This window comes from Eleginops maclovinus, chromosome 24 (assembly GCF_036324505.1).
Source record: "Eleginops maclovinus isolate JMC-PN-2008 ecotype Puerto Natales chromosome 24, JC_Emac_rtc_rv5, whole genome shotgun sequence".
Taxonomy (NCBI): domain Eukaryota; kingdom Metazoa; phylum Chordata; class Actinopteri; order Perciformes; family Eleginopidae; genus Eleginops; species Eleginops maclovinus.
In genome coordinates, this window is record NC_086372.1 from 2,141,546 (window position 1) to 2,384,320 (window position 242,775).

At 42.5% G+C, this 242,775-nt stretch overlaps 16 protein-coding genes and 1 long non-coding RNA gene across 26 annotated transcripts; 8 read left to right on the forward strand and 9 right to left on the reverse strand.

Annotated features, from left to right (window-relative positions):
- The first annotated feature begins 2,784 nt into the window (after positions 1-2,784).
- LOC134861125 (metalloreductase STEAP3-like) lies at positions 2,785-8,910 on the forward strand. Of its 5 annotated transcripts, XR_010165375.1 has the most exons (7): positions 2,799-2,962; positions 3,520-3,756; positions 4,039-4,305; positions 4,383-4,907; positions 5,175-5,336; positions 7,380-7,478; positions 7,584-7,675. XR_010165375.1 is itself a non-coding variant. In XM_063878141.1 (6 exons), exons 2-6 carry the CDS (start codon positions 3,535-3,537, stop codon positions 7,869-7,871), a joined length of 1,464 nt encoding a protein of 487 aa, XP_063734211.1. In that variant the 5' UTR covers positions 2,785-2,835; positions 3,520-3,534; the 3' UTR covers positions 7,872-8,910. The 5 variants fall into 5 exon arrangements, 4 of the variants coding, with proteins under 4 accessions (XP_063734211.1, XP_063734210.1, XP_063734212.1 ...); XM_063878141.1 differs by lacking the exon at positions 7,380-7,478 and having other exon boundaries at positions 2,785-2,835; positions 7,584-8,910; XM_063878140.1 differs by lacking the exon at positions 7,380-7,478 and having other exon boundaries at positions 2,789-2,831; positions 7,584-8,910.
- Positions 8,911-9,477: 567 nt separating this feature from the next.
- Positions 9,478-10,895, forward strand: LOC134861144 (acyl-CoA-binding protein-like). Its single transcript, XM_063878165.1, has 4 exons — positions 9,478-9,566; positions 9,734-9,851; positions 10,345-10,407; positions 10,499-10,895. Exons 1-4 carry the CDS (start codon positions 9,561-9,563, stop codon positions 10,570-10,572), a joined length of 261 nt encoding a protein of 86 aa, XP_063734235.1. The 5' UTR covers positions 9,478-9,560; the 3' UTR covers positions 10,573-10,895.
- sctr (secretin receptor) lies at positions 10,249-15,471 on the reverse strand. The gene is made up of 13 exons (XM_063878164.1): positions 15,327-15,471; positions 15,166-15,253; positions 14,644-14,757; positions 13,796-13,902; positions 13,244-13,353; positions 13,038-13,170; positions 12,807-12,960; positions 12,665-12,725; positions 12,516-12,585; positions 12,212-12,303; positions 11,806-11,944; positions 11,570-11,611; positions 10,249-11,500 (listed from the first exon to the last, which is right to left on the reverse strand). The coding sequence occupies exons 1-13, from the start codon at positions 15,393-15,395 to the stop codon at positions 11,333-11,335; spliced, it is 1,347 nt and encodes a 448-aa protein (XP_063734234.1). The 5' UTR covers positions 15,396-15,471; the 3' UTR covers positions 10,249-11,332.
- Positions 15,472-15,897: 426 nt separating this feature from the next.
- Positions 15,898-29,921, forward strand: cfap221 (cilia and flagella associated protein 221). Of its 3 annotated transcripts, none has more exons than XM_063877592.1 (25): positions 15,898-16,013; positions 17,055-17,231; positions 17,326-17,426; positions 18,055-18,141; positions 18,252-18,347; positions 18,649-18,749; positions 18,940-19,043; positions 19,697-19,856; positions 21,225-21,348; positions 21,633-21,759; positions 21,951-22,062; positions 22,260-22,347; positions 23,698-23,787; positions 24,131-24,226; positions 24,700-24,787; positions 25,037-25,122; positions 25,495-25,575; positions 25,670-25,777; positions 25,856-26,002; positions 26,133-26,218; positions 26,289-26,367; positions 26,515-26,615; positions 29,007-29,123; positions 29,213-29,314; positions 29,509-29,920. In XM_063877592.1, the coding sequence occupies exons 2-25, from the start codon at positions 17,102-17,104 to the stop codon at positions 29,621-29,623; spliced, it is 2,526 nt and encodes an 841-aa protein (XP_063733662.1). In that variant the 5' UTR covers positions 15,898-16,013; positions 17,055-17,101; the 3' UTR covers positions 29,624-29,920. The 3 variants fall into 3 exon arrangements, with proteins under 3 accessions (XP_063733662.1, XP_063733660.1, XP_063733661.1); XM_063877590.1 differs by lacking the exon at positions 15,898-16,013 and adding an exon at positions 16,751-16,913 and having other exon boundaries at positions 29,509-29,921; XM_063877591.1 differs by lacking the exon at positions 15,898-16,013 and adding an exon at positions 16,751-16,913 and having other exon boundaries at positions 29,031-29,123; positions 29,509-29,921.
- Positions 29,922-60,942: 31,021 nt separating this feature from the next.
- On the reverse strand, positions 60,943-128,804 carry LOC134860789 (gamma-aminobutyric acid receptor subunit gamma-3-like). The gene is made up of 10 exons (XM_063877598.1): positions 128,607-128,804; positions 128,089-128,243; positions 107,028-107,095; positions 91,417-91,508; positions 90,923-91,054; positions 88,157-88,239; positions 82,138-82,275; positions 75,379-75,531; positions 63,936-64,151; positions 60,943-62,783 (listed from the first exon to the last, which is right to left on the reverse strand). Exons 1-10 carry the CDS (start codon positions 128,657-128,659, stop codon positions 62,500-62,502), a joined length of 1,374 nt encoding a protein of 457 aa, XP_063733668.1. The 5' UTR covers positions 128,660-128,804; the 3' UTR covers positions 60,943-62,499.
- A 1,710-nt stretch (positions 128,805-130,514) lies between these two features.
- Positions 130,515-157,000, reverse strand: LOC134860788 (gamma-aminobutyric acid receptor subunit alpha-5-like). The gene is made up of 10 exons (XM_063877597.1): positions 155,635-157,000; positions 155,057-155,138; positions 154,282-154,400; positions 152,716-152,783; positions 151,403-151,623; positions 147,191-147,273; positions 142,072-142,215; positions 135,143-135,295; positions 134,749-134,960; positions 130,515-134,409 (listed from the first exon to the last, which is right to left on the reverse strand). The coding sequence occupies exons 1-10, from the start codon at positions 155,657-155,659 to the stop codon at positions 134,110-134,112; spliced, it is 1,407 nt and encodes a 468-aa protein (XP_063733667.1). The 5' UTR covers positions 155,660-157,000; the 3' UTR covers positions 130,515-134,109.
- Positions 136,435-187,032, forward strand: LOC134860787 (gamma-aminobutyric acid receptor subunit beta-3-like). Of its 4 annotated transcripts, XM_063877593.1 has the most exons (11): positions 136,435-136,978; positions 157,425-157,472; positions 159,269-159,360; positions 159,478-159,545; positions 168,761-168,981; positions 171,380-171,462; positions 171,940-172,077; positions 176,726-176,878; positions 181,454-181,701; positions 182,237-182,305; positions 183,333-187,032. In XM_063877593.1, exons 1-11 carry the CDS (start codon positions 136,827-136,829, stop codon positions 183,702-183,704), a joined length of 1,644 nt encoding a protein of 547 aa, XP_063733663.1. In that variant the 5' UTR covers positions 136,435-136,826; the 3' UTR covers positions 183,705-187,032. The 4 variants fall into 4 exon arrangements, with proteins under 4 accessions (XP_063733663.1, XP_063733664.1, XP_063733665.1 ...); XM_063877594.1 differs by lacking the exon at positions 182,237-182,305; XM_063877595.1 differs by lacking the exons at positions 136,435-136,978; positions 157,425-157,472 and adding an exon at positions 158,746-159,163.
- LOC134860790 (uncharacterized) lies at positions 162,345-206,199 on the reverse strand. Its single transcript, XR_010165316.1, has 5 exons — positions 206,053-206,199; positions 205,196-205,249; positions 205,008-205,084; positions 167,605-167,706; positions 162,345-162,478 (listed from the first exon to the last, which is right to left on the reverse strand). It is a non-coding gene; the product is annotated as an uncharacterized LOC134860790 (long non-coding RNA).
- Positions 196,818-204,234, forward strand: ndfip2 (Nedd4 family interacting protein 2). Its single transcript, XM_063877610.1, has 8 exons — positions 196,818-197,036; positions 200,473-200,689; positions 200,858-200,988; positions 201,307-201,394; positions 201,733-201,857; positions 201,950-202,016; positions 202,095-202,202; positions 202,287-204,234. The coding sequence occupies exons 1-7, from the start codon at positions 197,010-197,012 to the stop codon at positions 202,196-202,198; spliced, it is 759 nt and encodes a 252-aa protein (XP_063733680.1). The 5' UTR covers positions 196,818-197,009; the 3' UTR covers positions 202,199-202,202; positions 202,287-204,234.
- Positions 206,200-206,871: 672 nt separating the features above from the next.
- On the reverse strand, positions 206,872-213,489 carry LOC134860855 (ETS translocation variant 5-like). Its single transcript, XM_063877706.1, has 13 exons — positions 213,385-213,489; positions 211,850-211,915; positions 211,679-211,763; positions 211,497-211,544; positions 211,341-211,391; positions 210,438-210,534; positions 210,116-210,358; positions 209,666-209,943; positions 209,495-209,557; positions 209,336-209,404; positions 209,057-209,208; positions 208,854-208,955; positions 206,872-208,455 (listed from the first exon to the last, which is right to left on the reverse strand). Exons 2-13 carry the CDS (start codon positions 211,895-211,897, stop codon positions 208,222-208,224), a joined length of 1,470 nt encoding a protein of 489 aa, XP_063733776.1. The 5' UTR covers positions 211,898-211,915; positions 213,385-213,489; the 3' UTR covers positions 206,872-208,221.
- Positions 213,490-216,523: 3,034 nt separating this feature from the next.
- LOC134860857 (gamma-crystallin M2-like) lies at positions 216,524-217,798 on the reverse strand. Its single transcript, XM_063877708.1, has 3 exons — positions 217,671-217,798; positions 217,036-217,278; positions 216,524-216,870 (listed from the first exon to the last, which is right to left on the reverse strand). The coding sequence occupies exons 1-3, from the start codon at positions 217,692-217,694 to the stop codon at positions 216,595-216,597; spliced, it is 543 nt and encodes a 180-aa protein (XP_063733778.1). The 5' UTR covers positions 217,695-217,798; the 3' UTR covers positions 216,524-216,594.
- Positions 217,799-219,249: 1,451 nt separating this feature from the next.
- Positions 219,250-220,204, reverse strand: LOC134860856 (gamma-crystallin M3-like). The gene is made up of 3 exons (XM_063877707.1): positions 220,095-220,204; positions 219,767-220,015; positions 219,250-219,564 (listed from the first exon to the last, which is right to left on the reverse strand). The coding sequence occupies exons 1-3, from the start codon at positions 220,107-220,109 to the stop codon at positions 219,286-219,288; spliced, it is 543 nt and encodes a 180-aa protein (XP_063733777.1). The 5' UTR covers positions 220,110-220,204; the 3' UTR covers positions 219,250-219,285.
- A 409-nt stretch (positions 220,205-220,613) lies between these two features.
- Positions 220,614-221,321, forward strand: LOC134860863 (gamma-crystallin M3-like). The gene is made up of 2 exons (XM_063877713.1): positions 220,614-220,904; positions 221,008-221,321. The coding sequence occupies exons 1-2, from the start codon at positions 220,833-220,835 to the stop codon at positions 221,284-221,286; spliced, it is 351 nt and encodes a 116-aa protein (XP_063733783.1). The 5' UTR covers positions 220,614-220,832; the 3' UTR covers positions 221,287-221,321.
- A 1,143-nt stretch (positions 221,322-222,464) lies between these two features.
- LOC134860858 (gamma-crystallin M3-like) lies at positions 222,465-223,839 on the forward strand. The gene is made up of 3 exons (XM_063877709.1): positions 222,465-222,592; positions 222,728-222,970; positions 223,364-223,839. Exons 1-3 carry the CDS (start codon positions 222,581-222,583, stop codon positions 223,637-223,639), a joined length of 531 nt encoding a protein of 176 aa, XP_063733779.1. The 5' UTR covers positions 222,465-222,580; the 3' UTR covers positions 223,640-223,839.
- A 1,211-nt stretch (positions 223,840-225,050) lies between these two features.
- Positions 225,051-225,924, forward strand: LOC134860862 (gamma-crystallin S-1-like). Its single transcript, XM_063877712.1, has 3 exons — positions 225,051-225,197; positions 225,289-225,531; positions 225,603-225,924. Exons 1-3 carry the CDS (start codon positions 225,189-225,191, stop codon positions 225,870-225,872), a joined length of 522 nt encoding a protein of 173 aa, XP_063733782.1. The 5' UTR covers positions 225,051-225,188; the 3' UTR covers positions 225,873-225,924.
- Positions 225,925-226,146: 222 nt separating this feature from the next.
- Positions 226,147-227,354, reverse strand: LOC134860859 (gamma-crystallin M2-like). Its single transcript, XM_063877710.1, has 3 exons — positions 227,236-227,354; positions 226,905-227,147; positions 226,147-226,439 (listed from the first exon to the last, which is right to left on the reverse strand). The coding sequence occupies exons 1-3, from the start codon at positions 227,242-227,244 to the stop codon at positions 226,164-226,166; spliced, it is 528 nt and encodes a 175-aa protein (XP_063733780.1). The 5' UTR covers positions 227,245-227,354; the 3' UTR covers positions 226,147-226,163.
- Positions 227,355-229,423: 2,069 nt separating this feature from the next.
- Positions 229,424-233,010, reverse strand: LOC134861173 (uncharacterized). Its single transcript, XM_063878202.1, has 10 exons — positions 232,957-233,010; positions 231,561-232,169; positions 231,248-231,339; positions 231,069-231,129; positions 230,898-230,973; positions 230,400-230,551; positions 230,038-230,106; positions 229,908-229,943; positions 229,736-229,822; positions 229,424-229,544 (listed from the first exon to the last, which is right to left on the reverse strand). The coding sequence occupies exons 1-10, from the start codon at positions 233,008-233,010 to the stop codon at positions 229,452-229,454; spliced, it is 1,329 nt and encodes a 442-aa protein (XP_063734272.1). The 3' UTR covers positions 229,424-229,451.
- Positions 233,011-242,775: the final 9,765 nt, after the last annotated feature.

A 242,775-nucleotide genomic window follows, 5' to 3' on the forward strand; every position in this document is an offset into this window, starting at 1 on the left:
TTGATTTTGTCCTCGAGCTCCACAAAAGCCCCCCTGAAGGACCCGAAATACTTCAAAAGTTCAGGCTGGGTACTAAGCACCTGGAATTGGAGCGAAGGCCTCACATCCACAACAGAGGCTTTAGAGCTCAGGGCGATGTTGAGAAACCTTCAGAGGCCGTAGACAAGGCTTAGCCCAAGCCCTACAGTCACAGTGCAGAAGCCAAACCCACCCTAAGCAATTTCAACTCGTGCTCAGCTCAGCTTTAACCCCCAGAACATGACTCTCTGCCGGGCTGCTCATGTCTGAAGGTGAGAAAGAGCACGCCAAGTCATGAGAACTCGGTCTTAAAGGGAAATCGAGGTTAAAATTTAAAGACAAAGCTGGAAATTAAATATTTTCATCCACTGGAATTACACTTATCTGCAAACCCTAAAAGTAAGTGTGCAGGAGGAACATGATGCTCCCCAACTGTGCTACATGACTGCAGAAATGACCTTTACTCAGGATTAGTACAGTGAACAGTATCTTTAGGCGATGGTGAGCCATGCACGACACACTGTCCACATTATGCACTGCCGCTGCTGAGACTATCCTGCCCTGCAGCGCTAGGGCTACTAATCACGCTGCATGCTAAAGGACTACTGTGTCATACACACAGAGCATACAGTGGGAGAAATTAATTAACCCGTCATTTGTGCATTTAGACTTGAATCACTGAAACAGCCAGGCTGTTTTTGGTGTGCTTTTATGGTAAACCTTGAAGAAGGGGACATATTTCCATAACATGAGACCTTTTTTTAATACTGTTTTCAGCATTTTTCACGCTGGATTCAAATGGCCTCGGTAAGCATCCAAAGTAAATGTGCCTATCCTGCAAAGAAATCCCTTTTTTAGAGTACTATATCGATGCATACACAAGCAAGGAGCATTTTAAGAAGCTGTTGATACAAATTCTCACATTGTATTAAACTGTAATGTTAGCAGAACACACTGTATTCTCTGAGTGTGGGAAAAACTCCACTGAGCCACAACAATTCAACGGTAAATTTGCAACATCAGCTCCTGTCTCAACATGTGTCCCTAATCTCCAATGAAGACACCTCTGCTCCTGAATGCACAGAAACACACGTCTTCCTCCATGTAACATGTTGACAGTGAAGCCCTGTCATGACATGGCTGAAGCTGTCCACCTCAGGCTAACCGTTTATGACCGGGCCTCTCCCCTCCAGGCTCTCTAATTGCTGCGGTAATGTTATTATGAAATGGAAAGCAGCATCAAAGGCAAGGAAAGGTTACGAAACCCTGCTGTTTGCTATTTTTCTTTTAGACATGTGCAATGGATTGGTGCACGAATGACTCCTAAAACCTGGAGAGGAGTTAGCATTTCACCGCTACAATTTCCCTCACTTTGAAGCTGCTTTTTTAGACATGTTTTTGGTGAGATGCACAAGTTCTGTGGTTCACACAAGGTTAACATATTTCCAGAGTTTGTTCTGCATTAAACATAATGTCTGTTAATACTAGTTAATACTAAATGCATCACGGTGAACATTAGCCACCTTTAGCTTAGCTGTGGTGGCATAAAGTCATGTTTCTTTTTAAAGCCTAACGTTATCTTTATACTATTGCATTTATGCTTCAAAAATAATAAAAGTGGTGTAAATATGTGAAGGTAATTCTGCTGAACAAACCGTGTACGTACACAGAGCTAATTTTTGTATTGCTAACTCCTGGGTCACTCTATTAGCAGGGTTGTTTTTCGGGGGAGTGTTTAACTGAAATCTGTCCCCACTGGTCAGAGTGACTTTAATTGATTTGACGTCTAAGATTAAGGGGTTACCACACCAGGAGACTGTAATCAGTACCTATGAGTAAGACATCTTAAAATCATATATCTATGTCAAGGAATGTGACCTCAAGCGTTGTGCACAAACACGAGGCCCTGGCCTGGAGAGACTGAAAGAGAGTGTGGCATGCGTGCTGTGTGTGTGTGTGTGTGTGTGTGTGTGTGTGTGAGTGGGTGTGTGTGTGTGTGTGTGTGTGTGTGTGTGTGTGTGAGTGGGTGACACTGATGCAGCGCTATGTGCCAGGGGGCTTCAACCTTTTGCAAGTGGCAAAGGCAGACGTGATGAAGTCATGTTGACAGTGTGTAACCTGCGGTCAGATGTTTCTTTTTTAACACAATTTTGCTTTTGCTTTTCTCTTCCAATCCCAGGGCCAGTTAATCAAATACACTGACAGCAGCAGATGGAGTCAAACGAGAAACTACTATTTAAATACTGCCTCTATTTAGACTATAGGACTATTATGTTTGTCTACTTTTTAAGTATGCAATATCTCAAGGGCATACTCAATATAGATTGTACTTGTGGTATATGGACAGTCCAAAGGCTTTCCACCATTCTACAGATACGAACAATAGATCTGCATTTGAAATGGACTAGCTTTACACGTTTAAAGTGGTGGTATTTTGTAGAAATGTGCTAAATTATTAGAGGAACATAAACAAATGTTCATATCTATAGTCAGTATACATTATATATACAATAAAACCCTCCTTAGACGATGGGGGAAAGCAAGAGAAAGGGTGACGCATGCCTCAAATATTCCATCCCTGCAAACGCTTTATAGTCACCGCATTGAAAAGTGCATCTTGTAAACTGAACAGTCTATTATGGGAGTTTTTCTTATCATATTTATTGTGTTCTGTGCATGCTCTCCCTCTGTTTTATCTCCTGCTCACACATGGGGGGCGTGGAGGGGGCGGGGCTTCTGTGGTTGCGTCATCTTACCAGGAAGAATCGCTCAGTGAGCAGAGAGCGGAGGAGAGGGTGAGCAAGTACCTGAAAGTAGGTAAAAAATATCGCTGTAACTTCTAACCGGGACTAAATTATACAAAATAAGCTTCTCAGTTATTCAAATGGAAGCTTATGTGTGCCTGTGTCGCTTGGTTTATCAGAGAGAGGAACTTTATTCGGAGGTAAAGTTTCCACGAGTTCAGTCAAGGACATCAAGCCACATTTCGGATTTGGTGTGAAAGCCAATATGGATTTCTTGCAGTTTAATGTGTTTTCGGCTTTAATGCATCATTTAACATTTCTTAGATCTGTTTCTGAAATATTGAGGTGGTCTGGTTAATTCGGCATATATTTGGATGATAACTAAATCAGTATTTGTACAAAAAGGACATTTGTTCTCACTATTTCCTCTTGTGTATTTTAACGAGTTCTGAATTGTCTAGAACAGTGGAGTTCGAGGATTCAGATTTGCATTAATGGCAGACCTGATTAGTAATATTTTGTGGTATATTTTTGTTGTAGTACTCAGATGTATTGTACTTGAGTAAAAGTAGAAAATTGGCATCAAAATGTACTTAAAGTAGCGACAGTAAAAGTAGTCATTGTGCTGATTTCAGAATAATATCTCTGACATGTTTTATTATTATTGATCATTAAAGTGTTATCAAAGCTGGCAAAGTTGCAGCTAGTCGAGGTCATTTGAGTCTAAATGAACAGTCTGCATGTGTCCTCTCCACAGATTCATCAGTGCAGTATGCCTGAGGACATGGCGAGGCCTTTAATCCGCGACAGAGGCGAAGCAGGAGGCTCCAGACATCTGGAAGCCTCAATGTCTGACGCTCCCGTGGTCGGCATCGTGGGGACGGGCGACTTCTCCCGCTCGCTGGCCAGGAGGCTGGTGTCCTCGGGATACCAGGTGGTGGTGGGGAGTCGAAACCCCAAGCGCTCTGCGGCTTTGTTCCCCGAAGAGGCCGAGGTGACACACACACACTGACACACACACTCACCCTCAAACTAAGCATGTAATGAGTGGTTGTGTTCCCGTCCTACGGTGATAATTATATATTTACTCACTGACTTTGTCCACAAGGCATAATAACAGCTGCTATTATCCTGAAGAGATGCTTAGCAGATAATCTCCGCTGTGGTATGGGAACACAATAACGCAGCTTTGCATTGTCAGGGTTTGTCACTGCGAAACCACAAGGATTCTTATAAATGTAACTTCTTATATTTGTAACCATTTCTCTGCTTCCAGGTGACCTCTCAGATGGAGGCTGCCGGTCAGGCGGACCTGGTGTTTGTGGCTGTTTTCCCCGAGCATCACTCCACGCTGCTAGAGCTGAAGCCCTCGCTGGCTGGAAAGACGCTGGTGGACGTGAGCAACAGTTTGAGAATCAACCCTGACGGGCCTTCGAACGCCGAGCAGCTGGCCGACCTGTTTCCAGAGAGCGACGTGGTCAAAGGGTTCAACACCATATCAGCCTGGGCGCTGCAGAGAGGACCTCGGGATGGAAGCAGACAGGTGGGAAACATCTGCTCATAGTTTACATTCGTGGAGATACAGTCATATTTCTTACATTTTTAACCTCCTTCCTGCAGATCTTCCTGTGCAGTAACAGCAGCAAGGCCAAGAGCTCAGTGATGCAGCTCTGTCGTAGGCTGGGCTTCATCCCGGTCGATATGGGCCTCCTCTCCTCTTCTCTGGAGATTGAAAACCTCCCGCTGTATCTCTTCCCTTCCTGGCGCACCCCCATCCTCTGCACCCTGTTTCTCTTCATCTTCTTCTACCTGTACAACTTCCTGCGGGACGTCCTGCAGCCCTACGTCACGGCGAGGAAGAGCGTCTTCTACAAAATGCCCATTGAGATGGTGAACGTCACTCTGCCCTCCGTGGCCTTGGTGATGTTGGCGCTGGTTTACCTGCCCGGTCTGTGCGCCGCCTTCCTCCAGCTGTGGTCGGGCACCAAGTACAACCGCTTCCCTGGTTGGCTGGACCGCTGGCTGAGTAGCAGGAAGCAGTTTGGACTGTGCAGCTTCCTGTGTGCAGCTATGCACGCCATCTACAGCCTGAGCCTCCCCATGAGGAAGTCTGCACGCTTTAAACTGCTCCTCGCTGTGAAACAGGTGAGGGAAATCCTGATTCATTAATGAGGCCTGCAGCAGAGAGATGTACAGTGTTTGTGAATGAATCAGAAATTGGTTTTCACGATAACTGAACGCTCGTCAGTTATTTGTGACTTTTATTTTGAAATCCTCCAGATTCAAAAACACAAAAGTGACCTTTATTATTTAGACTGTTTGTTTATCTAGTCATTCACAACACGTAGAACAAGCTGCAATAAATTCAACAAACCAGCCCCTAACATGTGCTGTCTGTTATCTGCCGTCCAGATGAAGGAGGGGGACGAGGTGTGGGTGAATGAGGAGGTGTGGAGGATGGAGCTGTACGTGTCCGCGGGCATCATGGCGCTCGGACTGCTCTCTCTGCTGGCCGTCACCTCGCTGCCCTCCGTCGCCAATTCTGTGAACTGGAGAGAGTTCAGCTTCATACAGGTACTCACAGACACAAGAAACAGGAGGTAGAATTGAATTGTTGTCCCTCAGGTGCCATTTCTGTATCAAATATTCAAGATTCAAAGGCTTTATTCTCATATGAGCAGCTGCAGTGTAGGCATAGATACACAGCTGTTTGCACACAGCCAGATCGGATTAATACACAATGATGGGTGAAGATTGACAGACACTTGACACACACACACACACACACACACACACACACACACACACACACACACACACACACACACACACACACACACAGGCGTCACGCTGATGTAGACAGATGCACTCCATGTCTCCTACATGCACTCCTGCTGCTGCCCCAGATTTGGCGCTAAACTCGGGCTGTGACACAGCCGTGACTCAGTCAACACACACACCCACACACACACTTCCTCCTTCACCCCCCCCCATGGTGGCTTCTATTTCCCCATGACTCGTGGTCTGGCTGCTTTTTCCCTTTCATCTTTCCGTTCAACTAATCCGGTGGCCGTCAGATTAGTCATGTGCCGAGAAAAGGAGCGATGAGGAGAAACTTTCTGCCCTGAACATCCAGACCTGCTGCCCGCAGCCCCAGGAGTGAGTGAGTGAGTGAGTGAGTGAGTGAGTGAGTGAGTGAGTGAGTGAGTGTGAGTGAGTGAGTGAGTGAGTGAGTGAGTGAGTGAGTGAGTGAGTGAGTGAGTGAGTGAGTGTGTGTGTGTGTGTGTGTGTGTGTGTGTGTGTGTGTGTGTGTGTGTGTGTGTGTGTGTGTGTGTGTGTGTGTGTGTGTGTGTGTGTGTGTGTGTGTGTGTGTGTGTGTGTGTGTGTGTGTGTGTGTGGGTACACCAGGGAGAGGATGCTTACTTGTTTATAATAGATATGCAAGCAAGAGAAAATAAAATAATGAATTCAGGTTTATTTTTATTTCTCAAGGGATAGCAATGAAAGATAACTGTGTTTAGGTAAGTGTGTACCAAGATAAATAAAACCGTTGGTCTCTTAAAATACCACATATGGCTATCCTATGACAGAAATGGGCCTTGGTTAGTCATCATTAATGTCCTTATGTTATAAAAACAATACTTCCCCACTTTGCCTGATGACACACATCTTATAAAAAGTCCTGAAACAGCTGGGCACTGTGGGTTCAGCAAAAGTGCTTTAACAGGAGGAAGTAGAGCATTTGTTTGACTTTTCAATCCACTTTAAATACAACACAGCACTCTCCATTTGTTGTAGCAATAATAGGCTTTTATTTTGACTAGTCGAGGCAGTAAAAGCGTAGGTATTGCATGTTGACGCACAGAAGAGGCTTCCCTGGAGTTGCGATTTAAGGCGCCTGGCTCGTCCGAATCAGTCTCAAATTATTACTTTAAGTCTGTTGTCTCTCTAGTTTTATTCACTATGCACAAATTACAGAAGACCAAATCACATTTCTGTTCACATCTGTTACTAAGGGGTGTGTTTGAAGGAGCAGGGCTGGAAATGTGATGGCAAAAATCTCTCTGGCATTTTGATAACTGATTATTTACGATATAGTCAAATCAAGTCTATAATTTTGCTGCAGCTCCATTTGCAACATCACAAGGACGCGTATTCAGACAAGACACAAGGAAACATCATCTCGTACTTTTAAAAACTCTTCTGTTCTTCAGTCATCTGCAGGCACTCTAGCAAGGAGTCATCACTCTGTCAAGTGGAAATAATTATCATCTGTGAAGAATGCTGCCGTCCTGAACCCCTGGCCTCCACCAGACTCATTCTGAGGAAGCTTGTTTTAATCAGTTGGCTCTGTAAAGAGCGTGCACACACACACACACACACACACACACACACACACACACACACACACACACACACACACACACACACACACACACACACACACACACACACAAACACAACAGTGGGGTCATGAGTGGTGGGTCAGTGTGTGTCCTCGGGTCTGCAGCATCCTGTGAGACATGACTTAATGTAATGAACTGGTATGAACTCAGAAGAAGTCACTTAAAGGGGAAATATGGCAGTTCTGTTGACATGGTTTTCCTACATATTTAGAGCTAAGATAGACTAAGAGGCGGGACATCTCTAAGCAGTTGACCAATCACAGCCAGCTAACCAACCGGAGCTCTGGTTTCAGTCAGAGGGTGAACAGAGGTGCTTATTGAACATTAAAGCGTGGAGACATGTCCCAGCTGAGACACTAAGTACACCTAAAAATGTCTTCTCTAACCACTATTTACCTTTATCTCCCTCCTGCAGTCCACAGTAGGTTACTGCGCCCTGTCCATGGCCACCGTCCACACTCTGCTCTACGGCTGGGGCCGAGCCTTCGATCCGGCCCAGTACCGCTTCATGATGCCGCCCACCTTCGCCCTGGTGCTGGTTCTGCCCTCCGTGGCTCTGCTGGGCCGCCTGGCTCTCTTCATGCCCTGCGTGGCCCGGCGGCTCGCGCAGATCCGCCGCGGGTCGGAGAAGAGCCGACACATCCGCTTCAGGCTGCCCGACGACGACTGCCGCAACGGGCTGGAGGACGTCAGCAACGTGTGAGACACACTGATAAATTGTAGCTCCAGACTTAAGGGTGTGAACGCAGAGCGCATTAAGTGTGCACTCGCACTCAGGAGGTAAATGATTCATAGTGAGGGCTCCTCTCTCCATCTTCAGGGATGTGTGTGAGCTTCTTTCTAACCAAATAACCTGATCAGTCCTGATGAAGTAGAGCTATGGTAATCAAACTTATTGCACTATGCATCGTCACTAATGAGTGTTTAGCTTTAATTTATTGTTTTGTGTCGTTAAAGCTTCAACAAGACACGTTTAATGTATGCTGTTATACTCCTAATGACCTGCTGAAGGCTTCACAGCTGAAGCAGGGCAACAGGATTTAGTAAGAGTCTTTGAACGTCAAGACTGCTGCAAAGATGTCCGTTCCGACACTGTTTCGATGTCTTTTGATGTGACGTCAGGTCTTGGACATCTTTGACATTCAGATAATATAGTTATTTAACCATTTTGGGAATGTGTGAAAGTAATTGTGGTTGGGATGAAACCACATGAACACACCTGGTTACAGAAAAAGCTGCAGAATGCCTTTCAGAAAGTCTATGCAAAGAGAGCTGTATGTGTCATGGTTACGGTCTGCTTCCTCAGATTGATAATGTGCATCAGATCTGATCATATTAGAACTGTTGCAAAAAAGTCGGCCCTTTTATACATTTTATTCAGTCTCTGACTCAGGTTTTGTTATCTCTTGGTGCCAACTGGAAACTGAAGCTGTGTGCGGTATTACATTATTTTCTGTGTTGTTTTTACGTGTTAACCTGACCTGCTGATGTGCACCCATCAAACACAATCCACCTTAAATATGAAAAGGCTGTTACAAAACTTTCCTACATTGAAAACCGTTTTCTGCTTTCTTGAGTTTATGTTTTATTAGTGGCCAAAGATGATTCTCTCTGTTAGATGTTTTGTGAATCTAAGTTATCTTTATAGTAGAGTACTGTATGTTTTTCTATCACATATGTGTGAATGTAAATAATTCAAATGGACATTTGTAGAACATAGAATAAATCCTTTTTTCTACAACGATCTGTTTATTTTATTGTATTTATGTCTTTAAAATATAAGAAATACATGCATTTGTGGATGCTTCTTGTAAGGAGGTCTTTAGACTGATCAAATAAATCAAGTAAATGTAAATCTGAGCTCGAGTGTGACTATCTTTAAGGTGGGTGCTGCCATCTTGTGGCGGAGAAACGATCACTCCTCGTCCACAAAGATAGAAACTTCCTTTGATATAAATGTGTATTTTGGGGAAAGATACTTAAAAGTGACATTGGTTTTTTATTCTGTAAAGTCTAAACAGAGTTGTTAAGTCAAATAAACATTAGATTATTATTATTATTGTTGAGATATATTATTTGTAGTGCAACTGGAAACTCCCACTGTCTACTTCATATACTTTGCTTGCCTAAATTAATTAAAGCAGCATGAGAAAAATGACTGTGGAATAAATCACATATTTACATTTCAAGATATAATGTAAGAAACTCTGATGGTAAACTGTTCCTTTTATTTATGTCTGAACTGTAACATCGAACAGCTGTCTGCTCTCAGTGTGTCTTTTAAGAAACCTCCTCCTTTCATTGTCTGACTTGATGACCTGATTTCAGGACGGGTTTAACCAGCACACGCTGAAGGAGCAGCAGCAAGGTGTGCCACTCTCACACAGCAGTCATGAATGTAAGTACTAACTCTAAGCCGTCACTACTATGGAAAACAAATGATTGATTGTGCTTTTAGGGTATCACTCCGTTGTGTTTACAGGTGACGTTGTTACAGCTATGGTTTTAAAGTTAGATCATAGAGAAATGTTGAGTTTAAATAACGCTGTTTTTCTGCCCTGCCAGGAGTCCTTTGAGAAAGCCGTAGAGGAGGTGAAGATACTGAAAGAGAGACCAGGCTACGGCGTGCTGGGGGATATTTACGGTTTATATAAACAAGCCACGGTCGGGGATGTTAACATAGGTGAGTCTCAGGTTTCAAACAGTGTAGAATTAATATGGAAACACTTGGAAAAAGACTCGGAGTTACCCAGATACCTGCAGGGTGCGGTGAGATGAGAATCAGGTCGGACTAGTTGGGTGTCTATCTGTGAAAGAGGCCACAACTGATATAAAGCCGTTAATTTAGAGTGACCAGCAACACAGCACACCCATGTAATACATATGCAACTGAAGTGCTCAGTAACAAGGATATAAAGAAGTGTGTTTGTGCAAAAATATGAGAGCATAGAGTATTGTGTGTGTAGAAAGGTCAGGTGTGAGCTAAACCCCCAGCACTATCTGCACGTCTTTTTAATGCCATGCATTTTTTGCCATCAGATAAAACATTAAGGGTATAATGATGATAATGATTACTTAATGTGTGCAATTCTTCTGCACTGAGCACTTTTACGGTTGATACTCAAAGTCCATTTTCCTTTCAGTTTTTTCACTCTTATTTGCTTTAACATCCTCAGATCGTCCAGGGTTTTTCGACCTGGCAGGACGAGGAAAATGGGATGCATGGCAACGGAGAAAAGGTAACATCTTTACCCAACTACATACAACTTTAACTGATATTGATTCCGCTGTTACACCCTTTGCTTATTATTTTATCTTTTGGAATGACAGGCCTGGGCAAAGACGAAGCGATGGTGGCTTATATCAAATTGGTGGAGGAGCTGAAGATAAAATATGGGATATAGAGTCAGAGTCTCACGCCTTCTGTATTATTTCCAACATCACATTTCTCCTTTTGTTCAATAGACAACACATTGGACTCCATTTAGAACAGATTTGACCTGCTGCTGCACTCTTTGCTCTTTAATTGCTGACAAAATGTAAGACACTGTAGTGTGCTCAAATGAAGCGAGGGTCAGCAGGTGATAAGCTTCATCATCTTCTGACTCGTCTCATGTGAGTGCTGTTCCTTTTAAGTGCAAACACAATGTACATTTTCCTATAAAAATGTAAAATAAAAAAGCATTGGCTTTGCAAGACTGGTATCAAAAACAAAGACTTGTTCTTCTTTGGGCCTCAAAATGTTTCTGCTGTTCTCTAAGAAACAACTTGTGAGGCCACATGTCCAACAAGTGCATTTAAAACAAACAGTGTATGCTTTGAGGTACGATTACAGTTTTGGTCAAAGGAGTCTGGTGGATTTAGAGAAAGCTTTAGTTCCCCGTCGGTAAGGGCTCTCTGAAAACAAGGTAAACATCCAGAACATTGTGAATATAGACACGTACAATGGAGCTTATATAGATTGTTTTATATGGATAATAAATTGGTATTTCTATACAAGTGAAGTTTGATATTACTAACTGGGCCTCCTCAGTGCTTTTCACATCGTTATGTCATCCAATAAAATCCCTCCAGAGATCAGAAACACAATCTGCAGTGGTGTACTGACTGACTCCATCAGGTATCGACGGACGGAGAGACTAAACGAGCCCATCGGAGCTGGAGTCACACCTCCACGGTGTCCACGGGGCCTGCGAGGGTGCAGGGCAGCAGGGAGACCTGGGTGTGGGGGGAGCCGCTGTGGCTGATGGAGCCGTGGTGCTGCCTCCGCCGGCTGGGGAGATGCTGAGTCAGCTGCCACCTCCTCCACCTCCTCTGGATCTCATGCTGCACCTGGAGGAAAACGCGCTCAGTAACAGGTGCTTCGGTTGCAGGTTTTCTTGTTTAAAATGAACGACTTACCTCCCCGTTCATGAAGCAGTAGAGCACAGACACCACAAAACCCTTAAAGAGAAGATTTGGTGACTTTAATACCAAATATCCTGTGAGATTATCAACAAGATTTAACAGAAAGCTACTAAGCTGGTCGACAAGAAGCTCCATCACATCCAATTATAGCTTGCATGCTAATTGACAAGGAGGTGAGTTTAGTTTTATTTCTCATTGTTCTTTTTCCTCTTAATTGGCCTCCCCTTTACCTGCGTGGAGGACAGCGCCAGCTCTGCAAAGATCCAGATCTTAAACACGGAGCTGCTGACTTCAACAGGTAGGAACACAAACAGGATGTAGTGCAGACCGAACAGAGCCACCAGGAAAAAGGTGGATTTGATCAGCCTCCTGGAAGACAAAATAGTACTGTTTGTTTAGCCGCATTGAAAATACAAATAGGTTTCCGGGCATTAGCCTTTTGTATCATGTCTGAGGTCTCTTTCTGCCCCTGTGCGTGTGTGTACTTTTACTCAACTTTACATGACAAATAGACACAATCTCTATTATGTTATCCTATTCAAAATACCCGTCCTCAAATACACTGCTTTTTTCTTAAGTAAACTAACACTGTCATCAGCTTTACATGAAGTATGACATCTGTACAACAGTACTCACTTATACTGGCTGAACTCATTCCTCTGTGCGTCTGGCATCCTGAGTTTGTTCACCAGGATCTTCAAAATGCCCAAGAAAAAGACGAGGTTCATCTGGAATTATTAAATGACAATTGTTATAATACATACGGAGTTATTTGTCATTTTAAGAAGGACTTTATATATGTTTATGTTCTGAAAATGAAGCAGTTCTCATCTAAAATCAGGCAAAAAGCTGAAAAGTGTACTCCCCAAAACGTATTATATTACTACTAATGTAACGGTGTTAACAGAGGATGAAATGGAAGTAAAAGAGAGGTTTTTACAGATATAGTCAGAAGAACTGGCACTCGAAGTATCCACCAAATCCATTCATGCCTCCTGGTTTCCCAACAGCTGTGGGGATAAAGTAAGACGTACAATCAAACCCTTTGATAACGACACAGCAGGCGAATCGGATTTCATCCCCACTTACCCTTCGTCTTCATAAAAGTACTTGGCACATCCCCAGGAGACGATGACAATCAGAGGTAAACCTGAGGGATGACGTGATCTTGGGTAAATGAAAAGCTTCATAGGGAAAGGTAAAGGTGGATTTGTGTTAGCAGCCTCCCTACCCCAGCTCAGGACGATGTACCAGGCCAGGTGTTTCTTCAGGGAGAAGAAGGAGCGGCTCACCAGCGTGAACAGGAAGTGACCCTCCGCCAGCAGCCAGCTGTAGTTGGCCAGGATGGAGTAGTTGGAAAACATCAGCACCACCTTACACACCACCTGCCGCACAGGAAAGGTGTGTGAAAACAATCTCTCCTTCCTGTGTAATGCAGGGGAGTGAAGCGGCTGCATTGTACCGGGTAGTAGTCGCAGTGGTAGAGCTCCTCGTTGTGAAACAGCAGGGAATCTCTGATGAAGATGAAGATGGCTCTCAGGATGAAGGAGATAAACAGCTGGATGTGGATGTGGTTCCTGGTGCAGTGCAGCTTTCTGAAGGAACAGTTTTACGATCATACTTTAGTTTATTTGGTTGAAGAAAGGATAAAGATAAGGTGTTTCTCACCTGAACAGACAGAAGATGGTGACGGCGATGGAGAGGGAGATGAGGGAGAGTGTGTAGCCCACCGTGTACATGGTCTTCACGTAGGAGAAATACAAATGGGAGTCTGAGGACTGAACAAGTAAAAAACCATCACTTTATCATGCATTGTTTAGACAGAAATGTACCTTTAAATGTGGGCAGTCTAATGTGCAAAGGGGGAGTTAATGAGGGCTTCAGGTTTTTAATTAATTGATTTTATTTCAAGGTTTATTTTTGAGATTCTTAAACTCTGCTTACTTTTATTAGTGTAAGTGTAAAGTTTTTGTCAGGTAAAACATAGCCCTGTATTCACTCTTATTGTATGTTAGCTGTAAGAGAAATACACCTTGCTACAGTAAGTATAAATGTGCAGTAATGCCTGAACATTTCCCTCTTATGCGTCTTTTCTTAACTTATAACACAGATGAAACTAAAACCCTGTTATTCTGAGCAAGTGAAAATGTACAAGTAGAAGCTTCCTATGTTTGTATTAAATAAACTAAACATACTGTATGCATATTAGTTTCCACTAACCTCTCCGAGAAAGTGGAGTGTCTCATTGAAGGTGTAGCCGCATGCATCTTCATGTGGAACCAGCGGGTCCGTCCAGCCGCTGGCAGTGCAGTTACGATGCACTTTAGCTGCAAAACAGTGTGGAATTATTACCTGTTTCTGTTGTCTGAACGGGAATATGTGCCCTAAATATGTCCTGGAGAATTACACAATATCTTTCCTGCAAACTTGGACTTACTGGAAAGTGAAAAGCTGTCTCATTACACACTCCCTCTTCATAAACGTCAGATACACTATCATGAAATCTATCCTCCTCATCTTTTAACACATACTTAGCACTCTAGTGTGTCTCTAACCAAACAGTCAGCCATAAAATCCTTGTGTACATAGAGACGCTGAGAGGGAAGATGTGAGTTCTTTAGAAAAACAAATCAGCGCTTCTGCCAATAATTAACCAGTTAACAAATGTGGGATGGATAATGGGTGTGTGTGTGTGTGTGTGTGTGTGTGTGTGTGTGTGTGTGTGTGTGTGTGTGTGTGTGTGTGTGTGTGTGTGGGTACACCAGGGAGAGGATGCTTACTTGTTTATAATAGATATGCAAGCAAGAGAAAATAAAATAATGAATTCAGGTTTATTTTTATTTCTCAAGGGATAGCAATGAAAGATAACTGTGTTTAGGTAAGTGTGTACCAAGATAAATAAAACCGTTGGTCTGGTGTGTGTGTGTGTGTGTGTGTGTGTGTGTGTGTGTGTGTGTGTGTGTGTGTGTGTGTGTGTGTGTGTGTGTGTGTGTGTGTGTGTGTGTGTGTGTGTGTGTGTGTGTGTGTGTGTGTGTGTGTGTGTGTGTGTGTCTGTGTGTGTTTCTCACCTTCAGAACTGAAAAACTCTGGACACGGCTGAGAGACAGTTTCCCCGAGGGAAGCAGGAGGCCAGCAGTTCAGCTCATCCCACATTCCCTTACACTGTACACTGATGTTGTTTTCTTACAGGTGGAACAGAAAGGACACTCTTATTCAGTTTATTTGCTACGATTCAATACCAAAAAGTCACTTTTAATAATAAAAAGGAGTGCATTGATGTGATGTTTTTTAGTGCAGGGTTCAAACTCAGCAAACCTCAAACACCGGATTCATCTGGATCATTTAGCATAACATAAACTCTGCCTAATGTAAGTTTTAGATGTCAGGGTGCATTGTGTTTTGGGACCACTAGATGTCACAGGAACATTGCTTCACATTTCTGTAAATTAAAGACTTAATTTAGAGATATCATTTTTCTCAGACTCATATTTCTTGCAATGTAAAACTCTCCTTAAGTTCAAATGTTTTTTTTTTTAAAGAGATAACACAATAGGTGTAAAATGTGCAATTTATAAACTCATGTAACTCACCTGTTTGTTGGGTAAAAAGCAGCAGATCTGTCATGCAGGTTTCCTCCTCTTTCATAAGGTTAACATGAGGATGACACCCGGATGAAGCCTATACATAAAAGGTACAAAAGTGCACTTAATCTTAACATATATAGATTCAAATCAAACTTTTAAGTTCTCACCTGGGGTAACAGTAGTACTCCAATAAGTCCAAATTTTTTCATTGTCTCTGGCAGGTTCCCTTTTCCCATCAAGATAGGTACCTACATCCAAACCTGAAGCCTCATATCTGATTAGAATGAAAAGCAAGCATCCTGCTTGCAGCAGATAAATGATATGTGAAAATCAAACATAGGCTACTCAGTGTCGATAATTATGCACAGTTCTCCTCAGGACAAATTGATACTCGACTGTCAAGGTAGCTGTAAATGAAACTTAAACCGGAAGTTATGACTTTCATAATAAAAGTGTTAATTCATGGGCACGTTACGTTTATACATTCATAATGTATAGAAACGTTCACATATAGTACAGGGAGTTAGTTAATTAAAATACAAATCAACAAAATGTATTTAAACTGTATACATCCACACAAATAATAAAATATATATATATTTAGAAATCTTTGCTTTTATTTTGAAAGCAAAGTGACTGTTTTTCGGTCTTATTTCGGTTGAATGATTTCCTACAGGACTAATCGGTTTCGCCCACAGGCCGTTGGTCCCGCCCCCTTTAGAACGCCAGCGTCCCTATGGCAACATCAGTGTTTGAGAGGTCGAATTCCTGCTGAATGTATGTTGTGCGAAAATAGACGGAATATTACTGCTTTAAACTCAACCACCACATGCAAACCGTTGTCTAAACCTTAAGTAAGTTCTCAAGTGACATTGTTGTTCATGTTTTTTTTATGAGAAGCGGATAAAAGTCTTGCTATGAAGCTTTTAAGTTGACGCTAGAGTGAGCTGTTAATGTAAGCTAGCGGGTGACGTCGGGTGAGTTAAAGCTATTCATTGTGTTTATTTGTTTATGTTGTGTACGGAAGGTGATAGCATTGTTTTGTAAATAGTGTTTTGTTTGTGAAGCACTTTTGTTTGTCAAGCAAGTGCTTCACAAACAAAATAGTGTTTTATTCGTGTATCAAAAGTGCCCCTCTTCCCGACCCCTTAACCTCTGACCTGTTATTCTTTGCAGCTTTATGCTTTTACATTTTATTCCCACATTTCCATTCCAGAGAAGTTTGGCTCGGGGGCTGCCCATTTCTCTGATTATCCTTGATTATCGCCCTGACTGGCGCACCTGTGATCAATTCAGTTGATTGGGGGAGGCACACACCTGTTGCACGGCTTACTGCGCGCGTGCAAAACCAAGCAATTAAGGCTAAGAAATAAATATGTATTCTGCATTAAAGATTTACAAGCACTGTTAGTAGTTAGATGCAGCTAATGCTAAGGAAAGAAGTGGCTCTGCTTCACTCAAAGCCAACTAAAAAACATGAGGTTTTTGCACTGTGTGTGTGTGTGTGTGTGTGTGTGTGTGTGTGTGTGTGTGTGTGTGTGTGTGTGTGTGTGTGTGTGTGTGTGTGTGTGTGTACAGTATGAGATGTACAGAAAATAGTCGGTATTTACCTTATGGAATAAAGTAACTGCATTAAGCACAAGGCTGCAACTATATAACCTGATTAAAAATGAAGGGGTTTTAAAGGACTACGGTATACAGGGGGATGAAATGGGATGCCTCTTGTGCTACTCTCTGCATCTTCATATCAGACAGTAAATACAATTCAATCTTTAACACCCATAATAACCTGCTGTCCTTCCAGGTCTTTCCTCTTGTGTTCACATTATGTATTCATGGCTTTATACCAACACATTATTCCCTAACAATCTGCTGTCTCCTTGTCTGTCCTCTAGCCTTCTGTCATTTCTCTCATGAGGAGCCAGACCTGACCTGTCGCAGGATGGAGGTGGCCCTCTCTGGCCCCCGAAAACTGCCGGAGCCCCTCAGGAGGGGGACCCCTCTGCCTCTGAGCCAGCTGGTGGAGGAGAGCAGGAACACAGCAAACGCTCCCAATCATCTTCTCGAATCAAGTACGTATGAAGCCCTCTGAAAAGCCTGCATTGAAGCCACTTCCTGTTGCTTAAAAGCTTGTTACATTTCACAAATTATTTTCCCCTCTTATAGAAATCTATGCCAAGCTGAAAAGCAACAGCTTGATCCAAGCAGACCCCCCAGAGCTCCACTTCAGTGGGTTTGAGATGGGGAAGCATTATGTAAAGATCCTGGTGAGGAAAATACACTCTCTCATTCACAGGATACATTGAACTGAGTTTACAGATTGAAAGTGATCAAATATATAAGTGAATAGTTGAGAGCGTTTTTTCAAAAGCAGCTTCTCCTGTTGGATGCATTTACAGAGCTGGTTATCATACTGACGGGGCTCATGCAGCAGGAAGTGAAATGCATTATATCCACGTGTTTGAAGCACCTGGTGACTGATGTATGTGTGGACAGTAGCCTGGGTCAGGGAGAAGTTGTCTGTGCAGCTATCAGAGCTGAGTGCATACAGGACATTAAGCAGGAAGTAGATATTGGTGTGATGACAACACGTCTCTTTGAGTTGTTTGAGCAAAATGTTTTTCCTGCGTTCATGCTATCTGTCTACATAACTTGTTTAGCCCCCTACTAAGTGTTTCATATCACCCCATTTCTGTCCCAGCCATCAACAAGTATAAAGTGTGGATGATTTAATTTTGGCTTTAGCAGCTATTCAATTGAAAGGGCACTGATTGGACCTCATATATTTGTGACGAAGCAATGTAGACTCGATGTAAACACCAAGAAAATGGAAATGGTTTCGTCAAGTGCACATGATTGGATGGCATTGAATAATTCTTCCCTCTCCTCCCTCAGAAACTAATCAACATCTCATCTGAAGTCATGAATATTCATATCATTCCCACTCAAACCAAGCACTTCCAAACTACTTACACTAAAAAGGTATGTTTTTTTCATTACAAACGGCTGACCTGAATGACTCCACTCGTGCATTAGTGCAAATCAGTGTTGATTCTGATGATTCAACCCCGCTCCATCTGTTTTCCTTCAAGTATCGACTCATCCCGGGCCTCGCCTACACACTGAAGGTCAGGCTGTGTCCCGACGAGTGGCGCTACTTCTATGACTGCATTCGGGTTCACTGCAAGGTGAGGATCCAACTGTTATCTGTGCACTCTAGGCATTAAGCAAAGCCTGTCACAATGACTCTCAGATAACTTTGCAGTGACATTAACTATTTGATTTTGGCTGCATCTAACAAATCGTACCTGTAATTTTTGAGAACAGTTAGTAAAATGTTCTCCTGTCATTCAGCTCATTGTTGCAGCTCTAGTTGCTTTATCATTTGGTGAACCATCCCCATGTTTATTTTGAAACCTCTCTTATCTCTATCTGCTCTCTCCTGTTTTCTCTTTCTTGTGCATTCAACCCACCCACACCCGTTCTAAGGGGGAGGAGAACCTGTTAATTCCAGTTCATGCTTACCCTGTCATGGATGACCTGCGCATCCCTCCTCACATTGACCTGTCAGCCGTGCCACTTGGAAACAGGTGTGTGCGTACGGCGTACAGTTTGTGTGTTTGGATCTTCATCGGACTGTTTTCTGACCTCCCATCTGCCCCGGGGCTGGCCTGTCTCTTCCTATTCTTCCATACAGCTCACCATGCTTCCATTCACCCTTTGGTGTCCAATCATTAAAAAAAATATCCTCATCTTGTATTTTTTCCCACCTGTCTGTAGTGTTTGCCAGGCTATCCCTCTGAGATGCAGCTGCCCCATCGACTTTGATTTCCAGGTTCATGTTCTCCAGCCCCATGAGGCCTTCTGCATCCAGCCCCTTACAGGTAGGGACCATACACCTATAAAATATAGATATATCCAGTCTATGACAGATGTTCCTCACTGTATTGAGCATATACAGATGCTCCGAATCTTTTTTTGGAATAAAAAAAGACACATTTGAAAGAATTTAGACTTAATTTAAACACATTTGCAGATTTTAAGAGGGTTTTTGTGTCTTTAAAAAAAGAAGTGGTTATTCTGCATGCTTTCCCTATATCCAGCTGGGAATATGGATAATGGGTTTTTCATTCAGTCGACCAGCGATAGTAAAGCAGGTGTGCTGTGTTTTCTCAAACCTCGGACTGATTGTGTATTAAACAAGCCGCCACAGAGTTTAAAGGATGCCTGTAGTTTCCACATGGCGACACCTAGCAGTATGCATGGTCTGGGAAGCATCATAACACACGGCGGAAAGCAGCACTTAGGATTTGAAATACAGCTGAAGTACAAACCTGGAATGAGAAGAAGGGAAACAAATGAGTTTCTTATTTTGGATGTTCTTTTTTAGTCCTCTGTACACACAATACACCATTGCAATGATACATCACTTACAGCTGAAGCAGAACAAAACCATTTATCCATTTGTTTTGCTATCTAGTTACATGAGAAGTTTTGTCAAGTACCCCTGGCTCATCCCTTTTTCTTGGTTCTCCAGGTGTGATACCTGCCAACGGTGAAGAGAATATCATGGTGACCTTCAGTCCTCTCCAGTATGAGACATGCCAGGTCACCTTCCAGCTGATCATCTCGCAGTTCAACAGCAGACCCTTCCTCTGCACCATCAGTGGCAGCTGCACCCCTCACTTGGTCCTCAGGTAAACCAGCTGTTGATTTTTAATATGAATGAGTTTTGGTCAAGGCACACACTGACATCAGCTGACCAGGATGCAGCATGATATATGCACAGCCGTCTCCTGGGTTTTATCCTCGACTAAAGTAGAAACCTGTTTGACAATACTTCAGTCACACCACTTATTTGTGCAGCCGTTAAATGTTTGATGAATGTGTGAAGTCCTCTGTTCTTTATTTGGTCTGGATAAGCATCACAAACCCTGAATGAAAGTATAAAAATGATTAGATGGAGTCTTTTCTTTCCCCTCACACTGTCCAGTAATGCCCACAGCTTTCAGGTTGTTCGTGCAAGTAATTACTAAGGTGGTCCATTTAGGGATAAAAGCACGTCCTAACTGGAGCTGGAAAAGATGGGCTTGTTTGCTGATTGCAACTTCCCATTAGTTGTTTTTTCCAGCCAGTGTAGAACCTAATGTTTAACTGTGTTCCCATGAGAAAGACGGTGCCATCCATCACACAGCGGCGGCTCCATCCAGCGCACTGTGTTGGTGTTATCTCGGTCGAAAGTTAATAATTCATGAAAATAGCTCGGTAGCTGCTGCAGTGATATCAAGATGGATATGCCTCCCGATGAATGTTTAGCATATCAAACATTCTCCCTCTGTTTGTTGTTCCCTGCCATGGAACAGAATAAAAGATATTTGCAATTGAGAGATTAAAAACTACATGCAAGAGCCAGTGTTTCTCCAGCTAGACCCAGGGCCTGATACTCGCTGGTTGCTTAGCGTTGCTGCCCGGCTTATCTTGTGTACAATAAACACATGAAGATTTTAATCCCTCAAATGACTTCGTTGCATCAATCTAATCAATCTCACAGCCTGCAATAAAGGCTTAAATAAACGTAGTAAATCTTGGTGATGCCTTAAATGTGTCAGGGAAGTGTCAAATCAGCCATTAAAGATCATAGATACTGCTGTGTGTGCTGAGATGTCTTTCTAATTAATGTCCGATCACAAACGGAGAAATGCAAATATAATGGAAATGAATCATCTGGCTTCTGACCTCGCTGCTCAGCCTCCCTGCCACCCCTCACTGCCCATATATCATCGTATACACCCAATTTACTGCTGTTCTCTGCGCTACCAGAGCAGACCTTGGACCTCTAAACAAAAATGAACCAATTAGCATTCCCGCCTCTACCTCTCCACCCTTTAGTCTTCCTCCTTCCTCTGTTTGTTCATTCACCGGCTCCTACTAGCAACCTAGCTGCAAAAATGTCACTGAGTGTTCTCTACTCATGAATCTGATCCCCCCTTACTAATGCACAGTGCAATTCCAACATGATTAAAACTTTAGGCGTCCTTTTCTCCTCTTGTTTTTCTGCATGACAGTGAGCTGGGAAAAAAGGCGGGTCATGGAGATGCAGTTCGATTCACGGGACCTTCACCTGTCACTCAAGTGCCCCGCCAAAATAAAACCAAATACAGGTCAACTAAGGAGCCTGACAAATCAAAGGTAGTGTATGTGGTTTAATAGCAATCTGATATATGAATGGAGAAGGGGATTAAGGTAAGCACAAGGTAAGTTACCTCTATTCATTTATGTGTACTTTTAAATAAGGAGACAAGATCCCCAATATCAGACTGGGAATGTTTTCAGTTGTTTCTTTTTACTCTCAGCTATCTTTATAATGAATAATTCCTCAAAGCAAAACAATCCATTCTCTCTTTTGTTTGTGCACTGTTGATAATTCCTTGCTGTGGCTTGTCTTACCTTTCATTTCATGCTGTTATTTCCAGACACTGAGAGATCAAGCGAGTGTTAAGGCTGGACTGAAGCCTTCGGTAGATGTCTGCTCTCCTGCAGGCGTGGCAAAGATGCTGATCAAAGACACAGATAAGCTCAGCTCTAAAGACCTGAAGGAAGGTAGATGACAGCTAATGATTTTAATCTCTTTGACATGCATTTCCCCTCAGAAAAGCTGCAAAAATGTTGCTTTATTGTCCTGTTGTATTCTGCCTTTGCACAGTTTAGTAAATCAGGTGAATTGCGATACAGAAAATGCATATAATAACAAAATCTGTGCTTTTATTTCACGGGTTATCGCTTCACTTCAGCCCTATCGTGTGGCAGCATGGCTGGTGTGCAGAACAGACAGATGAAGGAAGCTCTCTTCAGGAAAAAGGTTCAGCAAAACGTGAAGGAGGAGCAGGCCAACCACCTCCGATGGTAGAGCAAACTCAAATGCAGCATTTAATTAAATACAAAAAGCATAAACAGCAGAGCCCATTATATTACCTAATGATGCACAAGGCAAATTACATTGAAGTTAAAAGGCAGATCACGTACACCTTTTTAGATTTCTTTTGAGTTCATGTGTGTCTTCACAAAGTAATCTTTGATCCTGTATATTTGTTACTTCAAAGGCAAGTTCATGTTGGTAAGGACCCGGTGTCGGAGCTCAGCAGGCGGCAGATAGCGGAGGAGAGAGAGATGGCACTGCATGAATACATGGTGAGAGTTCACCCTTCATTATGGACACAGGTAAACAGTCGGCCCATTCATATTCTCCCGGGAGGTAATTTGGGGCATAAACACGGCAACCAAATATAATATTTCTAGCAAAAATAAGAGGAAATGTTGTCAATCCTATATTTCCAATCCTCACAAGTACATTTACAGGACCAAAATAAATATCCAACACATGCATAACCAATGTCATGACCTGGTTCAGTTTTATTAGACGATGTTTCATGCGTCTGTGCCGCCTCTGTGACCGCTTTATTGAGTCACAGTGGAAATGTGCACACTCAGCCAAAGTAACATCACTTCTGAAATATGGGCCTGCGTGTCTGCGTTCCAAAAAAAAGTTATTTGAATAGTGGACAGAAGTCTCACGGACACTTAACAGCACTTCCTCCCCTCCCCTCTCCTCTCCATACACACACACACACACTTGTTCACAGCCTCATATAAGCCACCTCTGGAGTTTTATGGGTGCTTTGTTGTTTTTATGATAGGCGCTAGTATCATCTTCTTTATATCCTCTTTGAAATCTGGACTGCAGAGCAGACCTGAAATAACTCAGCAGAGAAGACGTGCTCCTGTGTTTGCGTTCTTCGTGACTTCATTTAATTATTCTGCGGTACCTTAATATATCATAGTCACGATAACAGACTCATCTTATGATATACGGAAGTGACCCCCATCAATTTGACATTATTAATTTATCGTCCACAGCTTCGTTGTGCGGACAATTTGGCTTTAAGCTTAAATAAGAGAGGATTTGGCATCTTAATTATAGCTAATATTTTGTTACTTTGCGGTCCTAACCATTAAGAAAGTGTAGTTGCAGGATATTGCCTGTTCAGTACTGAAGACATCTGTACATACGTGCCAAATCTTAAATATTTAAGTGCAATTTTTGGTAACAGAGCCCCAGAGTAAATGCACTTTATGCTCCTGGTTCTGTTTTGTATTATTTTTATACATATTATTTAATTTAGTTTGGGTGTACTTTAATTATATTGTCATTATATCATGGCATAAAAACGAGGCTGTGCTCCACAGGATTATTTGTCATTGGTACCTTTGGGAAGAATTAAGATGTTAGACCCCGTCAATTGTATTTCTTCCTGAGGCAAAGACACTGTTGCCTCTGCAGACAAAGCAGTTCTTACTCCAGAGAATAAACATGTTGAAATATTATTTTTCCACTGGCCTCGCAGCATCTGTCATCGCATGAACTCTGAGGGTTTAGCAAAAAATAGAAATCTACTTCATGCTTATAAACCAACATGTATCTACAGATTTCCAGCCAATTCCTGCACAGACCGCCGGCATGATAACTGATTTTTTTTGTAGGTGAACAGAGGAGATGTGAGGCAGGAGGAAGACTTCGCTGCTGGGCCACCTGTACTCTCCTCCAGACGGGTGCTGAGTGAAGCCGGACAGGTAACCCTCTACTCTCAGATATTTCTGATAAAGTGAGACTCAAAGACTCCCCTGGTTGTTTTTAAAATAGATCTTTCTATCATCACTCGATTAATGATCACTCCTTTCATGCTGACAGCCCTCCATCATGAGTAAACCCTGTGACAGCATTCATTTCTCTGTGACAAACCCTGGGGGGGGGGGGGGGAGGTGATGGATGTGCTGAAATTTAACACATTTGCAACCCATCTAAATCAAAATCCCGGAGCTGAGATCTCATGAAACTTCCCTTTACATCCCTTTTGATAAGTACTCCATGTAACTATGCCAAATGAAAGTCAGTAACTGTGTGTCACCTCTCCAGGCCTGCGAGGGAGCCCCGTCCTTCCAGTTCTTCTGCAGCTTCCAGTGGGAGCTGAGACGCCGAGCCCTCAGTCTGTTCCAGCAGGCAGCCCGCAAGGTGCAGTCCCACCACACAGTACATGTGCAAAATGCATACATGCATATTCATTGGCTTTAATGCACAGACCCTTCACACGCCAACACACACTGTCCTCTCCCCTCAGGAGGGGGCTGGCGTCCCTGCACCCCTGTCCCTTTAGGTCAACCATGTGTGAATCCCTCCCACTAAATGCATAATATTCTTTACGGTAAAGTCAATTTTCCTGGGAACACAAAGTGCCTTCCAGTGAAAGCAGGCTGATCTGACATGGCCTCTTAAAGTCACAGGACCAACATGCTCCTCTTCTTCCAGGCAACTCAAAATAAAGGTCTTTTTTATTGTGGAAATGTTAGTTTTTGCATTTTATTAGGGGGTTCACTGTACTCTTGTTGTCGTTTACTGCACCATTACTCCTTATTGTGACTTTAGAAGAGATTGATTTATACACTTAATTAAAGCAATAACACCCTGAACTCTTCTCTACCGCTCAGACCGTGATTCGCTGCCGCATGGACCGGAGACTGACCTGTTTGAAGAAGCTCTCCCAAACCATGAAGAAGTCGCCCCTGGCAAAGAAAGGTTTTGATTATCCTCTAATCTCCTCATTCAGAAGTAATCTCATTAAGCCATGTCACAAAAGCATGCTTAATTGAATTCATTCCTGGAGGAGAAATGGTGATCTCCTCTGGTTATTATGAGCTTTTTAGAACATACATGCAGGCCCCAGGGACGAGGCTATTTATGGTGCCGAGTACATTTACTTTACATTCATCACAGACCATAACGATCAGAGGAATTCAATTATGACCTGTGTCTTCTCTTTATCAGTTGAGGAGGACAGGACCTTTGATCTGAAGATCTCACCTGACAGGATCTTCCCGTTTTCTTTCCCTGTGTTCTCTGCCGACCCGCTGGTGAGTTCATTACTCATCTGAAATCTAATAAACAATGACATCCTTCCTGCAGATTACAGGTTGTTAGTTCTGTTTTAAATATACTTAACTATCAATGTTTAGCCTGTTGAGACAAAAGTGTAAACCGCTTCTTTGCAAATCAGTCCGTCTTGTTAAGAAATTACCTAAATGGGTTCTGACATATGGAAGATGAGAGTCCCTGAAAAGTGCTGGCAGTCGTCCTGCAATTTTCCTTCATTATTTCCCCCAGAAGATGTCTTTGATCTAGATGTGGAATCAGAGTGGAAGCTCAGTTTCCCGATAACCCCGGGGAGATAAGGCCTCCACGTTCAGTCAAACAAATAATGCCATTTGTCTCCTTGATATTTACAGGCTCGCAGTAATCTGGTCGAAGTGCCCGTGGATCCCGTCGACGTGACCGTGACAACACACATCCCTTTCTTCAAGCTCCAAGTAGGAGTTTACTGCCGATGTGTACCCAGCAGCTTGTATTTCAATAACATTTGATATGAACCATACTATTTGTTGGTATTGTTTGTCCCTACAGGTTCCACAGCACTATAAGCTAATGGGCTACCAACCCGTGTCAGCCTGGGAGGCGTTCAACTCGTACATCCCAACGACTCTGGCCAGACCGCTTCGCACTGGAGCTGCGGTAAATCTGCAGCAGCTTGACTTAAACCTCTCACCTTATTAGAGAAAGGTTGATTTATTTCTTCCCTCATTTACCTAGGAAGTGCCGGTGCCAAGTGAGGCTGGAGCTGAATGTCCCTCAGCAGTGGAGGCATGGGGGGATCAGCAGGAGGAGGATGCTGTTCTTTCCTTCAGCGCCCCTGAAGCTCTGCACGCACCGTTTCCAGCTAACCCACTCAGAATCTTTGTAAGACCATGCATCTTTGCTATGCATCGCCAAAAAACATGTAAAAATGACCTATTGTGTAGATTATATATTGTGCGTTTAATCCAGAGACTGAAATAGCACGTTAAATGTGCTTCATTATGTGTTTTAGAACCCAGCTCCAGGCCTGCAGGCGTTCAAACCGACCCCCAAGTATCTGGAGACTGACCTGGAGTTCCACCTCTGCCCTCTGCCCAGGTGAATGCTTTTATCCTGTTATCCTTCCAAATGTTGACCCACAAATTCACAAAAGACTTTCTGTGTGCAGGTACTCCACCCCTGAGAGCAGCATGTGTGGCAGAGGGACGCAGACCCCACACACTCCGGGGCAGAGTCTGGACTGCAAGGTAATTTCTCTTCAGACACTTTTACAACTTTTAATTTCATTCACAAACCTCAGCCTACAAATGGAATGAGTTACAACTCTTGTTTATCTGTTTTATAACTTATTTAACTGATGCTGATGTTGCTTATTTGTTCCTTACCATCAACAGGAAGTGATCTCTGGGCTCATGACATGGAAGGACTTCCATTCGATCACCTCAAAGTTTCTGTCCAGCCAGCCTTCTCCCAGCTGTGACTTCTCCCTGCACAGGTAGGACAGAACTTATTCTCTTTGTGTTCCCCCTCTTATTCAGTAAGGGAACCCTTTCATACTGACAGAACCACCCAGAGGTTCCCACATAAGACCAGTGTAGGATAAAGAAGTACTAGTACATGTTTACACAACTTGTTTACAGAGTGGAGAGGGGCTGTGTTTCACTTCCGCTGTTCATATCTTTTCAGTCCATGGAAGAATTTGAACTCATGGCCTTGTGGTCGCAATAACTTCACTGTACTGTAGCTCCTCCAGTTTCCCTTTCATACAATTTATGGAGCAAGTGTGTAGGATGGTGTTCAGCTCCTTTTGTTTGTGAGTAGAAGGCAAAGAAAACAATGCCTTGTGAGTTTCTGGCCATTTGAGGTGCTGATATATTTTGTGCAAGAATAGAAATTGCAGTTCTTGTGATATTTATTCTTTGCATAACACCTGCAGTTGCGTCATTGTTTTATGCTCCAGGAGAAAGTGCACCACTCGCATGCATTCATGGGGGATTGAAGTTGAATATGAGCATCTGTAAATCCTGTTGAATTTCAGGGAATTTGGTCCTGGAAATTTCTCCAAAAGTTCTTGAATTTGATCCATAAGAAGCTCTCAATCACATCCAGTCTATTAATAATTGATCTCTTGATCCATAGCTGTTATCAGTCGATCTGCTGAGACTTGAGACCCTTTACAAGTCGGTGACATGATTTGTAAGACATGGGATCCTGTTACTGGTTTAACAAGTGGACACTTATCAGAGTAAAGATTTATCCTGTCAAATTGCCAAGAGGCTTGTGTATAAATATTTAAGGATTTGGCATGCCATCCGTCACATGGTATTACCAAGAGATGACTCCTCACAGTCTTGCAGCATTTTGCTCATTTTGCATTTCAACTTTTGGTTGTGATTTGACATTTTGCATAGTTTTTTTACTTAAATCTTGTACTCTTTACGTCTCCTTTTGGGAAAGGTTGTAGGAATCTCTCGAGTGTTGAGTCATAGTTCATTGCAACACACCGACATCTCACTTCATTGCAAACCCAAATATCCACATTTCAGTAGTTTTTGGATTGACACCTTAATACTGTAGTGATCAGCTCTACTTAATTTCTATGGAGATTAAGAATTGAAACTCTTGCCTTCTTTCCTGTACACCTGCAGTGAAATACTTCCAGTGCAGAATCTAGGTCATATGTAGGCCGACTGTCTTCACTTACACCGTGATGTGATGATTTATTCAGTCGTTAACCTAAATGGACGGTGAATAAATGATGATATTTTGATGTAAAGTATTAGTGAGCGCTGCCTTGGTTTGTCCCAGGTGGGGTCATGTATGCTTCTCTTTGCACTCTGTCACATCCAATAGCACTCAGCTATGCAAAACCCTGTCTCCAACCCTTTTCAGGAAATTTCGTCATGTACATTGCAGTTTCTCTTGCATGATAGAAGTCCAACGTTGCAGAGCTAATGTTCCTCTGAAACAGTTTCTTTATTTGAAGAGATGCACAACTAATTTGGGCAGACGCATGATGTACTTGTGAAAGCGTGGGGTTGGATCTGACTCCGCTTCACCTGTCTGTCTGCTTCTGTTTTTACTCAGCTTCGTTGTGTTGCAAAATCAGATCTTGGCAAACACAAGTATTCTCTTTATGCCAGCTCTGATCCGCAGTAAAACTGTAGGTATATTATACAAAAGATGATCCCCTAAGCCTCCTTTCTCCACCTTATCTGTTTTCTATCTCTGAAGCTGCAGTTGCTGACAAACAAACAATAGGCTTTAAGCCAGGAGGGTGTAGCAGAAGATGAGAGTACATCTCTTACGAATACAGTATATGTGAATAATTCAACTCTGCTGCACCTCAACAAACTTTAAAACTGTAACTTTCTCAGTCTGAATATTTATCAGTAGTACTCTGCCCCAAAGTGGACAAATAAATCAGTGTCTGCAGGTTTAAAAATGACACATGGATGAAGAAATACTACTCAATGAATGATCTGAATCTGAAAGTTGTAACAGAGCTTAAGTAATGCACTTTCAACCATTGCTGCCGGGTTGAAGCTTGTGTAGCTAACTCATAAAAAAAAACTACCTTGCCAACTTTAGATAGTGAACAGTTGATTTATATATAGTAGACACATTTAATAAAGTCTCACACGTCTCACATAATAACGTTAGAGTTGAAAGCCCGGCGGAGCGTCCACAAGCAAACCTGTGGATTGTCAGGGTTTTAATTCTGTTTTCTGCCCGTAAGAGGCATCCACTTTCACTCGGGAGATCTTTTATCATTCCTGTTCAAACTGCGATTTCAAACAACCCGAAGCGCTGCTTTCATCTCCGTAAGATGGAGTCGATATCTGACCATTATCTCGAATCGGTAATGTGTGGTCTGGCTCTTCAGGGGAAATGTGTGTGTCCTCTGTAGGACTGTGGACTACAGCACAGATACACTTCCCCTCACAGCACCTCCTCCTCTGCGCGGGCCTGCTGATCAACTGCCACCGCTAATGGACCCGCCGTAAGTACATGCACTATTGACACCTATCGATCTCCCTGATGGAAGCTTATTCTGGCTGCTCTCATGCTCAGACTGTGTGTTTTCGTCAGGTGCGAAGGCGTCCAGCTAACACCCGAGATAGTCAGAGCGCAGTTCTTGTCGGGGGAAGCTGTGGTCTCCAATAGCAACCTTAGAAAAGACACAGCAGTCAGGTGAGTCTACCGGGACGATGAGTGTGTGTGTGTGTTACCAAGAAAGAGATGCATTCACACTCAGATTCTCAAATTGTTTTCTTACATACTGTTGCTTTTTAGAGCTGAATCTGCCTCTAGTTTACCAATCAATCCTTTGAACCAGCTCACCCTCCTCAGTTCTTCCACTTTAAAGTTGAATTGCTCTGTCACAGGCACCAGAGGGAGCGTCAGACGGAGGCGACCCACAGGGCTCAGTTCAACCGGATGGGAGGAAGAGTGATGAGCCGGCTGAAGCAACTCGAAGTCACTGAAACACCTTCACTGTGAATAGGCTTTCCAATAGAATCACCTCCGAATACATGCTCTCTGTAACTACACACAATCACATGTCCATCCTACTCACCTATAGGAGACTTTCCCCTGCCACTTCAGTTAAATAAAACCTGGTTACTCTCACCCACGCTTAAACCTCTCTCCCACCTACTCAACATTTCCAGTACGCTCTCCTCCTGTGCTCCTACAAAGCCTGGGAATTCGTTATCCCTACACCCACACACATCCATATATAAGCACAGCAACAGTATATCTAACGAGCTGCATCCCAATTCAGTCAAAAATATGCGTTACTTCGCTGCACTTCATGGTGTTGTACTGTACTGTACTTTCAACACAGTGCTTATGACTAATAAACTCTGATATATTGGTAAAAAAAAGATATGATTGAGATGTTTTTATTCATGCAAAACCTGAACATGCTTTGACAAGGAGTTCTGAGTATGATTTCCAATGATGTTTGCAAGTCTAATGGGTGAAGAAGTGGCACCAGGCCCTAATATTGATTTGTATTCACCTGTAATTTGTGTAACCACTCGCTGATTTGTCGCCAGTCGAGGACTTGGCATTGTTTCCACATTTATCAGCGTTATAATTTTAAAAGTTCATATTTATGTGGCGGTAAAAAGAAAGCTGCTTAGGTCAGAATTTAATTATGAGAAGTGCTGACATGCTGTTTACTCACTTTGATGGAGTCCAGTGCAGTGTGTGTGTTCTCTCCGCTAGAGGGCGCTCTAACTCTGTGATTTTACACCTTTCTTTTTACATGTATTTGTCCTCCAGTGAGTGTGTATTGGACCAATTCAGTACAGGAACGTTGCTTATTTGAACACCCTTTTCACACATTTTTTTTACTAGGAAAGGCGATATATTTCAGACATGGGGTTGGATCCACACAGATGCAAACGCCTTTAGTGAAACTACTCCACCATCAGAGCGCAGTATCAGTAGAGGGCGGGTTTTAAAGGACAAAACTCACTTCCACTGAAGCTGAAAACAACTAAAAATCCATTGAGAAAAAGGAGCTCTATTCTAAACGCTCGTGTAATCGCATTTTGACGCATTAGTACAGGTTGAGACGTAAAATACACAGGGAATTAAAACTATAAATACATATTTAATTAAAGCCACAGCGATGATATGGACTGAATTAGTAATAGACAGTGTAATAATAGTAACAGGATGTGTGTGTGAGGAAAGCAACTATCACCCAGAGCAACTTCCTTTATTCCCTCCTTTTTAAATACAACCTTTTCCCTGGATCATCCTCATGGTCCGTCCCCTTCTTCCCGGTGTCTTTTCGTTAAAGACATTTCAATGAATTACTCCTTAAAAACTGCCAGGGAGAAAAGTGTGTCTGAGCAATCACCCCTCAGAGATACTACATCCTCCCATTGACTGCCAACCGAGGAAGTTCTGTCCAAAGCAGAGATATCTTTAGTCCAACATCGGACAAAGTCTTCGGCTTAGTTCATGTTTGGGATGGCTCGCTTTGAATATAAAGCACTCTTCAGGCCTCGATGTCCTCCTCTCTTTAAACATCATTTTGAGTTCTTTGAGCTCAACTAAAGAGAGAAAGGGAAAGACTGAGTGTTAATTAAAATGTAGAGGTGACATAAAATCCCCTCAGCCTTACTGCCATGTCAACTATAAACAACTTTTCTGAGTAACAGCCCTGACATCATCTCCATCTGCTCCACGCCTTGTGTCTGCTGATAGAGACGAGTAATGGAGACGGCAGTGGGCAAGGTGCCCTGAACCATTGGCAGAGCAGAATCGCTCTGAAAGCCCGCCTAAATTAACCAATGGCACGCTTCTACATCTGTGGAAATTGGGTGCATTTGAGTGAGAGGTATAAGCGAGTCTGCACAACACAGACGTGTCCTTGAGTCGCCCTCTCAAGAGGACTCGTGATGGAAGCAGATCGGAAACTAGGGGTCATGCAATTTTACATCTACTGAAAATCAAAGGTGTTCACTGGGGCGCTTTTTTACATATAATTCACTCCGTCTGAAATCTTTCCAAGGCTCCAAATGCAGGAACTAGATGGTTTTATATCTGGTGGATGCACCTTAAACTTACACCGAAAACTAAAGCTACGTTTTAGCAAACCGTGCCATAATTTGACCTTTTTTTACGCTTACTCTTAGCGGTTTGTTTGAGTCTGCACTGTCACATACAAAGGGGGCCTATAAGGGTTTCAGGGGGTTTTCCCTTTCCTGTATGGTAGATTTTAGTGCATGTAAATGATCTGCAGGGGCTAGAATCCCCGCGTGAATTTGGCCAGTTATTTATCTAACTTGTTCTTTACTGTTTCAACACAGAATAAGAGCAGGCTTTATGTGTTCTGTCACTTATCACTTTTAAACTTCTAATTGAAGTGCGGAAAGTTATTTGTAATACAAAGAGAGAGTGAGCTTTGTGCAGTCGCTGTGGTTTCTTTGTTTGACGCACTAACTCCAGGTATTATGCTGTTGTCTTGTCTGCAGACATTACTTCAAACTTCATCGCATATTCTACTTCCTACGAACATTCGTGATTGTTTTTTACTCAAAAAACAACAAACATCTGCACTTCTACTGGTGCTAATAACTCTCATCTTCTTGTCTCATAAATCGCACTTAATAACCCTCTTCTCTTTTATGTGCAGTGATAATGTTGTGTTCTGAAATGTCAGGGTTCTACCACCCTTGACACAGCCTGAAGCGATGCTAAATTGCTTTAACGTGACTCATCTCCGAGCGCTGTGGCTGCTTAAAGAACCCTAGTTCGGTAAATCAGCAGTACAGTGTGTCTTTGGGACGAAATAGAGAAAAAATAATCAGACCTTTTGGGGGGTTTTCCCTTTCCTGTAGTGTGTTATATAGGTTGTTGTGCTTGTAAATGGTCTGCAAAGGCTAAAATCCCTGGTTAATTTCCTCGTTAAGCGGTTGACCAATCACAACAGAGCCGGCCAGCTAAGCAATCAGAGCAGACTGGGCTCTGGTTTCAGACGGAGGGTGAATATGAAGCTGGAAATGAGCATAAACGGCCTCTCTAAATGTCCTCAAAAGATTGTTTGTAACCTCCCAGATTACCCTTATCGACAGAGTAATACGGAGTTTATAGTCTCAGTTAAAGATGAACGATGACTTGCATGTGTTCTCTTTCTCTCACAGGGTTTATATCCCTAAGATTCTGAGACAACAGAGATGACTGGGTGTTTCTTTAGATTGGCACGTCTGAGAGTAGAGATGAGGGAGTAACTGGAGAGAATCCAGCCTGGGAAAAACCAGATGTCACAGTGCACTAATACTGGATTCTGAGAAAAAAAGGCTAAAAGTAGCCCGGGCTCTCTTAAGTACAGTTTTGTAACGAGGCTAAGGGTTTATTTACATGTTAATGTCCTTGAGCTAGAGCGCCTCATTAATGAATAATGTGCACATGTTGAGTGCTATTCAATTGACGGTATGATAAAGGGCTATGCTGATTGAAAGGAAAAGACACTTTGGTAGGAGGAATGGTTGATGGAAAACATGTGGCACTACCAGAAGTACCAACGTTTGTTCCATACTGGTTTAGATTTAGGGTATGAAGGACCTGAAACATGCCTCTAATCAATACCTGGAAATGCATTTTCTTAGATGCACCATGAAATTGTGATTTTAGTTTGATTGGCGGCGCTTCATAAAGAGACGTGCTTTCATCCCCAGGTTGTGAGGGGTGAGCACTGTAGCATTAAATAGGCCACCGACACAAAACAGGGACCACATAAATCCCCCTGACATTTCTCCGGACAGAAAAACAAATGTTTGTGGCAAATAAGGAGAGTCGGCAGACCTTGGATTTGTTTTTTTCTGAATGAATAAGTCACAGGCAGCAGCTTTCAATTTATTTAACGATGTTTCTGATTCAGTGAATTTAATATCTACACATGAACTATTCTGGCCCTCTTAGTCAGCGTAAAGAGGGCATTTATTAAGCCCTCTGTAGGAGAAACTCTCTCCCCAGAGAACGAGATATTTCAGGTTGTTTTTCTGGTAAGGTAGAGCTTCAGACGACGTCGGGGGGTCAAGACCCATATCACTGCTGCTGGCAGGCATGTGTAAGCATTCCCGTTACCTCATTAGAGCAGTTCCTGTTTTCCTTGCATCATGCGTGTCAGTACTCCTCTGGAAGTGCGAGTTTGTGGAACTTATCTGCACCCCTACGCCTCTGACACAGTCGATTATCTATTTCATTTGCTGGGTAAATGAAGTGATTGTGATTCATTCATAGGTCCTTTTGTGAGGGATGTTGGGATGAAAACAAAGCAGAAACTGGCAGCAAATGTTAGATTAACTACATATCAGGTCACCTAAAAACACTTTGCCTCATAATTTCATTTGTTTGACTGACATTTAGAGAAAAAGGAGGTCGACACTCCCAGAAAACTGCCCATAAAAAAGCTTGAAGAGAGTGCTCATTACATTTCTTTCCTCCAACAGCACAGTATCATTGTCATGTTTCTGTCGTATCTCTGACAGTCCTTTTTAATAAGGGTCATTAGAGGGGGTTAATCCTCTGAACGGATGGGAAGGAAAGGAGGAATAAGTATTGCTCTTATATCTGTCTTGGTGTGAAAGCCCTGCCTTCAGTGCCATTGTAGTGGAAGATAATTAGAAGTGGTCTCAAGTTCAGTGGCGTTTTTTCAATTACAGCCAACCCTCAGTGGCTGAAGTACTCTACATAGCTCTGCTATATGACTGGAATACTCTCAAATGGTCTCAATAACACCCGAGAGAGGCGCCGACTTTTAAGAACTCCACCCGCTCCAGAGGAGAGCCCGGAGGGAGGCATTACTTTCAACAACAGTTACCAATGCACGAGTGCTGTAGGAGAAGCTGTTGTTTTATGTAAGACACAACACAAGACAATCACCAGTGTGGTTACTAGCTGCTTGTTTACCGCTAATTATCTCCGTAACGGCGGCACAAACTCAGGGAAGAGAGCTTTACAGGCTCCGAGCCATGTATCCAATTACTGAGCTAGAAACACAGTATTCCCAGTGAGAGGCTGTGGGACGGCAGCACAAAAACCCCTTCCTTATTCTCATTTTGTTTGTAGGCAGTGGGGTTCCTCTGAGATGTGGCAAAGAAACGGGGAGGGTAGTTGTTGGTGTATCCTGCTGTAGGTCTCCTTAACACTCTTCCTGATTACACTATATATCACTGCATAAGTTCAGGGATCCTTAAGAGCTTCAGAGTTGAGGCATTTACTCACGTTCTTTCCCACTGCTGCAAACATTTTGGGTGTCTTCATGCTGCTTCTGCTGCACATTTCTGTCCACCTTAACGAGATGCTCTGTAAGATGCTGATGTGTTTTTGAGTGGGGAAATAGGAAGGAGTTTTCTGAATAAGTGCCAGATGTGGCTGCCTTGAAGACGTGCATGTTGTGTAGATTAATTAATCCAAACATACAGTAAATGTAGTTCTCCCGGTGGATAATTATGACTATTTTCTTTCCCTTATCTGCCGTAATCATACCTTTTTATGCGACTACATTTGGCCTCATTCTGTACACAGGTAGACAGCAATCAGAAGTAGAAAGATCAAAATAAAAGCACGTAGAAACAGTCGAACACATGTTGTATTAAGTCCCATTAGTCCAGCTGATTCAGTTTATTTTAATTCCCCTGCTTACCATGGACTTATATTCGCTTGTTTTCCTCAGGTAGGAGGAGGAGGTGATAACGTTAAAGTGTTTCTCTCATCCTCCGACCGTTTGGTGACAAATTACACTTCTTCTTCTTCTTCTTCTTCGCTAATATGCAATATTTGCCGCGCTCCACTGCACAGACACAGTGTGACAAATGCACAGAATACTAATGAAGAACACACACTCTTATCACCGTGTTATAAAGCTGAATATTCCTCCTACCTGTGTTAAAACAGACAGTGATCACCCCGAGAGCTAAGGGTTAAATCCCCTCCGTAAGGACTGTCATTTAAATCACTGAACCTTAGAATTCTGGGACAAATAAACCCTTGTTGCACGCCTACTTCACCACTACTTGCTATTTGTTTTTATGTCTGTCTGGCTCCTCTCCATCTGCCAGCTTCATTAAAACCACTACCTTTCGTAACGACCCCCCCACCTCCAGCTCTCACCTTTTTGATTTAAATCCAACTTGACCTTGACGAGTGTTTCCTTTTCTCCTTCTTCTGGGCTCTTGTTCCTAATAATTAACTGAAGTTCATTTAATTAACGGACACGTTTCCTCATTTTGAGAAGCAGCAGTAAAAGCAAATTGTTCCAGCTTTCAAAACTGCCAGAAAATCAGAGTTAATTGGAGCACACACTCCTGATGGTTCAGGCGTCTGTTTGCATTAAAGAGGACTATAGTGAGAAGTGTTAATGTTTTACCACCACTTCACCACTACTGCTATGATCCCACACAGCTTCATTAAACACCACCCTTTAGTTCTGCATGAAAGCTAAGGAAATGGAAAATAAAATGTAGATTATGTAACTGTAATTTTACATAACTTGACTTTTGTGCATGTTTGGTGTTACCCCTCTTTTGGCTTCTATACATATCAACCAAAAGGACACCATGATTATTTTTTTGCTGCTTACTTTTCATATGTTTTCCCTACTTACACACACTGTAGAGACTCCAGATAGTCCAATTAATAGTGTAATGTAAGAGAAAAACACGGCCACACGTTAGAGAGAGAGAGGACGTCCACAGACAATTCATCTTAAAGAGGTTAATGAGCTATGAGTTAAATTAGCAGCATTTAAATATTGTGTGTGTGAAGATTAAAGGGCTGCAGGAATGAGTCCTAGCACTTAGGAATGAGTCAGCTTGTTTGCACCTGAGTTAGCTTGTGTGTAAGTCAAGGGGTAGTTGTTTGGGTGCCTGAAATAAGGACTATTTGTGGAGTGAACCAGCGTGAAGTTGAGGGTTCTTCCTCCCTCCAGCGCTCGGTTGTCTTATTAGTGCAGTGTTTCCCTCTACTCAATAGTGTTGTTAAGGCAGCAATACAAAAAGGAATATCTGAATATGCTTTACTGAGATACTAATAATGTTTATAGAGTATTTGCCCCTGAGGTTCTCTGTGTGAGGAACAGGCGGTGCGTCAGATAGGCCGGGCTGACAGTCCCTGCTCAGATTTCATCACCAAAAGGCAATTACGCCTGTGCATTATCTTCTGAAGATATCAACAGGCTCCCATGTCAGTGTGCCTGTCCTCCTCTGTGCTGTGCATGCTGTCACAGCAAGCAAACACCAAGGCTTCACTGCTCAGAAGCACTAAATCTGTGTAGAAAATCCAACATGAATAGAGAGCTTTTCATCAGAAATGTACAAATCTGCAGCTGTAGAAGATAAAGAACGTGCCCGATGACATGGAATATGTAAAAGAAGACGCTAGTGTTAATCACAAATTATGTAACAAATGAATTCATGCAATGAAAGGCAGGTAGGAGGTGAAGGTGAATACCAATAAGAAAGGCTTTACAGTGAAGTGAAAGATTTAAGCGAATGTTCGACTCTGGTCTTACACATGATCAGGAAAACCTTGGAATCAATTATCAAGTAGACATGCTAAAGACAACCTTCATTTTCCTGCAGAGAGGCCATTGTTATGTCACGTCTCTCTGCTGCTTATTAGCATCCAGTGTTGTGACTACCTTTGTTATGGGTTGAAGCCCAGGTTGAATCCTGCCTTTCAGGTTGTTTCTCTGATTATATTCCCTATATTACATCCCATTCTGCTCCGAGCGCTTCTCTGATGTATTTAAAGATACAGCGGATGCTCCATCTCCCTGTCCTCGGGCGGGGCGTCGGTCAAACCTGCTACAACTTGATTTAACCCTGACACTCAATTTCACTATCGGCTAATCTGTGGAGTCAGGTGATGATGGGGGGCGGGCTCAATCCTGTGAAGCTACACACTTAGCGGAACATGTCCGTGTCGGCGCACATGCGGCAGGAGTGACCTGGGGCGAGAGAGACATTGCTTACGGGGGTCAGGAGAAGGTTAAAAGGGACACGGGGCAATAAAATGAATATACTGGGCTGTTTATGGAGCTGAATGTGTCCAACATGCATGCTGTAGTCAGATTAAAAGACAAATACACCCCACGCATCCTGTAGTAGTTTAACATAATGCATTTCTCCGTGTGGATTCCTGATCCCAGATACATTTCCACAGCCTGAACTCCAGTGGAAGCTGCAGTGCGACAGCCACCTTTTAAATATGTGGAATACTTTCAATTAAAGCGTGCTTTAGAGCTGCCTAAGTGGGATTTGTGCTTCATCAGTGTGTGTATGCGCTCCGGGGAGGATTAAGGCCCATAGCACAGTTTTAATCTCTGATACAGATTACGCTCCGGGTTTCTACGAAAGGCTCTACTACAGTCAGATACTGTATCAGAGCTGCGAGATGTCTGTTGCATTCTGGGTCTTTAATTCATGGCCTGTCGTTTTATCATGCAAACAAAAAGGGGATTCGTTCTTTATCACCAAACCCCCCGGGCTTCTTCTCTCCCAACACCTAAAAGTGCCAAAGACAGCAGAGGAGTCATTGTCAGCTTTAAGTCTTATTTAGCCCTCATTGACATGTTAACACGCTCCCTCAGCCTCAGGGACCATTTCCACACACTCACTTCTCACCTAAATATAAAGTGTGCTTATTATTAATGCACATCTTCAGCACTTTTATTCCATGTCAAAGGTGCTTTATATTCCCAAACAGTGTGAAATAAAATAGAAAAACGTGCATATATTAAGTAAAGATCTGTAGCATTGCGGCATGTAATCAAATATATAAATAAAATTGCCTAAAATGAGCATTTTAAAGGTATATGGACTCATAAACAGATAAATAAGGATAGCTTAGACATAGCTGTTCGAACATGTTCATAAAAAGGCAGAATTTTCCAACTTTTTCTCCACTTTCTCCTCTCTTCTTCTGGGCACTCAGCCTGAGTTGTGCCATGCCTACCGTCCCGTCAGTAGCAGTTAGTGAAGCTGCTGCAGACTCGTGCCCCTCCACCTGCCCAGGTCTCCCCCGCCTCTCTCCAGGGCTGCACACAGCAATTGTCCTGTCACCAGCCCACTTTTCCGGCCCTCCGGGCTCCAGAGTCACGGTCTATTTCCTGACCGCTTATAGAGATTTGCTGGTTGGATGGCAGTGTACTCAACACGCTTTCAGTGCAGGCTGACCTACTGGCTCCATAGCACGGGCAGAAAGCTTAGCTAATGGTCTGCTCGCTAAGCCCGAGGCATGCTCAGCGTATCCCCGCAGTACCTACTGTGTGTGGTTTTCATTTTGGTGCATAGTTTACTGTAGTTTCTTTGTGCTCCTATCTGTTCCTGCTTCACTTCAGACTGAAATAGCTCACTATGATTGGATGTTGTACCAAAGCATATTTCACACATATGTAGGGTCCAAAGAGGAGGATTGCTACTGACTTTAGCCCTTCCTGAACCTTTCCATGAGGCTCACATTTGAGGTTCTGTATCAGGAGTTATTGAACGGATTGAACCATGAAATTTGCTACGAACGTTACTTACATTATCCCCAAAACACCAATACATGCAAGACATTGTTTTCTAGTTAGTCAAGGCAGGATTTGTAGCCGTTTGTTTGCTTCAAATGTTCAGTTTTCCTGCACGGCACAGGGTATAATGCTTACTGCATCAATACGAGGCTACAGTATGTGAAATATGCATGAATGTGCAAGAAGAACTGCATTCATACATCACATTAACACGAGCACCGACACTCCTGCACGCTCCCAACATTCACACTGCACTTGTCAATGCAACTGTATTTCACCTGAGGGTTTTTTATTCCACCCACATGCCTTCAATCACTCCCACACACACACACACATGCACACACACGGATAGATTCAGCTTAATTTTAATCTGGTGGATTTGTTTGCAAAGTATTTACCATGAAAAAATATTTGCTAATGTGCCACTACTTCATTCTTATTTAGTTTCTCTGTGCAGTGTGAGGCAACGCTCCATATCTGCGTTGTAACCGCACACAGTGGGTCGCTTTAACCTATATATGTGTGCATGAGCGCACATGGCGAGTAATAATCTGTCGGCTATCATCACTGTCAGCTCTGCTGCTGTCGAATCCCTCCGAGATCACACACATGTGCACGAGGGATGAGCGACACAGCTGCTTGAGAGACAGAGGAGGCTGCGGATTACTCAGTTACCCACTGCTATTAGTGTGTGTGTGTGTGTGTGTGTGTGTGTGTGTGTGTGTGTGTGTGTGTGTGTGTGTGTGTGTGTGTGTGTGTGTGTGTGTGTGTGTGTGTGTGTGTGTGTGTGTGTGTGTGTGTGTGTGTGTGTGTGTGTGTGTGTGTGTGTGTGTGTGTGTGTGTGTGCCAGTCTTTGTGAGGACAAAATGAGACAGACTTATATTTTTCGATTCTGTCTTTCGTTCGTTCTTTCTGTGTGTGTGTGTGTGTGTGTGTGTGTGTGTGTGTGTGTGTGTGTGTGTGTGTGTGTGTGTGTGTGTGTGTGTGTGTGTGTGTGTGTGTGTGTGTGTGTGTGTGTGTGTGTGTGTGTGTGTGTGTGTGTGTGTGTGTTTAAGACTTGACCTGCTAGAGTAATGTGCATTCTCCCACCCCATCGCTATCCATCAGTGATATTTACTGCATGGCGCTTCTGATAAACACCTGATGAGATGACATATTGATTGACCTAGCACACACACGCACACACACACACACACACACACACACACACACACACACACACACACACACACACACACACACACACACACACACACACACACATTCTCTCTCTCTCTCTCCCTCTCTCTCTCTCTCTCTCTCGCTCTCACACCTATACACACACAATGCCTCCTGCCCAATAAAAGGAACCCCACAACCTATTTCACCGCCTCGCTGTAGTTTATAGGTGTGCAGTTAAAATGATTTGCTTGTGGCAACGTCTGTAATTCAACAGCGCTTTACTCCTCATAAATCAGACAGATTGAGATGCATTATGAGAAGCATTTAACAGGTGGAGGTTGTTAGCAAAACAAACAAATTTTCCCCACATGTGTTTTGTTGTTGTTCTGGATCGGGAAAGGATTTTGAATGCACTGCCCGCTATATTTCCTCTGGGAGTACAGATTGCCAGAGTCTCAGCTGTGAGCCGTTTGGTCCCTCTGTGTAGGAGTTCCCTTAAAATAAAGTGCATTTAAGTTCACCTGAAGGACATCTTCCTCCTGTCTCTTGTAGCCTTACAGAGTGGTGCAGCTTCTGCCTGCAGGGAGTCTGGTTCACTGACATGAAGGTGTTATCTGCTCTTTGCTGATGACACTGTCCTTGTGGCTTCTGCTAACTGTGATCACTGATGTGCACTGGAGCAGTTTGTCAGTCACTTCAGATTATTTTAGTGCTTGAGAGAGGAAGCTCCCTGGGCACCTCTCTTTGTAGATGCCTTGTACAGACTGATCCAGGACATGCTGGTGAAACGCCCAGCTGGCCTGGAGGCACCTGGGGGGGAAAAGACATCGGCCTGCTCGGCTAATTGTGTTATCACCGTAACCTGGCTAGAGAAAGCAGATAGAGATTGGAGTGGAAAGGATGCACCATTTTATTCTATATTTTCATCAACAAGAATAACAGTAGAGCCAAATACAGAATTGTGTGTTGCACATTAAATCCTCACATTATTTTCAGAGCAGGGATGCAAACCTCAGCCTTTCCACCTCTCACCTCTTCTTCTCGACTTTCCCGGTTTTGTTACTGCTTGACAATCAACAGCTGCTGCTCTTTATCTGGGTGAGGACACTTTTGCAAACCTCCCTTTACCTCAACGACTATCATCAAGAAGCCCTTGATCTAAGCACGTAAACCCAGCCTCAATCACCTTGAAATATAAAACCCAGTCTCCTGATAAACGTTTTTAAAGTGTATATTGTGCAGCATCTTTTTCCTGCCTATAATTCTCAGAAACAAACCAGCTACAGTTAAGATTTGGTTCCTTCTGTAAAACTAACCCTTAAAATTGTCTTAACTTTACCAAAATAACAGGACGAGAAATAGGATTTGAATTGGAAGTGGTCCGTTCAGAAGTGTAAATATGACACCATAGAATGAGCCTGTCCTCCAGGAGGAGGCTGCTGTTTGGGGCCTGAGGTCTCCCAGGTGTAGCTTCCTGAAACCAATAAGACAGACTGTTGCTCTGTAATGAGCTGAGAAACTGCATCCCACTCTCCGGTCCTCTGGTGGCTGCCGTGTCACAGGCCTCGTGCTATTTTTGACAAGAGCAGAAAATACATGTCCGTTCTGCTCAGGCGGGAAGGGAGAGGACAACAGGGCAGCGGCTCTGTGTGCTCTGGCATCGGGGTCCTGTTTCCTCTGACAACAGTCACTGTGAGCGTTGTATTTACTTCCACGCAGATGTTCCAGGCATCACAAATACAGTTGCTCGCTGTTTACCGTCTTGTATTTTCAGTATTGGTTGGAGGGTTTAGCAGCACTAGTCAATTATTTTCAAGTGGGCTTGACAGCGTGTCTTATTATTACCATTATTATTATTGTATGGTACTTTGTATCAGTGCCTGGAAGAGAGAGTATGTTGTTATTGGAGCAGCTGCCCAGATCCACTTAAAAGAACTTCTGAGTGGACATGGGGATTGACTTCATAACCAGGTCACATTGTGTGTAACATCTACACACAAGTAATTGTTTCCTGAGTGTCCCCCGAAATGTTTCCTTCCCATTGTTGTTCTTTCAGAAATCATAGACATTTTGTTGTTTATGTCTCGGCATGCTTTTCCAGGATAAGACTTTCATTCGCTGTCTGCACAACAGCGACTTTGTGAGAGATTTGTTCCTGCAGAAGGGAGGCTCGGCGTGTACGTGCTGACTGCAATCTGCCTTTTCCATCGTGTTAACTGGCTGCAGATCAGCAGCTCGTGGCGGCTGGTGGGATCTGGTGGGCGAATGGAACGCAACAGCTGATGTTTTGATGATGCAATCCCAGCATAAAGTGGGTAAGCACATCATCAGCAGCTCAACAGTCGCTCCTAGTTTGTTATTTACTCAGCAGTTCTGCCCGGGGATGCATGTGCATGACTCCACAGCACAGAAGAGGAACTCTGTATGAATGTTTTCTGCACTGGCATAAACCTGCCGTCTTCAGCAGAGGAAGTTTGTCGACAGCAGGAAAAACAAATGATTTTTTCCTTTAAAAATAATTGATGATATGAATATAAACATAAAGCAGATGGCACAATTTTATGTCTGTTTACTTGCATTCAGTGGCGGCTGTTTGTGTTGACTTTACTCTGTGGTTTGTTTAGTCCAAGCAAACATAAAAGACAGAGTCCAGATGCAGAAAGTTTTAACGTAAATCAGATTGTTTTCTATCAGAAGGGACAGGAGGCACAACAGCACTGAATGACAATGGTTGTATAAATATTCAAACCTCACCGATGCAGTTTTAGTTTTTTAATGGATTAAATGACTGCTATTTAAGTATCCAACCCTCAGAAAACCACCATTTGATGCTGCAGTCCCTCAGCATTGTAGCGTCTTCTTCTTTTCAGTTTTACAGCGCACAACTTTTCCATTTGGTTCATTCACACGGCTCTCAAAAGGAATCTGTTTTTAGTGAAAATCTCTGATGAACCCACTGTACAGTACCTGCCCACTCACTGAGAAACTAGCAGGTTAACATAGTGGAAAAAGCAGGTAAAGTGCCAGATAAATAGGGAAATGTTGCACCTAATGTGTAAATAATGTACTTTCTAACACACAGCTGACTTTGTCAATCAGTTTTATTCATCGCAGTGCTCTTCTTCTGCACTTATACATTAGCAAAACACCCTATTTGAAACACCATCTACAGGTGCTACTACCACTGCTATCTCAAGTATTTTTTCACCTGAGACTAGATGCATGTTTTAACCCAGACCCCAGAGTGTTGAAAAGACCAAAACAAGCCTTAGCAAAGCAAGCAGACTTCCCGGAAACTAGATTAATTGGCATTTACTTTTTCCCTCGAGCTCCAATGCAGCATATGACAGAAACACAGTGCAACCGGTCATAGCACCGTCTTTAGAAAGGTTTCCAAATGACATTTTGATATGCAGTGTTACCTCCTGCCAACAAGAATGAGCAATTAAGGCATGTTGCACTCAAAGAAGACAGGCGAAAATCACACAGTGTGGCTAACCCCTCAGAAAAATAAGCAATTAACACCTGCTACCCCTCCTGGCTGCCAATAATTATTTCCCAAGCTCTCACCAGGCTATTAATTTAAGAAACACAAGCATGTGTCCGCTGTCCATGTGTGTGCCTCTTCCTCTCTGTGACTCATGCAGAGCGAGATAGCTTTTAGGCTCATGTTCAGACACATTTTACAGGACAACAACATAGATCATGTTCCGGCTATATGTTCAATCCTGAGTATTTATTTATACTCTGAACAATCCTCCAGCTCTCCCTCGAGAGGACGGACACACACACATGCACACACACAGGACAGAAGGCCTCTTAGCTGTTCCTGCTCCCTCCATTACAGCGCGGTGCATTTGCTGATTCACTACACTTAGAGGCAGGTGTACGCCCGCTCTCTTTTGAGGAGAACTTGGGCAAATAGGTCATAATCAAAGTTCACAGAATGGCTGTCTGCTTGTGACTCATGTATGATGTTGATGGAAATGAATTACAATCAGAAATGTCTACTCAAGGTACCCACTCCTGTGCACTCATACTGTCTAATTTAAGCTCCTATTTAGCCCCTGTCTGGTTTTGATTGTGTACGAACATATGAACTATAAGGGCTTTAAAAGTTAAAGGCAAACTGCAGTACACGAAGGACTCTGTGCATTCACTTCCACGCTCCTGCAAGCAGTCTATTCTTATTCTTATTTTTTAAAGATATTCTTTGGCCTTTTGGTCTTTTATCGACAAAGAACTGTGCAGAAATAGTGAGAGAGAGAAAGGCATGGAACAAAGGCTGGAAGATCAGGATTGACTCTGGACTCTGAGGTTTCATGCACTGTAACCAAGACTCTGAGGAAAATGCGTTGACCTTTAAGGAAGTGAAAGGCCTGAGAGTCTGTACTGTAGGAGGCCCATGGCTCATTAGCTGAGTTGCACTTTTCACTTTTAATAACCACATTTGCTGCATTATATGTCTTGTTGTCGTTGCATAGAGCCAGAGTGAACTGTTTCCTCCTGCATCCGGTCTTTATGCTAAGCTAAGCTAACTGTCGGCTGGATGAAGCAAGGTGTATTGATCATCTGATTGCTGTTTGAACTTTTGGACCACTCCCACTCTGCATACTTGTAGCATCCTCACATTCAGACAGGTCCTTTGTGGATTACTGGGCTGAATGCTGGTGTGTCGCAGCTGGTTTAACAACATCTTTTGACACACGAGACTTTAGTGTCGTAACAAAACGTTCAGAGGGAAATGAAAACTGTCCTCCATTTGGCCTCGGCTGCTAAGTTGCCTTTGACTTCAGTAAGCTGCCCACTGTTATTGTCTGAGTGATGTTTGGGGCTGCTGCTATGTGGAGAGATTCCCTTTTCCCTCCTCCACTGGGAGAGCAAACAAAGAGGAGACAGACGGAGAAGTGAGGGCAGGGGACATAAAAGTCCCGAACATTTGTCTGGTTTGGAACGGCAATGATTCTTTAAAGTACTTAAATACTGCTTTATGTATTTATGGATCTAGATAGACAGACAGAGAATAAGAGAGAAGCCTTTCTTCCTCTGCCCAGTTGAACTTTGGGTAATAGCGCTGAGCCTTTCAGAGGAAGCATGATTTATTAAAACGGGTTTACATGAGTGAGCCAAACCACGCAGTTAGCCACTCTTAAAATACCCTTTTTTGTGAAAAGGTTTAGCGAGGACTAGCAAGGGGAAGACAATCAAAACACGGGGCAGAATGAATGGAGACGCCACGAAAACATGGCAGGTGGACAGACAAGGCGCGAAAACAAACATGTATCCACCAGATGTCGGAGCAAGGTGTAGACAGGTGCAGGTAGATTGGATGGTTTGTCTCATCGTGTAGATCTAGAATGTATTAAACGTCATGCTCAGTATCGCAGATGCCAGCCTCGGACTATGCACATGTTCACCCATCTGCTCATTAAGGTGAATTGTCCACATTGATCTAGGTTTGGCTGAAGTTATGGACTAAAAATCTGCATATCTCCGCCTCTGCTGCACCAATTTAGACTTATTGTTTTAAAAAAGATGAGTAATCGCCACATTGATAAAGCGTGTAACTTTGAAATGATATAGCGTTTGTATTCTTAAAGTCAGCTGACTACAGATAGTTAGTTTCTGAAGTGGATTTGATGCTGATAGCATTTGCAACCCATTGTGATGCAGTTAAAATCCTTTCACCTTGTGCAAAACCATCAAGAGTCCCTGACCTTTATGGAAATGCAATTCTGAATTGCCTCTCTCTTAACTGGATTTGGTCAAACTGTTAGCTGTTCTCCTGCTCCATTTTGTTCTTTTGTGGTGATAGTTATTTCCACCGCAGCTAAAAACGTCTGCAGGGAAAGTGTCAGGTCTGGGTGTCAGCAGGCAGAAGGACCAATTCCTCGACTGTCAGCTTCGATTCACTGCACGGAGCTGCACAGCAACACGAGGTGTGGGGGTTTCCATACGGCCCTTTAGTATCACATGTCCACACCAGAAGCCCTCTTCTCTTGGCGTTGACTAATGCAGATGTAATACCCGACTCATCCGGGAGATTCACGTAGTTAGGAAAGTGTAAAAAAAGATGACAACACTCCAGAAGGCATCTTGTGAAACGTGATGTTCTGTGTTGTTGAGACACCCTGTCCTCCACTCTGACATCCCCACAAACACACAACAGACTTTCCCACTAATTATCCTCCTTTCTGTATCAGTGTCACTCAGGAGCTACGCCTGATTGCACCTCTGCATGATAAATGCTCCTCTGTCTGAACGCCTCTTCTCTTAACCGCTCCTGCCGCCCCAACTCTGTTCCTATATGAACCTCTTCGGACAAAAAATGTGGTAATTTACCCTCAAGTGGTGATTGACTTGGCTTCATGGCTGCTATAATCAATGTGAAGTTAAAGGTTGTAATGCACCCACAGTGATTCACCATCATATCAACTCTACGGAGCATCTTTCAGCTCTTTGATTTGGTTTAGTTTCACTGTTATGTAGTTTTCATAAGATGGACATAGTTAGCAACTAGCTGGTGATCGTAGAGTAGCATTCCCCTTATCTCCTGAACATAACGTCCCTAAACAGATGAATACAACCGTCAAATTGAATGAGAACTTGATTTAGCATTTAGCAGCTAATAGGCCAGGTATTTGTGACAATCAGAGAAAAAAGCAACGTGAATTTTGGAGATCAGTTGCCAGGTAGGCAGAAATAAGACTGTAAATGCATGCTAATGTTGTAACGTTTACTTTCTAAAGAAAACAAAGGAGCAGTTTCAGCAGTCAATCAGCCTTCGGTCCACCTTTGTACGTCCTGCAGGCAATAAATCAAAGTGAATTTAAAAAGCAATTATAAAACATCTAGAGGAAAAGCACCGGTTTAACTTCTGAGTGATTCGTCCGTCTGCTGTTATTTATTCCCTCATGTTTTTTTGTCGGCTAGCATTTCAACCTCAGCCTAGCGAAGAATTCATTTACTCTTATGAGTTACCTTTATGGTCATTTCAGGACTTTCTGCACTTTTCCAAACGTCTTTCTTCTTTCTCTCTAATGCATGGACACATATGATGGCTATAAACTCCTCAGACTCTGTTTTCTATGGATGCTTATGCAGGTTTTGACACTAAATGCTGTGCAGCTGTTTTAAGAGGCTGTGTTTGTTGTTGTTGTTGTTGTTGTTGTTTTTCCATCATACGATATCTCTCGTATTGGGGTTGAAAGTTCAGGCATTTGTTTGCATGTGGTCCAAGTCTGGGTACAATTAGGATTGCTAATGAAAGGAGTGTGGAGAGCGTTGGCAGTGCGTTATTTCTGTCGATACCCCTAAAGATATTGAGTGCTGATATCCTGCCTTTATTAAACGGGGAAATGGAGACGGCTGAGGCAAAATAATCTGTCAACTGCTTTAAAGAAAAGCTGAGAGGGGATAACATCTTTTATCCCTCAGTGACTGGATATAAAATCACACTGGAGGGGAAAAAACAAGCTCTGAAAGGCTTTTCTGTTGTGAAAAAAAGCAGGTATTTGGAAGAGAGATTCAGGTATGTGACTTTTCTTTGCTCTGGCTTTAGGATGGATTTTTAGGGAGTTGCTGTGTTTAGGGGTGCCTCCCCCCAAGATATCCACATCAGCAGTCAGCCCCCGTTAACTTCCCGCCCTTATCTCTTTCTGTTCTTCCTTCTCTCTCCATCTCGCCCCCTTCCCCCTTATTTCTCTCCCTCCCTCCCTCCCTCCCTTCCTTATCTGCCATTAAGACTTCCCTCTCGCTGCCCTCGCTCTTCTGCTCTATTTCTGTTGCCTCTCTCGTCTAGTTTCCCCCGTCCCATTTTCACCCCAATCTTGTCACTTCCTCCCAGTTGACCTTACTACTTCCTCTACATCCCCCCCTGCCCCCCCCTCCCCCACCCCCCCCACCCCACACACACACACACACACACACACACACACACACACACACACACACACACACACACACACACACACACACTCACTCTCCATTGTGTTATCCGTCAATCACTCCTCTCACAGCAGGACTTGTTTGATCGTCACTTTTAGACTTTGGGATCCAACTTTAAATGATGGGGTAGAAATCCTCCAATGTTGATGAGTATAATAATAATCGCATTTCCATTGAAAGGACTGTGTACTGTCAGAAATTAAACACACAGACGTCATGCTGTTTCCTTCAATCAAAGGGAACACGGGTTACATGTTTTTGTTGTAGTAAAAACACTGCGGGCCAGAAATGTATTTTTCAGAGATTTAAGGATTCAAGACTCGTTGAAGGCATCAGAGGAGAGGAAATAGCTCAGTCAGTAGTCTGTCAGTCAAACTGCTTTTCATTTTGATTTATAATACTCCATTTCTTTATCAAGCACATGTGAGCTTGTGATGTTAGTAGGAAGGAGCAGCTCTGCAAGGAACAGCAGGATTGCACCCCTTAAAGCTCACTAATTAACCCCTTAACTTGTTTATCCTACAAAACAAACAAACATGATAAACCAAGTTCGAGTATTGTCCTGTAGCACCCCCCCCCCCCTCCCCTTACAGGCTCGCTGTGCTAATCTGAGCCTCGGCATGAAAGAAAATGTGTGTATTTCACCACATTTTCAGACAGGAAAAAAGGCAGATTACATTTTTTAAAAGATAGTTTGAAGAAAACTCGGTATTACTATCCATCCCGAGTGTAAAAAAAGTAATCTATTTGGCACTTTGGTGCAAGGAAAAAGTGTTTCATACCTTCTGAACCGCCACACGTTAAGGCAGGGTGAGAGGAAATGGAAATAAGGAAGATACTGCTCCTCTAACCAGCAGTATTTAGAGTAAAAATATACCCTAAAATACACCATAAATCATTCTAAAATGAGCTGTTTCTCATAATGAATGCCTAAAGCACTGCTGTTGTTGTGTTCTTCTTGTACTGGTGGTTTAGTAATAAAGTAAGTCGCCCCTTGAAGACATGTTAAAAGTGACGGGAAAAGACTGACAACTGGAGCCAGAGTAAGAATTGTAAATGGTGTTTGCTTTTCCGAATGCATGTGAACATTGTAGGGTTTGTTTTCTGATGCAACCGCCTCCAATTCCATCCTCAGAAAGGTGTGTGTGTGTGGGGGGGGTTATAAATATTGTTGGACCGTTCATTTCTGATGGAGGTCTGTACTCTCTTTCTGTTGAGCAGCTCGACGGTGAGCGAGGCTGGCGATTGCTATGAATCTGCCGAAGGACAGGAGAGTGCTACTCATTCATCTTCCCTCTGTATTTTCTAGGGATTTGAGAAGTGGCCTTGGCACATGCACTCTTCTGCAACACGGGCTGAAATTGCAGCTTTCTATGGTGGTTGTTGACAAGCAGGAATAGCCTGTACGTATTTCCATTGTCTGTATTGAGCAAAGTAAACCACCTCGACTAGAACAGCGTGCTGATGAACGTCCCAGTTTTCAGTTCATCTTTCCCTCTGTCTGCTCCAGTTGGTGATACATATTTAATGTGGTCACTTTCTGTCAGAGCTTATATTTCGGCATCACAAAATAACTTAAAGACAAAACATCAGAAGAAGAGTGGATTTTCTGTCTGGCTTCTTTAGGGACAGAAGCTCATGTCTTTTTTTATTGGCTACTTTTTATCCCTGACCTCGAGCGAAAAAGAGCCTGCAGGATCAAATCCAACCATAACGAAATATCTCTACTTCTTGTTCTCTTACCCCAGCCTCAATCACGGGCTGTAGTCAATTCTGCTACAGATCAATAGCAAAGAGGTGGAGTGTACTGTTGAAGATTTAGCCACGAGTCCTGTGGGAGTAATCAGACTTCAGATGCTCTCAATCTGTCCAGGCCTGCAGCAGAAAATAGGAAGATTGCTATAAAAGCTGCATTTATCCTGAATATTACAGTAAATCGATACTCATCGTACTGTAAGTAGCGAGGGGTTTGTTGAGCACTTCTCTAGGACGATGTTACATGATATTTTACCGTGAGTATTGAACCCTCGTACACCTCTACCCCACTCTAAGCTAACTTACCTTTAACCAATCCAACATATTGTTACTCCTAAGTCATCGGACGCTTGTTCTAGCATTATTTGATGCTCATCTTGCAATAGCTTTGGACATATTTCTGCTCCTTAAAGGCTTTGCATCTTCTATAAACACAAGTTGAGCTCTATGCTGACACGGTTGAAACATGACATGAGATTTCTTCCAAATTGTAAAGCAAATAAGCCGAATCTTCCCTGATTCAAGCTCCTTAAATGTGAGGATTTGCTTCTTTTCCACAGTTCCTGGACTGTTATTTGGTCAGGACATATTAAGATATCATCCTAACACTCAGGACATTGTGATGATTATTATTCTTGTACAAGCTGAGGAAGTGCTTTAACTTTATCTTATGTTTTCAATAGTTCATTTGCGATAGAAGCAACTGTGTTTCCCCGATCATTTGACTTAATGGCAATTTGAAAAGAAGGAAAAGCCATCTCCATGTTTAGTACTCAGTAGGCTATCATCTTCCCAATAGCTACAGGTTAAAATATGTGTTGTAGTTTCCGTAGATTAAAGACAGAAAGCTCCATGCAAATCCTACTGTATATTATCTATAATTGAAAGGATTAATCCAGTGTGAAATCTATACGAGACTTGTCAGATTCCCCACCTGTATGACTCGCACCTGACATCACAAAGCCCCTCGGATGACAGTGGTCCTCACACTGTACCGGCATTCAGTGTCACTCCTGTCAAATGCATGCAGGCAGCCTCTGGATTATACAGCAGGTCGTATGAATTATGTACTCTGATAGAAACAACGGAGCGTGCAGGTCTTTGTGTTTCCTGACAGGTGCGTTCCTCACAGCAGGAATCGGGATGTCTCTTGAACTGCCTTTACGTTTTTATGAAATGCCTTTCCTGTTTGAATCACAACACCTTTATAAACAAGCTGAAGAGGATAATCCATTTAGAAATGATCGTGCAATCGCTTTAAGGTAAAAAAAAGGATTGGATTAAGTTGAAAAAACTACTTAAATCTGATGTTTGGCGAACAGTTCCTCACGGTGCTCCCTCCAAACCACAGCAGCATTTCATCAGCAGCACTGATAATTCAATTAAATCTGCTCTGCTTGTCCCAGCAGACCGTTCTGACCTTTGCCCGTCTTGTCATTCCTCCCATTAGAAATGCAACGAGCATTGAAATATTTAACATCCGAACAAGCAATATGTCTCCTGCAAGGAATCCTTCAATCCATGTTGAATATACAGCAGCTGGAAAGGCATTCCTCGCTGTTGTCTTTCATTTATGTTTCTGCTGCCCTGCTCTCATAGGTTGCCGTTTGCAAAGTACAGTATTTCAGAGGCGCTTCTCCTGCATGTGCTCCTCTCAGTATTCCTGTCTCATTCAATTTTAATTACACATCCCAGGATTTACACCGGCGCCTCACATCAGCCATAACCACTTTGTTTACGACCATATTTTCAGATGTTGCACCGAAGACTGTATTGAAATTACAACGCATTTCATCAACAACATTCTGTCGTGTAATTGGAGTGATTTAACGGCAGACAATGGGAACTCTCTCTCTCTCTCACAGCAAGGTGTGTTTGGAGTCAATCACAGGGATTACACACACACACACACACACACACACACACACACACCTCCCAACTGTCCCGGTCTCTGTGCAGCGTGCCAGCTCATTCTCCACTGGGGGATCTGCTTGGTGAGAAACTCCTGAATCAGTGTGTGATTGATGTGTCGTTTGGCAGTTTAGGAAATAAGGCGCTTGATTGATGTGGCATGCCAAAGAGGGAAATAGCAGGGTGTTGATTAGGTGTGTCTACAACATTGCCTTTGTTGTAATAAATAGAAAGTATGGTTCTGCATCTGAGGTGTGTATTAGGGCCAGGAATGATGAGGAATAAATGCGCTGTAAAGTTGCAATGTCCGTAATAAAGTGTGAGGATTGTTGAGGATTAGGTTGAACTTGGTCAGCTTTGATGCCGTGCATAATAACAAAGACTTTGAGGTTCGTACGTCTGAGAATAAATAAATTCCAATTGCAATAACAAAACCTCCCTTTTCCCCATGTATGCTCCCTCCCCTCCCTGAGAGCTTTTCCCGTTGTGTGACCTCACCTTTTGAAATGTGCATCTCTTTAGAAACCTGTAATTTCCCCGCCTGTGACAGCCGTAGTAACATGTAATAAAAGAGCCATTAGCCGCCGCTGATGACAGTGGTGTACATTGATGCACAATCCCACTCTCCTGCCTCGTACGCACCGGCACTCTCTATCCTCCTGCCTCCGTTGTATTGATGGATAGAAGCTAGAGATTACACATGGCGACAAGAGGAGGGTAATTATATGGCCAGGTGTTCTCTCTAGCTTTTATAACTGACTTTGTAGCCTTCTAGCTTTCTTTACATCCAGGTACCGTTGTATAGTTTTGTCGGTTTGAATCAAAACCACCACTATACTGGATCCATCAGTGGGACACATCCACCCGCGTCTCCAGATGAAAGCAAGTGTGACCCGAGCCAATTTTCACAAACACACAAACACAAATCTAGCAATATTCAAACCCTGCCGTGCACGTTCGTCTTTTCTTTGCACGACCGAGACAGCTTAGGGATATGACTTGTCATTTGTTGCAACATTGCACTCGGAGTGTGATTCACTGATCACACACACACACACACACACACACACACACACACACACACACACACACACACACACACACACACACACACACACACACACACACACACACACACACACACACCCTTTCCCTCTCAGATAAGACTGACACATAAACAGCACCAAGGCAGCAGCGCTCCCTGAGAAATGACACGCGACCAACAACATTTCACCTCATAGTCTGCCATCCCGGGAACGCTCGGCAACTGTGATTATTGGCAGACCGAGCTGCAGAGAACCACATGTGGGTGCATATGTGCACCTTTCCTGCATGCACATTTGTGTGTTTAACCAAGGGACATAGCTGCGGTTTAGGTTAATAATGGCTATTGATTGATTTCTTTTGACGATTACCACCTGCTCCCACATACAGGATACACACACACACACACACATGCTAGGCTAACAAGGAGCTCAAGTTGATTTGGTAGCTGTAACATTCATACTGGAGCAAGGGCAGAAACAGTGGAAAGAGAGGGCTGAATACCCATCTGATTGGTTATAAATACTCTCAATGGGGTATCTGCCTCGTAAAGATTATCTGTAGCTCGCAGAGGCAAACAGTGCAGTGTTTGTGCATTTGGATGTGTGTGACGGAGATACAGAGAGACAGAGAAAAAGAAAAGCAGAGTGTGCATTCAGAAAAAAAAAACCTCCATCCGGAATGTCTTCAGCTTGCAGGGATGAAGCCTGAATATTTTATTTGACTCGAGCGAGCTCCAAAGGAGGCACAGAAAAAGAGCAGGAGAAGGAGCTTCTAAACGACTCGGTGTGTCTGAAGGTTTTCCACTTCACATGATTGCACCCTTCACACATCTTATATCTATATGGCTTCTGTGGCGTCTGTCCAATTACAGGATCATGTGCCAGGAGTGGAGGCTTTAAAAGTGCCTACAATCAATAGGAGGCGCAGCCACATGTAGGAGAAGTGAGTCGCAGTGCTTACACAGGTTCATATACTGCTGACCCCTCGCTCACATAAAGAAGTCAGGGAGTCTGTAATTCACTGGGATTGCACAGGTGACAGCTGCTGATGTCTTCCCTGAGTCCTGCAGGTTCCTTAAACCAGTCAGCTTTTTGGCAATTAAGGGTTAAATCAATGAGTGTTTTGAACATGCTTTATAGTTAGATACTTGGAAGTGCTATGCTAACTTCCCCCCAAAAATACTTCATCCAGTAGCAAGTTAATATTGAGCTGTGTTAGCATTGTAGCTACAACAGTGAGCTAAAGCTAGCTGCCCTTCCTCTGGTGCAAAGTGTGTGTTCTGTGTCTGTGTGACACGTCCCAGTGGGAGTGTGATGAATTCAATTTATCTGCCCTGTTTCTCATATATCACCATTTTCCTACAGTATTAGCTTTTCCCAGCGCGTGCCGGAGAAGCTATCAGCCTCCCCAAGACCCTGAGAGCGATGAAGGTATTTCCATTGTTCTCTGGCTGTTTTTGCTTTCCCAATCTCAAGGCTCAAAACCTGTGATCACACACCAGAGCTTCAAAATGATTTTCACATAAATTCCAGAAATCTCAATGGCTTTTTTTTTCAGATCAAAACTATGTTCGCGGAATTTAAAAAGCCACTTAATAACGGATCCAGCTGCACTTTACAAAATGCCAGTCCCCCCCCCCCCGGTCCAGGTGCTGCTGCTCTGATCGCTGTACCTCAATACTCCAACAGCATTTTTTTGATTCAGGCCTCTCTTGTGGCATCTGGCCTCGTCCTGCAGCGAGATCCAGAGAGAGCGAGGCAGCAGCTGCCAGGAGATCAGTGTTAAATCTGCCTTGTTGTTTTTGCAGTTTGCTATTTCAAATGCACGTCAGCAGGAAGAGAAGCATCACAGCTTTTCTGAAGGGTTTTCTGTATCAACTAGGGACTTTTGGGAGTTTTCCTTTCCTGTTTATATTGGCTTTGTGCATGTCAATAGTCTGCAAAGGCTAAAGTTCCCTCCCTTTGTGCGATGACAAATATGAGATAACTGATTGGTCCATCCAAAGTGCGACAATCATGGCAGTTTTTTAGTTGGCTCAGCTGATTTTTAATCCAGTCTTGTTTAAAATCAGTGCTTTAAAAGTGTAAAGTCACATAATGAACACCGATAGCGATACACTGTAGATATCCCAATAGTCGAGCACAGGAGTGTGAGCGCCCGGTGGTGACAGCTGGTGGTCGTGTTGACTTGACTCTGGTTCCCCCTCACAGGAGCCAAACAGGCTAACAGAGCCGTCACAGATGTGTGCAGGACGGCAGCTCGTTCCTCTTAATCACTCCCCTGTAATGAGTGTGGTGGTGAAAGGATTTCCCCCGAGGCGAGGTTCAGTGTGCACAATGAAACAGGAGATCTAACAGAGGAAATTCCAATGCAATGTTGGCCTTAAAATACCTTATTTTTGGGGGGAATTTATATTATATGTGTCGTTTAATCCTCATCATTATGCAGATCAGCAGAGTCATTCCCCTTTCAGTTGGCATCCCCCAGAGTGGAGATAAGGGACAGCATGTTAGTCCTAAGAGTTTTGAGTATGACTTCATGCATAAAGGCAGAATAGATGTTGAATTGTTATTATTTCCTAACCAAAGCATTGCTGGTACCAGAAGAAACTAGGACCCTGTAAACCCCCTCCCTCATGTTGCAAATACCACCTTATTTTTGTTTGTATTCCAACATGTTTTACCCAAAATGCCGGCTGTTGTGTCGAAATAGATTGTAAGGAACATATAAATTGTGTTTGCAGTTGATCCCGTCAGATTTCGGTTCTGATCGGAATGGATTTCCCGGCGGATAGATGAAGATATATCTCTGCAAAACTATTTTGGTCAGATTTCCCCTGAGCTCCCATTTGTTACTTTAGGCACCCAGACAGAAACAGGATGCATGTTTAATGAAGTCCTCAGTGGTGGTGGGCATTGTGAGGCGAGGCCCGACACACTCTCTCTCTCTCTCTCTCTAGCTCTCTCTGTGCGTTGTAAACATTTCTGCATAAGGCTGAGAGTCGGACAGATTTCCCTGGAGTTTCCATGAATGAAAGCCCTGCGATGAGGCCCAAACGTTCTGCTGGGTGCGACCTGTCGGAGATATGGTTGTGCATTCGGCACATGCCTCCATTCCACTGTCCAATTTGCAGCTGTAATAATATCCGACATACTCGGTTTTCGTTTTCAAACTCCTTGGAATATCAGATTGGTTTATTCAGACCAACACCAGCTCGAGGTTAGCAGCCCGCTCTCATTAAAGGTAACTTTAGAGGGCTGTGTTTCACTTTCCTGTTCGCCCTCTGCTTACAATGCTGGGTTTCCTGCCCGGTTTAAACCTTTCTTTGAAGCACCGTTTACTGCGTTATTAGCCCTCAGGCTGCTAACCCCCCCCCCTCCCCACCTAGCTTTGATTTGTTTTAGCAGCAGACAGCGAAGATAATGCTCAATAATTGGCCTGACTCAGATTAATAACTGACAATATTCCTGATGCTTTCATCTAGATCCTTTTAAATTCATCAACCCCTCCACTGCTCAAGTTGTTTACTGATCATTATTAAAAAGCTATTTGACAGGCCTCACATTGTCACTAAATGGCTATGAAGTGTCCATTAACACTGGCAGACATAAGAGAGTGCAACCACAAGCTCTCAAGTGGAAAACTATGCAGCAATTTGAGGCTCCAGTCGATAAAGATGAGTATGTTGAAGAGCAGATGTTTTTGACGCTGAAATTGTTGTTCTTTATTTGTCGCTACAACATCAGTCTGGAGAATCGCAGCAGCTTGTGTTATGAATGTTTTAAAGTAGAGACCTATGCACCAGCAGTCAAGTAAAGGAAGTTTAATATGTGATATTTGAACCAGTATGTTAAGTCATAAATCCAATCCTGCCTTTATTCTGTTTTCAGTAGAGACAATTCCTTGATTTAGTTGAGTTTAATTCAATTTGATGTACATTTTATCTCCCAGAACTACTCTTTACTCTTTAGGAACATAATTGGGACTTGGAAACACTAAAGCCTATTATGTATTAGTCTGAAAGAATTCAAACATAGTATAGTCAGTGTTTGGAAACACCAAATATATGTTAGTTTGGTTAATTACGAAACACAATCTGTGAGTCCTTTTTAATGATGCATCATATTGGAAACCAGCAGCAGTTTCCTATCATCAGTGACCTCGTGAAATCAGTGCAGTATTTCCCTGCTGTTCCTGTGAGTGAAAACTGACAATGACCCCTGCCCAATTATCCCCATTATCATGCAGGTGGATCATACCCCCCCATCTTTAATGTGTGAAGCCAGCAGAGGTTTGTTAGTGACAGTGAAGCAGTCCCATTCCACCCAAATTGTGTGCTTCCTTATTAGAAAATAATGATAAGAGACTAACGTGTCTTTAATCAGCCTTAAAGACAGAAACGCAGTGCTGCAAAAGTGGGCATTTGAAAGCAGTATTTCCAGACTTGACTTGGAGAACATCATGATATCTGCAGCCCTCTCACTTTATATGTGGGAGAAAAGTTATGATGTGTTATGTGTGGCTTTGTGATTGCAGTTGATCTCTCAGAAAAGTCTGTGAAAGAGAGGAATAAAGTCAGGCTGCAGATAAATAACAGTGTAGCCATCTTAGATGAAACCTCACATCTCCAACCACGAGCTGCATGAAAGTCAGATGCTATTGAACGCGAGTGTTTATCAAACACAGACTGCTTTAGAAGATATGAGGCAAGTGCAGGAGAGTTTGATAAAAGGGTAACCTTGACTACACTGTGTAGAGAAACAACATTTAAGGTAAGGAATCCCTCTGCAAACTAACCCCAGTGTTCAGAGAGAGGAGCATCCAGCGGATAAACATCATTTCCCCCGGGAGACGTTAGAGACCCAAACAAAGCCCCAGAGTAAATATTGGCCAAACATTTAGCTGAAACACAACCCTCCTCCTGCTGCATGTCAGCTGGGTGTGACAGAATACCCAGTGATTATAGGAAGGAAAAGAATTGAATTGTGTTAATAAACACTGAGAGTCATGATGCCAGTTTGAGACATGTGAGTGAAATATTTGGGAATGCAATCGGCTTTTTGCAGACGGCATTTCCCAGGACGTGGCGCTGCCTGAGGAAGCACAACAACACCTCCATTATCAGAGACTGTGGCACCTCAGCGGAAACAGGCACTGAAACACGTCCAAAAAAACTCCCAAAAGTGTGCATGCTTTCAACAAGGCATATCACAGTGTTAGAACAAGCTTAATCCGTTTACCTCAGCGCACAATCTGCCCTGATGGAGGTTTCTGGAGCTGTAGACACTCAGGGATAAACACTCTGCATATTTTCGGTGAGAATAATATTTGAATCTTTTGGTATTAGCTGATAATTCACCCTCAGAACTTGCACAGAGAGATGTGGTGCATCCCTGACATACTCACAGCTATGAGTGTATACATGCACCCACACAAAAAGCCCCCTGCTGAGGCCAACATGCATGAGCACACAAACACAAATCTTTCATTTTACAATACACACACACACACACACACACACACACACACACACACACACACACACACACACACACACTGGCAGCTGTGTTTCCCCCTGCATCAGTGCTCTCTCTCCTCATCACACTGTTAGCCTGCCATGCTGCTTTCTCCCTGTGTAGGTGGCAGGATCTTCTTGCAGTTTGGGCTGCAGCTCTGTTACTCCCACCCTCTGACTCTACTCGCTCGTACTGTGTTCATGCCGCTCGCTTCGATCTAGGTCAACAAAGTGAGGGCGAAGCAGTGACGTGCTCGTGCATCTGTCGCTTGATATTAGTGGTATCGTTGTTATTAGGCAGACACGTCGCGCCTGAGGACATTTGTTGCTCACTCTATTGTGTCTGGAATGCCTGATTTGTCAAGTCGCCCATCAGGACATAGAATTAGCTTTTTTGTGGTACTAATGAAAGCAATGGATGTGCACTGAGCAGTTGAGCTGGGTTTGCAACAAGTGAAACGGTTAGGGATCATTTTAACACTTCATTCAGAGTCTCAGTAACTATCTGTGAGACCTTATTTTGACTGAACAGCAACAAATTGCAGGCTGATGCATGTACAAGTATAGGATTTGGACAGCAATTCCTAACTTTTCTAACTCACACCTAGTATTGATTTGATATCAGGGAACATTTAGAAGTGCTTTACTTAGGGACTTCTTCTACCATGAGGGTTTTGTTGAAGTGATTTTATTGGTGTTTGAATGTAATCGGGAGGATGGACAGTGTTTTATGTTGTACAGATTGGAGAGCCCTCTTGTGATTATGAACTCTAATCCACAGGCTGTGTGTGTGTGTGTGTGTGTGTGTGTGTGTGTGTGTGTGTGTGTGTGTGTGTGTGTGTGTGTGTGTGTGTGTGTGTGTGTCTGTGGCTAAGGGTCTCAGAGGCATTAGGGAAAGATAAAACCTTTAGAGGCAAATTAGTGATTTTGAGCATGTTAACTTAATTCTAGCAGTTTGAGCACATCATGCTGCAATTCTAAATGGTGCATTATTGTCTGAATCACATTGCAGTCACACACAGTATTTGCATGTGAAGAGCAGCTTTAAGAGAGAGATGTTTGTTGGTCACTTTTGGCAGGAGACTCAGCATGAAATCCTGTTCAAATCGCTCCAAAAGACGGATATTATGGACTCCAAGCGATGCAGTCTCCGGTGGATAAACAGTGCTGCCTTTCCCTGGAAGACTTTCATTCTACAAGAAACAGACTTCACAGTAGCACTTGACCAAAACATTATTTATTAATATAAGCAATGTACCACACACTAGAAAAAAGATACCTATTTCCACTCTAGATCCTGTTTTCATAAAATATTACCCCGCAGGAGTGCTGAACCAAAGTCAGAGTGGCTTCCCTTTCATACAGCCGTGTCCCCAGAGACCTCGCTGACAATCAGAACTAAATTGGCGAGCAGGATAAAGCGGGGGTGACGTGTGTGACTGACGCTCCGCTTCATACAGGCGGCTCTAATGGGGGTGATGAGGTCTCCGGAAGAGGCTTTTCAGCCACTAAATGATGCTCTGATGGTGGGTTAGTACTCTGATTGGAACGAGGCTTTACAAATACAGGTCAGCTGAAACACACGGGTAAGGTTCATTAAGACGTAGAAAAAAGTGATTTAGTTTTATTGAAGTATCTCAACGGACTAAGACACTTATAAAGTGTAGTAGAAATATCAGAGGTGAGGAGACGTTACTGTGGTGTGGGCCGAGCTCGGGTCGATTCAGCCAGTTCATCAGGACACATGGATCTAAATCACACTGTCTGTTAGGAGCTAGAGTAGTGCAGGGACGAGGGACGAGGGACGAGGGACGAGGGGGGGCAGGGGGGGCATTTCTGCACACCTTCAGTTTACCAAAGAGCTCATTTAGTGAAATCTGGAGCAATCCCATAGTTTTCTGTTAATTTCAAAGTCCCAGCAGCACTGTGTTGTTCTGAGAAACTTTCAGACAGCCCACAAATACTGTATGTCTGCAGGCCTCATGAATATATATATATCTAAGAACCCCTCCCTCCCTCCCTCCCTCCCTAAATATGAGCTCATTCAGGCTGCTTGAACTGACTGAACTGGAACCAGTTTGCCTCACTACTGGCCTTACTGTTCCATATAGAACTGTATGAAAATAGAAACAGTAATTAGATACATCTCACATAAAAGCTTTTCTCTCCACATAGAAATACCGGGGGGAAAGTGTGTGTGTGTGTGTGTGTGTGTGTGTGTGTATTGGAGGGGGGGGGGGGAGGAAGGGAAAAGGGGGGAGTTGATTGTTCTACAAAGCCAAACGACTGCAAAAAACACCATAAAACAGTAAACCTAACCATAGCGCTTCAAAATGAGTTTACCGCCCGGCACTTTAAGCTCTACATCTGAGACTGGAATGAAACACCGATACGTCGTGTGTGTGTGTGTGTGTGTGTGTGTGTGTGTGACTTGCTTTGTTGCAGAGAGTAAGATGAAGCCGTGGGTAACACATTCTGCCTAGTAGCACCTCTAAAGCTCACTGAGGTCCAAAGTGGGACATTTGAATCTGGTTTTTGTTTATTGTTCATAGTTTCCTTAAACCAGCAGAAGGAAGTGGACTCAGACTTTAGAGGTCCTGCTGGGTGACCTTTACCCATTAACCAACACTGCTGCAACACAAAATGTGAAAATAATGTATGGAGGGGTTGAGCTTCATTTGGGAACAGGTTTTCATCTAGGACTCTTTGTTTTGGACTTGTGAAAACACATTCCCAATTATTAGCCTCCAGCTATTTATGAGAACATGTTGAACTTTCCCTTCAGACTAAAGTAATCCAGAGGCCTCATGGATAATAATAATATCACATCATTGTGCGTGTAAATAAGGAAAAGTAGATGTCCTATATCTGGAAACCGGCACTGCTCTAACCCTAATCTGTGTATTCATATACTGTAACATACATTACATGCCCATCCGTGTATGAGACTAGCATGTTTGGTATGTATTGATGCACTTGTTATACATTGTGTGTCAGAATGTAACCCGGCATTTCTTATAAAACACCCAAATGTTCTTGGCAACTACTGTAATCTGCATGGCTCGCTCGTGAAGCATCATGAACAAGACGACCACTGACTCACGCCCTACGATCAACAGGGGGTGGCGCCTCGCTGTGAAAAATACAACTAATTCTAATTATAGTCAATTACAAGAAGAAGAAGAAAAGGTTGCTATTATAAGAAACTATTCCTAAGGGTTAACTAAAAGTGAGTGCTAGTTTTAAACATTTCCAGTGGTGTCACAGGTTCATTAAAGAATAGACAGCTCAGCATGCGGCGGGGTGGGGGTGTGAGGTTATAGGGGTTCAAGCAGCGGCGATTGAGGGGCGGCTGAGGCGTGGGAGGAAACTTTATGACGTTAAAGGCCAACTGTTTGCTTCTCCTACCAGTATTAGTTTAATTTGTTGAGTGTAATTTGGTGAAACACCCTCTAATGTGTCCCATGTCCTTTCGGTTTCATCATAGAACTGCCATCCATCTCCTCCAGATGAGGACGCCCGGGAGCCCATGTACAGTGAGTGTTATTTATTGACAATTGCCGAAGCCGTCCCTTCAACCGCTGCTGCCTAAAGAAGATGAGCTTTGAAGCAAGGGGTCCTCTGGGTGCCGCACCCTTTCTAAAGAAGGCACTATGGGTGCTTCGCCGTCTCGATGACCAAGATTGAGCAATGCAACCCCGTCCCCGAAGCCACAGCCGTCTGTGGTTTGGTTTCTGAGAGAGAGCCATAAACGGGACCATTCAAGTTAATGCTGGCGGCTTGTTGATCTACAGTCGAGCGTTTATATCTCCTGGGAGTGCCATCGCTCAAAGTACCACGGCCTCCGCAGCACACGTGTACGTCTCGCCGCTCCAGAAGGTGGCACGTCTTTCCTTATCCACCGTGTTTCCTCCTTAGTGTTGACCTTAAATCTCGGGCCGCGGTGCAAAGTGGGCTGTGGCTGTTTCAGCAGGGGCCCCACGTGTCACAGCCCGAGACCCACTAGAGGTAGAGGTAGCTGACCCAGTAGACTATGTTGAAGAGCAGGAAGGAGGTGGGGAAAAACACCCGGGAGTAGGCGTCCAGCTCCCCGATGTTGACGTGGATGCGTCCTTTCCTCCAGCCGCCTTCTTTACACTCCTCGTAGCAGCAGAAGAAGCTCTTGCAGTCCTTCCCGTCCAGGCACTCGTACAGGCAGTTGTCGTCGTACTCCTGCCAGAACAACGAGTTGCCCATGGGCATCATGGAGCGAGGGGCGTGGCCCATGGTGAAAGAGGAGTAGGCCTGTGTAGGACGACAGAAAGAGGGAGTGAAGTTGGGTCAGTTTTCAGTGTGAGTGTAGCTGCTTACTTTTCACAAAGCCCTGACACGTTCCCTATGGCTGTTTTAGATTGCTGGAAACGTCCATGAATGCACGGTGTTGTTGTGCTGAATACAAATGCACCAGTCTGAACATTTCCCCTGTTGTCGCTTTGATTGTAAAAGTAGCAAATAACCAAACGGGTCCATCACTGCAAAAAGCATTGTGTAATCGATGTGTTTTTCCAAGAACAGAGCGATGTGTAAGGGTTTGAAAATACAACTCAATGTTGAACATTGATCCGTCTGTAATGTTGAAGTCGAAAAGTGACACATATTTCGTTGAAAAGGGGAAAAAATGTAATAATCACAAGAATCATTTATTTATTTGTAATCCTTTTTATAGCCAGCTTTATCCATCCCCCCCCCCCCTGAGAAATCCACTATGTGACTTCCTCCCTGGTGTCTCCAGCATCATGAGGGAAAACCTAATTGGGGTAAAATCTTCACACATCTCTGTAGTCGGCGAGAGGAAGAGTGGGAGGTGAAAGAGGCAGAGAGTTAGATGTGGAGGAACAGCATTGAGTGAGTGGGCGGCACAAAAGGGAGGGGGGGGGGGGGACATCAGGCTTCCCCACAGACAGAGCAGGCCAAAATACAGAGGATTGAATGTAGCACGGCTTAATTGTTCTGACAGTGTTTTAAAAATGCTAGGAAACATTGGCTAGAAGTCCTAATGGAGGGGATGTGGAGGGTCTGACAGTGGTGATAGTGGGGGGGGGCTGACTCAGTCCTGGTGGATGTGCGCTGCCTCCATGAAAGCATTCGCAGCAGGTGTGGCCGGGAGGACACCCACTCAGAGCATTAGGCTGTACAGCAGCCACTGCTCGAGGACAAATGTGCTCCACTGGCCACAAAGAAATCATGGTGCCCCCCCCCCCATGACACCCTGTGCTTAAACTAATGAGATCATTATTAATATCTGGCACTGTCTAGAGAGACTAGGACACATAGTGTGTGTGTGTATTTGTAGGTGCTAAATGTGTTTGTGGATGCTTTGTTATGTGTAGTATGTTGGCTTCATCACTGAGTGCACTGTATTCCAGATGCTCTACAATGTGTTTAGGAGTCCAGCATATTGCTCACACTCTCCCTTACCATTCTCTGTGTCTTGGCAGGAGGTTGGCGCAGACTGTAGGCGCAGTAGTTGAGCATGGCGTACTCGATCATGGCGGCGAAGACGAACAGGAAACAGACGGTGACGAACAGGTCCATGGCCGTCACGTAGGACACTCTGGGCAGCGAGTTCCTGGCCACCGTGCTCAGCGTGGTCATGGTCAGCACTGTGGTGATTCCTAGGGAGGGAGGAGGGAATCATGAGTGAGTATGATGGTCAGCCCTGGGGTGAGCCTTGCAGATTTATCAATGACCATTATTAATGCATGTGGGGTATTCTGGTCCACATGATTGAATCAATCCTGTTGTACTTTGCAGAGGCACATCAAAAGCCCCGGACCTCGTCATGATGACTGAACCATGAGCTGTCTCTAAAGGAAGAGCTGGAGCGGTTTCCTGATGGATACGATGTAATGGTGAAACATTTATTGGCTTGCTTTCTTTGTTTATAGTAAATGTATTATTGTTATTGTAGTTAATTGAAGTTGTTTGATGCTTTTATTTTGAAGGCACCTTTGGGCAACTGGGGTAATTGTATGTACTGGAGACAGGTAGTGGGAGTGGCGTCAGGTTGAGCAAATGTGCTTTTAACCAGGAAAGGCCACCAGGGAAGTCATTGTTTACGCTTTTATTGTGAAGGAGGTTTAGGCCTCTGTGTTTATTGGGCTCCTGCTGAGCCTATATATATATATATATATATATCTATCTGTATATATCTGTATATATATATATATATATATATATATATACAGATATATACAGATATATATATATATATATCTGTATATATATATATATATATATATATATATACAGATATATATATATATATCTATCTGTATATATCTGTATATATATATATATATATATATATATATACAGATATATATATATATATATCTGTATATATATACAGATATATATATATATATATATATATCTGTATATATATATATATATTGGACACAGGTGGTGGGCGTTGCGGCTCACCAGTTTGAGCATGTGGTTTTGTACCAGGAGAAACAGTGGGAAAGCGGACAGGTGAAAATCCTTGTTTTATATAGAAAAATATATGTGTGTGTGTGTGTGTGTGTGTGTGTTATTGGATATTATTCACCGTGTAAGATTGGCTTTGTGGTGAGTTTGAGTTGAATTGAAATGCCTATTGTATGTCTTTAGTGAGCTGTAAGTTTGTGAAGTGACGTTGTGCTCTTTTCTCCTCAGGTGAATCCAGGATGTTGCCACCAATGAAGAGCATGGCTTGTGGTCACAGTCATGGTCTGTGTTTTTCAATAAAATGTCACTTGTAAGCTAAACTGTTCTTTATCTTTGCTTTATTGCCTAGCTCCTATAGTTACCTCGACACAGCGTTCATCTTCCTAGCAACCAGTGGGGCCAAGTGCAGCTACCAAGCCTTGTCTGTTAACATGAGTTCTGTGGAGGAGTTATTGGCTGTGTAATAATGTTGATTCCTTGCTTTTCCTCCCACCCAAAGCAGGACTCTTGTGGTCGTTTGGTGAAGTTCCCTTAATGCAGTTGTATGTGAGTGTAAGCTTTTGTTAATGTTGTCTTCATCCATTGTAGGCTGATGCTAGGCTAGGCTAACACTTGTGTTGTGCAGTGTTTGAGCAAGTTGAAGAGTCATTGGAAAAGAAGGACAGTTGGTTTGGTAAGTAAGAACTTGAATTTGTTTCCAAATAAAGAATGCTTTCATGCAAAGGCATTGTTGTTGTACATATTTGATCAAGACATTCAATTTGACTAGCATGGATGTTGTTGCAACTGGTGATGTTCTTGGAGACACCAGTGTTATGTGGAAGCCATCTTGGATTCCTGTCCTTTGTTGGAGTGGCAAATTCCCTGCATAAGAAACAGATCAAAACTGAAGACGATGCAAAGACAAACAAGTGGCATTACTCATGTTCCTTTGAGTGCCTTTGTTCCAACTCACCAACGATGGCTGAAGAAGTCAACACATGCAGCCGTTTGAGTGGACTACCTTCACCTGGACCTACCTGATGTGAGACTCCACTCTGTTGTTTGCTTGGTAGACTTTGCCCCCCTTTGGGTTGTTGGACTTGAAGTTCCAGCCAAAGGATCCAAAGCACAACTCCAGAACAAGTGGTTGAAAGACTTGAAGTTGTGCATTGAGTCTGTCTGAGCTGCGTAGATGTATTTCAAGGTGATCTGAAGATGTGTACCCAACAACAGAGTGGTGTTTGACATGAAATGGGTCCAGGTGAAGGTAGTGTGCTCTAAGGACTGCATGTCTGGAGTGTGAGTAGTTTTAGCAAGAGAAAGTAATGTGAAATGAGCATTAGTGGAGTAGAGCAAGAAAAGAAGTCCAACAAGCCGAAAGCCAGTGAGCATGTGGTGAAGGAGAGGCGTTAGGAGCAGAAGGCACAAGTGTACCTGAGGTTAGAGGCTAGCTGCAACCAACCATGTGCTGGAAGTAGCCATAGGAGCGTGCCACATACGGTGGAAGGCTGTGGCCACAGCAGAGAGGGGAAAACCTGGGCCCGGGGAAGTAGGGGGGGCCGCCCCCGGCCTCCGCTCGTCCTCCCGAGTCCCTTGAGTCAATGTCCTTTGCCGTCCTTCGCAGTACGCAGCCGCTTCGCTGCCGCTCTCCCACATGGCTGCTTTTAATCACGTCTGTCCTGCGCCTCCGTGACTGGCCCACTTCACACCCATCAACCAATGGCAACGCAGCACTCCTGACGACTCCCAATTACTCACAGGTGTTCCATCCACCCTGGGAGCCAGGGGTGGAACCTTCAAATCAAATACTTTACTAAGCTAGCAACAACCCGTCACACTATGAACACTAAATCCACAACGCCACACACAGAGGATCAGGGTTTCCCTAACGCCAAATACACAAGTACAGCCTTACAGTAAACAAACACTTGGGAGGAAGCAACAGCAACAGCAACACCTAAGGCACGTTAAGCACGTCACTTTTGGAACTATGTCATCATCAAACCTACTTTGGTACATCAAAGCTAACGCACACAAAGTACAGTGGATAATGCAGTCACCAAGTCTGATCCATTACAGCAGGGATGTCCAAACTTTCTTGACCGACGACCACATACCAAAAATACACGGAGCGCTGGGTCGCTTCTGCAGCTGAATATCGCCTCATCACTTCTGATATTACTTAGCAAAACCATTCAAATGTAGGTGAAGAATGCTCAATACTTCCAAATGCTTTAAGGAAACAACAGCCTACACCCCCTCTCTCTGTAGGGTTTCATTTACTCTGTTGGCAGCTCATTCCTTAACACAGCAGCCTCACATTGCTGATACTAACAGTAAATATCAAGGTTACATTTCAAGCTCGTTATACAAATTACTTCATGGGTTTTATCAACTAAGATTAGTTAGAGAATGTTTTACATTTTAAACCACTACACTTATTTTCAAATTGGCCTCATATATATTTCTAAAGTACTATATAACACAAGCACAAGTTTCATTGCTGGGCCTTTATTGCATTACACTTTTACTATTTGCAGAGGGCTGATTCTTAATGGCCTGTGGGCCACATTTGGCCCCCGGGCCGCAGTTTCCACACCCCTGCATTACAGGCTTGACTCGAGTCCTTTAAAGGGAACATCTTCAATTCAAGTCATGGTTTAACAACTACGTCATGTCCAAATACACTTCAATATACAAAAACCGGACCTCAAATGATGCTGACACTTACCCCACTACTGTGTCCTAATCTACCCAGCAACACGTTTATACAACAGCCAACGCTAACCAGTGGAAGCATACCTTTTTGAACATTTCTACAACTACCTCCCATCACCTCAGCTCCCTTCATGGGTAACAACATGTAATGACTTAATAACACTCTCTACTTAATCATCATTTATCACAATTAAAACCCACTGACACATAACACTACCTGAGGTTATGCTCATTTCTGGGATGTGTAAAACTTCATTACATTTCAAAAACACATCATTTACCACCATTAAGTCGAAACACAAATGTCCTCAGCTTAGCGTCTAGCATTGCTCCATTATTACCATGAAGTGCACTTATAAGTAGGCAACTACATATAGACCAGTAACATCTGCTACAAAGCCCCTTGCCAGAAAAAGTGCACACAGGCGTGGAAGCTCTTTTCAAAAACACAGAGGAAAGCTCCTTTCTAAATAAACACTGAAACAACACGGCCCACTTGGGGTTTAGCGCTCAGCTTTCCTGAATATGCACCGACGTTGACAGTCCTTATTACAATAACCACATACCTGACAGGTGACAATGACATAGTTGGACGTTACATGAATATGCAAACTTCAAGTCCAAAAACTGAACACAGCTCCTGAATCCCTGCCGTTGAAGCCCATCCAACATCTTCCAAAATATAGTTACCACTCCACAATATTTACCCGCCATGCTGGTAAATAACTACACTAATTGGAGCTAACTTCTGCATCTCATTGTGTCATCAGTGCCATTGTCTCAGAGACATTACTCCCCATGGAGTCTTGAGGGAGAATACTGTGTTGGCTCGCTGAAATGAAATCAATTCTTTCAAAGACAGATGAACCCGCTGACATTAATGCCCACTGGGACATCGATATCTACTGCTGTGACACACACAATTCTCACCATCTTTCCCTCTCATCCTCTCCTCCTCTCTCTGCTCCTCACCCATCGTTCCACTCTCTCTCCTCCATCTTTCATCCTCGTCTCCCATGTCTTTCATGGCAGTGTGTGTGTGTGCCACTGTTTTCACCTCTGGTTTCCATAGAGACAACTTGCTCCCGTCTATTTCAAGCTCCCTCCTCTGGTCTCCTGCTCGTCTAGACTGTCTCCTTTTCCTCTCCCGCTAATTACACCTAAACGAAGTAAATGATCTATATATTTCACTACCTTAAACCTCACTATCTGCTCAAAGTGTCAACAGCCATAGCATCAACAACAACAACAACAACAACAACAACAACAACATCACCACCACCATCTTTGCTTTTCCTCACAAGCCACCCTTCGGCTGCTCACAGTTTGGGCTGCTATTTCAAATCAATATCACAAGTTTTCCTGTTGTTCACTTTAATTCATTCTCTGGGAACTCTCACTACATGATGCCATAGCAACCGGGCGATTCCTGTCTGTGCAGGCGAGCTGAACAACAAAAAGTCTCAGAGAGAGAGAGAAGGAGGGAGGAGAGAGAGACACTGCAGGACAATACTGACGGCGTGCTCATACATGCATCTATGAGAAAAACAACATTTCACAGACATGGCGTTGCTACGCTATGCTAACAAATATCACACGTTGACCTTTGTTATGCATCCAGGGGTAAACCAGGTGGAACAGCCCCCAGCTTGTGTTCACGGAGCATCTATAAATAGCCCTGAGGGGGAACCAGTCAGGGATCAGTGCCCAGATCACAAGACAGCATGACTTTTACCAAGACTCCAGACAAAATGTGGCCAAACACCACTTTGAGTAGCTTAACACACTCTTTGCCTGCCTCAAATCAAAAACCACAACATAATGACATCACTGTGTAGCATTCCAACACACTGTATGTGATAGGCTAAAGGGTTGACCAATCACAACAGAGCCAGCAAACAGGCAGTATGACAAAAATAAAGAGCTTTGGAGGAAAAAAGAACAAATATAAAACCTGCAAATGAACACGTAAGTGAAGAGCAGGACATACAACATCAGCTTCCAGTCCAGCAGGGGGTGACGGGGATAAAGCCAGTTTCAGCTGAAGATGTGGGCTCAAAGAACACACGGGGGCCACATTTCACCAGCATCATGCAAAGCACCTGCACACTCTCAGGTTAAAGAAAGACTGAACATTGACTTGTCCCGTGTGTCCTCTCTATTTTCAAGTTTAGGCCCGAGTCAAATAATCATCACCATAAATAACTTGACTCTATTAAAGCTGCAATGTCGTATTCTGGCCTGTTTGTCCGACACAATTGACATTACAATAACCTTCCAGTGTTTCTGAAGCTCCCCCCCCCCCCCCCCTTATTTTCCCTATGTCAGTCCTCTGAATCGCCTCTCAACAGGGTGGGTGTCACTACTGTTTGCATCAGCTCTGGATAACAGAAACAACTAGGAGTGTATACACACACACGCTCTGGCAGAGGAGGCTAATGTGATGGTGAAATTATGCAGTAACATGAATATTAGTTTGCAGAAAGTGAGGGCACATTTTCCAGCACATCAACACCGAGTCAAACGCAGCGTGCCTCAGAGGCGACAGCGAGGGCCTGTTTGTTTGGGGTAATTACGCGGATGTTTCCAAATTAATGTGCGAGTGATTGAGGTTAAAATGCTACACATGGCAGCTACAATATAATCTGATTACAGGTGCGCAGAGCCCTCCACTTAAAGCCGGGTCTCCCATGCATGTAATCAGTCAGATGGCCCAACGTGGGTCCCTGATGACAGGACTAATGATACATGCCATAACATATGAAGCAGCTTTAAGAGCAGACCTTCATTTTGTTTGCCGTAGTAACTGCTACCCTAAAAAATTCACGGGTGAGTTTGCAGCCAATTTATCTCTCACTGCACAGTGTGAGGGATTGATGTCCCTGAACCCCCACCACATATCTTTAACGGCCTGCCTTATGCTAGACTTCCCATGAGGAACACTGTCAGCCCTCACACCTAAGCTGACACATCACCGTTGACAGGCCTGTGTGTGAATGACGGCTCTCAGAGGGGGAAACCACAGCCATGTTTTCACTCACCACGCCCTGCTGCTGGAGTTGCCACTGCATGCTGCCAGCCGGGGCCCAACATAAACAACTCATTTAAGTTCACATTTACTAACTTACCAATACACTTTTGCAGCTCAACTACCCACAATGCAACAGTATTTCTAGCCTCAAGCAGAGATGAAGATCAGAGATATAGTAACCTCACTGGTGTGACACTATGTCACATTTCCCTGTGTAATATAACATACCAGTTGATATACTCCCCTTCTTTAACTCTCTCAGCCTCTACCTCCCCACCCCGTGGGTCTCTGTCAAAACTCATCTGAGCTGCACAGATTGAGGTCTGGTGGGAATCAAACGGTGCTGTCCTACCTATTCACACACATCCTGCTGCTGAAGCAGAGTGACAGCTCTTTGGAAAGCCCGCCTGGAACATGTTAGCAGCTTGTCAAGGCGCAGTGCCTTCAGGCGGGGCGCAGGGCAGCAGCATCACCAGCCTTTTTCCTGAACTTGCACCTCCCTGCGATCCCAACCTTCAGCAGCCTTCCCTTCACGCTGTCCTACTGTCCCCTTCTTTTATTCCTCTTATCTCTGCTCTCCGCTCCGGCATCATGTCTGAGGCCGACCTGCAAAAGCGGGGATGGATGTACTAAAGAAGAAGAAGGGGCTAAATGACTTTCCTTTGTGGCGCTGGGTGTGGATGTTTATCGGGACAGCTTGCTTTTTTTCCTGCTACCTGTTTGTTTGAGATCACAAACCTCTCCCTGCCTCTGGTCGTGCATCACACCGCCGCCCACGCATAATAAGCCTCCACTGCATTTGGCTGGAGCAGGCAGACAGGTTGACAGGAGAGACACCAACACGCACACGCACACGCACACGCACACACACACACACACACACACACACACACACACACACACATCCTAAGTAACAGCCACAGAAACAAGCTGCTATAACTGTGATTCAATGGCACTGAATTGTTCGTTTGTAGCCTAGCAACATTACTGTGAGGTAAGACCTCTCAAACGCGTCTAGACACTACAGGCAGAACTCTGTGTCTCACACGGGTTCATATTGAGCTTTTTCAGCTTCTATAACTTCTGTTTCTCAGACTAACATACAATTATTGTATATTTGCATCTCTAGATTCCTTCCAAATTATTACCATAGCTTGTTTTTGCTACCTGCATTTGTGGATTCATGACCTTTTATTTGATCTTTCATTCACGCTACAGTAGCACTATATAAGCCAGGAATGTCATATATAAAGGGTCCTATTCATATTTTCAGGGCTTTTCCTTTTCCTTTACTGTCTTATATAGGATGTAGTGCATGTAAACCGGCTCTAAAAATAACAATACCTGAAAGAAATACAATGAAAATGTTAGCGGGGAACTTTCATCAATCTTTTATCCTATTTACCTCTCGGCATGACACTTTACAGGATAACAGAAATCTAATTAATGAGCCTTAATTAACATCAATAAATAAGCTGTTTATCTGCAGTGTATCCACACACTCGTACACAGACAGTATCCCGATCAGATCTCATTAACACCTCAAAGATATAAAGCCGTCTTTAATTACTAAATTGCTCCGACATGAGAAGCCTTTCCTTGCACAGGTACAACAGAACTTTCTGGATAACGGGCTGAACTTCAATATCACTTCGTTATGACCGCCGAGGCGTTGCAGATGACCTTCTGTGATATTGCCAGAGTGGCAACAGGGACTGAAAGGAATTAAAGTACCTCACAGGTGTGTGTTGCCTGAGTGTGTGTGACACTGTGGTTATAGGTGGACGGGGTTTGGAGAGGTCAGATCGTGTCGAGTGAGTTCACGTGTTTGAGTTTCATCTCCTTCCACCAGTATCACCGCAGTGCCGGGGAGCTTCCACGGGTTTTTTCTAATTCCTACTTCAATTTACGCCGCTAAATTGCAACAGAGTTCACACCAGGGGAGCAAATGAACAGCTCCTCCAAATTAAAAGACAAATACACTTATATACCAGGTACTACGAGCAGTGGGGCAAGGGCCAGGGTATGGAAGTGGTTTTACAGTCCACTGACGAGTCTTTGAGCTTTGTTTTACTGCTGTTTGAATCTCTTCCATAAATAACGTTGTAGCATCATTCTCAGGGAAACGTTATTTAATCCAACTGTTATTCCCACTAACTTAAGGCTTTCACTGCCATTTCTATACACATATTTAGACCTTGGAGTCTGAATTAAGCATGTTTGTGCATTCCTTCTTCAGAAACTACAATGATGTCCACACTTGGATTAATGTTACCGCAGCGTTACACTAAATCTTTGTTCCCTTCTTATGTCTATGTTCATATTTTAGTGTTGTATTCGTTACGGAGTGTCTATTTCAACTGTCAAAAAAGCTCATCTTTTTCTTCATAAGTACATTGAAATTCTTTACAGCCTGTGTTGCATTATTATTATTATTATGCAACATTTGACTTTCACTTCTTCTGTTGGTGTATCTTTCATTTACTGTATTTTTTCATTGCATTTTTTACACTTTCTTTCAAATCGCAAATGCAACCCTTACAAAATTCTATTTCTACAAAAAGTATTCCCATTCTGAGTCTCAGCAGCTCCTCATTACCCCGAACAGCTCATACGTGCATTCCCAGTTTATCCTCCCAACAAGCCATCCTTCTTTTGACCTCCACATCAACCCCAGTGTGAACAAACCAGTCTCCAAACAAAGCTACTGGGCCAAGGGGGCGTACTGTAAGCTGCACAAAACACTGACCGACCAGCATCGCTCCAGTGCCAAAGAAACAACGTCCCAGTGCTCTCAATGTCTGCAGAACAACAAGTAGCTAATTGCACAACAACAACAACAACAACAACAACAACAACATCTAGATCTCCACAACGCTTCGTTCAAGATGTGTCTGCACTGACCTTCGGTGTCTTACTGTCATTAGTAAACTACGCACATTCAAATTCATCCAAAGCTTTGTTTACACTTCCCCAAACCAACACTGTTCTTGTTGTATACACAATACATATGATGAGCTACTCTACACCCTTCTTCTAATGTATATATAGTGCACTGTGTTAGTAAATTGGTTCATTAGACAGTATTCTCATTTATTCTGAATACTTTAGAGGGTTTTCATTACTGGGAATGTGTAAATGTTTACCTTTGTATTTTATTTTATTTCCAACACATGTTGTCGTTCTTTCTATCCTCTATGAATCTCTAAACCTCTCCTGAATTATGATTAGACTTGTTGCTATTGCTGCTGTAACACCTGAGTTTCCCTGCCTGGATTAATAAAGTTTGATCTAATCTTGCAAACGAAACCCTGCAGAATGTTCTCTGATTATTGTCAAGGAAATATAACAAACACCAACGTTTTTACTCAAACCTTTTAGATTCACGCAGACAAAAAACGACACATTTTGAAACGTTCCTTCAGGTGGATCTGCTCGGACGCTGTTTCGTGCTTCATTTATCATTCATATTATTCCCCTGTTTATATTCACTAATTACCACGCTGTAGACAGACATACTACCATACTGCCTTTTACTACATCCTATACCCCATATTGTACTGCGGTTCACCACATATGAAATAGATGTTTGCGTGTTATTCTCTATCTTATTTATTATCCATGTTGATTTTAATATAGTCAGACACTCAGAAGCCTTCTGACTCATATTAGGTACTAATATAATGTACTGTCACTGTCAATATTGTCATTTTACCCTCTAATTTTCCTCCTAAATACCTTTTCAAATGGTTCATTTTGTTGGATTTACCATTAATCCCAGTTTCCTTCTCCTCTCAGTATACAACCATGTACACTTTGAAGTTATGGACATGTACTCGTCACACACTTACCTTGAATTCCACTTTTAAACAGCCACCACCAACACCATCATCACCATCCACAGGAAAGCAAATGAGCTAAGGGGAGGCATGCAGCGGGGAGGGGGGAGTCAAGGCATGCAAAAAGAAAACAAATTAAAACTTCAATCATGAATAAAACCAAACCAGAAACACACGTATATTAAAGACGGCTGAACGAGCAAGGGGAGACATGCAGCCATTGGTGGACGGCTCACACACACACACACACACAGACACACACACAGACACACACACAGACACAGACACAGAGACACACACACACACACACACACACACACACACACACACACACACAGACAGACAGACAGACAGACAGACAGACAGACAGACAGACAGACAGACAGACAGACAGACAGACAGACAGACAGACAGACAGACAGACAGACAGACAGACAGACACACACACACACACACACACACACACACACACACACACACACACACACACACACACACACACACACACACACACACACATACACACACACACACACACACACACACGGGATGAGTAAAATGATTGCTTTTGTCTGTAATAACCACCGCAACAAAGGCTGAGTTATGAATCAAAAAACACATCATTGTTTTCAAGCGTCCTAAATCTCAGATTGAATCGCAATTATTTTTTTAAAACCTCTAAATCCTGCAAACAACTTCCAATTCGTCCCCCCGTTATCAGACTACAGCAGGGGCAGGGGGTTGCTTATTATCAGGTCAAGGTATCGTGATTAGTGAGGCAACCCCCCCCCCCCCACTTCTAGGAGATCTTTGCCAGTATATAGCATTAAGTAATGTTACCTAGAGCGGTGCGGGCCGGCGTGGCATCGCTCTTGATCCAGAAGGAGACCCAGGACAGAACCACGGTCAGGATGCAGGGGATGTAGGTCTGGATGGTGAAGTAGCCCATCCTCCTGCTGAGGTCGAAGTACACCGTCATCACCACGTAGTCGCCTGCAGAGAGGGGAGAGGAGCTTCAATTAATTTACTCACACACTAACTCTCGCATATTTCTATTTCTGAAGTCAATTGGTCTGTTATAGAGTATTCAAACCCAACCCATATATGGGATAATGTGTATTTCATACAGAGTGTATTGATAGATATGGGTTGATATGTACATATTTACAGTTTAACTTACATTTTGCTTTGCATTTTCCATACTTTTAACTCATCTGCAATGCCTTTATACATGCTGATGTGACACAATCCCAATTAAGGATAAATAAAGTATCATTTCATCTAAATAGGTCAAAATAAGGGAGGAAATTTAGCCAGAAATGCTGTTTCTATGTCAAATAAGTCTAAGTTGATTGGTGTATTAACATAAGTAGTGAACATGTTCCTCTACCAAGGAAGAGTCTGTAATCTACTGATAGTTTTGGAACATTTTCACATGCTTTATTTCACCCGGTTGACTTCTGATCATGGATGAATTAAAGGATAGACTTCCAACAATGCATCATCAGTTAGTAGAGAGAAATAAAAGGCGTGCTTCACTCGGTGCATTGAACTCCATAACCTCACTGATCACAGTGTGCTGATGATGGAATAAGAACAACTATTGGATGGATTGGCATGGGGTTTTAGTAAACACACAGGAAGAGGAAGAGGAGGAGAGGAGAGGGGATGATGCATGCAGGCAGCCCTCCACTTTTTCTACCACTTCCAAGTAGCTTTTGTATATTTATATTTGTTGTAAATACTTCTCTTTTTTTAAATATGCACCTCCAAACACCAAAGCAAATCCCTTATATGTGTAAACGTACCCGGCAATAAACTGTTCTCACTCTTGTTGGTCTTCTACTGAAAGACAAACCCTTATATGTACAATAATTAGAAACCAAAGCAACAGCAGCCACTTACTCCCTCCCTGTCATACTAAAATAGTAAGCACTTGGCCCCATTATTGATCAGACCCTCACTTTTAATTCAAACCCAGGAGAGCTTTTTGTATGACCTGCTAAACTTATATATTGAATAAGGCCAACCCTTTGCAATAACTGGAAGAACCTCGGGAACAAAGCTTTAAATAAGTCCACCACACTGACTGTGGAAATATTACATTGTGCAGACATGCATGCAACATTCAGTGACGGGAAAGCCACTATTTGAAGCAGGACTTTGCTTTTCACGTGAGACTAAGTACAGTTTCATTTCCACTCCTCTAAATGTACCTTTCTTTGTGATCATTTGGTGAAATATTGGCGCCCTTTCTTCTCTTTGTCCTCTCCTCACTCGCAATTAACTCTACAAGTGTCTGCACCTGTTTCCAGGCCGGACCGAACCATTACAGAATAATAAAAAGGGGGGGATAAGAAAGAAATCTGTGTTGTTGTTTTCACTTTCTGAAACAATAGTGAAAGAAAATAGACTGTTAGTAGAATTAATATACGTATGCTTTTAAATAATGAAGAGTTAACAATTAATCTATTAAATTAAACACATAACTGTTGTTCTAATAGCACAGCACCCCTGTGAGCGACAGGTACTTAGAGTGTGCTGGCCAGGGAGGGAAGAAGAATGAAAGCATAAATACATGTTTGAATAAATACATTTCTAAATAAATAAATTCATGTTAAAATAAATAAATACATGTGTGAATAAATGTGTGAATAAATTACTCAATATGTAAATAAATAAAAGTTTAAATAAATGTCTGAATAAATACATAAATAAAGGAGCTGCTTCAAAAATGTGTTTGGACGTTGTGCTTATTAACTATAATTCTGTCACGTTCATTTCACTTGAAATGTAGGCCTTAGCTCCACTGTAGCAGGACTCATTTCATTTCTGCTTTTTGTTTTCCATACAAAGGCCATGACATGTTAAAGTGCTTACATGTTTACAGCATCCTACTCTGAAACATTATGGAAACACTCTTAAGTATTGACTTTAGTTGATAACTATAGGAAATGAAACACATGAATCTGACCTTTGCTCCGAGTAGACATTTTAACTTGACCTCTGAGTTTCAATGTAATACCTCTTCTATAACCTGAGGGTCACTGAAGCAGCACGCTGGCTTATGGGTAATTAAAAGCTCTGATATTTAGCCGGAGGCGACGTGATGCTGTGCTCTTAACTCTGTCATCAAAACGGAGACCGCTGCAAGATCGTGGGATGCAAGAGTCAGCCGATCAACAAGACGGATCTGTGTGTTAAGTTGGGACAGAGCCAGGGGCCGAGGAGTGACCTCTGGGAGACAAAAAATAAGCATTTTGGTATCAGTTCAGTTGAGCTGAGACGATATGTCTGCTAAGTGTCTAAAACTCCACTCAGATCTTCAGTAGCTTTAATTGAGACTGTCCGTGCACTGAGGAGCCCGTAAGCTTCAGCTTGTCAAAGATGTAGATTTTGTTAAATCCAGACATCAAAAAGTGTTCATTTCCATTTCTGATCGTGTGGAATAAAGTCTATAATTGCTTGTAGATAATCTGTTTCATATTTGAAGGCGGGGGGTGGAGGGAGTCAAGGACGGAAGGAGACAGGAAAATAGGTGAATCAGATTTACAGGAGGAGAAGAAAAGGAGACTTCAATGAAGACTTCGCTGTCGAAGTAGAGCGCCGATACAATGGCACAGTCTGTGTGAGCGGAGGGATAACGAGGTGGCAGAGTTTATCCTGCCGCCTCTTCATCCGTACCACTCCGACTACAGTAGGATGCTTGTTACTGCCAGCGTTAATTGACAGCAGCAGGGAGACTGTGAGCTGCAGCGCACTGGAAGCCGTTGTTCTGTGACCTTGACAAAGTTCTTTGCATCAGACGAGCGTCGCTTTAAGTATTATTGAAGAACGCCGTTTGATAATCTGCTGCCACTCTGGCACTTTCCTCGTGGAAAAGGATGTCGGATTGAATCAAACATCTGTAAAGGAAGACCTTTTGTCCTCTGGATCCCAACCTCACACTCGTACTCTACGTAGAATTGAAATAATGATTTTACTCGGCAGGCGCAAAAAGAGGAGTATCTTGTGCGGAGGCATGTTAAAATGATCTCACCCTGTTATTCCACCTGTATTTAGGGAACCTTTGCATACATTTGAATCCTCTCTTTCACATTTAAAAGCCTCATTTTGAAGAATTACAGTTAAAGCAAACATGCAAATAAAAACATGTGAGAGAGGAACGCAGAGAATATTTAAGGTGCATTTAATCAGCTTTTATTTCTAAGTAAATGCAGTGAAACCCCCATGGTTTCCATACTTGGATGCTATTAAAAGACCAAAAAGGGAGTTATAACGCGCGTTAATGAAGGATGCATGTAATCACAGCTTGTAATAAAGGGAATTACTCGACTGTACTTAAAAAACACTAGTGAAAATGACCTGCTTAATGTTACAACACAGGATATCTTGATCACAACACGGCAGGTAAACATAAAACAGGAGTTGCTGTTTCGCCATAAAAAGGTGTCTAGCTTTATTTGAAGTACTCAATCATGTCCCTCAAAGGGTTCTTTTGAATCTGTCCGAAGCAGCTTTGCATCATAAGGCTGGTTATATTTTCAAAAGCAATTTGAGATACCAATCATCAGGGTAAATAAAACAACAACTCGTTGCACTCCTCCTTTGTCCGGGAAGCAGCCCATGGTCGACTCAGTTCACAGAAGGTCTAATTTGACAGAGTAACGCACAGACATCAGTCAGTGCCATTCTGCTCCCTTAATCTTGCAAACATTGCAGGGTAGTATTGTTTGGCTTGCAATGATGGAGGCGACATGAACGTGCCTTCCCAGATGGACTATCTATACCCCTACACACACACACACACACACACACACACACACACACACTCATACTCATACTCATACTCATACTCATACTCATACTCATACTCATACTCATACTCATACTCATACTCATACTCATACTCACACACACACACACACACACACACACACACACACACACACACACACACACACACACACACACACACACACACACACACACACAGTGCATTGTAGCAAACAAGCCCTCTGTTTACATTCTGTCAGGACAGTAACAGCCCCTGTGTGTACACACTCCTGCAGAATAGTTATTATCCTGCTCTGCACTCTGTCATGCAGTAGGCTCTACTTTCTGTGTGGAAGCTGGGAGGGACATTTTTGGGAATACTCTTCCAGTAATGAGCTCAAGAAACTCAGCTGCAATGTTGTTATTGTTGCAGGGCAGCGTGTTCAGAGGGCATTACTTTGCTGAACACCACAACCCAACGAAAGGTTTGAAAGCATGGAAATGACACCGTCTATCAGAGCTATAAACTGTACAAACTGAAATTATGATCAGATTTTCAACAAATAATGTGGGGTAAGGCTTCTTCGAACAAAATAACCAAATATATGAGTTGCAAAGTGATATATAATCATGTCTCATTCAAAACATGCCAAACATAATCAGTTTCAGTTTCCCAATCACCTAAAGAACAACATGTCTTTTTGTATGCAACATTTTTGGATGACAGCTGGAGGTTTTATAATCTGAAATGACAGGACCTGGTACTTTATCAGCTGTACCTATCTATCTAATTAAAGGCAGAAATGATATAATCTGCTGCAGCTAATTAAGGTTATCGCCACAACTTGATTAAACCTGTCTGACCTTTTCTATATTTCCAGTTGACTCTTATTAAAAACGGAAGTCTTCAACCTTTTTGCAATATTTCTTTTTTGACTTTATAACTTCATGGTGCATTTTGCTAGTTTGTGATTCTTGCAGCTCTTTCTGTTTTGCATGCATCTCCTTCTAAGCTCCACACAGTAGAATGCAGGAAACAGTAGAAAGCTGTTAGCCCAACATGCTAATGGTTGCACTCGCAGATAAGAGCATTACATCTCTTACAATCATGCATTTTCAGAAAGTTTTGGCACTTCGAACTCTGGCACTATGAAATCCGACTCTTGTTGCTGCCTGATGCACAACCCTTCCACATGAGAAGCACACACACCTGTTGTGCCTTGGAAAAGCTATGAATTGTACCGTTGGCACAGCTAAAACATGTCTTTTGCAGAGCGGCAGGTTAGCGAGCACAGTCACCTGATGCATGAAGGATGACATACATGAGAAGGAACATCAAATACATTTGATTGTCAGCCATTTCTACAACAGATTCTGTTCATGTGGGTTTCCAGGGTGGACGTATAAAGACAGAGAAAGGAAGAACATCAGCATTTCTGCAACGCAGCCCCAGAGAAAAAGGACATATCGGAGGCTTTCGGGGAATTCTCCATGGGGGAGAATAGGACAACAAAGCAATGAAGTGTTTGGGATTCCTCATCGGGGCCCTTTGAAGAGGACGCCGCTGAATTGATAACGATGGAGGATTTGTGGCGGCGGTCCCCGGTGGCGCTGTGGCCGGGATCTGTCCACTCATTAAAACAGCCCCGTCCCTCATGTGTTTATGAAGGGATAAGGCTGGAGAGTGAGGAGTCACAGAGAGGGAGAGAAACGCAGCACTTTCAAAGTTTGTCATGAGGTAAATTAATGATAGGTATTTTTAGCCGGGGATCTAATCATCACGCATGTGGAGCTGGAGCTCCTGTGAGGCGAAACAGAAGAAAAGATACGAGGTAACAAATGAGAAAACGGCTAATTTTCTCAAACAGCATGAGGCAGGTGTGTAGCTTTACTCGGCTGAAAGCGAGCTGGGATTTGTTGTGAGGATGCAGCAGGGAAACAAGTCATTTATACAGCCATCAACGTGTCTTCATCAGTCAGTGTAGATATAATACTTACAGGATTTGGGTGTAAAAACTGATTTGATTTAACCATGTCATGTTTGAGTGCCGGGACAATCACCCCCGCCCTTTAACATCTCACAAAATGAAGCTGTTCGACTAATTTCCACTGAGCCGCTTAAATAATTTGATGCCACTCCTTGTTATCTCTCCCCTAATCACACCAAGTACTCCTGTTGCCGGAATATTCATGAATGGAGCTTCTTAGAAAGCTGAAATAGGTCACATTATGCAGCAAAGACAAAAGACTGTGTGGCAAAAAAAACTAGGGGGGGGGGGGGGTGGGGGGGGTATACGCCGCTCATAAACAAGGTTAAGTGGGGTTAACAACCGCGCTCTTTCTCCACCTCCCTCATTCATAATTTTCCGCTTATTAAGCTGTTAAAACACGTCACGTGGAAGCATTAAAAATGGATTAGGAACGCGTCCACTGCGGGCCAGTTGTGGGTATAATTACGGCACCTGTTGGGACAGCAATATGTCTCCGCTCCTCCCAAACACACGTAAATTCAATCACGGGGAGAACACAAGGCCTAATAACGGAGCTGAGGGCACGGGACGAGAGGAGGAAAATGGGTGAATAATTAAACTTCCTTTTTAATCTTTAATCCGGGTGATTAATGTCAGTGGAGAAACCTATTCGCCCTCACACCCGAGGGGAATACTTATGAGCTTGTAGTTTTATGATTACATTTATGGCCGTGGTGCTTCGAGTTCACCTGGGCGAGGCTACAGAGGTTTGATTAAGAAACCAGGTGCTTGATCTTTGGCCTCAAATCCAGTTAATAAAAGAGCTTCTCTGCAAGCATGTAACGCATCTTACCTGCTGTTGTCGTGAGAACATCCGTGGAGTTTCTGAGCCCCATGAAATCAAACTGGTACAGCCTCCAGTATTTCTGGTCCGAAGTCTCCACCGAGTTGCGGCTCCACTTGTAGATAATCTCATCTCGTGGGTAGCCGTCTGAAAAGAAAAACCAGAGAGAGAGAAAGTAAAAAGAGATAATAGTTCAGGAATAAAGTAAAGTTTAATGCAGCGCTGCAGATTTTATTGTATGCATGATTCATCCCTGATTTATACTAATTTATACAGTACGTTTTCTGTGGACTGCAGACCAAGAAGTGAGCATCTTGAATCTGCAGGAGTGCAACCACAGTGAACACATACCTCTCTACCAAGTAAATCAAAGAACTACTCAGTGTTTCAATGCCTCTAAACCACAATGTATTAATGTATATATAATGGTCAAACATGGGGAGGATTTATTGTCATTCTTTATAGAAAAAAGCAGGAAATAAAAGGAAACGGCTCTTAAAGGTCATTTTGTAGTGTAAGATTATAGAGTACGGCAACTGAAGTGTCAAAGTGCTTTTCCATGGAGGAGAAAAGCGCTGCTTATAAGCACAATGACCTGTGGACATGCTTTAATAATAATAATAACGTATATAGCGCCTTTCATGGTAACCAAGGTCACTTTACAAATAGGGAGGAGAAAAGGGGAGTGGGGGTTAGGGATCAAAGGACTTAGTGCAGAGAAATGTTTTGAGGTGCTTTTTGAGCATGGGCAGGGATTGAGTAGAGCGGACGTGGAGTGGTAGACTGTTCCAGAGTGTGGGAGCGTTGGCAGAGAAGGCCCTGTCCCCAAAAGTTCGCAATCTGGTGCGGGGAGTGGCCAGCAGGTCCTTCTCAGAGGACCGCAGCGAACGTGACTGAGGGGAAGGGTGGAGGAGATCTGTGAGGTGTTGTGGTGAGAGTCCATGGAGAGATGTGTAGGCGAGCGGGAGGGTCTTGTAGGTGATGTGTGACTTGACTGGCAACCAGTGGAGCTGTTGGAGGATGGGAGTGATATGCTGCCAGGGCTTTGTGTGGGTTAGAACCCTGGCAGCTGAGTTCTGGACGTACTGGAGTCTGCTAAGGGCCTTGGTGGGCAGTCCAGACAGGACACTGTTGCAGTAGTCCAGACGGGAGGTGATGAAGGCATGGATGAGTGTCTCTGTGACTGAATGCGTGAGTGAAGGCCGGAGTCGTGAGAGGTTTCTGAGGTGGTAGAAGGCAGACTTGGTGATGTTGTTGATGTGGGACCAGAAGGAGAGAGTGGAGTCCAGGAGGCCCCATTATGTATGTTGTGCCTCTACTGTGGCTTTAGTGTTCAGAAAGCTCTTTATTTTTCTCATCCTGCCTGTGCTGCAGCACCTGTTTTCACCCTCTGTCTGAAACCAGAGCCCAGTCTGCTCTGATTGGTCAGCTTAGAGATATCCAACCCCTTAGCCTATCACATACACTGTGTTAGCCAACAGAAGCACAGGTGTCTAGAAAGTAAACAAGGGACTACAATGGTTAGGATTTCAGCCTTTGCAGCCCATTGACATCCACTAGAACCTTTATTTACCACACTACAGGAGAAAGAGACCCCAAAAAGCAGGATAGGGTCTCTGTAAAGCCTCTGATGCTTGCTGTGTTTAGTATTAAAGCCAGATAATTGCTGGGCGTGCACGAGTGCTCAGAAATCGATGTAAACAAACAACAGCCTAAAAAAAAAGAAGAGATGAGCTCATTTGACAAGTTGAAGCAATTCCACATGAGCACATGAGTGACAGCCGTAATGAGCGGGCCTCGTCATGCCCTTTAGTGGAAACCAGACTAATTATGTAAATAGTCTCGTTTAGAGGATAGCCATCTATTTCCAAGAAGAGCAATCACCATCGTGCAGGAGAGCGCATTACTTTTTAAATAATTGATGGCAAACATGATTGCCGTCATATTTCTCTTGGTGTGTTTGTGCAATTATCTTTAGTGCAAACAGTCTGATTACGTACCAGTGTTTCCTACCAAATGTTTCCATGTGAGTGAAAACCCCCCGAAGCAACATGTTCTTCCTCCACGTTATAAACTACGCTCTTCTGTTGCCTCTAATATCTCCACGTCTATCCTGCGAGATCAGATTTCCATATCAGTGTTAAAAAGTCCAGTTGTGTGTGTGAGGAAAATCAGTAATGATTTATCCACCCTCAGTTTGCACGCATGTGGATGTTCAGGCTTTGTCTGCTTCCTAAACTTATCATAAAGGGAAGGGAGAGGAAAAGCAGACTGTAAGCACATTTTTCCCTCCTACTGCCGAGTAGATTCTCAACAGCCATATGTACCTGCGCAGGAGGTCAGTCAGTCGCAGAGTATTTCTGGCGTCAGCTGCTCAGGGAATACTTTCTAACTGTAAGCATTTAAATTCACTGCCTTGTTCTTCACACTGACACAAAGCCGTTTCTAGATGATGTTTGCAATGAGAGGATTTCCAATAAAGGGTTAAGCTCTGTGGCAGTGATGGAAGTCCTCAGCCCTTTGGACAGGAGTGACGGAGAAGTGCTGATTATATCCAACAGCACTGAGATGCCTACTTTTATCCCTATACTGTATATACCATGAGCAAAAGTCCTGCATACATAGATTTTAAACCATGCAACGTCTTTGTATAGGCCGTTCCTCCACTTGGATCTCCAAAAGAAAGATCTCTACAGCTTCATGAAGGCTTTTGTGCAGACTGTGATGTATAAGTTGGGTCAAAATGTGCCAAACCTATCTGAAATGCTGTTTATGAGCAAATATCTGCAACACTTAAGTCCTTCCCGATTGGCTGAGCTAGCTGGTGATCAAGCTAAGCAAATGCTATCATGCATGCATTAGAGCAAAAACTCAAAGAACCAACAGCAAGGCTAGACATGGACCTGAGTCTGACTCTAATACCACAGTTTTGACATATTACCCTAGCTGTCAGCTGATTGATTAGACAGAAATGTGCTGTAAATGTTTCACTCTCAGCTATTTTCCAGCACAAAGCCTATTACCCTCGGGGCCTCAATCAGGGCCGGCACTTTGTGACAGATATGTCATTACTCATATATGGTACGTGCAGGAACATGTAAATATGCTGCTATTATCGCTGCGCAGAGGGGGGTCCTTCAGGAAGTGATTGCGTCTTTGCCTGTGGGGAGGAAACCTGCATGGGTCCTCGTAATCATAGGTAAAGCTTTACAGTCAGGGAACTTTTTCTCACGTATCATGCAGGGAATCAGCTCTAAAGACATGGCATCAAAACATGTTTGCAACGTGTTAATGAGGAACACGGGTCACCACGGCGTGCATCAGGCTTCTTATGTTACTGCTCAATAAATACATCTGGGTGCAGTCATAACGGGAAGACCTCTAATTTGCATTTGGCAAAGTATCATTGTACATTTAGGGCTCCTACTAATGGTTATCTTACCATTTTTACAGGTGTTTTGTTCTGTAAAATGTAAGAAAATAGTGAAAATGTCTTGCTTTTTGAGTTGCAACCCCAAATATAATTCATAAATTAGGATATATACAAAAGAAAGCAGTAAATCTTCAATTTCAGAGCAAAAAGATGTATTTTCTGCCTTTTTTGATTAAAAAAAGACGATCAACTGCTAAGCAAAATACTTGGTAGTTAATTGTTACAGCTCTAAAAACAATTACATCTTGCATGGTAAGAGAGCAGAGGATGTTACAGCTGGTAAGAAAGGATAATACATATAATATCAAGGGAAGTAATCTCGTCTTCCTCTGGCCTTCATCTCCATCTGCCATGAGACGTGCCATTTGTAGGCTGGCAACAAATTAATGCAAAACACACTGACCTGTTCAAACACTAGCTAATGTGCTTTCCTTTGGCTTCATGCTGTAATAGATTACTTTCTAAATGCATGAACATCAGAGTGGTTTGAGAATCTGGGCGGATTCACATTTCCAAAAGCGTTGACTCATACGTGCAGAAGAAGTCCGTGTTGCTGTCTGCAGAAAGGAGACGTGTTCCCGCAAAACAAAGCGAAACACTCTGGACCTTTGAAAGCAGATGTTCTCAGAGCATTTCTTATTTAGATCAAACGTCTTTTTGGACTTGTATTACGGAGCATCTGCACAATTTTAAAGGGGAGATTTGGTATTATTTCAAAGACATCGGGTAAAACCACTCCAATTTGCTATCTGAGCTTCCGTTTTCACTCAAAACTAATGACTTTTTTTCCTTGCTTTTGCTACGAGTCCAAGTCTAAAACACTCACAGTGAAATTACTCGGAGGTTATTTATCAAAATGTGTTGCTTTAATGTTCAAAACGCTCTTTATTTTCCATACTGCCTGTGCTGCAGCTGCTCTGATTGGTTAGCTGCTTAGAGATGTCCTGTCCCCTTAGCCTCTCACGTGGGAAATCAGTATGTAGAACTTCATGGCTTTCATTCAGTGTTATTGAAATTATAAAACCTTTGCTGCTCATCCATTGAAGTCCATCCACACGGGAGGAACAGGTGAATACTGCAGACCCCCTTCATTGAGAGCAGGGACATAATAGAAGCCCATTTTGCGGTCAATATGTCTCCCATTACCTGCAGCAAAGTGACATGCGCTCCCATCACACTGTGAGCAGATTGCATGTATTCTCAGAAAAAACGTCGATTGATTACGCAACCTCCACGATGATGAGAGGAGGCTTTAATAATGTCCAGGGAAAAATACTGCCATCTGTAGGCACATAAGGTATTGATTATTACCTCAATTAAATCATATCCTGCACAAGCATCTGCAGAACGACCCCCCCCCCCCCATCGCATGAAATCCAATGTTCTTTTTAAGGTGAGTTAATAAGGAGGTGGTTAATGGGACGATGGGCGCTTTCATTTCACGCCACTGGTTGCAGATCTCAAACACTTGGACAACGTTTCCAACACATTAAGGTTTAAGTGATACCTTTTTATCCTTTTCAGCTCCTCGCATATGCTGCCAATTTCGTGTGGATTTAATAAAGTAAGTGAGGATGTTTTATGAGACTAAATTGTACTTTTTCTACAAAGGAGTACTTCCTCTTGCCTTGTGTTCGTGTATACCTGTGCCAACTACTTTAAATCAATGCCAGAAATAAATAGGAGCGCGAAAAAACAGTTTATATCTATATCTGAGTCTTCGAATGTCTGTTCTTTCTGTTGTAAAATATCCTTGCCCCCCCTACAAAAATCCAATTATGTTGCCGCCTCATTGTGTGCCAACTCTCCACCTTATAGAGGTATCCCAGCTCCTCATTTATCTGTGTGTGTGCTAATAAATACAAAATAAAGTCTAAAAGTGATTGAAACTAGATGGATAACTACATCTGGCTCTCCCTAGACAGTCCTTATCTTTAACCTTAACCCCCATTCAGAAATTTAAGAGTCACTTCTGACCAGACATTGACTCTGCACCGGCGTGGGAAGTGTTTTACTCTGTCCTGTTTCATCCGGCTGAGTGTAAGCCTTTGTGCCTGAAGCCGAGATGGCGCTGATTATTCACGCTTATTATTTCCTCCTCCTGTCTAGACGATTTGTAACTCCCTCTCCTCTTGTCTTAGCAGGACATCCCTGGATGGTGGTGGTCCTATAAGAGCTATACATGCAGACCTTTTATGGGGACCCTTTCAAAATAAAATACCTGCTTGTGATGAGATGTGTGAGCATTTCATTTTCTGTGTTCGTCAGGTGGGAGAATCTTCTCGTTTGGCATCAAGTTTGCCTTGTTTTCTGCACTGTTGTATGACTATGTTCTGCATATCTTATGATGCATTGTTGCAGGAGCCTGAGACTTAAGACTTGAATGGCCCGAACTACCCTGTAGCTAGGGTGCATTTCACAAATAGATCCTTTCCGCCTCCTTTAAATGTCCAAAAACGAGCACAAAGTAGAAGCATTTTCAGCATCCATGTCCTTGCCCTACATCTGGTTTTATAGATTAACCTTAGCAGGTGTTACATGCATGCATATTTGTGCATCAGTGTGTGCTTGTGTTGTGCTTCTGCCAATACTCACAGCTGGAGAAGACGAGAGGACAGGAGTGTTCATCCATCGGGAAATTATGGAGCTGCAGCTGGCATTCTGCGTTGATGGTCATCCTGAAAACGGGAGAGAAACACGCTGAGACTCAGACAAAGACGTCGGAGGCTCAAAAAAAAATGCGTCAGCTCCTTCATTTCTCGGTCCGTGAAGCACATGGTGTGAATGCTCAGTATTCATCACTGCTTATATGCTCTTTTTGAGGCGCTGACTCCCAACCAGATGGTGCAGGATCACAGTTGGTTGCTTGGTTGATGTGTGAAATCTCTCAAAATGACAGGACTGTTTAATCATCCGCCTCAGACATGTTTTTGGCGGAGACGGCATTAACTTATAGGTCAGGGCCCCCGAGGCATATAAGCGTCTAAAAACAGGAGTGCTTTGCTAAGATCACTGGACAAGTCAACGCAGCAGATGTTTGGAGGAAGTGCATGGATCACAAAGACACGGCGGATTAGTGTTACGGGCAAAATACACTCCATTTATATTCCCCAGGTCTTACTTCATATATATTATCCTCAAATTAATTCTCACTGGATTCATGATGGCTGTTGTACCTTTGTCCCGGGGACAGCTTCTCATTAGCTGACTGACAAAAGAGGAGCCTCATTCATGGAAAGGAGGCTGTCTGTGGTTGCAGATGTACCGTACAGTCCCAATTTAACATGCACTACCTTTAAATATGTATACTTTGAAGAGGCCCTGCAAGGTTTTGGGGGTTTTCCCTTTCCTATATAGGTTTTGTGCATGGAAACGGTCTTAAAAATGTCAGAGAAGAGGCACTAAATGCAAATAAGCACCTGAAAATGAGCAGAAAAAGTACATTCACTTTCAAACTGTGCTATCTAATCATGTTAGTTTGTTTAAATGCATTCAAAGACCGTCTTGCAGAAGCTTTTTGATGCACTACCAGCAATATAGCTCATCATTTTTAGGTGTAGGTCTAAAAAATAAGGTCTTCCTCTCCATGGGCGCATGACATGTGAATATATTTCATAAGGCATTATTTCCCCTCTCCAAAAAGGCGCCAGAACGTCTTAATTTTGATGAGTCGAGCCGAGGTGCCGTGAATGTGAGCGATGCATCAGTCAATGCAAAAACGCCCCCGAACAAACGCCTCCTTTAGGACTTAATATCGTTTTAATGAAACAATGATTCTCAGATTCATCGCAGACACGCAGAGTGAAAGTGGAGTCAACAATCAAAAGCCAAATGTTTGTTGGTAGGAAGTTGTGAGGAGAAATGAGATAGATTTGCTGTGGAAAGGTATTTGTTTGTGTGTTTTGAAGGCCCGTGCATTGCTATTCATATAAAACATATATTAAGTGCTACACAACTTTGTCTGAGTGTAAGCAACAATTAAAGTGAAAGCTGAGCATATCCAAATCATAAAACTCAATGCACAATACATCAGATTGTTTGATGTTTCTGTAAATAATTACTGATGTTAATGAAAAATGCTATTATTAGCCACAATTAATACCTACCTGCTAATTGCAGCTTTAAAATGAGTTGGAATCTCAATCTGACAGCATGAGTATCCTCCAATTAATCCCCTATAATTATGAGTCGCGTTTTGGGTCATTTTTTCCTCCTTGAAGCTGTTTTCATGCACCTTTTATTGGATTGATTTGACTCTCCGCAACAGAATCTGTGCTCTCCTGATGCCGCAGGAGCTTTGCATCGCTCCCCCGGGGGATTGAAAACAAACACTCATGGCGGTATTTGCTATTTTGCCAAAGGCTTGTTTGAAAATCCCGGATGCGCAGGTGAAATTGGATGCCCAAGACAGAAAAAGCTCATGTCAGAGCTTGAGGGTTCATAAACCTGGATGCCACTCAAATTTAAAAAGAACCTGTCCTCTCCAATCCTGAGTGCTTTTTCTGTACACACTGACATGGTGACGGTTGTTTTGTCATAAGGCCAAGTACACACTCTCTCACACACACACACACACACACACACCCTTCCCTGTGTGTTGTTTCTCACCACTGAGACGCTGTCAGAGGGAGCAGAAATAAACGAGCACTTCGTGTGACACGATGACATGTTGTACAGAAGTGTATATATAAGAAGAAGAAGAAGAAGAAGAAGAAGAAGAAGAAGAAGAAGAAGAAGAAGAAGAAGAAGAAGAAGAAGAAGAAGAAGAAGAAGAGGTAATTCCTCCAAAAAAAGTAAATGAACAGTAACAAAAAGCAGGTTTTACACGTCTTTTTTGCACCAAAAATCTACTGTTTCACATCATATTCCAAGAAGAATCTAAGTTTTGTTGTGATCAAGTGTTGAGTTCCATTTTAAGAATCAAACCATCTTTTCAGGGGCTTAAAAGACAGGAAGCCAGTGCTCTGATGCAGACAAAAGCCTTTTTTTGGTGCATTAACCCATGTGTTTTAATACTCTTCTCTATTGAGAAGACTACAGACCTGGATTAAAGTCGACTGGAGCTTGAATTTATCTGCAAAAACCACTAATAATTGCCTATTTATGAGTGTGACAAGTTCATATACTGCAGTTTGAACCACCCAGGCTTCCTTCCTTTGGTCCAATTATAGATGATTTGCTTTAAAGGTATTTCCAAGCAGACAAGAAGTTAAATCAATGCTTCAAGTTGCTTTACAACCTGGGGAGATGAGGTTCAGACTCCTCACATGTTTACAGAGATAACGAGATGTAATAATTATGGACGTATGAAATGATTTCTGGGAGTGCGTCTTTCTTTGATCTCGCTCTCTGTCTTCTTACCTCAGCGTGTAGAGCACTTTCCCATTGTTCCAGATCCGGAGCAGCTGATTGGGCGTCGTGATCCAGTGCGAGTCGGCGTTCTTGGAATTTCTGAAGATGGTGTCGGGCAGCCAGATTAATCCCACCATATTGCTGTATCGGGGGTGGGGGGGGGTGGGGGGGGGGGAGGAAGGTGAGGAGTGTTTGCTGTTGAGATTTTGTGTGAAATACAAGAGGCAGCTCCACTTCTCCATGAGAGGATAATGAAATACCCGGGCGACACGGGGAAGACAAAGCACATCAATCAATTTGTTCCATTAATTACAGGCCTCTTCCCGAGAGCGCGAGACACCAATATTGTTCTCAAATGAGATATTCACAGTATGAAAATGTCTGAAACACAACGGTTGCTCCATTGGAAAGAGAAGCTGTGTCTCTTTTAAGTACAGTCACATATAAACACGCTGTAATTATGAATAGATAGGTTTTGTGATTTGAAATGCAGGAGTGAATACCTGTTGAGGGTCAGCCGAGTGCTGCTGCTGCTGTTGAAGCGCAGACGGGTGTCCACCCAGGTCTGGGCGAAGATAATATCGATCTGGTACTCCTGGGGAGAGAAAAGAGACTCGATATAGTGATCAGAGAGGCCTTGAAAGCAGCATGGAGACAGACAGAGATGGATGAAGTGTGTTTGTGTGTGTTTCTGGAGGAGCTGATAATGTGCTGATTTGAATGTGTCCACATCAAAAGGAAATCCAGAAGCAGCACTCAGTGGAAACACTCATTATGCTTTTGATATGGAAATTAAATCACAGCCAGTGTTTACTCTGGGAAATGTTCCTTTCTCACCTCCGTGGTGACACCTCTGGTACTTGTGGGTACATTTGAGCACAAAAATAAGAAATAATTTTACTTGGCGGGTCAAAGATGTTAAAGGCTTGAAAAAAAAAGTGGATTTTTTACTTTATTTTATTACTTTAGTGTCAAAGAAGCACATTTTCCTGATACAACAACCTTGAAAGATGGATGAGAAATAAGAAAAGGTAATAAAAAGTGTCGGCTTGGAGGTTAATCTGGTTAAAGTGCAGTTGAGTTAATAACATAACCACCTCAGAAACATTTCACTCCTCTAAGAACTGTATCAAACTAATGGTTAACTTTAAAGATAAAGCTGACAAAAAGATCTATGTTTTTTATCTACCTTTTTAATCAGGGTTTTGTCTAGACTGGGTAACAGAGGCGCTTCAGGAGGAGGAGGAGGAGGAGGAGGAGATAGTGGAGTTTGGTGTCAAACAGAGCGTCAGCCGGCAGAGACGGCTTTGTTTTTACGGACAATAAATAGGGGATGGATGTCCGATCAGACACCAGGCGTACACTGGAACTGAGATTTCTGAATTACATCCTTTCTTTTACTCTCCTTTTTTCTGGAGAGGAGGTAAAGAAACTCTGGGTTTAGTTGATGTTTGAGGTGCAAAATATGACAGCAGCTTTAAGACATGAAGATTACCTTCACGGGAAAGCCGTAATTTGAACCGTTAGGGCCTCATGCTATATTTGCTACACAACACCTGGTTGTTATCATAAACAATGTGGGTACAGCTGTGTCACATCTCAGCATGCACTCCCAAAAGCACCCTATTGTTGCTGTATTATAGAGGTATGTGTTAACATTAAGGAATAGTACTGTGCTGTAAACGTACGACAACCAAGATAAAATATCTTCATCTTCATGTCCTCTCTTTAATGTCAATGAAAGACCAAAAAAGAACCTTAACGACCACATTCATCCCCCTGTGAACGATGCTAAACACAGTATTTAATTGCTGGGACGAGTTATGTATGCTAATATACTTCAAATTAAATAATAAAGGGGGTGTATAAAGTCCAAGAATGGATGTAAATATTACATACTGTGTCAAAAGCAATTATTTTCTGAGGGTTCCTGAAGTGGGTCAGACTCTGTGGGGAGTTGATTGTTTGCTGTTTGTCTTGTAGTCTTGATTCATGCATGGATAAACATGTTTACTTGTTTTGCTATTCCTTGTTTTTCAAGTGTTTATGTTTGTCTGATACTATGATTGGTTCTGCACGATCAATCTGAAACAGCTCAGTGATTTAACACATTTTAATGGCCTTTAAGCCAGAAGGAAATATGAAAAGCTATTAACGGCCGAGGACCTCCAACATGGCCGACTGAAGGTCAGTACATCAGCAGGAAGCCCTCTATAGAATTTAAACAAGGTCGGACTGATACTCCAATGATAAGGTCAGACACTGAGAAGTCTCTGGAAGTTATCCCAGTCATTTGGAGAGAAAACAGACATCCAACTGAGGAATGCTGGGTTCAAGGATTCACTTTCTTGCTTTCATTTTAAGCAAAAGTTTACAAAGCGACCCGACAAAAGAGCCCCTGTCACTCACTCTGTGACTTTCCTGACCTTTTCTCGAATGCACACAGATGAGACCTGACCTTCCTAATACATCTGTCGCCTGACTCCCCATTGTTACTGTCGACCTTTGCAGGAAAATGATAAGGAGACACCCACGAGTGTTTCACGTTACGCCTGCCTGAATGGGATTTTCTGTCCTTTTTTGGGGGACTACACCTGCGAGACAAGTCCCTGACGCAGCTCCATTTATCACGGATATTATGCATAACAGTGAAGCCGAGTGTTGGGAGATATGCGACTTAAATTAACTACCAAAGGTTCGCATTATCCCCCCCGGGCTCCTTTTTAAAAGTCAGAGAAACGAAGGTGTTGAGGGAGTCCATTACTCAACGCTATTGACAAAAACAAAGGAGCAGAAAGCTGTGGGCGAGATAACCACGGGTGACTTCAGTGTCTGTTCTCTGCTGGGAAAATCCAACTTATAACAGGCAGAGACATTATTTAGGGCTTCAAGTGGATATTTTAGGGTAAGATACCATGAATGTGGCCCTTTGAACCTTGAAATGACTCAAACGAAGCATTAGTGTTGAACAGGAGTTGTTTGATATTGTTCACTTTAAGCAGATGTTCTTTAATTTATTGATTTTTTATCTTAAATGGAGTTATTTAATTCTAATCTACATATGATTAATTGTTTTTATATTTTCTGGACTCTTTAAAATAAGTCTACGATGTTTAGTTATGTATATGGATATTCTTTTATATTATTACTTTCTTCAAGTAACCAATGTTGGTTACAAAAATGTTCTGATTTGTTCATGATGAGACATTTAGACATCTCTTTAAACCCATAACCACATTTAAATCTTGCAAACAGGGCGCAGCTTCATCTCTGTTAGATGTTCACAAAGCTCCTGAAACAAGAATTGAATCTCCTGCAGAAGAGTTGTTATTACTGATGGTACTTGTTCTTGTCAGAGAGTTAGCAGTCATTCTACAGTACGCTGTTTTCTGGGTGGTTTTTTATTAAATGCACAAAAACGTAATCAGCCTACATGAGATTTCCTCTCATAAAAGGATCATGCTGATCATAGATCCGCGGCTTAAAGCACGTCCTTGCATTTTTAATAATAGCTCTGCAGTGAGAAGCTAAGCGCAGATCACTGACTGAATTGTTTTCTTCAGGCACCGATGTCAGCAGTGTTAAATTTTAGCATTGTTTCTTGACTCGAGCTCAGTGTTGGCCGCTATTTCAATCTCGAGTAGCGGTTGATTCCCCAGTAAGTCCATTCCGTGCGCTTCATCACGGAGCTGATTTCAACATGCAGGATTTAATTTAGCACTCAACGACTCCAAACAAACCACTCACAAGAATGATTCTGTGTCCGTCAGGCAGACTCAGCTTGACCTTGAGGTGACATGCAGAAATACGTAACACATTAGCCCTCGGCGGCGTGAATTTATCCAATTAATTATAAACAATTCTACCAATGTGATTTCCTTGGATTTTTATTTTTATTTTGTCTCTCATAGTTGAGGTATACCTATGATAGAAATTACAGGCCTCTCTCATCTTTTTAAATGGGAGAACTTGCACAATTGGTGGCTGACTAAATACTTTTTTGCCCCACTGTATGTAGATTGTACTAAACTATTTCCTTCGCACACAATGCTAACTTGCTGCTACTTAGGCTACAGAAATGAATTAGGACAAATATAGGCGTCCTTATCCAGCCTCGTCGTGACACATCACATTGTTCCACACCCATGTACAACAACACGCTCCCCAAGAGGGCGGGTAAACTTTACACTTCATCTGTGTTTAACTCGGTGTTGAGCTGGAGCTTGACTGAAATCTTCACACTCACTGAGCTGGAAATGTTCTTCAGATTGTAAACTTTCAATGAGTTTGGTAATGAAAGGCGTCCCTGGTATCTACAAATCAATAATTAAAATGCATGCATGCGTTTGCTGCGGATTCCTCCATTCATCACCCGATCTTCTGTCTGGACATGAACCAATGCAAATTAAGGAGAAAATTAACAATTTCTTGAGGCTCTTCAATAGTTTAAATGCAAAATGTGGGAATAATTTAGCAGAAAAACCCATTAATTGGTCCCTTTTGAACCGTCTAAATACTGAAACACAAAGCATAAGTTGTGATAAACAGGATATGTTATATATTGTTTCACATTTTGCAGATTTTTACTTTAATTTATTGTATTTTTTCTATCTTTAAATGGACATTTTATTTAAATTTCTTAATTTGAATTATTAAATGTTTTTATATTTTATTGGACATTTTATTTTAATGTCTTACGGTGATTTGTTTAATGGATATTTAATTTATTTAATACTACTGTCAAGTAACCCAATTTCCCCTGGGCTAAATAAATGACTCTGATTCTGACTCTGATGGAGCAACTTTATTTAGAATCTCCTTTTATAAACCCAAAATAAACCACATTTAAATCTTCAAACAGGACGCAAAGCTTCACTTCCTGTTCAGATGTTTCACAATAAAAGCCTCCCTTCAGATCAAAAGTTACTCCATCAGCAGAAAGAGTTCTTCTATTAACTTGTATGTTCTGTACAGTAAGAAGTTAAGCAGATCTTCTTACAGTACGCTGTTTCTCTGGGCTGGTTTTCTTAATTAAATCCACCCAAAAACGTCAATTCAGCCTACCATGAATATTTCACCTCCCTCATAAAAGGACTTCATTGCTGATCAAGTAGAATCCCGCGCGCTCTAAAGCACCTGCCTTGCACTTTATTATAATAATAAGCTCTGCAGTGAAGGAAGCTGAAGCGCAGATCACTGACTAATGTTTTTCTTCAGGGCAAACCGATGCCACATCGTTAGTATAAATATTTATAAGCGAAATATTTATATCTCCTAGACCTCGAGAAATCAGTCGTTGGACCGCATTTCCAATCCCTCAAGAAGACTAAGCCGCGTTCGATTTCTCCGAGTCAAACGTCCATCTCCGTGCCGCTTCATCACGGAGCATGATTTACACACATGCAGGATTTATTCTCAGAGCACTCACACCGACTCCCCAAACAAACACACTCACCCAGAATGCATTGCTGTGTCCCGCAGGCAGCCTCACAGCGTGACCCCTTGAGGGTGACATGCAGAAATAACGGTGAACACGACCATTCAACGGCCCGCTCGGGGGCGGCGCTGAACTTCAGTCACACGTGTAATAAACAAAGTCGTGTGTTACCTGCGGATACGAGTGCCATTTCACCCCTCCATTCGTGTGTGTGTGTGTGTGTGTGTGTGTGTGTGTGTGTGTGTGTGTGTGTGTGTGTGTGTGTGTGTGTGTGTAGTTTATTTCATTAACATGCTTTTGTTTTGTTCGAGAATCAAACAGAAAAGAGCTCAAAAGGAAGTGATTTGCATACCTGCCTGTCCCCTCGTTTGTGCTTCACTGAGCATCTGGCCAGAGGAGCAATCAGCACCTGTGTTTCTTTGTCTAACTCTAAGATAAATTATTTAATTTACTTTGTGGCGGTACGAGGCGGGGGGAAATAACATTTTATAACATGCACAATTAATCTAGGCTGTGGTTCTGCAGAAAAGTCCCGGCTACAAAAGGTATTGTAAAAGATGACGTGGAAAATGTTCCCAAAATGAATATTGCAATTAAAAATATCTGTCAAAAATAATCGAAATGAGTTGTTTTTCCAAATCCTGCATCCCCTAAAAGCCTATAGACCAATATTGTTTGAGCAACAGGGGATTGAAAGTCCTTTGCTTTAACGCACAACACCCTGTTTATCTCCTTCAACATATCTTGACTCCTCAAGCCTTTTCTTTCCCGGTGTCTTTGAACAGGTGACCTTTTTCCCCGGCTTTGGGAAAGACCCCTTCAAACACAAAGCGCTCATAATTAATTTACGTGCCGAGATTCACTTCAAACACTACATTTCCGTATACAGGGGTTCAGCGGGAACAACAAGCGGGAGGAGGAGGAAGAAGAGCAATTAGAAGAGACAGGAAACAGTGGAAGGTAATGGGGTCTAATAGTGGAAGGGAAGAGGAAGGATGCTCGAGAAGCAGTCCAAACTAAATATTAGTTATACATGTCAGCTTTAAAGCAGGAAGTCAAACTGCAGCTGCTTCTCGAGCCTTTTCCACCTGCTACACGCAGAACTGATGATTTACGTCAGGCCCCAGCTGTTCTACATATTTATCCCCATACTTAGTGTTGGCATCTCCTGCCTTGTTGCATTAGGTGTGAATTTATCTGTTCTGTGTGTCCCTGAAGGCCCTTTATTATCGCCTCATTCCTGCTTGGATTTATCGGGAAGCATCCAGGTTAGATACGGGATTGTTCTGCAATTTTACTTTTCTATAACATCTGGAGATTAATACACAATTAGAATGATTAAAGAGGACTACCAAGGTGCACTCTTTACATGTTTTTTTCAGAGGTTGAACCTGCATCTTCTGCTATGTTTGCAGGTGAAATGACTCTCTCATTGTTCTCACAATAGTTGGAAATAGCTGCTCTGTCTGCAGCCACACTTAGGATTCAGTTTTTGTTTTGTTTAGGTCTCATTTGTGTTCAATCTTGATTTTTACACACATTAACTAGAGATTACTTTCCAATGTTTGTACACAAGTACAGCCCTCTAGTCTCAACCAACAGGTGTGACCTTTTTAAAAACATCCCATATGACAATTATAAAGGGTCTGTTTTAATTGTGTGACACGCCACACAGGTCTCCCATCAACTTCACCGTGTGTAAGGCTACTTCATTTCTCTGAATTACTCCATGAGGCCGCCTGGACTTGGAAGAAGCCAAGAACTGCGACCTTCTGCTCTGCGATCAGATAACCTTTATCGTATGAATTCTTAAGCCTCGTTCTCCCAGCACCCTAATGAGTCACATCATTGAAGGTCAAGCACGGGGAAAAGAGCGACAGAAAAACTAAAACTGGCCCTCACACACTCTCATACTCCAAACTTTGCACCGAGGCAGCATTTAAACTATACTTTAAAGTGACTCTAGCATCTGGAAAATATACAAACCTCCAACAAACGTAGGCTCTTGATTACACGGATGTTCCCATAAGAAAGAAGCAGAGGGAGGACATTTTAAAACCCTCTGATGAACCATCAAGTCAAAGCAATGGCAAATGCAAACTTCTACGCATATTTTGAACCATTCAGATATCCTTTTCCGTTCAATAGGTATTGCAAGAGTTTTGAAGTCGGTTTTGACGACTCTTTGTCTGTATTTATCGCCTCAGATGTGTTCCTTTTATCCACTCCAACACGTCTTGTTATTTTCCAGGTTAATTAATCACGTAGAATATCTTTACCTCTGGATCAAACTGACTATTTAACACACAGATTCATGCCAAGCAATAATCCATAACAGATGCAAAAACATTATGAACAGCGACAAAAGCAGAAATGAGCAGCAGCTATTGGACTAAAATGAAAGGCGAGGCGGAGGGAGGGAAACACAATGTTCCTTTTTAAGTCAAGAGTCTCTTCTGAAAACGGTCTGAGCCTTTGATGTATGTTGAAAGCATGTGTGTGTGTGCACATGTGTGTATTTACACATCCTAGATAAATGGATAGATGTTGGGGTAGAGAGTCTAGCGATGTGTGTGTGTGTGTGTGTGTGTGTGTGTGTGTGTGTGTGTGTGTGTGTGTGTGTGTGTGTGTGTGTGTGTGTGTGTGTGTGTGTGTGTGTGTTCGAGTGAAGTTTGTGTGTCCTGTTTCTAAGTGTCCCCTCCACAGAAATAGCTTCATTCGTCTTTTCAGAGTGGAAGTTCAAAACGTCCTTCAATCTCTATGGACTCAATTATTCAGTGAGTCCATCCCCTGTTGCTCTTAATCGAGGCTTTCTTATTTTCTGACGGAGTAAGTGCATGAACAGGTTGCGTAGATTTGAGGGGGAACAACAAATAACGGGGATGAATGAAGCAAGGATAAACATGAGACTCTCTCCTGAAACAAGCCATATATCTGCATGCATTGCCGCTCTATTGGATATTCTGTAAAGCAGCATTGAGCTAGCTTTCATGCACAAACACACCTGTTTCATCAGCCTTAAAGCAGCCGGCTGACAATAGTAAACAAAGCTATTTGCAATCGTAGATTTAAAGGGGGAACCAAAGTGACTGGGATGAATAAAGCACCAACGAGCATGAGACTCTTTCCTGAAACATGAAGTAAAGGTAGCCATATTTTCCAGGCATCCATTGAATATTCTTTAAAGCAGCATTAAGCAAGCTTTTATGCAAAAGCACACCTGTTTTATCCACCTTAATCACCTAAGTGGAACTGCAGGATATACAGCGTCCCATCACCTCTGATTGAGACGGCGGCAACTCAACCTGTCTGACGAAATTAGATTCCAAAGCGTCTCCATTTAGAGGAGGTGAGGAGTTGAAGCTTCACAGGGAAAGATGATGAAATAAATTAACAAACAGCTGCTTTGTTCTCGAGCCAAGAGTGAAAAGAAGAAAGTGATTTTTTTATAATCACATTACTTGGCACCAGGATGCACAATGGTGGTCCCTTTTGCATTCAAACCAAACTAAAGACTGTATCATTTCAAACACACAGCTCACTGTAGCTCTCCCAATTACTCAAAACTGAAAAGAAGAGACCCAAGCTCGACTCCAGATAATTGGACACTGCAAACCTCATGGTGGTGCCTTAAGGTAAAGTCCGATGTTGATCAAATCTTTAGGGATTCATCCCCTTGGGAACACGGATATCTCTACCAGATTTCATGTCAATTCATCGAGTAGGCGTTGGATATTTCAGCGTGGAGCAAAGTGGTATTTACTGAGAACAATAAGCTTGATTTTGAACCATCTTTATAAAAACATGTCCCGAACACAATCAACGCCAAGTAGATGATTTAGTATTGATTGTTTCACTGAGTGAAATGCAGTAATGCAGCAGACTCACTCAATTTAAAAGTACTGCCGTGCCGCTTTGCCGTGACCCGCTTCGAGTCTTGGGTCAGTGATAGCATCTTTGCGTGCTGACTTAAAAACAGACAGAAGGCCGAGCCAGATTGATGGCACGCCAACGACAATAATAATCTGTCCGCTCCATCTCTGACTCAGTGTCCTTCTCTGTCTCGTGCAATTATAAAATGATAAATGCCTTCATGGTGGAAATGTCCGCTTATTTAGTTAGCCAAAAACAGAACGACCTTGATCTTAGGCCAGGATGAGTAAGGATTTGAATAAAGAATAAATTAAAGGGAGTTTTTGTCAACCGAGCCTCCAGCAGGAGCAGGAATACAAGCGCTATATAAATAAATAAGAGGAACTCAATAAGCAGAAGTGATTAAAGACGAGGGTCTGGAATCACTCAGAAGTTTTATCAGTCCAAACTATACCATCACTGCTTCTTCTTCTTCTCGGACTTTGTGTGCACAAAGACGGACTGTAGATTCACACTGAGCTGCTTTGAAATATTGCATCTGTCAAACGGGGACGCTGTGTGGTGGCCGGGGCTGACATCTTTTCAAAGATTCATTCATGTAAACACATTTATCTGGACTAATGGCTGACTGTACGGGATGTATCAGTGCCTTTCCACTCGCCACAGAAAATTCACACTGACATGTTTGAAGAAGAAAGTGCCTTTGATAGATTCGGGAATAAGGTACAGATGACAGCACGGATTCTGCTGAATTAGATTCCTCCTGAAACAAGATGCTGGATTTCTGCTACTTTTTCCACTCAGACATCAAATTAACGAAGGACTGCATCAAACTTGATTTAATCTGGTATTTTTGGTGCACTTTAGGTCAGATGACAGCCTCATAAATCTGTTTGTTTGTGGCGTTTGTAATTATTTTAAGGCAAATGCTATATCCGTACTCTCCATAAATCTAAAGAAAATACTCCAAAAGTATTTCATTGTCCACAGCTGAGGTTAAATCTCCGGGACTTCTTTCTGTGGATTGATATGGCTGCACAGAGTCCCTTGATCCTCCTTAGCAATGGTCTGTTCTCCCTAGCAACAGTCTGTTAGTGAGAATTAACGGCCTCTGAAATGTTTTAACTAAGCTAATAAGAATAATACTGTTCATCACTTTAAAGTTGCATTTTTAATGATGACTTCCAGATACTATGGGCTGTAAATTCTGCCTTGGTTGTGTCCCTGCATTGCTATTCTCCTTATCACTTCTCACACCTTCCACCGTGGCGATCAATACCCAGCCTGTGACGCTCCAAATAGAGACTTGGGGAGTCTACATAATAAGATAACGACCGAACAATCTTTATAAATAGAGATAGTTCTCACTGCGGGGTTTTGACAGAAAGCAGAGCTGTGACACAACTTTCACAAAGCCCCAAATAGACAGCCTGACACTTCAACAAAAGTGAAAATGATCTGCTTTGACACTTCAGTGAGATGTGAGCAGTAGAGCGTCTTGGCTGATGTTTTGAGGAAGTATTTTCTCTCCCTGGACGATGGCAAAAAGAAATGTCCCGGGGCTGCAGGAGATGTTTATCGGACAATTTGACCTGGGTTTAAGCAACTGAGATTGACCTTTTTTACACATCTATGATTTAACGGACTAAACAACTGATGAATAACTCAAAGTTAGTTACTCCTCCACCAGACAGTATCATCCATAGAGTTAAAACCCCCTCTCTTTGACGAATCTTGATGCTTTTCTGTGTCAGATTTAAAAATAATAATGAGCCTCTCCAATTACTTCACTCAGTCGGTTACTGTTGGTATCAAAAGAGAATCATGGCTTCCACTTGGTTTAACATAATCAGTCCACATTATGGACAAAGCAGGTGGTCCTAATAATTCCTACGCCTGGCTGACACACACTGGCATAAATTCAAGACGCCACCCACTCACTAGCTTCAGCTTAGACGACAAGAACAAAGTGCGGATGTCAAAGTGCGTCCATCTCTGTCTGTTAATTTACCCGCTGTGCTATCAGACTCTCCCAGCAGCGGCTATAAAAGCACGGCACTTTCACTTGACTTTAAAGTCGCTAATGCCGTTTAATCACTCAACCATTCATCACAGTATGTCCTAAATTACTATCAGCTTCATTTGGCATTGCATCATCCCAGCCAGTGCCCATTACCGTGGGAGCAAATGAGGAAAGATAATGTGTTTTGTTCAAAGGCAGAGGAGAAGCTCGCTGGAGTTAAGTCTAAGTCGAAGCGCTGGAGACGGTGTCTGTGCAAGTGTGTGCGTGTGTGTGTGTGTGCGTGTGTGTGTGTGTGTGTGTGTGTGTGTGTGCGTGTGTGAGATCAACAGTGATAGATGAAGAACTCAAATATTATGCTTAGAGTAAAAGTATTAATACTTAATTTAAAAGATGTTTGTTTCAGGTAAAATCAGATCAATCTAGTGGAGTAAACACTACTATATTGGCTCTCAAATTGGACTGGAAGTATAAAATAGCATAAATTAAAAATATTCCGTTACAGTACAAGTACTTCAAAGCTGTGTGACACTTGAGTAAAAATATACTGAATTACATTTCACCACTGAGGATCAATACGGATCATGCGTATGATCTTTGGATTTGACCTGGTTTTTCTAGGTTAGTCACACAGCCCGTGCAGTTCAGAGACACGTTACATGGAGGTCACATCGTGCAAGACCAGGCATGCACTACAGTGTAAATGTGGAGAAAAAGAAACCGCAAGACCAAACCGAGCCATGCCAGGTCACGCTGAAGAAATCTGTTGTTTCCTCGCCGGAAATGAACAAAAGGGACCGAGAGGAGAGACAAAAGAGTTGTGAATCTGTGTAAAATGCAGTTTAGTCAACCCCGGGGCCAACAGGGATTCACAATTCACTGACCAGCGTCCTGACATGGTGAAGCCAATCAGCACTTACACAGAGGAAAATCACAGCAGGAGTCCTAATGTGTCCTACTTTGTACAAGCAACAAAACAACTTCAACATACACAAAGAGTCTTGACTTACAAAATGTGACATTTGCAGCACAATCAGACAGTTTGAAAATAATATATGTTCTCACTCAAAACGAATGCTAGAATAAACATGATTTGCAGAGCTGTATAAATAGGAGTTATATATAGAAACAAGAACATTGTGAAACAGCTAATGAAGACTTTAGAAATGGGGACTGTTAGGATTACATGCATCACAATGAAAAGCCTATTCAATTGTAGAGGCTGTAGGCAATACAAATCTTACCATTGCACCTTTTACAAAAGGAGTACCGCAAGGATCACTGCTCGGACCACTACTTTTCATCAAACATGGTTTGTTCTCGGACTGGATAACTTTACTTAAGTACGAGTTGGAAAGAAGGTGCTGCAACACGGGCAGCATGAGAACAATAAAGAGCTTTTGTCACAGTGGAGACACCTGGAGATGTTATATGTCCTCTTTAAGAGTCCTATAAATAGCTTGGTTCTTCTTGTATTTTTAGTCAACTCAGAGGTTAAAAATACATCTGTCAGACAGTTGGAATGTAGTGGCTTCTTCTATTGGTGTGTATCTATGCTTGGACTGCTGTTCAAAGACAAACAAGAAAGCAAGCGGACAAAACACAACAGTAAATGTGAAGTAAGCACATTAAACTTCATCTACTCAATTTTGTACAACACTTAATTCTGATTGCCCAGTAAAAAGGAAATCGAGGGTCTGCTTTAGACACTTTCATCGCCCTTATCCCTCCACTTCTACCAGAAAGCTGTTTACTGCTGCAGACAGTCTTTTTCTCTCACATTAAGCTTCTCACTGGCTCTGGTTTGTATTTAAAAGCACCGTTTTTCCCTGAAGTGTCAATAGATTGATGTCTTTTGTGTTCCGCCATGTAATGAGACGGATTCTGCAGAAAAGAGGTGATCACGGTGGGGGAAAAAAGCTCCTTCAGTGTTATTAAGAGTCATTTATTCTCTGAGTCCCCCTGCAGAGGAACAGCTTCCTATACAATATCCTTTCATTGTGTAAATCACAACACACAGAGTGTCGATACGATGGAAGCAACACCTGCTCAATATGACGCAATCCAACATAGCCCTGCAACAGATGGAGCTTTTGTTGAGATTAAGTTCAGCTTTCTTATCATTTATTTAATATAGTTCTCACTCTGGAGTTGACGGGGAAATGACAATATATTTTATTGTGTGAATAATCCTCAATATTTTTTATAAAAACAGACCACATTTAATCCCATTTAATCTGCATTTTAGTTCATACTTTTTAAAATAAAATTGTATGTATTTTATTGTATGTATACGCCTTAAGATGTTCACCATATCAAACCACACGTCTTCTTATCTATTACTCTCCTTACATGCATAAAGGATTAACTGCTGGACTTTGTTTAATAATTAGCTTTTCTTTATGGCCATTGCATTAATGCTACGGCTGTAAAATATATCGGACGTCAACTTGCACCCTGAACAGATTATGCCATATTGACCTCCATTTGTTAGTTTTAATAGAGTGTCAGCAAATAAAACATGAGCCCAGTATTCCACTGTCTCTTAGAGAGATCAGCGACATGCAGTCTGTGAGGCATGTGTCTCTCCAGAAAAGCGACCGCACCCGGATATTGGGGAACAAATCACCTCTGTTTTCCAGCACTGTGCTCGCTGCTGCAGACACACACCGTCTCACATCTTGGAAGAGAGAGAAACTGAGCTGCAACGAGGAGAGGCGGGAGTGTGTAGCTTCAGCTGTGAGTAGGCTGTCTGTAGAGGAACGACCTGTACAGCATACAACAACCTCTTTCCTTCATTTAAACCACAGAAAAAAAGTCCAGAAACATCTCTTTAATACGGGAAAATATGGAAGAAGCCTCGGGAAGAGAAACAGGACGCTTGATATTACGGACAGACATGCAACAGATGTCACGTGTCGGTCACCGTTTCATTATCCCTCTTCCTGTCACTCAATGCATTATCAATATTAGAAAAGACACAACCAATCACACGGCTGACAGTGAATCCAAAGTGACCGTCCCGTTGGCTCCTCTGAGTCCACAAAAACAACCATTCACCATTTTGCATACCAAATTGAGTTTACAATGGCTCTCTGGAAGGAATCCTGAATGTCTTCTGCTAAATGACTGCATAATGAGACTCTGGCACAGATTCATTTGTCATTTATTCCACTGTGCCAAACCTCTATCTAAAAACACCACACACGGGGGGGCTTGACAACCCGCCAGTAGACATTAATGGCATAATTTTCACATTTTTAATTAACTATTTGCTGGAAAGTAACACTGATGATACAGACTAATGTACAGGGGTGAATGCATACGACTTTATGCATGAATTATCTGTTCTGTGATTTCATTCTGAGTGAAATGTTAAATAATAAAGTTGCAAACCAGAGCTGACAGGAAAAAGACGAAAGCTAAATTGCTTTTTATATCTGGGTATATTTAATGTTGCCAGGCAACAACTCCACATCTGGGGACGGGGCGAGTTCAGAGATAAAACACCTTCATTATTACGTCCAGCTCAGTTAATATTGTCAAAGCAGCACATTTGTGGGGTTTTAGGAGAGAGAGACACATCACATTTGATCGCATTGACAGCGACTGAATGGGCTCTTTGCATTACCCATGAAAGGCTGCCTCCATTAAGGCTGCCGCACCTCGCTCGAGGCCAAACAAGAGACTGTTTGTGCTCTAAGTTGTCGGAATTGGAGCTATTTTCTCATTACGGCGCATCAAGCTTTCAGTTTCAGCATTTCATAACTTTCATCGCATCGGACGAGGCCCTTCGTAATGAGATACGCATCGATCCGAGTCCTGGTCTTCTTCTGAAAAGTCAAAATTCACTCTCTATCCTCCACACACACACACACACTCACACACACACACACACACACACACACACACACACACACACACACACTCACACACACACACACACACTCACACTCACACACACACACACACACACTCACACTCACACACACACACACACACACACACACACTCACACTCACACACACACACACACACACACACACTCACACTCACACACACACACACACACACACACACACACACACACACACCCAGAGACTCTTTGCACATGAGTCCTATTTACTGTATTGCTGCATCTGTCCATATAGTTTATACCTTCTATATTGTATTCATATTTATTCTGCTATCTATAGTGGCTTTATTATACCGGTGTAGATCTACTAAAGAGGACATATTCTGCTCATTTTCAGGTTCATATTTGTATGTTGTGCCTGTACTCTGACATGTCTCCATGCTTTAATGTTCAAAAAGCTCTTTATGTTTCTCATACTGCCTGAGCTGCAGCCCCTCTGTCTGAAACCAGACCCAGAGCCCAGTCTGCTCTGATTGGTTAGCTGGCTGGCTCTGTTGCTTATAGATGTCACACACAAAAGACCCCTTTGCAATGACAAATAAGTAGAATTTATTCTAATGGTACTTAATCCAAAATAACACTTACAGGATAAGGACAAAGGTGGAGAAATTGACACCCAGAAAGCAGATTTCTATCCCTCATATCTTGTTTCTGAGCAGCACAAAGCGTGCACACCTGTCGTTCCTGGCTTCCTCCAGCACACAAACAGCTGTGGTGGCTCACATGACCTCCAACTACAGCGTGAGTGATGGCCGCCTTCATGTATGATGATGTTGGATCACGGACAAATACATCTGTGTGTGTGTGTGTGTGTGTGTGTGTGTGTGTGTGTGTGTGACGGGGGGAGAGACAGCAGGCTCTAACTCACCATATCGATGGATGACACGGGCCCGATGCTGTTGACGTATATCCCCACATCGATGACCGTCGGTTTCACTGCAACAGCCAGAAGGGAGAAGAAGAGTGAGTGATGGAGGATGCACATAATGAAGTTGTAACACGGGGGGGGGGGGGGGGGGGCAATCACTCTTCTTTATGTGTCTTTTGTCGCTGTTTTCATGCTCTGTTCATGGGATCACTAATCAGGTTTAAAACACACGTTATCTTGTTCAATGTCACCTCCCTCTACGACTAAGTGAAGCCGTTCCCGCTCTCTCTTCCCTCTGCATCCAGAGAGGACTTTTGAAAAAGCTGCACCGTGCTTCCTGGAGCGGTTACCGTGTTACCATGGCAATTAATAGCATTTCCAGTGAGTATGTGGGATCTTGGCTAATTTCGCTTGGCAACTACATTCGTTGGAGAGAAGACAGAAATTGGAGCATCGGAAATTGTGGATTTGCACCAGAGCTAAACGCTGCGACTAAACATGCAGTGTGTTTGTTTCGTTTCTGCAAAAAGGAAGGGAATAATGCTTCAATCTGGAGCTTCTACTGAAAGATCCAAACAAAACCATCCTTAGTTTCTTTATTAAACTCCATCTCAATCCATATTTACGGTTCTTAGAATACACGTGTGTTTACTGCATCGATTTCATTGGACACATTTCATTGTTTTTGGAGGATTTTTATTCTCTGCTTCCTTTAAATCTGTAATAAAGCCCTCAAAACACAGTCCCGTTCGACTGCATTTAACTGATAATGTGGTCCAAACTCCTCACTGAAACTCATGCCAATGGATTTCCCCACCGCCAGATCTTTGTCTATGAAAGCTGGAACAATTCTTTGCATGAACAGCCAAAATAATCACATTTTAAGAAGAAATATGCTCGTTTTGTTTGTGATTTTAGCCATTTACAGGCACAAAAACCCATTTAAAACACACTACAGGAAAGGGAACACCCCAAAAAGCATAATAGGGCCCCCACTAGAAGAAACCAAGTGAGTCCTTGTCCAATTACATTTTTTAAAAAGTGTTATTTTTGTTCCTGACATCATTAGATCCATTAAAACCAGCTTTAAAATCCCATTAGCGCTGCATGATTGAGAAGAAAATAATTAATTCCAATTATTTCTGATAGATATTGCAATCGTGATATGTTTTGCAACGCAAGGGGGAATGATTATTATTGAAACATCATCATTAAAAAAGGTATTTAAGTGATTTACCGATGTACCCAACGAGGAGGTTTAATTAACTTTGCAGATAACATTTTGCAGGCGGGGGTTTCTCTGCAGCAACACGACACTTCATTCAGATATATTATCGTTATATTGCACCTACTGTGATTTTGATATTGCTCGATTCGTTATTTGGATTTCAATAACGTTTTGAATGATTGTGCAGCCCTATTTCTCTCTCTCTCTTTACCCCTGAGGATGCTGCACCAGCTCTGATGCAAACTTTCTCCCTTTTGAACAGCTATTGAAAAGCTGCAGAGCCTTTTTTAGATAATGTATAAATGCAGGGTCGAGCTGTGTGGTTACAATGCACAGATCAGGGTTAAACACGGTGCATGTGTGAGAGCTACCTCCACCTGAGAGATAGTCGATGTGTTATATTTGCAGCACTGCAGCCTGCAGACCGGCGGGTGAAATGAGGAGGGCAGGGCGCCATTTACTGTCCTGTTATGTGCTAAAGGTTAGACGTTCTGCCAAGTGCTTTGCTGTCAGAAATCTCTCTGGGAAGTCTTGATCAAAGTGTTGAAAAAGCCCAAAATAAGTTAACTCAAGGGTGCTTTGTTTTATGCACACACGAGATGTTTTACAAATCCACTCGCAGCACTTTTGTGAATTCTTAAAGACTCAGAAAGGCTGTCTATGCTTCTTTTATCTGCACATTTAAATATTAGTTTCTGTACTGCTAAGCAAGTGGCTGCCTTGTCCAAAGAATATCAGATAGCAGGAGATTGTGAAAGAACCCAGAAACTGAGGTTCAACTTATCGTGTTTATACTCCTTCTTCTTCCCTGCAGAAAAGTGTGTTTAACCCCTGACCTTGATCAGCCGGGCTGCTGCACTCCAACAGAGAGGAGGCTGTTGTTTTACTGAGCAGTTTCCTGGTGAGCACTGCGGCACCACAATGAATGTGAAGCAGCGCGATGCTGAGAGAACAGATATTCTCAGGTTAAATATCTCAGGAGTCTACTTGCCGGCACCGTGAACCCAGAAATGTTGAGTACAAAGTAAATGACTTAGCATATATGCAGACCATGTTGTCGTGGTGTTGGAGGTTATTGAGGATGTTGAATCCATTTGTTGCATTTTTAGGAACAGAAATGGCAGCTTTGAGTCTACAATTCATCAAATCAGTACAAATATGGACTACTTCTGGTTTAATCAGCCTTTTCTGATCATGAAAATGTCAGAAGTTGATTCAACATCCTCAATGACCTCCAAAATTGTCCAAATCCACAAAGCTAATTTATGCTAATTGTGCAAATTGCCCAACATATGCAATTAGCACCCGGCAGTTTCTATGTTCTGGGGACCCGTACGATGCATTTCCAACATAAAACTATTGGTTCAAACATTTCAGGGTTCAAGATCAGACTCTCTGAGCTGGGAAATACAGCATGGAAAGAGACGACGGAAAAAGGTGCTTTAATTGCAATCTATTTGGTTTTCCCCGTCAAGTCACGGCACTTAATGATGTGCATGTAATTTAATAATGATGTCACATGTCGGGGACAGCGCTAATGAATCCATGACCCGTGCTACACACTCATTCTAAAGGCTCTTCAGGGTTAATCGATAATGAAGACGCTGTGTTTGGGTAAACTGTCTCCACGCTCAGGATGTTGATATGCAGAATCGAAGGGTGTATTCATGTGTGCACCTCTGTGTGTCGTGTCCCCGGGGACCCACTGTGCCGGGGCCACTGATGCACACAGTGTTGGTGATGTACGCCTGCTGGGAGCCCTTGACTCAATTCCAGCAGCATGTTCTGCTCCACCGACTGGACAATGAGGGGCAATAATGGAGAAAACTACAGTGTTGTACGACTATAATTTAGCTCATACTATGCCTACAGACATGTTCTCAGTGATCTGAAGATGAAATACACATCCATTCCAATGAAAAGCATCCATTACCAACAGATTGATGCTGATATTATAGGACAGTAAAGTAGGTTTTAGCAATTAGAGCAAAACCATGCTCTGGGAAAGTAAATCCAGGGAGGAATTGGCACAATAATTGCACAGAAAAAGGCACGTGCGAATCCATCAAGCAGCTGTAACTGCTTTTCCAATTTGTCCATACAAATACCTTCTTCCTTTTTACATAGACTCCATCAACTCCTATGATTGTGAACTATAAACCTGCCGAAACACCATGAAATATATATGGTTGTTAGACAGAAATCTCAAAAAGAAAGGGATGAATTGCCATGAAATTTGGCACAAATGTTGACCCTGGACGACCCTTGCTCCCAAAAGATGTACCTCTCTATTTGTAATCATTTTCAAGTCACAATGGCATCATAAAGCGTCCGTCTTGCACCATTACGAGGCATCCAGCTCAAATCTTCATTGTGCACTTGGGGGAATCTGGCATGGACTGCAAGACAGGACAATAGGCAATTCCAAAACACAAACCGTAGGGAGAGACATGCATTGTGGATTCAGGGTAAACAGGGGCTGGCTGTTCTAGCATGCAGTGGGAAACCCCAGCTGGGACACACTGCCAGTCTCAGAGTCCAACTCACCTAAGGGGAACCTGGGTAGAGACTGTCTCTCCATTGGAAACCATTAACTGTGAAAATGTAGCACAGAAGTGAAAGCGTGGGGGTGAAGTGTAACAGCTCAGCAGGAATTGGAAAGTGGGACAACCTGAAGGGGAATGTCTTTAATTTACACCACAGTGGAAAATCAAGGATTAAAGATACTGGATACAAGGGAGTAAAATAATCTGATTTCCTGCAAAACAGAAGGAAATAAACAACAACGGGCAGACGAACTACAGTCCAGTGTTTCCAGTCCAGTGAGTGCGAGAGAAAACACCCATCACTGGAGCTGAGCCGACCTGACACATGTCCAAACAACACATGGCAGATTCCTGCAGGATGTGCATAGGTAGGGATGACGCTGCTGTAAGAGAGAGTAATCAGGACAGATTTCTCCCCCGTTTATTTATTTTTTTATACTTCGGCGCTGGCTTTGCTTTCTTTCATCTCCCCAAGAAGAAAAAATAAAAGAGAACTTCCAATCAACGCGGGAATAACATCTTCCTACGTATCATTTTCTATCCTTCTAATGGAGGAGCATTATCCACACGTGTATTCCTCCTCCTCTTCATCTTCCTCTTCCTCGTCTTGCCTTTGAGAAAAAACCATGACAGGCCCCATCTGTATTACCACATTACCCTGTGGGCCTCGATTGGAAAGAAAGGGCTTTTATCCCTGCTTGGCCCGGCTGGCATGACAAACGCATTACGCATTGCCGGCCCCGGCACACACATGTAGGCAGCGCTCCATCCCAGCTGAACGCTAACTCCCATATGTTCGCTGTCCGAGGACCTGCGCAGGCCTCAGTGAGCAGGCGGCTCCCGGGGGCCGGACGCACATCTTCAGTCTCACTTTCAGAATAAATGTGCTGTGAAATAATTAATCACGTCCTGTTTACCAAAACTCATCTGCAGCGCTCAAATCCCTCCGGCTATCGGCCTCAGGTTGTACCGTCAGAAAGCATTGTTTGACACGGGTTTGCACTTTCAAGTTTAAACCAAAGACTTGACCCACTTGTGTCAGGACCAGAGTATGACCTCTATACACCAGCTTCACCACATAAGAATTTAATGGAGAAGAAGCGTTGATTTCTGTCAACAAAGCATGTCAAAAACTGTGCATAGTTTCAAATTGATATAGGTTTAACCAATATACCTAAACAAAGGTTGATATTTATATTAAAAGAAGGCCCTGGTAAGCTCATTTTGAGGTTCATATTCATGCTTTAATGTTCAAAAAGCTCTTTATTTTTCCTCATACTGCCTGTGCTTGAACACCATCTGTAGGTATCTTTGGGATTTTAGCCTTTGCAGACCATTTACATGCACAAAAAGCCTATATAAGACACTACAGGAAAGGGAAAACCCCCAAAAAGCATCGCAGAGGCCCTTTAATATCACAGACTCACAAAGCTTTGTGTATTAACTCTTTTGTCCATCAGTGAGGCATTGTTTACACCTCTAAAAACTAAAATATTTAGCAGCATAGGGTCAAAGGAGCCATCCTGAAGCGTGATTCAGAGTGGTCGTGAACTGTAAATGCCTTCCCGTTGAATAAGGAAAGAAATACGGCGCAGATATTACGTGAAATGGCATCCAGAAACCTGTCCAGATAACTTTCCTGTCTACAGTTCCTTTGCAATACACCAGGGGAACAAATAAGAGTTTGCACACGTCACCACAGCCTCTCACAGTCACAGTTCTGGGTCAAATATCAGTTATGGATCCTCAGGAGTGCACACTGTAATCCATCACTCCATATTCTGCTGCTCTGCTTCAGCCCATGTAATTACACATCATGCCATGCATGACCTCTCTGTGCCTGTGTTAGCACGGATAAAAGCCCTGCAGCACACACTGCCTTTGGTTTGGGGTTTTTCCTGGAAAATCTGTCGCTGCAGTCCTGCAGGGATGGCACACAGCGGCTGATAATGTGGTGTCATGGAACAGACGATAGATAGATATGTATTCCTTCATCTGGGGAAACACTTTCCTTGGACTGTGGAATATTCCGGCATATATTTTATAATTCGAAATTATTTAGAAAGTATAAACATTACTGGTCGATCACAAGCACAACAGAATAAAGAGAACAACCCCAAAGTAGTCCAACACATTGTCCGTGATAGGCTAAGGGGCGGGACATCTCTAAGCGGTTGACCAATCACAACAGAGCCCTTGCACCATATTCCCGGGACAAACTAATAGGAAAAGTGGTAACCGCTGCAAAATGAGACTTGCAATAGCTCCCCAACGCCACAGGTGCCACTAAAGAGAACTAAAAATGAAGGTCTTTGAGATTATAACTCTGACATTGTTTAAATGTTCACATTTATTTCTAATTGCATGAATGTGGCATTAAACAACAGGCAATGAGCATGCAGTACCAAAGCTACGATAAATGTCTTAGGTCTATGTGCAGAGAGGGGTGTGTGTGTGTGTGTGTGTGTGTGTGTGTGTGTGTGTGTGTGTGTGTGTGGCAGCTCTCTCGGTTTCCAGCAGCCCTCAGCTGCATGGCGCTGCACCACACGTTGGCATAGAGACCGATTTCCCGGGCACGCGCACACACACACACACACACACACACACACACACACACACACACACACACACACACACACACACACACACACACACACACACACACACACACACACACACACACACACACACACACACACACACACACACACACACACACACACACACACACACACACACACACACACAGAAAAATAGTTGATTAGTGAAAAATGTCAGAACCGCTGTAGAGCGCCAGAAAACACAAACAGAGCTGAAGCACTTTCGTGATTTACATAAGAAGCTCTCTCGACTAAGTTTTAATGAAGGCGAGGAAATGAATTTGTTAGCGGACGGATTTATTTACTTAACATTTGAGAGAAATGTCAGAGTGAACATCAGCTCACTTTGAAATCTAATCTAATCTACAAGCAGAGGAAAAACAATCTGGACATCTGAAGGTTCAGCATTTATACTCTGTGCATTAACACCTCTGTCTGACGTGAGAGAGCTGGCAGTGAACAGGAAGATGAGTATGATGTTTTGGGATGTTTGTATACTTTTCAGGGACGTAATCAATATTCTGCCGCCTTCATTTTTGTAAAAAGGAAGGCGGCAGAATTAGAAAAACATGTCTTATAATGCAGCAGCAGCTTTGAGCACTGAGCTCATAATGAAAGTAGTAAAACCTCACTGCAAAGACTCGTGTTCAAGTAAAAGTTCTTATTGCAGAACCCCCAAAATATGGAAAGATTTTAAAGCAAAAGCAGCACATTTTAGCTTCTTCAATAACATGTTGGATTGTTTCATCTTTAAAAAAAATAATCTTATTTTAAAGTATTTTTTAAAGTAAATAAATCTGTAAAATAAACTTAGAAGTATGAAATAGTAGAAAATAAAAATCATCGGGTCAAGTGCAAGTACATCAAATGTGTACTTGAGTTACTTTCCCTCTGATCTGATGCAGCAAGAAGAAGATGTGTTGTAGTTTATGCATTAAATCGGAGTTAAAACACAGAGCAGAGGGGTCTGCATCTATCAGGCGGGTTACTTTCATACAGTAGCACATAACTTCTAAACCTTCACGCAGGAATTAAAGCTTTACATGTGGCTGACCGTATTATAAAGAATGCAAAGGGACCGCTGTTCAAACTTCAGCTGTAAGCAGATTTAGTGGATTATCTTTTCCTCTGACCTTCCCTGCAAACATATGGGCATCAAATAAAATCTGTTACGTAATAAAAAACACCCTGAAGTTCTGTTTGTTCCAGACTGGATAATCATTAGACACGTCCTGAATAACTCAAATAAACTTATGCAACATGAATTAGGAGTGTGTGTGTGTGTGTGTGTGTGTGTGTGTGTGTGTGTGTGTGTGTGTGTGTGTGTGTGTGTGTGTGTGTGTGTGTGTGTGTGTGTGTGTGTGTGTGTGTGTGTGTTTTCAGAAAGTTCCTGGTTGTTGTGTCCGAGTGTTTCTAGTTCAGGACGACACAGTAGCATCGTTTCTGTGCCAGCTGGATCTCGATTTTACTGCAGTAATTTGGCCAGATTCTGGAAGTGATTTAGTAACAGGAGCACAATGCCATGTAAACATCAACAACAACAACAACAACAACAACAACAACAACATGACAATACTTCTCAACAAAGAACAGAGCTATTCCTAAACACAAAATATACTGAAAAGCTCCTTGTAATCCACTTTTGAGACAGATCCCAGCAGCTCAGTTTCTTTATTCTCTCACGTGAATCGAGCGAGGTGCCAGCCTTAAAGAGGAGATGCTGCGGTGAAAACAGCACCTCTGGAACAGCCGTCTCTAATGGTCACAACTGGGGTTTAACTCCAGCAACAACTCCTGCCTCAAAGACACGTTTAAATAACTAAAACCAGCAAACCGCATGTGGCACACACAAACCATCTGCTTCTCCAGAGCAGGAAGGCTAAAAATGATGCTCAGTCTGACCCACATCTCTGTAAAAGCTGATCATTTGACCGCCTTTCCTCTGGCAGACCCTACAGAGCCTGCTAATTATATCATACATGTGTAATATCACAAATATGTCACCATATGGGATGCAAATGCTGCCTCGGTTTGACATGAATAAAGCCACACAGCAACAAGAAAGCAGAGTAAAGAGGCTCCATTATCTGAACCCGCACAGTTAGCTAGGTATTCATTTTAGTGCTGTAACACTTTCACAGCTGTGTGAAAAGAACATGATGTGAAATGAACTTGAGGGGGAAAAAAAACACATCCAGGGGACGTTGTCAAGAAGGAGAGAAGTTTGAGACTAATACTCCGAAATAATTGGACTTTTTGGAAATGATTTGCTTTCATGCCTTTATAGTTAGAGGATAAGATGGACTCCACTTCTACTGACACACTGAAGCCATTGTTTTACCTCCTAACTTCTCTTTTGAACTAAGAAAGTACGGTGGCCCTCAAGGTCAAAAGCAACTGCAGCTTCTTTATTAGTGATGTCTTATTTCGGTTAACGCTGTGCAAGTCCCATCAGGTTGGGGAGTGTTTTCTAAACGCTGCACACATGTTGTCAAGCTTGTAAATGTGTTTCTTCATTTGTGTTTTAATATGTGCATCGTTTTAAAACGGACAGGCTCTTGTGCCGTAGTTTGCACGTGTATATAAAAGTATATAGATAAGTCATCAACTCAACATAATGTGACTTTAGGTTGTTCTTGAAGTGAATTCAAAAAGCAGACAGCCATAAAGCTGAAGCATGCTGCAGGTTTATCTCTACAGGTGTTTCCCATTTCCCGTATTTCCATTCTATAATCTGGAGCCTTTAAAGCAGGATTTATATAGAAAGCAGATCTGGGGCGATGCTGCGTGTAAACCTACTTGAATGAACTACCCGACACACAAATCTTCCTCAGATAAACAAATATTATTCCAAGAAAGAGTGATGTTTATTAGAGGAAGCAAACAGAAGGAACAGTCGCTCATTTCATTGAGGGGAGATAAAAACTCATATATTACTCGCTTCACAAACGCACAGAAAGTAATGTAAGTCTTAATGAAAAACACTTTCCCATCAGACGGATATTGACCGTCTGTGTGTATTCAGTGTGTGTGTGTGTGTGTGTGTGTGTGTGTGTGTGTGTGTGTGTGAGTGGGTTAGCACATGCTGTACTGTACCAGATTGTATTCTGCTCTCTGACTCACATATAATAGATGTGGGAAGGTTTTCTCTCTTCCCCTCTGAGGTTTAATGAGAAGAAGGCAAAGGGAAAGGTCTCACTGCTTATGAATCGCCACCAGGCACACACACACACACACACACACACACACACACACACACACACACACACACACACACACACACACACACACACACACACACACACACACACACACACACACACACACACACACAATGAGTAATAACTACAAAAAACAAGGATGTTTTATAAATTATTTCTCAAATCAATTTCTGTTGCAGCATAATGAAAGGCACTTCCACCTTAAGATGAGCAGCATATCATCCCTTTATTGCAGTAATTACTTTGTGATTTAACTGAAGGGTGACTCGTGGACATTAAAAGCATCGACTTGGTGCAAGTGGACATTTATTTGGGCTATTCAGACGATATTGACGGAAAATATTTATTGAAACCAGGAAAAAAAAGGTGGGATTTCTGTAGAAAAGTCTTGTAAACTTTTTCCAAGTAGAAAACAAATATTCCAAGACTTTACTTACAGTTAAGAAGTGTCTCTATAAAGTACATTTTCTAATCACTTTTGCATATTCATTTTTACTTCAAAGCTCCTGTAAAATAATTGCAATTTTTGTGTTTTTTTACACAACTTTTTTGACTTTTATGCAATATATTTAATACATACTCAAATATAATTTACTCTACCTGTAACATATCTTCTCTATTATGCATGCGTTTGATGGTGGGGTAAAAAGGAGAATATGAGCCGTCTTATTCTCACACTCCCAGCCATGTTGTTGTTGATGTTGATGTGAGATTGACGGCCAATTGTGACTTTTTCCCACCGGCAACTTTGTCGCTTTAACATGGGAAATCTGTCTCAGCTGGAGACACTTTGGAGGCTTAATTAGACTCTGTGTCCACCACGTAAACAATGAATTATGCATAACTTTGCTCCCCTGGTGCCGACGCTGCAACAGGAACTGTCTTATAACAAACAAGCTGATGTGGACGGGAGGTTTGAGAAACTTTCAGGAAACATGACAACTGTCTGTAAGCATTAGGCTCCCTGGAGGGGACATATTTTAATGGAAAATGCTTGTTATAAAAGGATAATGTGTCTCTAATGACAATTCTGGATACATATTAACCAACCAGAGTCCATGTTCTCAATGCAACAATGAATAACTGAGCAATCATAGCAGGGGGAATGATTATGGGCAGGACTTAGTTCCTCTTTTGAGATCTCAAGGCACAAATGCAATTATTTCAGGGCTGCAATTAAAAGAAAAGGTCATAATCAATTCATTTTCTCTATTGATCTTTCCATTCAATGTTAAACATGTCTTGAAGTCCAAAGTCATGTCTTTAAAAATATTGTTTTGTAAGTCAAATCCAGAAGTCTGGTTTAAATGGCAAAGGCTGTCAGTTGCTGAAGCTGCAATGCATTCATTTATTAAACACTAGCCTACTGTATTTGGGTTATTTCAGGCCTTTCAAAATCACCCATCAAAGCCTCATCACGAAACACAACCAGCTCAGGTTGAAGCTCTTCTCCCGTCTACATTTCCACAGGCGACCCCCTCATCTTCCCTCCTCCCCACTGCAGTGGACATGGGAGACACAGATGGAAATCGATTAAATGGTTAGAGCTCACAGGGATGGGGAATATGTCGACTATGATCCAGCTCCAGCTCGGTCTTATTACCACCTAATGCACTTCTCTCCCCACCCTCTCCATTTAAAGCGCTACACGATTGCTCGGCCCGTTCCTTTGTGGTTTCTCATTAATTCGGGGACGCTGCAGGAATGAGAGGTGAGGCTTTACGACGACCTCTCTTTGGGGGGGGGATTAAACCTTTCCCCTCCTCACAAAAGTATGTTTTCTTTGTTTTTCCTAAACGGCACAGGAAACCCGCATTAATTTGCATATCCATCAGACAACTTGCGCTGCTAATTTGCTTATTCATGCAGCGAGGCTTTTCCAAAAATACAAAATGAGATCATCTTATCAGTGGATTACTATGATCACCATGCCTGTCGACACACAGGCAGACATCACCATGGCGACGTAATGTCCCACATGCAGTGTAGTTGCATTGTGGCAGATGACAATACGTGACATGATACGGCTATCAGTGTGAAACCCCGAAGAAAGACACATGAAAGCCAGCTCTGTGATTGGCTGGAATTGTGACTCCAAAACCAAAAAAGGAGTTTAAATGGAACTTATTATGTTCATTCTCACATGTCTCCATGCTGTAAAGTTCAAAAAGCTCTTCATTTTTCGTGCTGCAGCACCTCTTTTCACCCTCTGTCTGAAACCAGAGCCCAGTCTGCTCTGATTGGTTAGCCAAGGGATGTCCCACCCAGAAATGCCAGTGTAAGGATGATGCAACTATTGAGATTTTAGCCCTTGCAGACCATTTACATGCATACAAACCTATATAACACACAACAGGAAAGGGAACACCTGAAAAAAGTGAAACAGGGCCTTTTTAAAAATGTCAAACTCCAGAAAAATCTCTTATTCTGAAACATTAGACACCAGCATACAGAAATAGCATCATAGAGCTCATGAAAGGTTATCCACCATCCTTTGTGTGTGTGTGTGTGTGTGTGTGTGTGTGTGTGTGTGTGTGTGTGTGTGTGTGTGTGTGTGTGTGTGTGTGTGTGTGTGTGTGTGTGTGTGTGTATATCCACTCGTGTGTGGGAAGCTGCTGCACCTCCTCTACTGCAGGTGATTGTCAGCTTGGCTACCTGAGATGTGAGGAGAAACATTTCCCAGCATCTAAACTTCTCTCTGTCAGACGGAAATGTCACTGGACTCTAAATCTGGAGGAGATGTGTCCTTTAAGGGAGAGCGGAGGAGTCAGTGCCGAGCCAAATGTCAACTGTGAGAGGATCAAGAAGTCACCCAGATCTTAACGAGAGGTGGAAAAGTATTTAACTCCTGGGGAAATGCTTTAATTTCAGGGTGGGTCCTCCTTTAAATAGCATCAGAGATCAGTTTACGTCTCTAAAGAGCAGAGGATCTGGCGCTGGGTGGGATTTTCTTCACAGGAAGTCATGAATCAAGATGTAAAGTTGATGCAGAATCTGTCCCTGTGATCTGGATAAACAGCTGCCACTTTAATCTATCTCTGCTTTTAGAAGCTGCCTAAAATCTGCTGGTTTTAAGGTAAAAAAAAACATGAATCTGTGCAAAGATTTCCTCTCAGAGCTGCAACCATTACTCAATGTTTGGAAAAGTAATCAGAAACTGTTTTTAAAATCACGTATTTTGGACACAATTCCTTCAGCTGTTAGAGATTGTTTAACAAATGTCTCCTAATTTAATTATCTTCTCTGTTTTATATCATAAATCTTTGGGTCTTGGACTAAAACAAGTCTAAAGGCATCAATCTAAACTTTAAGAGGCTTCAGTCTGCTCTGATTGGTCAACTGCTTGGACATGTCCCGCCCCTTAGCCAACAACATTCAATGTGTTGGAGCAGTAGCCAATAAAAGTGTGTGTTACCTGTGTGATAGTTTACCCCCTACACACACACATGTTTTAATATAATTAGGATCAAAAAGCAGCAGTTACTTTAGGATGTTTTAGAATATGATTTATATCTTTGGTGGGGAAAATAACTTTAGCTTTATTCCAGCACACAGTGTTTTTTACACCCAGTTTGACTCCCGAGATGAATGAGATCACACTGACCGAAGAGACGGAGAAACTCCATTAACACATTCTCAGAAATACGCTTCAAATCAGCGGGTTCACTTATTTCTGAGCTGGAAGGGGAAATGATTTACACTGACTGGAATGTTAATTCAGCTTCATGATTCAGCATCTGGCCTTCAATAAACACTGCTGAGCCAATATCCAATCAGGACGTCAAACAGAGGCTTTTTAGAGAGGTTTTCAAACAGGACAAACTTTACTCCAGACTGAAAGAAGACTTGAGCTCCTTTATTTGCTAAACAAAAAGTCTATGCACACTGCAGCAGGTGCATCAGACTTAAGGAAAGTTAACGGCCGAAATGCCCCAAGAAATCTCAAAATGACCCTAAATATAGTGATCGAAAAGAGAGGAATTGGCCACATGATTGTGAAAAATAAATGGTAATGCATTCAGCAGGAGAGGCTTTAACATTCTTAAAGTCCGTCCACATTTAAACAGCAACTCAATGCACAAATTACAATATTTATGAGTAAATATATAGCATTACCAGCAGGACAAAACCCCACCAAAGCAGAGCTCCCACCCACTCTCGGTAAAAGCCACGGCTATTCGGAGTGAAATCACGGTACAAACAAGTCCTTGTTATTTCTGTCTCCGGGACAAAGACACAAACTGTCTCTGAGCTTTCTAAATAAAGAATGTCAAGATCAGATTTCTGCTGGTTTTTAATGCTTGAATAAAACAAAGGACACATCTAAATCTTTCATCAAACAAGGAGGAAATGTAGGGCTGCTGACATATACTACAAGGATACGAGTAGATGGCCAAATATTGCGGAGCCTAAAACCCTTCCTCTTCCTCTTCCTCTGCCTCGCGTGCTTCCCCCTGCGGTGATTGGATCTGACATGACTCCTGAATGAGATCCATGGGCTTTTAATACAAGATGCAAAGTGGGTCAAACTTCCACTTGGGCTCTTAAAACTCTACATCTGGACCGCAAATGCTGACATGAATAATGTAGCTGCCTAAAGTAATTGATAGTAAGTAGGGGGGAGGTTTAGAGAGAGGGATGGGAGGGGGAGTCATGAACGAAGGGAGGGAGAAAATTGGAGGAACTGAAGATGTCTGAGCAACTTCTGTTTCTATTTCTGAAACACCTGGCATTTATCTGAATCAAAGTCCTTCTCTTAATGACACACTGAGAAAGAACGCAATATAGAGGAGTGAAAGTACAGTCCAACTTCAAATAGGGTAGATATTCTGCAATCACACTTTCACTGCAGTAGCTACTCTCGCGGGATCTTGGGACTCTCACGTGATCTTGCATATAAGGCTGCCTCCCTAACAGGGCTTATTTTAGTCTAATCTAAAGCACATACTAGTGTATTTTTATATGATTTATATCGCCCTGAATGGAGTCCGTTTGGTATTTTTTTGCATCTGTTGACATTAAAACCCTAAAGCTTTTATTTTGAAAATCTAGTTTTGAGTTTTTGGACTAAGGGTTGTCACATCTGACATAAAGAAAGTAAGACAATACGATAAATGATCTTATGCATTACTATTACAGAACAATGACTGTATTTCATTACACATTAGTTGAATACTCAATGCTGATGTGGACTACTTTTCTAAATCTTTATTTTGATATTTGTGGAGAGCATGAAAGTTTGGATTCAAACAGTACCCAGTAGGGAACAAGGGAACAAGAGAACAGAAGAACAACGCAAGACAAGGAGAGAGGGTGAAATATTTAAAAGCTACACGACAGAGACACTAGCAGAAGACGACAGACAGGAAGTCGGTACTTCCTCGCTGCATGTGGTATTTACCGTTAGCAAGATACAAAACTGGAGATCTCCCTCCTCTCCCTACAAACACCAGCAGCTTGATGGTCACACACACACACCTTCAATTAAAATGCACACACAGCCTCTCTCAACCCTCCTGAGACTTGATATTAACGGCAGACATATTCAGAGTGACCTGGTCAGAGAGGGCAGACAAACAGCTCGTTAGTGATGGCCGATTAAAGCCTTCAGACACACAGACGCTGAAGCTGTCTGATCAGAGACACACAGCTTCTCGTCGAGGATTAACTCCAGTTTATATCTAATAAGGTGTAGTTATTTCACTCGGGTTTGTTTCCAAAAAGGCAAATAAAGGCACTATCTTAAAGTGGTTAGAGCTTCGTTTGTCTCCAAATTCTGAGCAACACTGCGACTTCTCCTGCTTTGGTTCTTCTGTTGGCCATGGGGCTAATTTCCTCGTTATTTCTCCAGCTATAGTGTTTATTCCCCAGCTCTTATTTAGTTTATTGCAAAAACAAACAGCTTCGGCTGCTAAATGCACCATTTACGGAGCAACAGCAGCTTTCTTCTTCTGCAAAAACACTACGAGTGTGTGGCAAGGATGCTCAGTCATCAAGATAATAGGCTAACTGGTAGAGTAGGGAGAGACATGAGGCAGCCTGGATTAAGTGGAAGGGACAGGTGCATGCTGGGGATTTTAAAACAACGACAGGTAGTTCATGGTTTGTTTGCAGTGACAGCTGCTGCAGCCTCATCAGTGGCTCAATACTTTAAAACCTTTAGCACCTAATTGTCGCAATTTGCATAAAATAATTGCAAAACTTCTCTGAGTCGTAACTTTATTTTTAAAGTTGTATTTTAAGATTCAGCGTGACTCACACACATGGAGGCATGTTATTGCAGATTCCTCGGCAAATAAATGTTCATTAATCAACTCCAATAGATTTATAAGTGCAAAACTAGACTTAGAATATTAAAGTTTAAAGTGTAGTGTTACAAAGCACTGGCAGTTTGAGGAAAATAAGGAGCTTTTTGAACATTAAAGCATGGAAACATGTCACAGGAGAGGCATAACATGCACATATCAACCTGAAAACGAGCAGAATACGGCGCCTTTAATAGAATACAAGATAAGGTTGTCGGCAGGATTAACACTTTAACCTTGCTCAAAGGTATTTTGTAATTTATTGAAGTGTTTCAAACTCTATCAACTCCTTGAATCATCCCTGCATGTATAGCCCCCTACTCAGAGTCCCTGGTGAACACACACACACACACACACACCCCGGCTCAGCACACGAGGATCACACACATGGCACGCAGTGATCACACGCTGAATCCAAAAGGAAAGTGACACAATAGGGACACAAAAGCATCTCATCTCTTCATCTGAGGCGAACTGCATCTTATCGGGGAAGGTGAGGCTCAACACTTGTTCTGCTCGGGGGAAATGTGGGACGCTTTTTCACAAGTGGACCAGTCACCCACTTTATATGAAGATTAGCCTCGCCGCCGACTTCACAAAGACTGGAAGAGACAGGGGGAGAATAAACACGGGAACTAAGATAATAACCCCACTATGTTGGCCATGGGATTTTTTACTGGGATTTGGGTTCTTCACTGTGGAAAAGAAAAGTGCTTTTGACAAATAAGAACTACAACCAAAGGGAGTACAAATGTATAACCATCCCTAGTCTTACCTACTTTATTTCAGCTTTAAAGGGACCATATTCGACTCATATTTGTGCCTCAAAAAGCAGAATAGGGCCTCTTCAAGAGGTGGCTTTTACCCAATAAGTGAGCTTGGCTGTGAGATACAAACACACTCCGAATAGCCCGTTAATACAGAAGTCTTAACATGCTTAGAACAACAGCATGTGTTCTGGATCATCAGCCAGCAGCCTTTCATAATGCTCTCCACAAATATCAAAATAAATATTCATAATGTGTGTGTGTGTGTGTGTGTGTGTGTGTGTGTGTGTGTGTGTGTGTGTGTGTGTGTACTTGTTTGTGTGTGTGTTCCACAGAGTCTCATTGCAGCAGTTCTCATTTGAACCCACTCTTTTTTTTACAGAGACTTAAATGTCCCAGATCTGTCTTTGATTCAGAGAGGGGAGGGGGGGGTTCTTCTGCTCGTGTGTTTCCCCCTGCCTTACATTATCCTGCGCTAACATTAACATTTCATGTGCGACACTGAGGTTTGTCAACTGGATCTCATCAAAATTTCATCCTTAATTATGGAGTCAGAGCTGGAGGGAGATCCCCCCCACCCTCTCTCCGCTTCCTGACTGCAGAGGAAGCCGCGGGCGGAGGTGAAAGGAAATCTATTCCCACCAGCAGCTTATTGCCTGTGAAAGCTGGATGCTTGGTCATCTTAAATAACCTATAACACACACTCTTAATGATCTGGAGATACGTATTCCCACCGGGGTCCTTCCACTAAGCCTCCTCAAACTCCATCTCAAGCTCAACTCTAGTAAAACTGAAGCCATGACGAAGGAAAGTCTTTCAGGCTTGAAGGTGGCATCTTCCCATTATTCTTCATAAAGAGGAAAACCCATACAAGCGAGAACTGAGAGACCAAGCTTTCTAAACACACTCTAAATGAAAGGGAAAGAGTAGAAACCAGGCTTTATAATGCTCGATTTTAAGTGGAATTTGTGCGTTTGAGGCCTAAAGACGTGAAAGAATCAAAGACTCCACAAAAAAAACAGCAAACGTTTGAAGAAGTCCTACAAAATAATTCAAATTGGTGAAGCAGAAAGTATTTCTTTTACTTTACTCTCCTATTTCTTATCTCTGACCTTCCAAATGTAATAAGAAAGATAAAGCTAGCTCTAACTTGAGCAGGTACAACAGTAAAATGCTGCTCCAGGTCACTAGCTCATAACGCTTCAGTGTTTTTACTTATTTTGAATCTAAAACTTAAACTCCAATTTGTGTTGACCCAGAGAATAGAGATACTCATGTGGTTATACTTAGAAAAGACATGAAATATTGAGAAGGTATTTTAAAGTGCAGATCCTACTTATCCAATAGTACTAAATACATATTTTTAAAGCTGATTGCATGTGGTGGTGGTCTTTACACTATGACAGTCGTTTAGTATATTTAAACCTACAAAGGCCCACCCTACTCATGTTCTTTAAACAAGTGTAATAACAGGTCATTTCCTCCTCTTTAAGGCGGAGGGGGAATCCTCAACATTTGCTGTGGTATAGTTTAAAAGAGAAAACAATAGAAGAAGAAGTTTACCGCAATTTATGGACAGATTTAGAGACATTTTACTATCTGAATAGGTGAATATGGCTGCCCTAAATTGGGGCAAAACGTCACGAGGGGAGCATGCCCCTGGAGCCCCCTGAGTTTACAACATCTGGATCCACCCCTAAGCCAAACACAGCAACACTACCATCACTGTGAACAGGAAAGCACCACTCACAAGTTAAATGAGCCACACACACACACACACACACACACACACACACACACACACACACACACACACACACACACACACACACACACACACACGGTGCTCTTTATCATTCCCACTGGTCAGCATAATATAGAAAACATATGGCGCGCGCGCACACACACACTGTCAAAACAACAGGGTCGTTAAATGACGCTCAATTAACCTCAGTTGTACTCACCCTCGCTGAAGAAACACAAAGTGACAGGCAGCGTCAACACAACAAGTCCGGTGGCCCCGTCCTACAGCCTTAAAGACTCACGTGACCGTGGCGTTCATGTTTCTGCGTCATGGCTTCAGCAGAAGTTCTGCTCGGTTATTATCGTCACTCACTTCGTTATCATGTGATATTTACCTGCGTCAAATTCCTCTTTCACTTCTCTCGTTTTCACCAGGAAAACCAACCAGGTCCACAATATTAAAAAAGAACTTTGAAGCAAGTATTTGTTTTTACCTGACGTGCAGCTGTTAGCTTAAGTTTGCTAGCGCGAGCGTACTGTCTGACACACCTGTTCTGAGTAACCAATCAGAGGGGGGTCCCCGGGGGCTCAATTCTGCATACATTTTCTAGAACTTTCTGTATTTCTGTATCAATGACTCTGTTTGGATTCACTTTTAAACACAAGGTAAAATGAAGACTTTTTAGGGTGCCGCCGCGCATGCGCACTAGTCTCCTTCCCCTCAGATAGATCTACATGTTTTTAGGAAAACATAGAAATATGGAGCAATATGTTTGTTTTGCAAGCATGTGTTTTTTAATCAACGTTGCTGTTCTTTAATAAATATATTTGTCATTGTGTTCGTATATATTTATAGTGTTTGTTCATTTTTTTGTATGTTTTTTGTTCAAAAGGTCCATTTAATGTCACGTTGAAATGTGAATGTAGTGTATTCAAACACCTAGTCATACAGTAATTATATTATAGAAAAATAAAGAAAAATCTACATGCATACCCAAGCATTTAGGTAATAATAAGTGTCACAGTGAGCTGCTGCAGGACACAAAACAACAAGTATAACATCTCAAATCACATACCGTCATTATTCCAAAATGAAGAGTAGAGCCACCTCAACATGGTTAAAATAGATCAACTGATTCCTAATATTTTTAAGAGTTAAGCGCTAATTGTAAATATGCAAAAATCCCAAATGCAGGGGAAAAAAATAAAGTTAAATAGGAATATAAGAGGAATAAAAACAAGATAAGTGAAGTACCTTTATCCCAAGGCTGTCCAACTTCTAGAGCTTTCATTGTGATGGATAGATATTGATAGATAGATAAAGACTGACTTGATTTCTGCAGCAGTAACAATAAATGGGCCCTCCAGTCAGAACACTCTTGGGATCAAACCAGTAACAATTTGATTAGTGGCCGGCCTCCCCGAAGAGGAACAGACCTCCCCGCAGAACCTCGGGGAGTTTTGATTGCACAGTACGAACGGTGTATGAGTGCAATCAGAGAATGATTTGGACTCTGGCTGCCTCCCTGAACCGCTCACACACCGCTGTATGATATGGCCAACCTGCAATCTCCAGGAGGGGCTTGAGAGAGAACTATATCCACCACTTTATTTACCTCGATGGGTTAAAACCAGTCCAAGGCTTCGTTATCTCAGAGACAAACGAGCTAGATCAATGAAAACCACGTTGGTCTGATTTGCAGCTCATATAAAGAGCTCTTATGAGGAGGCATGTGTTGTCTCTGTAGTCTTGGACCTTATGAACACTTTTCAAGCACATCATTTCTATTTAACCACTGGATGTTTCATAGTTTACTCCTAGCTCAAAGTATTTCCTTCCAGAAATCTCCTGTAGGGGTTATTTTTGTGTCCTATTTGAGCTTTTAGAAGCATCTCAAGCTAGTCGTTCAGTCCTAAAACTGCCAAATTGCATCCCCTGTTATCTCTGCAACAGCTTGTTCAAAATGTCCACCATTTTGTCTGCTTTGATTGGCTGTTATAATGCATTTTAATTCTTCTAGATGCCATTGCAACTCTGCCTTTGTTCCAATTCTTCTGCAGGATCATTTGGTTCCCTAGCCCTAGCTTCATTAACTTCAGCATTTAACTATTTAGGAAGTGATTCACATTTTGAGTCACCGTTTATCAGAGACTTGATGTAGTCCGAGAGATCCAAGAGGTCACTCTCGGTTCAGACTGGAGGTAAACAAGCTCTCCTCTGTCCTGGCTCTTGGACTTTAATCAGTCAGATCAACAAAGTCTGTAGAGAGTTTTAAATGTGCAAACATCTGGTTATTCTCCGAGGACTTCAATTGATGCTTCCTTGTTCTTCTTTGTTGACCATTGTTGCCTTAATTTGTGGTATTACAATGCCTTCTATCATCTTTTTCTAACCCTGCTTTTGAACGTTTTTCCTGCCTACTTACAAAAAAGTCCAAACATGCTTCTTGCCTTTGCCATTTTTGAACAAAATCCTATTATGTTTGGGTTCAATGGCACCTTTTAAATTTGGAAAAACGCATTTTGGGCGAAGAAAATCACCATGGACAGCTCCCATCCAATGACAACCAGCACCTTGGACAGCGCCCATCACACTGAAGTTTCTTTACGTCCTTTTTCCCCCAAAACTCTGTAATAAGACCCAGCCTCACCTCCAATATCCGGCCGCAGCGTCTTGTCATATTCCTTGAGCAGATTGTTGAGAATAAGCGTGGCATCCTCCTGGTGCGACCTGGGCACCAGCATTTGATTGACAGTGGTATCGTTAGGATCTTCTTCGTCGTCGCCATATTCCAGTAGATCACAACTAAAGGGGGTGGAAAACAAGAGGTGTTGGTAGGGGTTCGTTGGTCCCCTTTAATTAATGTCAATAAAGAAAAACTTTGTCGCAGCAGCATTCAAGAACACTGCCTTTAATGTGCCTGGAGTTTAACATGAATCAGTGTGTGTGTGTGTGTGTGTGTGTGTGTGTGTGTGTGTGTGTGTGTGTGTGTGTGTGTGTGTGTGTGTGTGTGTGTGTGTGTGTGTGTGTGTGTGTGTGTGTGCGGGGAAAGCCCTTAGATTAAAACATGATCAGCCACACTCATTCACACAAAATGCGTAATTGCCATTATGCCATGAACTTTTCAAGCTTCCTGTTGATCATGTACTAAAAACAAATCCGACTCACCGAGCACCCTGAGCGACAAGTATGAAGAGGATGAGCCCAAAGTTGATTGTCATTTTCCCAGGCGCGGATCCCCTCCTAACACAGAAACGGGTGGATGGAGATCCCGGCGCTGCTGCTGCTGCTGTGCCCGTACAGTAGGTGTGTGACCATCAATCCGCGCTCTGAACTTCCTCATCCGCCCACACACTTTCTGCTGCGTGTCATCTGCGACCACACAGCGGTCTCTTCCCACCCCCTAACCCTCCAGCCCTCCGATTCCTCCGCGCAGGGGTTCCTCCGGGACGCGCCCGGCGATCAATCAGTGTGATCAGTCCAGCGGAGGGGAGCAGAATGGACGGGATCCAGCAGCGCCCTCCTCCCTCTGTGGGCTCCAGAGTCTGGGTGATGGTGTCTGCTGCTGCTGCTGCTGCTGAGGGGGGTGGGGGGGGATCCTGTGTGACTCATAACTGTGCATACACTACCTGGGCCACAATTGCATTATGAGAATTGAAAAGCATTTTTTTTTTTTTTAGAACTGCGTCATGATCCAAATACATGTATTTCATTACTCGTTCTGCACACATACATATCAATTTGTGCTTTGGAATTATTCAAATACATTCTGTAGATGGTGAAAACCCTTAATGTACATTATGCATGCATTGAAATATTATAAACAATTCGATTTTAAAGTAAGCTATGCTGCACCGTGATGATGGTGAAGCAGCATTAAGTCACAATAAGTACCCAGGAGGATTTGAGTTTCAGTGACTGCGCACTTGGATTTGTTTATATTGATGTTGGCATCTGTAGGTCACACGTCTGTTTTCATAGAGTCCCAGCTAGCCCCCCTCCGCACTCAGATAAACATTTCTGGATTTTCTGAACAGATGCACAACTCCTAGGACGGCTCATTGTTCAGCCTGCAGAAGTTGAGAAGCGTCTGGTGCTCACACACACACAGAAAGGCTTCACTGCCCCCTGGTGGAGGAAAAGAAGAGTGGAAACCAGGCGGGGGAGGGGGCGGGGGTGGGGGGGTTATATTTACAGTGCAGAGCTGCAACCAGTGGGTGACCCTCCTGACCAGCACTGACCTGCTAAATATTCTTATTATAATGCAAAATAGGTGCAAAAACTCAGATTTACCTCAGGAAAACAAGCTGTCCTATAGTATAAAATAAAGTACAAGTCCTGCATTTAATATCTAGGATAGTGTACATGTATTGTTCTTTAAATGTACTTCCCATGTCACTGATTTATAATCATATGAGACATTATTAGAATGTCCAAAACTTAGTATTAATGATAAATACAAATACAGTAGGTTGGTGAGAAGGTGTATAGTAAAGGAGAAGCATTTAGTCTGCATTATTTTCTAAAATATTGGATACTTTTACAACTTAAAAGACAGTACATGCACCTCACAGAGCACAGTACTTGAGATACTGCCTATATTAAGTCCTATGACCTCAAAAAAGAAACTACAATACATAAAAGATGCCTGCTGTCTTTGTCAGGGTCTGTTTTCTTAATTTAAGAAGTAAAAGCTTTCATCTATAAAAAGTTGTTCAGCTGTTCTTCTTCAAACACAGTGACGAAAATAACTATAGATGCTGCCACGAGAAGAAGGGACTGGCAGCGATAAGACTAAAGTGGTCTTTTTAGTTTGGTGCTTTTATAAAAGTGGAGAACGGAGATGTGTAATAATTGGGATTGGTTCATCAAGCTATTTTTTATGCAGCAGTTAGACATCAATAGGGGATAGGATCAGATGGAAGCAGCAAATAAGTGCAGCTATAATCTGGACTGAGAGGAAGCCACAGCTATAACAAACAGCAGCTTTGCCCCATGCGTAATAATCAAAGCCATCTTTGCTCATCCTTTTTATTTGACCATTTTAAGTATAATACATAAAACAAATACAGTACATAAAACAAAGAATGAGAAACCCAAATACTCTGTTAAGCCCAGCTATAGCTACAATGGCTTTGCTGCATTTCAGCAAATAAAATTAAGCAGATATCTCAGTTTAACGCTTCCTAAAATGAAAGGTCTTTATCGATGCTCAAAAGCAAAAGAGGAACGTCATGCACGTGTGATGGCCGTCTGCAGCTGTCCTGGGACAGACAGGAAGTCTTTAAGGAAAATTGCATTACATTCCCCAGGCGACAGAGACCAAAGTTCAAAAGTCTGCTTCCCTGCCCATGAGCTAGCTTTGGATAAAGTACACATAATCAATCCTAAATTTGTCCCGAACACGCACCAGCCACAGCTGTCCAGACACTGCGGAGAGAAAAACAAGCATTTGTCATCGGCTGGGGCTTAAATTGGAGTGAAGCGCTTTGCTGTAAGGGGCCCCCCTGAATGGGTGAAAGTAACTTAAGCGGAACTAAATCCCTTTTCTAACAGATGTATGGCAGATGAGTCTGTCACAGTAGCTGAAGGAAGGACGGAGGGAGGGAGGGGCGGGCAATCGCTTCTTGGCGCAATAGAGAAGAGAGGGATGGTTGAATGGTTGGATGGAAGGGGCACTCATTCCTTCAATGGTGTGTTTATGGACAGAACTCCCAGCAGTATAGTTATGAAAATAATCTTAAAGTTTTGTATAAAAAAAGGGAGGAATTCAGCTGTTGTCGGTGGGTCAAAGTGTTTACTTTGACCGCCAGATTTATCTCACAGGCTGCTCTTACTGGTCTACAGCCATGCTACCGTGTGCGCTGTGAGGCTGGAGCGCACAATGCTGCCTTCAGATGGAGGTCATGAGGTTACAATATGGGTCATTTTGTTGGCATTAAATGCAGCAAGATTAACAAAACTGTCGGCATCCAGAAGCCAGTGAGGCTTACAATTTAGCAAGTCAGCAAGCAGGTGACAATGTAGGAATTGAAAAAGCCTAACAGAGAAAGAAGAAACTCAACAGTAATGAATATTAGCTTTAAAGACTGAAACTTCATTATATTAACTTATCATTTATCTATAAATGAACTCCCATTGCCTCCGCCATTGCATGGTAAACACGACCCCCTTTGAAAGCAGCATTTGGTGCAAAAATGTAACAATAATAATGTTATTTCTGTCTGAGCATGCTAACATTTGCTAATTAGCAATAAGTTAAGGCTGATGGGAACGTGTGAGTCCTGGACAAATCAATACTGCCAAATGTTGGAGGCTAATAACACTCACATGATTAGGGACCAAAATGCATTTCATTTCCTTAACTCATAATAAGGCTTAGTCAGCTGAGATCCAGCAGCTGTAGAGGAGTTCAGCTTGGACAAATCAATGTTTCAGAAACAACGGGGATAAAAGCATCCTGATCATGTTGAAGCAGCGGAGCTAGAGGATGGACAAGGATGTATAGATGTGTAGATCAGACGTTCTTTTACACTGCTGCTGAAATTAAGCTTTGCTGATAAGACACCCACTGAGCATTGGACACACAGCAACACCTTTAGCTTCACATGAAATGCAGATTCAACACAAACCAGCACAAACACTACAGCTGCAAAAAGTAAAACTAAAAAAAGGAGCTGATATTTGAAGATCGGTCCCAATTTCACAAAGCGAAGCAGGTACAGTAGCAACCCCCAAATCCACGAGATTAAAGAAACAGACTCTGAGGCAACTCTGCTGCAGGGAGCAAAGGTCCTTTGGTTCCTGAGTTTGTCTCGTAGTCCAACAAGCCGCACACGATCCAAAATGCCACGATGTGTGCTCATTGCTTCCTTTAAAACAAGTCAAGGTAGAAAAATGAAGGTTCAAAGATCAAATGCTCAGATATGAGTTCCTCTACAAGCAACAAGAAGAACATAATCTTAGACACGCAAACATTAAGAAAGATATCAGACAGAAATATCTTCAGGAATTCGAAAAAATCTGCTTCTTTTTTTTCTTGCAAAAGCTTAAAACTCAAGAGTCTAACATCGTCTTTTTTGCATCAAAGCAAAGTGGAAAATTAAACCTCTATTTACATGATTCCCTCAAATGAAATGACCGCAAATCCTGTAGTTTAAAAGCCTGATCACACCCTCTTTTAAAGACAGAGAAAATACAAAGAAACTCAGATATTGTAGCTGCACATTTTAGCAAATCGCTCTTAGTTTTTTCTGACACAGTTGAGCAGAAAGCATAAAAATAGTATGACCATGATTCTCCATCAATTTTCTGTTTACATTTTTTACCACACATGGAGATCAAAGGTCAGAATTTCCTGCAGGTAACTGTCCTACCTGAGGATCTGTCTGTAGTGGATTTTAGTTTGAAAAGACACCTAATTTCCCCAGAATTCATGGCAAACGTGTCCTTCTTAAAGGGATAGTTCAGATTCTTTGAAGTCGGGTTGTATGAGAAACTTATTTCTGTATTTGTAGTGTTATAATTTACACCTCTTATTGAAAACTCACTATAGGTTTGCTCTATGCAAAGTCTGAACTAGACTCTGGCCCCTGGAGCTTCTAGTTCTCTAGTTTTTTCAGCCAGATGCCTAAATAAGGATTTGCATCCAGGTCATCTCCTAACTCTCCCTCTGCTGATTTGAATGCGACACCCTCTGCGTTTCGAGCACTGCTCTCTTAACTGTGAATATTAGTTTCCTAGCTGAGTGACCCACGCACAAAACTCGGTTAAAGCACCAATATCCAATCCTAAATTTGTCCTGAACACACCGTCAACAGCTGTCCCGTCACTCAGAGGAAGTGGGCCAGAGAAGTTTCTCCTAAACTCTCGTCGGCACGCCGCCCTGACTTTTAAATTATGAATGAAGAAGTCATTTAAAAACCCCTCCGATGTAATATTTCAAATATCTTTTTTCACCACCTTCAGGTAGCTTTCGATTCTTTGACCATTTCTCTTTTCCCCCCCACTGGGACTCCAGCTGCCAGCTCTTTCAGGAAACCAGACCTGTAGCAGGAGGCTTCAAACCTTGATGTAAAGATGTACAAAGAGACATAGAAGCACCGACTGCAATGGGAGAAAAAGTGGCAACGGTGTGTAAAAAATAAAGAGACTGAAAACTAAATTATTAATGCCCTTGCAGCATTAATCTCAAGAGCTGTTCTTCCACACCAATGCATGGGTTTCTTCTCCAAAGCATAAAGTAAGATTAGTGCATTTCAAGCCTCCACGGTCAGAATATGCTGTAAAATGTCTCAAAACGCCTACGTTAGTTTCATTTAAAAGTACTTTGAGGAGTGAGTGACATATACATGGTCGGTATTCAAGACAAAGAGGAGTCCATGGTTTCCTTTTGAGGGGAGCGTCATGCAAAGAGAAGCGAAGCAGTCGCTCTCTCCGAGTCTTAGGAGCAGTTTCTTTGTGATCAAGCAGTTCTTTTTAGGCCTTAAAAAGAAAGGGGTTCAGCTGCAGCCTTGCGTCCACTGCTTGATAAGATAGTTGAGTATAGTTTGTGTTCTTCAAGCGCAGACTTTTGTTTTTTATTCTATCACTTGTGTCCTCTTTTTTAGTCCACCCACTCTCAAACTTAAATCCCACACACACACAAACACACACACTCAAAAAAAAGAGATTACGTTGACGTGACCACTCCCTTCACGACCGGTTCTCTGTTGAGGTACGTGGCCCAGTAGACGAGGTTGAAGGTTCCAAAGAGGACGGGGAACACTATCCGAGACATCTTGTCGATCTTGCTCACGCTGTTGTACGTCTTCTTGGGGTCCACCATCTTGATCTCGGAGGCGCGCAGTTGCACCGACGTGGTGTTGGAGATGGTGGAGATGGACACGTCCTTGGTGAGGTTGGGGGTGTAGTTGACGCCCGCCGAGCAGACGTTGTTGGGCTTCTTGGACAGCACCATGGGGTCTCGTTTCTGCAGTGGGACACATGACAAGGAGCCGGGAATTAACCCTGGGGTTGGATAATCAATGTGTTTCATTCTGTCTGCACTGATGACTTTACAGAGGGGAAACATTCATGGCAAAACATTTTGGTAAAGCGCGGGGGTGCTGTGTGACTGAAATCACCCGTGTGATTGGATTCACTCTAATTGCAGGTTTCATGACAGCCTCCCTGGGCATCTCTGGTATTATCAACACAGCATAGCAGGAGTTCTAAGAGCTATAAAGACATACTTAAGACCCTCGTTTAATATAAAACCTTCTAAGGCCCTTTGCACCTACATATCTCATGCCATGCCCTCAAGGTGTACCTTAGGGTGTTGTGCCTCCAGAGCCTTCTTCCCGTCCCAGGCCCAGCTCCTCTTGGTGAAGTAGTTCACCGTGGCGAACTCGATGAGGGCGGAGAACACGAAGGCGTAGCAGACGGCGATGAACCAGTCCATGGCGGTGGCGTAGGCGACTTTAGGGAGCGAGTTCCTGGCGCTAATGCTGAGGGTGGTCATCGTCAGAACTGTGGTGACCCCTGGATGCAAACATAGGCGGTGACAAGTTTAATACTCAGTCTCCTCTCACTCAGAGGTGGGCGCTTTAATAACTCTTAACTACCACCTACTGCTGCTGAGGGCAGACAATTATCCTCCCTGATGTGAACATTACAGGGACACATAAAACATTACAAAACAAATGAGGGAATGAGTCACTCACCGAAGACAGTCCTGGCAGGAACGGACTCTCTGTTCAGCCAAAAAGACACCTGGGACAGGATTACGGTCATGAAGCACGGCATGTACGTTTGGATGACAAAATATCCAATCTTCCTCTTCAGGTAGAAGTGGGCCATCATCACCGTGTACTGTCCTGAGGGGGGGGCGAAGAAACAACAAGGACATGAGGTTAGATGGGGACAATAAACAAGGCAGCAGGGTAAATATTGTTTCAGGAATTGTTAATGTGGGGTTGGACCTCCTTACAGCACCACAGGTGTCGGGTAACCGCACAGGACATCATAATCATTCAGGCTACATCTCTTTTTATTGGACAGCTTAGAAAGTGCCCATCACATCTTCTGGCCCAACTAATGTGTCCCTCCCGCTGTCTGCTATTTCATTATGTAATAATTGGTGCAAACGGCAAGAATGGGAACCACGCGGAGGTGGTAAAGTGAATAAAAGATGGACTCCTATTCAGGCTTCAAGCCATATGAAGAAAGACGTTAATTATTGCGCGGACACAGCAGCAGATTATTATTCAGTTAATGTTGGGGATTTGACAATGGAGGTAAATCCAGAGAAAGTGTAAAGCGAGTGCAGAGAGATAGAAAGAGAGGGGAGGGAGGGAGGGAGGGAGGGGGGGAGGCACAATATTCAGTTAAACAAGTGAAGATTGCATTTGAGGCTTTAAAAAAAAAATCCTCTCGCCCGCAGCAGTTTGGGACCGCAGGCGCTGCTGAACTATGAAAAAAACCCAGCGACTATATTACACACACAGGCCTCTCTCTCACACACACACACACACACACACACACACACACACACACACACACACACACACACACACACACACACACACACACACACACACACACACACACACACACACACACACACACACACACACACACACACACACACACACACACACACACACACACACACACACACACACACACACACACACACACACACAGAGTAATACATGAGGCTTTCTCCGGGCAAAATCGGATTTTTGAACCTCCCTAATCCCTGGTTACAATCTGCATCCTGCCATCAGTGAGAGAAAGAGAGGGAGGGAGGGGGGGGAGGAGGGGGAAAGGCTTCCTGTCCCGGGATCCTCACAGAGCCCTTAGTCACGCCCTCTCCGCCCTCCCAATCCCGGCACCGACAGACACACACACACACACACACACACACACACTCTGAGACACACATGAAGCATGATTTCCAACTGCTGACACACACACACACAAACACAGACACACACAAACACACACACTGAGAGCCACGGAGAGGGACACTCGCCACTGCTAATCACTGGTGGGATGGAGGGGGGCTAACCGAGTGTGGACATTTTATATACTTTTTGTTGTTTGACAGCTGCTTGTGGAATAATGCTGCAGCGTTCTTGATGGGGAGAAGGATTCAGAAAATGCTCCGTGGCTTAAACTGAAACCAGAGGTGAATATCCGCAAAGCTTATCCAGCCATGCCGCAATCAGGAGGTCCCAAACACCGGTAGTTCTCACTGCGACCCCATCACCTGGGCCCTCTGACGCCCTCATGACTCCAGGCCGTCTGGCTCACAGCGTCAACTTCTCCTGCCGTCGGAAACACCCAGACACGTCCAGGCGCTGCCGACCTGGGACACGCCGGGGTCACCTTTGCCCTTGATGCATGGATCCCGACAGGACTGGGGGCAGAGGAATGAGGAGGAACATGTTCCTCTGGTGGATCTTACTGCTTTTCTCCCAAGGATTTGTATTTCGCCACGTCCGAGGGGAACTTCCTTTCATCGCGGGGAACAATGCTGCCATGCTGGTCAACTGGTGAGTTTTCCAGAGCTACATTTTGCCCTGCAGGGTAAGCCCGAGAGGTCCAAACTAGCGATAATCCTCTAGGAAATGAGCTAAAATAATCCACAGCATATACTCTTTAAAGCCCCGACAAACCGATGCTATAGCACGTCTTCTCCACTTTGGAGTAAGGACTTATTTTAAGGAGGATATTAGTGTCTGAGAGAGCAGGAGTCATATCCCTAAAGATGTCTTAAAGAGAAACCTGTGTGATAATCTCCTGCTTTGTCCTCAATCGGGAGAGTCGTCTAAGATTAGACCTGCTAATTAAAGTCTCAAAACTGCACATATTTTGAGCTATACATGAAGGTCTCAAGATCTATATTTATTATCAAACCATAAATAAAGAAGCTTTCTCACTGAGGCCTTGGAGTTAGAGCGGGAAGACCTGCTGCTGCTCAACACCAGTAAGGCCAGGCGAGCACTAACTGACTGCCTGTTCTGAATTCCAGGTTTAAAGGGCTTCATTACTCCGTCTAGACTAAATTAACAGCAGGGGGGCTGCAGACTTATTTTAATCAGGCGAAGGAACAATAGTTAACTCCAAGTGACTTTAATCAGAGCGACTGGCTGCAGCATGTGTGCCTATTTGAAACGTTGATGCCTATTGCCAGACAAGACAGTCTTGAAATTGCATCCGTACAATAATAGCAAACCGTCATGTGCAGGTGTGCAAAACAAAGAACTGTGAGACGTGGTTGCTAAAGCTGCAAAGATAGCTGCAGATTGTGAAATCATATCGGCTGTTTTCACACATCGTTGTTTTCCAGCTCCAGTAACACTTGTCAGCTGGATTAATGCTGCTTTATTCCACTTATAGCATGTTAGCATGTGGCTAAGGGGGTGTCATATTTGGTTTGGGGAAGTTCTGAGCAAGAGAGTTGAACGCAAAGAGAAAGTAAATTAACCTACTGGACTGAATGTGACCCCTGAGCCGAAACTCATCAGCACTCCCTCCTCTGATTTGGACGCTCTCCAGACAGCTCAGAGCTGCATGAACGATGATTTACCGCCTTTAGTCCTTCGGCTAGAACGAATTCACTGATTAAGTTGAGCTTTTCTTGTAATAATCACAACACCAGGGCGCGGTTTGATTATTCAGGGGCAAACATATACTATCAAATGTATATAAATGACCTGAATAATTGATTAAATGTGGAAGTAAATGGTGCGTTTCTACAGAAAGATGAGAGGACATTTCATGTTTCATCCCAGGTCTTTGCTTGATCACTTGTAAAAACAGTTAGTAGTAGTTGGTGTCTTTTAACGATGTCACTGGAGGCTGAAACTGGTCTAAGAATATGATGACATTTGATGGAATACTCGGACAATAATTGACAACAAAACATGGCTAGCTTGCATGATTTAAAATATAGTAATTATTGCACCTGCTTTATGGAGACCTTAAGTATACACACAATGCAGTTTGGGTTAGACTGAATGTTGACATTAGTAGGTTGGTTTGTTTACAAAAAAAGTATTGATGCACTTCCCCTACAAGTATTTGATACTGCACACAACTCAAATGTTTTGCCATTTTTTAACAGTAGATTATATTTGACTGTTGGGTTGTTGTGTGCATAGACGTTTAGGTATCTCTAGTGTTGGTAACTTAAGGTCTAGGTATGACAACAGTTTTGCTAGCCAGACAAACTGCATTTTATTCTATTTTCTATCAAACATTTCCACATTTCAGCCCTGCAACCCTGCAGCCAGGCGTCCATGCATCCATTGAACCCTTTAACCCTTTGCTTAAAAGCAAAAGCAGGTTTCAGTTGTGCCGCGCAGATAAATAAAAAATCCCGGGGAAATCCACACTTTTAATAATGATTCTACTAGAGACTGGAGGGAAGTGTATTACAGTTCCGTTTTACATAAGAGTATTAAGCAGATGCCTTTCAACGCCCCAACCCCCACTCAACCCCCGCCCCCACCTTCACTCAAGCGTCAGAGCGAGGCCGTCCAATCCCAACATACAAACACACACACGGATTTATTTTCCTATCTGTGTGAGGACCTAGCTTACATGTTAAGTCCACTGAAATGCACCTTATTTTACATCTTAACTCAAACCCAGATGCACCTACAGTAGGAGTCATGAAAAGTCCTGACTTTTTGGATGTTTGACCATTATTGCCAGGTCATTTGGTGCCCGTGAGGATAAATGTACAAGAGCACTAACACACAGATACACTCAGCGACAGCCAACCAATCCCTCTCTGATCTGTGATGTCATCTTCTTATGCAAAAGCTGATGGGTGGTTGGATGGGGGGATTAACCCTAGCTCTCAGGTCTCTCTCTAGCTCTGTGTGTGTGTGATTGTGTGTATTTGTAAGTGTGTGTGTGCGCTCGGGCTCATGCGGGGATAAGTGTTGTTTGACAGGGCTGTCCGGGCCTGTAGACAGCTGGTTGTGTGAGGGATAGGCTACTCTCCTCCACTAGCCTCCACTCATTGACTCTGATCTCCTGATAACGTTTCCCACATTTACTCTGGGCCTCGCACGGCCATCTCCCCCTCGCAGCGTTTATCTTTTCTAATCTAGAATTAGTTACATCACGTTATTCCGTTTTACACTTATCATGCATCACATACAGTACGGCAGGGGGAAAGGTGGGCAAGAAAAAAGAGGGCGATTGATGAGAAACAAAGTGAGGAGGGAAATGTTGAATTATGGATGTGGTTTAAGATGCTTTTGGAAAACGGATGTGATTCAAATGCTTTTTAGTGCTTTATTATAATAATCAGACTCAGGATTCTTCATTTATCCCGGGGGAAATTTAGTCTTGTGGCAGTTGCTCTATTATCGAGTGGAAACTAATAAATAAATCAAATATAAATATTGTTGTTTTGAACATAAAAAGTTAAGGTTAATGGCATAAAGGCGTTAAGGTTAAAGGTCAAAGGTTAGCTTTTATGCTACATATGTAAGGACATCCCAAACCCACAATTTCATTTCTCTCTCCTAACCTTTTTAATCCATTTCCCTTGACGATGGCACTCAACCCAACTAACATGCAGCCTCTGAGTAGATGTAAAGACATAGACGTGTGAAAATGAAAATGTAAAAATGCCAGGAGTCCGATTGCTTAGAAATGCACTTTCCATAATTTGTGTCCAACTCCGGAGCAGCATCATCGACTTGAATTATTTAGGATGACTGCATATGTAATTAAGCATGCTAACTGCACTCTTTTTGGTGGATCAACTGGAGGGGGTTTCTTATTTTAGGTATTTATTTTGAGTGTTTTGTTTTTAATCTTCTTTTTTTCCCCCATTTTTTATCACTACCTGCTGAAGAAATCATTTTAAAAAAGTAATTTAGTCAACAACAAACTAATGAATATATAAATGCATAACAATACTTTCAAACAATTCACAAATGTGTAGAGTTTGTATTTTTAATCTGAACAAACGGCTAAATCAACTCCCACAGATGCAGCAGTTCAGCTTCATGGCAAAACACACCAAGTTTCATTAAATGTGGGCGAGCAGTGTTTATCTAACCCTGCTCGCAGACAAACAAACAAACAAACAAACAAACAAACAGACAAACAAACAGACAAACAGACAAACAAACAAACAGACAAACAAACAGACAAACAGACAAACAGACAGACAAACAAACAGACAAACAGACAAACAAACAAACAGACAAAAAAACAGACAAACAAACAAACAAACAGACAAACAAACAAACAGACAAAAAAACAGACAAACAAACAAACAAACAGACAAACAGACAGACAAACAGACAAACAGACAAACAGACTAACAAACAGACAAACAAACAAACAAACAGACAAACAGACAAACAGACAAACAGACAAACAGACAAACAGACTAACAGACAAACAGACAAACAGACAAACAAACAAACAGACAAACAAACAAACAAACAAACAGACAAACAAACAGACAAACAAACAGACAAACAGACAAACAAACAAACAGACAAAAAAACAGACAAACAAACAAACAAACAGACAAACAGACAAACAGACAAACAGACAAACAGACAAACAGACAAACAAACAAACAACCAAACAGACAAACAGACAAACAAACAAACAAACAAACAGACAAACAGACAAACAGACAAACAAACAGACAAACAGACAAACAAACAAACAGACAAAAAAACAAACAAACAGACAAACAAACAAACAAACAGACAAACAGACAAACAGACAAACAAACAGACAAACAGACAAACAAACAAACAGACAAAAAAACAGACAAACAGACAAACAGACAAACAGACAGACAAACAGACAAACAGACAAACAGACAAACAAACAGACAGACAAACAGACAAACAAACAAACAGACAAACAAACCCCCCCTTGGCATCAGTAATAAAGGAACCCAGGATGTTCTGAGTGATATTTGCCTCCTGAGACGGCTCCTCTCCTCTCCTACACAAACTGTACATAACTGATCGCTTCTGAATGGCATGCACCACGCACGTTACCTAGCAACAGGCAGTGAAGGGACACATTTAGATCCAACTGAACTCCATTAGAGCTGGCTTTACACGAGTAGAAACCAGCCTTTACTACCAATAATATAATGTATAATGTATAAGAATACACTGTATCCATTCTCAGAGATACTACCTGTTTCCGACCTTCACGTGCCGCTGCGTCATCAGTAAAGCTTTAAAGTGAAATGTGTAATATTTCAAATCCAAAACCTTCTGTATAGTGGTGTAACTACATGGTCCTGTTTGTGTGGTATTTCAACACGGTAATGGTCCATTTCATTTTAGTTAATTGACTTTTTATGTTTTTGCGTAACACTTTTAGATATTGGTCATTTTGTGACTCTGTGCCGGATGAAGAATTTGAATCATTCTAACAGGGGGAAGCTGATGACACACTCCCATGATCCCACAGTGCTTCACGTCCTCTACCCTTTTTTCTGTTATTGCTTTTGATAGCGAGACCTCTAGTGGCAAACCTTACATATGAGTTTAACCTGTATCCCAGAACCACGTCAGTTCCTTGTCTTTGTTTGTTCAAGCTATACATATACATTTTGTTATCTATACAACCACACACCCACCTCTGCTTGTGTGTATGTTTTCTGTGCCGGCGGTTTGCCCGATGAGATGATACTGGTTGAGCCTGGAGCCGTCTTCAGCCACAACAACAGACTTAGCCGCCCCCTGAGTCCACGTGTAGACCACCTCTGACACCGGATAGGCATCTGAGAAACAGAAGCAGACCAAAGACAAAGTTAGCTTATGAATATAGAATTGAACAGTTCATTTTTAATATACAAACATCCATAATGCGGGATAAACAGTCGGATTGAACCCAGTCATCTCTGATGTGCAGCATTGAGTGCGTGTGTCTGTCTTTCTAGCACTTTTTGATTAGACCGCAGGCTTAAATCCAAAAACTGAATTTCGTTTTGTTTGCATGCCTCTGTGTGTGTGTGTGTGTGTGTGTGTGTGTGTGTGTGTGTGTGTGTGTGTGTGTGTGTGTGTGTGTGTGTGTGTGTGTGTGTGTGTGCGTGTGTGTGCGTGGTGTGTGGTGTGTGTGTGGGTGGGAGGATATTTGAGTGTGTTTTGGTTTAAACCACACTTCTGGGTCAGAGGTGAGTTCCCCTGTCGGCAGGAACCAGGCCGAGTCAGATTAACCGAAAAGTGTTGCATCACACGCTGATGAAAAACTGAGCTGCAACTCTGCAGCCTCGGTGCCGTTTCATTTATCCATGTACAAACGCCGGACATCGATCTATCACCGGCCGCCCGCTGAGGCCTGCAACTCAGGAAGATGAAAACTGTTCCTCAGATGGGAAGAGGGATTTATTTATTATCGCTGTGAATATTTTAGATCTGAAAAGCCATGTTTGTTGTTGTTTATCTGTCGTGGTTCGCCTGGAGATTCAAAAAAGATGAGACTTTGTGTCGTTTGTAATTATTTTCACTTTTCCAAATCAGCCTTATATCAAAGTGTTGACACATTCAAGGATGGGAGCAGGAGGAGGCAGGCTGTCGGAAATGATCTGATGAACGTAGGAGGGCTGCCGCAGAAGATGCTTGATTGTGTTCGTGTGTTTTGGGGGATTTCTCTTAAGGCTGCTGGAAAGAAAGGAAAGCTATGATTTCCTTTACCATGAAAATCATTGCTTTCAGTCTCACACAAATCTGTAGAATTTCTGAGGCTCAGTTTCACAAAAGTGTTTTCCTTTATAAGTGAAACAATAAAGCTAAAAAACTAAATCTGAAGCAACAACCCCGGTGTTAAGGGGACAACTACACTTATACATTAAATATCTTTGTTTAGCACACAGGACGAACCACAGCTGCATCAACACATCTGAATTTAACTTGTTCCTGATTTTCAGCAGCACTAAAATCACCCTTGGCGTGGCCTTGTGTAACAGGAGGTCTATTCCTGTCCTCTGGATAACATCTTGACTTCCTCTCGGTGCTCACTTGGCAGCTGCGCAGCGGAGAGGAGGAGAATATGCAGAGTGTAAATGTAGGCACTGTGAGGCCGAAGGCTAGGGCCCTTAATTGTAGGGTAGTTAGATTGCTATGAGGGATTATTGGGGAATTTCATTACGCAATGGAAGAGCTAAAGACTTTGGCAGGAAAGACGGTGCACCTGTGCCAACTTTTCAACAGGTCACGCTTAATGCTCCGCTGCTCCCGTCTTATGTGTGAGGCGAGGGGAGCGCCTCTACCAAACTCATCACTTCCTGTTCAGTAGCTGAGAGGGACGCTGTGTGAAATACATGAGGAGGATTCACTGACCCACGTGGGTTTGTCCAGAACAACACAGGGATGACACACGAGTGAATTTCAGCTTCATTATCACAACAAGCTCAACACTTAGTCAGAGTTAACAGTGTGGAAAGAGAGCTGGGCAATCAAATGTGAATGATAGCGTTAAAAATACTAGACAAAACAAGAAGGCATCAAGATTGGTTGTCTTTCAAAATCAGCCATATAAATCCATTCACTTTTTTAAGGTTAGGAAAGTACAGATAGTAAAATCCCTATATGTTGTCATTAAATATTAACTGTGCCTTTCAAGGGACCCAAGGCCCGCTTTACATGGTGTAAAACTACAGCGACAGTTGTCATTTAAGCTGTTTAAGTTGGCAATCATCAGCTTGAGAACTTGGTATGCATACAGCAGCAACATTACTCTCACAAGTGGAAAAGGTATCTTAAGGACAGCCTTGAGAAAGCCAATGCTATCTGCTAATGGGAGACATGTGGAGACTTTTAAGTGTCTATCAAGATTTAGTTAGAACCCCCTAAGGTCTGCACTGATGTTAAAAAGGTAATACGTGATTTAGAGACTGATTGATGTGATGGCTGCGACTGCAGATTTCTTAGTGTTTATGTGAGTAATTCAGACCTTCATATGGTGGAATATGAGAGGCTCATAGACGGAGAGCAATCACAGAATGATTCACCACTACATATGTTCAGTGGGATCGTTGTGGGCTGAAGGAGAGACAGGCTGAGCGATGACTCATTACAGCACATTTGATTGTTTTCCCTCGGATTACTCTCCCAGGTTCAGTACACCTCACATCTTCTGCTGCATCTTCAGGCACTTACTCCGGGAACAAACCGTTTCTAAACATCCGCCTCGTCGCCAGGTTCCTCCGTCTTTCTGTTGTTTGAAAGCCGTCGATGATTATGGTAATCATGGTAATTTCAGGGGAGAAAAATGTCTTTCTTTTGCAACTGTTCTCCTGAACTCGTGTGAACCTGTGGCCTTTCATTGAAGCACACATTGTCATAGTTGCCATGGTTTTCTAAACTAGGTATTTCAGTGTACAACTGCTGCGAGTTTCTGGCGCATGCTAGAAGAAGAAAGTGCATTACATCTTGAATTAAATCTCCAGCTCCTCGGTGAATATGTGAGCGCTGTACGAAGGCCAGCAGCTAAATTAGGATACAGGTACCGTGGACCAAAATAAGGGATTAGTCGTCCTTTACCTGGAACAACTTTACAGCAGGTCATCATTCTTTTATAGCACAATAAATCTCTGCCCTGACACCAATGAGAGGAAACAGGAGCTATGGAGGATATGTGCATGCATGTGCATATTTTAGGCTATCATGATGTTCATTAATGTGGACTTTTACTCCATATAGTGCAGAATTAAAATGCACTTTGGACCGCACACAGCTACAGCAAGAGAGCTATCCAGTGGAAGCTAGCATGTGTGCTAAAGCTATTAGTTCTAACACAGCTTTTACCTGCAGCGGGCTTTTTTTTAAAATAGAGACACAACTCAATTCATTTCAAGAACGCTAGAGGGGCTGTGTTGGAGTTTGTGTCCTTGAATGACATGCCTAAATATCTTAAATTGAAATGCATGATGTATTATATTACCTTGAACAGCAGGTGTTCTCACAGTCAAACAGAAATCCTTTTAAATATCTGTTAAAACTTACATGGTTTTTATTTAAGAGGTACATTTTTTGGCCTGAATGATAACCTTTACAACGACTACACTGGCCAGCCTATCCTCCCTCTGTTACTCACTGCTCTCTGCTTTAGTAGGGCAGTGCTGAATTATCAAATCACGACATTGTAATAAAAGCAGGAGGGGCACGGAGAGATTTTGTGCCTTTTTTTTCACATGAGGGATTAATTTTGCACATTTTTCATTACACCGGATATTTCTTCTCTCATCCCCCACAGAGGCACAATAGTAAACAGTGTCAAAATACAATGTTTGTGTGAAGCCATGTTGTTCTTTTTAAGGAAAGGGATTGCATATTTTATTTTGGCTTTGCACGTTTTACTACACTGTGAAGTTGTGGAGATGATAGTTGGGGTCGAGCAGGGTGGAAGCGTAATGAGGCTTAACCAGGAAGTGAGGACACGTCGCAGCACCAATGGAAAGACTTTCAGAGGACACATCCTCTCGTAAAGGTGCAGTGTCACCATCAACACATTATTCCTATAAGACACTTACACCTCTCACCTGCAGCGCATGGCAGCGGGGCGATTAAGGTTAGACTTTTGCGATGGGAAAGCCCAACAGCTCCTTACACTGTAATCCGATTGTGGTTAAATGTGCTTCCCTAACATAGTGAGTGTGGGTGGACTGCGTCTCACAGAAATCTGGGGATAAGAGCCTCATCCTTTTAGCCCAAGGTGTGGCACTTAGCCAGGTGTGTCTATAAATAACGCCAGGGTCGCTGCATATCCTCACCGCCAGGACACAGGATGTTCAGAGTCCGATCATTGATCTGACTAATGCATTCAATGCTTCCTTTTAGCAGGACGATGAATATCTGTGAGAAATCAGCGGGCCACACTGGACTTTAATGAGCCGTACAGTTTGGATTAAATCCCTTTCACTCTGGTGGACTTTAATTGAATGTGACTGATACTGTAAAACACACAAGTGATATGACTAAGGTCAGTCTGTAATCCTTCCTGACAAGTCCAAACCGGAGAAGACTCCTGCAGCAGACTCCTTCGCTTACTACATGGTGTACTACTAACTCACTCAGTGTGTGTGTGTGTGTGTGTGTGTGTGTGTGTGTGTGTGTGTGTGTGTGTGTGTGTGTGTGTGTGTGTGTGTGTGTGTGTGTGTGTGTGTGTGTGTGTGTGTTTGTCGTATTAAACTCACACTTGTTTTGCTTAGATTTGCTAAAACATCAGACAATGATCAAGATTTCTTTGCATAGCGAGCAAATGTTGATCTAAACTGGTCAAAGATAACCTATACTCTATTGAATTGTGTATTTCAGTAGGAGATAGGTGGATTTCATGTGCAATTGAGAAAGCTGCAGCCCTAAACAGAACACACTGATTATACACATCATAAATTGAATTATGAGCAATAAAATGCAGCATTTCTCCCTCAAAGCGCTCAGGCGGTTTTCTGCTTACTTGGTGTTGAATAAGCATTAGATTATAGTGGCTAAATTTAGTAAACTTGGACAATGTTGCTCTACTATGCATATAATAGCTTAGCATTGAAGCTAAATAATGATGAGCACTTCACCATGACTGTGGCTTGCAGTGGATGCAAAGTCAGCGAGTGGATGATGACTCAATTTGCCAAATTGATTCCTTATTGTTCTGTACATTTAGATATAACTTCGGCCTGATTATTGCCACACTAAAATAGCTGGGATAAGCATGAAGTGACAATAAGAGTAGACATTCAGAGGAGAGGTTTCACTCACAGCTGCCGAACTTGAGCGGGCAGGCGTGTGCGTCCATGGGGAAATCCTCCAGCTGCATTGGGCACTCTGCAGAAATGGTCAGTCTGAGGAAAAACACAGACAATAAACCTGCTGTCCTAAAACATCACTCACTTTTGGATAATTCACTGGAAATGCAGCGTGCAATTACAGGGAGAGCTATAATTGCTGAATCATCCAAATGAGAGGGTGGAAAAAGCAATTAGAGGGAGGTGGTAGTTTTACAGCTTTGCAATTAAATAAAAAAAGGAAAATAAAGATTTCTTAAAGCAGTAAAATGTACAGGACTGTTACACGTGCAGCATTTCCCCCTCTCTCACTCTGGTATTACAGTGGCAACACTACCACCTGGTGGTCACTGAGTTTCTGTGTCATTTGTCTCCATGAAAGAAGGGAAACACTTCTAAGTAACCTCTCATTTTGCATTTCATTCAGATCTCTCTTTCTTTCTAATGGACACACTTGAAGTAGCATTTAACACGTAATTGTTCCTCAAATCAAATGATCTGCAAGCCATTAGACCTGTTGTTATCACTTTAGCTTCCTCTCTCTCAGTGCCCTGAAAGACCTGCATGATTAAGTGAATAGAGCTCACAAACCAAGCATAAACACATCCTAATTCCTTCTGTTTTTTTAAACTGTCTGCCCTAGATTGAGTCACTTCCCTCTGGGTATTCTCTGGATGATGAACAGTAGAACAGTGATATGATGATGTGGACTCACTGAACTTAATGGGCTGGATGACGGGAAATCAGAGCACACAAACACGTGTTTACTGCACCTCTTCTCCACAATAACTTTGGTATTTTCCTTCAGTTGTCTCAAGTGTAAATCTTGGTGAAACTGTGTCACCAAGATGTGGCGAAATCCTCCTGGGTCCCGCTGTGTCTCTGCTCCACATACACGGCGTGTACTGTATGCATCTACTGCAGGAGGTTCCCCCAATGATATGGTTAAAGTGAAGGGAGCGTTGCAAAGTGGGGTAAGGGGCCACCGCTGGTCCCTACAGAGCTGACTCGGGCTCAGCTTGCTTTCCACATCGGTGCAGGATTATCCAATTGCATCATTGTGTCTGAAACAGCTCAAGGATTGTGTATGGAGTCAGAGTCTTTGGGATAAGCAAATGAGAACATGACTGTTGGCTATTACACCATGTCCTAATTATTCATGTGGCCTCGCCCCGTTAGCAGGGATGCCTGTAAAGACCGTTGCTTTTAATTTGGGGGTGTGATTAGAGCCAGGAAATCAGTGGGGTGTTAAAGGGGCCTAGTTCCAGGTCTCGTCTCTGCCCTGATTGGTTAGTTTCTTTATTGATAGTGTGTGACTTTGGTTAGGGCTCTTGTCAATGGAGCCCCAGGCTTCCTTCCTGCCGTATAGACTGAGCACAAAAAGCAGTTCATCACACAAACACACCTGTGGGAAATCTAAGCTTTCCAATACGCCTGAGCTTGCAGAAAAGTGGAGAACTTTGCGACGGGACAAAAACAGAAAGGGCTGAGCTGTGTGTCCTGGGGCTTTGTGCTGTAATACACACTGAGCCATCTGTCTCTGAACACCAACAAACACACTTTAACAACTTGTTTCACGTACAGGGCGTTCAAATACTAGAAACAAATTAGAAAGTGTGATTATGTTTTATAAATCATACAGCTGTTCAGACCATTTTACTGATGACAGAGAGAGCCAGCGGACTAAAGGCAGCACTAGGAGCATGAATGAAAATAACGGTTCCTAATGGTAATGGTGTGTAATGCACACTCTCTGTGGTACTATGGAGATTTCCAGCAGCTGATTAAGCTGTACATGTTGCAGCCGGCTGTAATGGACCTCCAACAGGCTCCATGTGCATTAAGCTCGCGGAGCGTTGTGAAAAAAAGGGCATTTTATGAATTATTCACGGAAACAAAGGCATTAAAATTTGCTCCATAAAGCCAAGCGCTCATCCTCCGAGTAATGCTTTTCAAATGACATGAGAGGAGCTCTCATTCACACCCGCATGTGGAAGTGGTGTGTGTGTGTGTGTGTGTGTGTGTGTGTGTGTGTGTGTGTGTGTGTGTGAGGATGTAATGTCTGTAATGTGACATGACAGTGTGTCTGTTCCTCTGCTTACGAGAGTGAATGTTTTAAGAGCTGTTGCTTGTTGGTGGACAAAGTGTCGGTGTGAATCTCAGGCATGTGCACGTGTTGCATTTACTCCATATAATGCATCCTGCTGCTGCTGCTGCTGCTGCTGCTGCTGCTGCTGCTGCTATGATAAAATAGGATCAGCTTGCAGCACCCATAAGTGTTCCTGTTACCCTATTAATAGATTATTTTATCCATAATCATGAAGCATCTTCCTTACATCCCATAATTCATTCATATAATATAAGACAGGCGTCTTTTTCACCTCGTTCTTCTTCAAAATGTTTGTTTTATCATTCATTTATTTGTTTTTATTGATTTATTCTCTAGTTTTTTAATGTTAATACTGTCTGTTTACTGTATTTTTCCGGATCATATTACTTTACATTTATTTGACTTTTTATTTATTTCAATTACATCTCCAGATACATTACTTTTCTGTCTATTATCTGGATTAAATGCAATCTTAATATGCATGTGTATGCAAAATAAATCAATTAAAAACAATATAATATATGTAATAACTAGTTAAATTGGATTTATATAACGTGTTTGCTCTAAATGATCGTTTGAATAACATACAATGCAAATAGGCATGTAAAAGCGTTTAAAGAGTCCATCCCTGTGTTCGCTGTAAACTCTCCAAGTGCCCAGATGGCCTGTGTGTGTTTGTTTGTGTGTGAGTGAGTGTGTGTCTATGCAGGACATAAAACCAGTGCTGCCTGTGGTTAAGCTCCGCTGGTAATGACGGGCACAGTACTGTAACAATTAGACGATTAAAGGCAACCCACTGCTGCCTCGTTTCAGCGGTGGCAGGGAACGTGATGCCATTTTTAGATTATCAAAGCCCTTCCTCTCCTGCACACATTTCTGCATCCTGACATCAATACATGTATGAATAGATTTCCATAAAATGACACGTATGGAAATGCACACACACACATACACACAACACACACACACACACGTATGCAATCCTTCAGTTGTTAAGCCTCGAGGTCAAAGTTGAGCGCCACCATAACTGATTAAGACGCGCCTCACACTGCGATGGATGCATGTGACAAAGAGGTGAGTGTAAGTGCGCCCTTCTTTAGATGTATATGAATCTATATATGTGTCAGGGCGGTTGCATATGGATAATCTGTCCTCCATGCAGCATTATTCTCCCGGTGGGTGTTACTGGTATCAGATAGAGTGCTCTCATCCGTGATACAGTCCCCCTTAAGTCCTGCAGCTACAGTAACTCCTGAGGATAAGCACAGAATTATTTCTAATTCTCTGGTGAAAAGGTCACGGCGAGTCCTGGTGGTCACACCGCTGTTCTGCTAAACAAAAACAACCTTTTTTATGTCAGAAAGGCAGGGATAACATCTCAGTTTTACACAATTGGTTCCTTTCCTTAAGGTTTTTAAGTTCAAATAGTGGTGGTTTAGTTTCGTGTCCTCACCATCTGCCTGTTTCTTTTTTAATTTGCCTCCACACGACTGCCAAAACTATAGTTCACAATGAGGCTGCGTTTCATAATTGATGACCTCCCTCTGCAGTCCCATTTAAAGAGACACTAATATGCATCATTAACTATGTCCCATTAACTATGTCTCAATGATATTTAAAAAGCAAAAAATAGAACAAATTTAAGGAAATACTTGACATATTTTCCCTTGTTTTAATAGACTTTTCCAGGACAAGTGCCTGTGGTTGGCCACTGGGTGACACTATTCTCCCACAGTCTGAGTGCCACACTAAAGGCTTCCAGCACTGGGTTTCTCTCTTAATTCAAAGTTGTATTGTGAATTATGTTGGCCTTGCTAGCTCATGTATTCATCTTCAAAGTACTAACCTCCTCTAAAAGCTGCATGGGAACAAAAACGCAAGGTTTCTTTAATTTGTTCAAGAGTTTTTAGACACTGCACCTTGGAATTCAACACTGTGCAGACAAGTGCATGTGTCTTATGCTCAGCAACATTTGCATGATAAAATATCCCAACCTTGGACAGCAAAGAGGTTCATAGTGATTCATAGCTGTTGAAGACTACACCTGTGAATAGACTGAGTGGGAGGGAGATCTACCTCATGGTGTAAAGCAAAGTGCCGTCATCCTTGAGCCTCAGCAGCTTGTTGGGCGTGGTCATGTTGTGAGCGATAGATTTCTTTCCATTGAGGAAGAAGGTGTCGGGGGTCCAGATGTTGCTGGCGAGCAGGTTGTTCAACGGCAGCATCTCCATGGGCCCTTTGAAGCACAGACGCTCGTCCTTCCAGCTCTGACGGAAGAACACGTCGATGGTGTACTCCTGAGACCAGAGGGAGAGGAAATATGTAGTGCGTGATGTCAGTGAAGTGCACGCTGCTCTCATGTTTACCAATCTGCCTGCCCTCTGATCATTCCTATCTCAAAACATTCTGAAGGGTGCCAAAGGCAGAAAGATCTTCCTCTGGATGGAGTCTATTTCACTCCTGACTTTCAGAGCTCATTTCTTCTGGTGGTGTATTTACCCAAAACCGGAATTCAAAGTTATGTAGAGCCTCTGCTGCAGCATCATTTTCCTCCCTAATGGAGCTTTTTGGTGTCTCATTTCAGACATACAAATAAGTACATTATCACAGAAGAAGCCTATTGTAAATCAGCACAGAACAGTCCAACGTTGTGCTCGCTGTGACAGCAACTCCTCCTTTATGCCTTCATAAATCCACTACAGTTTTGCAGATCAAGCAGTGTGGAGATCCATCATGAATGGGCTCATTTTTGAAATATCGACCCGTTTCAAGCTAGGGAAACAACGACAAATGAACAGGAAACGAACGCTCCATCCCGCAGAATAATGGCGCTGACTTATATGCTTTTATGGACCGCAAAAATGATTCAAGTCTCTCGCAGCGTTTCGTTAATCATTCATGCACTCCTGTCAATAGCTTTTTCAAGTCAATTATGGGAAAGTGGCAACTGCTGTGTCAAAGTATGCCAGGGATACGGCCGGGTGTAATAGGAGATTTAATGAAAAGGGAGATTTAATGTCAGCCAAGTGGAACCTTATAGAGCATAAGAGAATGGATTAATAAAGGAATGAACAAGTGGGAATGGGCCAGCCACATTGCATTAAATCTTAAATGTCATCCGCATTCATTCTGTCTCATTTACGTGAAGCCAAAAAAAAAGAATCCAATCTTCAAAGAGACAACCAGGACCGGAGCGATCATCCCGGGAAACAGCATGAGCAGTGGTGCCCGTCTCATCAAATGTAAATATATGTTTCCATCTAAAAATACCTACAGTAGCCTGGGTGGGTGTTGGATACGTGTGTGTGTAAGAGAACGAGAGTGTGTGTTTGCCCAGCGAAGCCAACCTCTCTCTGTGTATCTACTGTGTTTGCTGCAGATTAACTCACCATCTCCGTGTCAGACACCGGGCCGAAGCTGGTGACAAAAATATTCGTCTTGATCTCTGTGACGTTTTCTGTCGAGAGAGCAGATATGAAAAGGTCGTGAGGTCATAAAAAAGATAGAGAAATGCATCATTTAATTTGTTTTTAAATGGAGAAATACAGGACAGAGATTGGAGAGTTTTTTAAGCTATCTGTAGTTCAGTTTATTCCCCTGATATTTAGGAGTTCTTCCCAGACAACAGCTGTGTAAAATGTAACAGCTGGATGCTCCTGAGGATTAGTTTCATCATTGATTCATTTATAAAATGCAAGAAATTGTGGAAAAAGTTTCCTCAAGCAACCCAATCACAACAGAGCTAACCAATCAGAGCAGACTGGGCTCTGGTTTCAGACAGAGGGTGAAAAGAGGTGAAGCACAGGCAGTATGAGAAAAATAAAGAGCTTTCTGAACATTAAAGCCTGGAGACATGTCCCAGGAGAGACACTACATAAGCATAACACGGCCTCTTTAAATACTTTGACAATCTTACTTACTGACGTATGGATTCAGGGCTAGCTTCAGGCTCTTTTGCACATAGACTATTATATCTCATTAAAGGAAAACTTGGTTGCGATTGACCTGGTCAAATTAAAGGATTTTGTAAAGATATGGAGCAATTTCATCAATTTCCTTAATTAAAAACCAACATCCGTTAAAGTGGAAGAAAATCATTATTTTTGTCATTTGTAAAAGCAAAGCCAACTAAATCCTCATTATGCGTACACATGTGTTCCTGAGCAGCTTGTTGAGTGCTGAATGAAGGCCTGAATGTATCTCTGGTATGTATTTATAGGTCCTCTTGTGAAGGGTAGCAACCGTTACCAGGATGTGAGAGCAGGCTTCAGCCATGACACATCAGGCATTCGGCATTAAAAGGCCTCGTTTCCTCCCCATTATGGTTCAAGCACTGTATGTACTCGGGGAACAAATTGTAATGATGACCGATGCAGTGAGGACAGAACCGGCGGAGTGAAGTGCCGCGCCGCCAGAGAACGAGGAAGGTAGGGAGGGTTGAGAAATGAAAATGAAAAAGCTTTTTGTTTCAGCTGCACTTAAGAAAAGAAATGTGCAGCTTTTGAATGGCAATGTTTATCGGCTCTCAAGGTTATCTGCTGTTGCCAGGGTGAGGAGCATGAATAAAACACCTTAGCAACATTGGCTGTGTTGAAGACGGCCTGATTGATTTACTCTCCTCTACTGGTGTACAAGGAAAGACCTGCGTGCATACATGATCCTCGACGTGGATCAGGAGGAAACAGCGTCTGTGTTCAACTCAGCTGACATGGAAGCTAAACTCCACATCTGCTCGCACAGTTTCCACCCTTGTATCTGCCAGTCTCCCTGCAATATCCTATGAGCCGGTGCATGAAATCGCAGCGGGAAACAAGGCCTCCCACAGCAGCGTTCAGGTTGGCGGGTTAGGTTTGCATGCTGGGTAGTTTGACTGTGGTATTATGATATTAGAATTGAAGATGTTGTTTGAGAATAAAAAGGCTCTGAATAATTCTTAAAATTAGATCCCGGCAAACCTCCAAGCCCCGGCCGGAGCCTGTTGTCGTAGCCGTCCAGGAGCCCGTCCAGGATCCTGGTGAAAACTGTGCTATCATTGGCAGCCGCCGCTTTCTGAGCCTCTGTGGACAGGCCGAGACTAGGAGAGGAAACAAGGGAACAAAGCATCCTGGTTAAACTGGACGTCAGACAAGACACGGTTATTGTGATTAATTAGCTCGCCTCATTAAAGGACAGGCTCGTTGTGATTAATTATTGAACATAAGTGCCGCTTACAACTACCAGTAGAGATAATTAAGGCTTTGACATGCGATCCAAATACAAACAAATGAGTTCCCCTGATAAATATGGCAAGGAATGCGAGGCGTTGTGTCCCAGGGAGGATCCTTTTTCTGTGGGGAGGAAATTACTTTTGATTATTACAAATAAAACTGTGTTCATGCCCTGGAATTAGCACAGAGGCGAGGTTACGAGCTGGATTTGAACGTGCGATCTCAAAGGCATTGATCAACTCCGATGAGAGGTGATGATTCCAGTGATTTACTGACAGCATCGGCCCAAAGATCTCGAGTGCAGAACACTTAGGAAGCAATGTGGCAGAGTGCAGATTGGTTTTTGAGATCAAGAGCGGAGGGCAGCAAATGTGTTTATTTATGAAAAGACAAAAGAGGTGTTTAGACAACTAGATTGTCAAACTACTTTAAAACATTTAGCTTTCATAATAAAAGCATTCATTCAGTATGGAAATCACACTCCACGATGAGACTTTTTCCTCATGTTTAGCTCTTTGTTTACCTATTTTGGCATCCACACAGGAGCAGGAGGGAAAGGACGAGCCTGGCCATGATTGAAATGCTCTTCACTTTGTTGTCAAGAGCTGTAAATGTAGAAACAGACAAAGAAATTGCATCAGGAATGCACCAAACACAACACACAAAATAAACGGGGTTTCACTATCCTCTAAATATGATGAGTAAAACACTAGCAATCCCAGGAACTCACACAAAGAAGCTCAGCTGCATACAGAGCATTACAGGAATCAGTAAATCAAGCGGTGGGACAATCTCTGCTCAATGAGGCTGCAACTCTTTAACATGCAACACATCTACCTCTCACACTCACACACACACTGGAATACACTTAGATATCTGGAAGAAAAGACATAAAAACAGGGATTTTCTGCAGTGAGATCCCCATTGTGTAAATCTCCCACTGCGTTTGAATCAAGCGCATTACATTTCACACGGGCCAACCACCCCCCCCCCCCCTGGCCCCCCCACCACCATCACCTTTTTCCACTCTCTCAACAAAATCTCATTTCTATTTGCCATGCTGTGTCTAATTATACATATAACCCCGAAAATAGGGGGTACCTGAATGTATATCCACCATCACCATCTTATGCTGCGACTGGAGGCTGGGGGTCTCCGTCTGCGAAACTGGGCGATCACGGGGTTCAATCAGCTAATCCTCCGTAGCTCCTCCGGTGTTTCTGCTGTCTCTCAGGCGCTGTTGTAGTGTCTGTCTGCCCCCCTTCAGTGGCTGCTGCACCGCGGCTCCTGCATCGCCTCCAGAGGTGTTGCAGCAGCAGCATCACACGCTCTTATCCGCCAGCCTCGCAGGAGACTGGATTCACTCCACATTTTGTTCCGTCCCTTCTGCTATACCGCCTACTGCCGGTGCTGCAACACAGGCTAATCATTTTTCATAATAGGTGCTGCCCATTGGTGGGTTTGGAGAAGGAGGCGCACTGGCAGGGAAACTAGGGGGGGCAATTCAGATGTTAACAAAATCAGGTGCGGGATTTAAAACCCTTATCGCTGAATATAACAATTAAAGTAGCATGCCAGCTCCCCCTTATCGTCACCCTGTCAGATAAAGTCTTAAATATCACCTGCCGTGCTTCAAATGCGTTCATCTGAACAGATTGTGTTATCTAACACGATCTAAAGATATCTTACGTCACCCAATGTGCCCCTGGGGATCAATAATTAGGATTTCTGATCACACAATTTCACTGCATTTATGTCATTTCAACCTTTTTACACAACTTTAAGTCTTCGATCATTTAATATCTATATCTTAGTAAACTCAGCCATTCATCTGATGCGTGATACTATTTAAACCATGCATATATTACTTTAGCTATTTCAAACCTTGTATGTCACTTTTAACGTTAGCTATGCTCACCTTTTCAGAGATACTCCACAAACTTTCTGCAGACTCACGTTACTAACCTGCTAAGTGCAGAGGTTTCAGACACATGGTTGGAAATCACTGCCAAAATCACCGAGAGATCTGATATTAAAAGCAGAGCTGCTGGATGTGCTTACGGTGCCTGTGAAGGCTCAAGAAAAAATGTGATCTGAGTTTTTACATCTGAATGAATGCAAAACCAACCCAAGACACTGCACTTATTGGGCTTGTGCAACTAAGTATTTTTTGCACCCTGATGTACGTTTTAAAATCATGAATATGCATACTGTATGTACTGTCAAAACACGCAATGCAATTAAAGCCCTCTCTTCGGAAAAGTCTCAAGTCGTTATCATCTTGACGGTTGCCATAAGAGGGTAGCCGAGCTCCACGTTTCGCAGCCGGTATAATTAGTGTCTGATATTTAACATGCCTCCACTTTACTTAATCCGTCTGGAGGTGCAGTCTGTGCAGCTGGGAAATAACAGCAGGAACATGAAATGGTGTCCCCCCTGGAGGCTGATTTCAGCACAACGGACAGCTCCTGCAGAGCGATGACAGAGGGGGCAAGTGTGTGAGGAAAGAGAGGGGGGTAAGACAGTGAGGTGTGTGTGTGTGTGTGGGGGGGGGGGGGGGGGCGGATGAGAAGGCGAGGGTGAAGGGCTCTCCCAGAGGAAATTCAGTGCCTTTCAATATTTTGCCCTACAGGCATCCCACTGTTTCAGAGTCCTGCTTTACTACCTGAAACAGAAGGCTGCACATATTACACACACACAACACACCCAACAAAAACACACCTTTAAGGGTCATTAAAAAACTCAAAATGAACATTAAAATCCATCCAAGCATATGGTGAAAACAGGAGAACTCCTTCCCCATAATAGGAATGTTAATGGTTGTGAATGAAGTGATTTCATTGGTTAAAAGATCTCTTAGCATTAATGATGTCATCACCCTTTTCTTTCAGGAATGCTGTTGACGGAAACAAGAAGTTGTTCGCCATCTATGACACGAGGTAGGAATTGTCACACACACACACACACACACACACACACACACACACACACACACACACACACACACACACACACACACACACACACACACACACACACACACACACACACACACACACACACACACACACACACACACACACACACACACACACACACACACACACACACACACACACACACACACACACCTATTATTTATTAATGAGCTTCTCCAACTGTGTGCTTAATTATCCACGGAGTGTCTCGCGACTTCAATATCTCTCAGCCTGAATAATCAATGCTAGAGCCCTACATTTTTGATGAGGGAAAAGGGGGGCCCTTATAGAAGATAAACTAGAGGATCAATCATCAGCATCGATCAAGAGGTTGATAAACACAGCCTGTCCCTCCTCGATGTGGTTCGGGTCCCGCCATTTTTATAGGAAACTGGGGAAGGGGATTGGCGTAGATGGAGTGAAGAGCACTGTAAAAAATGTCCGTCTTAACAAGCCAATTTAAAGTGATATTGAGTCCTTAAATGGATTACTCTGTGAGTAAAACGGACTGGTTTGAACTCGTTTCTCATTATTATTTTGCCTGGTTCAGTCATGTTTCATCCTGAAAATATAATAAAGCGAAGTAGGAGAGGTGAAATTAATTTAGAAAACATTTAATTAGTCATAAAATGAGATATTGGGTCCTGGATGAAAGTGAAATCATTTAACTTATGAAGAGAACAATATATTTATGGGGCACTATATCAATTATGATGGGGATCACCACTTAACCTGTAAAACAGTTGCATAATATTCTCTTTAACTTTTAAAATATCAGAAAATACCTCTAAAATGTCCCTGGAAATAGTCTAATATTCAGTTTTTAAAATATGCTAATGAATTGCATTATGGGAATTGTAGTATCCAGTGTTTTTGGAGATTGCTGCATATTTTCCTAGAATATTTTGCCTCAAGCTGCTTTGATTTGTGTCTCTTATGAATCCTACGACTTAATGTAAGTGTTAACAAACCAGTGACCCTCTAAACATCCACATCCAATCAAAATGCAAGACCTAAAATAGACAGAGGACCGATTGGCCAACTAATTTTAAAAAAAAAAGATATTTTCAGAGCAGTCCATGGGTTGGAATGTATTTTATTTGCATTACATGAACAGGAAACTGAGTTTTGGGATGTAAAAAAAAAAGGACTTAAAATTAGCTACTGGTGGGTATTTTTTACAGTGTGTAAGTGTTGGGCTTCGTCTCACATTTGAACAAGCCGAGTGCCTTCACCGCCACCAGCAGCAGCTCCCTGTGCAGCCTCCTCATCAATATGCGCTTCAGATCCTGAATGTAGAGCCGCTTCTTCTTCTTCTGCACAGTCACACACGGCAAAGGCAAACCGGAGCCAGTGTTTGAAGCCGGGGATGTCTGCGAATATTTCACATCTGACTCCATCCACTGCCAGCTGCTGACTTTTAGCCCTCTTCTCAGTCGACTTTCTCCTGTCGGGGCAATCAATGGATTTACTCTGATTTTTTGAAAGAGCGTCCGGAACCGTCTCGACTGTTGCTGCTGCTGTTGTTGTGGTTGTAAACAACGCGGAAAAGCTCAACAAAAAAAAGGGGTGATGTTTCCTTTGCACAGGGTGCGTCAATTTCGCGTCTTTTCCGCACTGGTTGTCGGTTCGATTGTTTGTTGCGCGAAAAGGTGAGTGCTTTTGTCATTCTGTGTGAAGTCAAGGTTATTGCCCGGATTGATTGACAACCGGAGCCAAGGTGATGTCCCCCCTTCTTTTTTCTGCTCCCCTTGCAGCGTCAATGAACCGGGAAACATGTCTTTCGTGAAGGAGACGGTGGATAAACTACTGAAGGGTTATGATATCCGACTGAGGCCGGACTTTGGAGGTATGTGCCATGTTTACCTCCCCCTAATCCCCCCTGTGCTTTATTTTTGGCGCCATTCACAGTGTTGTGGTCAGGTGTAAAGGGCCTTTACATATTGTGCTGTTTAACCTCTTGCAGGGGCCCCTGTAGCAGTCGGGATGAGCATAGACGTGGCCAGCATAGACATGGTGTCAGAAGTCAACATGGTGAGTGCATCTTCACTGTTTCTCTGTGTTTACTCAACCGCATAATGTATGCAGTCCTGCTGCCTCTGTACATTGGCACTCACAGTGCGGATGTAAATCCAGTTTTTTTTCTCCTCCCGAGCCATTATGTGATGGGCTGGGTTTCCTGTAAGCAGGGAAACATCTTTATCTCACACGCTGCACACTGTGCTACCTTACATACACAGAGCCCGGGTGTAAAAAATAAACATAATGCTGATCCTCAGACAGTAGCTCACTTCAGGAAAGATTAGAGCTGTAACAGGGGTTTGGCAATCAATACAGTCCACATACAAAGCAGGACGCAGAGTGAGGGAAACATGCTCTGGTGATGTTGGACTCTCCACCCGTTAAGTGTTTTCCTTTTTATCCCAGCCGCTTTTATCCAAACCGCTGCTTGTTAAGCTCAGTGTTTCAGGAGCGTCCTCCAGTAAGGCCGCTGAGCAGAGAGCGAGCTGTGATTCTGATTTGCTCATTTGAGAGTTAGATGCAGTTCGGCCTGTGTTGACACATGTCCGCACTGCAGGCGGATGTGTGTTAGAATACCCACAGATAAAGACCAACATTGCATTGGAAAGGAGACACACTGCCTGGCTCTATTGGCCACGTTTTCAGGATAGATTTTGAGCCCATTGAATTACGAAGTGAAAACATGTTTAGTTATTGATTTCGATGCAAGCTCTAAACCCTAGATCAACACCTCTGCTCAGACATGTTTCATGTGCCTGGGTGTAACCATTATGACTTTTATTAGGAACACAGTTGACAGCTGACAAAATAAAATAGTCAAACTGAGGTCAGTCAGGGCTGTTTACACTCAACCCCATCTGATTGTGAGCATCATTTCACATTAAGCCCTTTCCTTATTGACCAGGAGGAAAAAGGCTAGCTTTTTACTGCACCATAATGCTGGAAAATGATCACTATTTATCTGTGGGAGGTGTGTGTGTGTGTGTGTGTGTGTGTGTGTGTGTGTGTGTGTGTGTGTGTGTGTGTGTGTGTGTGTGTGTGTGTGTGTGTGTGTGTGTGTGTGTGTGTGTGTGTGTGTGTGTGTGGGCGGGTGTTGATCAATAGTAATGGCTCAATGGTTTCTTCACCAGGTGACTCCTTGAATTGACTTTCCAGCACTTAAGAGTGGGAATCACGAGCTCCCTGACCTTTGGCATTTCAAAACATGCCCAAAGCAACTCCTAAAAATGACACTTCTGGATACACCAATCATTTATATGACCAACATTTACACTGAGTGAAAACCTAGTCATTGTTCAAGGCCATAACAGCAATATTACCAATTCTCAAAGACTCAACTGTATGGATTTGATGCCTAAATATTTAAGAGGAGCAATTTCTACACATTATCTTGCATTTTCACACTTTTCTGACATTTATAACGGTGTATTTGTTACTTTTTCTATTGTTCTTCTTGTTATAAGTCGATCTTTATCCTTCCCTGTGACCCTTGATCTTCATATTTCAAAGCATCTATGTACAAGTCAGTTATATATTAGGTATTTTTCCAAGAGTTCAGTTGCTGACGTTAGCTAGCAAGCCAATTATGCAAGTGAAGGGAAGGAATCAGACAGCTGAGATCACACTTAAATAGATAATTAATTGGGTGCGTTTCTCATTGCCACCATTGCACCGAGGGACTGCATACGTGTGCATCGGTGCATCTGTGCCTGTTAGATGAACAGCTGGCTGGGATCCAGTGTTGAAGTCAAAACAAGACTGGTCAAGCTGCTTGTAATTTTTCACACCAGCATTTGACATTTGGTGGACGCTTTTCATCCGACGCCGGGACCGTCTGCGGCTTTGGCGTGAGGGAGTTCTCCAGTGGGACAGGGATAACGAGTGCTTTTGTCCTGACAGTGACATGGTTTATCCGACACAAAACAGCAACGCCTGGATGAATTCTGCTCCCTCTTTTTCTTCCTTTTTGTCAGGCTCTATCTTGCATTCATTTCAATAAAACTCCAGCTACTAAATCCACTCCAGCAGCCTAGTGGAATGACCCGCATGCATTAATGGGCAACTTGTTATAAAAGTTGACTTGTACTTCTGCTTGCTGTGCTAAAATGAAGCCTGGATCCAACAACTGTGTATTCTACAAGAAGCACAGATTTGCAAAACAATACTGGCAAACATTTTAAGGCGTGATTTCAGATACAAAAGAGAAAATACTGGAGCACAAGCGAGCAGAGAGCCTCAGGTTTCTGCTGTTTGTGCGGTACGGTTCTGCAGCTTTAGCGTGGGTATGTGAGATGCAAAAGCTTCTCACAGAGTTGTTTAGAAAAGGGTAATGTTCCAGGGAGGTAGTGAGTTATAAGGTTTAGGTTATAGATCATGAAGTTGCAGATGAATTAGTGCACTGGGTTAAGGTTAGTCATCGATATCAGTGATCACGGTTGAGGGGGGAGAAATGATTGTGGGTCAATATAATCTTCTCTCAGGTATTTAAAAGGGGATATATGTGTGCATTCAGGCATGTGAAATGTATATTAGAGAGAAGAGGGATTGATCCGTGCAAAATAGATGTATATATGTTCTCAGATGCTTAGTCCGTGAAGGTCAAAGTTATATTTGGACCAAAACTTAGTAGTATTCAATCACTAAAGCGTATTTACTCATATGCAGTAGTTTACCCAAACACATATAAAGAGACTTGATGTACAAAATCACCCTTTAACACAACGATTCAATTAACTGCCGTACAGTGCCTTTATCCTGATACTGAGGTGTATACTCACACTGTGTACTCCCCTGATCCCTATACTGTACATACCTCCACTTTTATTTGATGTGCAGTGGGAGTAGGTTTTCATCAACCCGAGGCAGAATCGAAGATGGTCTTTGTGCCGCCCTGGGAATTTGACTGGAGACAACACTCGGGCAATCAATGCATCAACAGACCTGACCTATAAAAAAAAAAAGAAGCATAAGATGTTAAGATTTATTGAAGGACTGAAAAGAGCAGAGGAAGCGAGGGGCTTGAAGATGTGAGAAATCCAGGGAAAAGGCAGAGAGAGGAGGTGGGAGCTGACAGAAAAAAAAAGATCGCAAGACGGCGACTGAATATTGCATCTGACGTGTCAGAAACGCACCTGGCAGGGCAGGTCGGCTAACTCTGAGCTGGGAGCTCCTGCACAGGCAGATGCTAAAGTCTGAGAAAGACGCACTAATTACCTCTGAGGTTTGTTTGTGGTGTGCCGGGGGCCTCCGCTGATGAGAAACACATACTAGGACAAGATCAGAGCGAAGCAAAATACATGTGTGTGCTAAGGCAGTGCTTACTTAGAAACTAGCTGGACACTTATTGATTCACGCAGACAAATCACAGTCTTTCGGTGGTGGACTAAGGTTTTGGAGGTGGGAATGGTTATTTCAACTGCAGCATAGCATGCAATTACAATGTTTTAACTACTCCAATTAGGAATATTTAAAAATCGTGTGTAGGTGTGCTTTCACTATCAAAGACCTGGTGCCGAAATGGTGGTCTTTATCCCAGCCCATTAGCCGTGCCTGGTGAAAGTCATCATCATTTCTGAGAAATTAAATCACAGGGAAATGGTCAGTGTTTGAAAGTGTGTGTGTGTGTGTGTGTGTGTGTGTGTGTGTGTGTGTGTGTGTGTGTGTGTAGTTGCAATAGCAGGCTGAACAAGCTAGTCATCCATACACCCACTGCTGCGTGTGGGTGTCAAAAAGAAGAGAAAAAATCTGTCATTATGGAGAGGTGAAAAGATCTCTCTCTCCATCTCTGCTTCTCCAAATGTTCCCGCTGCCGGCTTTGTGTTAAGGTGTGCACGACAATTTCCATAAAGTACCTTCATCACGCTCTTATAATAAACCTGTGATTCCTGCAGAAGTGCTAAAGGTGACACAGCCTGGTCTCACACAGGTATTCGGTGTTGAATAAATACTGCCATCAGATGTTGCCTTTGCACAAACGGTGTCGCCCTAATTATGATATATGGGGCTTCCAGCTATGGGAAAGAAAGCATATTTTCCCTGCGAGCTGCGAGTGTGGCTTAATATACTCTCAAGTCTTTTATCCGGCATCCGGCTTCCTGCCTGATGGAATGTAATTGGCCTCAGGAGAGAGCAGCGCTGTAGGGTGAAGTGATGCTCGCTGAGATTTGGAGTAAGCGGAGCGGCCACTTCCTGGTTGAAGTGCCAACTAGCCATAGGACGCGTGAACCGAAGCTGCTTCGCTCACCCCACAGTCCCATCTCGATCCTCAGCTCTCGCTCTGAGCCGCGCGTATACCTTTAAGACTGTCTCGGTCTGGGGGAATCAAAGAAATAGACAGGCGCTGGTCTCATTTTTTCCTCTCAGTGCCACTCAAGCAGTCGTCATGTTGAGGCAGATAAAAAGCGGCAGGTGAGCTATGAACTGGATTTATGGTTATTGGAGAAAGGTCATCAGTCAACATTGTAATGGATGGGGCAGATATATGAGCTTTGAGAAGGAGAGTAAAGACCCCTGCAGCCATAAAGCAAAGAAACCCTTTGGTTTTTGAAGCTGATATGGATACAGATACCCGTTTTAGAGCAGAAGAAGAACTTATATGCAGTTTTTTTTTGCACAAAATTGGCGATAGACTTCTTTCCCTTTGCCTACGAATGAGTTTTTATTCTGGCGTATATTCTTTATCTCTTCTAAACTATCACACTAGAGATTGTTGAGACTAGATTGTTGGAAAAGTGGAAAGGCTGACAGGGTGAAATGACCCCTCTTATTAATGGAGCTGTGTGGCTTAAACACAACATATTAACAGCATGTCTTCTACATTGATACACCATAATACGTGCTTTACTCCTCCTTGGTTACTGCCGTTCAGATCAGAGCTAAAGCCAACAAACACCGTGAGTTTAGAGTCATTTGTTTTGATAATGAGCGCAGATTGTAACCTTTCCCTCTAAATACAATATCCCGATGTTAGTGGGTTTTACGTCCAGTGGGAAACAGTCTTTAGAGTTAAAGGTCAGGAGAAATCAATCCTCCTTTTCTTATATTGACCATTGCATTATTAGTGAGTCAAGAGGAGTGAGTAGTAGGGAGTTGGTTGGCATGAATGTACACACATGGTTAATATAACAGGTTTCCCACGTTTCTTTGTCTGTTTCTTGCTTTAGAGAGACATATCCGACTCCGGCACATAAACTACGCTTGTTTTTTTGAAGGGTTGTGTTGGATGGCACTCGTTCTTTGCCTTCTTCCCACACAAAAGACCTCTGAAACCTGTTTCTCCCCTCGAGCTGTGCCTTCTCTTACTGCATCTGTTGTTCGAGCACATGACACACTTTTGGGACGAGTCAAAAAAAATAGAAAACACATCCTACACTCAGCATTTTCCTCAAGACCAGAAAGATTAAAGCCAACCCAAAAATGCTGCAAACAATGTCCAAAATAGCAGGTTGCGTTAATGAATCCAGATAGTTTTACATAAAAAAGCTTTGAGTAAATGAAAGTAAATCTCCAAGGGGAGGAAATGTGATGTGCTGTAATAAAAACAGATAGTTTACAGTGATGTGTACCGCAGAGCCTTAGGGGCTCCAGGAGAGAGTTTTATTTGTAGATTAACCATTGCTGTCTTTCTCCGCCTGCCTCGCACCTTGAAATGAGGCAATACATCATGAAATACTAGACAGTGAGAGAATTATACTGTATATCGAAGGCACACAGTGTCATTTGAAATCCCAATTCAGTCCCCGTGTTTGCTCTCAATAAGGGACGGGGCTATTTTTATATTCTATAGCAGCAGAAGGATAGGAAGTCGCTGAGGGATTCCCCCGCATTGCGGTGATATACGGCCTCGGGGCCATCCCGAGGGAGGGCTCCGAAATTACATTGAAGTGACTCAAATTGCTTCACTTGGACGTGGGTTCACATGGAGTACACAGTGATTACATATCACATCATCGCTTTTCTCCCCGTGATGTGAAGTTTATCCGCGGGAAAACCGGCGGCCATTTATATTTCATGTTGAGCCGAGCGACTTTGTTACGTGTAATGATGATTTCTTTTGGGGTTTATTAACACGCTCTCTATTCCCTCCCCTATTGTGCGGCGGCCTATGATGATGAACCGGTTGCAGCATATGCCGGGGACAGAGAGCATATGCCATGTGACAAACAACGTTAGCAGGATATTTCCTAGATACTGGTGCTATCAGGACATAGCAGTCAGGATGCTAGCGCTGCAGAGAGAGAGAGGGGAGATTAAATTGAATATGGGTCAGTTCGCAGCCAAAACTCTGCTTATCTGAATTCTCACACACCCTGAATGAAAGTGATAATCCAGTCGGGTTAATTGAATAATTGGGGCTTGCTGGAAATCATCTCCACTGGTCATTATCTGCGCTGAAAACATGTGCTAATAACCGAGCAGCAGGGGCGTGTGTTGGGAATTCATGTGTTGTGGGAGATTGTCAATAATTCATAATCCATAGTCCTAGTTCATAGAAAGAAAATCAGAGCCCACCTTCCTCAAGTTTCAGAGCAGGTACCGCAAAGCGCCTCATCTGAAATTCAATCTGATCGTCTGCATGCAACATTGATGAGGAATCCTTGGCCGAGTGTTTGCACATGGTTAATTTTAATAATTTATGTCCCACTTGTCGTGGGTACTGTAGCTGCCCACCTGCTGACACTGAAGCGAGAGATGGAAATGCATACCTCGAGAGACGGGGGGAGGGGGGGGGGTATGATAGGGGTCGAAACGAAACCGTGTGAAAGAGACATCAGTCATTTGTAGGGGATTGATGGAGGGTTGAGTTACAATGTGATGGAGGAGAGTCTACAGCACCGAGCAAATGTAATTTTCGCCACATGCTGTGATCAATCCACATAATGAGACTGAGACCGATCACACACACACACACACACACACACACACACACACACACTCACACACACACACACACACACACACACACACCACTCCCTGACACCAAATCCTGGATTCATTCTTCAAGAAACGGCATGCTATCAGCGGTCCACTGTCGTAATTCAAAGGCAGAAGATTAACCTATGTAGGAGTTGTTAGTGTTTTTGTCACGGGGCTAATAGATTCATATATCCTGCACTGCTATGAAATCAGACAGAAAGTAGACCCTGTTATATAACAGCTGCAGACTTTGCAAAGCTTGTCCAGAGCTACATTATATGTTATAAAGCTGGGAATAGTGCCCTTCTATTACAAGTAAACCAAAGCTAAATTGGTGGCATGCCCCTTTAAGCCTCCTATAGTTTCACAGAGTTAGTTGCATATTTCTGAGAGACTGTTATCTTTGTTTTTGTACAGGTGTTATTTTAGATAAAGGCCCTCAATTACCAAACTGTCATCATGAGAAGGGTTAAAAGGAAGACATTGGCGGCCACTAATGACCATTTTTATTATAAATCAGTCCATTGATCCTTTCTTTTTGATGTATTGATTACAACATTTAGCTTTTCAAAAAACCAGAAGACAAAATCCAAAGATGTTCAATTTACAATGATATAAAAAGCAGCAAATCCTCACATTTTAGAAGCTGGAAATTGATGTTTTTCTGTATTTTTGATGGATAGAAAGCTGTATTTATCACATGTTTTGAAGATGTGTGCTTAGAAATGACATCATAAAAGGTGATTGCTATCTTAAAACCACATTTTTTAGAATATTTTTGTATTTATTCCCTCATTATTGGCTTTAAACAGCTCCAACCAGCCTGGCTCCACCGTTCTGGACACCACACACACCATGTTTCCACCACTATACGTTCGTGGCTCGGTGCCAAATCTCTTTCCTCCTCATGCTGGGGGACCAATCTGTATCCTGTGCTGACTAAGATTTTCCCTGTGTGCTAACCCATCCTGGAAAACGTGTAGGAAGAATTAGGAATGAATAATTAACGAGCGATTCTAATTTCAGTTTGTTTTTACTTAGAAGTGATTCTAAGCTTCGAGATGATTTCAGTTATGTAATATTTTTGGGGGGTAAAGCCATGCTCATTGCAGGGCTCGCTTTTAATCTTCATTATTATTTTACATTTGATGCGTACCTGAAAACACGCAGCCTCGATGGACATGTGTTAGTGCCAGCTTGGAGCGGGCGGGTTTCATTTCAACGCCACAGCGGGCAGAGGAGAGATCATGGCATGGCCCTGAGAGAGAGAGAGGGAGGGAGGGGGAGACAAAAACAGAAATAGGAGAAAGCTTGGGTAAGTGGATTATGGGATGTGGAAGGAGGGAGGGAGGGGCTCAGTCCTCTATCTCCGCTTCTGCTCTGGTCAAATACTAATAAAACAGTTTCTCTTTTTTAAATGAGTTTTAATTTACACAAGCGTCCAAAATAGATGCTTAATATCCCATCCTTAGCTCACAGCATCCTCATGGCTGGACTTAAGTACGTCTTGCCAATGCTTATTTAGCTTAGGTGCCAGATGGCGAGGGTTTATTACACAGACAGAAACAAATACTACATGTTTGCAAACACGTAAGTGATATAAAAGCCCATTTGTAAAGTTTAAGTTGAGCTCAGCAGTTGGAAGATATTCACAAACAAAGCTTTAATAAACTACAATTTACCTTTCGATATCCAGCCTTTGTATATATTGCATTTGGGGAATGGGGGAAATAACACTTTGTCTTTAAAATTGGGTTAAATCTCAGAGGGAAGTGCGATACATTTTCACTTAAAGCACATATTTCCATTGGGGTCCCTTATGCAGTGAGAATAAAAGTAGCTTGGCTCACAGAAAATGCATCAAAATACAATCAAAGTACCAAAAAGCTATTGGACCACAGTCGTGTACATCTCAGAGTCACAACATACGTTTGGAAAGCTTTTGAATCACTGCGAATACACTGCTGTTGATATATAGTAGGGCACGTTTTCTGTGAAAGCTGCATGAGTCACGCTTGTTGTTGAACGACAGCACATCACTGTTACTGCCTTCATGACGGGGAGGGCAAAGGATCTTGGGAGAGTTTGGCCCCAGCATGTGGACCAGTTGGCTCTCTCTCTGTAAGCAGGCAGGACGCTGGGTCGAGTCGTGTAAATATTAGGCGCTCCAACAGTGGGGAATGGGCAGAGTTAATATTTCAGAGCTGTTCATATTTGACGTCTGCAGCAGCTTGTTTGTGCAAAGAAAAGTGTCTCTATGATTTATTTAACCATCAAACGTGACCTATTGTCTCCTGTGTTTGCTTCTGTAGGACTACACGTTGACCATGTACTTCCAGCAGTACTGGAGGGACAAGCGTCTAGCCTACCTAGGAATCCCCCTCAACCTGACTCTGGATAACAGGGTTGCCGACCAGCTCTGGGTCCCCGACACCTACTTCCTGAACGACAAGAAGTCCTTCGTGCACGGAGTCACCGTCAAAAACAGAATGATCCGTCTGCATCCGGACGGGACCGTTCTCTACGGCCTCAGGTTGGGAAAGATGCAAACAAAGTCTGCAGATATTCTCCATACTGTTTCTGAATTGTCATCAAATCCTAAGAGGGTGCAAAGACCACCACAAACAACGTATTGATTCTAACACTAGGTCTGTGTAGCCAATGCAAAGTGGGCTGGCGAGTCACCCTGACGTTAAACCGTCTTGAAGCCTTGAATTTGGCCAGAAATGATAGAAGATGAGGCTCAACTTACAGCAAACTACAACCGAATGCAGAAAAATACAACTTTAAGGCCACCGAAAGGTCACAATTAACACATATTTACTGCAACCACTGTGAAAGGTGAGGTACGTTGCCTGATCTTACAGTGTGTTCTAATGAAAATAGTCCCCAACAACCACACTCTCTTCTCCTGTTTGAGTAACGTTTGCCCATCTGTTTAAGGAAGCTACTAGGCACTTTTTCAACAAATAAACTGCAGCTAAAGAGGTCTTTGATTCTCCATATGTATGCATCTTGTGCCTCTGTATTCAGACGGGGGACTTTCTGGGCCGTGCAGATGAGCAGCCCCCCCCTGCAACAGGCAGCAGAGTGAAGCTCAGGGTCAAAATGTTCTCAGATGTTTCCCATTGTCGAGTTAACGCTGTGTTTAAAGCCCAATTACGGCAGCGCAGTCGCCCATGCTGAGTACTTCTGCTGCTGGCCGCCGAGCAGCCAGAGGATTATGTGTCGTGCTCAAGGGCACGCCGGCATTTGATTTTTTTTAAAGGCAGGGAGGAAGCAGTCAGAGGAAGTGTGCGCAGGTTAGACGGTGCATTAGTGCAATGTTAAGCTCGCAGCTGTTGTTTGATATTTGTTGCATAAAGCCCTTGTTTTGAATTTCCATTGATCTTCTCGACAGGCAGGTTCAGAAGAGTTACTGTGACCTATGAATATGGATGCATGCTTTGAATTATTAGAGTGCACAGCGAGAAGTGTGTGTGTGTTTGCGCATGCTTGTGTTACAGTCATACAGCCATGCTTGATTATGCAAGTGGAGTTCATAGCACTTAGCCTCGTGGGCTACTTATAGACCTCTCAATGCTTTCAAGAGATCAAAGGCAGAGGCAGATGTGTGACGCGGTGTTTGTGATACGAGCCGTTAAATAATAATGTGTGTCAGGTAAGGCTGAGTAAGGTGCTGAATACTGACTCACATCGTGGTGTTACAGAACGATCTGTAAGTGGGTCAACGTTGGGCATCGTATTGTTAAGAATAATGACAGGACATTTCATGAGAAGGCGTTTCCCGGTGTGTTGTTTTAGTTAATCCATGTGTTTATCTGGGGTTTAATATTTAAGTTTATTCTTAAGTGAAAACTTTTATTTTAGGTTGCTTTTCAAAACATGTTTGCATGCTTTACTTTCTGTCTGAAACGCCTGTTTTAGCGCCTCTCTCTTTAAGACTTCCTCCCAAAAAAGCTGCGGTGATTGGCTTGCATAAAATGTGACACAGGTAGCTTTATATTATAGTAAATATTATACATAGTAAGATATTCTCAAACAAGCTTCCATATGACATAGGAATGGGAGACAAACCCCCTAATTTATCATGATATGTCTCTTAATATTTTACCTCCATAACTGGAGTCCAAAAATATGTTATAATCCCTGATTCAAAGACTTACTGCCTAGTTTAAGCTCTACTAGAAATACATAACAGACAGGCTTCATCCTTTTTAAATACTATAGGAGAACAACAAGCTCAGAGGAGGAAATGCATTGTCACAACAATCACAATTCGTCTGTCGGCGGACCTAATGTGATGTCGTTGTGATTCAAGCTGTATAATAAAATCACCTAATGGGTTTCCACAGCTTCATCTGTACTGCATGCAGACTTCCAGTGGCTAACTGCCAAGCAGCCGGCTTTTAATCAGGGCAGACTTAGCCTAAATTATTTCAAATTTGCATTTCACTTTGCTGCTTATTTTAACTGCTGACTGTCTGCCTTTTGAGCTCAGACATCTGATAAACAAAGAGATACCTCCTGAAGACCCAGTTCAGACGAGCAGGCGCTGAACTCTGCCAAAATCTGTTGCCTTTATGTGATTTTTATTTACACAAGTGTTCACTTAATCACTGGATGCTTGCCTGTGATCCGCAGCATAGTTATGTATACAGGAACACAGTCAGCATTTCACTTTGGAGGCCTTGCCATTATTTCATTTTAAGATGACAGCGCCAATACTCTCCAGTAAAAAGCACAACAATTGAGGAAGCGAGTGTAAATACAACATTTAGTTTCCCTTAAAGACGCTACGACGTGTCCTAATTGTATTCCCACAGTCCCGTATGCTTCCCCGTTAAGCAACATGCTCCTATGTTTTATTTAATAACGTGTAAATCACAAACGGTATGTAACACCTTCTCCCCTGTGTCCTGTTTTTCCAGGATAACCACGACAGCAGCGTGCATGATGGATCTCAGGAGGTATCCGCTGGATGAGCAGAACTGCACTCTGGAGATAGAGAGCTGTGAGTACAGAGACCTGACTCCTGTAGGACTGACACACAGAGTAAAACCAATGCAGCTCCATATGTGAAATGTTAGGGCTTGAGATTGTATGTAGAAGATCGTACATACAAATGATGATTATTAGATACGCAGGGATCCAATTGGCATCCCTACAATTGAATCAAAGCCAGTTCCTGAAATATAATGTAACAATAGAGCTCATGCAAGATCCTCCTTCCGTCTGGTTCTACAGTGAATATCAGCTATTTCTGATATCTTTTTGACATTTACCTAAACTCAAGTGAACCTATTAAAACCGACTCGCTTTCCAAAGCAACGTCTGGTTCTTGGAGAGAACTTCAAACGTGTTTCCTCCCGAGTGACAGCGCAGTTGGAAGATAAGCAACGCTGCATATCTCGCTCTCCAGTGAGGGGTTCGACAGATGGTTACACCTTGGTGTGTGTGTGTGTGTGTGTGTGTGTTTCTTCTCGTGCAGATGGCTACACCACAGACGACATCGAGTTCTACTGGAAGGGAGGCGATACGGCCGTTACGGGGGTGACACGGATCGAATTGCCTCAGTTCTCCATTGTGGATTACAAGCTGGTGTCCAGAAACGTAGTCTTTTCCACAGGTAAATGTTTCAATGCTTCGGCGTGTGCAAACCGAACGTCCGTTGGGAACCACACACACGACAGACTGACGAGTGAATGTTCCATTTTTCAGCATATTGTTCATATCAAGCATTGGCCCATTTTCAAGCTGATTATTTAATCAATTCCTGTAGCAAACAAATCCGTGCCAAAGCTTGATCTGTTGATCTTAAATCCTCAGAGCCAAACTTGTGTTTGTCAGAGCTTCTAATTGGTTTGAAGTGAGGCAATGCGATGCCTTTGAAGTATCCCTCAACAGCAGCTGATGCGGGGATGGTACTTAAACCAAAACATGATGTAAGGGCTGTGATTTACAGAGTAAACTCGGCCCATGTCAGGCGGCCGTTGACCCTGGATGCAATGGTTTGGGTGTCAGGCTGATGCTAATTCAATCAGTCAATACTTTAAAGCACAGGTTTATCTTAAAGGATGTAGGAATCAGGGGGGGTTTATTGGCAGAAATGGAGTAATGTTTATAATTCTCACATGAAAGTAAGAAGTGTGTTTCAGTTAGCTTACAATTAGGGATGGGGTCCTCGTTTAGTGTCGTTAACCGGTGTTGTGAGACACGTCAATCAAGTGTTGTATATATTTTTTATTGGCCTTTTTCCGGAAAGATTTAGGGGCATTTTGTTCGGAGACACAGAAATGCAATTAGTAAGTGAACTCTAAAGACAATATCAGCATTATATTACATGTCATTGATTTCTTGGGGTTTTATTTGACGTACACTGAGGTCTTAATTGAATCACAGTTTTATGTGTACATTTATTCCCTGTTCAGGACTTTATTGACACTCCCTAACCAACAGCTATATAATCTGGTCAGTGGACACTCAGTCAGAGAGGCGGTAGTAGCAGGGAAATAAAAGCTGTGTGACATTTATTAATAACATCGTTTGTCACAGAAGTTATGCTCGTGAGGAGAAGCCACACCCAGGCAGAAAAAGACATGAAGAGAAAGTCATTCTTTTGTTTCCTTTTTGGGTATTTTTAACATTTCCTTTGAGGCTACACGGTATTTTTGCCTCTCAGTCTTCCTTTAATATCTCCTCTCTCGCCCTCGCGCTCACTGTGTGTGTGTCTTTGTTATCTCTGACGTGCTGCACTGCATTAACAATCAACCCTGGCTGTGTATGTGTGAATCTCATGTGCCGGGAGGAGAGCGCTCTACTTGTTTATGAGACGTGGCATGTCCCCTGTGGGTGGCGACAATTAAACTTTAGAGTCCAGTGGTCTGCTGCCGTTGCTCTTGGCAGGAAGTGTGAAGCACATCAAAGCTTCCCAGCAGGGCTGGCTAATGACCAGGTTCCCTCCATCACATGTGGCACTAGCCAGCCTTTAATGCCCATTTTCCTCTCTTCCATCCCTGCTTTCTGTCCACTCTTTTCCTTCCTTTACCTCCATTAGTGTACGTTGTGTACGAGGTGTGGTTAAATTCCAATTACCCAGCTCTCTGATAGGACTCAGAGCATCATATATTCATGTGCAATGAGGAGCAAAACATCAATTATTCTTATCTAAGCACAAACACAAACGCCGCTGTCTGTGTGTGTGTATATACACTAAGCATGTCCATATGCAAATGCAGCGCTGCTGTGTTAGGTGACATTTACTCGTGTTCTTCTTCACATTACATCCACGTCACGGCTGTCATCACCTGCATTGTGTTCACCCTATCTTTTATCTCTATTAGGATAGCGGGCCATACAGCAGCTTTAATAACGTGTATATTTCATGGTTTCTTTCCGGTGTTTGATGGAAAAGATTGTACGTTTTCCTTCACATGAGGATTAATCGTAACAGCTCTTGAAAATCATTCATTAGAAGCCATGTTATTTGTTATTGCGTCACTTTGCAGTTTTCAATAACAGCGGCAGATTTACCACTAAAAATTCATGGTCATAATTTGCAATTGCTGTGAACATTTTCTCCATAAATCAGAAACACTGTCTCCTGCTAACTCCTTTTAAACAAGAATCTTGTAAAGTGGTAAATTTGCACTTCCTGGTTGTATACATGATATCATATTAAAAGACTACATTTTAGGAAAACACTCAGCAGTGTTACTCACAAGCACAACACTATCTTCGTTAGTCTTACTGAATGCATTAAAAGTCTTCTCAAACATGATTGGTCCGTACTGCTCGGACTACAAATGAACTACAACTGTAAGACAAAGATGCTTTCCATCCCCAAATCTTGTCACGTTGCCTTTCGATGTTTCATTAAAAACTATACAACCATTGACTGCTCCACCCCGTGCCATGAGGGTGACAAAAGAGACCAAAAGGACTTACTGTTGTCCTGTCATTACCAACTCAACTTTCATATATTCATCCCCTCTTCCTCCTCCTCGGCCTCACACATGCTGTTCCTCCCACTCGCGGATGTTGTTCGGTGTAGCAGTTACAGCCCGTACAGATCTACACCCACGCGCTAGTGAACCTCAGCCTCCTTTTTTTTTCTTAAACCACTTCTGCATGTGCGAAGACACACTCTGCTCCCAGTTATAGGGCTGCAGGAGCTGCCATTAAGGAGGCATCACAAGAGGTGAATGGGATATTTTAAGAGCTGTGACAGTGTGTTCAAGTGTGAGTTTGATCACGGCTGCAAGAATGTTAATCACAAGCCAAACAGAGGAGGATCGCCTCGTGTGATAAATGAAGCTAATTTGTTAATGTTGGTCTAAATATGGAGAAACAAATCATTAGGTATTGGATGAATTAATGAGATATACTTCATTAAGTGGGATTTTGTTATTTTTTTAAGGACGATTTAAGAGCTAATTTGCATTATTGAACAATAACAAGACAGGTACCACTTAATTTATACCTTTAAGAGGGTCTTAATTCATAAGGTGAAAGGGTCCCTGATCTGGGGTAAATAAAGGGACATAATAGATGGGGTGGTTGTTGTCTTGGCCCCTTTAAAAGCCCTTTAACCATGCAGATAATTCTTTGATCTCTAAGTGCCTTTGTACCTCTGAAAGACAGCGACAGTTGCTGTTTTGTGCGCCCGTCTCCCTCTGAGCCATTAATATGTTTGTTTTACCTTGATTCTATTCCTGGGGCTGTCTTTGATCGGCCATCTCGACTCGGTTTACTCCACACAAACTCAAGCTGCTGTTTAGAAGACGTTCAGTATTCTGATTCGTTTGTTTTACCTTTCCTCTGAGGAGGATGGGAAGGTTTGTGCATTGGACGTATTGTTATTCTACGTGATGATGCTTTATGGAAAATACGGGACTCCACTTTTATTTTAAATCTTTAGGAATTATCAAAGGACTATATTTTCTTAAAAATGGCACGAAAAAATTAAGAGGATTACAATGAAATAAATAAATACAGAGGCAAAAAACAGGTCTTTTCAATAGCAGTTGTCATATCTTTAAATTGTAAGGCGTTTCAAGATCCAATTTGTGCAGCACCACTTATTTGCACAAAATGAATAAAGACTATATGATAAATTCCCTGCCATTAAGGGCTTTATAAATACATAAAAACAATGCCTGTCGCGCAGTACTGTTATACAAGATGCAAAGAGGGGTGATATAACTGTCAGCGATGATAAATCCTGCATCTTCAATCTTATTACAATCCATCCTTAGGGAAACATGAATGTGCGTACCATGTTTCATGTTCAATAATTGTCGAGACGCTTCACAAATGTCAATCATGGTGGCATTAGAGGCAGCCTTATCACGCTTTACTACTGCGACAATATGAAGGTGCACGACACAATGAACAGGATTCCCATTTGGACCCATTGAGTGTCAGATAAGAACACTTGATGAGCAGCCTGGCCCCTTTAAAATACCATGTTGGGATTTTATTGCAGACTGTGTGTTGACTCTCTCTATGCAACTCCTCACACGCAGTCGATTGGACACGCGCTCGCCACAAGTAGCTTTCTGCTGAAAGCCACGGATTGGAAATGACACTGTAATGGCCCCCAGTTCTCCTCCAGTGTGAGGGGGAAAACGGCTAAGAATAGTGGGAGTAACGAGCCGTAGATTGAATCCATAAAGAACCGTATGCTGGGAGATTTATGAGAAATCATGCATTGCACTTACATCCAAGCACAGGCACTACAGTGTTTATGTTCCAGGTCATGGAGGAGCAATGACAGAAATGCTCCGTCATGGCACATCGGGCTGTGGAATATTGTTTCCTCTGACTTATGAAGCATCCGAGGCGCTCCTACACGCATTTAGAAAGCTATTATTCCCGCCGTAATGCTGAATCATCCCATGAATTATTTAGGGAGCGGGATGCGATGTGCAGATGTGATACATCAAAATGTGCTGACATCTTTATCACCGTCTTAAATATTGTGTCACATCGTAGCGAAACAGGGTTACGGTTGTGTGTGTGTGTGTGTGTGTGTGTGTGTGTGTGTGTGAGAGAGAAGAGGATTCTTGTTACCATGGCAATAAATCCAGCCCATGCTGTCGGAGGTTGTCATGGAAACAGAAACAAAACACAAGGTGTCCCTGTGTGCTCCTACGAATCAAATAAGTTGAGAGGCTGTTTTTTAAATGAATGAAACCCAATCTGCTTTTGTTTTCAAATTGAATTAAAAACACTAAATATTTCAACTCTTTGATGTTTGTCCGCTCTCTCCTCAGGTGCCTACCCTCGACTGTCCCTGAGCTTCAAGCTGAAGAGGAACATCGGCTACTTCATCCTGCAGACGTACATGCCATCGATCCTGATTACCATCCTCTCCTGGGTCTCCTTCTGGATAAACTATGACGCTTCAGCAGCCAGAGTGGCTCTAGGTAAGAAGCAGAGGCAGCGAAGGAGGAACTACATATACTATATTCTAATATTATGTGGGATAAAACATAGTAAAAAAGGCCCCTGTTGTCTTTGGAAATGTACCTTTAAGTTTTAAAATATATAAATATTTAAGCCATAAAACGCAACTTGGACTGGTGCATTATCAAAATCACACTCAAAAATTGAGCATTCCCTTTAATAAAACAACAGCTATATCATCCAAATAATCACAATAAGGTATATTTTCCCATCCTGCAGCTCTCGAATGCTGCACCAGGAACGTAAACACAGTTTGGTACATCGTGGCTTTCCGTAGGGCACAAGATGAATTTCACACCCTTCGTCTGAGAGCGAACTGGGTCATACTTCTGCTGTTGCTGTGGTCACTGAAAGGCCTGCAGGAGCTATAAATACATCTAATGAGCATAATTTCACTTCTGACTGAGGAGTGCATGTGGGGGTGCAGAGGCCCACGCACTGTGGGGCTCCTGTGAGCGGTAAACAGAGAGGGAAGCAGCAGGTCGCGGTGTGTAATCATTGTGATTCCTCTCGGGGAGTCGCAGCACCGTTCTGCCTTTGTTGAATATTGAAGCTGGTGGATGACACATGGGGAATCAGGCAGGGACAATATGTAATACGAACGTTAAAGATGCAATTTCTACTTCACAACAGTCGTAATTTGACACATTTTCCAATTGACCGTTCGCTTAACGCCTCACCTGAACAGCAATCACAGCTTAGCAACAGTAACTAGGACTTCACCACCTACTGCTTCGTCTTCTCCTCGCCTTTCCAGAAGCAAAAACACAACAACAAAAGTCCAAAGAATGGATTAAACTGTGTTTTCTGCTCTAATGCAGGCTTACTACCCCAAACAGAGTGTTACTGCCAAAGCAAAAGTTGCATTAAAGAACCGCATCCAGTGTACTCATTGCTAAGCCTTCATCCATCCACAGCTGGGGGCAGTGGTTTCGACCAACACACACACAGCTAACATTAGCCCAATTAGCTAGCCAGCTGCAGCTGATGAAATCTGCCAGCAACAGTGGTTATTTCAGCTTGCAAAATCGACCGTCACCAGCTAGAAATGATATGCTTTTCTCACCTCTCTCTGGAAACAAAGCACCACTGTTACACATATTATTACAGGAGAGTGGGTATAATCATCTCAAGGTTGTACCCCTGCCTCTTTGCTAACAGCTAACCAATAACTAGTTGTATTTAGTTGTGTGTAACTCACAAGCAACTTGGCAGCTTTAGATGTCCAAAGAAAACTGATTAATTGAACATTTGATGGCCAGAGTAAAAGCGGCCCAATAATTGCCTTTAATACAAACCAGGCAAATTAAGTGAAGCCCAGGGGGGAGACTCAAAGCCCCCTGTGTGTCAGTTGGTTTGTGGTCATTTTAATATGGGCATAAAATGACGCTGCCATGTCTGTGTGTGGACATGCTTTAGACTGGGGGGCCAATAGGAGCCCAGCAGCCCCGGCGGCCTCCTAACAGTTCAATCTGGCCATGCCAATTGATTGGAGTCATCTTTATATGGACGGGTAATGGAACTGTAATGACCTTAACACATCCTAATGCGTTTTGGAAACCAGGCTGTGATCCATTGCCTGTTATATCCAGCTTCTTAGAGACTGCAATCCGGAGGTCACTTTTTTTTTTCTTCCAGTTTGACATCAACCGTTATTTGCCTGCTTAAGGCATGCATGCAATATCCGGTTATTACCTTGGAGTGAATCTGCTGTGTGTGTGTGTGTGTGTGTGTGTGTGTGTGTGTGTGTGTGTGTGTGTGTGTGTGTGTGTGTGTGTGTGTGTGTGTGTGTGTGTGTGTGTGTGTGTGTGTGTGTGTGTGTGTGTGTGTGGTTATGTGTGAACTCCTGCTGGCTGCAATATCCGGTGTGTGTAAGCTTCCTCAGCTGAGGGGCAACCGGAGGTCCATTCACTTCTCCTGATGGATCATTACAAGCTTTCAGCAGGTGCATTGATGGTGGAAGAGTGTGTCTGTGTGTGTAGGAATTTGTGTGGGAGTGTGTGTGTGTGTGTGTGTGTGTGTGTGTGTGTGTGTGTGTGTGTGTGTGTGTGTGTACGCAAACCTGCCCGTAAGAGCAGTGTAATGATCAGGGAGAAATCAATTCAAGGAGTCTGCAGGCAAACAATTCAATTGTTTGAAGGAGAATCTGATTTTCCTGAGCAATTTTGAAGGATTGCAAAGTTACAAATGACCGGCTCGCACCCTAATGTGGTTGCAACCCATTTCCCCCTCTGACGCCCTTCGCTCACAATCGTATTATACCAACAGTCAAGGTGTGGGCATTAGCTGTAATTGGTGCCGGGGCACTTTAAATGTAATGGTAGACACAAGATCACTGTGTGTTGTGCGTTTTTCTCAACCGCAGACTCCCAAATGACAAGTTGTGAAGCATTGCGAACGTTAACTACAGAGCTGACAATTAGTGCTGTCTGCGAGTGATGAATGGGGAACTTTAATTACCACCCATGCCTTTCTTCACGCCGACAACATTCATTGCCGTTTTCCAGCGCTTTGCTGCATCCTACACGATATTTCCCCCTTTATAACGCTGAGCTGTGTTGCTAATGGCCTATTAGCTCGTGATTAGAGCACATTGGATAGCCGTGTTCCTTTGTTCCAGCTGTTCAGGTGAAAAAGGGGGATAAACTACGAGAGAAAATGGGGGGAAGGGAACGGAAAGAGGGAGACCACCATTAAATGATGGCGAGATCTGGCGTGTACAGGATAAATGAAGAGGGAGAGGAGGTGAGATTGAGGCGGAGGGAGAGATAGTGGATAACAATGGGAATAGACAGGGGAGGCGGCGAGAGAATGAGAGGAAGACAGAGAGTGAGAGGGACCCTATAAAACTATATTCCTCCCCAGAGAGTGTAGCAGCGTGATGAAAAAGGAGGGAGGCCCGTGGACCCCTTGATTAAATTGTCCGGACCGAGGGACCAGAAAAGAGGGAGAGAGGATGGGAGGGAGGGAGGCAGGGAGAGAGGGAGGGAGGGAGGGAGGGAGTGAAGGACGGAGAGTAATGGCGCAGCTGAGAGAACACCTATAAAGAACAAGGCTGTCGTTGAGCAAAAAAAAAAACGAAAGATTGCACCATCCAATGGGGGCAGCGACACGGAGCATGTGCTCATACAGGCAAACTCATTCACACACACACACACACACACCTTTCACACAGTCGCTGACAAAACACACACACACACACACACACACACAGCCTTGAAATGTTCCAATAAATCACACTAAGGGCTAGATTGACCTTAGCTATCCCGCTCCCTCCTCGCACCCCCTGACTGTTCCTTGTCTCCTCACTGTACTTTATGACACACACACACACACACACACACACACACACACACACACACACACTACAGTACAAATGCCTTGTCCGCGTGTGTTGTACGAGCGGCCCGGCCACTGATAGGCTCTATTGGTTTCCTGCATGCTGAGATGCAGCAGTAGAGATATATCTGCCACATATCTATAATGTGGTATGTATTGTTATGGAGGTCAGGGTTTGCATGAATAAGAGTGAGGCGTGTGTTTACAGGCGACTTGTTAAATGTATAGTGGCACTAGAAGATATATTGCATATAGCAGTAGTGCAGCATCACACATCAATGCAGAAACATGCGGCAAAATTGCACTGGACACTGTGAATTGTTTTCGGTATTTAATTGTGTTTTCTTTGTTGCATTTGCAGCCCTTCATCTGTGTTTTGCTTAGTCAAAATGCATTGTCCACTATAGAAATGCATCAGTCCTTTTCTAGTCCAATTCAAATGTCCCCTCATATATGTGTCATACATGTTATGAGTGCCACTTAGTGCCCCTCTCTCTCCGTCATGCTGAAGCATAAAAAGGTGTGAAGGTGCCTTTACTGGCAGACCACCACGCCCCTCCGGATCCCTTTTGGTTAAGGTTACTCAGAGCTGGAGGCTGGAAACATGCAGCACTATTCTAATGAGTTATTTCTGCCTGATGACTGAAGGGCAGTAGCAGACCTTTGAATTTTAAGGAGGCAGAGGTTATGCACGACCACTGTATGTGTGTTCATGCAAGTAAAATCAGATAAAACATGAAAGAGATCAGGAAATTGTTTCACACGAGTGCTCAAGCAAGGCAATCTCATACACCGCCAGCTTGCTCTTAACTAGCTAGAGGAAATAGCCACAGAGCAATCCCATTTCCTATAAAAAAAAATAAGCCTGTTTCTATAGTAACACCCAAGATATGTGTTGGAGTTTTCCTTTGACGTAACCTTAAGGGTTACGGATGAGACAGAAGCAGCTGCTAAGAGCGGTGAGGGGCTCATCAGGCTTGTAGTTATAACAGGGTTATAATAATTAAGCATCACATTTACCATCCAAGATCGATTGCCAAGAGAAAACCGTGAAGGAAAACATATCCTTGAAATGAAGTTGATTAATGAACAGGTAGAATTGACGGTGCAGGGGATGCAATAGCTTGTTCCAAATCAGCATTTTTTCTACTATTAAAAAGGAGGCTTTGATATTATATCTTTGTCCCTTTTCTTAGGGATCACCACGGTGCTGACCATGACCACCATCAACACCCACTTGAGAGAGACTCTGCCCAAGATCCCGTACGTCAAGGCCATCGACATGTACCTGATGGGCTGCTTCGTCATGGTCTTCCTGGCCCTGCTGGAGTACGCCTTCGTCAACTACATCTTCTTCGGGAGGGGTCCCCAGATGCAAAAAAAGCTAGCAGAGAAGGCGGAGAAGGCTAACAACGAGAAGGCGGCTAAGTACGACGCTGCGAGGGTGAGTTGGGATGTGAGATTGGATGTTTGTGACACGATAATTTAAGGATAGATAACATTTCTCTCACTCCCAGTAGTACTAGTGGTTTCTCCTACTGTTTGCAATTGTATTTAACCATCAGCAATTAAACAAAGACAGACAACAGAGCCAGAGGAATCCAACCAACAAGCAAGGAGCATAAAGTGTCCCTGTATACCGATGATCTTTGACTCTATATTTCTAACCCTTTTGTAGTTTTTCAGGTTATAATTTAAATGTACACAAGATGAAAGTGTAGTATAACTAATTCATTCAGTGAGTGGTTTAAATAATTGGTTAATTCCACAGAAAACGCTGCAGCGAAACCCAGTAGAGGGGACGGTCTTCATGAACCCTTAAATCAATTTGTCTTCCTTCCAGCAGCCTTGAGCCTTGATTGCACTGTATGACATTATGAGAGGCTTCTGTATCCCCGACAAACCACAACATGTTGGATTAAAAAACACTTTTCAGGTATTTGTTCCCCACATGTGGCTGAATATTTCCATCTCCTCAGGAGGCAGGTAGTAGGACCGCGTCCCTAAAGCGGTCCAATCAGATTAAAGGTCTTCGCCACTCACGCTCGGTGAGTTGCTTCGTTCAGTGAGACTCAAAATCCTCGAGTCAACTCTGCCATTGCCATCAGCTGACATGGATGTTTTTTTTTTTATTTCGCCATCCATGGAATGAGTCAAGCAACAACAGACATCCCCATGACATTGCCATAATCTCAGGAGTGTCCATTTCGACTTCTTCATTGCAGTTTTTCGCACATTGGAACGACGCTCTTGCTTGATTGCACTGTGAACTTGGTGTTTCAGATATGACCGTGTTTCTCCTTCCAGGGGTCATCCTGAATGCATGCTTTCATACGTCATTAGAGCCACATTTCTCACACAGCTTCTATACAGTACAGAGACGTTGCGCATGTCAGGATGTGGTTTAAAAAGTGACATGTGGGACTTTTTACAGCTAAATTGCATGAATGATTGCTGTTTCGTGGTTCACACATCATAGGCATGGAGTCGGATGTGTGTCCTCTGTGTTTGATTGAATTGTTGAACGTGATGGTGTGGGCTTATATGTCCGGGGAAAGCGATTCCTCACGTGCGACGGGGAGAAATGTCCTCAGGTTGACACCGAAGATCACACCTGTCAAGTCAGGAGTGAGGGCAAAGCACTGCAATGAGGATCTTTAGAAAAAGCCATGGAAGGACTTTGAGACGATGGGCCCCGGGCACAGGCACAAATTGTAGTTTTGCTTCTCGTTGTCTTTAATGATTTGCACCTCTTTTTTCTGTAGATGTTTGTGTCTTTTTGTGCCTTTTTGTATTGTAGTCTTTCTGTGTGTGTTTCTAGATTGCGCCTATGTATAGATGGTTTGAGTCTCTGTGTTCCTCTTTGTGGTTGGTATTAGAGACTAGACTCCTAGGTCTGTGCCCGGTAGGCCCACTCAGTAATCCTTCCATGATGACATACATATTTCATGGTCTCGAACACACTGTGCACCGAGGGAGAGTGCCTTATCACTTCAGGTGGAGTCCTCTCTAGCTGTTCCATTTATTTGCACATAATGTCGTTGATTAGTTTTTCTAATTTCTTTATCCATTCAGGCGGAAGCTCACGGCCACGGGAACATCCTGCTCACCACCCTGGAGATCCATAACGAGGTGGCGGGCGGCGAGATCACCACCAGCTTGGCGGACATTAGAAACTCTCAGTCTATGGTGCAGTTGGACAGCCAAGCCTCATCGCACATCCAGTACCGCAAGCAGAGCGGCGGGATCGGCCCGCGCTCCGCCAGCCGACACTCCCTGGACCGCGCCGCCCAGATTAAACGCAGCCGTCTGCGCAGGCGGTCCTCGCAGCTCAAAATCAAAATCCCCGACCTGACGGATGTGAACGCCATCGACCGCTGGTCACGGATCATCTTCCCCTCCGTTTTCTCACTGTTCAACCTCATCTACTGGCTCTACTATGTCTGATTGGACTGTTTTGTTGATATGTTTGTTGTTGTTTGTTTGATTTTTATTTTCATTTTGTTTTTCTTCCTTTTTTCTGTTGCTTTTATACATGATGGCATCTGTCGAGGTAAAGACTGCAACACAGGACAAAAAGAAAAACTGACTGAGAAACACAACTGAGTTTTGGACCAAGTTCTTGTCAAAATTGTTTTTATATTTGCAGTCTTTGAATCCTTAGTACCATCGTCTTTTTATTTTCTAAAGTATGTACTGTAATTGGGACTTGTGACAGTCATCTCCCAACATTTGCTCTCTCAGTAATGTGTAAATAGAGAGATACAAAGCCAGCAATTCAATACATATTACAGTATTTGCAAAAAAATACTAACCCAATATCAGTTAACAAAAGGATTTTTCTAATCAAAGACATAATTAAGAATACTTTATACTACACAGGTGGTCAGATAAATGCAGGCAATTCCTAAAAGTCCATTAAACAAACTAATGTATGTTTGACTGGTACCCTATGCACTATTAATGCATGTAATGATCAACCATAGTGGGAACATAACGACTCCTTTTTTGCCTTGGATTATGTCACAACTTTACAGAAGACTGTGTTGATTTGTATTTGTTTATAGCGTTGATAATATACAGTATACTTGCTATTAACTATGTCATGCAATGATCTGGTAAACCTTTACCCAAACACAATAAGTTAAAGTCGAGGGTTTTCTCCTCCGTTCAGGATGACTGTGACTCAGGTTCTGAATCTTTTGCTATTTGACATCTTGTCACGGACAAAGTGTCACTGAAATAACATTTTTGGTAATTTGATAAAAGAACAAAAGCACAAATAAGAATAAAACTGCCATTTTTTCACTGTTACCTTCGAGCAACAGCGCTTCAAGTGATAGCGTGACAGAATTGCACTCAAATTTAGAAACTTCCTCTTTAATTTACAACAACTGCCAAGGGCCTTTTGGGCGACACGGTTCCTCAACCCATGAAATATTATGATATTTTTGTACTCTGTGTCTTCAGGTATTCAATTGATTATCCTATCCCGTGTTTTAGTTATTTTGTGCTCAACACTGTTGTGGTGATTGAGTGGAGGAATGACCCCAAGTTTTTGTAAATAAGTACATAATTGTGTATATACATGAATGTATATATACTGTGTGTACGACCCTGAATTGAAAATGATACGAGCATTTTGTGATTGTCGTTCTGGCTTTTAAACCGTCAGGACATGAAAAACAAAAGACAAAAAACAAATTCACCAACAGGTCAGTTTCAAGCATCACTTAGTTTTTGTGGGGCACTCTGAATATCTTCTCAAGCAAGTCCTCTACAGACACTGTGCGTACATTTCAGAGTTACTGTACGCTCCGTTATACAGCATATGGATTTCATTGATTCGCAGACGGACGACGATAACCGGCCTGTCGACTAATAAGCACATACTAGCGCTGAATGTATCAGGTCCATTCTTCAGGGAGAGGATAATGAGCCATGGTCGTCATTTCTCCATCAGAATGTAACACGCCCATTCCTACGAGTGTCGTAGAAAAAAAGAGGGGAGGGATGGCGTTTTTAAAGAGTGTGTGCATGTGCATGTGTGTGTGAGAGAGAGATGGGGAATGGATAAGGAGAGCTTGAGATAGGAAGGGCGTGGGTAGACCATTTACTTTCTGTGCTGCTTGCTCGACTGTGGACAAATGTCAACGTGTAATAGTTTTGTGGATAAAAATAGCTCTCCTGTCCCACTCCTTTGATAAACTGGGTGCCATTCCACCTAAGGTCACAGACCAATCAACCAGTTACAACTCACGGACGATGATGTAAATTTGTCATAGCTACATGACACACAGTGTATGAGACACACGTGAAAACATTCCTACTTGATAAGTTCAGCGATGGGAACAATTTATCAGAAGAATTGTAAAGTTGTATGTGTACAGACTGATTGATATATGACTTAGAACTGAATGTATTGTACTCGGATTGTTGCTGCACAAATGCAATTTTCTTTCTGGAAACAGGATTGACCTCAACCCTGATTAATTAGGGCTCCAGTTGACTCCACATTCAAGTGACCCCGAGTTTATCGCCGGTCACTGCCCTGTTTTCTACTGTGTAGACGGGGCGCAGTGCACAAAGGACGTGGGTCCAAGAAAGAAAAAGCTCCATATGAGATAAAAAATATCATATATTACAAGCCAAAACATCTCGAAAGGTGTGTTCAGAAGACATTTTAAGCGAGTGTTCACCTACAAATTTGTGTTTATTTACCGCCAATGTATCGTTAGCTAGAAATGGACGATCTTTCTGTTACTTCCCTCTCGTCTCTGTGGGTTTTTAAAACTTCGGGATGCTTGCAATTTTTCCGTTCTGTCTGAACACAGAGCAAAAGAGGATGTCTGACTTAAGCACAAGCAATGTTTCGCGGTCTCATGCATTCACGCTTGTTACGGCATTGTCCCAAAAGCCAAGCGAGGAAGAATTAAATCTCACAACAGTTCAGCTTCAGTGCTGTGTAAATACGATATAATAATACAGATTTCTGGATAACTGAAGCTAGAAAACGACGGTTTTACTTCCTGGCTTTACTGGTTGATTGAAACACTTACTTTAGGGTCAACTTTCTGCAGCTGGTCATTGTACCAGTCATTATTTGAATTACACCGCGGTGCAGGTGAAGAGAGGACAAGACGGTAACTCTTGATACTTGTTTATCATGCATGCAACGACAATTCGTGACTTTAAATAAAAAAAACTCACTCATGAGAGCTGCCACTCGCTCATTTTAGAAATATAAATGCCATGTGAGCCTACAATAAAAACGTTTAAAAAAGCAACAAAAAAAAGAGTCATCAAAGGCTTCAGGTGTTGTATGGCCTTGGTCCCATATTGGAATGTGAAATGTTCTGTGCTGCCACAAAATGTATTTAGGCTTAGATTTCTACTGTATATCTCTGTATGTTTCTCTTCCTTTTTCAATAGATTATCATGTTAAACCATCAAATAAATTATATACATTGTTCCTGTGTATTTGGTATTGCGAGCATGCATGACACTGTAAATAATCTGCAAACTAGTGCAAGATCAAACAGCCATTTCCAACATATTTTGATCAAATGTTGCGTGTACATTCCCCAACTCTTCGGGTGCCCTTGAGCAAGGCACGTGAACCCTTTCTGTTTCAGTGCAACGACACAGGGACAGTTGAAGACCTTTCACTCGACTCCCAGTTGGACATCTTTTGTGTATGAAGTGAACTTTCTGAGTGTGTGCCAGAGTGTTGGTGAATACGAGTACATTAGTTCCCCGGATAAATAAAGATTGGAAAAGAAAAGACAGCGTGTCGTCGGAGGTTATTATTCAGCATCGTGTTATTCGTCCTACTCAAGTGCCACAAGGTGTTTAAGTCGCTTAGAGACTGAGTGGTGATATGAAACTTTGAGACAGTTTTGCTCTTTTCTCAGTTAATATGAAGTTATAACAAGATCAGCTCAAGCATAAGCATCTTACGTCAGTCTCCAGAGCAGTACTATCCTGCAAAAAATGACTGTTAAACTTTAATTTTCACATCTCTTCTCCTCGTTTATAGCCTCTTTAGAGATTGTCAGCACCCCTGTGAATGATAGCAGCTACAGCAGTGTAATGTGAACCTACACACGGTTTCCTGCTTTAAAGCTAATGAATATAATGAGGCCATTAGAAGGAGGTCAGAGCTACCCAAAGGGACCCACACAGAACTATTTCTGAGATCATCAACACACAACAGCACGTCTACACAGAGCAGGAGCAACACAATAACGTGTTGTAATGTCATTTGGGTGGTGGTCTTTAATCCACCTCAATTCTTGCAGGACGCTTAGCAAACTAAATACATTTGCCCATAATGATAAAATCTAGCCAGCCCGGCAGATGCCGTGTATCTCCACATACGGGGTTAACTAGTTACTGTAAATAATACATTGCATTTAATTAACTGAGCACCAGCTGGGTGAACGTATGTAATCCAAGCAATGCAATTCATTAAGGGTGAGTCAAATGGTCTCCATGGGACCATTCGTAAAGACGTTCAACTGGAAACAACTGCGGTGGGATTTACGTTACTCTGGGTCACAATGAGTTTACATTTCAGGACAAATTACAAACAAAAGGAGCCCAAAACAGAGCACAGGGACCCAACGATAAAATGGTGCAATGTCAGCACTGCCAGGAAGTGAGCTGAGGTTTTTTAAGGCTAACGAGTAGCATGAAGGTGTGTAAAGGGTTAAAGCTTAAAGTGAGTAAAGTGAAGTGCGGCGAACATAAATCTTAATTAAAAGGTGATGTGGAGACATTCTGCAGCCTTTGAAGCTCCGATCTTACGTAACGCCACTGAATGTACAAGAACAGTCAACAAAAACAATGCAGAAAAACATTTACTAAAGGAATATTATGGCTTTGGAGATGTAGGACATAATCCAGGGTTTTTTGAGGTTGGGATATTACTTAAGAGCAACCCTTTAAAAAGGCCACAGACTTAGCCACAGTTAGCATGAATCTAAGACGCATGATGTGGGTTAAAAAATAATAAAGTATTTGCTGGAGCTGGAAAGCCACTTCACAATTCGTCAGTTTTTGAGAAATACTTGTGTCAGGTAGAGGACTTATTATCGGCCATATAGCACTATTTAATATGCATAATGACTTTAAGAAAATGCTGAGCTTTGCTTCCCAGTATATGAGTCCCTTGGGGCACGCGTGAAAGATTTCTAATCTCTTTCCTTTATAATGTAGAGGCGGTTCTTACCCCGAGGAACACTGCGCAGTTCATCATTAAACTAATCATTACAGAATATCATCGTTCAGCAGTTTGTTGTTGATAACAAGGCACATATTTTGTCTTTAGGACAGGCACACATATAGACCATGCCACCATTATGGCACTTCTAATATGCTATAATGAGGCCAAGCCAATCACAAGGCCGATCATTGGATAATCGGTCCTGAGTGATGGGTTTGTAGGATGGTCTTTAAAATAGCATGTTCGGTCTGTGTGTGTTTATCCAGCAACCTGAGCAGCTTGCCTCTGCTACATCAAATGCAAAGAAACCAAAGTGCAGATCTTACTTCTTCAGCTGTCAAACTGTTTTCTAGCACACCAGGTCCCCAGATCATCTCCACACTCAGTTTTGGAGAGAGGGGGAAGAAAAAGTACAGCGCACTCAGACTTCTCTTCAACTTTGTCAGGTTCTGTGGCGGTGTTGGAAAACCCTCCGTCAGACCTGATTAGAGAACATGCACACAGGTGTATAATGAATAATGGAGTTCAGTAAATATCAAGGCTCACAGTCCTGTCTGTTTCTCAGGAGGAGACGCTGACTGAGATATTGACAGATGACCTCGGGTAAACAAGGTGCCAGGTCTCTAATAAAAACCAGTCCGGAGGGGGCCGTAAAGCTAAAGTCAACCAAAGGTTATCGGCACTAAAGACAACATTATTTTTTTACGAGCAGCATCACTCATTTTGATCTCATCGACTCGGTCTGGATCCTAAAGCTTTAAAAAGGAACAAGCTGTTCACACATTGGTTAAAAAAATATTGCATGGGATAACTAGACAGATGAAAGGGCATAGCCTCTGGGCTTGACATCCTTTTCTGGCAGAGCAAAGGATCTGGATCTGAATAATTGCTCAAAGAATTATGATGGTGCGCAGATATTAAGGGTGATGAATATTGTCAAAACTAGACACGGATCATGGTTCTTCATTTTCAGGCAATAAGCCTCAAAAGGCTTTAATGGAAGGGGGGGGGGGGGAGTAAGAGGCATTGTTAGGCATGAGCTGCTCTGAAGCTCAAATGACTTATTGCTTTCATAAAAGTGCAGCGGAAAGAATATGAATATTTAATTATTGTTATTTCTTTGTTTCTTGTGATTAGAAGTAGTATCGCTCCGACGGGGAAACGGGGGTCGCAACACAAGCTAATATTATAATACAACAAAGAGAAATGCAGGACCAAGATATGTTTATTCTATGAAATATTCTTCCCACATATATTATAAACAGAGGGTAAACAAGGCCGAGAGCCGTCAGCGTGCTGGAGACTTTTTGAGCCTGCACGTGTGTGGATCTTAGCTAAAGGTTGGATGTCATGTTACCATGTTCCCCCGCTTTGTTAATCACGTTAGCATGCTCAAATATATATATAGCACTGTCACAAACTAAGAAATGTAATAAGTTGATACCCAATCAGGGGGTCAACAACATCACAAAAATGACTTTGATTATGCGAGGTCCTAGGACTCAAGGAAAATGGCTTTTAAGAGTCGTAGAAATGGAACCTTTGATATACGTTTATGGTGTCTAACGTTAGCTCACTTTGCTGTGGTAGAAACTGGATTTATGCCACGACTTAATAATGTTTAAGCATCTATCATTGTCCTGTAGTTAACACCTGCTTCTGCTGAACCAAACGTTACTGAGTCAGTGTTTAAAATAGACCTTTGTTAAAGTTTTGGAGCAACTTTTAATTTCAGAAAGTTTCATAATCTGTCTGCATTCATGCCGGGAACCTTAACCTACTTCACAACACTTCTTCTTCTCTCCGTTTCTCACACTCACATCATCAATAGCTGCGAGATAAAAAACATTTCAACTTTTAGCAAGGCGCTGCTCCTCAAAACAGCCCTCCACAGTCGCATAGCAACAGCAGCTCTAACAGCTCGACAGTGGATGTGTTTAGTGATGCTTTTCTAAAAGAACAAGGCACCCCATGGACACCAGGGCAAAGTTGTTAGGATGGGAATATGAAGAGATTACATTTGTCCCGTGTTTTGTTGTGATTTTGTTCTGCTGAGTGGACAGTCAGAGGTGGATTCCCAACCCCGATGGCTGACCCATAAAAAAACCCTGCCTTTGCGCCCCGAAAACTCACGAGGCGCTGAGGATTCAGCCCGTGTTTTCTTGTGGAGAAACTCACTGAATGAATTCTTTCTGATGTCTTCTTTCTTTCTCCCCTCGCTGCCTGCCAACTGACATACTTTCTTTTAATTCATCAGCAGCATGGCGAGCGATGGAGGGAGCGTGGGAGAGAGTAGGAGGGAGAATGGGAGGATGGAGAGAGAAAGAAAGTGTGTTTCAGCATCAAAAGAATGTCTCGGAGACTAGGGGGAATACATTGACTCTTCGACGTGCTTTTTGATGATGCCTCTCTGTTGCATGAACCCAGTGATACACAACAGCAGTGTATTAGCCTACTTCTCCCTGTACAGTGCTCTGTCTCGCTCTCCGTCATCAACGCTCATTATTCCCTCTCTCATTAGAAGCGCTGTCTTATTTTGTAACACACTCTTCCTGGCATCAGCTGGGCGTTCCGTACCAGACAATATTTTGATGGCTCATCCTTCCTCTACGATGAAACCTCCCGAGTCCCTCGACGATAAACTTTTTCTTGAGCATCCCTGAATCATTAAACATTTAAGAGGACTATTCCCCAAGAGTTCGATACTACAGAGAATACCATGTCCCATTATGTATGACCCAGAAACAAGGCACTCATATCTTAAGTCACATCTGCTCACTGCAACAAATACTAAGAAAAACAGGCTCTTTGGAGGAAGATTAAAGGGAATACTGACCACTGATTTACCCGGTCAAACTGGATGAAGCCTTTAAAGAGACGTACAACAGGATTGCATCAGAGGTTGTTCAGCTGTCTTCATCCCTTCGGAGGATACAGTGGTGTCAGGCTATTTGATTTAACTGACGACATCATCCGGTGGAAATTAGATGTGTAAATTGGTAAAGTGTTATTGACAGGGAGGCAATACTCTGGGTACCATCAGTCAGTGGGCCAATCAAATCAGTATATTTCCAATTATAGCATATTGGACTATTTCCGTGTGTCTACTCAAAACGAAGGTCTTCATCTACCATTAAGAATGACAAGGGTGTAATTAGTCCCGCCCTGACAGCTGCCACAAAACCAATAAGAGACATCAGCAAGGTGTCAATCACCTTAATATACACACACTCCTGAGAAGAGCTCTCATCAGCCAGATTAAAGGAAAACAGGTGTGGTTATACATCACCCCGATATGCATCCTTTCGAAACTGAAAAGTCTCACGTTCATCGATAATGGTGCAAAGTGCCACGTGTTTCAAATGTACTGCAATTGTTGGTCAAGTAGACGAGTAGAAATGTGAATTCTGACCGACCTTATTGTGTAAATGAACCCTTAACTTAATCCAGGTTGCTTCCTGGTGTATACATTAAGTAGGTGTAGCAGTAGGTTTCAAAAAGTCATGATAAGTTAGGAAAATTAATTTAAAACCACTAAATATTCTCACTGAAGCTCTCCGACATTAAATGTAATAAGCTCACTTTCCAACATCTTGATTTTCCTCTACTTGCACCCAGTCATTAAACAAACTTCCACGAAAATGACCGTTTCATAAAAAGAGGCCAGACGCGTTGGAGTCATTTAAATCCCTCGACTCTACAGTTTCTTGATTCACTTTTTTGGGGATTTTAAGACAGAATGCAGGATGAAATCACTTGTTACATCGCCATTTTTTGGCCTGCACATTTCCATTAATGTGTTCAGAAATGATCAGCCTGTCCTACCATTTGTTCTCCCCACACACACACACAAACACACACTCAAACACACACTCAAACACACACTCAAACCCACGTACACGACAGCGCTTCTATTCCCTGGGCTCATTATGTTCAGAACAAAGTGAGCGGTGGCTGCCAGGAGAGCAGGAGCGCAGAACAAAAGTACCTTTGTTTAAAACGTCGCCATATATCTGCACCAGGGTTAACAAGTGCGTTTTATCAGTGTGGCGGCAGGAATCTGATCCAATATACTGGAGTCTCTTTCATTTGAAACATTATAGGGTCAGAGACAGCTAAGAAATAGCAAAAATTATGTCTTTTTTGACAGGAATTTGGTTTGTCTGACTAATTGAGAGCACATTTTGGACTCTAAATAAAGACTTTGCCTCGAAATGCATGAGAAAATGTGGGTTTCTTAAGTGGAGGTGAAAAATAATTAAGGATAAGCTTCATTCAATGTGTTTTAACAGCAACTTAAAGAATAACCTTGTGTTTTCTGCCCTCTGTTGGACGCTGTAAGTACTTGGCCCCCCCCCATCAGAGATTCACATGCCCACTCACTCATCTGCAGACACAGGGAGGCGTGTACGTGTGATTAATGCTCTCCGTTTTCACATTTTTTGCTAATTAGCAGCTGCTTGTATCTCATACCTTCGGTTTATTTAAAAGGAATTTTATTTAGCCGGTGTGTCGATAGAGCCTCAGACACCATAATTACACGTTTAATTACTCTGTGTTTGTAGTCTGTGCCGTGTAGGGGCCAATTTTCATGGACAGAGTTTCTGCTTATTTACACTTTTCAATTACTGCCTTCTTCACAGACTGTCAGTGGTGGGGGGGGGGGGGGGGGGGAGATCTTTGGTTCTTTATTTATTTTCTCTAATATGTTGTAACAGTTGCTTGCAGTGTGTATATCAGAGGACAAAGGAGGCTTTAGAAGATGTAGAATATACCTGGGAAACTGCAATAAAGCTCCCAAATTTAACCTGTAACTCAATCGTAATTCAAATCATGATCACATCAATTCAAATGTATTTTCACATTTGAATTTCCCGGAGGTAATAATGTCATTTGGTACTTTTTATACTGAGAATTCAGACATTTCCAAATATTAATTTAAAATGTATGAATTGATTACACTGGGAGGAATACGATTAACCCGCACTCTTACTGGGAGACTTTTTATTTTGTCATGGGACGAGTTAATGGTGTTTTCAGTAAATCGACTTCCCATTAAGTTCGGCTTGGATTGACAATTGGCAGAAATTGTGGTCAATCAATAATATCCACAGAGATTCAGTGCAGCTGCAAAAAAACACAACACTTCTACTCCTTGAAACCCCTCTTTCCACCCCATATTTGAGCTGTTTTTATCCTGTAGAGACGTTGTGAAACCGTCCTCTGATGCAGTTTTCCTCACATAACTTTGACTCGAACCACACTGCAGCTACAGGCAATTAAATCACTACTTGTGTCCCTGCGTTTCTACCAGATGTCTCCCCGTGTAAAACACGCTGCCATCAGCCTCTCCTCCAGTCAAACTGCATCGCTCTCAGCATAGGAATGAGTCTGCAGCGTCTGACAGACACCCACCGCTTCTTTATATAACACCTTTTTTTACAGCACCTATTTACCTTGAACTGATGTTGCCAAGTAACAGCATCCTGATTGTTGTGTGTGTGTTCCTGCAGGTGTGTGTGATGGATGTGCTAAAGTGCCATTACAGGCTTCTAACAGCAGCTGGGAAAATGACTTCCAGTCGCCCTCCCTCTCCTGCAGATGTGCTGCTTTAAAAAGGTGCAGACAGGGAGTCATACATCACCACTGCACTTTAATCCTTACTGCTGCTAATGCCTGCCGCCTTGCAAAGGGCAAAACACTTAATGGTGCCGTTTATTTCACCTTTCCCTTTTTTCAATGTGTTTTTCACATTTTCTTCCAACCTCTTTCACCCTCTCCTCCCCTCTCTGTCTCAGCATGAGCTGCTTAACTGATACATGTACTACAGTAATCCCCTTCTTAGCGAATGGGATTAATATTTAATTCAAAAAGAGCCTTTTATCAATACCTCGCTGTGTTTTCATTGTTCGCCCTGTTTAGGGTGGCTTTACTCAGCTTTTGGCAAATGGAAGGAATGGTATGTGATAGATGGTGCTGATAGGAGTGTCAGTACATCGCCTAATCACACTCGCAGGGTTTTAAATCATCTCTAATTGCACATCTTAAGTGTCAGAGGAGCAGCTGTCAGCAGCTTGATAGAAATACAGTGCAAGTCACTGGGGGTATAAATGAATAATGTGAGAAATAACATACCATATGCATTACATTCATTATATTCTGCATGATGCCCTGCTGCGAGGGCTCCCTGCAGGTCATATATCTTTCTGAACTATCCCTTTAAAGTCAAACCCTAATGGTTTCTGAACCTCTTTGTGCTTTATCCTTAAAACTCCAGTACTTGCATTCATAAAAAGTACCAAGAGCCTATTGTGCGCTGATCCACTGCAATGCTGATCCAGGATTAGCCCAGAGGCAGGAACACATGACAGAGTAAACTTCAGGAGGAGGTAAAGACACAAAGCTGCCTCCTAAAGTGACTCAGTGTTTGTGCTTTTTGACAGTGAGCTGTCAGTGTTGGCAAAATATTGCAGAGTGCAATCCCCTAGAATATGCTCACAACAAGGGGCAAAAAACATCTTTTGGGGTTATACTCTGCAGGAGAGACCTCAGGGGGGTCAGGTCCGGTTTGTGTATACAGTGTTTCACATTCAGAAAGACAGATCTAAAAAAAAAGGTATGATATTGAGATATTGCTCCAGAAAATTCAGCATTTGTTTTGCATGAACTTTTCATGCAGCAAGCAATCTTTGCTAAGATGACAATCTACAACTAATAGTGAATATAATGTTGGCTTAAAAAGCTACAATTCAATTCAAATAGCTTTATTGGCATGACCATAATGACATTTAACATTGTGATATAAGCAAAAATGATAATAAGGTCACTTTTATAATAGATTAGACTATGTTATAACCTATTGCTTACATTCTAATTGAGAACTCAATTGAGATTACTTGTGGCAGTAAAATGCGTGTCATCAATATGAGCAAGAAAGCTATGTGGGTGTAAGGTTTGAAAGAAATACCCTTACAATGTGGTGTTTTTAGAGCTGACTCAAAGTAACAAAGAGTACCTGAGACATTTCGGTGGCCACTTTGAAAATAAAGTGTGCTTTGTGCTCCGATGCCTGTGGTTCTGGGTATGCGGGTTATAATCCCCACAGGATTCAGTGCGAGCCAAAGCAAACCAACGTCGTGCTCTAACTTGTTGCTTGCAGTGTTCAGAAAGACAGATCTAAAAAAAAAGGGGGGGGGGGGGGGGTTTACTGATGTAAGGTCCTCAGGGTGGAAGACAGTACGCAAGAACACTACCTGTGTTGCAACAAGGCCTGTGTTTGACTTCTTAAACGTTGCTGCATGAAAAGTTCATGCAAAACAAATGCTGAATTTTCTGGAGCAATATCTCAACTCAGCTGTCTCTACTGACTTTTTTAAAGAAGACTAGTGTTATTTATTCCTTGCCAAAAGTTACTCTCATCAAGGCTTTCAAGAATCCCACACCCTCATTGTATGCAGAAGCTCAATTGGTCTAACAATGCCCTCTGCTATAGTCTTCTTCGTGGCTATTTCTACTGCTATCCTTAGAAGCCCACACATAAAGCAAAATACTAAACTGCTTTAAAAAGTGTGTTTTTTAGTGATGTGTTTGAAAAACTGAAGCATGTGAAGCTATTTCCATGACATAAACTGGGTTTTGGCTCTACCTAGTGGCTCATCTATTAATTGTTCCTGTTGGCATTTGCGTCATCAGGCTTTCTCAATCCGTGGAATTCTGTAAACTTCCCCCCGCACCGAGTTAGAAAGAGTCAGACTAGAAACGGAAGTAGGGGGACTAGGCCTTCAAAATAAAACACAATACTTTTCGCAGACCACTTCAAAAAATAATGATAAGAAGAGGATTAAGAGTGAGTACATCAAGCTCTGTACTTAAGTTCAGTTTTAAGGCTTTATATTTATTATTATTACTACGATTATTATTCATTTATTGATGGCTAACAACAAATAGAATACGTATAAGGCATATGTAAAGGTTGGAATAAGATAAATCCAATACTAGATATTATAACAATCAATCAATACATCGCTGTTAAATTACCTACTTTCTTTAAAATGTCATGCATCCTACTTACTAAAAGTATAGTTTAGTTCAAATTGGCTTGGCTAAGTGAGGTGTTAACAAATTAGTAATTATATAACATTTAAAACGCTGTTAAAGCAGCCATTCTGCATGAGTATCTTTACTATGATACATATAGTAACATATTTATATATTGATCAGGCTACATGTTAAAGCCAAATCTGTAACTAAAGGTTATTAATGATTAGTGTATTATTATTTTATTTTCCGTATATACATTTTATTTTGAAATATCTGACCGGAAGTGTTAGATTCAATGGAAACGTTTGACAGTTGCTTTTCACCAGGAACGGTATTTTTCTAAAGCGACTGTACATAGCAGCCATTTCTGTCCTCGGTCCTGCTGTTAATTCTACGTTTGTTGTTGGGGGGGTCTCTCCACTTCTCGGAGTGACAACAACTCATAGGTTTCCCTCTGGCTTTTTTGCCAGCTGAATCTGGTCAGGATGGATCCAGCGAGCCGATACCAAGTGGTGAGTTTGGGCAGAGAAATAATCAAAACACCGATTCATCATAGCTCGGCCTGTCACAGGAAACAAGGCCTTGGTATAACTATGTTAAATTAAACGAGATATATTACACAGATATTAAAGTAAAGCGTGTCCTTTTGGTTCTAAATTGTTGTTGTATTTAAGGTGTTTATTTAGCCTCGGATTGATTTGACTGACAGTTAGCACTTCCGCCTTTGCTAGGCTAACGTTAGCTCTCTGGCCGAAATTAACCTGGTTTTGTTGTTGTTGTTTTGTTACCACAAACAACCATTTTTCAAATACATCAGAAGAGAAAAGCCACATCACATCAGTGTTCATTAGATTAATTAAAACTGAGAGCTTTATGAACCAAAAAACAAGGATCAAAAGAAGGAATCATTTAAAACAAAACAAGGAATTAAGGTGTTAAAAGTGTTGGCTGTTTTTAACTTTTGTTACATTTAATTAAGTAAAACAATAAATAGTGGGTTAATGTTGAAGAAGCGACATATTTTGGAAATAATCATATTAATAATTCCAATTTTGGTTTTCAAATCTAAAGTTAAATGAATGTTGTAGGCCTTGAAAATGAACGTCCTGACACAATATGTGATAAACCATCTCTTGGATATACTCACTTACTTAGAAATCTTTGCTAAGATGACAATCTACAACTAATAGTGAATATAATGTTGGCTTAAAAAGCTACAATTCAATTCAAATTTCCTTATTGGCATGACCATAATGACATTTAACAATGTGATATAAGCAAAAATGATAATAATAAGGTCACTTTTATAATAGATTAGACTATGTTATAACCTATTGCTTGCATTCTAATTGAGAACTCAATTGAGATTACTTGTGGCAGTAAAATGCGTGTCATCAATATGAGCAAGAAAGCTATGTGGGTGTAAGGTTTGAAAGAAATACCCTTACAATGTGGTGTTTTTAGAGCTGACTCAAAGTAACAAAGAGTACCTGAGACATTTCGGTGGCCACTTTGAAAATAAAGTGTGCTTTGTGCTCCGATGCCTGTGGTTCTGGGTATGCGGGTTATAATCCCCACAGGATTCAGTGCGAGCCAAAGCAAACCAACGTCGTGCTCTAACTTTTCAACCCCGGAACAAAGTGCAGATTTCAACATTTCAGACATTAATCAGCTTCTAAACAAGCAGATTCTCAAGGATTTGTTTTGACACTGCTGTTCCACATATTCCTGCCACGCTGATAAAAGTTATCTGAAGTTGTGGTTTGTAGAAAGCCTGGCCTTCAATTAACTATGCCTCCACTCCCTATTTTCCCCTTCGGCTGCATTATACTTCCCTAAATTACACTTTTAAATGCTGTAAGTATGTGGTATTGCTTCTCTGAGCAGGCCCACATGTTTTGGGTATATTTGGAAATATGAGGAGGCTATGTTATTACCATCTTATGTAATGGGCTGAGCGCGGGGGTGTGACATGCTTTTTCCTTGATTCTCAGCCAGATGTCAGCCACTCATTCACTGTAACCCCTGCACTTATAATAAAGACTAGACTGTATTCCAGTTAAACCACGGTTAGTAGATAGTTAAGCTCTGACTAGTTATCAGTCAGCTGTTAGGGTGTTGCCCCATTTGCATTTTACTTTACCACAACAAGAATATTTACATTACTTCTTAAGTAATCAGAATACTTCAGTGCTTAACCTACCTTTCATACACAGAGGTATGCCATCGATAACTAGAATTCAAGAATGTGACTCACACCAGATCTGCAAACTGAATGAAACGACTGAAATAGCAGAAGCTGAAGGCTTGTGATGTTTTGTATCAACACAAGCACAACAACTGTATAATGTTACATCCTAACTTGGACATGGTGTTGTAGAAATCTACTCACACAGCCGTTACTTCTCCTTTTTCAATTTCGCTTCAAAGAAATGTTTTACACGGCTCTAAACTAGTTGAACTTGCTCAGCCACCTTGAGATTGCAGGAGGGGTCTATGCATAATTAGCATTATTCTAAAAGGTAAAACCCCACTGGATGGACCACAAATTCACCAGATGTATGTACTGCTGAGTAAAAACTTCAACGGGTATATTTTATTCAGGTCAATGTTGTTATCGAGTGTTAGGTTGCAGCACACTGTGAGGTGTGGAGGAATTTCCCCCACTCTTTGCCCATCCAGTTTCCCGCCAGCTTCTCTGCACCCATCATTTTCTCCTTGCCCTTCTGTAATTTCAGAGGGCGTTTGGCTCGGGTGTCTGTCACTCCCCCTCTTGGCTGTCACGGGGTCTCTTATTAACTGATTACATGAGCGCATCACTTTCTCAGAGACCTTCCTCTGTCGACATACCGGTGTGGTCTCACCTCTCTTAGCTTACAGTGTCACACACTCTGCTAAAGGCCAGACGGGGAAGTTATTGCCCTGCAAACATATGAGCCCCAATCGTTCTCATTTCCCCACATACTTCCAAAGGGCTGTTAAATCCTGGGTTGTAAATTCTGTGGAAGCTTCACAATAAAACCCACCCGTGTTTAGCCAGGTTAAAAGGATTGTTTCATTTGCAGTTAATAAATACAGCTCGCAGTTAATAAATACAGAGCTGGTTTTACATCCCTCATAGTTAGGCAATCTGAAAAGTCTTGGAATAGTGGACAAGCCAATACCAGTAGAAACTACCATATAGAGAGGTAATTATAGAATAGAAATACGACATTCAGCCCTCAAATACAATAAAATGTGGTTTCATTTTCATAAAACTGGTAAGGAGTATCACTAAGAAAAACTGGATGAAGTGAGGGTGGCTTGTCGTTGTTACACACGTGATAAATAGTGGATGAATGGATCAAATAAAAAGACATAAATGGCTGCAGGCTACCATCCAACAAGGGACAGTAAGACCTCTTCATCTGAGCACTGTGATATAAAGAACATATCTAAACTACTGGGAAAATGCAACCAGTTTCACACTGCATGTTTTTTCAAAGTTGTTCCCCATGTAAACACACACACACACACACACACACACACACACACACACACACACACACACACACACACACACACACACACACACACACAAAAAAGGGGAACAAGAATCAGCTCTGCCTGACCCACATTTTGCGCTGACAAACAAAAACAGATTGTGTAAAGCTCATAAGTAACTCAACTACCTGATGCATTGCGGCTTTCAGAAAGCAGAAGTGAGACTATTAAATGATTGGCTTAATACGAGGCTTAAATAACAATGGCTGTATTTCATGGTCTTCTATAGAAAGCTGTTCTTTTCTCTAAAAAGCCTTCCATTCTGCCGGGCAGGAAATCCCAGATTGATGCCAGTTTTAGAAACTTGACACATCGCCTCGAGCAGCTACTCATTTTTTCGGGCTGACTGATCAGCTGATCTGCTTGTGCCGAACTCTCTAACCCCGTCTGAACTTGTTCCTACAGCTGCACAATGAGGATGACTCTTCGGAGGCCTCTACCAGCGAGCCGCAGCCGTGCACTTCTGCCTCCGCCCAGGCTGCCACGTCCAGCCAGGACCAGAGCCAGGCCGGCCCATCTTCAGGGGAGGCATCGGGATCCAGGACTCAGGGGGAGGCCGATGCTGAGGCACCGCCACCCCCTTACGCCTCAATCGACCTGGGAGCCACCGCTTCAGCTGCTGGTATGCACTGAAACACACTCAGTTTTATCTAGTTCCTCTATTTCCCAGTTCCTGACTCATGAGTCTGTGTGGATTTCCATGACAGCGCTACCACAATAGCTTCATAGCATGCAATCCTGTTTCTTCCCCTTTTAACCAACTCTTCTCCCTCTCTGTTCTTCCCCACAGAGACCAGTTACCGGGCTGACTTCCCTGTGCCTCCGCCCTACAGCGTGGCCACTTCACTGCCCACATATGACGAAGCGGAGAAGGCCAAAGCGGCCGCGCTGGCTACCTCTGCTGTGGAGGTGATGCCACGGGTGAGAGAAATCACACGCAGGATCCCCTGGTCACTTTTCTGTGTTGTATTGCTTGTTTTGCAAGCTTGTGATTCTGATTCTGCACCTTATAAATAAATGGTTGTAATTAGCTTCATTACATGTAGAAGTTGTGTTTGTATTACGTCTCTTATGTGCTAAGCTACATATAAAACTCCCCCAGTATCAGATGAGTCATTCATCTTTAGATTTGATGTAAAGATTATCAAGATGCCAACACCTCTTAATTAAACAGCTCTCAGGCTGATCTGGTGACTTTGTGTAGTGTGTGTTTAACTGAATGTATATTTGTAAATGCAGGATGATGAATTCCCTCCCAGAGACGACTTCAGTGATGCCGATCAGCTTCGAGTTGGGAACGATGGAATTTTTATGTTGGCCTTTTTCAGTAAGTCTTTACGCTTTCTGAGGGATGCTTGTAAGGATTGTTCCTGACCTAAACACATGGCGTAATGTCACACAAGGCCAACGTTTAGAAGATTATCGTCTCGTTTTTGCATTTTCTTTAAGTAGTCCTAATCTGCCTCCAACTCTTAATGCAATTCTCACCCTACATAAATCCCAGAGGCTTTTATTTTGAAAATCACACATACATTTTCAAAAGAAAACAGTGCAACAAAAAAATAATGATTGATTCTGTAAGTGTTTTTGTAGAATTGGCATTGCTATTTCTGTCTCTTTTGTCTTTGTAAAACATATAGACTAATTGTCTGTCTGTCCCTGCAGTGGCCTTCCTGTTCAACTGGATCGGGTTCTGCTTGTCCTTCTGTCTGACCAACACCATCGCCGGACGCTACGGAGCCATCTGCGGCTTCGGGCTCTCCCTCATCAAGTGGATTCTTATTGTCAGGGTACGTTTACAGTTGTGCTTTCTTTTTCCATAAGTGCTGAATTGAATTGTGAGAATTTCAAATACTGAAAGTGAGGATCTCTCTCTGTGCAGTTCTCGGACTACTTCACCGGCTACTTTAACGGGCAATACTGGCTCTGGTGGATCTTCCTGCTGCTCGGTAAATATATTGCAATATTATTTTGAAGTCTTGCATTAATTTGCCCACTCTCAAACAAACTGTTCTCTGTCTCCTCAGGCCTCCTGCTGTTCTTCAGGGGTTTCATTAACTATCTCAAAGTCCGCAACATGTCAGAGAATATGGCCACCTCTCACAGAACACGCCTCTTCTTCCTCTACTAAAAAGGTGAAGTGAAATGTCTTCCAAACACCAAAACGAGATCACAACATCGCTGCTTCCCCCTAATGGTATTTGTCTGATTTCTCACAGGTTTCCACACTATAACCATTCCTTTATGATGTAACCCCCACCCCCACCCCTCGAATGACCTAAGCGAGAAGCCTTGCAGTGAAGAGAGGAGACGGGGAAGGAGAGAAGGAAAGACGTAGGGAGAAAGTGCTACCAGTCTCATAAAAAACGCCTGAACTTCGTGGTAAAATAAGTCTTTGATGATCAGATCTCCTCCCTGGCTCTGTTTTTCATTTGCCTTTGATTCAAAGCTCAGAAAATCGCCCAAAATGACATTCAGTAGATTCAAAGTTGCAGAAACATCAAATGAAAGCACAATGAAACAACGCAATAACGTTCCCTCTGTAAACAAACGAGACACCCGTGTTATCAGCTTGTGTCTAAAGTCTTAAAATAGACACAGGACGTAGAAACCTACTCTGAGCATTTGATATTCAAATCTCCCCGTCAGCTTGACATCATCAATGAGACAAAGATGGAGGTTCAATGACACAACTTCAGACGCGCCTGAGCAGACAGAATATGACAGAAGACTGAATACTGAATTAATTCAAAACTAATCAGGTGAATTAAGGTATTTTTAACTAACTGGAAAAGGAAATAAGACATGTTTTATACTCTCGCTTTGAGCCACTAGCAGTCAATTGTGCTTTACAAGAACTACTGGATACATGCACAGACAGATTCATAAAGACTTGCTGACCTGTCCTATGCAGTGAAGCTGTGACATACTTACAGGAGGAGGTTCTTCACTTGAATCAAAGAAAAATGGAAATCATCTGCCTCACTACCTTTCTGGGGTCAGTTTATCCCAACAGATCTGCCTTTACTCCTTATGTAGCCCCCCACTGATTGCCAAAAAACAGCTACTGAGAGAGCAGGACATCAGAGGAGGCTCTTTGGATAAATCAGTGTTTCCAGATCGAAGGAAAGTAGCTGAAAGGCAGCTTCATAATAATAATAATTGACATTTTAAATATGGTTTGAGTAAAACTCTTTGGAATAAAAAGCTGTATGCAATTTAGTTATTTGTTATGACCTGAAATAGTCGTGTGATCGTGAAATAGGTGTAGTTTAGACGGACTCCAGAGTGTGGGAACTGAGCACACTTGCCAATAAATGATTTAAATTAAACTATTAAAAGGTGACTGGTTCTCCAGCAGAGAAACTAGGATTTTAGCTTTTATGATCAGAAGATCAAATGTATTTTCATAGAGCGAGAAGCGAGTTAAGGCGTATTCCTGTTAGCATGTTGCTTCTGGGCAGAGAAATCATTCAGAGAGGGCAACAGCGATGAAGCCTGGGGCTACGACAGGAAATGGATCCTGACTGGACGAAGAAAAACAGGCTTTTTTTTATTCTTTTTGTCATCCAGAAAAATGAAATGTATATACCAGCTTATGCCAATTCTTAATATTTGCACTTTGAAGAACGTTCTGTACAGTATGATTTGTGGATCTGCTTAACTTGATGTGGTGGATTTAGAGAGAAAAACTCAAACAAAAAAAAGAGAAGTAGCCATCCAAGTTCTACAACTGGAAATCTTAATCATCCCAAATGGATAATTTGCCTTTTGCACTTTTTACTTTTCAATAATGTTGTCATTGTGTGTCTTGTTTCGTTGCGTCTAAACTGTGACAGCTTAAGTATTGGCCAACTTTTAAAATGCTTTTCTTTCCTCTCTCTTTTGAACTCTAAAGCCTCTTTCAGCGATATCAAGGACTCAAAGCTCTGCTGCATGATTCATCCACCTGAATGAGTGGGATTAATATTAGAATTAACCCTGACTACATTTCTTTGTTTGTAAATAAATGAAGAGAAAAGGAGTCGGCAGCAAAACTATTTTTTGTCCAAGATAATCCTTGTAACGTCTTCTGAAACAGGTGTTATGCATTTATTGTAACTGGAATTGGATGACAAATGATTTCTTGCAAAAATGCCAATAAAGTTCAAATGCCTGCCGGTTAAACTCTCTGTTTCATTCTCTTTTTTCTGCGCCTAAAGCCTGTATTTTGTCAGGACCTATGTCATCAGGTTTCTGGGGTCTTATCAGCCCTGTCCTTCACATCACTGATCAATAATCAAACAATCAAACCAAGTACATCACATTCATTAGCACTGTGCTATAAAGGGCAAAGAGAAAGTTAAACTACAAGGAAATCATGTAGACGGTATATAGGAAACTTGACCAGAAGCAAGCAGGGCACTGGGTTTGCTCCATCGCTGCGCCTTGTACTCCTCACATCCACCAGATGGAGCCAAACACTTGTCAGCTTCTACTAGAGTAGTTTTACTTGCAACCCAGCACACTTCTTCCATAGTTTTTCAGCTGAAATAATGCTGTAGATGATTGTTTGTCTTCAAGAAGTAAAGTATTTTATATCCAGACCTTATGTTCCCAAGGTTCAGAGAGCAACGACCCGAAGAAAGAGCAACGTAATCAGATATTTTGTGAAAATAGTGATGAGGCTGCTCCATAAATATGCATGAAGGAAGAGAACAACAAAGGAGAAAGACTGGAGGAAAAAACAGACAGATCTGGAGTTTCCTGTGAGTTAGTCAGAGGCTAAACATCCGCACAACCAAACAATGCATTATACTATAAAGGGCATTGCACGCCACAATAGGAGGAATGATCTTCTGAGGAAGTGTAGATCAGACTGAATGAATGTCCTAAAGCTTAAATATATTGTATGCTTTCAGCATCACATACAGCAGCTGATTATATTATAAATGTCCTACCTCAGAGCTTCAGATGAGAGAGGACGGTCCTCGCTGCTCTGTATTCTTCCCAGATGTCCTCCGTTGAAGCTGCATTTCTACAAGTGTGTGACAAAAAAAAGCATCTGTCTTCACATCCAACACAAGTGCACTTCAAACAACATTGGAAAGAGGAAAGGTGCATAATGTTCATGAATAAAAAGACAAACCTGAACCTTCGTTCCCACGGTGTGAACACCTGTCCAGCTGCAGATGTATACTCACTGAAACACAAAACAAATCGGCATCAGATATCTAGGAAAGTTCAATCATAATGCAAACATTTAAAGAAGCCTTCTGTAGTGTGGTGTGTGTGTGTGTGTGTGTGTGTGTGTGTGTGTGTGTGTGTGTGTGTGTGTGTGTGTGTGTGTGTGTGTGTGTGTGTGTGTGTGTGTGTGTGTGTGTGTGTGTGTGTGTATGACAAAAGAGGATATTTACACTGAATTCATATTCATTTTAAACACATTTAAGCTAACACTAAATGACCTATAGTTTAGGATCTGTGTCAAGTTGTATGAGAATAGAAAACAAACACTTTTAATACCAGAATTGATGCTGACTGACTTACATACGGAGGTTTAAGCTATGCTAATGTAGAGCAATGACAGAACAGGATGTGTTGTTTAAATTAAACTGCACAGTAAATAACATTACTGCTGCTGAACATGGTACACAGAAGAATGTATTAAGCTTAACAAACAACGAGCAGGAGAAAGATATCCAAAGCATCACTAAAGTGTGTAAAGGAGTTATGCTGTGTACCTGCAGGTAGCGTGTTGTGCTTTGCAACAGGTGGCGTTGATTACCCCTGACAGTAACAGAGGGGAGAGTATTCAAACTCGCTGTAAAACACCATGTTTCTGCTTACATCCTCTCGAGTTTAAGGTTATTTGACAGCATTAAACGTGTTGTAATTCACCTTCAACAAAGTAGAAACTATAAACAGACGAAAGCATGAGTTAGCTTTCTAGCGAGCATCAAACGCAGACTCGTATTTGTTTGTTTGTGTGTTCAGGCTTTAACTGACCTCCTAACTCACAGGAAAGTTCACCTTCTCTGTGTTGTTTCCACTATACCGCTCATCATTCATCTTGTCGTCCTCCATGCGTCGTTATGGAGATTCCTAACTGCGATCCGCGCGCAGTACCGCTCAGGTTGTTTGTTCGTCGCCGGGTCTTCGCGTCAGTTCGCCGACCTGAGCGAAGTCTCACCTTGGCGAACTGGGCCATGAGCTTCTTCGCGTTTCTCTCCTGCTGGTGTGTCATTGCCACTCTTTGGGTTGCTCCTGTCTTAACCACATTTCTTTTTAAATAACCCTAATCCACTTAGTTGTATATATTGTTTCAAAACTGTTCCTTGATTGTGCATCTACATCTATTCAAAACAGTAATTCACTTGCTTACTAATAATGTAAATTGTTTACATTGTTTACACTTGTAGTTGTGTGCTGGCCTATCAAAGTACTCTGACTTCAATGCTATTGTACATTAGGAATTATGCTTTACTACCAGCATTTGTATTGTTTATTAGACTTCGATTATAACTGACTTCTCCACTGTTAGAAAAACAACAGCAAGCTTAATATCGAAGAATTCATTTTACAGGCACATTTAAAATACATTCACCATTTCAAAGGCTCTAAAACATTGATGCCTCTTTGTAGTTCCTTAAACGTTGATATATGTGGTAATGGGGATTACATATGAATGTTTTGTCTTGCAAGAATTAAACCCCAAAACTGTCTGAGGTTGGCATTAATGCAAGTTAAATATAACGTTGTTTTATGGTTTAATCACGAGTGTTTGACAGGGATGCTTCCTATCTGGAGACAGATTTGAGGCGAAAGAAAAGAGTAAAATACTTTATTGTTTCAGTTAGGTCAACAGAAGGCACACGTACAGTATCTGAGCGTAGACGTTACACCGGTGTCAGTATCGTTCTCCAGCCTCTCCTCCACTTTAACCACCATGTGATCGTATAGTAAAATATACCATTACATTATCTTCAGGGTGGAAGTCTTTAGCTCTCAGAGGCTGGAGTCGGTTCAATACATTAGCAGGCTTAACTTTTCAGCTCATAGTACAACGTCAAGCAGATGCAGCCTTTTGCAAAAATATATTCATATATAATTATACACCTTTTCTACACATTGAAGCAAATTAACTATACAAAATGCAGAAAACTAGCTTGGTGCAATAACAGATGAGCCGGTTGTAGGAAAGTCTATGCTTATTATTAGCATCATGGTGACAGTATTACAGAAAAATAGTAGCAGTACCTTTGTCATAAAACAGTTTAGGAAAAAATTACGAGTTCGTATAATGCCAAAAATATTAGCTTTTGAAAACAAGAAAAAGTACACAAAAGACATTTCTCAATATACATGTTTATAGGAGGACTATAACATCTGGAAAATACAAGTGTGTCCCTTTCAAGCAGTATAAGGTTAACCCAAAAAAAACAACCATTAAAAGTAAATTAGTAAAAGGAGTTTTCGTGGTGTCGAGATACTTTTTGGTTGAAATACAGATCCCAGAGTTCACGTTCGCGAGGACGACAGCGATGGCCATGCTACAAAAGTACAACCAAGCAGGCTGCAGGGTCACTGGGGGGACAGCTGTGAGTCACACAACTAAGAACAGTCATTTGATGACAGTTAAGGTGTTCTATTCCGGGAACCGGTCGCACATTCATGGGAAAAAGTACTGTTTGGTCTGTTAGTTTGTTTGTCAAATGGTTATTTTTAGTATCATTTTTAATTAAGTTACGACCTTTTCTCTAAATAATATGACGTTTGAAAATGTTCTGCTCAAAATATGGTCTTTTTCCCATGACATACAGCCTTTTCTCATAAAATTACAACCATATCTTGAAATAATGCATCTTAATTTCTTTATAAAACTTTAAATGTAAAAGCTTTTAAAAAAACAATAACACCTAAATCATATTAAACAGTATTGGGCAAGAAATTGCATGTCTGCTGAGGGACTGAGATCAAATCTCAGAGAGACTTTTTTTTAAGCGGAATCATCATTTTGCAACCGGTACTTTTGGATAAAAGAGAGTTTGATTTGTGATCAAAATTCTCTGATAAATTCCTCTTTTCTGGGCCACACATATCGCAGGTATACATGTTGAAAACACTGCTCAGTAATTCAGGTTCCTGCAGTAAAATGTTTCGTCCAGCCTGTGGAGTCTAGTAGGGGTAGCTGTCGGGGAAAGCCAGTCCCTGAACGCACTGCTCCGCCCCCTCGGCCAGGTACGGACCCTCCTCCTCGTAGCTGGGCAGGGGGAGGCCTTCCTCCTCGCTGGGGGACACGATGGCGTCCGGGTCGGCCTTCAGACTCGGCCTCTGGTTGTCCGGGAAAGCCATGGAGAACAGCGCCTCGGGGTTGCATACAAACTTGTAGACGTACCTCTCCCCGGCAACCTGCAGGACGAGCCAATCAGAGGAGGGAGAAATTAATGATGCATTAATTGTGATTCTGTGTACATGGACTACAATATTCAGACTTTACATGGGGATATGCAATGTTCTAATAAAGAAAACCACACTCCAAAAGGGTTATTGTATCAGTAGACTGGGGAGCCATGCAATAATATTTGTCTTATGTCATTAATCTCTGTTTTTTTATGTGTAAGCAGAGTTATTTGTACACTGTATGCTGCCAAAGTCAAATGTGACATATCAATAAGACCAATCAAATGACTGAAACTGGAATAAAGTTGATTTAATTCAATGTTTTTTGTAGTTGTATTAAGGTTAATGGGCCGGTGCATAGAAATGTGACTAAACTGTGATAATAGTGAAGTGAAACCTGCCTTTACCTTCTGCATGATGCCCTTCTCGTAGTAGTACCTCAGCGAGCGGCTCAGCTTGTCGTAGTTCATCGCCGGCCGATTCTTCTGGAGCCCCCAGAGCCGAGCCACCTGAACACGAGAGTAAATCAAATATTATGCATCAGCCAGGCAAAGACCTTCACCCCTGACCTTTTACAAAGTCCTTTTGTGTGGTTGCTCTGAAGTCTCACCTCCTCCGGATCAATGAGTTTGAACTCCATGTTGCGCCCCGTCCACACGATCAGGTGAGCGTTGGCCGGGTTGTCCAGCAGAGTCAGCAGAAACTGCCAGAGCTGCAGGGAGCCGCGGCGCTGGTACGGCAAACCCTCCTGCTTCACTTTAACTGAGACAAAGGACACACAATGAGTACATCTGATACTTCCCTGGGCGCAGAACTAGTCATGATAAGGTCTACTCCTTGTGGATTATCAGAAGCAGTAATTAAAATATCCTTCGTTATTCTGCGTTACCTTCCAATCTTTCCGGCACAACACAGGTGTCGTCATAGTACAGGCGCTGCTCTCTGTCAGGAGCAAAGCCTGTGGGGCGAAACATACACTTTCATTAGTAAAGGTTACATTTATTCCAAGGAGAAGTGAGTCAAAAGTAAAGAGAAACAATCAACTCACCAACATTGTTATTCTGGTACAATACTGGAGATTTCCCAAACGACGAGTGGCAGGGTTGAACCTCTGGAAGACACAAAGCGAGAGTTGGAAGTCTTGTTGTTGGTCTCACTTCTAAAATAATATGCAATTCAAATGCAAAATATTTCCTTTAGCAGACAGTCAGACACTCACCTGAGTCGAAGGCATAGTCTCGTGGCTCCTGTTTGATGGTCACGTGATTGAAAGCGTTCTGGGGCCGGGTCAGTCCTGCACCAGGAGGCCCCGGCTCTGGGTACCGTGGATCCACCAGCTCCTGTTTGAATGCTCTGGGACCCTGGGGTACCAGAGGCTCTGAGAGGTGGCGCTGGTACAGAGGTCGGCTGTCGCGGCTCGAGGTTTGGTACGGCGAGTTCAGCGGAGTCTCCTGAGGGAGGAAGGACAAGCAGGGCTCCGACAGCTGCCTCTGAAACCTGCAACGAGAAGGCTCCTATTAGTCTTTCATCAAAACGGTTTTCCATTTCCTCATGTAATCTGAACTTTTCCAACAACTCCAGAGCGTTGTAAAGTCCAGAAGTCAAAATCTAGTTTCAAAAAGATACATGTACACATTCAATTCACCACTAAATTTAACTTCACACCCACCTCTGTTCTGTGCTGAAAGACGCAGGGGGGCAGCCGGTGGGGGGGCGCGGCAGAGCGAACTGCTGGCTCTGGTTGGCCTGAGGGAGGCTGCAGGGATGGGGGCCCCTGCTGGTGAGCTGGGGGCCCGGAGGTTGTAGCTGCCTCTGTACCGGTGGAGGTCCTGCAGGATGAGAGGGGCCACACTGCGCTGCTGTGGAGGCTGGAGGCAGGGATTTAAGCCCCACTGGCTTATTGTCACAGGCACTGGGGAGACAGGAAGTAGCTGTAAGCACACAGGTCATTTTATTTTGAAATATCACCCACGGGAGGATTGGGGTTCTACCTGTAGCTGTAAAGGCACATGTCAGCGTGAGGCGTTCTGCAGGGGGACGGGCTGTGCTCTCGCTTCACTTTGCTCACAGGAGGTCCATGAAACATCACTGGAAACACATTTTTTGGGGAGAAATTGGGTTTAATGACAGCTGCTTAAGATTAGATAAAATAGTATAAAATGTGTTTGTAAATATAAGATGGTAAACTTAAGATTCTAGATCAAAAATGTGCAATAAAATAATCTAAAATCAGTTTATTTACATACGATATTAAAGTAAAACTGTGAAATAAACAGACAATATGTAGTAGAATGTTCACATTGCATTAAACATACAACCTTTAATGCTAAAAAGTGTAAATGAATATATGTAAAGTGGTGTATTAGTATTATTCAAGATAGTAATAATTACAACCAGATGATTGCTTGCAATGCCCTCAGTGAACCCTATCTCCAGGACTCTTCACCATATCTCCATCCACAATCAATCTGTCAGATTTATGGTCAGTGCGGGAGTCGCAGTCATAAATACATGCAGTACGTGTTTGGCAGCCGCACTAAATGTGCCAATGCCGCATACCGAGCTCTTATCTGTAACATCATTATTCTTTAAAAGGTACAAGTGGAGTCGCTGAGAGCCACTTCCTGCACCATGTGACCGCCATCGTTCACCTGGCACAGATCCACTAATGTTCCGTGCTGCCAGGGAACACTGATAGCAGGATCAATTAACTCCTACTGCAGAAGAACAGTGCCCTAACGAGGTGGTTGTATTAAGTTATTAAATGCAATGCAACTTACTTATACTACGATATAAGGGGGATATTTATCTGACCGTTACTAAAATAGGATGCATTGTTTGAGATTAAACAACCAATCGATTAAGAAGCATCTACGAGAGGAGGAGATACTCACACTTATTGGACTGGAAATCTGGGACAAACTGCTCGTCATCGGGAACCTGAGCTGTAGGCGGGAAAACACGGTGTTAAAGGACTCATCTGTTCCTTAAATCTGTTGGTTTTAATGGAGAACATGTGGGTTTTGTTGCATGATTCTTGCAGGTCTCACCTTCTGCGATCCATATTTCCTGGAGCTGGATCAGGTCTTGAAAGAGCTCTGAAAGACGGACCAATATCTTAAAGTCAAAAAGCGTCACCACAAATCTCCCACAGAAAAACACAGCACTGTGTTGTGTATCCACTAGCTCCTGACACGGTAAACACTTTCACATGTGGACATGATGAGCCCACCTTCTGTGTCCTGAGCCAGCTCTGTGTCCATGAACTTCCTCTTCCTGTCGCTGAGACATCTCTCTGCTCCCTCCAAGGGACATTTCTAGTTTTTGAACAAGAAAGACTGTTTAGAGAACATTAAGGATGAAGTGAAATGTAAGAAATGGGAAGCAGAGGAGGATAACTCACACTCTCAGGGACCACGAAGGGGACCTGCTGGTCGTAAAAGCCGTCCATGTTGCAGGAGTCTTCACCCTGGAAAAATGAGGGTGACGTTTTAGGTCATATTAGCATGATATCCATACCAATATTCCTCTCTCTTCACGCATCTTGCTCCTTTTCACATCCTGGCCCCACAGCAGCAGGATTTACAGTGGCTATAAAAGCATTGTCGTCATTACAGCGTTATGTAACCTCCTGTATGTTAAATCATGTAGACCAGCTGCAGGAGGAAATACACTTCAAACATGTTTGAGTAGTGATGCTGGTTTTAAGGGGATAAACAGAAAGCAGCTGTATGGGGCAATAAAATGTGACGCCTTTTTCCCTTCTATCTGCACTGTAGGAGTATCCCTTAATATGTGGTTTGTGTAAAAAGGAATGATACAAGAAGCATGAAAAATACTTGTTCTCTAGTGGTTCAAATGGCATAATATCCTCAGGTAGAATAGGTGGAGACAACAGATCAAATTATAGGAAGATCCTTTAAGGAAAAGTCCCGCATTTTGGGAAATATCCTGAAGAAACCTGATTTATTCGTCAATTCTATACAGGCTTTAAAGGATAAAACATTCAACTGGTGTTTGATTAAAGAAACTCTGATACTTTCATTCTTTTTCTGAGATTGTAAACTACCTTTCACAGTTTTAAAGGAGTGAATGGAGCTGATTCAAGAGTCAACATATTATGAGGACTGTGAAATCTAGCTGAACAGGGTAAACAAAATGTACATGGAAGTGGAGCTGTTGAGTTGATTTCCTGGTACAGTACAATTTATCTAACCTATTTAATACGCTTTTGATAAAGGACTAATCAGGCTCAGTATTTATCCAAAGATAGAAGTTCTCAAACCCTTATCTTTTGACTGTTAGATGATGATTGCCTCATACGGAAGTCACACGTCCTTTGATGAATGCGTGGGCTTCCGTAGGTAAACAACACCTCGCTACAACTGCTATTGTTCTTACAAACAGGGCGTTAGAGACAAAGTGGGGTTTGAAGTTGAGTTCATCTGCTGTAAAGATACCAACACCAGGATAGATAACATGACTTTGATTCGTGGTGTTTTTAACCTGACTTTGATTAAACTAAATGTACAGATTTGTGAATGGAGTTTTTGAAGTGACGCAAGGCATCGTGAGACCTCCTTGTTTTTCTCAATGAACTGAAACTTGAGCCTTTGCAGAAGAAGGGGGGTGGTGGTGGTGAGGAGGGGGGGGGGGGGGCCTCACCATTGAGAAAATGTACCACAGAGACAGAGAAATATTCACGATGCTAACAGACCATAACGACAGCTGCTGCAGACGGAAATACCGCCCTGCAGAGCTGACAGATGCGGAGAAATGGACGCAATGTTGCCTTTGATTTTTCCAGAAAATGGCGTTCGCCTCTTAGCTCGTATTGGCTCCAACACAGCCAGCAGCGATGCAAGAAAACAAAGCTAAAACAACAGCAAGCATCCTGTCTTTGCGAAGTGATGTAATAAATAATAACGCAGCACTCACTTGATATGTGAAGTTTCTTGTCAGTGTTTTAAAAACGAAGGTTTCTTCTTCCCTACATCCCCAGCAGCTCTTCGAATAAAAACTCGGCTGTGGATTTTACTCAATGAGGAGCTCTGATCGCTGGAACTAAACCCCCGAGCCCAGTGCGACCCTCCCATTGGCTAGAACGCGACGTCACTCAAAGAGCGAGCCAATCATCTTCAAGACTGCTCTGACGTCTGTCCCTGGGTTTTTTTTTATGAATGGCCGCTGTTCATTCATGTCTCCACAGCTCTCTTAAAGGGCCAGGGCTGCCATTCCATAAAAACAAGCTAATAAATACATAAATACATAAATAAATAAAACAAGATTAACCCTATTAGATAACATTATTAATTTTTTATGTATCCTTCATTTGTTTGAGAATATACCACAAAGTATTGATCAAAGATATCCCATTATACCGTTTATAGTATTAATATTGTCATTCATAGAGTAAAGAAACATGCAAATCCTATTGAACATAGTTTACCAAACATTCATTTGCAAATATGACAATTTAATATTAATTGTATAGACATTTAGTGTCCAGATTCCTTTACAAAATGTGTACAAACACTGTAACTTCTATGGGTAATATGGATTATGATTACAAAAATAGGATTTGAGAGAATATGAATGTGCCTTTCTCCTGCATACATTAATAATCTCAACTCTTTTGTCGAGGTGCGGATTACTGTACTTCCCCTCCTTTTGCTGCAGCATGTTTGGTTTAATCCAGCATCACACATGACTGCCTCAAAGTGCATTCATCTCGGTGGGTGGCGAAGCAGCCCCTCCACTCTTAATTCTGCTTTGATCTCTTTCAACTTCATTACCATTTGCTGCAGAGCGATCACGAAGCGGGCCACCTGACTATGTATTAAGTCTGGTAATTAGTGTATTCAAAGGACAGCAGTAAGAATGTAATACAGTGTTGAACAGTCTATTCTGTGGTAGGAGTTTCTATCTGAAAAAGGAGAAGACAGAAGGTTATAAGGTCAGTCAGGTCTGGATGATCTCATTGTCGATGTAATTAAATGTGCATCTAAAACCCCATTAATTGTTATTTTGGTCATAACTTTTCAATTAAAACTCCAGTGGTCTGACTTCAGACCGATTGACCTCTACGGCTTTTTGTTTTGCAGGGTGCAGTGATTGTTTGTGTTCTCAGAAACTGCTTGATCAGCATCAGTGGATGCCAGAATGGATCAGTGTGTGTGTGTGTGTGTGTGTGTGTGTGTGTGTGTGTGTGTGTGTGTGTGTGTGTGTGTGTGTGTGTGTGTGTGTGTGTGTGTGTGTGTGTGTGTGTGTGTGTGTGTGTATGTGTGTGTGTGTGTGTGTGTGTGTGTGTGTGTGTGTGTGTGTGTGTGTGTGTGTGTGTGTGTGTGTGTGTGTGTGTGTGTGTGTGTGTGTGTGTGATATAAAGTTCCAGTTCAATCGTCAGCTGAGCTCAGCAGCTCTGTAACTGATTTGCAGCGTCTCCTGTTGACTCGGCCATCACACGTCTACTACTGTGTGTACACACACATCAGATTTTATTCATCCGCTCGGACTGATCTACAATCGAGATATGATCAAACATATCCTGTGTCAGGACACCACACACTGCACTCATACACTTTCTTATCAAATGTGTCTGCAGGTTGAGATTATGGTGTTTTTGTATCCTGTAATGAAGATCTATTTCCTGAATGCTGTCTCTATCTTTATGATCGTACCTGAGCTGACTTCCTTTTTGGCCACAATTATTTATTGCATTTTATAAAGGTTGCACATGGCAATAATGCAAAGGTACAGCACACCAGTCCATGGTGTGAAAAGTGAGAAAATAAAGGGGAAACTTAACTCAGAACAGAACGAAATTTGATATATCATATTAAAGCTTTCATGCATCGATGTAAGCAGTATCATATTTGTCATACCACTTAAAAAAAGACTCTTAAAGGAAGTAAAATCGGCTCATTCGTCGAGGTCACACACTAAATACAGAGAATGAATCCAAACTAAAGGTATAAAGCTGCTTTTAGACAATGAATGATCATGGTTTTACAGACTTACTGAGTAGTTTTGATGAGATCGTCTTTGTTTCATCCAGGACTTTATCGGTTATAGATTATTTAGTTACTGATCCACTCTTCCTATATTAGCCCCCACTAGATGGCTCCAAAGCCTCCACCCTGCTGCTGATGTTAAATGACTGTTGTTAAATTACATAAAGGTTAATCTAGCAGTAACAATAACCCATTCATATTTCAGTATACAACTCATACGCACCATTGAAGTGTCTACAGCACAGATTAATGCACTGTAATACATGTTTAGATATATAAAACCTTGTTTAATTTACGAGGAATCTACAGATGTAGATAGACAAAGCTAGTAAAATAAACTCTGTAATGGGTATTTTGGATTGTTTTCTAATCACAAGTCTGAAATAAGACATGTCATTAAAGCAAACGAGTCTCAAAATCTTTTGCCTGCAGTGTCTCAATGCATCTTCAAACATAAAGGCCATAAAGTCTGCAGATGATTGTTAACAAGTAGTAAATAAGATTAAAATGTGAATGCATTAAAGTTGTTTTTGTTATTCCGATGTTAAATGGTGTTTTTCCAGAAGCTGTGCAGCACTTGTACAGCAGGTCAGAGGTCAAACCACCTATTGCAGAGGCGTAATGTAATGTACCTAATGAAGCTAAAACAGACAAAGCCAGTGAAAGCCGGGCCGTCCCGAAAAGTGGCTCATGTCCAACGCCCTGTATCTGTTTACTTTGTTGTGTCTGTGCACCAGCTGGCCGGTGGATTTCCATCCAAAGAACAATAGCTGCTGACATACCATCGGTCCCCGCTGGAGAATCCTCATGATTCATCAGCGGGGTTCTGCAGCCGGGTGCTCATCCGCTAAAAGAAACCAGCATGAAAAAGCCCTGCAAAATAACTCGAATTTCCATTAAATATAAAGTAGATACTCATGTCCTTCACAGGATGCATCATAGTGCTTTTGGTTTCTGCCTATAAACAAACATTTCAGGGATGTTTTAGAGACCATATGTAGCTGTTTGACCTTCAAGTACCAGCTTCAAACGTCACAAATAACCCCAATAACTCCCATCCACTCTGCTGCAGTTTGCTTTGCTTTTATTAAGTTAGCTCAGGGTAAAGACTGAAGGAAGGTGGGAAACAGGAAGCACTTTAAGATGAGTCCACAACCCGTCTGATGGAGCCCACGGCAGGATGAAGGGCCCCCCACTCTGCGGGCCGCCGGTACTCGCCCTTCTCCAGCAGGTACTGGCGCCCCCTGTAGTTGGAGTGCTCGTAGAAGACCCAGATGCCGTCCTGGACGTGGGCCGAGTGGATGTCCCGGTAGCGCCAGCGGTCCATCAGGTTGGGCATGTCGTCACTGAACTCGATCATCTGGCCGCTGAAGTCCGGACGCTCGTAGATGCGGATCCTGTGGATACTGGAAGGCTGAACAAATATAACGTGTGGATTAGGGAGCTTTAGATGAGCTGGTTGACAGTAATAACCTGCGTCTTGGTTCTGAATTAATGTTCACAACATAAATAACCCCCTATACTTTTAAATTAAAGGTTAGAACACAAACTATATGCTCAGCTTCAAGTATTTTCTCACATGTCTGATGAGGCGACAGGAGCGCATGGTGTCGTTGAAGCCGTTCCAGCTCTGGTAGTTGGGGTACTCCCCCCTCATGAGGACGTACTGGTAGCCCAGGTACTGGGGTCTCTCGTAGAGGACCCAGGCCCCACTCTCCACCCGGATGGAGTTGCATCGCTGGATGTGAGAGTTGACCTCGGGACAGTCGCTGCTGCACTCATAGTGATGGCCCTTAAAGTTCTTCTCCTCGTAGAAGATGATCTGCAGCCAGCAATTTGTTAAAACATCCATTAAAAACAAACTACTTGTGCAATCTCTATTATTAAAGTATGTTTTCTGTGTATTATTAGATGCTTCATTCTTAGATATGTGCAATTACCCCTCATTCATATGCAGGTTGTAATAATTCAACTTTAATTTAGACTTCTATCAGTTCTCTGTCAGTTGGATACTCTCCAGATGTCAAGTTTTTATCGCTGCAAAAAACAACATAGCTCCAAAGATGGACTGGTACTGGGGACAAAACATCAACATCGATTTAGAAAAAAGCATTAATTAAAGTCTAAAGAAGAGATGTAAAGGAAGATGTATCCATGCCTGTCTGCAGTGCATGCTCTTTAAATGGCATACAGCAGTTAGCATGTGATGCTCACCTTCCCTGTGCGCTCCATGGTCATCTTATGTTCCTCCTCACACGATCAAATCAAAGCGGCTCGTTCCCCCTGCATCACTGATGCTCCACTTTATTATACAGGCGGATGAAATGCACTGCCAGTAAAAGGATTGTCATGCAAATGAGCTCTCCATTAACTTTGCCACATTAGCTGATGCTGCGATTGTTTTAAAACACATGGCTGCTGTTTGATGTCTCCTGTGGGGATGCAGAAGTCGTGTCAATGTGCTTTATCTCAAACTGTATTATTTTAAGCATGTTGGTTCACTCATATTACTTTATCTCACTGGAAACACCAAACAAACAACACTAACAGGCACATACTGAATACTGAAGACCTATCTCATTCACTTTTACTAACTTACTGCTGGGGCTGAAGGATGTCTGGAGTCATTATCAGACTTCGGGCATCGACCCTGGGAGTTTTTCTCCTGGTAGAAACTGATTTGAGCAAACACAATATCATGTGTGCAAGGCTGTGAAATGGCTTTTACTTGAGCAACGATATAATGAAATGGAGTTTGATTCCAACCACATCTGCAAAGAGGAGTGGGTTTCAATGCATTCACACATCAGATCAACACATTTACACAAATACTGCATAAACAGTTTTGTGCTACATTAAATATGTGGTAGTAAATATATAAAATGTCCCTTCTCCATCATTTGTTTTGTGCATGCTTTGCTTTGCATCACCTGGATAAATCAATCAGTGTTTCACATATTTATACCAGGCTGATCACATTGTTCTGAAGCTGGGAATCCTGTTTCCCTGAACAATGCAAAGTGAAAAGCATTGCGACAAAGCATGCTGACAAAAGCAACGGCACTGCCAGACACCTGGTCTGTTATGAAATGCTCTGCGTCAGTGAGGCGAGTCATTTTAAACAAACAATAACCTCTTTATGTTAAATAGGATGCACTTCTGACCGGGGAAATGGTGGTTTCATTGTTTTAGGTTTGATAATACTTATCATAAATCATTCCCAGAGGATGAATCCAACGTGATCTCTGCACTAGAAATATAAAGATCTAACAGTTGGATTGTACATTCATGAGGGTGAACCATTTTGAGTTTGGAGACTTCAAGTACTTCTTTAATCTGGCACTGATTTAGGTAAAGTTGCAGGAATACTGAAGGGTGACCACATGCATGCCGTTCATTTCATGTGTTAAAGGTGTGTTATTAGCTCCAGTGTGCTTGTTTTTTATGAACTATTTCCCTGTATCCCTTCAACAGGAGAAACACGCAGAAAAACAGCAGCTTCAAGAAGAAACTGACTGATAAATCTCAGAGATATTGAGGCATTAATAGGGTAACTCCACCAATTTTACCTGACATTTGAGTTTGGAGCTTGGACTGATGTATTTGGCCAATGTGTGGACGATAACCAAACAGGGAGTATCTAACAAAACTGATTTGCATAATGAGAGGACTCTTTTAAACCATAATACACACTTTTTTCAGTCCACAAACTCCCAGTTTTACCCCTATAATTACCATTGGTCTAGAGTTATGTGTGAACGTGTTGCCGGCACAAAGTCTATAACCACAAACATTAGATTTCAGCGTTCTTTATTTCCCACATTCACAGTTAACAGGAGTCCATGATGCGCCTGATGGAGCTGAACCTTGTCATGTTGCCCGTGCCCATGTCACGGAGGTTCCTGTACTCTCCGGGCCTCAGGTACATCATCTTGCCTCTGTAGTTGGGCTGCTCGAACATCAGCCAGTGGCCATCCGTCACATTGCAGGACTGGCAGTCGGACATGCGGAAACGATCCTGCATGTTGTCACAGTCGTCCATCAGCTCGTGCATCTGGCCTCCGAAGTTCTCCTTCTCGTAGATCCTCATCCTGAAGGGTCCCCTGTGCTGTAGGGGAAGAAACGGCAGGATACTCAGGGCATCGAAACATCAGATCTACGCCCTGATTATCTCAAGGAAAGATACAGGTACATTCCTGCAAGCATTTTGCATTTGCTTAGCTGAAATCTGTGCTGTCAACTAATACAAAGAGCTGATTTTAAAGATGTTGATATGTCGTTTAATTTCTTATTGCAAATGAAAAACCTACCATGGGGATCATGCGGCTGGACCTGATGCAGTCGCTCATACTCATGCCCATCAGGCGCTGGTTGTCCGGGTACTCGCCCCTCCTCACCAGCATCTGGTGGCCCATGAAGTTGGGCTTCTCGTAGACCATGAAGAGGCCGCTCTCCACCCTGCAGGAGTTGCACCTGCTCAGGTAGGAGGTGAGCTCGGGGCAGTCGTTGCTGGTCTCATAGGAGCGACCCTGGAAGTTCTTCTCCTCGTAGAATATGATCTGCAAACAACAATGTGGACCTGAGTCTCCAGATCAAATCCTTTCCAAGTTACTCAGATGTTCTGATAGTTTCACTTACCCTGCCCATGGCCATGATTATTGTGTGCTAATTTCAGATGTACTGCTTCAACATCGACCCTTTTCCCTTTTTATACATTGCACGGCCGTAGCATTCCCACATGGCTTGTGCTGAAACCTTTGAGTCATCACTCTATATTGTGGCTCTGCGCAGCTCTATAGGGGGGCAGATTTCACTGTAGATCCTGCAATAGTGATTGTGAATATTGGGGTTCAAGAACTTCTGGAAACTTCGAGTATTCAATCATACGTGTTCTTTAACTGGCAAAATAATAAATAATATATCAGGATTTTGTTTTGTTATGACCTGACCTGATTTGACCTTAAAAATGAAAGTACATGAACCTACTGATGAGTCATGGTGTTTCACACAAAGGTGTGGAAACAGTCTGCGGCGGATACTGTATATAAAAGTGGCGCTAGGTTGGCATGAATTGCAAAAACGTGTCACCATGGGCAGGGTAAATATTTCATATGTTTGTTGATATAATGGTGTCTATCAAACCCACTGATCTAACTTTTCATGCATGTTTCTTGTTGCAGATTCATTTTCTACGAAGAGAGGAACTTCCAGGGTCGTTCCTACGAGTGTAGCAGCGACTGCACCGACATCCACATGCACCTGAACCGCTGCAACTCCTGCAGGGTGGACAACGGCTGCTTCGTGGTGTACGACCGCCACAACTACATGGGCAATCAGGTGTTCTTGAAGAGAGGGGAGTAATCCGATTTCCAGCGCATGGGGAGCATGATGGGCATGATGGGCATGGCTATGATGGATACCATCCGCTCCTGTCGCACGATCCCCACGGTAAGGAGTTTGAGGAGGAGCTGGAACGGTCCAAAGATGTGTTTGGTGAATTTAAGCAGGCAAACTCATTTACATTTGATATCCTGTCTTTCTTCCCCTACAGCACAGGGAAGCCTTCAGGATGAGGATCTACGAAAGGGAGAACTACGGAGGCCAGATGCACGAGCTGATGGACGACATCGAGTCCTTGCAGGATCGTTTCCTGATGTCCGACTGCCAGTCCTGCCAGGTGATGGACGGCCACTGGCTGATGTTCGAGCAGCCCAACTTCAGAGGCAAGATGATGTACGTGAGGCCCGGAGAGTACAGGAACCTTCGCGACTCTGCAGCTAGCAACATGTCCAGGATCAGCTCCATCAAGCGCATCATGGACATGTGCTGATTGTTGTGTACTTAAAGAAACTGAGGGGGAAGAATAAAAATCACATTTTGAAGTATCTCTGCTGTTTTGTAGTTTCCTTTGTGGGGTAAGACCATATACTTTGCTCGTGACAGACATGAATAAAGACTTATTTTAAAGCAGGTACATTTGGTATAAAACACCTCATACTTCCATGATAAGCCGAGTTATTCCTCCACACTACATCGTATTTTTAAATGACGTTAATATTACTATTTAGTCCTTCGTAGTGCAGTAGTCGTTGCCTGTTCATAATGGGTCGATAGTTGGGCCGATTGCTGCTGTTTCAAACAAAGTCAAAATATATTGCAACGGTTCCTTATTCACTGCATACAGTAACATGAATCTATGAGGGTGCAGACTGCAAAGGAACTTAAGGTAACATAAAGGAGGTACTTTACAGGGCTAGAGTTTGGTGTGACCCTTCTGGGCTACTGTAGAAACATGGTGAAAGAGGAAATGCTCCCATTCTAAGCCAAGGAAAGTCATTAATAAAAACATTGTCCTGAAAAGATATTGTTACCTGCAAAGAAATCCCACTAAATCCTACACACTGCTTCTTTAAATTCAAAGGCTTTTATCCCCTTGAGAACATGAATGTACGCTTCTTGATATATTTTGCATTATAATGTGTACAAGCTGACAAAAACAGTGTCCAAAATGTGATGTTTTCTTCCTCCAAGAAGCATGAATGTATTATGAATTACATTTTGCACAAGAGGGCATTTTCACTGAAAGCTAAGCAGAGCTACAGCACGTTGGGATGCCTATTTTAGGCACCAATTACATGTGCAGAGAGAGATTGTCATTACAGTGGTTAATTAAAGAACAATGGAACAAACAGTCTGCTAGTGAGGAACGCTGGGTGTACTGCTCGTTAACTTTGGTTTAAAAAACTGAAAATCCTAGCAGCACATGGCAGACAAACCCTGAGTGATTTGAACTGAGGTTTGTTTCATAAATTCAACTTTTATACATGCAATGCAAATCAATGCATGTTTTATACTCTTGCATCGTTTATCCGCTGTATACTGTTCCCACATAGCAGATTAAAAACAAAAGTAATGCAATAAATGGAGTTTGCTTTGTGACTGAACTCTGCACCACTTCTGTTTAATCTGTGCACAGCTTCGATGTATAATACAGCAGGGACTTCCATGCCGATGAGCTGACTCGGGTATTTTGTACAATTGAGGGGCAGATTCTTTTGATGTCACATGATGCATAAAAGGCAGCGGGCCAGTGGGCAGAACAACAGAAATCAAAAAGCCAGACCATGAACGGAAAGGTAGTGAAGGGTGCAGATCAGTGCTGCAGCCGGATCCATTTACTGCTACAATATTATACTGTATCACTTCTTCTGCTATGCAACTGTGTGTTTGTTAACAGCACTGACCTTTAGCTCGTGTGTCTCCCTCTCTAGATCGTCTTCTTTGAGGGGAGGAACTTCCAGGGTCGCTCCTATGAGTGCATGAGCGACTGCTCCGAGATCTCCTCCCACCTGGGCCGGTGCAGCTCCTGCAGGGTGGAGAGCGGGACGTTCATGGTCTACGATCAGCCAAACTTCACGGGCCAGCAGTACCTCCTGACCAGGGGAGAGTACCCCGAGTACCAGAACACCATCGGCTTCAATGAGTGCATTCAGTCCTGCCGCATGGTGCCTACGGTAAATATGTGCAGAATATTACTCACAGAGAACAGAGGCAATCAGTGATGGAAAGAGACATGTTTGGGAGTAATCTTACCCAGAATCAGATGAAAATATCCAGTCAAATTCAGTTCTGTGCTCTAGCAGTGAGTAAATAGTGAAGGAGGTGCTGGCTTCATCGGGTTTTTGTTTAAAGAATTATCTCAAAAGGTGTCTGGGCCTCTAAGGGATTTTAGAGAAAACGCTTCAATGTTATTCATACAGTCCTCCACAGGGTGACTTCAACTTAAGTCTGATAATGTGTTCCCGTTTATCGTGGCTATCAATTGGGTTTCTAAATGAAGCTTCTTTTTCTAAATTATTTTGCTAGTTTCATGCTTATATTTCATTTGACACGGTGTACTTCAACAGCACAAGGGCCCCTTTAAGATGAGGATCTACGAGAAGGCGAACTTCGAGGGGCAGATGCAGGAGCTGACCGACGACTGCGACTCCATCCAGGATCACTACCACATGTCGGACATGCAGTCCTGCAACGTGATGGAGGGCTACTGGTTGATGTTCGAGCAGCCTAACTTCGAGGGCCGGATGTTTTATCTGAAGCCAGGAAAGTACAGGAACCTCCAAGAGATGAGCAGCGACGACATGAAGTTCAACTCCATCAGACGCATCACAGAATCTGTCTAATCACTTCTAGCTTCAAAGGTTTTGCAGATGCTTTGTTTTATTAACATTAACAAGAAGAGAAGAAGAAGCCTTGTTTTTATCCAGAAACTGTGATTTGTGCATTGTTTGCATGTAGTTCCAGTTGTACTGTGCAATCCAGCCACGATGAATTTACCTCTATACCTGTGTGATGGGCACAATAAAATGATTTGCCGCATAAATTTGGGGGATTTTCTTCTGCACACAACTTCAATAAGAGACTGTTTGGCTCAGTCGGTGGTTTTTAGGTTCATATACAGTATTTGCATTATACATTTAGCATCATCAAAACTTGGCAGGACAAACGCAAACTAGGGGTGAGAAATGGTTCAGAAAATGTACAGCAACCCACATTTGAATTTAAACCACATATGAGAGTACAGATGAAGTCTTTATTGAATACATATGCAATTTATCTTAATTAATGATGTGATAAGAGGGTGCAGGTGGGTGTTCAAGCCAGCATAGATGTTCAGTACATAGGTTTCCCTCCATTTAATAAAAGGTTGAATGAACCCTAACACACTAAAACAAACAGATCACACACGAAGAGACTGATTCAGACACGGTTGTTTAAAAGTAATTGATGAATATACGACTGACTCCTTGTTTTAAATTGAATATAAATGGGACATGAATGGCTCAAGTAGACAGTAGATGGATGACAGGAAGGCTAACATATAAAACATATATTTTCTAAGGTTTTCTAATAAACAGTCAAACATATTTATTGTTTTAACTTGATTTTAAGAATTTATAATCACAAAAAAGCGTAAAATTAGAGTGAATCTTGTACATGAGACATGTCCTTTTTTAATAGACTGTATACAATAATAAGAAATACATAAAAAGAGGTCTATAAATAGAGTATATGGTCGAGGAAAAGTGATATCGCATCACAAAATGGGGGGGGGGGGGGGGATCAAATGCAACTGAAAATGCTGGTGACTCCGTAGGGCAAGTTGTTGTGCTGACAGGAGGGGAACAACAGTCTCTGAACTGTAAATCTTATAAAGGCTGCTGCTGGGGACCGAGGCAAGGCAGAGGCTGAGTCCACCTCACAGGGGGGTGAATATTCACTCCTGGATCTATGTTATGTTCCTTACAGCCTCCATACAGTACCCTGATCATATGCACTAAGCTTTCTGCACAAAGATAAATATGTAAATTGAAGATGGATAAATAAACTTTGTTCAAACAAATCTGAGCGGTCCTTTGAGTTCTTCATTTAAATATTGGAATATCTTTGTATGTAATCCATTCCGATCAATACATGTGTAATTAAATGTTGATTTTTGGTTCATTTCTAATGTTTTCTTCCAATTCAGTCCATTTTACCAGAGCCATTTCAAAGCCACTGCTCAAAAACAGCGGATTTGCTTAGTCAACCACACACGAAACAAAAAATAGTCCTGTGATAAAGAGCTGACGGCCGCGCTCTTTGTTCTGAATCACAATGACACAGGTCATCCGTGGGTTATAAAGGCAGCCCGGAGCACACGCTGCAGTGTGACCAAGGTGAGCCGACACAATGGGCAAGGTAAGGCTGTTCGTCCCGCCGTTTGTGCTTCAGAGCAATCGTTCAACATGTATGCACACTTCCTCTTAATTTGACATCGTCTACATTTCAGATTATGTTCTACGAGGACAGGAACTTCAAGGGTCGCTCCTACGAGTGCAGCAGCGAATGCTCCGACCTGCATTCCCACTTCAGCCGCTGCAACTCCATCAAAGTGGACAGTGGGGAGTGGATGGTGTTTGAGAGACCCGGATACACGGGGTACCAGTACTTCCTGAAGAGGGGAGAGTACCCCGACTACCAGCGCTGGATGGGCTTCAACGACTGTGTGCGCTCCTGCCGTTTGATCCCTACGGTATGCCTCGTTGCTTTCACTTTACAGTAAGTCTTTGCTGATCTAGAGGTTAATAAAGTCTTTCTCCACAGTCCCAAAGTTCCCACAGGATGATGATCTACGAGCGGCCAGAGCTGGGAGGCGAGACAATGGAGCTGACCGACGACTGCCCCTCACTGTTCGAACGATTCAACCACAACGACGTCTACTCCTGCAACGTGAGGGACGGTTACTGGATCTTCTACGAACACCCCAACTACAGCGGACGCCAGTACCTGATGAACCCCGGGGAGTACAGGAGGTTTAACGAGTGGGGAAGCACCACGTCTAGGGTGGGGTCCATTAAACGTATCGCTGTGTGAAGTCCAGAAACTGTTTATGTGAAGTACCGTCAATAAATCTATCCAACAACTATTCTGTCAACTCCTGCTTTGGTTTTCTTTGGGCTGTTTGAGTTGAGAGTGGTGAGGGGATCTAAAAGTTTGCTAAGGTGGCGAGTTTGGCGTCGTTGATGCTCATGTTTTGGAGTGGACAAAGTGCGATAAGCTACCACCAGGAAAGGGACAAGCATGTCTGTATGCAGAGTGACACAGACAGTTTCAGCTAAGCATGTTTATTGAGAACAGAGATAGGAAAAAGGTTTGAAAAGACTTTTAATTGAAGTCGGTGATTCGCCTGAGAGAGCCGATCCTTGGACTGGCGCCGCCCCAGTCACTGTAGCGGCGGTACTCTCCGGGCCTCAGGTAGTAGGGCCTGCCCCTGTAGTTGGGCTGGTCGTACATCAGCCAGTGGCCGTCGACCACGTTGCACGAGTGAATGTCAGACATACGCAGGCGGTCCTGGACGTTGGGGCAGTCGTCGCTCACCTCTTGCATTTGGCCGCCCATGTCAGGACGCTCGTACAATCTGATTTTGTAGGAACCACGGTGCTGCAGGGAGAAGAATATTTAGGAGTCAGAAAAGCTTGTTTTGCTGTACTAATGTGCTTTATAGTAAACTGTTGTTACATAAATAAGTACCAGGTTAACACAGTAACGAGGGTGAGTAAAGCGTTTTTAGGCTGAATACAAGGGACCAGATGGCTTGAAAATAAGTCCTAATGTGCTGAATCCCAGCTATCTGTTACCACATTTTGAAATATTGAGTTGTTTGGGACTTACTTTCCCAAAATTCCTTTAAACTAGGGAAAGATGCTACTTATATTGTATTTCTGATTGGAGGGACTCAGTCATCCTGGAAAACACCCCATTAGCTACTCTTTAATTTCCCTTACATTGTTTTTGCATAGTCTCTAATCAAGCTAAGCCTTAAAATAACCGTAGCAGTAAGATCAGATTCTGTATCACTGCCTTCGTTTCTGATGTTTCCCCTCTTTAAAACCGTCTGAGGCTTACCATGGGAATCATGCGGCAGGAGCGGATGCAGTCATTGATGCCGATCAAGCGCTGGTTGTCGGAGTACTCCCCCCTGCGGAGGAAGTACTGGTGGCCCAGGTATTGCGGTCTCTCGTACACCATGAAACAGCCGCTCTCCACCCTGACGGAGTTGCAGCGGTTGAAGTAAGGGTGCAGGTCGGCACAGTCGCTCATGCACTCGTGGTGCCGACCCTGGAAATTCCTGTCCTCGTAGAAAATGATCTGCAAACGTTCGTCAGAGATCTGATTCGTTATCGGCTCTCAGGTGAAAACATATTTTGAAGATTACAACAACACATGACAAACTCACCTTTCCCATTGTGACGTCGGTGGGGGCCAGACTGGCGCTCAGTAGACGCTGTCCGCGCCGCGGTCCTTTTATATCAAGTGGAAGTGTGATGGCACAGCATAAAGTATTGTCATCCAAATAGGTTTTATAAACTCACATTTGGTTATGTATAGCGACGCATTGTTGTCCAGTTTTCACAGGTTCATCAAAACACCGCAGTGACCCGGGGGGGGGGGGCAGCGCACACAGTCTCAGCAAAACAACAAGCGGTATTTGTGTCCTATTCATTCAAAACAGGGTTGTAATGTTATATGTCAGAGACAGAACGAGCCTTTGAGGGTCATTAAGCTCAGCCCAAAACATCCCGTGTGAGTATGCTAAATGTACACGAACAGATGTGCAGGTTACGTCTGTAGTTTCTCCAAAAAGGAATACAACGAAGGAACAAATGACCGTCTCCTCGTCTAGAGACACCTGCTGAGTGGTAATGCTTTGGTGCTCCTTAGTTTTCTCAACTAAATAAAGCCATGCTGTCTTCCTCACATGACAATTAAATCCACCCACCAAGCATGCATTTGTTGCTTTTGCCACTCAGAAAAAACCCTGAGTCATCAAAACCCACGGCCCAGACCCCCCCCACTCCAGCTATATTATAGGAACCTCTTTCTTTGGGCCAAAAAACTATTATTTGAAACCATTGCCACATAATAATACTGCAGTCAGCATGTGGTTAGGTTCTGTTAAAGACAATGTGGTGTTTTCTCAAGAGATGCTATCAAGTTGCATCATGGGAAATGTAGTATTCAGTATTCCTGTTGCATAACCCAGTGTGTCTTGGCCCCTGCTGGTTACATTTGAACAATTAACCTTTCAAATCTGATCTTCTGCATTCCCCATCTTTATGGAAATTGGAAACAAAATCAATCCTTTTAAAATACTGCATCTATATTATATATTTCAGATCACTGGTTTTGCATGTTGATGCTTATGCACGATAAATCAATTACTAACATTTGTTCCAACATAATATAGGTCATGACAAGGTTGTTGCAAGTGAGCCATTTATTTTCAATTGAACATTCACTGAACTATTGTTGGTAGAGAGATATTCAGTACTAAATACGTACTTCATATCTCTTCCAACTCACAAATGTAGACAAATAACAAACATTTTTAACATGAGGATATTCCTTTGTTCCACTTCTGGATTACTGCTATTAGTATGCATAACAGTAATTTCGACATTTCACCTAAATTAAATCACTATTGACTTTTAAAACAGGAGAAAATAAATCAAGTTGCACCTCTGGGGTAGAGTGCATCCTATCATCGTTTGATGATAAAACTACAGGAATCACCCGTGTGTTGCTGTAACTCAGAGAAGATGCAGTTTAACAGGATTACAGGCACGGTTATTAAATAGGGTAAACACCCCAACATAATTTGTATATAAATAGTTATGTATTATGTAACTTAAGATAGAATTACATATCTATAAAATGTGCCCAGAAAACTCCCAATTGCATTTGAATAACCAGTCTTTTTTATATTGTAGCTAAACAAATTTCAAACGGATAAAGACCACCGCCCGGTGTCAATAACGCAGACACATTTCCTTCACATCCTCTTACTAGCAACAGAATAGGACTTTCAAATGATAAAGCTGGAGTTGAGTTTTTGTCAATTCAAAACGATGTAAGTCTGAACCGTTTGCAGACTGACTGACAGGTTTGAGTCTACACAAATAAAATAATGACAAGTATTTTATCCCGACGTGAAACATAATTTAATTACTGCAGTGATTATAAAAATCTGTTGAGTCCATGAACGAAGAAGGAAATGAACGAGAGGCTGTTGTGTGTGGTTGTGTGTGTGTGTGTGTGTGTGTGTGTGTGTGTGTGTGTGTGTGTGTGTGTGTGTGTGTGTGTGGTTCTGTGTGTGTGTGTGTGTGTGTGTGTGTGTGTGTGTGTGTGTGTGTGTGGTTCTGTGTGTGTGTGTGTGTGTGTGTGTGTGTGTGTGTGTGTGTGCGTGTGTGTGTGTGGTTCTGTGTGTGTGTGTGTGTGTGTGTGGTTCTGTGTGTGTGTGTGTGTGTGTGTGTGTGTGTGTGTGTGTGTGTGTGTGTGTGTGTGTGTGTGTGCCAGTGTGTTTATCCTACATTAGAGGTTGGCGAGCGTGACGCATGGAGGCGCTGCTGCTCCTGGCAGGAAGTGCTAGTTATTGTGGTGGAGGTTATGGAGTTACTGTGGCTGTGGGTGCAGAACAAAGTGAGTCATTCGTTCAACTCTGGGAGGATCCATCGGGAAAGCCTGCCCCACCATGGGCTCTACAAACTGCAAACATGAGAGTAAGCCAAAGGGAAGGTTATGAGTAGACGTAGTATGTCAACAATATCAATCAGGTTTTATCCAGTATTTCTCTGCCGTAATGGTATGCAAACGTGTACATATTTTATAAGCTAAAGCCTGATTTCAATAACACTCAGAATAGGTAAATCTCTTAATGTACGCAGGTGAATGTGTACCTGAGGAGGGACAGGGCCACCGTTAGGGGGCCAGTACAGATACTCGGACTGCTGAGAGTGCAGGACTGGTGTGGAGGGCAGCGGTGACTGGAAAACAAAACATTAATAACAGGCTAACATGGATCTAATTTTTCTGAAACTAAAACTAAAGGAATGGCTTTATTTTTCCTACCCGCATGACGTTCCACTGAGACCGGTAGTAGGGACACTGGAGGGAGGGAAAGAAGAAAGAAAGCAGACTGTTAAATAAAGTGTAATGGCTGTATGAGCGGAGGAGTGGGTCACTAACAGACTAAACTGACCTCGTTCGGGTGCCGGTGAAAGACTGGTTGCTGGTAGACGGGCTGAGGAGACGGAACCTGAGGAGCGGGCTGCAAGAAAAGGAAATAGTACATTTAACTTCAAAAGGATCTTAACGATAGCATGGCTTTATTTGTCATTTACACAATAGTTTCAGCAGAGTTTTGGCAACGAAATGATTGAGTCTTATGCTCCTCGAATGCATATGATGTACATTAAAAATGTAACAGAAACAATGCATGTTAAATCTTCTTATTCTATCAACTGTGAAGCACACTTTTAAATACCCAAGACATTCACTTTACTTTGAATGAGCTTTTAATGAACGCTTTTCAGGTCAAGTGTGATATGAGTGTTTACTGACAGGACGCTGGGGGGCAGGAGGGACCATGTTGGGGAAGTTAAAGTAGGCCATTCCTTTATGGTAGACGAATGGAAACCCTGAAGGTGTTTTCAGGAAGTTAGTCCTAGAGTTTATCGGCGGAGGCACGATGAAGTAAGGGGCCGCACGTTGATCTGAGAGAAACAAGAAAGCATGAACAATTTACTACAGTAACTATTTGTGAGAAGCCAGCACCTTAGATATTTAAAAACAGAAACAGAGGCTGCACATGTCCAAGAATTTATTTTTACAATGGAAAAGTTGACATGCTTTAAACAAGTTAGAAAGAAATAGGAGATAAATATCAGACATAAGTCAAACTATTTATATTCTAATATTTCTAGAAAATACATCTGAAGTCAAGTTATTTAGAGTTCCCACTGTTGTCGTAATCTAAAAACAGTTTCACATCAATTTTACCTTCGTATTTTGAAATTATGTTAAAAAAAGTTAATACGCTGCATAAAAAAGTCGACTTACTTGGACGTGAAAGTCGGTGCTTAGAGAACGCCTGACTGACGCGGAGCTCCTTGCCTTTCAGACAGATTCCATTATCCTTTAAAAAAAAGCTGCATTAGATAAAAGAATCCACACATTCAACTTTATAATTAAATACATCCATTCAATTCAGCTGCAATACAATTTAATGACCTGCAAAGCATGAAGGACTTTCAGTGCATCTTCTTCGGACCCAAATGTAACAAAGGCATATCTGTTCACAGAGACACAATCAAGACAGAATATTATTTAAGTTAATGACAGTCAATCTGCAAATAACGCACAAAATCAAGCATAGAAAGTACATGCACACATTAGACACAACAACTCACCCCTCTGAAATTCCTGAGCGATGTATCACAATCTTCACCTCGCTCACTGGCCCGTATTGAGAGAAGAAATCCACCAGGTCGCTCTCTTTGAACTTCATGAAGACAGACAGACACACACACACACACAGTTTCAGCCATTATCACACCAGAGCAGGTAAAAAGGTTTGCAGATTTGGTAAGTGTTGGAAACTTATTTGCATGCAAGTTGGTTAGTGGAATCCTTGGCTTATTGACACACTTTTCAGCTCTTCAGTGTTTGCTTTTCCACAAAAAGACATGCCAGTTACTTGTAAAGTAAGTCTGTAGCTCTCACCCTGTAGTCAATTCCCCTAACATATAGCCGATTGGGGACAATGAAGACGGGGCGAGGGGTGTCAGGGGTCAGAGTGTCATCCTGGCTCTCTGCTGTTATCAGAGTGTCATCCTGGCTCTCCGCTTTTATCAGAGTGTCATCCTGGCTCTCCGCTTTTATCAGAGTGTCATCCTGGCTCTCCGCTTTTATCAGAGTGTCATCCTGGCTCTCCGCTTTTATCAGAGTGTCATCGTTGCTCTCTGCTGTTATCAGAGTGTCATCCTGGCTCTCTGCTGTTATCAGAGTGTCATCCTGGCTCTCTGCTGTTATCAGAGTGTCATCGTTGCTCTCTGCTGTTATCAGAGTGTCATCGTTGCTCTCTGCTGTTATCAGAGTGTCATCGTTGCTCTCTGCTGTTATCAGAGTGTCATCGTTGCTCTCTGCTGTTATCAGAGTGTCATCGTTGCTCTCTGCTGTTATCAGAGTGTCATCCTGGCTCTCTGCTGTTATCACAGTGTCATCCTGGCTCTCTGCTGTTATCACAGTGTCATCGTTGCTCTCTGCTGTTATCAGAGTGTCATCGTGGCTCTCTGCTGTTATCACATCAGCATTGGAGGAGCTGATGTCCTGCTGGGATGGACAGTAGGAGAACTTTACATGATGCAAGACAATGACCAGTTAGAAACTAGGGCTGTTGGAATGAATTTCGGTATTCGAATGTAATTCGAATTTGTAAAAAATGAATACTAATCGAATGTAAAAATTAGAATTCGAATGGGTTTTTAAAAAAAAATATATATATATATATATTTTAATTGTTGACTATCTTTAGCGAAGGTGTGATAGGCCTAACAAATCGCTTGTCACTCTTAATGCACAATCTAAAAATGGCGGCCAGCGGTGCGGAGACGGAGATCACCACTCTTGCCAATTTTAGAAGTAATGTGTGGAACTTTTTTGGTTTCCCATCACGAAATGGACAAATAATTAGTAAAAAGACAGTTTTCTGCAAGATTTGTAAAGTTGAAATGAAAACTAAGATCTCAACGGATCTCGAGAAGCGATACAATCCTAACAAAGACGCATTCATGCTGCTAAATACCTCCAGCTACCTCGACCCGCGTTTCCATCGGCTCATACACCTGGACCGAGACCAACAGCAGGAGGTACGTGAGAGAGTAAAATCGGAGCTGATGGTGATTGCGGAGGATTGCGGAGGCTATGAGGAAGACGGGGAGGTAGCAGCCATGGCGAAGGGGACACAGGAGAAAACAGCTCTCGGTGCTATGGGCGATCTTTTTGGGAATGTTTACCAAGGCGCAGAGTCCACAGACGCATCGGGTAGGCCTACCGTGGACATTGGCAATGTGTTGCAACAAGAGATGCTTATCTATGAGAGTGAGACGCCGCTACCCACCGACAGCGATCCATTGTCGTGGTGGAAAGCATCAGGGTCTAAGTACTCCCACATTGCCCAGCTGGCACGACGGTACTTGAGCATCCCAGGCAGCTCGGTTAGAGCAGAAAGGGTTTTCTCCACGGCGGGGATTATAGTTAATAAAAAACGCTCTGCACTCGATCCAGAGAACGTTGATCGGCTTGTTTTTTTGGCGAACAACCTTTAGACCAAATCTTGTTTATGTTTAGTTCTAGTTGGTTACTATATTGCCTGGCCTTGCCTATAGCCTAATTCTACCGTTAGCGCACTTAAACAGCGCACTTACTGTTATTCTGTTTCATACGAGAAGAGAACTGTTGACAATGTTCATTAAAGTTGACAACTTTATTCATTTTGTGTCTAAGCTTTATCCTTATTTACTTAGCAAGACAGCTATCACCTGGTAATTACATGTTTATTAGTAATACTGAAATGCCCTCTAGTGGACATAATGTAAAACAAGTCAACTACGATGTCATAGTGGCAGTGGCAATTCATAAGCCCGTTTTTACAGTGTGTGTAGATAGATAAATAGTACATATTAATAAGTCAAAATTGACCATTAAATATTCGAATATAATTCGAATTTAAAAAAATAATAATGAATGAAATTCGAATGGGATAATAGAGGAAATTGACAGCCCTATTAGAAACCACATAGGTGTCACATTGTAGAACAGCACGTGGGGCCTTACTGTGATGGCGGTTGAAGCGCTATCACACCAGGAGAACACAGTTGTACTTAATCCCATTTAATTTATATCAAAAGATTGATGCATAAAATACTTCCATTAGGTTAAAAATGTCCATAGTATCTCTTTGCTGCACATTTTTCATTTCAATACACTGTTTCACTTGAGATGTCCATTCCTCATGAATGTATCTTTTTTACGGCACCTTAGCCCGAAAACTACTTTTGTAACATTTTAGCAAGTTAGGTTGGCATACTGTAAGAATGTTCTTTTATTTCTTACAATACACAGAAACAGTTACCCCCGTGATAGTTTTACGGATAAAAATGCCTCTTTATGCACGATGTAAGTTAGTTTAGCTCATTTAGCTAATTTAGCTAACTTAGCTCATTTCCAAGGTTAGCATGGTTGACACTTGACATTACATTACATTGACATTATATACGTTAGCATTGTTGCTGGCTTCGTGTTAAGTTATTCCAACAGTAAAATAGAAGAATAATTAATAGTGTGTGAGGGATTGATTTGTGATTAAAAGTAACTTAAGGTTTCTTAACTTTATAGGATACCGTTATTACGCTAGCATTAGCTTAACGATTAGCAAACATGGCGGTGACTCCAAAGGCAGATCCGCCATTTAACTCACCTCGTTTTGTTCCATTTCTTGCATTGCCACATCCATTTGGTCAACAAAAGAAGATTTCTGGTTAAAATCTTAACTTAATAAGTAATAACTTCGTAATAATAGAACACTCGCTTACTGCTTGTACAACAGCAATGAACCTGCGCGTATACCACAGATGTCGTCGACCGGTGTATCACGTGATCGATTTACTTTAGCAAACGACCCTAGCAATGACCGACCATGAAAACGTAAAACGTCAACACTTTTGTTTTTACTTTTCAGCAGCAGGTTGTATCTTCAAAAACGTAATTGTAATCCCGGTTTGTAGCTTTTACTTTACTATTATGCTGCAAAGGTGCCCTATTTGATGCCTGTATCATATAATGGATCAAACGTGCCCACTTGGTGCCCTTCAGTGGAGAAAACGTTAATGGAGAATATGTGAGAAAGTAACATCTGGGGCTCAAACAACACAATATGCTTTCTTTTGGGGTCTCCTTGCAGTAGAAACAACGCTAATTGTGCTGTCTCCATTTCTGTAGAAAAACCCCCAGAAAATGGACCTCTGTGTGACCTTTCAGTGGATGGTAAAACTGTCATTACTACTAAGAACTAATATTATGAATGCAAACAATTAAACATAGATACAATACAAATGGATAGGATGGATTCATACCTCAAGACCTCAGTGGGAAAAATGGGGTTTTACGTTAAACTTAAAATGCAGTGAACATGCGAACACATTTAACTTACAATACGGGATGCAAAATACAATAAATAACCCAAAAAATAACATCTGAAACCATCTTGTAAGTGGTGCAGATCTTAATGGTGCAGTAGCGAATGCTGCCCACACAGGGGAAGCATCTCTCTGTGAATAAAATGTCTTGCAGGGCCTTCATGCTGTCTTCAAATCTGATCATTAAAAGTGTAGTATCACTACATCTGTTTTGTTTGACTAAACTCAGTTTATGTGGTCATTTTTCCCCATTTAATTCAGGAGTGTCAAACCTGTGACATTGTTTTGCCAGTCTTTTTTTAATGAATGAATGAATGAGGGATTAAATAAATGGATTTTAAAGAGAGTTTTCAGGTCAAATAAAACAGGAAGAGCTAATTTTCCACTCTCGATCTTCAAGACACCACTTTATTTGTTACATACAAACCTCCTGGAGCTATAATTTCTCTATGATTGGCGACAAAGTGCTGTGAAACACTGTCATTTGCATTTTACTCCCTCCACCTCTTCGTCCTCCTCCCTTAGACCACAACAAAGCATCACTACAAAGTGCCTCCAACAGAGAGAAAAGCCACCAGTAATAACTGGGGAGGACAGGATTTAAAATATTCGTAGGTTTTTCTAGATCCCAACAATACTATTGTAGTTGAATTGTTTTTTAATCACCTTCCTCTCTTCAAAAAAAGTTTGCAGTGGGTAATTCTTCTCTGCCTTTTGTGCACATTTCCCATCATTACAACCTCCCTTTCTCCAGATTGTTTGTCCCCTTCTGAGTAATGTGAGCCACACCATTACTTGTCATTCATTTCCCGCTTTTCTTAATTGTCGGGTGAATTTGCCAACGAGGTCTGACTGTGCGAAATGAGAAGGGCATGTTTGATAATTACAGCAATTTACCAGCTAAAAAGTCTTTTTATGCTCCACGAAGATCATTTGAGACACAAGTGCTGTCAGGGCAACTTGACTGGCTGAGTTGGGACTAAAAAACAAAAGAGCCGAGTGTTAGGGGTATATTTATAGGCTGTATTACTTTTGTTCTTGGTATTGACAAGTCTCTACCTGATTTTGTGTAATATTAGGCTGTTCTGCAAGGTTATGCTGTTGCAGTAGAGCCATTAGAGCCATTGGTCTTGGATCCTACTTGGAATAAGTTGGTCCAGACTAGAGCCCTGTGAAACAAACTCCAAAACCTTTACTTCCTGTTTCCATAAAACACTTTCCTTCCTGCCATTCATTTTGTCATCCACCTTGTTTACCTGGTATGTCAGGATATAAGTAATGTGTGTCTGAAGTGAGCCATTAGCAGGCAGGTAAATCCCAATCAGTGTTTCAAAGTCTCCAGAGGGAAGCAATGGTTAACTGTTTGACGCAACTGTGACACTGATGGATATGCTGGGGTTAAGGGTTTTGGACTTAAGCTAAAAGATCCAGTCATTTTCTTACAGTTTCCACTCTTTCTGCCAATCTGTCTTCAAAACACGAATAACTGACACGTGTTTTGATTGAGGGATACCATAAAAACCATCCAAAAAGTGACAAATAATTCATGCTTTCACCCTGGGATCTCCATCAAACATTAATTGGGTTCTTCTTTGGCCATGTTACACCCTTTCACAAAGTTTAATAAATATCTGGGGGTAGTTTTTCCATTATCCAGCTGACAAAACAAACACAAAAATGCCAAATGTCTAGTTTTTCATCTTCCAAAGCTTATTTACTAAAATGTCATCAGTCCCTTTAGACCTTGAGACTCGCGGGTAGATAAAAGCAGGACAAAATCAAGGTCAAACATCAGGTCAGACATGTATTTCCCATGGAGAAAGCGGACGTTTTACCTCAGTGGGTCAGTCAGTCAGACAGTCGTGGAGACAGAGGTTGATGAAAAATGAGCCATAACAGAAGGGTTCGACTCTGGCTCTGTAATTACTCTACAAATCTCTGATTTCCCCTCCTTCATCTCCACACTATTTATAGCCGCTGCATTCCTCTCGGAGAATAAAATGATCTCTTTGAGACAGTACAATGCCAGAAATAACAGGTTTGGACAAACATTTGCTGAGGCGTGGTGGGCCTGGCTGACCATTACTGAGTTCCACTGTGGTTTCTGTCCTCTGTTTTTCCCCCTCGTCCATTTATTCATCTGTTATTCTAAATGGCAGTGGCTTTGCTGGGGGAGGCGGCGGGTAAGATGTGATGGTTCAACAAAAGAGCTCGTATGAACTGAGATGAAATCACTTTGTAGTCTGGCAGATCACAGCAAGGTCGAGCGTTTTCCTTACATGAGAGCACACACACACTGGTAAACACACACCTTCATGTCTGCGAACACTCAGGTGACTATAGGGCTCAGACCTCCCTCTTTGTGAAACATGTTGTTTATGTTACAATCATAGGACTTCACCAGCAAATATGATCAACTTCGACATGTGGCTTTGTGCTTGAATGTGTGTATATGCAATCATGTGTCTTTGCATGCGAGTGTGTTTAGGTTATCAGAGGAGGAAGGCTTTCCTTGAGACTGTGCTTCTTGTCAAATTGTGTTTATCAGGACGAAACAAAGATCATATGGAGCCTGCGTAGCATCAAGGCTTCATTTCTTAAATGATTCCCCCAGTATTTAAGTAGTAAGACTTTCTCTTTAGTATTACAGTGGAAATTCAGAGAAATTCTGTCTGTGGAGATCTTATCGTGGATCATTTTTCCAATACAGTTACGTTTTTATGCCTTTTCTTTGATAATAGTTTGACATTTTGGGTATACATTCAGTTCCAGTACTTAACTTACAAATCAAAAAAGACTTGCAACTTGACTAGGAATTGAACACAAATGTCTTAAACCTTTTGCCTTGAAAATGCCTTCCCTAAACCACAGACCAACCCAACAGCATCCAATCAAATCGCAGGAGAGAGCAGTTATACATGATGTTAGAAAGGCCCTTTCACAGCTATGTTGTGGTAGCAGGGAAAGCCCTTATGCAACTCTAAAGCAACATTTAACGCTATTTATTGATGAACGGCACAAAGGACACTAGTCTGAACATCACTAGCGTACATTGTCCCTTACTCTCTGGCTTTCTCCAGCGGTTGTTTGCTCTTTTGTGAAAACGCCTCACCACAATGGTGTTGCATTCCACAGCGACACCCGATGATTTCTCTAAATGTAGACATATTATTTAGGGTTTTATATGCTGGGGCCCTGGCTGTAGTTAGTGGGTGTGCACACACTGACCTACAATAAAGTAAACACACTAAACCGGGCGCTGGCCAGTGGAAGGGAAGGGAAGGGAAGTCTGTTCTGCTTTTACTTTCTACCTCCATTATTTCCTTTATTGGACGTAGCAGGTACGAAATCAAATCAAACTTTATTTGTGTAGCACTTTTTATACACAATTTACAAAAAATAACAACAATATTGTCTCCCCCTTCTAAGGTTTAAACAGAATAAGCTAAGTGATCAAAAGAACACTTAATACCGACGCAGGACTGAATGAAACAGGAATAAAATAATACAAAATCTGTCATTTTATCTGCTGTCTGTGGCTCGAATCAGCCCTAAAAGTCCTATGGGATCAAAAGCAGAGAATTGCCAATTGAAGCTGTACTTATTTACGAGTTTCTGCTCCATGTGACATTTTGAATAAATCATGGTTCACGGGGGAGAGTGACAAAGACCGAGGGGAGGACAAGTCAAGCCGTTCTGCTATCGTTTTTTTCGGATGCGGGATCATGAATTATTTGGCAGCAAGATAACACTAATTTTACATTAGATTCACGGCCCAGTGCACCTGCAGATTTTCACCCCCAACACACACAAACACACACACACGCACACACACACACACACACACACACACACACACACACACACACACACACACACACATTACTGACCTACATTCACAATACACAAACAACAGGGTGTCAGGAGGGGCAGGGCAACAAACCTGTGTGTGTGTGTGTGTGTGTGTGTGTGTGTGTGTGTGTGTGTGTGTGTGTGTGTGTGTGTGTGTGTGTGTGTGTGTGTGTGTGTGTGTGTGTGTGTGTGTGTGTGTGTGTTTACTGTATGAGGCAGCAACGGACGCACAGTGTGCAATCGAGGTCTCCTGACACAGTATGAATCCACACACACACACTCTCACACACACACCCACACACACACACTCTCTCAAACACACACCCACACACACACGCGCGCGTTATCCAGCGGTAGGTCAGTTTAATATTTCATTTGGCTGATGGACGGCGTCTGCTGCTCTGTGAGCCAAACATCATTACAACACACTAAGTGACTTAACTCTAATTAGAGCTGAAAATCACATTAAAGCCGCTCCGCGATACAGGAAGGAGCTCACCTTTTTAATGGCTTTACTCCAGAAACTGTACTGTATTAAGGGGAGGCACTAAAGGTGAATAGGGTAACACATTTATATCATTATAAAACTTCCCTAGATTACTTACTTTATGCAAATATCTTTTGAATTACAAGGTTTCATAAATGTTAAGTTTAAATATGCAAAAGAGGCATTATCTAACGCTAATTTAGGACATCTACGGTTACAAACACACAAAGTAAGTCAAATAAACAGCTAAATGTGTATTTTGTCTGTCTTATATACGTTAAGTGTGTTGTTTGTATGAATTATACCCTGTAAAGTGTCTTTACCCCAAAAAGCTGTTTATTGGCATGTTATAAAAGCAAACTGTTTAAAATACACACAATTCAAGTATCAGAATGATTTCTAGACACTAACAACATTCTTTACTATCTTTAATTTTATTACATATTTTGCTATTATTTGATACTGACGCAAGACAGAGATGATAGTGAACCACTTTTCAGAGTTGCTGTGCGTTTGAATGTGTGTGTTTGTGTGTATAATTTATGAATGATGAGGGAGTAAACAGCTTCCACTTTGGTTACATGCTTTTGCACTTTGATTGCATGCGTGTGTGTGTGTGTTGGTGTGTGTGTGTGTTGGGGTGTGGATGGATTAACAGCCTGTTTATATTTACTCTGTCTCTCTTTGTCTTTTACGGGGTCTGTGCTAGAGGTAAAGGTCAACCCAGTTGAGTTAAAATATAGCAGATAGATTTCTCCTGCCACATTACAGCGAGACATATTACAACAAAACAATTACTGCTACTTCAAATATGCAACGTCAACAGCAGCTATTTTAACAAAACGGAAACAATGCAAAGTGCATGTGGCGTCCCGCTGGTGTACGGTTAGCCCTGATAAGCCTTGAGAGGGAAGCAATGAAAGACTAGAAGTTGTTGCCAAACATCGTAGAATCGGGGATGCACTATGACATGGGACAAGAAACTGAACGCTGCCTCTGGACTGTATGCAAACTCTCTGCTAACTTCCTGAAATTAAAAGCTATCATTTGACTTCTTGTGTCCTCCTTCCTGCCAGAAACGTGAACTTTTTAAAGCCCACCGACCACCTCCGTCACCCCCACATCCGTCCCCCTGCACAGCACCATGCTTCACCCATGGCGGGAGTCGGAGATGTCCTTGTTTTCTCCTCCCTCCATCCCTCCATCCCTCGCTGTGCTGGCACTGAACAGATGCCAGCGCTGGGTAAAGTCCTCTCCAGAGGGGCCGCCAGCAGCATATTGGTTTATAATTAATGAAATTAGGGCCCGCTGTCTGCAGAGGAGGCTTCGGTCCCAGCGTAGGAGAGACTGCTGCTGCCAGGAACACAAACGATGGGGATGGAGATGGAGGAGGAGGACAGACAGGGAGACACATGAAGTGGATCCACTGTAAGGCCATGGTGGCTTCTTCATCAGCTTGCTTTCTTTTAAAAGTAGGATTTGGTCCAGTGGGGGACAATAGTAGCTTTGATAATCTTAAGGATACAGGCCCTCCTTTATAGCAGCCTATTTCAAACACAAATGACACTTTCCTACTTCCTGCATCCTCAGAAACACACACATCCTCAAACTCAGCCTCCACATTGATCAGACACACCTGGAACATTCTGTGTCTGCATCTCGCACGGCTGCAGCTCTCTGGAGGTCAACCCTATAAAAACCTCTCTCTTAAAATCCACGTGTTCGACAGGAAGCAGTTAGTGCCCCATAGATAACATGAGATTGTCATGCTATGCAAATACAAATACATATTAAATATTGATGCTTTAATTCATTATTTGTTATGAATTCAATATTTAAGGCTGTTTTGTGCTCGCATTTATCACAGGAAGCCTGAACATTTTCACAGCAGACATTTTGACTTGTTTCTGTCGAAACGAGAGCTCAGGTGTTACTAAAAACATTATCGATGGTTTTGTTCCCAGTGACGCCTGACAGTGTAACACTGACGCCGCTAAATGAACTCTTTTATTTGATTCCTGTTCCCACTGTGACATGTCAAAATGTCTGCTGTGAAAAGGCCTTTTGTGTGACTCTGTTTCTGAGTTCCTGGAGGAATAAAGCAAGGCCGCTTTTAATTCTAGATGCTGGTGCATTTATGTTTGTGGTCACACACACACACACACACACACACACACACACACACACACACACACACACACACACACACACACACACACACACACACACACACACACACACACACACACACACACACACTAACCTTGTTTCAGTCACTCCTGAGTTCTCCTCCCTGAGTTAATCCAGTTAGAGTTGCTCGATCCTGCAGCGGCTAATGCTCTCCTGCTGAGTCCCGCTGCAGCCGATACACCTGAATGTGACAACGTACTGCAACCACACACACACTCTTTTAACCTTAAACTGGATTTTTAAATGTTACAAAGTTAAATACTCCATTGAACTTGCTGTAGAGGATTTAGTGGATGAATCTGACGGTGCTCTGTTGAGCTGATCAGACATTATTAATCAAACCTGGGCTTTTCCTACAGGTGTGGTATTTCATTTCACCTAATAAAGAACTGAGTCGTTCTGATAGTGTCCTACTAAGATAAATAATGGATGAATAAAACAATGGATTTGCTGGAAAATGCCTCTTCACAGATCGTTTTTTCACAGAAACTCAGTTAGGCGGCTCTTCAGATTAAACCTCTTCCTATTAAAACGTGTAAACCAATGTGTGCAGCCACTGATAAATATCCCAACAGTGCAAACAAAGAGCTGTGGAGCTCGCTGACATGCAGAAGATTCATTTAGTGTGCACTGAGTCTCTCTCCTTTCTATATTTCAGCCCTGACTCTCAGCCATCATGTAGATAATGCAGCTTGTTTGTCTCAAAACTTCTCTGTTATGACATTTGTGTTCGATCACATTATAAACAGCAGTGTGGCTGGCTGGCAATGCAGAACCACTAATTGTTGTAATTGTTAGCAGACTACGAGTACGGGCTGCCTGCTCTAAAGATTGTGTGTGTTTGTGTACATGCTCATGAGTGTGTGTGGCCTTATGTGTTTCTCTTTCAATTTAATATACCAACAGTGTGTGTACCTGTGTATTGATATGTGTGTGTGTGTGTGTGTGTGTGTGTGTGTGTGTGTGTGTGTGTGTGTGTGTGTGTGTGTGTGTGTGTGTGTGTGTGTGTGTGTGTGTGTGTGTGTGTGTGTGTGTGTGTGTGTGTGTGTGTGTGTGTGTGTGTGTGTGTGATTACCTCCCCTGGCTGTTTACGTCCGTGTTAAGCTTCAAACATTCATGGTTGGATATCGGATGAGAGGAAGGAAGGAAGAAGGCAATAACGAACACAGGAGGGGTTAAAAAGTAGTAAAGGAAAGGAAAGAGGATAATTAGG

Bases quoted from the DNA above. Each gene is read 5' to 3' on its own strand.
- LOC134861125 (XM_063878139.1), top strand. From the start codon at position 2,903: ATGGAAGCTTATGTGTGCCTGTGTCGCTTGGTTTATCAGAGAGAGGAA. The intron at 4,908-5,174 runs GTGAGGGAAATC...TCTGCCGTCCAG, and splicing joins TGCTCCTCGCTGTGAAACAG to ATGAAGGAGGGGGACGAGGT. The intron at 5,337-7,583 runs GTACTCACAGAC...TCCCTCCTGCAG, and splicing joins GAGAGTTCAGCTTCATACAG to TCCACAGTAGGTTACTGCGC.
- LOC134861144 (XM_063878165.1), top strand. The intron at 9,852-10,344 runs GTGAGTCTCAGG...TAACATCCTCAG, and splicing joins GGTCGGGGATGTTAACATAG to ATCGTCCAGGGTTTTTCGAC. The intron at 10,408-10,498 runs GTAACATCTTTA...TTGGAATGACAG, and splicing joins TGCATGGCAACGGAGAAAAG to GCCTGGGCAAAGACGAAGCG.
- sctr (XM_063878164.1), bottom strand. From the start codon at position 15,395: ATGGGAAAAGGGAACCTGCCAGAGACAATGAAAAAATTTGGACTTATT. The intron at 14,758-15,165 runs GTGAGTTACATG...TCCACCTGTAAG, and splicing joins GCTTTTTACCCAACAAACAG to AAAACAACATCAGTGTACAG. The intron at 12,304-12,515 runs GTAAAAACCTCT...TAATAATTCCAG, and splicing joins CAGTTCTTCTGACTATATCT to ATGAACCTCGTCTTTTTCTT.
- cfap221 (XM_063877590.1), top strand. From the start codon at position 16,865: ATGAAATGGGATGCCTCTTGTGCTACTCTCTGCATCTTCATATCAGAC. The intron at 17,232-17,325 runs GTACGTATGAAG...CCCCTCTTATAG, and splicing joins CAATCATCTTCTCGAATCAA to AAATCTATGCCAAGCTGAAA. The intron at 22,348-23,697 runs GTGAGAGTTCAC...TTTTTTTTGTAG, and splicing joins TGGCACTGCATGAATACATG to GTGAACAGAGGAGATGTGAG.
- LOC134860789 (XM_063877598.1), bottom strand. From the start codon at position 128,659: ATGACAATCAACTTTGGGCTCATCCTCTTCATACTTGTCGCTCAGGGT. The intron at 82,276-88,156 runs GTGAGTATTGGC...TTTTCTTTTCAG, and splicing joins TCCTCTCGTCTTCTCCAGCT to ACGGCTACCCACGAGATGAG. The intron at 64,152-75,378 runs GTAACATTACTT...CTCCCTCCCTAG, and splicing joins GCCGGCCCGCACCGCTCTAG to GAATCACCACAGTGCTGACC.
- LOC134860787 (XM_063877593.1), top strand. From the start codon at position 136,827: ATGGATCCCGACAGGACTGGGGGCAGAGGAATGAGGAGGAACATGTTC. The intron at 159,361-159,477 runs GTATGTGCCATG...AACCTCTTGCAG, and splicing joins ACTGAGGCCGGACTTTGGAG to GGGCCCCTGTAGCAGTCGGG. The intron at 176,879-181,453 runs GTAAGAAGCAGA...CCCTTTTCTTAG, and splicing joins AGCAGCCAGAGTGGCTCTAG to GGATCACCACGGTGCTGACC.
- LOC134860788 (XM_063877597.1), bottom strand. From the start codon at position 155,659: ATGGTGATGGTGGATATACATTCAG. The intron at 151,624-152,715 runs GTGAGTTAATCT...CTCTGGTCTCAG, and splicing joins CGGTGTCTGACACGGAGATG to GAGTACACCATCGACGTGTT. The intron at 134,961-135,142 runs GTGAGTGACTCA...GTTTGCATCCAG, and splicing joins TCCTGCCAGGACTGTCTTCG to GGGTCACCACAGTTCTGACG.
- ndfip2 (XM_063877610.1), top strand. From the start codon at position 197,010: ATGGATCCAGCGAGCCGATACCAAGTG. The intron at 200,690-200,857 runs GTATGCACTGAA...TCTTCCCCACAG, and splicing joins AGCCACCGCTTCAGCTGCTG to AGACCAGTTACCGGGCTGAC. The intron at 202,017-202,094 runs GTAAATATATTG...CTGTCTCCTCAG, and splicing joins GTGGATCTTCCTGCTGCTCG to GCCTCCTGCTGTTCTTCAGG.
- LOC134860855 (XM_063877706.1), bottom strand. From the start codon at position 211,897: ATGGACGGCTTTTACGACCAGCAGGTCCCCTTCGTGGTCCCTGAGAGT. The intron at 209,558-209,665 runs GTGAGTGTCTGA...TGTGTCTTCCAG, and splicing joins AGACTATGCCTTCGACTCAG to AGGTTCAACCCTGCCACTCG. The intron at 209,405-209,494 runs GTGAGTTGATTG...TTCGCCCCACAG, and splicing joins GTACCAGAATAACAATGTTG to GCTTTGCTCCTGACAGAGAG.
- LOC134860857 (XM_063877708.1), bottom strand. From the start codon at position 217,694: ATGACCATGGAGCGCACAGGGAAG. The intron at 217,279-217,670 runs GTGAGCATCACA...TGCTGGCTGCAG, and splicing joins CCATGGAGCGCACAGGGAAG to ATCATCTTCTACGAGGAGAA. The intron at 216,871-217,035 runs GTGAGAAAATAC...ATATTTGTTCAG, and splicing joins CCTGTCGCCTCATCAGACAT to CCTTCCAGTATCCACAGGAT.
- LOC134860856 (XM_063877707.1), bottom strand. The intron at 219,565-219,766 runs GTAGGTTTTTCA...CTTCCCCTACAG, and splicing joins CCAGCCGCATGATCCCCATG to CACAGGGGACCCTTCAGGAT.
- LOC134860863 (XM_063877713.1), top strand. From the start codon at position 220,833: ATGGGGAGCATGATGGGCATGATGGGCATGGCTATGATGGATACCATC. The intron at 220,905-221,007 runs GTAAGGAGTTTG...CTTCCCCTACAG, and splicing joins CCTGTCGCACGATCCCCACG to CACAGGGAAGCCTTCAGGAT.
- LOC134860858 (XM_063877709.1), top strand. The intron at 222,971-223,363 runs GTAAATATGTGC...GTACTTCAACAG, and splicing joins CCTGCCGCATGGTGCCTACG to CACAAGGGCCCCTTTAAGAT.
- LOC134860862 (XM_063877712.1), top strand. The intron at 225,532-225,602 runs GTATGCCTCGTT...CTTTCTCCACAG, and splicing joins CCTGCCGTTTGATCCCTACG to TCCCAAAGTTCCCACAGGAT.
- LOC134860859 (XM_063877710.1), bottom strand. The intron at 226,440-226,904 runs GTAAGCCTCAGA...TTCTCCCTGCAG, and splicing joins CCTGCCGCATGATTCCCATG to CACCGTGGTTCCTACAAAAT.
- LOC134861173 (XM_063878202.1), bottom strand. From the start codon at position 233,010: ATGTGGGAGTACTTAGACCCTGATGCTTTCCACCACGACAATGGATCG. The intron at 230,552-230,897 runs GTAAGTCGACTT...TGTTTCTCTCAG, and splicing joins GCACCGACTTTCACGTCCAA to ATCAACGTGCGGCCCCTTAC. The intron at 229,823-229,907 runs GTAGGAAAAATA...TTTGTTTTCCAG, and splicing joins CTCAGTGGAACGTCATGCGG to TCACCGCTGCCCTCCACACC.